This window comes from Heterocephalus glaber, unplaced genomic scaffold (assembly GCF_053883595.1).
Source record: "Heterocephalus glaber isolate CG9 unplaced genomic scaffold, H.glaber_assembly_v1.0 deba00001504, whole genome shotgun sequence".
NCBI lineage: Eukaryota > Metazoa > Chordata > Mammalia > Rodentia > Bathyergidae > Heterocephalus > Heterocephalus glaber.
The window spans coordinates 64364187-64652544 of NW_028258324.1; the positions used below are offsets into that span (position 1 = coordinate 64364187).

The 288358-nt window shown below is 35.5% G+C and overlaps 2 protein-coding genes, 2 long non-coding RNA genes and 1 pseudogene across 4 annotated transcripts; 2 read left to right on the forward strand and 3 right to left on the reverse strand.

Moving 5' to 3' along the window:
• Positions 1-48752: 48752 nt before the first annotated feature.
• On the forward strand, positions 48753-158562 carry LOC147825390 (uncharacterized). The gene is made up of 3 exons (XR_015441025.1): positions 48753-48879; positions 49730-49844; positions 158435-158562. It is a non-coding gene; the product is annotated as an uncharacterized LOC147825390 (long non-coding RNA).
• On the reverse strand, positions 70182-70885 carry LOC101705426 (ubiquitin-conjugating enzyme E2 variant 2-like). Its single transcript, XM_004834777.4, has 2 exons — positions 70716-70885; positions 70182-70600 (listed from the first exon to the last, which is right to left on the reverse strand). Exons 1-2 carry the CDS (start codon positions 70877-70879, stop codon positions 70318-70320), a joined length of 447 nt encoding a protein of 148 aa, XP_004834834.2. The 5' UTR covers positions 70880-70885; the 3' UTR covers positions 70182-70317.
• Positions 158563-167764: 9202 nt separating the features above from the next.
• On the reverse strand, positions 167765-168267 carry LOC147825391 (centrin-2 pseudogene; annotated as a pseudogene).
• Positions 168268-212861: 44594 nt separating this feature from the next.
• On the forward strand, positions 212862-223471 carry Gmnc (geminin coiled-coil domain containing). Its single transcript, XM_004834779.3, has 5 exons — positions 212862-213161; positions 214865-215039; positions 216670-216758; positions 217616-217732; positions 219460-223471. Exons 1-5 carry the CDS (start codon positions 213159-213161, stop codon positions 220078-220080), a joined length of 1005 nt encoding a protein of 334 aa, XP_004834836.1. The 5' UTR covers positions 212862-213158; the 3' UTR covers positions 220081-223471.
• Positions 223472-260321: 36850 nt separating this feature from the next.
• On the reverse strand, positions 260322-268668 carry LOC147825392 (uncharacterized). The gene is made up of 3 exons (XR_015441026.1): positions 268375-268668; positions 262047-262158; positions 260322-260690 (listed from the first exon to the last, which is right to left on the reverse strand). It is a non-coding gene; the product is annotated as an uncharacterized LOC147825392 (long non-coding RNA).
• Between the last annotated feature and the right edge of the window lie 19690 nt (positions 268669-288358).

Genomic DNA, 288358 nt, shown 5'->3' on the forward strand with positions numbered 1-288358 from the left:
TTGAAAGATATTGTGAATGTTTAAATTAAAAAAAAAACTTATTACAATAAAAGACACATTGCCAAGAACAATGGGATTGATGTGTTGGAAGAAAGGGAAAGTCTTTTATTTATTTGACTATTTTAAGGAAGATTAGTGTTAATATGTCATTTAATTTAATAAATTAAAAATTAAAATATTCATCTTATGTTTATCATATTGAATAGTTTTATGGTATCTTATATTATTTACTTTTAAAAATTTATATTTTTGTATCTGTTTAAAACATGTAAAACCTACCAGTCTACTTCCTTATATATTTTATTAAAATGCATATAAATATATATTAAGGCCATATGCCAATTTTTTTTCACTAGTAGGTGTTCATAACCCAAATTATATAAAGATCATTGACTTATGGGGGAAAAGTCAAAAGTCATCAGTAAGGATGATAAGGGTCTTGTTGGTTTAGTCTCTGCCTCACTTTCTATTTGCTATAGTATCTTTAGTTTCTCTTGAAAGTCAATACTAAGAATTACAAATGGAAAAGATTTCCTGGGGGAAACACTTGTGAACAGAAAATGGAAGAACTGAGCAGGATGCAGACTTGTTAGCTTCTACCTCTGCCCCACAGGACTTGGAGGAGCCAGGTATTTGGCAAAATTGACTCAATCTAAATTTATAGCATCTCTCATTCACTGGCCAGGGCCACTTGCAAAGAACCTGATCCCTCTTGAAAGCTGATTCGCATCCTGAAAGAAAACATGATGGAAAGTTTTCAGCTAGCCACATTTTTATTCTTAAAGGAGAACTGAGTGCCAGGTCATGTCTGCTGCCTTCTCTTTAACATCCTCCGCCTCCAGACATGCACACTTACCTATGTGGCTCTTCACACATTTCCTCTGCATGAAATGTGGCTTCCCACAAATGTGAGTTCCTACAGCATAGTTTCGTGATTAAGCCAGACTGCCTGAGTTCAAATCTCAAGAATTTCTTGGTTCTTTGAGTTTGGGAAAATTATATGTACAGGCCATTCCTGGTGTTTTCTCAGCTGTAAAAGGAGAATAACAGTAAGATCTAACTCAGAGTTATCAGGTTAAATTTTCAATATGTTGCAGCAAAATATTAGGGACCATGAAATATCATCATTTAGTCAGTGAAACCTATAATCAGAACCCCTTCACAATTATCTTTGCAAATTAGAAAAATCAAAATTATGAAATTTTTAAAGGCTATATTCCAATTATTGATTGACATAGAAATATTCTACAATATACTGTAAATGCTTGAGTCAATAAACAATTTACATTTTTTACATCTCTAGAGTCTCCAACAATACCTGGTATATAGGAAGCATGAGAAAGAAGGAATGAAGGGAGGAAAGAAGGAAGGAAAGGGTAAGAAAGGTTATGAGTAGCAATTATGGAAGTTGCATCAGTTAGCTATTGCTGGGTGATCAGACACCCAAGGATTTAAGTGGCTTAAAACATAATAGTTATTTGTTTTTCAGAAAAAGCTGCAATTTGAGAAGATATCTTGGGGCCAGTGGTCTGCTTCACATGGCATCAGCTGGATTGGCTACTTCCAAGTTGGCTCATGCATAATGTGTGGTAACTTCGCATTACTGACTGGCAGCTGGGATCTCACAAAGGACACGCCTGGACTTCAGTTTCTGTAGGCAGTTTTGACTTCCTTGACAGAAGGTGTATTACCTTTATGACCTGGCCTTAGAACTAACATGAGATTAATTCTCTTGCAGCTATAGACTTGTCCTATATTTCAAGAGGAGTTGCAAGTCACATTTATAAGGAGTTCACGTGCACTGGGTGCACTGCACGCTCTTGCATTCAGATACTTGGCGGCCTGAGGCAGGAAGGGTGCACACTCAAAGCCAACCTGGGCAACTTAGTGAGATCCTGCCTGAAAATAAATAAAGAAAAAGAAAAGGACAGGGGATGTAGCTCATGCTTGCCTAGCATGTGTGAGTCCCTGGGTTTAACTTCAGTGCTGAGACAGAAAGGGATGGAAGGTACCACTGAAAACAGGCTTGGAAAATACAGTTTGCAAAAGATGTGGTGATTGTGGTGGTAGTTTCCTTCAGTTTATAAAATAACAACAACACACCAATTGAATATTACTGCAAGTGAGTAAGTAAATGATGAGATATTTAAGAATAGTTATAGGAAGAGACTTGAATATGAGCATCCTGGGAATAGTGATGAGATAGAAAAAAGTCCCTTCCTCCTTAGCTTTTGGCTACATGAATCCTATTTTTTGGGTACTGGGGATCGAACTCAGGATCTTGTGCTTATGAAGCAGGCATGGCACCACTGAGCTAAATTTCTGGCCCCTGATATGAATTCTATTTTAAAGCTGTGAACAGTATCCTGATAGCTGACTAAAGTGAATTTTGTTGTATGGTATCAAACGAAAAGAAAAGCATTAAAAGATTATGAAGATGATACTAAGAATACCCATTTTTACCTCAGATTGCTGTTTCTATTCTTATACTGTCTTAACTAAATCTCACCTAGAAATGAAGCAATGAAACTAAACAAAAAAGAATCAATAAATGTGGGAGAAAGCATTCATTATATCCATATAAAAGAAGTAACAAGTTCAGATTGATAGTCATAGATATATTTCTTGTCTTTGTTCTCTCTACCACATCACGCAAATCTTTGTTAGCTTCAGTTTATGATTTTAGGCCCCTCCTCCAATCCTAGGCTTTTAGTTGGACTAAGTATCTGAGATAGATCAAATACTTCTGCTACTAATTGTTTCGACCAGAGACCTACTACATTACAGAGTGCCTCTCTCTTAGAGGACTATTTCATTTGAATCCTGTTATCATTGGTTATTCACATCTGGTTCTTCTATTTGATTTTTTCTTTCTGTATATCCTTTTATTGGTACATTTTAGGTGGACAATATAATGACATTCATCATTGGAAATTTACACCTTTACAGACTCTCTTGGTTCTTATTTTTTCCCTCTTTCCCTGCCCTCCCTTCAACCCCTCCATCCCTCCTTATTTACAAAGACTTTGTTTCCATTTTTTCATTTTCTCATATTAATTGCATTCCCTTCTTTCCTTTCCTCTGCCCCTCCCACTTCCCCTCCCCCTTTGCCCTTTTTGTTCCTATTTCACATTATCTATTATACCTTTTAGTCCTTATTTACACTTTCAGTTTCTCACACCAGAGAAACTATTCAGTATTTACACATCTGTGTCCTATTGATTTCACTTAAGAGTATCGCCTCAATGTGCATCCATTTAGCAATAAATGTCTCTAATTTCTCATTTTTTATGGCTGAGTAGTACTCCATTTTATTTTAAAAAATACACCACATTTTCTTTATCCAGTCTCCAGTTGATGGACACTTGGACTGCTTCCAAGTTTAAGCTATTACAAACTGCGCTGCTATGAACATGGGTGCACATATATCACTGTGGTATGATACTTTTAATTCTTTGGGGAAGAAACCTAGCAGGGGAATAGCTGGGTCAAATGAGATTTCCAGTCCTAGTTCTTTGAGGTATCTCCATACTGATTTCCACAGTGGTTGCACCAGTCTGCACTCCCACCAGCAGTGGAGCAGGGTTCCTCTTTCCCCACAGCCCCACCAGCATTTGTTATTGGTTGATTTCTTGATAGCAGCCATTCTTTCTGGGGTGAGGTGGAATCTCAACATTGTTTTCATTTGCATCTCTCAAATGACCAGTGATGTTGAGCATTTTTTCATATGTTTATTTGCCATTTCTACTTCTTTGTCTGAGAAATGTCTTTTCATTTCAGATGCCCATTTTTGGATTGGGTTTTTAACTTTGGGAGGTCTGATTTTTTTAAGTTCTTTATAGATTCTAGATTGTAGACCTTTGTCTGAGGAACAGCAGGTGAAAATTTTTTCCCACATTGTGGGTTGTCTCTTCACACTGCTGCTGGTTTCTCTTGCTGTGCAGAAGCTTTTTAGTAAGAAGAGATCCCACTTGTTGATTGTGCTAGTTCATGGACAACTGAAGTTTTGATTTTAAATAACGTGTAACAGGGATTGTTTCTTATTGATCCTTCTGATTCTCACAGTGTTAAACACAGTGGTTGACATACATTTTTAAAATCAGTTTTATCATTTATAAAAGGGGGCTGGCAGTAATAGCACCACTTTGTATGTTGTGAAGATTAAATGATTTAATATTTACAAAGTTAAAATGTTATATGACACACATTTAAGCACTAGATATTGTTATTATTGTTGATTTCTCCTTGGTGTCTTTAGAGAAGTCACCAAGCTTTCCATGTAGGTTTCATGGGTATTTTTCTCATGGAAAGAATCTTGATTGTGTACTTGCAGTCAACCTTTTGAAAATAGTCCCCAAACCTTTTGAAATAGTCCTCCTTTTTCCTTATAAATATCCATGATGTTGCTCATTGCTTCTTATTGATAGTGAGGCCTGAAAAAAACCTTATGTGTTATCACCACAAAGGCTGCTAATTGGTGGGTGGGTAAGTGTTTGTGTTGAAATGTTGATTCTAAAACCTCTTCATTATTAGAGGGCATGCTGCTTTCTCCATGGTAGAGAATAGCAACCTACATAGAATGAGCAGTAACCTGTATTTTCCACCTTTTGCTGTTTTGGATAGCTTTCCTTTTTGCTCTTTTGTAAAAGGGGTAAATTTGCAAACTATCTGGTAGTGGCAGAGCTTTCTTTCCCTTGTTTAATGGAGTGTTAAACCTGGTCTGAATTGGAGGCTTTGGAAAAAGATAAATTCCCCAGGCTATCTAAAATAATGGGAGTCTGTCTCACTTTTTGGTAGGGGAAATGACTGACCCATTTTGGTGAGGGAAATGATTAGTTTTTCAACAAAAGTGTTTTGGATGTCTGCTCTGGACTTTTCTTGAAAATTGAGATAGCCAGGATGGATTATGGATTATGTATTAAGGATTATGAAGGCATTCTTCCTGGAAAATTTCTTTTAGTGGAGAGGTGAAAAAAATTCTCTCATATATTCTAGCACAGATGCATAGAAATACACTTCTAGGGTAAAAAAACAACCTTGGATTTCAGTGTAGTGCAAAAAAATCAGAGGAAGTTGAGACAGAGCTATTATGTGCTCGAGGTCATGCTGGAAAGCACTTCATGATTTGACTTAATGTGTACAATTTCAGCTTTATCCTTATGATTTTGTTCATAATGATTGGTTAAAAACTTCTTCAGAGGGTCAACATTCTCACAAACTTAGCTTTTGTATTTACTGTTCCCTCTCTCATCTTTGATTCATTTGTCTTTCATAATACCCTCATCTTTATTTCAGTCACCTTTCTCCTAATCGGATAGCATAATAATTAAGTCACTATGATTTGCCTTAACTTTCCAAATACATTTGCTCCCAGCTGTAGAAGCATTTAATTCTGTCCTTTTCCATTAACAATACTCATTATAGTTTATCAAAATTACTCCTTTAGTTAACTTGCTGACCTGACAGACAGACTTATTTAAAGGCAGAGATTGTATCTTGTTCATTATCATTCTTTTCTTAGATACTAGCATCATTCGAGGCACACAGGATCAGTACAAAATCATGTTTGCTAATGAATGAATGAATGGTCCAATAATAAAAACACTGGAGTATATTCCAAATTAGGTAAATCTAATATATATAGGTGAATCCAACATATATTATATATATGTGTATATGATTACACTTTTATAGTTTAGATTTTAATAGCATCAAGAAACCATTTTAATTATAATGTCTAGATTAGATTGAGGACATAAAAAAACATTGGTGGGAAAATAGGCCAAAATAACATCTTACAAAATCTATGCATCTACAAGGAATTTAATTAGCAGTTGTTGATTACTTGACTGCTTTTTAATCCAGAAGGAATAAAAGTCATTGATTTTGAATGGGTCTTCTACATTGAAAGCTCTATGTTCCATTTAAATTGGCTTTTGAATCTCTTTATCTATATGCAGATACTGTACACTGAAGTTTTTATCTATGGAAGTGCCTTTGGATGTTCAGAAAGCAATAAGCCAATTTTGTAAAATATATCAAAAGGTCTGTGACATTTTCCATATTATGAATGGGATAAAAAACTGATAAATTTGCATAAATTATTTTAGAGATAGGACTTTAATCAGGGAAAATGTGTTATTTTCAATTGAATAATTGGAGTACCTTAAACTATTTCAGTTCAAAGTCACTATTCTCCTCCAGAGTTCACTGTCATTATCACTGAAAATACAATGGCTAAAATTACATGAAAAGGTGCTGAATATCACTAATCATCACAGAATCATGGATCAAAATCACAGTGAGAAAATACAAACTACATTTGTTGAAATGGCTATTATCAAAAATAAGAGAGAGCAAGAGTTTGTGAGGAATTAAAGAAAAAGAACTCTTGAACATGATGAATAGGAGTGTAAATTTGGCATAGGTATTCTGAAAAACAGTATAGAGATTTTTGTCTCTCTTCTCTCTGTCTCTGTCTCTCTCTCTGCCTCTCTCTGTGTCTCTCTCTCTGTGTCTCTGTGTCTCTCTCTCTCTCTCTCTCTCTGCAGTGAACCCAGATCCTTTGTACTGAGTAACATCCCCAGCTTTTTTTTTTTTTTTTTTTTTTTTGGAGACAGGATCTCTCCAAATCTGTTATTGTTCAGGCTGGGCTGGAAAACCCAATCTTCTTTAGCTGTGCAGGGTGCTGGGATTACCTGGAGATACCACCGCATCCAGCAGGACTGTTTTGATAAAAATAAAAGTAGAATCAGTTGTGGTGGTGGACACTTTTAATCTCAGCACTCAGGAACATAAGGGAGGAGTACTGTGAGTTCCAGGCCACCCTGGGCTACATAGAAAACTGGAGACCAGCCTTGATTGTATAGCAAAACTCTCTCCCTAAAAACAGCAACAACAACAACATGCAAACAACAACAACAAAATATGGCCCAGCATATGGATCTTTCTATTTTTCTTTACTTCCCAGTTTCATTTGTTGGACAGATTATCCTTATACCATTGTATCTTCTTAGTGTACTTGTTATTAAGAATTAGTTGACTATATATGCTTGTGTCCATATCTGGATTCTATTCTATTTCTATTATCTATTTTTATGCCAATACATTGCAGCTTTCATTGTGATATCTTTGTAAGAAAATTTGAAATTAGGAATTGTGATGCTTACAGCTTTGTTCTTCTTGCTCAAAATTTCTTTGATTCTTCACAGGTTTTTGTGTTTCCATATGAATTTTATAATTATTCATTCTATTTCTGTGATAAATGCCATAGGAATTCTGATAGTTTGTGCTCACTCTGTGTATTACTTGGGATAGCATGGATATTTTAATAACATTAATTCTTCTACACCATTGTAAGACCGTGGGCCTCACCAAATGCTCTGAGGAGCTGGCTACAGCGAAGATCACCCAGGAGGGAACACACCGGACAAGTTGTAAAAGTAAAACAGACCTTTATTAGTCTGGCCAGACAGCACCCTCCAAGCACCAAGCTTAGAGAGGCGCCCGGCTCAGAGTCTGAGGTCCTTTTATAGGGGTCGCAAGAGGGAACTTGGCAAGCAGCTGTACAGAAGCGAGATGTTCTGCTGTTAGAACATTTGTAAAACAATAGTTGATTAATTGTTGTTTCTAAGAGACTCTCTAAGGGGAGGAGGTTTCTAAGCTTCCTCCTTCTGAGTTCATCTAAAGGGCAGGCAGGTGGGTCAAGCAGCAATATGGAGTCTGTCTTGCTAACAAGGGTCCTTCACCATGTCCTCAGATATCTTTCCATATTTTTTTGTATTTTATTCCATTTTTCTTGATGTGATATAGGCTTCAGCATGTAGATGTTTACCTCCATGGTTAAGTTTATTTCTACACATCTTTTTATTTGGTACCATTATAATGGGATTTTATTCTTTTTTTCAGATAAGTCATTATTGGAGTAAAGAAATGTAATGGATTTATATGATGTTATATGCTGAAACATTATTAAATTTATTTATTATTTCCAGTGGTTTTGCTTTTTGGAGTTTTTTGGGTTTTCTGTTTATAGAATTGTGTTACCTGCAAACAGGGATACCTTTATTTTCTCTTTCTGACTTGGAAATTTTTATGTATTTATTGCTTTTGTGAGTAACACTAGTCCTATGGTATGTTGGATACAAGTGATGGCAGTGAGCACCCTTTCCTTGAACTGAATTTTAGAGGGAAAGTTTCACTTTTTTTCTTATTTTTCTATTTATTATGATTTTAGCTGTGGAAATTCCATAAATCCCCTTTATTATGTTGTAGAAATTTCATTACACATCTAAATTTTTGAGAAATTTTATCAAACAGCATTAAACTTAATAAAATCCCTTTTCTGCATATTTTGAAATAATCATGTGATTTTCTCTTTGACTCTCTTAATGTATTGCATGGCGTTCATTGATTTGTATATGTTACCCCAACCTTGCTTCCCAATGATAAAACCTACTCGGGGTGTTGCTATAAAATCTCTTTCTAAGTATTGTTGAATGTGATTTCCTAGTAATTTATGAGTTGTTTTTTTTTTCATTTATCTTGATGAGAGATACTGGCTTTCAGATTTCTACTTTTATAGTGCCTGTCTGATTCTAGTATGGGTTGATGCTGGCATCACTGAATAAATTTGGAAATGTTCCTTGCACTTTAATCTTCTGGAGGAGTTGGAGAAGATAGATATTAAATCTTTTTTGAATTTTTGTCAGAGATTGGCTAAGAAGCCATCTGATGAGAGCTTTTCATGTTGGGAAGTTTTTAAAATTTCTACTTCAATCATTTTATTTTTTTGTCTGTTAAAGCTTTCTTTTTTTTTTTTCATGATTGAATCTTGGTAGAATGTGTATTTCTAAGACTTTAGCCATTATATCCAGGTTATAAAATTTGTTGGCATGTTATTATTCACAATAGTTCCTTAAGATCTTTTTAAATTCTTAGGCATCCACTACAATGTCTCCATTTTAAAATTTTATTTGAATTTTTTTCTCTCTTTTTTCCTGGTCTATCTGCAAGTATGTAGATTTGTTTCCCAAAGCACTAACTCTTAGTTTGGTTAATATTTGTGACTAAAACATTCCCTATTGGATTCAATTCTGCTCTTAAATTTTTTTCTTTCCTTCTGCAAACTTTATATTTAATTTATTCTTCCTTTTTCAGGCCCCAGAACTATATTAGGTTGATTATTTGAGATATTTCTCCTTTTGTACTGTGGGCAGTTGTTGCTAGAAATATTTTTCTTAGAGCTGCTTTTTGTTTGTTTGTTTTTTTGATTGAACCCAGTGACCACTGAGCTACACTTCAGATCTTTCCATTTTTTAATTTTCAGATGGGGCCCTGAGAAGTTGGTCAGGTTGGCCTCTTATATTTGATTCTCTTGCTTCATTCCCCAAGTAGCAGTTAATACAGGGATACCTTCTTTCTCCAAGCTTAGAATTTCTTTTGGTGCATCCATGGGCTTTGGTGTGTTTTATTTCTGTTTTCATTATTTGCAGGATATTTTCACATGTCTCTTTAGATTTAATATTTTACCTATTGGTTGCTCATTAGTGTCAGGTTCCACAAAATATTGTGAATTTCCCAGTATTTCTATTGATTTTGATTTCTAATTTCATCCTATTGTGGTCAGAAGATGCACTGGTCAAGGTTTCAGTCTTCTCAAATTGGTTAAACTTGTTTTGTGACCTAACAGATCTGTCCTGGTGAATGTTCTTAGTGTATTTGTAAGTACTCTGCTGTTGTTGGATGGAATGTTTGTATGTGTCTGTTTAGTTCATTTGGTCTAAAATATTACTGAAGTCTAATGTTTCCTCACTGAATTTCTTTTGGGATTATTTAAAGTGGAGTATTGAAGTTGCATTCTATTATTTTATTGATATCTATTTCTCTTCAGATCTAATAATATTTATTTTCTATATTTGGGTGATCCAAATTAGAATATATTATATATATTTCTAATATAATATATCATATGTATTTATTATACATATATAATGCATGTATATATATATTTACAATAGATATATTCTTTGGATCAATTAACTCCTTTGTCATAGGACAATGACCTTGGTCTCAATTTAGTGTATATCTAAGTTCATTTTGTCTGATACAAGCATAGCTATTCCTGCTTTCATTTTGTTTCTTTTTGCATGGAATAGTCTTTCCATCCCTTCCCTTTCATCATGTGTGTATTCCTAAAAATAAATGAGTCACTTGTACAGAGTATAGAGTTGGATCTTGTTTTTCAGTTTTTAATACATTCAATGATTGTATATCTTCTGATTATAGAACTTAATTCCTTACATTGAGGGCAATTAATATATGAGGATTTACTATTGCCATTTTGTCAATTATTTTCTGTTTTTATTTTTTTCTTATCTTGCTGTTTTCCCTCGTAATTCAGTAATATTTTATAGTGATATGCTTTCATTTATTGTATCCACACTATATGTTATTCCTTTAAAATTAGCAAGAAAATTGCAAAATATATTTATAGTTCTACCATTCTGTTTCTGAGCTGATGGTAACTTTACATTAATTCTATACAGATACTGCATGTTGGCCTTCTCTCTTCATTTTATGTGTTTGTTGCAATAATTTGCATTTCATATTGTGTATTCATTAATTTTTACATAACTAGTTATTTTAATATATTTATCTTTTAACCTTTATACTAAAATTAGAAGTGATTTGTATCTCCCAAATACAATATTAGAATATGCATATTTGAATCTATTTTATCTTTACCAGTGGTTTAAATAGTTCGATATGTTTTCCTGGAGCAGTTAGCATCCTTCAGTTTCCATTTGAAAGTTTTTCACATTTCACACAAGGCCAGTCTAGTAGTGATGCACTCTGAATTTTTGCTCATCTGAGAATGGCTTTATTTCTTCTTGATTTCTGAAGGACAAATTTTCTGACTGTAATATTCTTGGTTGGAATTTTCTTTTCTTTCAGTATTTCTAATATGCCATCTTATTCTCATCTGAGCAGTGAGACATTTGCTGGGAAGTTTCTGCTGAGTAGTCTGGTAATTTGATGGAAAATTCTTCGTATATGTAATGTTAATTTTCTACTGCTGCTTTCAAAATTCTCTTTCTCTTTGACTTCTGACAATTTGGTTGTTTCTCTATGTAGGCTTCTTTGATTTGAAGGTTTTGAGGGACTTCTGAGCTTCATGAATCTGATTGTACATTTTTCTCACCAAAGTCTAAGTGCTCAATCATTATTACCTCCAAGAGCTACTTCCTCTTTTACTCTCCCCTTTGTAATACACATTTGGTTCACTTAATGATGTCACATAGTACTACAAGCATTATTCACTTAATGATGTTACATAGGAATTATAAACACTTTCACTGTTTTTGTTCATTTTTTTCTGCTGTGCAACTAATTGTCAAAAATTTATCTCCAGTTTTGTGGATTCTTTTTTGTTTGTTTTACTGTGTCTGATACTGAAGCTCTGTGCTACAGTTATTATTCCATTCATTGTTATTCAGCTCTGGAATTTTTTTATGATTTCTATCTCTTAATTTCTACATGTATTGTTTTCCTGATCTTAAATCTCTGTGTGTGTTGTATAACATTGTATGTCTGCATTCATTTATATTTTGCTGAGCTTCCTTCAAATAATTATTTGATTTCCTGTTCAGGCAAGTCAAAGGTGCCTATTTCTTTGCATCTGGAAAAAGTCTGTTCTGTTTTGGTAATATCATACTCCCCTACTTTTCATGTTTCTTGTGGCCTTGTGCTGATATTGGTGGATTTGACAGAGCTGTCACCTCTTCCAGATCTCACAGACTGGCTGCAGTGTGGAAGTTCTCACACCTATATGAGCAAATGCACTGGTTAGACTGAGTGCAATGACTGTGGTCCCAAGGGGTGTGGAGGGATATCCTCCATACAGCTCTTTCAGTTGATGTCAGCACTGGCAAAGACTAAGCAGACACGGGCTGCAGTTATTTGTGGTGTCAGCAGTAGCAGCGTGTTGAGGTATTCTGGTTATAGCTACTGGGGTTTGGTTTTGTTTTTCCCCATAGGGGGAGGTCTTAGCCAGGGCAATTTCTCTTGTTGTTGGGTTGGAAATGGCCTGCTGGTAACTGCACCTGTCCTGTGTTCAAAGACATCAAAAAGAGCTGAAGAGCCTGGGTCATGCGTCATCTAAGTCCCGAGGTGCAGTTTTACTCTCTGATGTGTGGGCAGGTGCAGATCTTTCATGGCACCAGGTTCCAGTTCTTGAGGTGATGTCAATTTGCTTGGGTCTCAGAGTAGGTACAATGATGGCATAAACCCTGGAGGGCAGGGTCAGCATCAGTATGGTCATAGGGATGATAAGGCACCTCATTGGCTCAGGCTACGGAAGTGGTAAGCACTGGCAATCAGTTCTGAGGGATTTCAGGAACAGCTGAAATTCAGGCTTCAAGTGGGTAAGAGACAAAAAAGTAGACACTCAGTTCTCTGAAACATTGTATAATTTGGGGAAGTTCAGCCCCTGGGGGTTGGGACATAGCTATAGCAAGACTCATTGGATGACAGGTCCCATAGGAACTTGGGCCTCTTTGGTTTTGTAGTTCCATGGAATTTTGGCCCTGGTGAGCAGCTACAGTAGTGACCAGTGTACTGTGAAGCAATAACATTGGTTCCTGGGTTGGTGGAAACCACAATAATTTTACAGAGTGGGGTAGAGTGGCTGAAAATCCCAGGAAAGATGAGATTTAGCTGTCAGCTAAATCCTTTACAGGTCTCTATAGCAGCAAGTCTGGTCCCTGGGAAGTTAGGGCTTCATGGACTCTAATTGCAAGTGTAGGATACAATGACAGGAAGACTCTGGGAATGGTGAAGTGCACTAGTGACTTGGGCATTGATGGGGTGTGACTTACTCAGTGTTGATGGGGCTCTATGGCTGCTCAACCTCAGGAGAGGCATACTGTGGTGACTCAGGGCCTTGGGGATGAGAAACAGTACAGTATTGACTGGTGTCCCTGGAAAGGCAGGGTGCCTTAGCAGCTTGAGTCTCTGGCGCCGAGGGGCAATATCTCCATTCATCTGGGATAGCAGGACACTGTAGCCACATAGGCCATGAGCGGCAGGGCACAGCATGGTGGTGACTCTCGTCTTTGGGATACAGATGCCACAGCAGCTGAGATGCTGGAGGACAGAACCCTGCAGTAATAGGGCCCAGGGATGGCAGGGCTCAGAAACCCAGGCCAGGGCTGGTGGCCCAGGCCCTTGGAGGATAGGTGCGGTTGGGGATGGAGGAACACAATGGCCACCCAGGCCCTGCGAATAGGGCACGGTGTACGAAGTATTTTGGTCCCAACATGGCATGGTGCCATAGCCACTGGGGACAAGGGTGGATAGACCTTTGGATTCTTTTCTGCGGTGGGGGAGAACAGCAGTGTGGTGGTTGTCTAGGTTGGGTCCAGAGCCAATGAAAACTGTGGAGATCTTTAGAAGAGGGCTGAGATATTTGTGACGATGAAAGCTGCTGCTGTCCTCATCCTCACGTTTTCCCTACAGGAAGAAATCTCTACAGATTCTGAGCTCATCCCAACTAGGCGTAAGGTAGTACAGGCAAGACATTTTCTCTCCTTTTCCATGTGCTGTCCTTATTTATGTGCTGCACAAAATTTCTGCTACATCTTTGCTGAACTCAGAGCTCTCTCACTGCCATTCTTGTTTGTATGCAGTTTATTCATTGCTTTTGTTGGTAGAATGAGCATTGGGAGCTCCTATCCCATCATCTCACTGATGTCACCTTCCTGTGTGCACTCTTATCACCCTTAACGAATTCCTCTTTAGGATCTAAAATTTAGTAACTAAAATCCCATTATGAATAGTGAATGCAGATGGGGTTTGATTAGAGGGCTAAGGCTGAGCTCTAGGTGCAGTGCACCACAGAAATGGACTTTGAGGTGAAACTTGAAGGAATATGAGACATGAACAAACAAGCATTAAATATGGGTACTAAACCAGAAGTTTTAATGAGCAATGGCATAAAATAACACTTGTGGTACAAAGAGACCAGTTACAATATAAAGAATATCATGGTTTCAACGCCTGCTGCACAAGCGCAAGGACCCGAGTTCGATCCCCGGTACCAAAAACAAACAAAAAAAAGAATATCAAAGGACTGTGATGGGCAGAACTTATACAGGTTTTTCAGAATTCCATTATAGTTTCTGCCATTACTGATTTTATCAGCTAAGCCATTTGCAGTTGCTTCTATTTCACCCACAAGTAAGGCAATTTTGTACGGTTCAAGTTAATAGATGTTCAACGCTCCACATATGATTGAGATCATTGAGTGCTTATGTTTCTGTGCCTGATCACTTATTATAATAGCCTTCAGTTCTGTCCATGTTGTTAAATTCACAGAATTTCATTCTTACTATTTTTGGTGAATATTATTCCATGATGCATATGTACCATTCATCACTTGATGGGCATGTTGGTTGTTTCCATTTCTTAGCTATTGTGAACAGTGCTGCAATGAACATGGAATTGCTGATGTCTTTTTAATATACTGATTTCACTTCCCTTGAAGGTATACCTATGATTGGGATTGCTGGATTGTATGGTAGCTTTATTTTTAATTTTTTGAGGAGGAACTTGAACACTTTCTTTATTGGCTGTACTAATTTACATTTGCACCAACAGTGTGCAAGGGTTTCCTTTTTCTACATCTTTTACCAGCACTGACTACCATTTGTTTTCTTGATAATAGTTATTCTTTTGGCATGAGGTGACACTTCATTGTGATTTTGATTTGTTTTCCCTGATAACTATTGATAGTGAGCATATTTTCATGTACCTGTTGGCCAACATGTGCATTTGTATTCTTTTATGAAATATTTATTGTTTATTTTTAATTTGTTTTTCTATTCTTTCTTTGCTTTTGAGTTTTTGGAGTTCTTTGTGTGTTCTGAAAATCAACTTCTGTCAGATGTACAGTTTGGAAATATTTTCTTTCCAATTTGTAGGTTGTCTGTGCATTCTTTTGATTGGTTTCTTGGCTGATCAAAAGTTTTGTGATTTGATGTAATCTCATTGTCTGTTTTTGCTTTTGTTTCCTGTGCTTTGGGGAAAACAAGTTTTGTTTTTTTGTGGTACTGGGGGTAGAACTCAGTGCCCTGTATATGCTAAGCAATCACTCTACCATTGAGTTATGCTCCTTCAATTTTAATTCTTAACTATAGAAGTGAAAGTTAAAACTATCACCAAAATCACATTTTAGTTTAGTTGATTGATAAACTTTATTTCATAAAGTTTGATAATATTAATTGATCAATCAATCTGACCCAAGCAATTCTAGGAATTTATTTAAAAATTACATTTACAAAGATATATGTATAAAATTTTGAATTATATCAGTGACATATTCAATAAAACAATGGAAACAATGCAAATGTCTTTCGATAGAACATTGATTAAATAAGCCATAGCATTTATAACATATCCATGCAAAGTAATATCTTGCTGCCTTCAACAATGAGATTGATTTATATATGCTGATGTGAAAAAAATCAAATATATTTTAAATTTTAAAATTTCAAAATTATATATGTTGGTTCCCTTTTGCATGTTTATGTAATTTTCATATGTATGAATTGGTAGAATGGGAGTGAATTCATACATTTCGTATGTATGAATTTGGAGTAGAATGGTAACTTTGGAAAGGCAGGGTTACTTGCTCCACTGGGGCTTGGTTTTAAAAACATTTTTTATTTAAAATGTTTAATAAGCATGGCATTGTTTAAAATTAAAATTAAAACACTGATTTACTGCTTGGATTGTTTCTTCTTACATCATTCATTTCCTCTTCTCTACATTAGCCTCAGAGCCAGGAAAGACCAACTATTCAAAAGGAACAAAAGTGCTGGTGGTAGTATTTGAGGAACTGTTATGTTACTCTTGTAAACAAGAATGATTTAGGAATTTCTTCCTGATGATTGAGATTTATACCTCTCTGAATTACTTTTATTGTTGTTTTGTGATTTGAGCTTTGCTACTATTGGTGATCTTTATAATTTGCTTTATTATGCAGCTTCCCATAGGCAATTGGCATAGAAAAATAATGTCTAACTTTCCCTGCATGGTAAGCTCTAGAGGATTAAAGTAGGCCTTTCCGCATGTTATCAATCTCCCCCAATCTAAAGGCACTGTCTTGGCAAATAAACCATCACAAACTTGCCATACAAACTCATGCAGAAATATAACAATCATGGCATTCCATAGTAAATCGTAAAAAATGGAATTATTCTTATTCACATATGGGAGAATTGAGCTTTTGAGATAGAAAATCTCAGAGTAATTAGCAACAGCTAGGAAAATCACCACATTATTCTCCTTGGCTGTTTCTAAGACTTCAGGGTACATATACATTTGAAGGAGTCTGGAAAGTTGGGTCATATAGGCATTGAGCATCTATTTAAGGTCAAATGCTGTGGATATTGGCATATGGAAGTAAGAGTGATTTTTGCTTTTGAACAAAAATCCTAAATCCTAGCAATCAGATCTTAAGTAAGATCACAAGGTGGAATAACTCAGTTATACCAAAGATCTATTCTGGGATCAGAGTAAATAGTTATGTTAGTGAACAAAAATAACAAAATAGGTTACATAATTCCTTACGTGGCAATACTTAAATAAAAAGCAGTCAACTAAAATTTGCAAAATAATGGTAATTACTTCTACAAAATGGGATTTGGCAGTGGCTCCAAATGTTTTCTAGCAAGAGTAGCCTTTTTAATTTACAATAGTTTTCAAATCCTAAAAAGAAAAAATTGTATTTTTCACTTTTATTGTTTTTAATATACACAACGGTATACACTGCTATGTACTATGTATGTGTACACATGTAGACCAGTGAATGAAATCTATTTTAATAATAAAAAGTCTTTTGGAAATTGACTGGATGTCAGAATATTCCTGCGTAACTGAAAAGCTAGCCCAGAAAAGATGACATTGAAAGAAGGTATCAATAACACTGACATCTAATGGAAAGATTTGTCAAGGCTCCATTTCCTGTGACTTGGACCTATTGTTACTCTTGGCCTCATTCTTTTTAATTATCATGGAAGCGAGACTTCTTCAATGATAAATGTTCTCTTCCCATCCAGAATCTGGACATAAGAGAAATAAAACAGTTATTTAGCTTCAACTAATTCGGCATCATTTGGATAAGGATAGAAACATCCTGGGCTTAATAAGCACAAGTAAGTGTCATTAAAACACTAAGGAAATAATACAATAACTTTTGGCCCAGGGGAAACACAACAGAAATTTATAGATAAGGCAATTTTATGAGGCCGTGTGTGTGTGTGTGTGTGTGTGTGTGTGTGTCCATGCTCATGTACATATCTTATGTCATTGGGGGCAGAGTTTGGGCACAGGTATCCACATTACTACAGGGCAAACAAAGGGCTTTATTATGTTGAAGTTAATTTAGCATTGAGTATGTTATAGTCTTCAGTCTAAACAGAAGATGGGTACCTAAAATAATTGTCATAGATTATATGATTTAGCAAATTATTCTATTGGCCAGCCTTGTTTGCAAATTTAGTAAGGAGTTAATCATATATTAATTGTGAAGTCCAAAGAAGTAACTAATGTATATATTAGTCATCTCAGAGGACATCTTTTTAAGTATGTGTATCAATTTCTTAGCCAATTATTTTTACTTAGCTTTTATTTATTCAATATTTATTAGTGTATGTTTGTAATAGATAGTGATTATATTCAGCTTGGGAGGTTGAGATAAATGAATATACATATTTTATATATACATATGTATTTTATATATACATATATATTTATAGTCTCGATCATTTTTACTCCTCTTGTTCCTCCACCCTACCCTGTCCTTTCCTTCCTTCCCTAGCCCCCTTTCCATTGGTCTTAGTTACATTATTACAAGTTAAAGGAGGAAAGATTTATTTTAGCTAACAGTTTGTAGAGGTTTCAGTCAATACTTTGCTGGCTCCAAGGCAGGCTGGCATGGCAGAGGCCCATGCCAGAGGAGAAACAGTCCATGGGAGGGTAGTCAGAAGGCAGGAAGCAGCAAGCCTTGCTTCTCTTTTATTCTATTTAGGCTAAAAACCTGTTGGTTGGTCCCATCCATACCCAAGGTGGGCTTTCCTATCATCCAGTCCCAGAACAATGCTAAATTGATCAATGGACTAATCCATTTATCACACCTATAATCCAGTATCCAACACCTATAATCCAGCCACCTCTCAAAAGTCCCACCTTTGAGCACATGAAGTATTGAAGGGATATTTAGATATAAGCCATAACACCACCTCTAGAGTCTACCTTCCTGTTTCTTAACGTAGCCTCTTTATTTTGCTCTTTAAATTATGTTTTGGGGCTCTCATATTACAGAAACCATGCAACGGTTAACCTTTTGTGATTGAGTTATTTCACTCAGTATAATGGTCTCAAAATCCACCCATTTTCTTTTCTTTTTTTTATTTTTTCCAGTACCAGGGATCAAATTCAGAACCTTGTACTTGCGAGGCAGGAGCAGTGCCACTGAGATAAATCCCTGGCCTCTTCACCCATTTTCTTACAAATAATTCAAATTATCTTTTTCATGGCTGAGTAGCACTCCATTGTGTATATGCATCATATTTTCTTCTTTATCCATTCATGTATTAATGGAAATATAAGCCACTTCCATAAATTAGCTATTGTGAGTTTTGTTTCTGTAAACATGGGTATGTATATATCAGTGCAGTATCATGACTTTAGTTATTTTGGGAAAATACTCAGGAGAGGTACATCTGGGTCAAAAGTTTCTATTATTAGTGTTTTGAGGAAACTTTATACTGATATCCAAGATAGTTATAACAGTTTACATTCCTGCCAGCAATGTAGAAGGGTTCTGTTACCACCACATCCTTGCCAGTATTTGTTTTCTGAATCCTTGTTGATGACCAATCTTATTGGAGTAAGGTGGAATCTCAGTGTCCTTTTGATTTACATTTTTCTAATGGCCAAAGATGCTGAACATTTTTTTCATGTAGTTAGTGGCTATTTCTACTTCTTCTGAGAAGTGTATATTCATTTTAATTGGCCATTTGTATTGAGTTTTTATTTTCAGAGCTACAATTTTTTGTATTAATTATATATTCTATATCTTAACCTTCTGAGGAATATCCATTAAATTTTTTCCCTTTCTTTAGTTTTTTTCTTGAGTTTGTTGGTTGTTTCCTTTTCTGTGTAGAAGCTTTTTAATTTGATATAATTCCATTTGTTGATTCTTGGTATTATTTCTTCTGCAGTTGGAGTTCTGTTTAGAAAGTCTTAGCATACGCACATGTCTTTAAAAGTTCAACCATTGTGGTCTTCTAGTACAGTCATTGTATCTCTTTTTATATATAGGTCTTTGATACATGTTGATTTGATTTTCACACAAGTTGAGAGATATGTATCAAGATTAATTCTTCTGCATGTGAATAATCAGTTTTTCCAGAACCATTTGTTAAAGAGGCTATCTTTTCTCCCGTGTATATTATTAGTCTCCTTACTGAAAATCAGATATTTGAAGGTGTTTAGGGTTGTTTCTTCATCCTCTATTCCATCAGTATCATACCATTTTTTACTACTATGGTTTTTTACAGTAACTTGAAATCTGGGGTTATAATGCCTCTAGCCTTGCACTTATTGCTTTGGAGATTCTGTGTCTCTTATGATTGCATTATGATCAAAGAGATTCTAGGTCTCTTATGATTCCATATGAAATTTTGCACTAAAAAACACAATTCAAAATTTCATATGGAATCATAAGAGACCTTTCACTTTTTTTTGGTGAGGTTTATTCCTAGATATTTAATTTATTTTTGAAGCTACTGTGAAAAAAAATATATATATATATTTGTGTGTGTGTGTTGAATTGTTCCCTTTACCAGCAAGTAGTGTCTTCTTTGTCTCTTCTGAACAATTTTACCTTGAAGTTCACTTTGTCTAAAAATAGGACAACTACTCCTACTTGCTTTCTGGCTCTCGTAGGATAGAGTACCATTTTCCATCCTTTGATTTTCAGTCTAGTGTCTCTTTATGGTGAAAGCATGTCCCTCATATGCAATAAACAGTAAGGTTTTGTTTTTTGATACAATGAGCCAGTCTGTGTCCTTCAACTGGGAAGTGAAAACCATTACATTGAAAGTTATTATTGAAATGTACTGAGTGATTCTTGTCACTGCATATTTTTCTGCTGCTGATTCCTTTATTTCTCTCTTTTGCTTAATTGCTCACCCTGCTTGTTGCATTTATTCCTTTAGGTCTTTGTTGTTATTGACCTCACTGTCTATGTGTAGATCTTCAGTAGTATTCTCTGGAACACCGGTTTGGTGATCATGAATTTCTTAAGATGCTCTTTTTCTTAGAAACTCCTTATTTCTCCCTCAATTTTGAAAGATAGTTTTTCAGGGTAAATTAATCTAGGTTGAAAGTTGTTTTCCATTAAGGCTTGACAAACGTCACTTCAAATTCTCCTGGTCTTCAAGTTTCCTTTTCAGAAATCTGCTGTAATCTGACATGATTGCTTTTATAGGTTATTTCTAGCTTTTCTCTAACAGCTTTTAAATTTCTGTTCTTGTGTTGGACTTCTGAGATTTTAACTCTGATGTGTCATGCAGAAATTCTTCTTTGATCTTGGCTATCGGGGTTTCTATATGCCTCACTTACCAGGAAGTTAAATTCTTTCCCTAAACTGAAATTTTTCTGCTATGATTTCGGTAAGTAAATTTTTATACTGTGCTGTCCTTTGATCTTTCTTTAACTTTTAAAATTGTTAAGTTAGTTTACTTTGAGTCATTTAACAAGCATTGGATCCAGTTTCCGTAATCTCTTTGTTATTTTTAAGGTACTTTTTGAGTATATGGTCTCTTATATCCACTTTATCTTCTAGTTCCTCTCATTGGTCATTTCAGTGCTATAGACTCAATAGCATTTTTTTATATCCTGAATTTCTGTTATATTTTCATGGTCTCTAATTCTTTACTAAAGTGATCATTCATATGTTGTATCATCTTGGTTAGTTCTAGCTTTTTGTGTCATCTTTAAGCTTCCTGATCATTTGCAATTAAGATCCTTATTTGTTTAATTACACTATCTTTTAGCTGACTGAACATCTTATTGATCTGTGTTTGTTGTTTCTTCTTTTATCTCTTCATACTTTTCAGTCACTTGGGTTTTGACTGACCTCCATCATTGTCTATCAGGTCAGATTTTGGGGAATCAAGAATTTTGGGAGGGCTCTTTTCTTTTTTCTCTTGTTTCTGTGTGTGTGTGTGGGGGGGTGCATGCTGAGGACTCGGGGTCAATTAGAGTAGAAAATCTCTGTCACCAGTGTGGAGATCCCATTGGATAGTGTATGCTTCCCAGTCATGCAGTCTTGGCTTTGGTTGCATTTGATATTCATATACCTCTTCAATCTACTCAGCTTATTAGGGTCACATCCTTTCACTGTGTTGCAAGGAGAAAACCACATGTGGTTACATCAGCATCTACTGAACCAACCATATATTAAATATGTACATTAAAATTTATTTTAACAATTTCACCCTTTTTGCAATGTCCCGTAAACACTGTGATTTATTGTTAATCTGGTTGTCTGGAAGATGGAGGAAGAGAGAAAGTCAAAGGAAGGGAAAAAGATGTGAGTATATCTGAAAGAAGAAAAAGAGAAAAATGTTAACAGGAAATAAAAGAAGAGAGCAAACTGTGTGGATTTTTTTATAACTAGTGTGAAGGGCTGGTGGAATGGAAGTCTGAGAGAATATTTGTGGGAGTGTGAGAAGGGATATAGAGAAAGAAAAGGGTTATTGCAGACTGAAGGAAAATGTGACAAGTTAGAACCTGTAAATATCCAGACAGTAAACTGTACTTAAATCTAAATTTTGAAGTAGGTTGCCCTGACTCACCCATGAACGGTACTATCTAGATTGAAGCACTGGTTAATTCCTATTCTCCTTTTCACATATACAGACACTTCCTATGTAAGTTTTGTGTGTGTGTGTGTGTGTGTGTGTGTGTGTATGTGTGTAATGGCAGGTGAACAAGAGAAGAAAGGAGGGAAAGAAACAAGCAAGAAAAAGTAGAAAAGATAACAATGGAAAAAACGAACACAGTTATAAAAGTACAATGGAAACAAAGTCTTTGTAAATAGGGAAGGTTGGAGGGGTTGATGGGAGGGCAGGGAAATGGGGAAAAAATAAGAACCAAGAGAGATTATGTAAAGGTGCAAATTTCCAATGATGGATGTCATTATATTGTATATCTAAAATGTACCAATAAAATTATTAATAATAAAAAAACAGAATTAAAGTGTCCTCTCCATAAAGTGTATACTGAGGTCTGAATTAAGCCAGCAAGCTCTTCCCCCAGGTGCACAAGGGGAAGCTTTGACTTGTGCGATGTCTGGATGGACTGGTTTTAGCGCTTTCCTGCACCTATGCATGCACAACAGGTGCATTTCTCCTCCTCCTCACCACAGCCTGTCCTTCTTGTCCCGTGACTCCCTTAGCCAGGCCTCTCCTATGATGTCTTATCTTGCCTGCCAGTAGGTGAAAAGGACTGGAAGTCTGAATGGACCACTGAGCCTGCCTCCTCTCTGTAGGTCACACTCTGCTTAGCTTCATTTTGCTCCTGTGGGCGTGGCCAGCAGAAGTTTTAGCTTTTGTCATATGTTCAGTCACTTTCAATTGAGTTGGGCAGGGGCTGCAGTGTTATTTGGCTAGGACCCAATCTTTTGCTAATTTCTGAAGTCTTTCTGGATCTCCACTCCCTTCCATCCTCAATAATACCCATGACTCTCTGCTCACTTTCTGTAAGGATCAGGCTGGCTTGCCACATCATGCCCTCCAGCAACAATGCGTAGCTCCACACCTCCTAACCTGCACCCCTCTCTTCCCTCTGCAGAGTCACTTTCCTGCCCAAATTCTGTGGTGCCGAGGGCTCCAAGTTCTTAGCAGCCTTTGGCTGGGGAGTGAGGGCTTCTCTTGAGGTCACCAAGTTTCAGACAGTGGCCAGGTTACTTCATGGACACAGAAGTCCCCATAATGAACAATGGGGAGTGACTATTCTGGTTCGACATGAATTATTTTTCTCCCTAGGTCTTGCCTATGTAGTCTGTGGCTTCAGCTCTCCCAGTGATCAGCCTTGAGTCTCTAATCTCTGCCTTTCCCTTGCCCTCTTTACTTATCTGAGTGCCTGCCACTGCTACCTCAGAAACCCATTTGCAAATGGGATCTTGCTTGCTGGGTCTCCCCTCCCAGTGGGCAGGGAGTATATGTTAAGAGCCTTCTTAAGGGTCCACTGTACAACTGTCTCTTTCCCTCAGGATGTTAGATCCATTCTCAAGATTCCGTGTTTGCCAGACCTTGGGGGAAAGGGCTGCAGTAATCTAGAAGCTTCCTCACATCACCTTCTAAACCCTTCTGACACTGTACTCCTTGATCTGGTGGGTTTCTCTTTCAGGTCAATTCTCTGTATCTGGCTTTGTTTCTCTCTCCTTTTTTCTACATACCTGCATATCGAAGTGTATTTCCTTTAAACTTTCCTCATGCACTTCTGCTCTAGTAAGATGAATTTCCTCTACTTAGCTTTTTAAAAATAAATTCTGAGTAGCATGACTTTTGAGAAGTCAACATATAAAGTATACTTGGGCTAGGGATTTAGCTCAGTGGTTCCAGGGCCTGCCTCACAAGTGCAAGGTCCCGAGTTCGATCCCCAGTACCCAAAAAAAAAAACCAACAAAACCACACATATAAAATATACTCTTTTCAGTGAATTTGAAGACTGCATGTTTATAGAATATCACATAAAGTTTATGATTGCTGTGTGAATAAATATACATTTAAATGTATCTTGGATTCAGCTATGGGTTAGTCTCCCATTTTTCCTTCTAATTAATTCAGCATATTTCTTTTATTCCATTAACAGCTGGTTTTTTTCCAGTATATTTCACTGGAAATTTATACAGAAAAGAATCATAACTGTGAACAATTCCCAAATGCTTTGACTTCCTACTAAAGAGGAAAAAGAAACATTTGCTGCTTTTGTTTTTCAAAATAAATTTATTCTCCAGACCACTCTCTGTAGTCTGTGTTTTCATTCAGTGCTGCTGACATAAATTTATTTTAACCTGATTTGAAATTTCACTTCTCCATATAACATTTTCAGGTGCTGATTACAACACATATTTGAATGGAAAAATGAAATTGGATAGATTTCTGCCAAGCCACTTACCATGTAGGACAGACGCTATCTTCTGTTGGTACTGGATGAAGCATACTAAATAGTAAACCTCACAGTGATTGAAATTAGTTAGTAGAGTAAAGTTTTAGGGTCTTGAATAAAAAAGAGGGCTGTATATCCCTAAGGTTTAGGAACTAAAGCTTAAGATAAATAATTGTTTATTTCAATTTTTTTGCCATCTAGGAATCACCTTGTTAGTAAACCAATTGGGAATTTAATATATCTAGCAATGTTGTGGGTTATTTGATGTATAGAGCAGAAACTACCCGGTGCATAGAGATGATCCATGTGCTATTAAGTCATATGTCAAAACTGCTGTGTTGCGGAGAAATGGAAAAAAAAATGTGAGACTAGGATAATGAACTCCACTTGAATTCAATTACTATTAATGTACTATTGCACCCACATGGATGCTTTTTCTGTTTCTCCTTTCTCATATTATCACTGAAATATTCAGAAATAAGTTACAGGTATCATGATACATTACTCCTATATAATTCTGTGTGTATCACCAACCAAAACTGTATCCAGTTTACATTGTTAGAATACAATTATCAAATTAAGAAAATCTACAATTCACATAATACTATTGAATAAGTAGTACATCCTCAAATTTATTTTATTAAGCAATGTCTTTTATGACATTATATTCCTGACCAATGATTTGATCCAAGATCACATATTTCATTTAGTTGTCAGGTTTCTTTTCTCTCTTTTAACTTGGAACATCTCCTCAACCTTTTATGTTCATATTAGTTATACATTCTGACATAACACATTACCTCAATAGTTACTGGCTTAAGTAACATTGTATTAAGGTTTCTATGGGTCAAATTCAGTTTTGTTCTGTACTTCAGAGTCTTTCACATTCTCCAATCAAGGAGTCAGTGGGGGCTTTCGTCATTTCAAGGGCCAGGTTGGGTGGGAACTAGTGGAATAGTTCACTAGTGTGTTTGGAAGCAAACTAGGCTGTTGGACCAAAGGCCTCAGTTTCCTCCAGGCTGTTGTCTAGAAGCTGAACAGGGCTATTTACAATTCACAGAATACCAACTGCTTCATCAGAGTATCTGAGAAAGTATGTGTTCTGATTAGAAAAATGTTTAGGAGGATCTAGTTCTCCCTGTTCCCAAGGTGGACTCAGAGTCAAACAAAATTTGAATACAATGGGAACATCAGGAGGAGAAACTCAAACTTCTGTGGATCTGTTTGGTACAAATCCCACCACTTTGTGCTTTACCGGTGTCTTCCCAGCAGGTGACCAGATGATCTAATGGAGTTTGTTGAGGTTTATAGTGTGGAAGAGAAGCTAAAATGACCTTGTGGGTGTTATGTCCCTCTGGACAAATTCAATTAATTTTTGCTGTTGCTTTAACGCATGAATATATTGGAGGGATTGATATTTAGATACTTTTGTTTTCAGCATCACATAAATACCTGAACGGACTCTCTCAATTGATCAGAGCCCCCCGCCCCCCCCCCACAAGAGTGTGGTGTGTGTATATCTTGGTGCCTTTAGGACCCTACAGATCTATTGATTGCTTTGATTTACAAGCCTCTGAGACTGCTTGTCAACTGGAGACTCCAACAAAGTAAAGGAACCTCTATTGCAGGTGTCCCTTGAGATTTTGACCTAGTCTCACCTCTGGCATGTCTACCCTCTGCATCCATCTTGGAAAGCAACTATTAACATGATATGGAATCCATGACCTAGAGGTTGCTCTTACTCTCCAGTCTGATAGCCTGGGACAGTATCTCAGATTGAACACAATAAATAGCTCAGAGGGAAGGGTTTAGAAATTCTCGCATGTGAAATGGAAATAACATTGCATACCCAAGAGTAGCTGTCTTCATCCCAGAGGTATCTCAAATTTACAATATTTATTTAGGGGAAAGTTTATCTCATACTCCACTGCCTCAAATCTGCATCCAAAAGGTCCTCTACATGTCAGGGCCTGGTTCACCAATAGTTCAATTAGGTGATAATGCTATTTTCTGGTCACTGGAGCTCTTCAGCTTATGCACCAGTCATAGAGAACCAAACTGGATGTGACTGCCTCATCGAGTGGACAGGATCTTAAGGCGATTCTCATAGTTCTGGCTAATTCTGCTTTGAAGAAAATTTTTTATATCTGATTCTGTACTAATGGTGCAGCTACTTAGTCCTTCCCTTGGAAAATGACAAGATGTTTCTCTTTACAGCCATGAACTATGGAAGGAAATCAGTACATGCTGATTGAACAGTCTGGGCCATTCATGAAGATGTGCATGAAAAGGTTCAGATTTTGAAACTGATTGGATCAAGATGCTGAATGAGCTCTCCTTGCTGGCATGCATTACTTTGCCTAACAAAATAAGTAAGACAATTCAAATAACCCAGGGCACACTGAATGATGACATATCCATAAAGTTGAAGAACAAACAAAACTAATCTACTATGCCAATGTAACCACTATCCAGCGATGAGGACTCTGTTGACTGCAAAGGTGAAGGAGGCCATTTTCTGGAATAATAGAAATTTCTATATTCTCATGTAGGTTATTGTTAGATCAAAATTCAATTATCATTTCAAAATGCATCCATTTTCCTACAAATAACTCAAGGTTATCTTTCTTTGGCACAGCAGTACACCATTGTGTCAATACCACACCGTCTTTATCCGTCTTCATCTGTTGATGGATGTATAGGCTGCTCCCAAGATTTAGCTATTGTAAGTTGTGCTGCTATAAGCATATCTAATGGTTTCTGTTATATGAGAAACCCACAATTCAGATAAAGAGCAAAATTAAAAAAAATAAATAAGAAGAAATAGGGAGATGGATCTTTTTCAAAAGGGACAGGGACTAAAATATAGAGGGAAGAGCGAGGGAGGAAAAGGGAAGGCCATGAAAAAAGGATTGACATGTGTTCTGCCACAACTCCCCACAAGGAATGTCATCGTTATGCACTACAAAAGTGTACCAATAAGAATTAAAAAGAATTCAAGTATCTGTGTATTTTAAATGTGTGAATTTTAACACGTGGTAGTACTTAAAATTATTTTAAAGGAAGTTAAAAGAAAAAACTAAATTAAAACGATTTCTAGGGGAAGATCATTCTTCTCCTATGCCACCTAGTGCCTGAGGTCAGAAGGTCAAACTTTCTTTTTTCTTTTGTTTGGGCTACCTGTTTACTTCTTGTTCCCTGTTGTATTTTGAAGAGTCCTGTGGAGGATAGCTGGGAGATTTCTCAGACATTATATTCTGAGGAGTCCTGAGGTCAACTTGGGAGTTTCTCAAACTACATCTTCTCTTCCATATCGTATATTCAGCGAAGTGTGCTCTCAATCCTTGGCAGACACCTACAGAATAAAGAATGGCAGCCCTGCTTTTAGTACAGTTCCTGTTTTAGTCTATGATTATTTTACTCATCATACCCCTTTTTGATGCCATTATAAAATAAGTTTTAAAAGATGTGTGTATATGGACGTATGTGAATTTCAAACATGTTTTATCCAGCTTTTTTTTTTTTTCAGTCAAGAAAGTCATTCTGGGAAACCTCCTGTTGAAAAGAAGTGATTCTTGGTTTTCATTGTCCCTCTGTGCTTTAGACCAGCTGTCTGAGGTTTTATCTGGAATGGGAAGATTGATCTCTGCAGTGACCGAATCTAGTGTAGCTGATACACAGTTGGCCTCCTTTCTCAATCCCCAGATCAGAACTGCATCTAAGATTTCCATCTAGGTGCAGTCCTCCTGCAATAAAATTATTCACTCACTGAATTCCTGGAGGTTTGGCACAAGTCCTGTGTTTTGGCTTTTTTTTTTTTTTTAACCATCTCTGGTGGACAATTTTACCAAAAATGTAACCATAGGAGTAGGCACAGCTTTTAAATTTCTTTCACAGGTTGGAGCAGCTCATCCTCATTTCTGATTTAATATAATATAGATGGTTTTGTATATATTCACGCCTATCTTGTAGTAGATGCAAAGGCCTCATGGTATTCTTGGTACCAGTTAAAGTCACTGCCTGCACTCAGTAATTGACTGAATATTTTTGTTTCAGTCAGTCAGATTCAAACATGATCTGCCTTACAATTTTATTTTAGAAAGTCGATTTTATCTATCATTTCAATCAGAGAGGAGAAAGCAACTCAAAGCATTAACTGAAAGAGTGATACCTGAACTCAGATATCCATTTCTGGATTTTTTGTTAACATTGAGTCCTCTGCAGTACAGTAAACCATCTTGTAATCTTTGGCATAGACAAATTGAGTCCTGTTTGTGAAGTTATTTTTCCTAGAAAGTTTGAATAAATCTTCCCTCAATTTCTCACTCCATTTTAAAAATAACCCTTTCATAGATTGTTTTCTTTTCAATATTTATTTATTTATTTATTTATTTATTTATTTTTGGTACCGGGGATTCCATTTCTATTTTTCATTAGCACGTTTGCAGTACATTATGATTGCATTCCTTTTGAAAAGTTGATGCATGTACCACCATCTTAATTCTTTCTTCATCCTCTACCCTTCCTTCCCCTGGCATAATCACTTGGTTCCCTTCCTTTTGCAGATGAGCTATCTCCTTTTGCCCTATTACTATTACTAATGTCCTATTACTTTCCTTTTATTTTGTTCTTTATTTATATTTCAGATTTCTCATATAAGGGAAACCATTGGTATTTAAGTTTGTGTGTCTGATTTATTTAATTTAACACTATGCAAGATGCATCCATTTTCCTACAAACAACTTGAGTTCATCCTTCTTTATTGCAAAGCAGTACTTCATTGCATATATAATATATACATTTTTTTTCATTCATCTGTTGATAGATATACTGACTGTTGCCAAGGTTTAGCTATTATGAATTGTGCTGCTATAAACATGGGTACACATGCATCACTGTAATCTGATATTTTTAACTCTTTTAGGAAGGTACCTAGAAGGAAAATAGCTGGGTTAAATGGAATTTCTATTTTTAGGTTTTTGAGGAATCTCTATACTGATTTTCATAAAGGTTGTACTAGTTTACATTCCCACCATGCAACATTGTTTTGTGACTCTTTTCTCCATTGTATTTTGAGATGCTGGGGAGCAGATATCATCTCTTGCTCAAGTCTGAATTATCAATATATAGCACTGTGTCTGCAAAATTGGGAGCTCAAGCAATAACTAAAACTAATTAATTAGGTAATTAAGCACCTTTGATTACTTTGCAGAATTTTAGAGCCCTAGAGTGCCCAAGCTCTTCTACTTTATTTTTATTCTCGACAACTTATTTTTTTTTTGGTACCAGGGATCGAACTTGGGTCCTTGTGCTTGCGCAGCAGTCAGCGAAACCACTGAGCTAAATCCCCAGCCTCACATGTTCCTTCTTATCTCTAGGCTTTCCTCTTAGTTGGAATGTTGTCTCTCTGCTTTGAAAATCGGTGATGTACATGTGGTATATTTAGCAACTCTATTTACAATACTATTTTTGAATCATGAAACACAATGACTGATGTATACATATTTAAAAGACATACAAATGAAAAGCCTCAGAAAAATTGTAGGAAAATCTAGAAGTGAGTGAAACCTAGGTGACATTAAACACAAGTTTCAAATTTCACTTTGATTGCATTTGTCAGAGTTTTGCTGAGCTGTCTGACATGTGCCAGGGTTTTAATGGGCAGCAGAGCAATATAATGTCTGGTGGTCATCACGCTGTAGTTTACTTTCCTGAGGTTCCAGGACTGAGGAGCTTATTCAGATTTTGCTGTTGCAAACCACACAAATAATATGCTGACATTAAAGCTTGCAATTTGACCAAAATGTGTATTTAAAAAACCATGAATATGTTCCATCCAAGCATGATACTAGATAAAACAAGTACCACAAGATCCAGTTTGCATGTGTTTAAAGAGGAAACTATTGTAGTCATTGGATTTATCCCTCAGAGTTTTCAATTCACATTGAAAAGTATAGCAGGGTAGAACCAAAAATGGAATTTTGAAAGCTGAATCTGTTTTTGGCACCCACTTTTGGAGTGAAAGCCTTCAGATACATTTCCTTTAAGTGCATTACACAGGAAATTCAAAGTGATCAAGCTTGTTTATTTTAATTTCACTGTTCTATAAAAGTTCTATAAAAGTCACACAAGAATTCAGGTAATTTTTTAAATTTTATTTTAAGCTTGTTTAATAAGGCATCTCTGAAACCACCAAATATATGAATTAGATATCAGATTAAATGCCTGTTAAGTATAGAAACTTAATATATATATAACATATATATATTGGTGAGCTGTTAATAATCTGAAAGGACCAAAAATGTTTGTAGGTGGAGGGATTTGGCATACAGATTTTGTAGTGTGTCTGCCCAGATTTAAATCCCAGAATCATTGGTCTTGGCTGAGTTACCTAAATTCTCTGCCCGTTTGATACCTCTTGCATAGAATCAATATTCATTTCATAGTGTTTTTCAGTGAATACAAAATGAAATATAAACTGATTTTATCCTCTTAGACAAAATATACACCATAACACTGTATAAAAAACTGCAACATATTTATGAGTATATATATAGAATTGTTGGCAAATGAGATAAGTTAATTCATATAAATACAAACATGAGTTCACATACATTTTCATAGAACATATACCCACATATACATAAATTCATAAATATACTCATATATTCAGATATATGAGAGTAAAGTGCTTTGAACAATAAGCACCTGGTTCACAGTAAATAATATGCATTACCAATTATCATCATTATTGTTATTATTAATTATCATTTGTACTTTTAGTTGATGTTACCATGGAGTTAAAGCTTTTATTTACATCCATGGTAGTCTATTCCCATTTATTCTGTTTTCTCTTTCCCATATCTTCATTATTCTCCTCTACTGGATTTTTGCCAACTAACATGCAAACATATTAAAGTATTTCTCATTTTAAAAATATCTTTCTGTAGGGAAAGTGTCAGAGTAATAGAAAGCAACTTCATTTTTCCCTCGAATCAAGAGTACTGATTCAGCTGATTACTTATGCAGAAGATATCTTGACCTGTACCTCATACTTTACTGATTCCAAATGAATTATAGACATAATTTTTTAAAAGTCAATATAGATTATAAAGAAAGAGAGAATGTCTTCATTATTTTGGGATACATACAAGTTTTAAAAATAAGAAACAATGAGACTATCACCATAAACAGAATAATTTGCAAAATTGGACTTCCTTAAAATTTAGGATATCCATTCTGAAAAAGCATACATACAGTGAAAAGAAAAGTTTTAGATTTGGATAAAATATTTGAAAATCATATAATCAAGAATATATTCAAAATATATTATGAATATCTATAATTCATTAAGAAAAAAGACAAGATAACCCAATTAAAACACTGGGCAGGCCATTCAGAGAAGAATAATCCACATAGTCTGTAAAGTATTCAACTTCTGTAGTAATCCAATAAATAAAAATTAAAATCACAGTAACAGTTCTCCATGCTGACCAAAATGGCTGAAAATTAAGTGATAGAAGATGCCGATTATTGGCAAGGATATGGAACAACTGGAATGCTTATTGCTGATGGGAAAATGTAGCTACAACTACTTAGTAACTCTTGGCAGTGTCAACTAAAGGTGACCTTAGTTATGCCCTATGTCCCAGTGATTCAGCATACTTTCACATTTACTTGTCTGAAATAGTCACCTTGCCAGTGTCTATTTCCTGTAACAGAATGTAAACACCAGAGGACAGAGGTTGTTGCCTGTCATGTTTGCTGTTGAAATCCATGTATCTAGAACATAGCCTGGTCCACTCTAGACAGTTAAAATATAACTTTCAATTCCTCTCGTAATATTAGAAGGAGCTTTCAGAATGGCAAGCTTGTCCTTTGGCAGATATTATCACTCTCTTTCATGATTTTTCTTTTGTGATTTTTCAGAATAAAGAGGTTAATCATATCCAAAATTAATACAATAATTCATAATCATATACAATAAATTAACAATATATTAAAATTCTAATTTAAATAACCTCAGTCACCCCAAATAAAATTAGTCAAATGGAAATTTTATCTCTCAAGCATTTAAAGTCACACTAATTTTTAAATTTATTTTTCTATCACTCCATTGATATGTAGTGAAAAACAAAATTTGTTCATTACCATTTAATCCAATTGTGATGTAGATAACTGATTTTGGAGAAATTTATAAAAGAATAAGTTAAATTTTTATATGGATGGTACTGAGTAGATTTATTTATTTATGTATTTATTTTAGCTGCAGAGATAGCAATTCTAAAATGCATAGGAGAGATTTATATCAGAATTAAGAAAGTCTTCAGGAAATTAAGTGTTAAAACAGACTTTTGTTATGGGAGTGAAATTTTCCAAGAGGAATTTTTAATAGAATAGCAAATAACAAATATTTCTATAATGGCTGCTAACAAAGCGGCTTAAAATTTAAGCACTTTCTTCCCTTGGTGTAGAAAATATAAATTTTGAGGTTTACTTGGTTTTCTATTTTATCTGACATAGTCCACATTACTGTATACAATTTGAGTAAGAAATACTTTATCCAGATAATTTTCATGTGTTAACACAGATGATGAATTGTGTTTTGCAATGATCCCAAACACAAATTGTGTAACATTAGCTTAATAATGACTTTAATTTTGACAAATAAAATTGAGAATATCTGACGATGTGATTACATTCAATAATTTGCTAGTATTGATTTTGGCAAAGTGTTTGTCAGAGTTGTGAAGTAGATGATATTCAGTAGAAAAATATAATTTCACTGAGATACACTGTGACACCAGGTACTTCTGTCTCTCTCAACCTAAATGTTCTCAGCTAGAAAATGTAGATAAGAGACAATAACTATTTTACAAGAGACATATGATCAGCAAATAAGATACTGATAGCCTACCCTTTAGTACTGGCTCTGGTACATGGCACACATACAATAAACATTAGGTATTATCATTACTGTAATTATTTTTAAATATTATTTTAAATACTCCTCTGAATTGCCATAATAGCATTATATATATAAAACTGTTCTTATTTTGCAAAGGAACTCATGAAAGAATGAAAATAAAATAGCATATTTTAGTAGGTATTTTTGCTATTCACCATAAACACACTGAGAATACAAATATGAACAAAGGCAGCTTTTCTTCTCCCAAGGAGCTTTTCTTGTTTTGATAGAGATTTTAAAGAATGTTCCATAAAAAATGTTGTCAAGGTATTAGAACAAAGTAACTAGAAATGAAATTGAAGCCATACAGCAGAAGAATATTCACGGACATAGAATATAGACTCAGGTGATAATATTTTCTTTAGGTAAAAATTTGAAAACAATAAGAATCTGAAGTATATTTTAGATAAACTTTCAAAGCTTTTATCCTCAACAAATGTACCTACATCTATGTCAAAAGTGACCACACAATATTACTGTCAAATATAAAATTTGTTTCCTTGATGATCTGCTTTATCATTAGCTCAGAATATTTAACTGAGATTAAAAATATATATAATATTACGGCTGCATTTATTCCCTTGTCTGGAAAGCAAAACATGCTTTGCTCTTTCTTTCACTGACTTACACTGGTTGAACTTGGAGAGACAGTAGCTGCAATGTGATCTGATCTATAGCAGACATTTCCTAGGGTGAATAAGATATGAGCCTATCATAAATAAAACCAATGGACACACTTCAGCTCCTTAGCAATTAGTGGAGATGGGTACAAAGAAGGGAATTATTTGCACAGAAATCAAATTTAGTTTTCAAACCCATATTTATAATTTTGAGAAGAGCCAAGAACAAAAAAAATTTAAATGGTTATTAAGGGTTTTATGGAAACTGGATAAATGGATAGTTCCAATACGAAGCCAAATGGAAGCATAAAAAAAGATAATTTAGCAGTGGCAGAAAACATTTGGATCTTGAAATAATATATTTAGAAATGAAGACACCAGTTGTTGAAACAATGACAAAGCCAATCAAAAATGATTTCTCCATTCTAAGGCCTCTCCAGGGATTTTGGGTATTGCTTTTCCATCAGTTTTTCGTTAGTGAACTTAGTTTAACATTTAGCTTTATAGAGTTATGTAAGAAATGCTGTTTCTTTTTGTAAATTTTTCTCTGCCCTACTTTTTTATCATTAAAATGCAGTTTACAATCTGAAATTTTAGGCAGCTCCTTCTCTCTGTATTTTTTATTTTAATAGTTTGTAACTTTATTTTGTTTTATTTCTTTAAATAATACTATTTATTCAGTATCTGCTCTGGGACAGTCACTGTCTTAGGTACTGTGAAAAAATAGTCAATCAGACACAGTTAACATCTTAAAAGAAACGTATATAACCAAGGATGTATGTGTGCGCGCGCGTGCGCGTGTGTGTGTGTGTAGATTATGACTATAGATAAATTATATAGAAATAGTTATATGGCTATACATGTACATAAATATATGAATATATACATACACAAGATAGGGATGAATTGAAAATAAAATAATGAATTGGTAAAAATGAAGTTACTGAAGAATAGAACTAAATAGCATTTTCAACCCAAAGCTACCAGAATGAGGAATCCTGGCAGGCTATAGGGACGGGCGATCTTATTACTAAGTTGAAAAGTAAAAAGTGGAAGCAGACTAAGGAAGTGCTCAGTACTGGTGGAAAATTATTTGAAGGATTCATATGATTCACTAGGGAAAGGCAGAGGAAAAACATTTGAATAAAATAGGATAAAAATAATTACCATGATTTCCTTTAAGAAACTGAAGGCATAGAAAAAATTAGTACAGTACTATAAAATTCTTTACATTTTAAATCTCTTCACTTTATTTAATCAAATACTAATGGAGAAATAGAAACTGAATATATAGCAAGTTGCATGGTTTTAAAAAATCCCTTTGATTATTTTTTTCGACATGATGCGTGTAGATTAAAATGAGGCTTTCCCAGAATTTGCAGAGCCAAAAGCAAGAGTACAAATGGAATGAAAATACCAAATAGGAAAATGTTCTCCTACATTTCCTTAGAGGGCAAGATTCAAGTTTTTGATGATACAAGAGCCGAGAAGATGACAATACATGTGTAAAAACTGTCCCTGGGCTCAGAATGGCAGACCAGCTCCTTCTATCTAGTCCTTAATTACACTGACTTGTTCAAATATGGACACTCTACTCCACGTAGTCAAGCTTTCTATGCAAAGAGACACGGTGATACGATTTGCCACAGGGAGAAAGGATCCGGGAGGATGCCCAAGTGAACGCAGGCAGTTTGGACAGATTTCTAAAGTTCTGAACAGCCATGTCATTGTCTTGAAACTGCGGTGTGGTTCTTTTCCACCCCTCTTAGGTCCTTCAGATTTTTCTCCTGTGGAGGGGATTGGCTGGAGGAAGGTCAGAGTAGAGGACTCTAAAGTAATGAGACTCAACGTGTGGTCCTCCAAATGGCTCCATGAACTACTTATTTTGGTCCATTATGAATGAGGAGCTTCACTAAAATTTAAACAAAGTACATTATTCATCCTTATCTTAATCATAGATCCATACTATGAAATGATATTGCTCTAAAGCATAGCACTCAAAATGGGGCCACTCTTCACCAGTTCTAAAGTTAGAGTTACAAACAACTAATAAAAGAAAACAAATGCTTGTTCATATATAACATATTCCCAATACATGTTTCTATTAAAGTCTTAAATAATCTCCATCATCTATGACAGTGCTGTTACAAACAAAAATGAGTCACCAGTGATTGCACATTATATTCTGAGTAATGTCAGTTTAAATTTAAAAAACAAAACGGCCTGGTGCAGTGGTGTGCACTTGTAGTCCAAGTGAGTGGGGAAGGTGAAGCAAGAGAATCCCTTGAGTTCCTGAGTTTAAGATCAGCCTAAGCAGACATGGAAAGACCTGTTTCAAAAACAAACTTCACTAAGATTTTGTTCCTATTTTTCCATTTTCTCATATTAATCCCATTCCTTTCTATCCTTTCCCCTAGCCCTCCCGCTGCCTTCCCCTTTGCCCCTTTTCTTCCTATTTCACATTACCTATCATACATTCAGTCCTTATTTACACTTTCATTTCTCACACCAGAGAAACTATTCAGTATTTATTCATGTGGTCCTATTTATATCACTTAAGAGTATCGCCTCAATGTGCATCCACTTAGCTATAAATGTCTCTAATTTCTCATTTTTTAAGGCTCAATAGTACTCCATTTTATTAAAAAAACCCACATGTTCTTTATCCAGTCTCCAGTTGTTGGGCATTTGGGCTGTTTCCAAGTTTTAGCTATTACAAACTGTGCTGCTATGAACATGGGTGCACATATATCACTGTGCTATGATTCTTTTAATTCTTTGGGGAAGATCCCCAGCAGTGGAATAGCAGGGTCAAATGGAACTTCCAGTCCTAGTTCTTTGAGGTATCTCCATACTGATTTCCACAGTGCTTGCACCAGTCTACACTCCCACCAGCAGTGGAGCAGGGTTCCTCTTTCCCCACAGCCCCACCAGCATTTGTTATTGGTTGATTTCATGATAGCAGCCATTCTTTCTGGAGTGAAGTGGAATCTTAGCGTTGTTTTCATTTGCATCTCTCGAATGACCAGGGATGTTGAACATTCTTTCATGTATTTATTTGCTATTTTGACTTCTTTGTCTGAGAAATGTCTGTTCATTTCAGATGCCCATTTTTGGATTGGGTCTTTAAACTTGGGAGGTCAGATCTTTTTAAGTTCTTTATAGGTTCGAGATAGTAGACCTTTGTCTGAGGAAGAGCAGGTGAAGATTTTTTCCCACATTGTGGGTTGTCTCTTCACACTGCTGGTAGTTTCTCTTGCTGTGCAGAAGCCTTTTAATAAGAAGAGATCCCACTTGTTGATTGTTTGTGCTAGTTCACAGACAACTGAGGTTTTGTTCATAAAATCTTTTCCTACACCGATATCTTCAAGGGTTCTACCTAACCTCTGTTCCAACTGGTTCAGAGTTTCTATTTTAATATTTAGATATTTAATTCATTTTGATTTTAGTTTAGTGCATGGTGAGAGATATAGGTCTAGTGTTAATCTTCGGCAAATTGAAGCCCAATTTTTCCAACACTATTTATTAAGGAGGCTATCTTTCCTCCAATGAGGGTGTTTGGCTCCTTTATCGAAGATGAGATGGCTGAGTGTGTCTGGTGTTGTTTCTGCATCTTCTAATCTGTTCCATTGGTCCTCAGGTCGGTTTCTTTGCCAGTACCATGCTGTTTTTATCACAGTAGCTTTGTAGCATGGTTGCAGGTTGGGGATTGTGATACTCCCTGCCATGTCTCTGTTACCTAGAATTGCTTTTGCTATTCTGGGTCTCTTCTTGTTCCAAATGAATTTTTGGATTGTTTTCTCAAGGTCCATGAAGTATGCTGCTGGGATCTCAGTTGGAATTGCACTAAATCTATATAGCAGTTTTGGAAGTATGGCCATTTTCACTCTATTAATCCTTCCTACCCAGGAGCAGGGGATGTCTGTCCATTTTCTGATATCAATTTCAATCTCTCTTTTCAGAGAAGAGGTTTTTGATTTCTTTCGTTAGGTTGATTCCTAGGTATTTCAGTTTTTTGGATGCTATTGTGAAAGGAATTATTTGCCCTATTTCTCTCTCAGTGAGTCTGTCATTAGTGTAGAGGAAAGCTATTGATTTTTGTGTGTTGATCTTGTAACCAGCTACTTGACTGAATTTGGTTATTAAGTCTAGAAGACTTTTGGTGGAGTTCTTGGGGTCTTCTATATAGGGTATCATGTCATCTGCAAATAATGACAATTTGACTTCTTCATTTCCTATCTTTATTCCTTTTATTTCTTTCTCTTGTCTAATTGCCGTGGCTAATGTTTCCAGAACTATATTGAACAAGAGTGGTGATAGTGGACATCCTTGTCTTGTTCCTGATTTTAGTGTGAAGGATTTCAGTTTTTGACCATTTAGTATGATATTGGCTTTTGGTTTTTCATAGATGGCTTCTATCAGTTTGAGGTAGAGACCTTCTATTCCAATTTTTTGTAGGGTTTTTATCATAAATGCATGTTGGATTTTGTCGAATGCTTTTTCTGCATCTATGGAGATAATCATATGGTTTTTGTCCTTGGCTCTATTGATATAGTGTATTACATTAATTGATTTTCCTATATTGAACCATCCCTGCATCCCTGGGATGAATCCCACTTGATCAGGGTGTATGATCTTCTTGATGATCTTCTGCATTCTGTTTGCCATTATCTTATTAAGGATTTTTGCATCTCTGTTCATTAGTGAGATTGGCCTATAGTTCTCCTTTTCAGTTGGGTCTTTCTCTGCTTTGGGGATCAAGGTGATGCTTGCTTCCAGGAATGAATTTGGGAGTATTGCTTCCCTTTCAATTTCATTGAAGAGTTTAAGCAGTAGTGGCAGCAGTTCCTCTCTGCCTTGTAGAATTCAGCAGTGAAGGCATCAGGGCCCGGGCTTTTCTTAGTTGATAAGTTTTTAATTACATTTTCAATTTCATTGGTTGATATTGGGTTGTTCAGAATTTTTAGGTTTTCTTCATTCAACTTTGGTAATTCTTATGTATCTAAGAATCTGTCCATTTCTTCTGTGTTGTCCATCTTATTGGCGTATAGGTTCTGGAAGTAGGTATTGATGATCCTCTGGATTTCTGCTGGGTCTGTTGTGACTTCACCCTTTTCATTCCTAATTGCATGGATTTGGGCCTTTTCTTTCCTTTTTCTGACAAGGTTGGCTAAGGGTTTGTCAATTTTGTTGATTCTTTTGAAGAACTAACTCTTGGCTTCATTGATTTTTTTGTATCATTCTCTTAGTCTCCATTGCATTGATTCTCCTCTGATCTTTATAATTTCCTCCCTTTTATGAGCTTTGGGGTTGTCCTGCTCTTCTTTTTCTAGAAGCTTGAGGTTCAGCATCAAGTTGTTTAATTGGGCTCGTTCTGTTTTCCTAATATGTGTATTCACTGCTATGAATTTCCCTCGTAAGACTGCTTTCATTGTGTCCCATAGATTCTGATATGTTGTATTGTCATTGTCATTTAATTGAAGGAACTGTCTGATTTCTTCTTTAATTTCGTCTGTGACCCATTGGTTATTCAGAAGTGTGTTGTTCAATTTCCACGTGTTTATGAAATTTTTCCAGTTTCTTTTGCTATGGATCTCCAATTTCATCACACTATGGTCTGATAATATACAGGGAATAACTTCAATTCCTTGGCACTTACTTAAACATGTTCTATGTGTGAGTATGTGGTCTATTTTGGAGAATGACCCATGTGCATCTGAGAAGAATGTGTATTCTGATTTTGTGGGGTGGAAGACTCTGTAAACATCTGTTAAGTTCATTTGCTCAAGAGTTCGATTGAGTTCTAGTATTTCATTACCTATTTTTAGTCTAGTTGATCTATCTATTTGTGACAGTGGGGTGTTGAGGTCCCCCACTACAATTGTATTAGTGGATATATGACTTTTCATGTCCGTTAGTATTTGTTTTATATAGTTGGGTGCACTAGTGTTTGGTGCATAGATATTTATGATTGTCATCTCTTCCTCTTGGATTCTTCCCTTTACAAGGATGTAGTGTCCTTCTTCATCTCTCTTAATCAGTGTTGGTTTGAAATCTACTTGATCTGCAAAGAGGATAGCTACTCCTGCTTTCTTTTCGGGTTCCTGTCACATGGAGTATTGTTTTCCACCCTTTAACTTTCAGTCTATGAGTTTCCTTTTGAATTAAGTGTGTTTCTTGTATGCAGCATATTGTTGGATTTTGCTTCTTGACCCATTCTGCCAGTCTATTTCTTTTGATTGGTGAATTGAGACCATTAACATTGATGGTTATAACTGAAATGTAGTAACTTGACATTGCCATGACTTTTTCTTTTTGTTGGGTTCTCCCCCTTTACATTTAATTTCTTGTCATGCCAGATGGGTTCATTTTTCTTTGCTTCCTGGGGTTGTGATCCTCAATGTCTGTTCCTAGGATATTGTGTAAAATTCTTTGGAGTGCTGGTTTGGTATTCACGAAGTTCTTAAGGTGCTTGTTGTCATGAAAGTATCTTATTTCTCCATCCATTTTGAAAGATAGTTTTCCAGGGTACATCAATCTGGGTTGGAGGCTGTTTTCTTTTAGGGCTTGCAATATGTCACTCCAAGCTCTTCTTGCCTTGATGGTTTGTGTTGAGAAGTCTGCTGTGATTCTGATGGGCTTTCCTTTGTATGTGATTTGTTTCTTTTCTCTAACTGCTTGTAGAACTTTGTTCTTCTGTTGAATTTCTGGAATCTTCACAATTATGTGCCTATGTATAGATTTTTTTTTAATCAAGGCTATTTGGAGTCCTATATGCCTCACTTATCTGTATGTTAAGCTCTTTTCCCCTGCTTGGGAAGTTTTCTGCCATTATTTCTGTGAAGAGATTTTTTTGTGTCATCTGCACTCTCTCCTGTTTCTTCATTGACTCCAATCAGTCTTATGTTATTCCTCTTTGCATCATCTAGCAGCTCCTGGATTGATTTCTCATGTTCCCTTATAATTTTGAAGCAATTTTTTTTCTGTTCACTAATTGCAATTTTATGTTCTATATCTGAAATTCTGTCCTCACATTGGCTCATTCTACTGTGTAGACTTTCAGTGGAGTTTTTCATCTCCTGGAAATCTATTTGCATCTGTTTTATGGATTCCTTTGTTTCCTATGTTGGGATTCCATCATATTCCTGAGCTCCTCTCTAGATTTATTAATCATGTCTTGCAGTAGGGGCACAATTTCTCCTGTTATCTGAGAAATTATTTCTGGTTTCATTTTTTCCAGATCCCCTTTTGTTGCCAGTTCAGTGGGTCCAAGTGGTTGAGTATCAGAGGGTTCCATCTCATTTCCCTTTGGGGTTGCTGTAGGTGATCTGGAAGTCTTGTTTTGAGACTTATTTATGTGTTTTCTCATTTCGACTGGTGGGGGGGGGGCTGCTCTTAGCGCCTGCATGGATTACCTCCTCTGAGCTGGGAGAGGTGGGACAGGGGCCAGGAGTGGTAGGGATGGTGGCCCAAAAGCCCTTTCCTGTGGGCTGGGAGCAGGGGGAGGGATGGTGGCCGGGAAGCCCCTTCCTCTGGACCAGGAGCAGTGGGATGGAGGCTCAGAAGCCTCTACCTCTGGGCTGGAAGAAGTGGGAGGGATTGTGGCCCAGAAGCCCCTTCCTCTGGGCCAGGAGCGGCGGGACAGAAGGTGGCCCAAAAGCCCTTTCCTCTGGGCTGGGAGCAGCAGGAGGGTTGGTGGCTGGGAAGCCCCTCCCTCTGGACCAGGAGCAGTTGAATGGGGGCTCAGAAGCCCCTACCTCTAGGCCAAGAGCGGCCAGACTCAGTACTGTGGTCTGGTGGTCCGGTGTCCTCTGCTACTTTGTAGTGTGGAACCAGGTGGCTGCCTGTCTGCAGCGGGCTGACTTGGCCTGTTCCACGCTACTGCAGATCTCAGTAGGGCCATGTCTTTCTCTTTATAGATATGGTAAATAAGCTCTGGAGAGGGTAAGCAGTTTTACAGAACTCAAAGAAAGACAAAAGCATAATTTTCTTTCTTAAATCAAGAAGCACCCTTCTACCACTACTACCCCTAAAACTGACTTTTACCAATTATCTTCTTTTAGGCCACCAAGCTTACTAAGAATAATTTGTACTTGAGCAAGAAGCTCATTCTATGGAGTGTGGATCACCATCTAGTCAGCTTTTGATACATAACCACATCAATTGTTCATTCCTTCAGCCAAATATCTACTGAGTAATTTCTATGTGGGAGGCACACTTAGGCACAATGAATTCTGGACAAATGATTAGAACATATTCAGCACCCTTACTACCATCAAAAACTATTAATCAAGTGCGGTTGAAGAAATAGAAATGAATATCAGATGTAGCATTTATTCCAATACAAAAAAATGCTATACTCTTTGAGGGATCAGTTTATAGGTAATTAGAGGAAGTAAAGAATACATTCTGGAGTGATGAAGATAAAATAAAGCTTTAAATACAAGGTCACACCTAGGATTCAGAGGGTTTTCCTGCAAAGGAGAGGAAATGGAGGCAATTCTTCAGGGAAAGGGGGCAGCTGAAGGACAGAGCAGAAGATTCCAGGGTGTCTGGGGTGAGGAGACCACAGCAGTGATTATGATCAAGACTTACACTTTGATTTCTAACAAAGGTCACACTGTGTCATGTATGTTAAATGAAACCAGTAATAATATAAGCAGATCTCACCTGGAACTTGTTCTATTGATGTTTTTGATGAGATTCTAAAATGATATCATTGTAATGTGATTTAGAAAAATGAGTTCTAAGGACAGTGTTATTCTATTGTGTTTAGGATTAATCTTAAAGAGGATTTTAGAAATACACAGAAAATAATAAAAATAACAATTACCCATAATTAACCAACAACTCAAAATAACAACAGCTAAAATTTCAGTTTCATGTGTGAATGTATCTGTTTACATTTATCTGTATTGTATTACATAGGAGGTAATAAAATCATCAGTTTTGGATTATGATATTTAATGTCTTGATGTATGTCTTGATAACCCAAGGAAATAAATGTTCATAACCAAATAAATATATTAAGAATAAGAAAATATATTTATTTAATAAAGTTAAAATGTGTAACAATTAATGACCACATGCAGTGCTTAAGGATATAGGTGTTCTTGGCTTCTGGAAGGGGAATTGTCTTGATATTTGGTAGACCAGATAGATTTTAACCTGACTTAAAGATATATGAAAAAGGAATTGGTATGATCATATATGAAACTATGAATAAATGCATTATAAAAGTAATATTTTCAATAGCAAATAATTGGAAACAATTTTCAATATTAAATAAATATATAGCTAATGGTGTTTGAGACAGCTATAGAAAAAACTGTAGAGTATGATCTAATTATGTGGCTAAGCATTCAAAAGTGTGTTGAATATAAAAAAATTTCTAAAACTGGTATAAAATAGAGAGAGAGAGGGAAAGAGAGATTGAGGGAAGGATGAATAAAAGGAGGAAGGGGAGATGGAGAAATAGTAGCTTTTTGAAATAGTAGCATTATTTGGTTGTGATATTTTGTTATAATGAGAAGACTTGAAATTATATAAGGAAAAACTTTTCATACTTTGTAAACTTGTTCCAAAACCATAATATACTCTTTAGTGTACAGGAAGGATTAAATTCACTATTTTAAGTAAATTAAATTAATTTAAAAACATTGGATAGAAATCAAGAAATCAAATAATACTAAATGCTAGCAAGACTGCAAGGGAAAAAAGGAACACTTCTACACTGTTGGTAGGAATGTAAACTACTACACTCACTATGGAAATCAGTATGGAGATTCCTCAAAACACTAAAACTACAAATTTCATTTGACCTAGCAATACCTCTTCTGTGTATCTTTCAGAAAGAGTTAAAGACATTGTATTGCAGTGATACCTGAATACCCATGTCTATAGCAGCACAATTCGTAACAGCTAGATCTTGGAGCTAGCCTATATGCCCATTAACAGATGAATATATTTAAAAAAGTGATATTCATGGACAATGGAGTACTACTATGCTATAAGAAGGACAAACTTGAGTCATTTGTAGGTAAATGAATGCACTTCGAGACCACAATATTAAGTGAAATAAATCAGACACACAAACTTAAAATTCCATGGTTACTTATATATGAGAAACCCAAAATATAAATATAGAGCAAAATAAAAGTAGAAGTAGGGAGATCTTTTTCAAATGGAAAGAAGATCAAGAGTAAAGTATCAAGGGTAGGAGAGAAGAAGGGGAGTAAAAGAGGATAAAAAAGAACTGAAATGTGTTATGTATATGGAACAATGCCTCACAACAAATGTAATCATTATATAACGCAAACATGTACCAATGAAAAAGAAAACAAGAAGTCAAATTGCTGATATCAAGGCATTGGAGAGTGCTATCTTCAGCTTTTTTGTGTAGTAAGTTGGTAACTAAACAGGAGTTATTTTTTCTCTGAAATTAATATGTTTCATCATTTTGACTTGGAAGTCTCCAGAATTCAATCCAAAAATTGCCAGTGGAGTGAATAAATACACGAGAGCCGATAGCCTACAAATTCCACATTAATGAGTGTTTGCAGATCCTATTGACATGAATAAAGTGCAGGTTCATTTAAAGAAGTAATTTTATTCATACTGGTGATGTGTCCTTTTACATTTTTCCATCAGAAAGATAAAAGAAGAGCTCTTCATAATGTGAATAAACTACAGTTAGGTTCGAAACAATTCTTTGAGGAGAAGAGAAAGGAAACTATGGAACAATACCTTGGTGCAGGGTGTGTGTGTGTGTGTGTGTTTGTAAGTGGTTGATTTATTTCCCCACACTTAAATCTATGTTGGGCTTTCCACCTGCACTTGCCAAAGAACATGATTGAATTGACCCTTTAGGACTCCTGAGCCCAGATATTAGGAGTTGTGGGAAAACCCATACACAATCTAAGATGCCCAGATTTCGGGTTTGACTTGAGAAAGAGAAGAGCTGAGGCTCAGACACATATAGGAGGCCTGCTGATACCACACGAAAAGGGGTCCGGTCATCCCAGCCTGCCCTTGATCTTCAGCCATCCTCTGGAGAAGCCAGGCAGGGGGTGAGGCGGTATGACACATTCTGGTCGGGCTGATTACCATTGAAGAAGAACTAATGTCCACACGAAGAGATAAGTCATCCTCAGTAGGGATGCCCACATTTCTCTCCCCCAAAAGAAGCACATAATTAATACTTTAAGCAGTATTTCCTTCAGTTTTGTCATTGTATTTTTGGCAAATAAGACTTGTATTTAAGGCATACCACACAATATTTTGATAGACATTGTGAAAGGATGACTCCCAGTGAAGGTAGTCAATATATTCATCCCTTTATATAGCTATGTTTGTTTTATGTGTGTTGGTGGTAATACTTATGATATCTCTTTGGAAAATTTTATGTATACAATATATCATCATGAGCTATGGTCACCGTGCTACATTTTAGTTTTCTGGAACTTATTCATTGTATAGGTAAATATTTGCGCACTTTGACCAACTTATCCCTGTTTCTTCCACACCTAACTCCTGGTCAGTACCATGTTGTTAATGATTTTCTGTTTCTTTGAGTGCAACATTTGCAAATTCCTCATACAAGTAAGATCATGCAGGATTTGAGTTTCTAATGTCTTCTAGATTCATCCAGGCCAAAAATGAGATTTTGTTCTTGAGGACAAATAATATTAACTTGTACAAGAGGCGACCACAAAATATGCTGTGTGTAAAATTTAAAAAAAGTATTACAGCACAAGACACATTGCCATTAATCCCCCTAGCTTAGAACACACTCATCCCATCATCATTGCAATTTTCTGAAGCAGTTCTGGAAGCCCTCTTTCATGAGAGTCTAAACAGTGTAATAAAAGATTCAGTGAATGCTGCTGCCTAGTGCCATCCAACAGGAAAAAAAAAAGAAAAAAAGCAAAACAAGCTCATAAAAATAGTACAGTGCCCTCCTCCACTCTGTTCACAGGATCTGGCACCATGTGACATCTAGCTCTTCCCAAAAGCCCAAATGACAGTGAAATGTAAATATATTGAACCAATTCAGAACACTGAGGTGGCCACAATATTATAACTAAAGGCATGAAAGAGGAATTCTAGAAATCATTCAGAAATTGGCAAGAATGATAGTTAAGTGTGTTCAAAGAAAGGCAAAGTGTTTTCAGGAGGTATCAATGGCAATGTGTCTTTTATTATATTAATTTTTTAAAAATTTAAACACTAACTATATTTTGTGATCACATCTCATATACGTAGGCCAGTAGGCTATGAATTATTAATTATACAGCATAATTAACTGAAATAGGAATATCTACAGTGCATTAAGAAATATAATCAGTACAGTAGAACTGAATTTGTTAACTAGTGTCTAGAACTGTTATGTAGTGTTAGAACTGGTCCACAAAGCCTGCTTTTTGAAGACTGATTCTTTTGTCATAAAAATAAATTATCATTTCCTACAGATGTTACTTTCTATGTGTGTATGCTATTTCTTATAATAACATTTTACCTATAAGTTAACATTTTATATGTCATTTATTGTAATTTTTGGCTCATATGATATTGTCATTTTCATAATAATGTAATAAAATATGGTTTATGGCTTGTTCTGTCCTGTTCTTTGTAGAGAATACAATGTAATTCACTTAAACTCAAGTGGAATTTGAATCTAATTGCAGTTAATGGAAGGATGGCTATAAATATTCATGAGAAAGAAGTTTCGATTGGAGGAAAGGATCCTCGTGTCATTTTCATGGTTCTATTAATTTGAGGCAGTAGACAAGTAGGCTGAGCAAGCCCCACACTCCTTGGAGTTTCTGATTCTTCAACTCTAAACAAGGCTGGGGGGATCTATTGCTATCTAAATTCTCATTCAATGAAGCATTCCGTGTCTGTACTCAGTTAAGTTATTAAGGCACACAAGTCAGAGGAAATATTTACCATGGTCTTCTCTCTTAAACATGTTCCATAGCACAAGGAGGAATGATAAACGCAGTTTTCAAATTTTTTTGGTTCCAGGGATTGAACTCAGGTCCTTGCGCTTGCACAGCAGGCAGCGAAACCACTGAGCTAAATTCCCGGCTCTGCAGTTTTAAAATTTTAACAGATGATTTGTGTAGGTACATGTGAAAGCCCCTGGAGCGAACACTTTCATATTTCATATTAGATGATTGGGATTATGGTTTTCTACAAATTAGTAATAAAATTTGTAATTAAACTGAAATTATTTGAATAAACATTTCAAAGACACAAAGAGTCGACTTTATTTTATAGGTGTATTGCAATGTTACTTAGGCAGAATGTTTTCAAAACTTAAAGCAAATACTTTAATAAGATGAAAATTAAGAGTGATTGGGCCAGTAAAGTACTTGACACTAAGTGAAAGAATTGTAATATTTTTTGTGGAAAAGATTGGAAGTGGGGATGGGTAAGCTGATGATGGATTGGTCTTTGTGATTCTTAAAGAAAAAGAAAGAATTGATAGAAATAGGGTGGAAAAAATTTTAAATCTATTATCTGGAAGTGGACCTTAAGAAATTCCTCTTAAGTTATGAAAGTAGCCTTTCAAGCAAAAATTATGTACTTTTTAAGAGAAAGTCTTCCAAGTAATGAATTAGTTTTATTTTCTGATTCTTTAGGGTTCTAGGTGATCAATGTATATGTGCAAAAATATTCCTAATTTTAAAAAGAAGCGTGGGCACAGTTTGCTCACCCCGGTTATGAAGCAGCGGGAAGGGCAAAGCGCCCAAGCTCCCCTTAAGGGATGGGTTATATTCCAATCGCTTAAGGGGGGACAGCAGAGCCAACTCCTAGACAAATAGTCCCATTACAAGTCTGAAGCATTTCCAAGGTTAGCCAACCTTCAAAGACAAACATGCATTTCTCTAAATGCTCCTGCACCAAAATTACATCAATGTGTTCTCTAATTCTCGTATTTTAAAACCCATGATTTTCTTGTGGTGAGTGCCTCCAGGGTAAAGATTTGCCAAAGCCAACTGTGGCCCAGGCACATGCGCCAGCTGGATGGTCATACTTAACTGCGGTTTTTCTATTTTCCTTCTTGCAGTTTTCAGTAAAGGACTCTTTCTTGGCTCTCTTGGGTTCACAGATAATAGACTCTGCCTGAAGTCATCTTCACACCAGGCTTTCATACGTTGTCCCTAAAAGACAATAGATTTGGTTCCCTTCTGAAGGATTTGACCAACACAACTTTTTTTTTTTTTTTTTTTAACCTCAGAGCTTCTGTGAAGAATTCAGAGCAACCTTCTGGTCCTTTGTAGTTCTAAAAAGTAATTAAAATTTTCTTTTACACATTTCAGTTTGAATATATGCCCTATTAATATTATTGACCTTTACTGTGACCTTGAGCTTCCATATTATTGGATGCACTGCTCATGCACTGAAATAAAAGCTCAAATTACACCAAGAAATGATCACTATCAAAGCTATAGAATTTTGGCTTGTCAGAAAGAAATTTCAGATCTATTGATTTTCCTATGTTCTCTATCAAAAGATGGTGGACAGAGGAGCTTAAAGATTTAGCTTTCTAGAGTTTCTTTCCTTGATTTTGGATCATAGATTAAGACAAAAAGGACAAACTTTGAAGTTATGTAGTTTAAACCCTACAATTTTTAAATGATGGTATAGTTTTCCTAAGTTGTGGAGTGATTGATTATAGAAAATAAGTATTTTTATTTCTTGCTAAGACGCTTCCAAATACACCCGCCACCTTCTTCACTCCTTACTCATAATACATACTCTCAGCTTTCATGTAATGTCTAAATCTCTAAATGCACAGCTACTGTTATAAGGAAGTGTCTTATGACAAAGTTATTTGGTTCAATTGTGTACCAAATATAGGATTACATATTAAATATACAAATATAATTTCATTTCCTTTCTAATTTCCAGATGGCAATAAAACCAAGAGAACAAATTTGTGGCATATCCCTATCATGTAAAACAGGAAGATTATTACTTACTGACATCTTTGAGTGAAGGAAAAATACAAAAAATCACATCATATCATGAACAAAGGTAGCACAATAATTGTGAATGTAAGACATGAGGTTCTTTTTTTAAGTGTGGATTTTAGAAATGATCTGTGAATGCAAATGAACGAACCATGATGAACACTTCCTTTTATGAATGTTTCTCTGTGATATAAAGTCAATTACTACCATTGAAGTATTTATTTTGTTGTTATCATTCTTTCAACTGATAGAAACACAGACATTGTATTGCTTAACTTATGGCAAAAGTTAATGTTGATGGGGAATTTTAGTTCTTTACCTTAGGACAACAATATATGAATATAAAGATATTTGCATATGTAACAGGGGATCAATGTAATACACATATAGTGTTAATTTATAGTGTGCTAGCTATGCTTTGCATCTAATTAAAATTATAAAGAACAAACATGATCTGTTAGTTCACATGCAAAATAACAGCATCAATTGCCTATAAACTGGGAAATAGAAGAGGAGTTCAGGAAGTGTGTGTGGTACCCCGTACATGAGGCCTACACAGTGTCTGTGGGGAGCAATTTGATACAGATAAATCTGGAAAATTGAGTGAAAGGCTTAGGATTTTCTTCTACATTATGTTTCCTACTGCCCATCTTCAGTCACTCTTTTAAACTAAGATAAATGACATCAATACATTCAAAGAGTGTTAGGAAAAATTAGCTGTGGAGGTAGGTAGTCTGGTTCAAAACACCGACTCTTCTACTTCCTATGTGTGGTGCTTGTGGTGGAGTGTCAACTTTGGCTTTAGGATCCACTTGGGGATAGGTGGAGTACAGTACTGGGTGTGTCTGGAGAGGTCATGGATGTGTGGCCTTCAGGTTTATGTCTGATCACTTGCCCCTTCCTTTCTGTCCCAGTTCCCCTGCTTTGCTTCCTGGCTGCCATGAAGTGAACACCTTTACTCTGACACATCCTTCTGCCATGATATTTCTGCTTGGAGCTGGTCAACCATAGACTGAATCCCCTTAAAACGTGAGCCAAATTAAACCTCTACTCCTTTAAGATGTGAGTGTCAGATATTGTGCCCCAGTTATGGGAAAAGAGCATAGTGATTTTGAACAAATATTTAACCTCTCTATATCTCAAGGTGTGTACTTGTCAATGAGGGATAAAAATTTTAATAGGTTTTGTTACCTTCTTATGGAAAGCAAATTCATTATTGAGTGTAAGGTATTCATCTCACAAACATCATACATGTTCACTACTATTGTCCTGGCTAATTTGTTACTACTGCGCTATAATTTAACATCTTAAAAACTCAGGGTACGTATTCATTTCAGTGAATTTTGTTAATTTCTAGAAACAGTTTTCAATTTAAAATATTTGATTCTTTTTAATAGTATATTCTATGGAGGTTTAAGTTTTATTTAAATGAATTTGGAGAAGTAGAGATCAGATTGTATCTGAGAAAAGAGAATGGGTACTCATGGAATTGGGTCACATTCTTAACTCTTAGAAACACCACGCATTAGACAAGAGAAAATAAATTTAATTCTCAAAGAAACAATTCCTCAGTTGTAAATTGGTGCAATAATTCTTGTCCTTCTTCATTGTTATAGTTTTATACAGGTGACTTTCATCACATGGGACTGGAAAAATAAGTACGAAACGGACTAGGCAGGGCCTGGTGGGTTGTGTTAGGGCTTGTGGTCTTTATCTCACAGGCAATGGAAAGCTGTATGACAATTTTTAATAAAAGAGAGAAATAATCAAATAGTCTTTAAAGGATCATGTTGGCAGCAATGTGAAGAATACATCAGAAGAAAGTAAAAGTAGATGTAGGAACCCACATAATAGTTTGTTGCAGGTCAAAAATATGACAATCACAATAGTCTAAGGTGTGTGCATGGGATAGGAAGAGATGCATGGATTGAGATCTATCTTGGAGATAATATTAACTGGCCACCCTAATGGACTGATTTAGGGAGAGTTAAGGGGAGGTCTTGGTGACTTTAAAAATTGGGAAGAAGGTGACTCAGAAGCATTGAGTGAAGAGCAAGCCCTTTTGGGGAGGCAAGTGGATAAGATAATAAGTTTGTTCCAAATACCTATTGAATTCAAGGCCTGTCAAACTCCAAGAATAGATAAAAAGCAGGCAATAAATGGCCTGAATCTTAAAAAGGCTACTGAGATGTTGTATAGATTTGAGATTCATCAGAATACAGGTGGTCAAAAGTCTAAAAGAATAAATGCAAACAATCAAAACCTATTTTTTCAGATTTTGGTGATTTTGCATATTAAGACATAGTGTGTAGAAGTTTTATATTACAGAACACAATACATATTTGATATCTTAAAAATGTAAAAGAAGATAAACCAAAACTGGAAGTAAAGATAACATATAATCCTATTATGGAAACAAATACTGTAGTATGACATTTTCCAGGTCTTTCTTCTATAGGTACTTGCATACTTATTAAATTTTGATAGGAACAGGCACATGTTATACATATTGTTTCATAACTTTTTCATCACATTATAGATATAAACATTTTCATGTCATTAAGTATCTATTTATAACATTATTTTTAACTACTCACAGACCAACATGTATTTGTCTATCCCCCAATACAATAAAAGAGCCAAGGGATATATTGTAGTCTATAATTCCAAGTTTCAAAAGAGAAGCTTTCAAAATATTACCTAGAGGTGTGATTTGCAGTATGTCATTTCTCACTAAGATGTAGTGTTGATGCAGTGTTGGTTAGTAGATCTATAAAATCTCTTATAAGTCTGTAATCGATGTTCTGTTCTATTTCCACTTTCTTCTATTTTAAAACACTAACTGGTGACATCCTAGTAAATTCTGCATGTGGTAAACACATCTGATCATATTTAGAAGAAAACTGGGATAGAGGATGTTGAGTGGCTCACTGATTTTCTTGGGAGAGTGACAGCTGGGCTGGGGACAGCACCCCAAATATCTTGCCCCAGTGTGCTGAGTTCTCAGCTACTCAGCAGAACAAAACTGGCCACCCCACCCTGCCACTCTGAAATACTGACTTACCCAATTTGAACCTGTGAGGTTTCTGAGGTTTCAACATCACCGACCTTTATGGATAAAAGACTGCTTTCCAATCCCAGTGCGGCTCCCTTCTGGACATGCCCTCCTTCTAGACCATGATTCCAGCTCAGCATTGGCAATGACCTCTTCCCTCCGGGGCCAGCAGTCCTATCTTGCCTTGTTGTCAGGTCCCGTTTTAATCTTCAGTGACTATGCTGTTGGATCAGTCTCCTGAAGCTGATTCCAACACTCCATTCATGTTGACTTTTCTTTTGCAGACAGTTTTTGTCACAGTGTGATTTGTTTGGGAGCAGATTGGAGACTGTGATTATAGGTTAGCAGTACATTCGTCAGTGCAAATCTTGGTATTTACAGCTGTTTCTCTTTTGTGGTATACTTTAAAAGTTGTTTTATTAAATTTTTCATGAATATACTATATTCATGTATGGTCAACAATAAAGATAGGAAAAGGATTTTATAGAGTTCAAGAAGAATATTCAAGATCAAATTAGGAAATAAAGTCTTGATTTTCCCAATTAGCGTTTTGTACCAATATTAAGAATGGAAAGATATCAGAAGTCTATGATGAAATGCCTTAATAGGGGTGATGTTTTTACAACAAGTTATACTCTTGATACTAAGCAATTCTTATTTCTTAAAGTGCTGTATGAGTTATTTTGTCTTAATCTCCCTAGTTGTGGACAAATGTGAACACATATAAAAAAAAGTAAAGTGTATTATCTGAAATACATTATTTTTTATGTAAGTAATATATCATAAATAAGCTGAAAATTGGTACAGAGTTGGTAACAAATTTCCAAAGTGTTGTTTGAAATTAGAGTGATCAGAAATAGACTCCATAAACAATTTGCCTTACAATCCTTGATAGTGGGTATTCCCAAACCATTTTAGGAATGGTAAATATTTTCCCTTTTAAATTTTATGAAGAAAAAATTACAGTAAATCATTATTTCATGAAGAAAATCTTTAATGAATTTTTCCTTAAGTAATAAAAAGATCCTTAAATCCTCTAACTTCTACACTGACCTCTACTTATCATTTAGAGGTACAATTTTTGAACATCTTTATTAGGATATGCTGTGGTCACTTCTCATTCAGTTTATCTGAAACTAATTTGTTTTCATTCCTTTAAAAAAACCTTTTAGTAGAACGAGAAACTCGAGACATTTATAGCCAAGTGGATACACATTGAGGCCATACTCTTAAGTGAATAAATAGGACACACGTGTAAATACCAAATAGTTTCTCTGGAGTGAAAAACTAAAAGTGTAAATAAGGATCAAAATATATAATTGATAGGGTGATGTAGGAAGAAAAGGTCCAAAGGAGTAGGGGAAGTGGGAGGGGTAGGGGAAAGGAAAGAAGGGAAAAGAAAAAATATGAGAGAAGGAAAAAAATGGAAACAAAGTCTTCGTAAACAGGGAAGGGTGGAGGGGGTGAAGGGAGGGCAGGGGAATGGGGAGAAAATAAGAACCAAGATATGTCGTATAAAGGTACAAGATCCCAATGATGAATGTAACTGTATTGAATACCTAAAATGTACCTATAAACAATGGAAAAAGAAACCCTTTCAGTTCTTAGTTTCCAACAGGGTCAGTGACACTTCCTTTATTTTATATAAGTGCTTTTTTCATTACGATTTTTCATTACGATCTTTCTCTTTTTTTTACTAACAAATACATTCAGTAAATATGTTATCTTCCCCTTCACCAACTCACCGCTTAATTTTGAAGAGTTCTATGTGCACAAATCTTGAATATTTGAGAAACCATAATTTTAGGTAAGGTAGAAAGTTAGAAACATTTATTTTAGAAAAGTTGAAACAGAGAGCAATAAAGCAAGAGAGAAAAATATAGAAATTTGCTCAAATTGTATCTCATTTACTTAAAAATGGGATATTTCTTATCTAGTCTCTGATAATTTTTGTATTGTTTTATAATATTTGTAACTTGAGAGTACATATTATTATTCATCTTTTCAAGATTTTTGACATATAAAAAACTCATGCCATAGTTTTAACTGTATTATAAGAGCTCTTCCATATAATGCTTTTATTTTTTATTTTTTTATTAATTTTATTGGTACATTTTAGGTTTACAATATAATGACATTCATCATTGGAAATTTGCACCTTTACATAGTCTCTCTTGGTTCTTATTTTTCCCCCCTCCCCTGCCCTCCCTTCAACCCCTCCACCCCTCCCTATCTACAATGACTTTGTTTCCATTTTTTCATTTTCTCATATTAATTCCATTCCCTTCTTTCCTTTCCCCTACCCCTCCCACTTTCCCTTCACCCTTGTCCCTTTTCTTCCTATTTCACATTATCTATTATATCTTTTAGTCCTTATTTACACTTTCAGTTTTTCACACTAGAGAAACTATTCGGTATGATATAATGTTTTTAAAGCTAGCACTGTCTCCAAAGGACACATGAAGATTTAGTTCAAACACACCAAGATAATTTAAAAAGAGAGAACACAATTTTCAACTTTAAAGGGAACTTTTCATATCGTGTGTGTGTATGTGTGCATGTTTTAATGCATAGCACAGGAAATATAAAAATACTAAGATTCACTGCTTCAGTAAGTTAACCAGGACCAAGTAAGCCGGAAGAAATTACTCTGAGAGGAGTTAAAAGTTATGCCAGAGATGGATGTGTAATAATGTGGAAAAGTGTTCATGATATTATAAAAGACTGGTAAGTTTTATATCCTTCGCTAGGAAAAAATACCTGAGAAATGCATATCAAACAGCTTATTAATAAAAGATAGTTTTTAAAAATCTCCATCAGTTGGTTTACCTCTAATATTCTTTTCAAGTAATATTCTTTTCTGTTTTCAGTAATAGTTTTGCTGACAAATAGAAAGTGACAGGGAGTGGACCCTGTTTCTTTATTTTCTAAGAGCTTTTGTATTCTCAGAACAGTATTGTTTGTTAAATGTTTAATAGAATTCACCAATAAACCATCCGGGGCTAGAAATTTCTTTGTGAGAATGTTTTTTTTTCTACACACGTAATTTATTTAATCTTTCTCCATCTGTTCAAATGTTGTGATTCATTTTCTGCTACTTTTGGTAAATTGTGTGATTAAATACAGTGCATCTTGAGCAGGGGAGAGAAGGAGAAAGAGAAGGAAATTTAAAACTCAAGTTCTCCTGTGACCATTGGGAAGGAAGAGGCAAGATGCGATAAAACAAGCTGGAATCATGTATTTGCTATCAAGTTAGTTATGAGCTCTTGGCATGTAGTTAGTCCCTGTGTACTGGAAAAAGAAATGAAAAATGCCTAATCTGAAATGTCTTAAATAAAGTACTCTAATGTCTTTAGGGTTCAATCATTTCTGTGTTTCTGATTTCCGGGGATGAATTAAACTCTTAGGCATTAAAAATCAAATTCAGCCTTTAAATAGAGAATATTTAGTATAAATATTATTTGCAATACTTGTAATGAATCCCAAAAGAGCCACCAGTGAACCTTTTTAAAAGGTGCTTACTTTGCTGCACTCATTTTTACTAAATTAAGTTGTCTTTTGAAAATCAATATGTGCTGCTGGGGATGTAGCTCAGCGGCACCGTGCCTACCTGACAAGTGCAAGGTCCTGAGTTCAGTTTCTGGTACTGGAAAAAAAACACCTATGTGCCTCACAGTGTAAAATTTGATTTTTAAATACTGACAGATAAAACAATCCCTTCCCTTTTTAAAGAGGTTTTCTCATGTCTTAGAGTTCACTTGAGTCCTACTAAGAATTATGGTGTAAACAGCCTGGCGAGGAGTGGTTTAGGAGCTTATAGACAAGTCTGGAAAGAATACACTCAATTATATGTTATTTCTAAAATTTAGATATAAACTAATGCGAAGGAGAAATCACATATAAATATTTCTTTTGTCAAAACACTAGTAACTATTCTACAGTGGAAAAATCATTACAGATATTTTCAAAACCACAAAAAGGCAATATTATGATAAGTCAAACAAATGGAAAATGGAGGCCTGCATTGATCCACAAAACTAATGTGAGTCATAAAGCTTTAGAGATGACATTTATGGCAACACAACTGTCACGTCAATTTGTGCAATATATGCTTTGGCACCCAGAGAATAATGCTTCGAGTCCCCAATAAAGAGTAAAGTAAAAGTTAGTTGATAGAAAGTAGGGAGACAGATTTTCCTCAAATGATAAAGGCATCAAGAGGTGGAGGAAGGAGAAAGAGAGGGGAAGGAAAGGGGATGAGAAAACGAATTCCTATGTGTTATCTACCTGCACCACCTCCACGCAGGGAATGTAAACATTATGAACTGCAAACATGTGCTAATTAAAATTAAAAAGATTCCTAGTTTAAAGACAAAATTTGTTATTTGAATAAAATTCTGAAAATCTTGGGTTCATCAAGAAAATGAAACGTAAAACAACTATGAAAGAATAGCTTTGAGTGTTTACACTCAATATAAACATATGATTTACTACATCAGAATAATGTGTTGGGCAACTTTTATGGCTAATTCTATACATTCTCACCTTTCTTCAGTTTTGATCATGGCTGTGGCAGGCAGGTATAATTTAACAAGGCTGCACGTCAGCACCACTGTTGTCTCTGGCTTTCTGAGCTAAAGCTTCTCTCAGACTTCAGAATGAGACACTGAGAATTCAGTCTTTCTGAGATAGCTAGGAAAATAGAATTTGGCTTGACTTGACCTACGGGGGACAGAAATAGAAGGACAAATTTTCTCTTTTGGAGTACTTTGGGCTGAGAGTTCGGACGTATCCTAAGTGTTCTTTAGACATACTGCAGGGTGATTCAATCTGAGTTGGTGACAGATGCATCCTTGGATTGTTACACCTTCTTTTTCTTTCTTTCTTTCTTTCTTTCTTCCTTCCTTCCTTTGTTTTTTTTTTTGTATCAGGGATCGAACTCAGGACCTTACGCTTGGAACCACTGAGCTAAATCCCCGACCCTGCTTCTTTTCTATTTTATTCTTGTGATTCTAACATTTTTATCCCTTAATATCTCTGCCTGAAACAAACTTTTCAAATGCAAGCCTTTGTCCCAAGTTCTGCTTTTTTCAAAAAAATTAAGATTCAACATGATTTAAGGATGTATAAATAAGCCTTCCTGACACAAGAAACTCATGTGCTGCATATGTTTTTAGCCTAAATACCCAAAATCCTGTTATATCAAATGATTTTATGCAAAATATTCACTAATTACATTATAAAACTTTAAGTGGTAGAGGTCTGATTCAAAGTCTGATTTGTTTATATCATTACATGTCAATAATTATAAGTGACTACTCAAATAAGGAAATTGAGGAGATTTTACAACTAATATTGTAGTTAGGGTTAAGTAATCCGAAGAAGGATGCTAAACTAATCCAGGGTCAAAAACAGTGGAGAGCTATTACTGCTCCTGAACTTGCTAGGTGTAGGGAGAAAGTTATTAACAGAATTTGGAGATAGTAGCTGTAGAGAGTGGAATACTGTTCGGGGTCTGTTGGTTTAGGACAGGAAAATGATTGCAACACACTGAGGAGGGAAGCAGTAGGATCATCAGTTTGAGCCCACCCTGGGCAATTTAGTGACTTAGTGAAATCCTATCTCAAAATAAAACATAAGACAGCTGGTGATGTAGGGCAGTGTGGAGGCCTTGTTTTCAGTCCATTGTACTGAAAGAAAACAAAATGAAACAAAAATACAAAAGCTAAGACAGTTTCTTCAAAACCATGAATGAGACAAGGATGCCTACTGTAACACTTCTATTCAATATAGACAAGAAAATAAAAGGAATAAAAATATATGGATTTCAAGGAAGAAAAGAAATCCTATGAAGTACAGATTAAACATTATTTACACAGAAAGTCCAAGAAAGCAGCTATATATATATATATATATGTATGTATATATACACAAATTATTAAAATGACTAATATAAAGCACATTGAAGTAGTTTTATATACAATGAAAATTTTTTTTCTGGTTGTTTCTGGTATGAGCCCACCCCCCCTCCAATTCTCACATGAAGACAAGGACATTGTGGCTTTGCAATATATTGGTGACATAACTCCCTGGTAGTCTAGTGGCTAGGATTTGGTGCAATATATTGGAGACAAAAGAGAGATTCATGCTTATGAGGGTGGTTTGATAATAACATAGTAGAAGCACAAATGAATTAGTGTGAAGAAACTGGAAGCAATGCATAAATACATCAGGAAGTATGGCATATTTAACTTTGTTGTTCTTGCTAATCGAGCTCTTCTGTGGTTTCATATGAAATGTAGGATTTATGTTTTTAATTGCATTGAACCCTCGAGTTACAACTGGCCTGACCAATGAAAAACTTGGGTTCCTATTGGAATTTTAGTTTTAACTTATGAACAAAGTCTTATGTTACAACCCAAATGCTGGCCACTTGTGTTTCCAGATAGTCTCAGATACAGATTTAACCCTTGAAGAGTTCTGGAAGGAACATTATAACATCTTTTCCTGTAGGGTTAACTGAGAAATCCTGGGCCAATGTGTCTCTAAGGACATTGAAATCTGCCTGTATACAGGAGAGAGACTTTGAAGGCTGTGTAGGGGAGCCTGAGTATTCAATTGACCAACTTGGTTTACAACCAACCCTTAGGAACGAATTGAGTTTGTAAGTCAACAGTCCATTATACATAAAAATGGCAATGACTCTGTAGATTACTTTGAGTAATGTGGCAGTTAAGTTTAATTGTAGCAAGTTGATTGACTTGGTAACCACCTGAAGGATCAGTGAAGCATATTTCCAGGTGTGTCTGGCTGGGTCATTGAGGTATGACTTTGGGTACTATGTATGGTCCTTACTTTTCTTCTCTCTGGAGTTGTAGTCCTTTCTGTTTTCTGACCTGTATGAATGAAGCAGCTTTCTTCTACCACGCAATTCCACCATGATTTTTCTGTCCTGAAACCAGCTAAACGAGGACTAACTCCTCTGCAACCATGAGCCAAATTAAACCTCTCTTCCATAAGTTGTGTATGTCTGTCATTGTGTCCCAGCAATGGGAAAGGGACCTAATCCAGAAAATCAATACCCAAGAATCACATTCCTTGTTATGACTGTACCTAACAGTTTGGTTTAGAAGACTTTGGAAGTAGCTTCAGAAGAAGTTTTGGAAGATTTAACATGTGGGCAAGAAAAGCCTTATAATGTTGTGAGCAGAGCCTAAGGGGTGATTCTGGTTAGAGCTCAGAAGACTAGACTGCCAATAGGAATGCACACAGTAAATGCTAGTATGGTATCAGGGTTTTCAAGAGAATAGATTTAATACAGGACATATAATTTATAGGATTATTTTATAATATTCCCCAAGAAAGTCAAATGCAAAAGAGTACAAGAGATCTGTCTGCACATTAGAGATTTGAAGAATCCAGCCAGAGGCCTGGAACTCACAGCAATGTCCCACACAAGTCCAGCTGGAAGTCTAGAGCCCACGACAATGTCCCATGCAAGCACCAGGAAGACACAAAGGCCAGTGGTGGAAGCTAGAAAGTCTGGGCTGGTGGGGTGAAGGATCTGTGCCAGAAGGCCAAGGGATCTGCCCTGGAGCCAGGAATGCTCCAGGAGAGGACCTGAGTTCCTCTAATGATAAGAATACCTGAGTTCGTATCAGAAAAAAAACAGTCACAACAAAGTTTCTCCTGGGAAATCAGCAGCATGCACTCTTCCTCTCTCATTTTCCATTTATGCCATTGAAAATAATCCTCAGGTGGATCTTCCAAGCTCAGATACATCCTGCTTCAGTTCATCTGGGCATACCCACTTAAACTGACCATCAGTTAATCAACCACAGCTAGGCTCAGGAAGTTTCAGTTAGGAGCAAGGACTTCATTGGCAATTGGACTAGAGGCCATGTCTGTTACAGTGATAAGAAAAAATTTCCCATGCCCTGAGACTTTGTAGGAGGCATGGATTAAGGACAGCTAACTAATTAATTTGGTAAAAGAAATTTCAAGACATCCCAACAGCCAGCCTGTGACATGTATACCTCTGGCTGAGAGGTATGAGAATCAGTGACAGAAGGCAGAACACAAAACATTTGAAAATCTTAAATTCTGGTCCCAAAGAAATCGTGTATACATTTGTGGCAAAAGGAGATATGGTTGTTAAAGAGGTTGCTAAAGAAACACTTTGTACAGGGACAAGAAGAAAGATGCCTTGAGGGCATTTCAGAAATCAGCAAGACCCCACTCATCACAGGTTTTGGATTACAAAATGTCAACTTTTCATTTGAGAAGAGATCCTCTCAAAATACTTCTTTAAAAACAGAGAAATAAAACTTTCTTAGAGGACAATTGGAAATGTTGCCCATAATTCAACCTGCAGTACAAAAAGCATTAAAGCAAATTCCTTGAGGTAAAATTGAGGCATTATAATGCAACATAAAATTTACAGAATATAAATTTTTTTTTGGTGCCGGGGCCAAACTCAGGGCCTTGTGCTTACAAAGCAGGCACAGTATCACTGAGCTAAATCCCCAGCCCAAAATATAAATTTCTCTAGTAAATATAAATACATAACAAATGCAATAATGCAATACTGTCATGGTCATCTATAATCATCTTTAATATAAAAGTTAAAAGAATTAAGAGTGTAGGAGATGGAAATTGACTATCGATTACATAAGATGTAGGAAGGAAAAGAAAAGGGTATACTTTTTATATTCAATGGAAAGTAAGTTATCATCTTAAAATATTATGTTAGAACTATAACCTTTAACTAAGCCTGAGAAAAAATGCAAAAAAAACCCTGAACACACATACACACACACACACACACACACACACACACACACACACACAAAATGAACCAAAACATATCAGTGCAAAATATCATCAGATCACAAGAACAAAGCAAGAAAAGAAAAAACAACTCAATAAGAAAAATAAAGGAATGAATTTTTAAGTATAAACAATTCATACAGAGAGGACTAGTGTGCTCAACATGCATATTGTAAAATACTCAAACTCACCAGAAATGGCATGCAATTTTACTCATCAAACTGATAAAAATGAACAATTTTGCAACCCTACATTTTGTTGACAGTATGGAACAGGAAATACTCATACGGTATCATTTGGATGTAACTTTATAAGATCACATTAGAGAAAATTTGACAATACCCCCAAAAATGCATCTGTTCAGACTTTATGATATTGCAGATTTTCTCTGAAGAAACACTTATATACATATAAAAGCATGTATAAAAATCCTAATAAAATTAAATGTAATGGTGAACTATAGAAAAAAAACAAATACAAAACTAGTGAATATTTAAATTTAAGATATTACCATAAAAGACACATTGCTATTAATCTGCCTCAAAACATCACCCATCACTTTGAATGTACTTCTGCATCAATTTTGGCAATATGTCTTTTATAATGTGTACTATATTCCCCTGGAAAATAATGGGATGAAACATCACAAATGCAATATTGAGCAAAAGAAAAAAAAACAAGATAATGAACAACATATGCAGTAAGAAGACATTTACTTATATACTTATTTTACATTCCCCTCAGTAATTACTTCCTGGCAGTAAGACTGTTGCTCATCTATTCCTCTGTCATATTGCAAATATAGGATATAAGCACAATAGAACTCAATTTTTAAAATTTTACTACCTACCATCTGTCTCTTTTCTTCCCTGGTGAGGGCAATCTTGTTTCGTCTTGGTGAAAGACCTGTTTTCCTATAATGTCTAGTGAGAATATCAAAGTGCCCAATTTTTTCCAGGTCAAGATATAGGCACACAGTATAGGTGAGGGCAAATAATTTCCCTACAATCAAAACCTTGAGCTGAATGTTCAGTATATTTAAATCCTTGAAATTGATTTATTGGACTACAGTATCTAAAATATTGTCCGTCTTTTTGTACTATCAGCCTTGATTTTTTGCTATTGAATTTAGCTGCCATTTTCCCTTTAGTTTTTATACATACATGACCCTTCTGCGACATATAATCTGAGTTATTTTCTATTTTACAGCCATAAATGTCTAATACATGGAATGAGATGGTAACCTTTCACCAAATCACCTTCATAGCAACTTAACATAGAAAACTAAGTTGAGAAATTTCATTTAATAAATAGAATGTCACACTGTAAAAATTTCCCATTCCCTCAGTGAATAATTTCTGTGGTTCTGTTTCTCTCCTTCAACCAATGAACTGAAACATCAAATATATTCTTCTCTCCAAGAATCTCACTGAGCCATTTTCTCCAAGTTTCTTGAATCCATCTGGGATAATCAGCATGCTATCATTGTGACAAAATATTGGGCATAAACAACTTAAAAGGAGGAATGTTTATATTGGCTCATGGTTTCACAGGGTTCAGTCCATGTTCAATTGCCCTTGTCACCTTTCCCCTTTTTGTGAGGCAGGGCATCACGGTTGGGTATGAGGCAGAGGAGGCTGCTCCTGGAAGCCAGGAAGTAAAATGAGGGGCTAAAGTGGTTTAGATCTCTACATCCACTTCAAAGCCACCTCCCTAATGACATGACTTCCTTCCACAAGGCTCTACATCCTAAAGCCAAAGAGCACAACATTCTGGCAACCAAACCTTCAATACACAGCTGTTTGGGGACATGATATTCTACTCCTGGTCCCAAATGCTCATGTCCTCCACAAAATCCAAAACACATTCAGTTTCGAAAGTCTCCAAATTCTCATATAGCTCAACAGTCCAATTTCAAGATATCCTCTGAGACTGAATTTAGCTCTGATTGCCTGTAAAAGTAATAATTTAAAAACAGATTACATGCATTCCAGATAAAATGGTTGAGGGCAAATATTTCCATTTCCAAAGGGAGGAATAGGGGCATAGTTAAAAAAAAAAAAAAAAAGGACTGCAAGACAGAAACCTAGCATGGAAAATACTAAATCCTGTTGTTCCATGCCTGGCATCTGGGTCACATGGTGGTAGAATGTGGGCTCTAAAGGGCTTCAGCAGCCCTACCCTTGCTGACTGACTTAATCTAATGCATGACACTTCTCTTAGACTAGCTCTTCTCCCTTCTCTCCCCTTCCTTAGGCAAGCATTCCTGGGATCTCTAACTTCTGTGGTCTCCACTGCAGCTGACCCTAACCCTAACATTGACCCTACATGACAGGATTTAGTCTATATTCAGACAGCTCAAAGGTAGAAACCTAAGAGGAAAGGGCATGGCGGAGCAAAGGTGCTTAATTCATGGCAGCCAGGAAGCAAGTCAAGGGAACAGTGTCATGGAGAAAGGCCCGAGGGACTAGACATTGACCCCAAGGTCATGCCTCTATGGCCCTCCTAACCACACCCAAAAGTATTCCCCCAGTCTCCCAGGGAGGTCTGATGCCAAGCAAGTGGACACTCCATTCTAACTGTCACACACAGCCCGACACAAAGATTAGTGTGAAGGAAATTTATTAGAGAAAATTTCTGAGATCAATCTTTACCAAAGGGAAGTGAGGGGACAGGATTGGAAAGCGAAAGAAGTTGAATTTTGGTGCAATCTCAAAGAAGCATCAGCCAGACTATGAAGTTCTGAAACTGGAGTGATAGTTTAGGGACATCATGAGATGGGGTGAGGAGACAGATCTTTACACCCTCACATTTACCAGTTACTGCATGAGGCTGCATGAGGAATCACACATAGCCTTGGGCTATGTGATTCTCTTCAGCCTACGCAAAGTTTTTAATGCATTCATAAGTCAGAACTTTCTTTTAATGGTATTTCCCGAAGTGGAAGGAGTGAGTTCATTTTCTTAAAGGAACCTTAGTAAATAATGATTTTTTTCTGGTAGGCTTGTTTAAGCTTACAAATGAAAAATACTATAATAATAAGGTTAGCAGTGATAACTATCGTCTGCTTCCCTGTTTTCTTTTTCCTGTGTTAATATACCTGTCATATTTTGTCCAATAGTCAGCATCTGGATGATAGCTACTCTTCTCTCTATTCAGGCAGAGTAGAGCCACCTGAAAATACCAAATAAGTGTTGATAATACTCAAATTTACAATTCCATCTTTTAATATCTTTTCATATCTTCAACTGCTCTGAATTTTTATATACTAGTGAGACAGGAACAAAAAAAAGCCTCTTGCATTCAAAAGCTGGCCAGGCACAGCAAATACTAATCTCAGAGAAGATTACAGTGATACCATGATAACAATGAGAAGAATTAAGGCTGCTTCATCATTTTGTCTAAGCACAGGCGAAACAAAACTAAACCAAACAAAACCAAAATCACTGTGATGCCAACCACACACTAAGTTCCCCCTTCTTTAGCAAAAAGGAATGACAGCTGCTCCTAAACTTGATAAAGTATAATTTTTTCATCATTCTTATCATTATAGTCTTCTCTCTTCCTATATATGTACATACATATGTATATACACACACATACATACCTACACATGTATTTATGATACAGTAATTGCACATAGTCTTGCCTTGGCTTCTAATGCGTTTACCTCTTTTAACCTTTCAAAAATCCTTCTCCAAATGAAAGTCTAAATCTCATTATAAGTTCTTTCTGCCACCCTCTTATTTAGACATTCCCTGATTTTCTCATGTTGTGCAGCTTCCTCAATGAAATGAGTAAGCCAGTGTTCAGTGTAGACACTGGTATGTTTTGCCTTAACAGCACTGATAATGAACAGATTGCCTACACCCATGATTGCTAAGAGTTTAGCCAATAGTATGAGATCTTAAAAGAAGGAGTTTTTGTATGACAGAAAGTCCATTGAAATTAGATTTAAAAAAATCTAGCTGAATATCTTTGGTCCAGTATTAATTAGCTCAGATAATTTTGGCAAAATAATAGATTTTGTCTCATCATTGGGATCTTAATTTATTCTTAGGTATAATATTATGAATAAAGTGGTTAATTTAATAATTTCATAAATAGTACTGTCTACTCTTGGTCAGATCTTATGATAAACACTTTGATTAAATTGACAGCCAAACAGACTTGTTAGCTGTCTTGTGAGGAGAAAAAATAAAATCTAATGGAGGAGACAGACATTACTGAAATTCCAAACACACACGAAAAATTGCAATTGTGCTAAGTGAAGGAAGACCAAAGAGAGACAAAAGCATGTAATAGAGAAGCTAACCCTGCTCATGGAAGGTTAACTTGAAAAAACATTTAGCTGATAGTCTATGAATAATTAGGAATTAACTGCTGAAAGGAGGTAGTGGGGAAGACCATTCTCCGTTGACAATACCCAAACATACTCTTCTGTAAGGAATTTGAAATGGAAAAAAATCATGGTCCCTCAAGTTGTGAGAATAAGAGGCTGAGATCCAGCATGATATCTAATGGGAAAACTGACAGAGACTGAGTATGAAAATTATGTTAATTAAATTTTTTGGCTTATATCCTAATAGCTAATCTCTAGAGATCTTCAGGTTTAGTACATAGTAGCTACTAAATAACTAGGTCTCCGATTAATTTTTAATGTCATCCATGATTTAATATTCAATTTAATTAGTGGAAGAACTCATTCTTCTGGACTTCTAGAATGTATATAGCACATCTGATGATCAGCCAGCAGTCAGTTTCTGGGAGCATTACTTGATAACGTTTTCCATAAGTCTTTAGAAAAAATGTCTTGTAAGGGTACCTCAGTGTTGCTTAGCCAAAAGACATTAACTGTGGCTTGCATTTGTTCAGAAGGAGTAGTCTTCCTATTCATTCACATTTATGAATTTACAACAATATATGGGAAACAACAAATTTAGGGGAACTTTGGACAATTTTATCCCTTACTGATACTTCTAATTTTATATTGGGGAAAATCAAGGTGAGCACTCTTTGAAAACGTAGAAAAAAATTGAGCTTAGGGTTTTTTTTTTCACTAATTCCCTCTGGAAGAAATATATTGAAGTTTAATATGTATTTCAGATTCTCCTGTACATTAGTAGCTGAATGGATATCTAACATGAAGCCTTGGAATTATGTGCCACATAAAAATGGTTGTATAAAAGGTAGCGATGAAATAATAAGTAGAGGACTCTTTTCATATAGTGAGAAAATGTATAGCCAGCATTTTCATCACATTCTTTTCTTTCTCTAATTTTTCTTTGCTGGGAGAATCATGGAATTCACATCCAGTCTCTCATTTTTCATCCACAGCAAATTCTGATACAGTAATGTGACTTTTTTTCCTGAAGTCAGCAAAAAGTAGTAGTTCAGTTGCTTCTCAACTTTCACAGCTTGTTTTCTCAGTATTCTAAATGCATTTTCCATGCAAGGAAGATTACACCATGCTAGATTTGGCTGCTTTTGCTATTTTGTCAAAAACAAAAGAACATGAACGTTCCCTGTCCTTTCAACTTTCCAGCTGTTTACTTAGTGTCTTCCTTCCTTTTCTTTTCTCCTCAAATCAACTTTTACTCATTAATATAGTGAATAGGAACTCAGCCAAAATGATCTTCTTTGTATATCTTAATCACTTAATAGTTGTTAATCTACTATGTGTTTTGACAAGTCTGAAGGGTGTACCGGTAGAGACGTCTACATGGATAGGTAGTTCCTAAATGTGGCTATGTGAATTTGCATGATGACTGGTCTTTCTTAACCTCTCAAGGGCTATACGAAAAGTTGTAGGAACCAATGGACCATAAGACTTAGGTTGCTTTCTAACTCTTAATTTTATGATCCTGAGCTCTATTAGCACATGGCAGGGTTCATCTTAAAGATGCAAAATGATCTTTTTACTATGATACATTGTGTTAAATTCTCTTTCCATGGAGGATTGCATAGTTTCCTGGGCATAACATTGTTTTGGAACAGGTAAACTCAAAGTACTTTCTGTTTTAAAAGACAAACAGGAAAACTGTGGTGAGTTAAGTAGTCACTGTGTCCTGTCAATGCCGTGAAGGTGCAGGCTACTGAATAGTTCTAAAATATTGGCTCCTCGGGGAGTTAGAGAATAGGGTAGGAGATGGGATAGCATAAAAAGACACAAAAAAGCAAAATAATGTTCACAATGTGAGGTAAATATTTTATGTTTCTAAAAATGTTTGGGTCTCTTAATTCAGCCCTTGTAAATCCACCTTTACCTGAATTTGTTTATTTGTGATGATTATTTGGATGCTATCAAAATTTGTGCAATGAGATATTTGGAAAATTTATCTAAAGTAAAGTTCCAGTTTGGAATGGAAAGTTCAGAAGTGTAATTTCTCACTCAAGTCTTGGCATTTCTTTTGAAATACTTAACATAGCTTCCTTACTTTACACAAGCTGTGTCCATGCTTTGTTCATCTTTCTAGAGAGTCATTTCTTTAAACGCTGAGATGGTTCACTTTTTTGGTATTGTTTAACCTCTGTGTTTCATTAGATTAAATCGAGAACTATGTTCTCATCTGGGTATCCCAGTTCTGTGAATGATTGCTTATTAAGCTTTCAGAAATTTATTTACCACTTCAATCATAGGTCTTCTTTGCAAGCAATAAAAATTAAATCTGACTAATTTAAGCTGAGAAAGGAAATAAAAACATAATAGTTTATGTCTTCAAGAGGACTGGAGATCTAGTGTTAGAGCTTGTGAAATCAAAATGAGCCTAAAATTATGTCACAGAGTAATTCTCATGGATCGTGAAAGACCACAGATTCTAACATTAACATCATCAATGCTAGAGACTCAATTTAATGTCAATTGGATGCCTTCTTTGCAAGCAGGGATTCTTTAACAGTTTTATAAAACTAATTTCTAAATTTAAACCAATACACAAGGTCATTACTTAAACTTATAAACAAACATGGAGATAAAACTGTTAATTCAATAACTTAGTAATGTTAGAGAAAGAAAGGAGGAGAGGACAAAGAAAGAAGAGTGGAGTAGAAAGAGATAAATGGGTTAATGCCATGTTCCTAATAGCTTATTATTGGGAAAAACTTATTTTCTTGAACTTTTAACAGATTTTTCTCTTCTAAAACATTGTTGAGGTCTATGTTTACTTGCCTATGCCTAAGTTAATCCTTGGCAAAGGAAGTAAGAATACAGTTATTAGCTCACATCTATGGTGTATTTACACCTTGGGGTAGGACAGGGCTAATCTTTCTTGAGTATATTACTGTCCAATATATTGGGAGGAAATCAGATTTCTGAAATATAGAATTATGTATTTATACACAATATCTTCCATACATGATGGGTTTTTTTCAGTTTCTTAATCTATAAAATAAAGAGAGCTGGTTCAAATTATCTTTGCTTAAAGTAGTTTTACTTAAAAACACACAGATATTATATTTAGTGATTAAAATCTAATAAGGTAAATAGATACAAAACTAATTTAAAAGAGTGGTATAGTTAATTAGGATACAAGTTATAATGTGATTATATTGAAGAGATCTATTATTTGCTTACATGCCATAAATTCTTAAACATGGATCAAAAGTAACATTTATACAGGATATATTTCCATCAAGAATGTAATATAAAAATATCACAGAATCCTGAAAAATAACTGAATCTAAGGGAAATTAAAAGGAATTTTATTTTGCTGTCCATGTTTTTAATTTACAGAATAACTGATGACATTTTTTGTCACCAGTTTTTCTTAAAGTTTCCTTTCATACACACTCAAGAAAATCTAACTCATATTGCAGAATGTTTATAATTAAAGTGCTTTTCTTTTCTTTTTTTTTTAAGTTTAGACAAACTGTCACTGACTTTAATACACTGTTGACTAACAAAAAGTTGTTCAAGGCTTTAGCTTTGAGCTTGATAAAAACGTCAGGGTATGTTTGAGAAATCTGTCCTTATTATACTATAAAAGTAACTGTAATACTTTAATATTTTCAAAAGAATAAAAAGTCAATTATTTTTCCTTTATAAGTAAAGTTAGAATATCTCATTTGATATTTTGACAATCATGATTTTGGTTTGCCTATATATTCTGGGGTGAAGGATAAGACAAGTTGGCCAAAATGAAAGGAGATTTTTACCAGACTACCTTGTGGTATTCTTCAGTAAATTCATAAGGAAACATTTTCCAACACAGCGGTGTACCCAGTGCTTTGAAGTAAAATCAGTGGCCTAAAGCCCTGTCTCATTTTGGTAAAAGTAGAACAGAAATGAATCTCCAACTTCAGAATTACATACTTGTTAGAATGGAGCTTGGATGAAAATGTTAAAATCATTAACTAGAGAAGGAAATGTCTCCATTAGTTCAATCTATTAACCAAAAGTTTCACAGGAAAATAAAAATCTGCTAAGAAAAAAAAGAATGTACATTTGAATTATATGCAATCTGTCATTCTGTAAGAATGGCTAGAATTCAAAAATCTTTGTAATAATATTATATCTGGTGAAATCAAATTCAAATATAATGCCTGGGATTCCACCTTTTCTAAAGAAATTAAACTAATTATATAATTTGTTAATACTCGGAAAATTCCAATTCACAAGTACTGTATAAAAAATAGGATAAATAATAAATGGGGTATATCAATGAAAAGCTATTTGGGATTCTTCCTTCTCCAAAGAAGAAATTAAACTAATCATATAATTTGCTAATACTCTGCAAATTCTGATTCACAAGTACTGTATACAAAATAGGATAAATAATATATGGGATATATCAATGAAAAGCTACAATCAATAATTCCAATTCTTGCTACCTTGGCAAGGTACTGTACATATACTACATCAATATAATAGAAATGGCACAGTCTCTGAGGACACATTCCACATTTTATTTACATTTTAAGACTAATCTCAAAATCACCTATCCATACACCTATTTCCTTTTGTTGACTTCACCTAAACTTAAATGCATGGTTTACTTAACAAAGACTGTAAACAAATATTTACCATGTCTGTTACATGTAACACACAGGAACAGCTTTTGACAGAAATTCATCACCCCCCCAACATTTTTTATTATAAATATAGGTATCAAAACAATCCTGAACATATTTTTGGTACTACTAGTAGTCAGCACCCACATTGCTTCAAAAATTAACACAATTTGTGACAATATTCATTGTACCTGCTACTTTGAACAATTTCAAACTGTAGCTCTTTCACTAAGCAAGATGGATAAGCATGCCATTTCTGTTTTTCCTTCTTGAGATTTTACTTTTCAGAAACACGTGTTTCCACTGACATTGACAATTCTTGCCATCCTTTCATCTTGTAAACCTGAATTCTATTTGAAGTACTCCAGGTTCATGTTTAAGTGACAGTGCCTTTAAGAGAAAGGAAAATTGTGCCACATTTTTCCTTCTGTTAGCTGAATACATAATGGGTGTACATATATTAAATATATTATTACAAATGTCAAGGTCATCTTTACCAGCTGGAATTCTTTTACTTAATGTGTGGGTATTTTGCATTGTGATATTTAATCAAGACATTAATATGAGTAGAAGGTTGTTGATTTAAGACAAGTTTGAGATCCACTAAAACTAACTGTTGTATGTTTGTCCTTCTGGTGGTTGTGGAAGCTTCATATTTTCTTTGGACATCATTAGACGTCTTAGCTCTTGAAGTACAACTTTAATGCTATATGAATTCTGCCATTTTGCTAATACTGGTATGCTGCGTGCATCCACCATTCCACTGGAATTATTTGTTCCATTCATATTAATTTTTGTTACAAATCTAACTGATGGAGGAGCTTCTGGGTATTTAGGTCCACATTCTACTTTCAGGCTATATATTCTGTTTTCATAATTTGTCTTTTTTCCTCTCTATCTGGAATGTTTTCCCAATCAGCACCTTCAGAAATCCTACCAGTCAGTCCTTTAAGGCTCATTCCAAAGGCAACTTCCTCCATTGTTCAGCTTTCCTTAATTATTCCAGCCTTGGTGGCCCAATAATCATGCCTGTCCACCTTGTAAGTGTCATATCTTCATCATCTTCAAGGCCCCAGCTAACCGTACCATCGCCTACTCCTTTTTGTCCTTCTTCAAGTTCTTCCAACAAGTGAAATTTACGAGGAACTTTAACTCCTGTGGAGACCGCCATCTTCTCCTACAGCCGTAAAGTGCTTTTCTTTTCAATGGATGACATACTATTTTGCATTTGGATATCAAATGCTTCTAAGAATTGCTGTAATTTGAAAATAATGACTACTCCTATCAAATTTTAAAGATTTTAAAGTTTAAGAATTGCTTTTCCATTTATGATATTCTATACTCTTCAATACCAAAATATGAGGAAGATAAAACTATTCTCTATTTTTAGAACATACACAGTTGGAACCTCAGTCAAATAACTTACAACTTCCAAAACTGGGAGAGTAAAATCCAGGTTCCTGGACTCTAAGTCTAGTGCTCATTGTGCCACTGAGGTTGTGTTTTCTTTTTCCAAAAGAAAACTATGTTCAAATCCAAAGGCTTGGATTTAACTGGAAATTCAGAAATAGTCACAGTTAGATGGGAATTTGTCCTTCCTAACACAATATCCAAAGCATCAATTGTCTATGTTCCACTTTAAAAATAAAGGAATCTCATAGAGTAAATTTCCTTAAAGGGAATGTAACATCAGCTAAAATGATGTTTATCAAAATAGGCCAGGGATTTAGCTCAGTGGTTTCACCTCCTGCTGCGCGAGTGCAAGGACCCGAGTTGCATCCCAGGTACCACAAAATAAAACTCACCAAGGTGACTATTGTGATGGTGCCAGCATCAGTCCTCCTGTTATGGAAGATATCCTGTGCTAATTAGTAAAGATGAGGGTTCATATTAGATTCCTTCCACCTACTATGTGACCCAAGAGGCAGGCTTCAGCACTGTTAGAGAAGATTATTCTAGTGTCCCTTCTAGCTCTCGTGTGCTAATTTCTTAAGTACAAATTTTGGATGCAAGAGATGGAAGAATGATAGACTATTAAAACAAAAAGAGATCCTCATGATGTTTTATTCTGAATACTTTACAGCTGAAGAGACCTTGGTCTGGAAAAGGGAAGTGACCTACCCAACTACATACAAAATTAGCATGCTGTATTCACCTTCTTGTAGCTCAGAAGTACCTCAGTTTCACACTGAGTGCTACTGATTCTTTTCTCTAGCCTAGGTATCAAAGTCAGCAAAACTTAACAAAGACAAGCAAAAGTGATTAGCTTATTGGTGTTTGTTAGTAGGAACAAGGCCCGTGAGTTCAGTTTCAAGCAGTTAAGCAATTCCAGGGCCTTGGACAAATCACTTATTTGTCATGGTTTCAGTTTCTTCCAGTATAAGAGAAGAGATTAGAATACATGAAGCACTGACGATAAGGATGTTATAGGAATTACATGTGTTCATTTATTTGCTTTATCATCAACATTGTTCTAGGTGCTGGGTTGCAGAGCCAAACAAAGCACATACATTTTCTATCTTCAAGGAAGATGCATTCTCCTCCGAAGCAAAGAGAATGTCCTTTACAAAAACATGTTTATAAATGCATAGGAATGTTACACATCATGAGGGGCATTGAAAGGCGGAGGCCAGTGATCTGTGACCACTTTAAACATACCAGAGAATAGATGCTCACAACCATCTTATGATGCAATAAGAAAGCCTCCATCAGATGTCAGTGCTCTGCTCTTGCACTTTCCAACCTCTGGAACTATGAGCTAAGTAAACCTCTATAAATTACCTTGTTAGTCTGTGGTATTTAGTTATAGTCACAACAGAGAAGCATGGGAAAGAAATTATTGAGTTTGTAGTTTGACAGAATTAATAAAACTTTTTTAAAATACCCAATATTTATTGCTGGAGAAGTCAAACATGAGAGGAACAACTTTTCATGTTTGTATTTGAGAACCTTTCCTAGCTCTACATTTCATCAGAAATATTGATCTTTTAGGAAAAATCATTTTGTTTAAATTTATTCTATGTCATATTTTGTGGGACAGATGGATGAGTGACTTCTGATGGTTAAAAATACAACCCAAAGAAGAATAAATCAACTAAAAGATGATGATGTTAATATTTTAGTAAATCTGTCATATGCATTTGCAAAGCCACATACATTTCATTTTCTGTGTAAAAACTGACACTGTCATAAAATAGTGGAATCACCTTTCTCTATAGAATTACAAAAGTTGTTTTACATGTCTAAAAGCTTTCAAATAGAAGGATAAAGAGTAAAAAAAAGAAAAATAATAATCACATAGCCATAATTATTCTTAGAATTTTATGTAAATTAAAAATCACAAGAGAACAGATCATGTAGTTCATAAATAAAAGCAATCTGTCTGACTGATGTAATTATACAAAAGGAAAATGCTCTATGTGCAATAAAAAATATGTGATGTTTAATAGGGAACTTTCTTACAAAGAAAATATTTGGTCAATGTTTTTACAAAGAGCAAAATAAAGTCTCAATAACTTTTGTCAACTATACCAAAATTGCAACATAGTAAATGGTTTTAATACTTCAAATAAAAGATAGAAATTGTTATGTTGTGTAAAAAGAACAAGGTTTACCTTTAAATTTTTATCACAATTACTTTTAAGGAGACAATAAATTAATAGTGAAAACTGGAAATATTTGCATCATATAAAATGACTCAAAATCAAGATACAGTGGCTACATAAATACAAAAAGGTATATTTCAGAGAAATGCATACAACCAAGAAAAGAAAATCATAGCTTTATGTTACCATTGATAGATAGTCTTTAGTTCACCAACAGGAAAAAAACAATCCCCAATGCAATTTCACTAAAATCAAATCTGTGCTTCAACATACACACAACAAAATTAACAGAAATGAAAGGAGAAATAAGTCTAAAACAATAGAAAATTTTCAGACTTTTCTGTCCTTAATCAATGGAGAAAATAAACAGAAAAACAATAAGTTTGTGGAATAGTTGAACGACTAGCAAATTGACTATATTGTCCCTAGTAGGCCATTCAACCTAAGATTAACAGAACAGTAAGCTTTTCAGTTACACAAACACCATTCACTATGACCCTTTGTCCACCAAAAAATTCTAATCAATTCAAAGTTCTTTAAGTCATACAACATATATTCCCTGGCCACATTGAAATAAAAGTAGAAATCTATACCAGAAGGATATATGGGTTATCCTCAAATATCTGGAAGTCAAACCATAACTTTTTACATAATACAAGAATCAAAGAAATCATAGACATTATTTAAAGTGTGTTAAATTGAATAAATGGAAAACAATGTATAACATCTGTCAAGTTTCAATGAAAGAGTAAGTAATAGGAAATATATAGCACTATGGTACTTAAATTAAGCATTCAAAAATTAATGGCAGTAGCTTCTATTTTAAGAAACTAGAAAAATACAAATTAACCTTAAAGTAAGCAAAAGATAGAAAACAAAAATCAATACAAATGATGAAAGAAAGCTGGTACAGAAAACAATAAAATTAATAAATCTTTAGTCACATTGAACACAACATGAAGAGAAAGAAACATGAGGATAATACAGATATTAGAAAAAATAACGGAATTTTATAAACAAACTTATAGCAATGAATTTAACAACACATTAAATGGACAAATTTTATAGAAGACATGAACTGCAAACAATACCTCAGTAGATATAGATATTATTCACCTGTTTCTCTATTAAAAATTCAATTCATATTTGAAATATTTTTAATTTATTTTTTAAAACTGAAATTGAATTCATAGCTAAGAACAACTTTTTGGGCCTTCACAATCCAGGTCCAGATCACTTCACTAGTAATTTGTATTTAACATTTGGGAAAAAATAATTATCAATCAACCCAAAGTCCTCTAGAAGATAGTAGAAAAAATAACAGCTTCAATTCACTCTAGAAATCCAGTTTAAGACATTATCAAAATAAAGTAATGATATTGAAGAAAATGAGACACCAATACTCAGATGAATATAGATGAAGGACTATTTAACAAAATTATACAAATCAAATTCCGAGAATCCATATAACAGATTGTGATCAGATTGGGCTCATTTTAGAAATGAAAGATTCAGTTAATATTTCTTAATTAATATAATTTACCTTTTAAGCAAACTAAAAACAGCAAAACATGATCATCACAAGATAAACAAGATCGGGCCAGGGATTTAGCTCAGTGGTTCCTCCGCCTGCCTCACAAGTGCAAGGTCTTGAGTTCTATCCCTGGTACCCAAAAACAACAACAACAACAACCACAACAACAAAAACAAGATAAACAACATTTATCTAAGTTCAGTGTCAATATGTGACTGTAAGAAGATAACCTTATTGCCTAAGTAAAATATACTGAGAAATCAATAAAATAGCTATGAGAAATAATGTTACAGAGTATTCAGATCAATATACAAAAGTTAATTATGCTATAAACAATTAGAAATATAGTTTATATACAACAAGAAATATGAATTTGTGCCGATGAGTTTAAGAAATTATTTTCAAGATCTGGAAATTACCTAAATCAATGGAGATCTATCAGAAGCAAATGGATCAGAAGATGTTACTGCTAAGGTAGCAGTTCTCCTTATTTAATCTGTAGATTCAACAGAATTCCAAATAAAATCTAAGACTTTTTGTAGAATAGGCAAGAATACTTGAAAAAGAACAAAATTAAAAGAATTAAATTACTTCAGAAGTCGCTATAAACTGCAATTTATAAAGGTAAACTAACAAATACGGCATTGTATTCTGAAGAACTGCCATATCAGTCAGCAGAACAGTAGAATCCAACAGTAATACTCATAAATGCTCAATTAATTTCTAATTAAAGTGGAAGAATATTGAGGGAAGGATAATCTTTTGGCACAAATGTGTTAGATTAATTTACATACATATTAAAAAGCTGTAAACCTTAATCTTTACTGCACTCTATACTTAGAAAGTGGCAAAGAAAATTATAGACATCAGTAGGAAAAAAAAATAAGCTATAGAAGTTTAGACAAAAATATATGAAGAAAGCATTTTTAACCAGATGTAGGTAGTGTTTTTAGGGGACAAAAATGTGAAACATGAAAACCAAACCCTATAAATTTGCCTTCTACAAAGTTAAGTTTGCTTTTAATTGAAAGCTGAAAAATGTCAATTCATACCCTAAAGCACTTCCTGTAGCTGGCTATGGTGCCACACATGAAGTCCTAGCTACCTGGAAGGCTGAGGGGGCAAGATTGCCTGAGCCCCTGGGTTTGAGACCAACCTGGGCAACATAGCGAACCCCCATCTGAAAATCAAAACAAAAAAACAATGTGAGAAACACACATCTTCTAAAATATTTGTATGTAGTATAATGTAAAGCCCCTTATAAGTCAAAAATCCAATTAAAAATAGAAAACAATTTGAATGGACACTTTGCCAAATTATATGAACAGTGTAAATAACCCATAAGCGTGTAAAAGATACTGAGTATCATTAATTCCCAAGCAAATAACACTACCTACACAGTAATGGCTAACTCTAAAAGGAATATATCAAGTGCTGACTAGGATTTAGCACAACTGAAAGAATCATGAGTAACATGCGAATCATACAGAGATTTTGGATAAGGTTAGTGATTTTTTTAATATACATCTATGAAATGACTATGCAATCGTATTTCTAAATATTTATCACAGAATAATGGAAATATGTTTTCATACAAAGATTGCACTCAAATTCTTATTGCCACTTTCTTCATCATAATCCCAAACTTCAAGAATCCAAGTGTCTACAGACTCATAAGTGGATATACAAATTGGTGTTTATATGTGCAATGGAATTCTGGTCAGTAACCAAAATAAATGAATCATTTACATGTGCAGAAAATGGACATTAAAATCATTATGCTAAATAAAAGAATCTATACACAAAATACTACGTATTATGTGATTCCATTTATATAAAATTCCAGAATACTCAAAACTGTAGAGACCGAAAACAGATTCGTTATTGCTACCAGTCAACCACTGATATGAGTGGAGGGCATGGGCTGAAAAAAAAATCAGATTGGATTTGGAGTGATAGATTCTATACAATGATTTTTTTTGTGGTGGTTATATAACTATAAACATTTACCAAAACTCATTGAATTGTAACCTGTCTCTAGATTGATGAATTTATCATAAGTAAATTACACACCATAGACTTAATTCAAAATTATAACAATCAATCCTTGAAAACAAGAAAGAAATGGAAAAAATGGAAATAAAGTCTTTGTAAATAGGGAAAGGTGGAGGGCGTGAAGGGAGGGCTAGGAATGGGGAAAAAATAAGAACTGAGATGCATTATGTAAAGGTACAATTCCCAATGAGAAATGTAATTGTGTTGTATACCTACAATGTACCAATAAAAGAATTTAATACAAAAAAAAAAGAAATCTGTGAGCCTATTTTACATTTCTTCCATCAGGAAAAAAGGACTTAAATAAATAAGCAAGAAAATCTTTTCTTTCTGTAAAAGCCTTCTATAGTTCAGAGAAGTAGAAAATATATTTATGGTGTTTATTTTGAATAAAACAGTTCCTGTTAGTGGGGTGGGCTATTCATAGAGCCCAGTGGAAGTGTGTGACTTGTTTAATTTGTTCTAAGCCTTGTGGCTGAAAAATCTGTCAGAGAGAATATAGGTGGGGATGCCTCCTGCTGGTGTCATGATCTAAATATCAATTGTATTAGCTTAGTTGGATGTCCTTGGAACCATGTGAGATATTTCTTTATCATCATATTTTGCATTATGTATTGTACTCAATGAATTCATTGAGGCTAAATTGATATTTGAAAATAATGACACTTAATCATTGTAAGCATAAATCAGCATTGCTCATTAATATTTAGCTACACTTACATAATTTAAGGCATGGTGTAGATCTTACACATTATGAAATACAAAGGAGAAAATATATAGGTTGGGAAATTTTTAAAAGCCCTCCTGGAAGAGATGGCAGTGTTTCATTGTGGGAACTGTACAGTCTTTGAAATTTGAATATTTACATCCAGAGGAGCTGTTTACAAATTTTAGCTCCCCTCTTTACTATCCGAATGATGTCGAACAAGTAAATTAACAATACAGAGCCTTCTTCACAAATTTTTCCAACTTATTGTGAAAATTCAATGAAATAACGTTAGTGAAAAGATCTGTGAACTACAAATTAATATACTAAACCTTACTATATTGTGCTTGAATTTTTATTTCTAATGCGGTTATTTCAGAGTCCAGCTGGATGCTCAGATACTGTTCACTTTTATTACTAGACTGGCTGTACTTGGCATGGGAAATGCTGAAGGACAAGTAGGAACCTGAGCGCTTCAGATGAAAGAAGTGGCATAAGCAAAAGGCTTAGGGTGGAGGAGAAAATAGTAAAGACAGGATTGGGAAAGTGAATAACTTGTCTGGAACATAATTTAAAGTGCTGGGAGGGGAGGTAAGAGAAACACAACTTGGAAAGATAAATATAGGTCTCTTTGCAGAAAGGCTTGAGAGTGAGGGTGAATGGTTTTAGTCTACTTCAAAGACAGTGGAGTTTTTGAGGAGATGGGTAATATGGTCAAGATTTACATGAGACAGTTTATGCTGGCATTGTTGAGAGGAGAGTAGAGAGAAAGGAGGATGGAAAAATGCTTTGAAGGATTCTGCTTTCATCCAACACGACATCCTGGGGCTTATTCCCATTATACCCCTGATATCAGAGACACCTGCACATGTGCACAGTCAGAGAAGGCCCAACACATTAAAAAGTCAGGAGCAAAATTACACCATGAAACTCTGCCTTTACTTTTTATCCTTCATAGTAGAGATGCTCACTACCCCACACCCTTCTCCTCAGCTGCTCTGCCATGTTATACCATACTGCAGCCCAAGTAACTAGAGACATTTCACCGTACTGCTTCCATAGTACAGTTGTGAAACCATTTGTCAAGTAGCCACAGTTCCTTTTATTCAGCCTCTTCTTAATGAGTTTTTGAAGGATTCAGTAACCTTTGAAAATCAATTTAGTCTTGTCATGAAGCTGTCCCTTGAAAACACAGACACAGTACCCCAGCTGGACACACTGCAAACAGGACAAAGGATTACCTGAAGAAATTGCAAATCTCAGGGCAAACAGGTCAGCATAACTGTACCTCCCAAATCTGATTGTATCGGAATTTATCAGCTTCCCTTTCTAAAGCAAAATGTTTATGCTCAGCTATTTCCATGTTCCTGCCCAGAAAACATCCACATGGGCCTATGACCATACTCCGAATGATTTTATGACATGGTTCAAAAATGACTCTTTTGAGGAGACCGTACATTATCCTTGCCAGTACACTGTGGGAAATAGAACAAAAAAGAAAATCAGGGCCGGGGATTTAGCTCAGTGGCACCATGCCTGACCTGCAAATGCAAGAACTTGAGTTGGATCCCTGGTACAAAAATTTTTTAAAAATTAAATTCTTATCTTTTATTGTAGATGTTTAAAATTTATGTGTCACAATAACCTCATAAGTGAACACTGTCACTATAAATAACTTTATAAGTGAAGACATTGAATTTCAGATAGTGTAAAAAAAAAATATGCTCCAAAGCAGACAACTAGTACATTATGGAATCAAGATTAGAACCTGGGCCATCTTACTTCAGAGTCTACATGCTTCAACGCTATGGTATATGCCATACAGCTCTAACCTGTGTCATAAATCTTATGATTCTGTGTATTGAATTATAATGAAATGTGTCTAGGTCTCTCTTTCCAACAGACAATCCGATGAAAAAAAAACACCCTTAGAATAACGCCTGCCAAAGAGTTTAATAAATGATGCCTAATATTAATTTGGTTATTAAAATAGAGAAGGAAAACAATTTTTCTTTGGGAAAATTTCTTCTTCTTATCTAGAAGCTGACAAAAGACTTAAAAAATAAAAAGGATTTTCATAGACAAAACTTAGTAAGAATGCTGGCCAAGGTGGACACACATGCATAAAGAAGGAGGAAGAAGTTGAACTTGCAGAAACTGTAGCGGAATTAAAAGATCAGTGTTAGGAATTCTGTAGTGAGAAAAGAAGGCTGAAATATGGCCAGAGCCTAAATTAAAGATAATTTGTATCTTTTTTCAATGGAGAAGACATTAATAGGCATATTAGGAGGTAAAGGACCAGAATATATGCATTTTACAAAAATAATTTTGGAAAAACAGAGTGGAGGATGAGTTGAAGACAATAAATAGTAGGAAAACCAGTAGAGAGATACAGTAAGTTGCCCATTATTAAGGGCAACTAATTAAAGACTAACATATGTGGAGTGCTTACTATATGCCAACCACTACCCTGAGCTCATTAACTATACCAACTAATTTAGTCTGTACAATAGATGTATGAAAAGAACATTTATTAATTCCATTTCTCATCACTTTGGTCTCAAAAGTGTCCTGTTCTGGACTATACAATCACATGGTCAACTTACTTGTGTAGCAATATTTTCCTGAGTGAGGAGACATGGTTACAGCCATGTGAAACAGTGCTGTTATATATCACATACAGGGTTCAGTAGATGTGTTGGGAAAGCTCAAAAGACAGGAGCCTTGAGTATAAATTCTGATTCTACCCTGGCATTAATTAATTTATCAATCATCTTTGACCATAAGAGTAAAGTTTATTTGTTAGATGGGATATTAGAAATCATCCAATTTGACAGATACATGTATAAACATTTATGTGCATGTGGACACACAAACACCATAGATGGTACTCAAGGAAGGTCTTAATAGTCCCTTATCACTAGTAATATTGTAAGCTAAATTTGGAATATTATAGAATATACACTTTTCTTTTTTATCTGAAAACAAAGTCCCTATCATTTTAAATTATTTTCAGAGTTAAGTCATTTATTTTGGATTACTTATAAAAAGCTGAATCCCATAGAAAAAAAGAATGTTTTACACTATTAATGTCAGAGCCAGAACTAAAACCTATTTTGCCCTTTTCTTTCAATATCATGAAACCAATCAACGAGATGAACTTTTGGCATTGATTTTAATGATAGAGGGTGTTAACCATAGAAAAATATGAATAGTGACGGTAATTCTGGTAGCTGGGTTTTTTTTGTTTTGTTTGTAGTGTCTCCAGTGCATAGTAGCTCAGAAAATATTTGGTGAATTAATGAATAAAAATGTATGTAATGAATGAATACACAGGAGCTAATCTGATTCATTGTACTGTTGGAATGTTGTTTTCTGTGGCCAAAATAGATATTTCAACCACATGGTGGAGCCATTTTACAGTTATTTGAAAGGAGGAGCCAAAGAGAAAACCAGATAGCACAGTGTCTCGATTTGATAGTGATTTAAATCCAGGGTAGGAAATGAAATTAGACAATTTATCCAGCAAATCTACTCTTAAAAACCTACATATGAGGTAAACTGGCCATGACATGGGGATTCCTGATAAAGGACGGCAGCGTGGCATGTCTGCAACTTTTGCTAATGCTGCATTAGTGTGGATGGGATGTCCTAATCCAAATGACATTCACTTAGTGCTCAGTCCACACCATACTAGAGCATTCTTTTGATCACTTGGCACTTTTGAATGAACAGAAACTTTTACTAGCGAGCTGAGCAAAGATGGAGATTGAATCTGATATTTGAAGTGTTGACATGTGGGCCACAAAGGGCTTGGAAGGAGAAACAATAAGAATATTCCACCCCCACATTTCCACATTTACTTCAGATTAGAGAGAATGAAGGGACTGGGGTCAAGGGTGGCAGAGCCTATAGTTTTGTGAGTGGGGTGACAAGGCTGTGAGGGAAGCAGTGATGATGCATACTTCTGCCAGTTGCAAGAGCAGGTATTCTCAGTAGCTTTCACGTTCAGTAATAGGGGAAAGAGAACTGATGAAAATTTCCACATTCAGAGCTACCTCTGCTTTTTTTCCAGGTTCTTTCTCCATTGTTACTCTATCACAAATATACACGTACGCTCCCTTCTCTACACCTACACACACACACACACACACACACACACACACACTGATTTCTCAAGCTTCTAACTATGGCTATCAGCCTCATTGCCTACATAGTGTTCTAGGTTTTTGTGAGCCATTTGCAAGCAATTATTAAAATTCTAACTTCCTAGGTACATCTCTCAGTAAGAACTTTGATTATCTTTTCTTTTCCTCTCAGTTAAATGACCTCAGTCTTTCTGAATCATCCCAAAAGAGATGCACCTTAAACTTCAGCCCACCCATAAAATATCCCTGTCTTCCAAGGGAAAATTAGGAAGACAGGCCTAAGACGCCTGATAGTTCATGGCTGTCAGAGACTTACTTTTGGAGTTTTTCTCCAAGATCCTTTCGTAGTTTCTTATCTTCTCCTTTAGTTTTCCATTTCTCAAACCCTCAAAATCTTTTTAAAAATTTATTTCAATAAATATTTTCAATAGATACATGAAACACAAAAATATACATATCAATAGATTACCTTGTTTTCTGTACAGTAAGTCTCTGACTTACGAACATCAGAGTTGTGAACTTTCACAGATACGAATGGACCTTGCATTATGAATATTCGAAGGTGTGAACAAATCACAGAAGTAGCTCTCCTGTCTTCTGGACACTGTCACAGTTGTGCCACTGTGTGCTTACTGTATAGTGCGAGGGTACAGTAGTACAGTTCTCAGTCAGAGCCCAGGACGTCCGGAAGCGACAGGAAAAGCAGTGGTGATGTGGAGGGGGCTGCAAGGAAGTACAAAGCAATAACCGTGGAAATAAAACTGAAAATAATTGAGAGGTAAAAAGATGGTAGACATGGCTCATTATTATGACATGAATCATTCAACTACTGGCACAATTCTGAAGAACAAGGACAAGCTCATGAAATATGTGAAGTCAACACCAATATCTAACAAGGGTGGCAGAGTGATAGAGGAGATGGAGAAACTTCTGAGTGTGTGGACCCAGGATCAGCATCAGTGCCAAGTCTCACTCGGCCTAGTGCTTATTCAAACTAAAGCTAAAAGCCTGTTTGAAGACTTGACATAAACACGGAGTGAAAAGGGGCCGGGATTTAGCTCAGTGGTTTTGCCGCCTGCTGCACCAGTGCTAGGACCCAAGTTGGATCCCTGGTACCAAAAAAGAAAAAATGGGGTGAAGAGAGGGCATCTTTTACCTAAGAATCACTTTGTTGGACTCATGAACGAATACAATTTATGAATGTTCCCCCTGAATGAAACTCGTTTGTAAGTCAGAGACTTATTGTGTGTGTGTGTGTGTGTTTGTGTTTTAATTAGTTTCAGACATTTTCCATTTTCTCATTATGGTGAAAACATTCAAAATTACTTCTTCTAGCTTTTACAAATATACAGATAGAATATATTGTCATTATCTCTATCTATTCTATTGTACAGTAGCACTGTACAGAATTCTTACTTCTAACTGATTTAGTAACCTTTGACCAGCCTCTTTCTTTCCAGTTTATTCCACTTAACACAATGATTTCATTTCCATCCATGTTGTCATAAATGACAATATTTCATTCTTTTTATGGTTAAATAGTATTTCATTGTGTACACACACACACACCACGTTTCCTCTATCCATTCATCGGTTGATGGACATTTAGGTGGTTTCCACTTCTTGGATATTGTGAATAGTCCTGCAAAGAGCATGGGAGTTCAGATGGCTCTTCAACATACTTATTTCATTTCCTTTAGAGAAACATCCAGTAGTGAGATTACTGGATTTCATGGAACTTCTATTTGCAATTTAACAGAAACCACTGTAGCACTTCCTATGATGGCTGTATTAATTTACAGTCTCTACATTGTGCAGAGGTTCTTTTCTCCACATCTTCACCACATGTGTTATCTTTAATGTTTTTGATAAAAGTTTTTTCTAACTAGAGTGAGGTGAAATTTCATTGTGGTATTGATTTAGTTTCTCTGGTGATTACTGAGGTTGAGCATTTTTTCATGTACCTGTTGGCTATTTTTATGTCTCCTTCTGAGAAAAGTCTCCTTATGTCTATTGACCAGTTTTAATGAGAATATTTGAATTTTCTTGCTGAATTGAATTCTTTATGTATGGTGGATATTAACCCCTTGTTAGAAGTATGGTTTACCAGTGTGTTCTGTCATTTTTTACACTGTTTATTCACTCAGTTGATAGCTGCACAGATTTCATTTACTATAACCCCACTTGTCTATTTTTGCTTCTGTTTTCTATGCTTTGTGGTCTTGCTTCAATACTCCTTGCTTATTCTGATGTTCTGAGGTGTTTCCCAAAAGGTTTTTCTTTTCTAGTAGTTTCATAGTTTCCGGTTTTACCTTTAAGTCTCCATTCAACCCAATGACAGCTGATTTTCATAACTGGTGAAAGATTTTTGTAGTTCCATTCTTTGGCATGAGAATAACCAGTTTTCCCATCACTTTTAGTTGAAAGTTGTCCTTTATCCAATATATGTTCTTCACGTATTTGTCAAAACTTGGTTGGCTATAAATGTGGAGGTTTACTTCTAGTCTCTCTATCCTTTTCCATTGTTCTTTGAATCTGCTTTTTACTCTACTACCTTGCTAAATTGATTACTACCATTTTGTATTTTGAAGTCAAGTAGAATAATGCCACCTGCTGTGTTTTTTTCTCTCAACACTGTTTTGGTTATTTGGCAGAAACTCAAAATCTTAATGCCGCATCTTTTTTATTTGAAACTCTAAGATACATATGTGAGAATTTTGCTGCATCAATAGCAAACAATACTTTACAATTTTAAATCTTTTCTTTACTGAATTATATAATATTAGCATTTTTTTCTAGTCCCTCACAATATTACATTAGAATATCCATTCTACAGTAAATTTCCTTAACAGCCTTAGGAGTTTTGTTTAAATAAGTTTTATATTCAGTAAAATTTGGGAGCATATAGACAGGAGCATCAGTGGAAGAATCTACTGCCAAGTGCATACACATTAGGAATTAATATTAGAAGTTAATTTCACATCCTCTGCAAGAGTCTTAGAATTTCAAGATGAAAATTCAGATATAAGACTAGCAAAAGGAAAGAAAAAAATTAAAAAATAGAGAGGTAGTGGTAAGCAACTATGCAGAAAGTGTTATACCTATAAAAAATTTAAAAAACAACACCATAGGCCAGCTAGCTTACCAGAGAGAATCATGGAAAGAGGCAGTTAAGAACTTAACTTGGGTCAGAACAAACCTCAAAGACTAGCCTTAAAAACTATCTCTGCTTTGATTTAGTTGGATCAGGTTTAATTGGATTGTACTTAAACTGCAGGGTATTATGGAGAACAATAGAGCAATCAGCCAGTAATTAGAGAGCTAAATGTGATACCAAAATAAGCATACATTTTAAAAAGGGATCATAGACAAGAGACAATCAAAGGGAGCCTTGAAAATCATGGTGTCTGTGTGCATGCCAAAGGCTGCAGTCCCAGAAGAGGAGCAACATCAGAAGGTTTACAGTTGATGGGAAAATAAATCTTACTAAAATCACCAGGCTAATTCATTAAACGAATGAACAGACAGATGAACAAACAAACAAAAGACCAAAGGAAAACAATCCTGAGAAGGAAAGAGAAGAATCAGTATGCAAAAATACTATAATATAGTATCTGATTTTCAACAAAATTGTAAGACACAAAAAAACCCCAGGAGTATATAAGTATATAGGAGCAAAACACCCCCCAAAAACAACAAAACAAAATTTCCCATATGAAAACTCAGATCTAAGATTTAACGATTATAAATGTATTTAAAAGACCTTATAAAAGGCATTATAAATTTATTAAATTTATAAATAAAAAGGTGAATTTAAATGTCAAATTTCATCAACACATATGCATATAGGTATACACAAAATTTTTTCATTACACTAAAATGATGTGAACACAGTATAAAGAAATAAAAAAGTAAAGCTAAGACAGCAATATTGTCATCAAAAGTTAATATCAATAAAAAGAGAAGTTATATAAAAGAATCTAATGAAAATTCCATAGGTAAAAACCAATAACAAAAGCAGAGTAGATTTGAGATGATATAAAAAGAATCAATAAACTATAAAGTAGATCAATAGAGGTTTTGTAACACTAAGAGGATCCCTTTGTATCCAAGAAGATAAAAGTAGCAGTTTCAGGGAAAGGTAGGGCACCATTCACACATTTATGTAGGTATAGGGAGTATACCAGAACAACAGTACAGAGAAGAGAGAGCAGAAAAATATTTTAAAAGAAACATTAATTGAAAACTTCCTAAATTAGCTGAAAAACTTTGATGTCTGTTTTAAAAAGAGCTCAAGGGACCCCAAGTAGGATGAATACAGATATCTATGCACAATTACATCAGAGTGAAAATTCTAAAAGAGAGGCAGAGTTTTGGAGATTGAGAAAGGGATCAGGAGAAAAAGGGAGGGGAAAGAATGAGAGAAAGGGAGCTGAAATTTATCAAAGTATGATATATGCGTATACATGCCTCAAAATGAGTGTAAATATTATGCATCACAAAGATATACCAATCAAAAAGAAAAAAATGTGAGAAACATAGAAAAAGAAAATTTTGAAAGCAACCAGAGAAAAATACCTCATCACATACAAGGAAACCTCAATAAAAGAATTAACTAATATCTCATTAGAAGAGACAGAGATTAGAAAATGCCAGTCATAACACAGGGAGGGCTTTAGAGAGAATATTTAAGTCATGACAACTGGCAAATATTGCAAACTAGGGCTCAGTTAATTGTGGCACAGTTGGTTCTGTAAGATTTCTTAGAACATCACTGTTTGCACTGGATTTCAAGGCATTATATTCTTTGTCAAAAAAGTAATAATTGACACTTTTTATCTATGAAGTTTGAATAGCAAAATGATAGTAAAAGGCCTCAAGAGTTTGAGAAACAGGGAGAAAATGTTCAGAGGATGGGACAAGAGATACAGATCTGAAAATTATGTAGGTCTCTGGTTCTCCTGAATATCCCAAACAAAACCTTTCATTCCAGTTTCTTTTGAAATAATATTTCTGGATAATTTTGATGAGGAATGTTCCTCATTACAATTACTAGCCCTAAAGAGTTTCAACCACTGGGAAGGTTAGACTGTTCAAAAAAGGCTGAGCAAAGCAAATGGAAAGCAAATTTGTGAGATTTCTTTCCCAGTATGTACTGTATTACCTTAAGCAGCACCTTTACTGAAGTGTAAAATTATTGTGGGCAAATGTTAAATCCCACTTCATAACTGATCATGAGCCCAGCATTAGCCTTATGCAGAAGGAAAACTCAGTAAACACTGCATGTAACTGTATTAAATTGAATTAAATTTACTTGACACATAGTTAAAGGCTATGTCTCATACGTTGCACTAGAGATGATGGTGTTGAAAAGACTAGAAATGATTTGATGGCCTTTAATGTATTTATGAACATGCAGTCTAGAAATTCAATATACGAAGTGAGTCTCATCACATATCAATTTACAATGAAAACTTTATGGATTTATTTTGTGGAGAAGAATTAAATTGGAAAGTTAGAACAAACAATTTAAAACACAACTCCTCCCCAAAATAAAGTTGCTCCTTTTTGGTGCATCTTGAGTATTTTATCATTTGATCCAGAATGCTAAGCAAGTGACTGGCTAACCCTATTTGGCACTTAGCCTTGCAGAGACTTTTTTCTTTAAACTCAGGGAACATAATAGTTAGTTTCTATTGTGTAGGGTGAAGTATGTGATGTAAACCTGAGAGGTGGCTGCCTTGCTCAAATCTCCAATGTATAACACTTCCAATTGCTTAATCTTCACTGTTTATAATTCACTGCTAAATTGTGAGACTGGTAATACAGAAAAACTCTAAATTTGGGGCATCATTTCAATCAACATTGAACTGTATTGTACATCAACATGTACTATAAATTTAAATGTTACTTCAACCATGTTATGACTTCTAATACGTTAGGTCTTCATATTTTCATATCCACCAGGCCTAATTTATCTTTATTTTTCCTATTGACCAGCTTAGGTCTCCTGTCTCGCTATTGTAATCATTACCTTGAGAACACTCGGGATCCTATTCCCTTTATCCTTCTATCATTTTTACAGGAAGAACTCAATCATCTGTCATTTCTATGGTTATACCAGAGCAGCTGAAAAGAGTGATACAACTGGGTAGAAAAGCATATTACTTTTTCCAACATTGCTGTAACGAATTACCACAACTTTGATGTCTTCAAATGACAGAAAATTACTCGATTGATATTCTGAGAGCTAAGATCCTGAAGTCATTGTCACAGGACTCAAATCTAGGCATTATCAGAGCATGTCTCCTTCCACCGGCTCCTGGACAGAACATGCTGTTTAACCCTTCAACCTTTTAGGGGCGGCTACTGTTGCCTGATCTGTGACTACCTCACTCCAATTCCCACCTCTGTGATGATTGCCTCCTCCTCTTTTATGGGTCTAATCTTCCTCTTCCTCACTCTTTATGCTATCATAAGGACATTTGTGTTGACCTTTAAAGTATTTTTATGAATTGAAGATAATCTCTTCAGTTAAAGACTCAACCACATCTGCAAAATCTTTAATATGTGACTGAACATTAACAGGTTCTGGGGATTATGACCTGATTCTTTAAGGTGAGCGCTATCAACCTACCACTAATACTTCTACAAAATTCATGATTTCTACATTCTAGTATTTTCTCAACACTGCTTAGCAGTATTTACTGACTCTCCAGGGTGATTTCAGATCTTTCTTTCAAACTTTCCATATTATTTCTCCTGAACATTTCTATTATCTAAATATTTGATTGTGCAGTCTACAATAATGTTTTCCATTCTTGCCTTTCCAACTTTACTCCATAACAGAGTTCCAATCGCTCATTCTGCACCAGCCATCATTTCTTCAGCATTCTAGCTGAGAATGTGAACTTGGGATCTAGGAGAATCATATTGGAATTCTGCCTTCCCTATGTTTTAGCAGAAAGAATTTGGGGAAATTAAGTAATACTTAGATATTCTACCTATGATTTTTTTAACCTGAAAGTTTCAAGTCATAACCCTAAATCAGACCTGCTCTTTTACAATGGAGAAATTATTTAACCCGTCAGGTCTCAGTTTCTTCAACACTGAAACAGTGGACTTAGGCTCAGTGATCTATTATATTCAAGTCATGTGTAAATTTTATAATTCACTTTTTGTGTGAGATTCTAAGTGAAAAGAAACAATAAACAGATACAATGAATTTTCTAAAAATTTCTGAGAAAAGTCTTGTAGCTGTGCTGAATATTTATGATCATGTCAGTATTTTGATGTTTGTTTGTAAATGAAATATAATACATAGAAATTTGAGTCATCACATCTATCTTTCCAGATGCTATTGTGCTTGACTGAGTAGTTGATAAGCTACATTTGCTAGTCATTTATCATCCTCATCATTTGACAGATTGGAAAACTGTGACAAAGAGCTAATTTCAGTTCAGTTTGGGTTATTCTTTGCAACTTTTGTAGAAATAGATGGATGTGTTCTGTGTGAAACAAATAGCTTTGGACAACCCATTTGTGAGATGGATTGCTGAGAAACAGTACAAGTTAACTCTGTGTGCTTTTTAAAAATACATTGCCAGGTCATAAAGAAAAATAAATAATATCTTTTGTGCAGTAAGAAAATGTCATAGAAATAGACTATTAGCTACTAAACAAAAATAGCTTTTAAATGACTTCAGGCTATTTTTCAGGTAAGAACTGTAGGCAAGTACATGTGGATTATTAGACTTGATATTGGAACAAGGAAATATATTTAGTAAAATCATTCACTGACTAATGCAGGGGGAAAATGATCTTGGAATGAGAATTTTCTGGATTCTAGTTCTGTCATTGACAAAAACATCCTTTATAGCAATATATCTTATGAAGCTATATGGTAGAAAAATATTTCTGCTTCACCAAAGTATATTGACTCAAATATTTCCTTTGTTTCCCACAATATTTGTGTCAGTTAAAAAGCCCTAAAGTAAGTAAAACAAGATTTAATTTAAACTAGCTTAAACAAAAAAGTTGCTTTTGTTTCATATATGATGTCCAGTGGTAAGATGGGCTGAATCAACCAAGTAATTCAGGGTTGGAACCATTCCACCAGTCCATTCTCATCATCTCTTGATTAGAAAATAACTGCAAATGTTCCAAAAATAACACCGTCATATAGTACTTTCAAGGGTTCAAAGAGAATTCCTACATCCTTCAAAAAAATCTTCAGGCACTTCTTGGAATTTCCTCTGAATATATGCTGTGGTTTAGATCTAGGGGTCCTTCAAAAGCCTCATGGATTCATAAGCAGGGCTTTCAAAAGATGATTGGACGGTGAGGGTTATAACTGACTCTCTGTAAGGGGGTGGGGTCTGGTCAGAAAAGGTGGGTCACTGGGGTTCAACTTAATATTTGCCCAGGATCTACCTACTTCTCATGATTTCCATCACTATATTCCTGGTTCGATCACTACCACCTCCCAGCTGGAGTATGACAGTAGCCATTTGATAAGATACTTCCACTCCTCACCCTCTAGACTGCCTTCTAACAAGTAGCCCCTGTGATTCTTGAGAGGCATAAATCTGACCATGTCTTTTCTTTATTGGGGATCCTGCAGTGGTTCCTTGTTTTATTCAGAGTAGTAGTCAAAGTCTCTATCAGGTTTCATAAGGCCTTTGTGGTCTCCTCTCCCATCTGCACTGATGTCTTGTTGCCTCTCTCACATACCTGCTCTGCTTCTAACTCCCCTCCAGTCACAGCAACTTCCTCCTGCTCCTTAAAGACCAGAAGCATGGTTCCACTTCTTTGCATCCAGTTGCTGTTCCATCTGCCTGATATTCTCCTGTTCAGGTATCAACAAAGTTCTTCACTTGTATTGGGTCACTTCTCATTTTTCCTAATCAGAAAACACTTTGAGGACCACTGTACAGTGGAATCATATTAGGCTTCCCTTACTATTTTGTCATTATAATATTTGTCACTACCTAATACATCATGACTTTGTCAGTTTATTGTCTAAGTTTGAAAGTTCAGTCAAGGAGGAACTTGGTTGTGCTCACTGTTCTCTTTCCTATGGGCTCATCATCTGAGGTAAAAATAAATATTTGTGAAAGAAAGGAAAAGAGGAGAAAAGGTGGAAGTGGGAGGAGAGAGAGAAACAGAAGGAGAAAGAGGAGGAGGAAGAGATGAAGGGAAGGAGGGATATACTAAAATAGCAGCCCATTTCAAATAAATTACGTAAGTGAATGTAGCTCTTAATGCTTCTCTTGATTTCTCTTGAACATCCCTGGAAACCACACAAAGCTAAATTACTGATGCAGTCCCACAGGAGAGAGGTTATGAACTGGATTAGAGCTAGCTCAGGGTATGAAAAAGATGAGTAAGACAGAAGCCAGACAATCTGAATTTGAGTACTCAACTGTGATCAGATCATAGGATGCAGAAAAAGATAGAATTTCTATCCATTGGAACTTTCACCAGGAGTTATTATATGTTCTTCCTCTTCCAGGAAGTACTGGAGAATTAATGAAGACCTTGTATGAGAAAGTGCATCAGAAGTGTTTTTAACAGATAAAATTATATAACTGATAATATTTCAGATTCTGCAACTGGAATAGTAACAGAAACCTTGCACCCGGAAATAAATAACAAATTGTTCCTCCCATGTTCTTATTACATGAAATATGCCTTGGGCCGAGGATTTAGCTCAGTGGCACCACACCTGGCTTGCAAGTCCAAGGTCCTGAGTTCTATCCCTGGTATCAAAAAAACCCAAAAAAGCAAAAAAAAAAAAAAACAAAAAAGAAATATGCCTGAAAAAATCTGTACAGTATAATCCCTCTTACCCCATTTGAAGAGTAACATCCATATATTTAAATTTAAGAAATACAACTATAAAAACAATTAAAACACAAATGTACAGCTGTGTAACTGGTTTGGGGATTTTCTCTCAAAGAGAGATTTTCCAAAATAGGTAATCAGGAAACATTTGATAAAAATGTAATTTTTTTGTTTTTATTTTTGTTTTTCTGGGGAGGAGAAGTTTTCCAGTCAATAACCAAGAGACAACAAGGATTTGCTAAGGTCTGACTTTTTTTCCAGCTTGCCTGACAAAAACGTACATATAAAATAAAGTGAAAATCAAATTAACTGTTTGGGTGTTTTCTTTCTAAAGTTTCTCAGGAAACCATGAGAGTATTTGGAAAAGACCCTTTGCCAGCTTTGGGAAGCCTGACATTGCATAACTATGCTTTAAATGCCTCTCTGAACACTAGGCACTTTTTTTTTTTTTTTGAGGTGGGCATGCAGAAGCTTTTTTTTTTTTTAAATGCTAGCAGAGTTGATGAAGGCTTTCTCCTCATTGTTGTAGAAGACATCACCTCATACTTTTATTCTGACCCTCAGTGTGGCTTCAGCCTTTCATCTAAGTCTTTGGGACTCTTTTTTGTTGGTTGAAACTTTTTTTCCAATTTATTTTAATGTGGAATTCTTTGGCATAATCGATGCCAGAAATAAAACCCATGGATTTTACTCCCAAGACTAAACTTTCCTCAGAAGACCTCCCACTTTTATTTTTAACATCCTTGGTTGCATTCACCTTTATTTGAATAGAAATTTCTCACCCCCTACACAGCCATTGGCAAGGATTGCCGCCTCTGTCTACCTAAGCTTTGACCCTCAAATTCATTTCAAATGAGTTCCTTGAAAGAGATTAAAATAGAGTCCTAATGCTGGGAAAGCTGAAGGGAGTTAAGATCACGATTCAGATATTGGCTGTTACTTTTCCTGGGATTCTGTTCTGGAGAATGTATCTACACTGCTGAGTAAGTGAGAGTGTGGAGTGAGAACAGCGGGAGGACCCAAACGGAGATGAATCGGAGGCGGAGGTATGCTTCAGAGATGTCAATATGCTGCCTCGGAACACTCCAAAATTGCCTTCCTCCTCCCAGCCCTTCTAATTCTACTCTCTTAAGTATTAATTAGCAAATGAACCAATCCAAAACCACTTAAATGTTGGCTATTTACACACTCAGTTTTGAAGAAAAGTTTGATTAAATTACTTTGCAAGAAAAAGTACAGAGGTGCCAACATTCTTACTTCATTAATTTATATTTAATAAGATAAAGAAAAATGAATTGTCTTTACATTCACCCTCCTCCTACACACACCACGCTTCATTCTTTCTCCTGAATTTGTATGGGATTAGTAAAAAGGAAAGAATTTTCATGGAAAAGTTATTACTATAATGTGTTGATTGTTACATTAATTCTCCCACCTCCCTCCCAGCTCTATTGCTTGGGAGGAATTTTGGACTTTACTCAGGAACCGCTTAGTGAGCTTGTCGGTGGATGGGATTAGTTTAATCTCTCACAGGCCTCTAAGCACTGAAAGAGGTTGTCGTGGACAAGGAGCAGTGGTCAAATGGGGAGGGCAATGAGCAAGGAAAGAAAGGTTGCTGATGACCAATGCCAAAGTTTATTTTGTCTCAGAACTAAGTCTGAATAGTGATGAGGAGGGAGGGATAAGAAGGAGATGCCAGGCCTGGTGAAGAATACAAGTGTTTGGTGAGGATGGGTGGTGATGATCTCTTCATGATTTCATTGTGCTTGGACTGCTCCCAAGCCCTGGGAGCAGGGCACAAATGAGAGGGAATGAAGCAGGCTTGGTGATGATCAGAATCCACAATTAAAGGACACCAAGCAAAGGAGAAATAAAAAGGAACAATTTCTGGATATGAAGAGAGTGGGTGGGGACAGAAGAATTTGACCCTTGTTATGGTGGACCTTACTCATCACAAGGATAATAGTGGTGACTAGAGTAAGATATTAATACAGGGAATTCCTAACTTTTTCTTCCTCCTTGATCAAGATATTTTGAGAATCTAAATAAGTTGGACTAGATGAGTTTTACGACACAAAATGTAAGAATTTTATAAACTCTACTGTGGCAGAGAAATACAAAGAATTGAGTTGTTATCATTATCTTTGAAATATTTGAATGTATAAGGCAAATTTGATTTATATGTTGGGGCATGATACATTCATTTTATTTTTAAAAAGCCAGTATATACCCTTATTATCTCAAATTATGCATAATGAAATTGTATTGCTGAAGAAAGTACGCTTCTCCATATGCTTTTATAGACAATGTGGATAATTTTTTAAAATATATTTTTCCACTCTGAAATACTCAGTTTTGAACCCAAGTAACAACAAGTATAGCATCCATCACTTGATGTTAGGGCCACACTCTGAGAGAGATGTATTCAGGGGATTTTGTTGTTGTGAAAACATCATAAGATGTGTTTATAGAAACCTAGAGGTTGTAGGTCAATCATTAGACATGAACTTTTTTTTTTTTTTGGCAAGTGTAAAATTTTTATTATTGAAAGATAACTTTATTAAAATCAAACAAAACCAGAAAGATAAACTAATTTAGTGGATCTGACCACCTTATGCAATAAATAAATGCATTAAATACAAGATGCTGCTGCCACTGTAACATGTCACACTGGTTTACAGTAAACATTTTTATCAATAGAAGGAATACATGATTATTATGCTTTTATATGACTGACTGTGTAGTAGGTTTTATTAAGTCAGCATTGCCACACACATGGACATATACATTGTGCTGCAACATTAAGACTGCTACACTGGCCCCCTCCACATGTGTCTTGCTCTCCCCCATGCCAGGGAGCTGGCGTCCTGAACTCTGATGTGCTTGCTGTTTTGAGCTGCCATGAGAGATAGCAGGGAGGGGAGCGCAGTACCAGACTGAGCTCTAAGTATAACAACTGGATTGGTGACAAGTAGGGAGCTTTCACCACTATGCAGGGACCCTCGGACTGGGTCTCTGCTGTACATGAGGTTCTCCTCAGTGCAGTGCTCAGGTGATGAGATATCCACATGCTTGTTTACTTATAGCTTCAGATCTCTGCTCACATGCCATTTCATCAGAGAGATCTATCTTGATTATCATCTTTAGAAGAGTGAACTTGCCTGCTTTCATTTCTACATGGAATTCCAATCATGTATCATTGACATATAGTAACTCCACAGCATGTGGCTTCATGGGCTGCCCTAAAGTGCCAAGGAGCAGAGCTGCCCCCAGCACCAAGGAGGTGAGCCATGTGGGCACCAGCAGAATACATCCCTCCCCTCCACCCCCACCGCCTTGTTGAAATGAGAAGACAGGAAAACAAGGTTCAAAACCAGACATCCAGATCACCTAAAGCAACCCCAAAGGGAAATGAGATGGAACAATCTGATACTCAACCACCTGGATGCCCTGAACTGGCAACAAAAGAGGATCTGGAAAAAATGAAATCAGAAATAATTTCTCAGATAAGAGCAGATATTATGCCCATAGTGCAAGGCATGATTAATAAATCTACAGAGGACATAGATTAAAAAAAATAGAAGAGCTGAGGAACATGATGGAATCCCAACATAGGAAACAAATGGAATCCATAAAGCAGATGCAAACAAATTTCCAGGAGATTAAAAACTCCATTGAAGGTTTATGCAGCAGAATGAGCCAATGTAAGGACAGAATTTCAGATATAGAAGATAAGATTGCAATTAGTGACCAGGAAAAGAAAAAATTCTTTAAAATAGTAAGAGACCACAAGAAATTAGTCCAGCAGTGGCTAGATGATATGAAGAAAAATAACATATGACTGATCAGAGTCAATGAAGGAACAGGAGAGAGTGCAGATGACATAAAAAAAAAAAAACCTGTTCACAGCAGTGATGGCAGAAAACTTCCCAAGCAGGGGAAAAGAACTTGACATACAGATAAGTGAGGCATATAGGACTCCAGCTAGCCTTGATCAAGAAAAATATCTACACACAGGCATATAATAGTTAAGATTCCAGAAACCCAACAGAAGAACAAAATTCTACAAGCAGTTAGAGGAAAGAAACAAATCACATACAAAGGAAAGCCCATCAAAATTACAGCAGATTTCTCAAGGCAAAAAGGGCTTGGACTGACGTATTTCAAGCCCCAAAGGAAAACAGCCTCCAACCCAGATTGATGTACCCTGGAAAACTATCTTTCAAAATGGATGGAGAAATAAGATGCTTTCATAACAAAGAGCACCTCAGGAACTTCATGAATACCAAACAAGCATTCCAAAAAATTTTAGACAATATCCTAGGAAATGATAATGAGGATCACAATTCCAGAAAGCCCAGTGGAATGAATCCATCAGGCATGACATGAAGCTAAACACAAAGGGGTAGAATCCAACAAAAAGAAGAAGTCATGACAATGAAGTCAATACGTATCAGTTATAATCATCAATGTTTATGGTCTCAATTCACCAATCAAAAGAAACAGACAGGCAGAATGGGTCAAGAAGCAAGATCCAGCAATATGCTGCATAGCAGAACCACACTTAATTCAAAAAGAAACTCATAGACTGAAAGTTAAAGGGTGGAAAACAATACTCCATGTGACAGGAACCCCCCAAAAAGCAGGAGTAGGTATCCTCTCTGCAGATCAAGTGGATTTCAAACCAACACTGATTAAGAGAGACAAAGAAGGACACTACATCCTTGTAAAGGGAACAATCCAAGAGAAAGAGATGACAATCATAAACATATATGCACCAAACACTAGTGCACCCAACTACATAAAACAAATATTAATGGACAAGAAAACTCATATAAGCACTAATACAATAGTATTGGGGGACCTCAATACCCCATTGTCACAAACACAAAGATCAACTATACAAAAAATAAGCAACAAAATACTAGAACTCAAACCCTTAAACAAATGAACTTAACAGATGTTTACAGAGTGTTCCACCCAACAAAATCAGAATACACATTCTTTTCAGATGCACACAGGTCATTCTTCAAAATAGACCATGTGCTCACTCATAGAAGTTATTTAAGTAAGAGCAAAGGAATTGAAGTTATCCCCTTTATATTATCAGCCCATAGTGTGATGAAATTGGAGATCAATAGCAAAAACCATAAGAATTTCATAAACACATGGAAATTGAACAACACACTTCTGAATAACCAATGAGTCACAGAGGAAATTAAAGAAGAAATCAGATATTTCCTACAATTAAATGCCAATGCCAGTACAACATAACAGAATCTATGGAACACAATGAAAGCAGTCTTACAAGGGAAATTCATAACAGTGAATACTCACATTAGGAAAACAATGAGCTCAATTACAAAACCAGATGCTGAACCTCAAGCTTCTAGAAAAAGAAGAGCAGGACAAACCCAAAGCCCATACAAGGGAGGAAATTATAAAGACCAGGGCAGAAATCAATGCAAAGGAGACTAAGAGAGCAATACAAAACATCAGTGAAGCCAAGAATTGGTTCTTTGAAAGAATAAACAAAATTGATAAACCCTTAGCCAACCTTATCAGAAAAAGGAAAGAAAAGGCTCAAATCCATGCAATTAGGAATGAAAAGGGTGAAATTACAACAGAGCCAGCAGAAATCCAGAGGATCATCAATACCTACTTCCAGAACCTATACGCCAATAAATGGAAAATACAGAAGAAATGGACAGATTCCTAGATACCTGTGAATTACCAAAGTTGAATGAAGATGACCTAAAAATTCTAACGGAATCAATGAAATTGAAGATGTAATTAAAAACTTACCAAAAGAGTCTGAGTCCTGATTCACTGCTGAATTCTACAAGACGTTTAGAGATGAACTACTGCCACTACTGTTTAAACTCTTAAATGATATTGAAAGGGAAGCAGTACTCCCTAATTTATTCCTGGAAGCAAGCATCACCTTGATCCCCAAAGCAGAGAAAGACCCAACCGAAAAAGGGAACGATTGGCCAATCTCAGTAATGAACATAGGTGCAAAAATCCTTAATAAGATACTGGAAAATAGAATGCAAAAGACCATCAAGAAGATCATACACCCTGACAAAGTGGGATTCACCCCAGGGATGCAGGGATGGTTAAACATATGCAAATCAAAAAATGTAATGCACTATATCAATAGAGTCAAGGACAAAAACCATATGATCATCTCAATAGATGCAGAAAAATCATTTGACAAAATCCAACACCATTTATGATAAAAACCTTACAAAAAATTGGAATAGATGGTCTCTACCTTAATCTGATAAAAGGCATCTATGAAAAACCACCAGCCAATATCATACTAAATGGTCAAAAACTGAAATCCTTCACACTAAAATCAGGAACAAGACAAGGATGTCCACTATCACCACTCCTGTTTAATATAGTCTTGGAAACATTAGCCACAGCAATTAGACAAGAGAAAGAAATAAAAGTAATAAAGATAGGAAATGAAGAAGTCAAATTGTCCTTATTTGCAGATGACATAATAATCTATATAGAAGATCCCAAAAACTTCACCAAAAGGCTTCTAGATTTAATAGCCAAATTTAGTAAAGTAGCTGGATACAAGGTCAACACAGAAAAATCTATAGCTTTCCTCTACACAAACAGCAGACTCACTGAGAGAGAAATAGGGCAAACAATTCCTTTCATAATTGCATCCAAAAAATGGAAATATCTAGGAATCAACCTAACAAAAGAAATCAAAGACCTCTTCCCTGAAAACTATAGCACTCTGAAAAGAGAGATTGAAGACGGTATCAGAAAATGGAAAGACATCCCTTGCTCCTGGGTAGGAAGAATTAAACATAGTGAAAATGGTCATACTTCCAAAACTGCTCTATAGATTCAATGCAATCCCAATTGAAATTACAGCAACATACTTCATAGACCTTGAGAAAACAATGCAAAAATTCATTTGCAACAAGAAGAGACCTAGAATACCATAAGCAATTCTAGGCAACAGATACATGGCTGGTGGTATCACAACCCTCAACTTGAGACAATACTACAAAGCTACTGTGATAAAAACAACATGGTACTGGAAAAGAAACAGACCAGAAGACCAGTGGAACACATTAGAAGATGCAGAAATAACTCCAGACACACTCAGCCACCTCATCTTTGACAAAGGAGCCAAACACCCTCACTGGAGGAAAGACAGCCTCTTTAATAAATGGTGCCGGAAAAATTGGGGTTTCAACTTGCCAAAGATTAAAATTAGACCTATATCTCTCACCATGCACTAAAATAAAATCAAAATGGATTAAAGATCTAAATATTAAAACAGAAACACTGGACCAGCTGGAATGGATGTTAGGTAGAACTCTGGAAAAGGAAAAGATTTTATGAACAAACCTCAGTTCCCCATGAACTAGCTCAATCAAGTGGAATCTCTTCTTATTACAAAGCTTCCACACAGCAAGAGAAACCACCAGCAGTGTGAAGAGACAACCCACAATGTGGGAAAAAATTTTCACCTGCTGTTCCTTAGACAAAGGTCTATTTTCTAGAATATATAAAGAACTTAAAAAAGTTAGACCTCCCAAATTTAAAGATCCAATGCAAAAATGGGCATCTGAAATGAACAGACATTTCTCAGCCAAATAAGTAGAAATAGCAAATAAGCATATAAAAAAATGTTCAACATCACTGGTTATTCAAGAGATGCAAATGAAAACAACACTGAGATTGCTACCACCTCACCCCTGAAAGAATGGCTGCTATCAAGAAATCAACCAATAACAAATGCTGCCAGGGGTGTGGGGAGAAAGGAACCCTTCTCCATTGTTGGTGGGAGTGCAGACTGGTGCAACCACTATGGAAATCAGTATGGAGATGCCTCAAAGAACTAGGAATGGAAGTCCCATTTGACCCTGCTATTCCACTGCTAGGCATCTTCCCCAAAGAATTAAAAGAATCATACCACAGTGGTATATGTGCACCCATGTTCATAGCAGCACAATTTGTAATAGCTAAAACTTGGAAACAGCCCAAATGTCCATCAACTGGAGACTGGATAAAGAAAATGTGGGTTTTTAATAAAATGGAGTACTACTCAGCCATAAAAAATGAGAAATTAGAGACATTAAGAGCTAAATGGATGCACATTGAGGTGATACTCTTAAGGGACATAAATAGGACACACATGTGTAAATACCGAATAGTTTCTCTAGTGTGAGAAACTGAAGTGTAAATAAGGACTAAAAGTTATAATAGATGATGTGAAATAGGAAGAAAAGGTGCAAAGGGGAAGGGGGAGTGGGAGGGGTAGAGGAAAGGAAAGAAGGGAATGGAATTAATATGAGAAAATGAAAAAATGGAAACAAAGTCATTGTAAATAGGAAGGGATGGAGGAGTTGAAGGGAGGGCAAGGGAAGGGGGAAAAATAAGAACCAAGAGAGTCTGTAAAGGTGCAAATTTCCAATGATGAATGTCATTATATTGTTTACCTAAAATGTACCAATAAAATTAATTTTAAAAAGGACTGCTACTCTATCACTAGGCAACAGAGATTTTTCAGCTTTATTATAATTGTGGGACTATTGCCTTACATGTGCATTCTTACTGACCTGACCCAACCAGCATTACAAAGTGCATGATTTTGCATAAGAGAATAAGATTTATTCTTGATCTGAAAAACAAAAAAACAAAAAAACAGATAGACTCTGTCCTGGGATTATCTAAACTTGAAGTGAGTAAAAAGATCGAGATGTGTTTAAGGTATTTTTACCTTTCAAATATTTCTATCATTTATGTTGTAATAGTTACCCTTTACTTATATGTTCAGTTGCTAAAGATTTAGATCCTGGCAAGTATTTTTTAGTCTGTGCCTACTGTTGTTTAATGCCTATATTTTGTTTAAATTTCAGGTCTTTGCTTAAATCAAGACTTCTTCTAAGAAGCTTTCACTAACTCCCAGGCTAGGTCACAAGCCCATGCTCTGTAGGACTCTGTACTCCCCCAATCAAAATGAATATGAAAAATTTCAATAATCACATAGTCTTAGTCTTCTATATCCCCACCCCAACCACGTGAGATTTTAAAATCCATGAAGCTAGAAATTACTTCTGCCTGTCCTCAACTGTATCCACAGCAACTGGCTCAACAACTGGCACACAGTAGGTCCTCAGCAAACAACTGATAGAAATTAATCATTGACAACTTGTTTATTTATATCTGGTTCATCAGTAATAAGTCAATCCACTAAAATATTTTATACTTTTAAGAGACCTATTTAATGTCTATGAAAAGGATGGGTGATCAGAATATTAAGTACATTTTTGTGTACCCTTCCTTCTTAAAGCTCCAAGCATTTGGTGGAGTTTTGAGGATCTAATTTGTGGGTACATAATTCTACTCTTTGCTAAATCTGTTTATCAATTCTATGTATTCAGAGATTTTAAAAATGTATTAGTTTTTCCAAAAAAATTACCACTGACTTTTTAGCCTTCTCAGGTAATTGCATAGTACTTTTAATTCATTGCCTTCTCTTATTTTATTTATTATTTGAGAATTTTTAATTTGTCCTTTTTTAATCTATGCATCTTGTGTGGATAGCTCATTAATATTTACCCTCTCCTTTTCCAAACATAATTATATTTATATTTATATCATAATTATATTTATATTTATAATTTATATTTTTCTTTCAAATTACCTCTTTATTTTTCAGAGGTTTCATTATATTTGTACCTCTTATATGTAAATTCCTATTTATGTCTCATAGGTTTAAATTATCATTTATTTCTATGTACTATTTAAATTTAATGATGTAGCAATAGACCTATTGTTTAATTAAAACATTTTTAAATGTCCAATATGATCTTTTTGACTGATAAATTTGTCTTTGATGTTTTGTTTTAAATTAATTTTATTAAGCACTATAGAAAGTGATCTCTATGATGTTTTTACAGTAAAGGAAGGTTTAAAAATTATTTTATTGTGTGCTCGCTTCAGCAGCACATATACTAAAAATTCTTTTATTGTCTAAGAACACATTAGTTTTTTTACAAATGCTTATACATCCTTAAAGTTAACGCACCTTTGTCAGTTAGTGTAGGAGAATGCGTAAGATTATGTTTATTAAGTTTGTGTTCCTTTTATTTACTTTTATACATTTTGTTAATTTTAATTGTTATTAGTACACGTTTTCAGTACATGATGATTGCGTTCATCATGAGAACTTGGTATATGTACATCATACATCTTAATTCTTCTTACTTTTCCTTCCTCTCTCCTCCCTCCCCTCCTTCCTCACCCTTCCATCCCTTGGTCCTTTTCCCATTAACTTTGTGTTCTTAAACCTCAATATTCTTAAATGATTGTGTTAATCTGCGTGGCATACCTATTTCTTCAGGATATGTGTTAAAATCATCACTACTGCTGAACGTGATGGTACATGACTAAAATCCCAACTTTCCAGGAGACTGAGACACCCCAATTGGTACATGCCTATAATCAGGGACCTTCTTCCCCTTCTGCTGTGTGAGGTTAGAGTGTGAATAGCTGTCTGTGACTATGCATTTGGGCCTCAGCAGTCACCAAATTGCCAGCACATTTATCCTGGCCTCTCTAATTTGCAGATCTAAGAGATAAATTTCTACTTCTAAGCTACCCAGTGTATGGTATTTTTCAAAGTAGCCTGAAAGAATTAAAACATAGCATATAATGCATTTACATATAGTATAGCCAATCACTTTGTGGTTTTGAAGGCTTACTGTTTTAGTGGGGCAAGTAGCAGTGTTCACAATGCGATCGTGCAAGCTGCCCTTTTCACTGGACCACCTGACTCACCCTGTCTATGCATCATGCTAAATAAATGAAGGTATACTGAGGCTGTACACAGACCTCAGAAATCAGGACACAGGACACAGATACTGACTACCTGGGGCAAGTCATGCTTTCTAGAGTGGAGGACACTTCGCCATTAGAAGAGTAGCTCTGGTTACATTGTAAGCCCTTCAGAAAATGAGCAAGTGACTCTGGAAGAAGGCTGATGATAGTGACAAGTCTACTGTAAGGTCCACACGTTGTAAAGTCAGGTTATTGAAACAATGCATTGTTGAGTGGAATTGTGCATTAGGCATGAGTGTGTTCAGAGGATCCAGATTCCCATGCCACTTACATATGTTGCTGATACCACTCCCTCCATTTACCTCTAGGGCCTCACTATATATTTCCTACATTCAGATTAACACAAAGAAAACCTTTATGTATATTTCACAGAAGGATTGCCTTTATAATTTCTTTCTGAAGGAAAAATAATAAACAAAGCTATGAGCTAGTCATTTATCTTTCAGTGGGGAGAAGTGGCCAGGTGTACAAAAATGCAAAGATATATGGGATGGCTCTGGTTGGATGTTCTGGAAAGAGCAGATTTTAATTATGAAGTAGCATTCATCCACAAAAAGAAGGAAATCCTGTTATTTGAAACAATACGAATGACTCTGGAAGACATTATGCTAAGGGAAATAAGCCAGGAACAGGAAAATAAATACTGCTTATTCTTATGTGTAGAAATTTTTTTTAAAAACAGTCAAATTCATAGAAATGGACTAGAGTAGATGTTACCAGAGGTGGGTCACAAGGATGGGGCAAGGTAAGAATGCAGAGTTTTTTTATCAATTTCCCATAGGGGTAACTAAAGTCAATAATCATGTATTGTATAATAACAGTAAATTTCAAATGTCTCACCATAAAATATGTAAATGAGGCTATGATTATAGACATTAGCTTGATTTAATCATTAGACATTATCTACATATACCAGAGCATTATCTGTTGCCTCATAAATATATGGAGTCATTATATTTTCAATTAAAAATAGTGCATGAATTTGGATAATTGATGATAGGAAAGTTTTGGAAAGAGGCACTGATTGTAGGGAAGATACTTAAAAACTGTAGATAGGTTGTTTCATAGTGTGAATGTTGGTAAACTTCTATTCTAAGGCACCCCAGGAATTAGACCATAATTCCATGAAATATGTGACCATGTTGCAGTTATGAATTCGCACATTGACTCAAGAGTAATGAGTGCTCTCAAAAATGCCAATCTAACTTTTGACAGAGCTAAGCGCAAAACCACCAGCTGTGGAGAATGTTGCTGAGCTCATGATAAAGCAAATACCTTGATAAAACTAGCTAACATTTGGTGATAATTTAATAATATCCTACTCCTTATATCCTGCAGTGAGGATAAATTCTTCCTTACTAGAATTGACACTTCTTCCCAATGAGTTTGCCTCTTTTGCTCTATATGTTTTTCCTATCTCCACCATATTTTGGGCTGAAAGAAAACATGATTTAATGACATAGAATCACACAATGTATAGCCAAATACTAGGAAACCCATTTTATAGTAATGGGTGGTGACACAATGGGCATATGACACTGAATCCATTGGTTCCTCCATATATCTGGAAGCAGCTAGCCTAAGTGAACGATAACATAGACTATTAAAGACTAAGCAAAGCCCCAGTTTGGGCATAAGCTCACCACACAGTGGGGTTGGGATCCCCTCCTCCAGCATTTGATGTATGTATTAAAGTAAATGTCAACATATGGAGCTGTCGCTGGATAACTGGTACACAGAAGTCTGGAAAACAATGAGGAAAAAACCATAGGATTTTCCCATATCACCATCATCCACATTGATTGTAGAATGTGTGTCTCTTCCCTATAGTTTTAGATACACAGTATATCTACTGTCACTATTTTTGTTATAAAATTATTTTTCATAGAATGACTCTTACATTTTCTTTATTAATATCTACTTGTATTACATTAAAATAAAAATTTAAAGAAATATTTTAAAAATTAGACTCTTGTTAGTTTAGAAATTTTCTTTCCTGGAGTAAGTGCTTCTACCAGATATGTCATGGTTCTACTGACCTGAGTGTCAAGGAACAGTTTTAGCAGTAGGGACTGTGTGTGTACTGTGTGTGGATTGTAACTCTTTTCTCCCAACCCTGAGAAACCATTTATCAGTGACTGTACATTACCCAGAAGAGTACCAGGCCAGACTTCCTGTAAGAAGCCCTAAGTGGTACAGGGCGGGGCTATGTTAGGCACCATTTCCTATACTTTGGTTCAGGCCATTCTGTGGCAAACACTTGCACACACGACAGCCTGACCGCCCCTCAGTGGACCTTCACTTCATAGATTTTTTTGTTTCTGTTTTTTGTTTGTCTCTTTTTGATACCGGGGATCAAACTCAGGACCTCACGATTGCCATTGTTTCTGTTTTTGTCTCAAGAAATTTCAGCAGCACCTACACACTGGTCAAACTTTTTCTGGACTCTTTTTTTTTTCTTCTATCATATTTCTGTCTATCCTGGTCTAAACATCTATTTTAAATTATTATTACATTAACAATAAGTTTTGATATATGGAGAATGAAAAAGATTTGACTTTTTAAATCATTATTTTAAAGACATTTTTCACCTTGTGATTTTTATATACATTTTTACTCAGTTTTCCAACTTCCAAAAAGTAAAGCAAAACTCTGCTGGGATATTGATTGGATTAGCAAGGATATCCAAAAACATTTTTGGAGAAATGACATATTTATAACACTGAATATGTACTATTTCTCTATTAATTATGGAACTGTAAAAAATATTTAAATATTGATTGATTGATTGATTTCAGTACTGGTGTTGAAACCAGGGCCTTTTCATTCACCTATATGTCCTTGATGATTTTTATTTTTTATTTTGAGATAGGGTCTTGGTGAGATGCTAAAATACAAGCCCAGACTGGGTTCATTCTTGCAATTCTGGCTCAGTCTCCCAGACTGCTGGGATTATAGGGATGAGCTAATATTATCTGGGCATATTTTTCTTTTTTAGCAAGACTGAACTGCCACTTATTTATTTATTTTTAATTAGTACATGAGGAATTGGTACACACACAGAACACATCTTAATTTCTTTTTTCTTTCATCCCCTTTCCCCTCCTTTCCTCTTCCTGACATTTTCGGTGCTCTTTTAAAATACTTGTATTGAGATATCGACATATTATACAACTCATCCATTTTTTTTTTTTTTTTTTTTTTTTTTGGTACCGGGGATCAAACTCGGGTCCTTGTGCTTGGAAGGCAGGAGACAGAACCACTGAGCTAAATCTCCGGCCACAACTCATCCATTTAAATTGCAAAAGAAATAATTTTATTTTGCTCAAAATTGTTTTAAAAAAATCAACACAATCAATTTCAGAACAATTACATTACTCAAAAATGAAACTTCATATTCATTCCTCAAACTCTTTCTCTTAGCAGCATCAATCTCTTACCTATCTTTGGCTTCTCCATATTTGCGTTTTCCTGACTTGTTTTATATTCCTCCTACGTAACTACAATTATGTGTCAAGTTCCATCAAGTTCCCATGCCTACCTACTAACCACCCAAGCCGCAAGTGACCACCAGTCTGCTCTCTACTTCTACGAGGTCAATTTCTTTAGGTTTTATAGAAGTGAGATTATCTAATTTTTCTCTTTCTTTGACTGCTTTATTTCACGTAACAAAATGTACTCCCGGTTCAGCCATGTTGTTGCTAATGGCAGGGTTTTATTCTCCTTTATGGCCATATAGTTTTCCCTTGTGTGCATACCATATTTTCCTCATTCACTCACCCACTGACGGACACTGAAGCTGATTCCATATCCGGGGCTATGATGACCAGAACTGCAATCAGTATGATACAGAGATGTCTCTTCCACACGTTGACTTCATTTCCTGTGGCTATGCACAGAATAGTGGGATTACTGGATCATATGGTCACTTTACTTTTCTTATTTTGAGGAATTTTTATATTATTTTCCATCATTACTGTACTAATTTAGATTCCCACTCGACATTGTGTAAGGGCTCCTTTTCACTACACTCTTGGTCACACTTCAGTGCTATTTTAAATCACAGTTTGTAAATTTTATTTTCTGGTCACTGCTATAGAAAAAAATCATTAATTATGTACATTAATTTATATTATTATTAAACTAATTATTGATTATAATTTTTTCTATAGACAATTTTGAGATTCCTACAAATACAATCTGTGGTTTGAGAATATTTTCAGATTTAATTTTTTCTTTTGTAAATACTGTTTTTGTATTTTTTTATGTGCTTTTTGGCAATAGCCTGAAAGTGTCATACAGTGTTAAGGTGCTGGTAACAAGTATCTTTTTGTCTCTAATATCAGGGAAATCTTTCAGTATTTCACAGTTCCTTGAAATGAATCTTGCCTATTTTATTTTAAATATATTTTATTTTATCTATCACCACAGTCCAATCTTATATTTTAGTTAGTCCTTCTAATAGTTCTATTCATGTTATTACTGAAAATATTGAGCAGGGAAAATTACATAGATTTCTATATTTGCTAATCAGGAAGCATCCTCTATTGATGTGAAGATTCAGTTCCATTCTGTGGATATTTTTCATTCAACAAATCATCTGCATTCATTTTCATAGAGCTCTTATTTCCCTAGCTTGCTGCTAGGTATCTATTAAATTTAAGATAACTATTAAATTTAAGAAAACTATATATAACTATATAATAAGATAACTATTATATAACCATACAGTCCCTTTGGCAGAAGCCATGATCAAAGATTTTATACCTGACCTAAGATTTCTGCACGCTACACATTCACAAATAAACGTTAAGCATCAGACTTTCCAGAAGAATTCTCTCACTTGCCTTGTACATGGCCAATTTATACTCCGTTCTCATTTGCTTTAATCCCTACTCTCACATTTGTATCTAAGAATACACATATTCATTTCAATTTGATGTGCCTTTAACTGCCTGGTGAGTGCATCTTTGTTCATTTTATGATTACGCCTGAAAATTTGGCCTGACTATTTTTGCTTTTGCACATAACACCTACTTGATCAACAACCAAAAAAAAAAAAAAAAAAGAAAGAAAGAAAGAAAAGAAAAAAGAAAAAAAGAAAAGAAAAGAAAGAAAAGAAAAGAAAATGATCTTTGCTAATTAGATTCAATGTTGTTCCCATCCTTCCATCATTCTATCTCTGGCATTTGGTTGCAAAATTCCACATTTATAAAGCTAGTGATTATATGAAATACAACTGAAACTTTGTTGCCACAACTAATTCAACCCATGTTGTCTCTTTACTTCTTACTTTAGAAATTCTCATGGTACCTTCTTATAATTGTCCTTCTGTAACATTTCCAAGAATCAATTTCAAGTTCACATATGTAGTGTGTCTATTCTATAGATTGTGCCTATTCCCAATTATAAAGTATGCTATCCTCTGTAATCTGTTTTTCACTTGTAAATATATAATTAAAATTATGCTTAGAGTATGCACCTGATGACCACTACTCTTTACCTCTTTACTATTTCTTCTAACATGTACCTTATCTTGTACTGTTTCCAAGTTGAATTAGTTTTATGAAAAACAGAAAGAAGAGGGCAACTACTAATCACAGATATTTAGTTAATTTGGAGACAGCCAGTAGAGTTAAAGACCACTGAAGAGGTCCTCGGGTGTTCTATCAACGAGCATGAAGCAAGCTGGACACACTCTGGTGAGCTCTGCCTACTCTGATTCCAATAATTTTGGTTTTCAGATGCTTTAGCTAGGTACATAGTACTATAATTCTGATCTTTTTCTTAGGATTTAGGACCAATTCTCAAGAAAATCCTGACACTGCCCTGGTTTCCATCCAGTGCAAGGAATGGGTTGTATGATCAGGAAGATCATTTACTCTGTCAATGCCATTAACAACAGGCAATTTTAAGTATACATTTGTCACTCTCAAGTATCTAACTCACTTCCTCTACCACATTCTAGTTACTTCCCTACACTGCTTGTGTTCTTCCCCAAAGATTTCTTAACCATACCATCTTATTTCAGTTTTTTCCTTGGAATATCTGTAGAACTTAAAATTTTCAAAGCTTAAAGATCAATTATAATTAAAGGCAGAAAGGAACGTTGAAGACCTTGAACTTGCTGATCTTATCTCACAAAAGGTAATTTAAGACACACAGTGAGATAAATTGGAATTATATGTATTTTTATTGTATATGTTATTTAAATACATGTATTTAGTATGTATATGTGTTTTATATGTATGTGTACAGATATCCATGTTTACATATAAGTATGTAGCATATGTGTATGTTATATTCTGTTGTAGTTGGTCACCTCTTCAGTGTTTTGTTAATTATCCCCCTTACTTCTAAACAGCCAATGCTATATACTTACTAAATATCCTAAATTAATTCAGAAAACACTTTTGCAAACACAATTCTGTAAAGATCTTGAAACCATAAGTAGGTAGTATTTGCCAATCAGTCATAACTCAACATTGAATTAAGTACACTCATTTCTTTTTATTCTCTCCCCCCCTCAATTCCCCCACCTCACATTAGAAAATAAGAAATTCCAGTAGGACAAGCTGTAGATTAATGTCATTGATTCTATTCAATATTATGCAGAATAGCGTAAAAATCCAGGGTGGGAGTATATTTCAGCACCAATTTTAATGGAATGTTTAGTGGCTTGTCAATGAGCAGTTCAATTCTCCTCTGAATAGAACATTAAAAGTTCTTCCTGCTATGCCTTTTAAAAGCCTCTTGTGTGTAAAGCTGGATTCTGCTGCCAGGCCTAGCTAAGACATTCCTCATTTCTCACCACTGAGATTCTCTAAATGTCTGTCAGCCATTTGCAGCACTTGCTGAATAGCTCAGCATTACCTCATGTTCTTTAAAAAGATGGCAAAACAAACTGGCTGTCTGTTCCCTCTGCTTATTATTTATTTTAGGCAAATGTAGCCTTAGGTTTGAGACAGTGTCAGTGGTTACCAGAGGACAGAATAATAGCTTGAAGGAGGTGAAGGCTAGGGCTTGGCAGATGGTGCTTACTTGGGAAATATTGAGGAGGTGGTATATGGGGGTGAGCAGGGGAGAAACGTGATTTAAAAGAAAAGTGCAAGTGTCTGTCTGGGATCCTATCACAGAGGCAGAATACTGACTAGTGAACAAGTTAAGTCCTTTCGCAGCTATTCAGATAAATGATTTGTTTGCATTGAAGCAGAAAACACCATCATTACTGGCCTTGTGTGGTGTAAATTAGAGGAGAGATGATAATTTCTTCTCTGTAACATGAACATAAGAAAGAGGTAGTTAATATATAGGAGATGAAGGGGAAATACTGTTGTAGGCTACTTTTCCTTATAAGAAAATAAATTGGTTGAATTTTTAAAATATCAAATTTATGCAAAATGGAAAGAACTACACATTTCTTGTTATGTCAATCACTCACACTTAATTGTGCAGAAGGTGGAGTGGAGATCACGGAGGTCTGTTAGCGATGGATGACCCATATCAGGTATTTGCTGCAGTCCTAGTTCCTACAGAAGCCATTGCAGAGAAGTAGAGTTAGCATTAAGTCTTAGATCTGCATAAGAATATCTTTCAATAATTTAACTATTTAAAGTAAGACATTTGATAGTATTTATATGTTTGTGGAGGAACTAATTTCTCAACAAGCTGAAATGAGGTAATGACAGACAAATGCAAATAGATTCATTTTGAAGCCCAACAGAAAAAAGAAAATCATAGAAAAAGGCAAACTTACACACATGCATATGTGCATACACACACACACACACACATAAACTTACTACACTAAAATTTCATTATTAGTTTTAAATGCAATGCTTATCTATGCTATGGTTAGTAGATACTAAATTAAAATGAAAATGGAGACTAAACTTGAGTAGACTTTGGTTTATATAATTAAGGTTTTGTAAGAACAATCTTTTTTATATCTGTGTAATTTATCAGATAAAGCATTCTATCAAATTTAGAGATGGATTGAACCAGATGTGTACATATTAAACATACATTTGTGAGAATAAAAATAGCTTTTGATGTGAAAGATCATATAAATGTGTCAGTTAAGCTGAATTTTCAACTTCATTGGTGTGGGAGCTGCCTAAGAGGATTAGTAAAGTAGATTTCTATGTGTTTCTCAGTGGATCATGACTTTGGGGTCTATATCTGATCCCTTGCACCATTCTTTCAGTTTCCTGCTTTGCTTCCTATCCACCATGAACTAAGCAGCTTTGCTATATAAGACCCTTCTGCCATGATGTTCCTGCCACTATGCCAGTCAACCATGGACTGAATCTTCTGAAACCATGAACTAAATAATTTTCTCCTCCTTTAATTTCTGGGTGCTGAGTATTTATCCCACCAACTCAGGAAAGCTGAGTAATACAGAAAAGTGATATGAGGAGTAGAGCTAAGGCTGTTAGCATGATAGACCATGTGGTTTAGAAGCCTTAGAAACTACTTTGTTGGAGGAATTTGGGACGGTTTAGAGGTGTGGGCTAGGGAAGTTCTTAGTGCTGTATCCCTAGCCTGATGCATGATTTGTTTGAAGCTCAGAAGATCAGAATGATGGTAGAAATCCAACAATAAAAGCCAGGCTCAGAAGGTATTAAGTGAGAAAAAGGACTTCACTGACAAATGGACTAAAGGTGATGTGTCCTGCTGGGTTTTTGTTTTGTTTTGGTCCTACAATTTTGATCAAGACAGAGCACTAGAAAGAGAAATATACATATATATAAATGCTATGACATAGGACGTAACACTGACATAATCACAAAATATGCATATTTTAATACAAAAATATGTTAGTGTTCTGCAGATACAGCTTAGAATCTTGGTTTTGCTGTATATAGATATGTAAACTTGGACTAATTAGAATTTCTCATTTACAATCTTCCAGGTAAAATGAATGCAATTCCTATTGCATAGGGTGTCTAAGTGATTAAAATAAAAGGTTTACACTCATCTGGTGGTATATGTGGTTTACATTCATCTGTTTTTTGACACTAGAAGCTTAGTTCATTATTCTTTTGGGTTGTTTATTAAGAAACTTTCTATTAAGAATAAAAGAATAGACTTTGTTTCCATTTTTTTCTTTTCTCATAATTTTTCCTTTCCTTTCTTTCCTTTCCCCTTCCCCTCCCACTTTCCCTACCCCTTTGGACATTTTCTTCCTATTTCAAATTATCAATTATTCATTTTAATCATTTTGGAAGGGTGGAGGGGGTGAAGGGTGGACAGGTAATGGGGAAAAAAATAAGAACCAAGAAACATCATGTACAGGTACAAGCACCCAGTGGCAAATGTGAATGTATTGTATATCTAAAATGTACCAATAAAAGAATTTAAGCAAAAAAAAAAAAAAGAAGAAAAGTATAAAAGGAAAGTCGGGAATGTAGCTCAGAGCTAGAGTGCCTGGGTAGCTTGTGCAAGAACTTGGTTTCTATCCCAAATTAAATAATGATGATAATAAAAATAGAAATAATGAGAGTCAATGAAAAAGACAAAAATGCTTCACAATTCAGAAACAGAGACAAAGAATTTTCAAACATATTCTGCATATTTTATCAGTACTAATTTATGGAAATAAGTACAATGGTACCTTGGTTCATGAACTTAATTCTTTCCACAATTCTGGGAATAACAGCTATGTTCCTATTTGTGCAAAAGAGATGCCCCTAGTTGTATGCGTCACCTGATGCAGAGTTCGCAAACAAAAACACAGCAAAATTTTGCCAAACGCTTCTGTTTGCAAACCAAATTGTTACCAGTTGTGAACCGAGGTACCACCTGTATCTGAAGGTAGAGATGGGAGTGTCTGTATAATAAATCTGTTTTGATGGCTATGTGGAGATTAAATTGATTAAATTTCCTGCCACACTTTTTCAATTTTACTCCTTTTATTTATGAAAGTAAAATTTTGGTCCAGCCTGATGTTGTACTTGTTAAAAAATACTCTACACATCATATGCACATGAATACTTGGATATTACCGTGGCAATGGGAGAGCCTGGCCTACATTCATTACTCCATAAATGCTTCAAAATAAATTTAAACTACAGTTTCACACAGTCTATTTTACTCAATATTCATGGCTTTGGCAACCAGAGGCTCCTTTATTTTTTCGATTTGTAATAACATGCTAATAATAATCTAAAATGCCTGGTGTTCTCCAATCATTTCAATGCCACTTTCTTCAATGGACAGCAATATAGGTATAAAGTCATCTGAAAACAGTATCCATATGAAGAATTTTTAACCAGGAAGATATATATATATATAAAATATAATATAATCATATTATATATATATATTTAAAGGAATACCACTGAAGAGGGACAAAATGATTTTGAATCTGGGGAGGACGTAGTAACACATTAACTTCAAAGTATTTAATCCGTTACTGAGATAGATAAAATATTTACAAATAATTTTGAAAATTAGCATGACATTGTCTTAGGCATCAGCATCTCCATTCATTAGTAACTAATTATTTAAAGTTTTATAGCAGGGATTTGTACCTGTAATTCACAAAAAATGAATGATATCTAGGAACCTTATGATTCCTCATATTTTAGGAAATGTTGTCAGTTCAGGCTCATCTGCGGTATTTTTTTTCTGGATACATGACGAAAAGCTCTCAACAGATTTTAATATGGCTTATTACCTACAGAAATTATTATTATGATTTTTTTATTATTCAGTCTTTGCACTCTTTTAGAAAGTTATATATTAGATTTGTTATAATAGAAACTAATTTTAAAATGTCTTTCAAGAACAATTTAAAATAGTAACTCTTGTCCTGAGAATTTATCCTAAATAAATACTCCCATAGAAGAATAAATCAAGAAAAGTAGTGCAGACTGGTGCAGCCACTGTGGAAATCAGTACAGAGATACCTCAAACAACTAGGCTTAGAGGTCCCATTTGACCCAGCTGGGTATCTTCGATACCCCTGCTGGGTATCTTCACAAAAGAATTAAAAGAATCACACCACAGCGATATATCTGCACTCATGTTTATAGCGGCACAGTTTGTAATAGCTAAAGCTTGGAAACAACCCAAGTGCCTATCAACTGGAGACTAGATAGAGAAGATGTGGGCTTTTTAATAAAATGGAGTACTACTCAGCCATAAAGAATGAGAAACTAGAGACATTTATAGCTAAATGGATGCACATTGAGGCGATACTCTTAAGTGAAATAAATAGGATACATGTGTGCAAATACCGAATAGTTTCTCTAGTGTGAGAAACTGAGAGTGTAATTAAGAATACACACGGATGAAATGGCCTAATAACATATTTCTCGGATTGTGTTTCCATCGGGTGTCATATGACTGTATCGAAATTTAAATTAGGGAGAAGCTTGGCTTATGTGGAGTCTGCTAACTAACTGGAGTTTTTTTCCAGACTGCTATTTGTTCAATGTTGGTTTTAGGGATCTTTCTGAAACAAATCACATCCTCTGGTATCTTATTGGTGCTTGAGATTTTTTTTTTTAAGTTACATGGAAAAATGTTTAAGTGCTTTTCAGTTTTGTTTTGGTTGAGTTCCACTGTCTTGAAAATTATTGTAGTTTTTTTTCCCTTGCATTGTTCTTTTTTGAAGGGTTTTAATTTCTGCATGTGTGTGTGTTTGATAATAAAGTTATTTTTAAATAAAAAAAGAAAAGTATGTATCAATTAGAAAGCTTTTAGTTATTTCAATTTAAAAGTAACTTAAAAGTAAGAATATTTTATGTCACATAACAACGTGTAAAGACAAGTGTTACATGATTAGTGAAAATAGTGATTTACTAATCTCTTCCTGTACCATCTTTCTGCTGCTGCTTCTAAGTATATGCACTTACCTCATAAGCCTGGGTTACTCAAGTAAAATGGGCCCTTGACTTAGACTGGCCTGACATATAAACAACTTGGGTTATGACTGAAATTTTAGTTTTCACTTACTAATAAAGTCTTGAGTTATGACCTGAATGCCAGACACTTGTGCTTCCAGATGGCCCCAGATACAAATTTAACCTCTAAGGAGTTCTGGAAGGAACATGACAACATCCTTTCCTATGTGGAGTTGAGAAATCCTGGGCCAATGTCTCTCTAAGGACATTGAGATCTGCTTGTATACAGACAGGAGAGAGACTTTGAAGGCTGTGTAGAGGAGCCTGAGCCTTCAGTTGATCAACTTGTATTACAAACAACCTTTGGGAACAAATTGAATTTGTAAGTCAAGGACCCACTATCAAATGACTCAGTAGTTTCAGAAATCACATGCAAAATACAATGTTGGGAAAATGCAAAGTGACAATTTTCTTCATGCATCTTTGCTACATACTAATATGTGTGCTGATTAATCCTGATTCTCAATGTGATTGGATTAAGAGACTTCAGGAGAGGTGGCTGGATTGTGAGGTCACTAATTTTATCAGTGGGCTAACTCATCAGCAGGTGAGCATACTTGGAGGAAGTTGGTCATGGGGACATGACCTTGGGGACTATATCTGGTTTCTGGCCCTTTGCTGGTTTTCTCTCTCCTGCTCTTCTGACCACCAAAAGGTGAGTAACTTCCCTCTTCCATGTCCTTCTGCCACATCATTTCCACCTTGAAGCTGGTTGGCCATGGACTGAAGCCTCTGAAAACCTCACTTTTTAAAAAACATGTGGGTGTCAGGTATTTCCCTTTTGGAAAGCTGACCAATACAAAGTATTATAAAGCATATCTTAACAATTTAATTGTGATTTTCATTCTTGGGTAAAGGAAATAGAACAAATATCAAGTTCAAAAAAATAAGACAACTATATTACATTTCTTAAGATTTCTACCAAAAGGTTTTAATTCCTTGTGATTTTAATGTTTCCTTCCTCAATATCATTTAACCAAATGAGTCAATAAAAATTGATACCATGTATTATAAGAAATGAACTTTCAAGTAAACAAGCTAATGATAAATAATTCCCACTTTAATCTGAAAAAAAATTAAAGAAATACCTCAATGAATATCATGGCCCTTTGGCTAATGATAGTGGTAAGAAAGAAATAAACTCTAATTCCTAGATGTGAGGTACTGCTATAAGAATAATACTTTGTAATTCAAGTCAATTCCGCCTAACGTTTCCATGTTATATTTTATTTATTTATTTTCTGGTGCTGAGAATCAAATCCGGGTCTAGGCAGCTCTCCGTCTGCTGCCCCCTAAGGGGCAGACAGAGCCACATCTCCATTTTTAACATGAAACTGTAAATGGAGAAATTGTAGCAAATAACCCTGGAGAAACATTCATATTCCATCTTTCACCACCTATAGTCATTATACATAGGAATTCCTAGAATGTGAGTATCCTGTTTGAAGTTAAAGAGAGTAGGTGTTACTATTAGCTACATTGTTTGCATATCAAAAAAATTGGTATCTTTTCCTTCTTTAACACCTCAGAAGGCCACGTGGCTGCACATGTCTAATCCCAGTACACAGGAGGCTGAAGCAGGAGGATCCCTGTGAGTTTGAGGCCAGCCTGGTCTACATAGTAAATTCCAGACCAGCCTGGAATATATAGTGAGACACTGTCTTGAAAAAAAGAACCAGGACAAAACAGCAGAAAACAAACAAAAGCAGGAAGACTTTGGAGTGAAAAACATTCAGTTCAAATGGCTAATATGAATATGTTATAAAGGCATGAGCTAAGTGAAATACCCCTGCTTGTAATCATCTTCACATGTTCATGTGTCAAGAGATAATGTCCTGTTTACCTTTTTTGTGTGTAAGGTATGTAGTAGTTAATAAACATATGGAAGAGGTAATTTGTTATAGGAATAAGAAATGATAATACAACAGTGTCAAAGTCTATTTTAAGTGATGATAATAAGATGATCATAGATTAGTCAGTGTTTAGGGTCCATTTTGGGAGTCTGGGAATGTTTGATGGAGGAACATCTGAGATGATGGTTGAAGACTAGGAAGAGTTCACTGGGTAAAGGAGAGAGGAAGAAAAGGCTGAACAAATAAAACATATTGTATTCAAGTAAGAAAACCAACTTCATTTGGTTCCTGATCTCTTGAATGTCATCTCGGAGTGCTTTTTTGTTTTTGTTTCTGTGGATTTTGTTTTTGTTTTTAAGCACACTTATTTGGCTCTTAATCTACGACAAATTTCCTCCCATTATGAATAAAATTTCTTAGTTGAATTCCTGGGCTACTTATGCTCCCCTTTGGATGAGAACAATAGGAATCCATCACAACTGGAAACTCATTTCCCTGTCTTCAAGGTAAATGTAGTTTTAATCCTCAACTCATTTTCAGGGTTGAGTAAAAACTCTTGTATCTCAAAGAAGAGAAGAATCACAGAATAATTAAGTATCAGTGGAAAAATAGCATAATGTGTATATGGCAGCCTGTCTCAATTTACACTTTTACATAAATCCTTTTTGAAGAAGAATTTTAAATATTTTCCTAACCATTCAACAATGAAATTTTAATATCCTCTCTCTCTCTCTCTCTGTTTCCTAGATTAAACAGTAAAATTTTTTGCTACCTCTTTAACAATGAATTTTCACCCCCTGAGGTTGATAACCACACAGTGAAGATGTATAAATTTCTTTTCTTTTTTATTCTTTTATTTTCTTTTCTCTTGCTTCTGTTCTTCCTTTCTTCTCTTTTTAATTTTCTTGTGTTCTTTCGTTCTGTTTTTATCATGTATGTATACATTTAAATATACGTATATATGTAAGTACTATCTATATTTCCATTTATATATCTTCTACCTCTTTTACTTAAGAAAAACAAATTACTAAAGTTGTGTGAACTTATGAAAAGTGAAACTTTGAATGAGAAATAGCATGAGAATTTTTATAAGTATTTTAGAAATAGTCACTATACAGATAGAATTTTGAAGAAAACTTTGGGTAGAATGAATGGAATTTTTAGTTCTCATCTTGGTTTGGCTAGAAGTGTAAACTTATAACATTTGCTTCATAAGATTCACTGAATAATCTCCAATTTTACTATCAGTCCTTTATGGAGAAACTTTATTATATGTGATTTGAAGTTTACTAAGCAGGATCTCTTTGTGTAGAAGCTTCAGACTGACGGGGAAAGCTTTTCTTTAATCCTCTCTGAGAGAGAGGATTGGTAGAGTGTGTCTCTATGCTGTAAAGTTTTTTAGAAACCTGGGATTTGGTTACTTCTGGCATATAAAATAGTCTCTTTTACTAAACATATGCTAAGATGCTGCCAGATAATATAGAGCAAATGTTAAAGAGAATTGCACTGTAGTACAGTCTGGATCTAGAATGTTGCTCATATACTGGAGGTGCTATTAGAAGGTGGCGATGGCTTAAGGAGGAAGTAGGTCCTGGTGGCCGTGTACCTCTGCCTAGGCTCTTTTTTTCCTTGTTCCCTGACTGTCATGATGTGAGTTATGTTGGGAGCAATGCCACATAATTTTAGGGAAAAATCATTTGATCAGGCCTAGTTCTCCTGCCTACAGGCCAGCTATGGCATAATTCCATCTTGGCTCCCCATCACAACTGAGACCTCAATGGTCCAGTGATGCTGTGATGCTCCAGGACAAGATTACACCAGCTGAAGACATCCTGGGAGGAACAAAATCTTCATCTACTCAGTTCCTCATTGTTCTTGGATTTCTGCTGCCCCCTCCCCCAGTCATTTGTTAAACCTTGTTTATCCCGATGTACTGAACTCTCTGCAAGTTATTTGTTACATCTGTTTCTCCCCATGTACTGAATAAAAAGTGCAGGAAGCTGGGGCCTTTCGTTTTTGCCGCCCAGAGCAGCACTGATCAGACCCAAAGCTCAGCTTCTTCTCAGTCTCATTTTTCTGCCTTTCCTGTATAATAAGTTAATTCACCTTGTGCTGCCGTGGCTCGCAGGAGACTAGAACTCACTGCAGAGGTTCTAGTAATGTCTCATTTCCCTGTTCTCTACAGTTATTTTCTCTATCACACACCACTTATGCCATGATGAACTGCCTTGCACAGACTGAAAGGTAATGGGGCCAAGTGAATGGGAACCAAAACTTGTGAAATCATGAGACAAAATACATCTTTCTTCCACTTAAATTGGTTTTTCATAGGTATTTTGTCACGCAACAGGAAGCTAACACACTTTGTTTTTTAAAAAGTTGAGCAGATTTTGTTCACTGAATTAAACTTTATGCAATTAATTGTCTAAAATTTGACTCTCTCCCTGCTGTAGTTTCTGCATTTGTTTTAAAAGTACACCTGATATAAGAAAAATTAAGAAAAGAGCCTTGTGCAATATAAAATTACTTCCATTTTTTTCTTAAAATCAACTGATTTTGAGACTTCTCTTTATCTGTCAATGATTGTACATTGTTTTCTACCTTCACATTATGTTTAGTAGTCAACAACATGCTTTGAAATCTAGGCCTGTAGTCACATCAAGCATAAAGAGCTACATGTTTGGGACATGATATATTGTCCCTTTAAACTTTAGTACTTTTATTTAAACAATGGAGATAATCCATATTTGCAAAATTAGGGCCAATTATATGATAAAGTAAGACACTAAAAGCTGTGAATCCATGCATAAGTCTCGAAATCATATTTTACTTCATAAGCAGAGATTACAAATGCTTGTGTACTTGTGAATCATCATAAACTGCAGACCACCTTCTCCACTTTGGAGGTTGTAAAGCATTGGTAAAGATAAATGAGAACAAGAGAAAGAAGCATTTTTATTCCTTATCAAATATAACCAGAACATGTACTATAGACCAGCCACCATGCTATACTCTGTGTGGATTTTAGGAATTAATAAAATCTAGAATGCACTGGAAAGTGAATGAGCCAGACATAAAGAGAAATCAATCTCATAAGGCAGGGTTTGGTAATCTCCTGTCATAATGATAATTCTATTAGAATACATGGGAAGGTTCCTGTAAAATCTATTGCAGAAAATTATAAGTATCAGAAGGAAAAGCAAACACTAAAAAGGCACAAAAAGATATCATAAAGCAGAAACAAAATTCTAAAAAACGTCTACTTTTAAGTATACATTTATGTTGTAAAATGTACCTGCCTCTGAGTCCTGGCTCACATATGCTTTACCTTGAAAATATTTGTATTTCATGAACTTGTATTAGAGACCATCTGCTTCCTTTCCCTTTCATTTTACATTATGTGGGCAACCAGGATCCATAAACCTTTGCCAAACATCCAGTGGGGCAGATTAGCTATGGTTGTTAATAGGAAGCAACTGACAGTAGCATTCGTCAAATATGCCTTCAGCTTGGGTTTGAGGGACATGATAGCCAAAGAGGAGATTTATGGGTGCTAAATTTAGAAGTGAATAGCAAACTTGTACGCTTCAAATCCCATTTACCTCCTGAGCCAGACACAAGTTCAGGGCTATGTGGGCTTTTTTTCTTCTGTTTTTTTTCCTTTTCCTTTTTCTATTTTATTCCCATGGCAGTCTTAAAAGAAGGAGAAAGAATTCCTTTCAAGCTGGAATGTTTATTGCCTGCACGATTCAGGCTTCCATTTAGTTAGAAAAAACATGTTTTTCAATTAACTTTCTCTTGATAAACAATGATTTAATTTAAAGGGATGGCCGTTTTGCAAATTGCAATAAAACACATTTTATGTAGGAGAAAACTTTACTTTGTAAAAAAAAGGGATAATTAGTTGCCAAAGTTTCCAGAACCACAGTCTAATTTTTGAGCTTTTGCTTCTCATTCCAAAATATTTTTTGTAGTGTACCTGAAATGCAAAAGCTTGAATAATCTTACTTGAGGCGTGTAAGTGAAGGTGACTTTCATCCAACCTAATCCATTTGATTTTCATTGATTTGCCTTTTGGTGAACAAATTCTCTTTGCTGATAACAATTTACTTTAAAACTGATGCCAGGTTTTGGCTTGATTTAGAGTGAATGCCTCCTTTTTTCCCTCTCAAAATTTCTTATTTAATTTGCATTCTCTTGCTCTCTCTGATTTTCTTTCCCATACTTGCTATCTAGATTCATAAAAATTATCAGATTTTTTCCTTCTTCGATTGCCAAGATAAGTAATTTAATGTACATCTCTTGAATCACATTCAGTTATCATCATATACAAACTTCTAGGTGTTTTTATACACTATATGTAAAATATCTAAAATTGGGGGGAAAATCTAAAGACAAAATATTAATTTAAATAAAAACCATTTTAAAGAATTTACGATAAATCCTCCTTCCCAAAAGGCAAATGGAAAGTATATTGAATTTTCTAATAAAAAAACTATGGTGACAATAACAACAATAATTCCCTGAAGAACATATTTCACCCTCCTCAAACTGAAGGACATACTGCCTAACATTCCTCTTTCCTCCACCACCGTTAGAAGCTAAGGAGAATCAAAAGTCTTGTTTGAGAGCTTAAGCTGCTATAAGTGGCCTTTAAAAATCTTTAGTATGGTGTTCTGCATAGCTAAAATAGTAATCACTAGGTAGGAATTGATCCAAGAAAAGGCTTATTTCTTGATTCCAGCATGTGTATGCAGTCTGACAATGGGAATGGGGAAAGGAAAATACACAATACTGATCAAATACCAACTTTATTGTGAGGAAGATGTCCTTACATATTTCAAAGGCTATTAGGAAAATATTTTCCACAAAATAATGTTAAGCATCTACTCTCATATATCATTGCAAGATAGGTGTGCACAGGTGTAAGTATGCATACGTCTGAGCAATTGAAGAGACTGCATGCTGGGCGTGAAGAAAGCTAAAATTGTGTGCAGTTCACATTTTTCCAAAAGAGCAGACTTGGCATGTCCATGGCTGCTGCTCTGAAAAGCTCTCCAAGTCTGAGGGTATCTAAGCAACCTCACAACCTTGTACTGTCGTGTGGGTCTGGAAATGCCAAAGGCCACCGTGAACTGTCTTAGTGACACCCATGAAGGGTGCTCTTTAATGAATAACAAGGACTTTCAAAGAAGGAGAAAATATTCTAGAGGGAGATCAAGTCTAATGTCGGCTGAATAGACTTCCTTTAAATATAAAGGACATTTATAGGGTGGAAATTAGAAGTTGCATGTAGGATTCTTTTCAAAAAGTAAGTGTCCGAGGACAGGGGATCAGGATAGAAACTGGAGATATTTCTGAAATCCCTTGGTTTATGCCTCTTGATAATTCTCATTCTGGTGATAGGAAATTCAAGTAGAGTGTGATTATAAAACTGCTCACCTCTCGTATGCTGTTTAGCTATCCCACCATTCAGCAAGATTGGGGTACCTCAGTTCACAAACTTAATTCTGTCCACAATTTTGCTTACAACCAAATTGCAGTAGGATGGGATGTTTTTATGGAGCAAAGGTGCCTGTAAAGAGGGATCAACAGTCTACAAGAATGATTGTAATCATGAATTTCAGACAGTTAACAGGAAAGAATTGATTGGTTGAATCCACAATATCGAGAAGTGATTGTCAGGGGGAGGAGTCAGGAAGAAAATGAGAACTACCAAATTCCAACTGCCTCTTTCCTAATAAAGAATGTGATTCTTAGAAGGAAAAAAAAAATCTTACAACTGGTTAATTTAATAATTGGAATCAGCTTTTGAATTTAGTATTTAGTGTCTATTGAGTGCCCTCCAAATATTGTCATTTTATATTTAAAAATATCATATTACACATGAGCACCCTAGAGATCAAAGAGATGAAATAATGTTCCCTAGTGATATATTAAGCTCTACAGTTCCAATTCTGTCTGTCTTGAATACATAGTATGACAGTGAGATATAGTTTTCTTTTTCTTTGCTTTTGAAAAAATATTACATGATACAGACCAAAAAATTTATAGTCTTTAACATATGACTTGGATTGAACACATTTCAACATTTGTTATATTTAATAATCTTTTGGGTTTTAACTTTTAAAGAAACACATCATTATTGATAGCTCTGAATTTGTTGGTAAACTTCACAGGCTCGTGCTATTTGCTTGCCGTTTTTCCACAAGAAACCACTGTCTTAAAGATGGATTCTATCATTTCCATTGATATTTTTATACTTTATAAAATAGGTGTGTGTTAGATTATATTATATGTTTTCATTATACATATGTAATATCCACATATGGGTGTATATATGTACATTATGCCTATTTTAAATTCAAATATTTATTTTAAATTAATGTGGTTTATTTTGCATCTAGATTAAAAATAAATCTCAACATGTTATTTTAAAATATTTTGGTATTTATAAAAGCAAAGTTACTTATTGATTCATATACTTGTATAGTAACAATATGTACAGATACATTATTATTTGTGTATTCTTTCATTGATATATATCTAGATTATTTAATTTGTAGCACCATAATTAGCATCTTGAACTTATTATTTTGTGTGCATATGCTAGAGATTATTAGCTATATTAAGATATGCTGTTTTAAAGTATTGATAGGTGTTGTCTAATACTTCTACCTTCCACAGTAGTAATTCCTGATATACCACATCCTCTTTTTTTTTTCTGTTTTCAAAGATTAAGCCTCTGTTAACCTGGTGCATATGAAAGACTGCTCTCCTGTGTCTTTAATTTTCATTTTTCTGATTACTATTAAAATGAGGTGTGTTTCATCATGTCTATAAGGCTTTAAAGCATCCTCACGAGAGGAAGGTTTAAGATACATCTGGCATGGTGGAGCACACCTGTAAGCCCAGCACTCAGGAAGCTGAGGCAGGAGGATTGCCATGAGTTTCAGATCAGTCTGAGCTACATAGTGAGTTCAAGGCCAGCGTGGACTACAAAGAGAGACCCTATCTCAGTAAAAGACTCTACAGAATTTTAACACACCTTTGAAAATGGAGCCTAATTTTTCTCCCCTCAAGCGTGTGTTGGACTTTTTCCCTCAGTTTTAATTAACAGAAAAAAAGAGAAATTTATGCTACATTAGAGAATAAGTCATAAAATTCTCTGTAGCTTCCTGCGTGCATGCTGTCTTGAACCTCTTGCTGGTGGCAGAGACAGGGCCAGCTTCTACATATTGAATACACTCAAGCACCTACGAAGAGCTCCATGTGGTTAACAAAAGAAAGCTCTTGAGTATATACAGCAGGCAACACATGGCTCCTAGTCAGGAGTGGTGAGACGTGCCTGTAATCCCACCACTATGAATGGCTGAGGCAGGAGGATCACAATTTCAAACCCAGCTTGAACAATTTAGCTACTTGATGAGAATCTATCCCAGGAAAATATAAAATAAAATAAACCACCAGACTGGATCTAGCTCCATGCAAAGGGCCTGGGCTCAGTCTCTGGTACTACCCACCCTCCTCAAAATGGGGTCCTCTTGACAATGATGTTTCTAAAGACTAATGCTTCTGGTAGTCGGTGTCTTGTCTCCAACTTCATGACAGAAATATGTGATGGTCCAATATTACTGAAGCTAAGACAGTTATAAATTATAGACTAAGGAAAAGAGTGATACAATAAATGTTTACTGTTTTCATCAAGTACATTTTGGAGTAATTGGGCATGAAACAATAGAGTCGCACTACAGGCTCCCTAGGTTAGACACTGCTGGTGATTTTTTTTTATCTCTAGACTTATTTTATCTTCTTAGCATCAACTATGAACCAGGTAAGAGAAAGCCAAAGGGGAGCATAACCTTGATTGGGGTTTACAGAAAGGTGTCCATGCTCTGTTTAATTAAAACTGTCTTAAACCCTGCTAATCCAATTTTTTTCCCCTTTGGATTCACAATATATCACTAAAGTGTGCTGACTATACTTCAATAAGGAACTTCTCTTACCCTAAAGAAATAACTTAAGCACCAAGGCATTTGTATACCTAGTAAAATATTTTCCTATTAATTGAATTGAGAATAGTGGTTTACCCAAGATAATTTCCTAATGATATGGTGATGAATGAATATTTAATTGAAGAAAATTGAATTTACTGTGCTCAAATTCTGTAAAAGATAAATCAGTAAGTCAATTGCTATTCCATGTTTGGGAATAAAATTAAATTTTGTAATGCACATGTAGTGCTTATGCTTTTCAAGGCTAGTTATATAAAATATTGTCAAACGTTTGATCCACATGTGGATCTAAGACAAAATTAAGACAATTACACAAACTAAGACAAAATTATTGATAACACTTAGCTCAATTTATATAATTTGTTAATGAGATAGTGCTAATTTAAATTCAAGTCTAATGAATATCCACATTTTATTCATTGCACCATACCACTGTATCAACTGTGATAATGTCAAACTGAGTGCCTTTCTCTTCCTTTAAGACATTAAATGAACCCATCTTTCCAAAACTGAAGTTTATTACAATGCTTAGGGAACTAGAACTGCTGCTACAACATAGTGCACAGTGAGACAGCTTCTCTCTATTTCTAACTCACCAATGTATATATATTTTTATTTATATATATATTTATAGGTACATTTTAGGTATAACATACATTTACATTTATCATTGGGTGTTTGTACCAGAACAAGATGTATCTTAGTTTTTATTTTTTCTCCCATTATCTGTGCACCCTTCACCCCACACCCATCCCTATTTATACAGAGTTTGATTCCATTTTTTTTTTCTTTCTCATAATTTTTCCTTTCCCTTCTTCCCTTTCCCCTTCCCCTCCTACCATCCCCTAACCCTTGGACATTTTCTTATTTCAAATTATCAATTATTCATTTTAATCATTTTCATCCTTATTTACACTTTCAGTTTCTCACACTAGAGAAACTACTCAGTATTTGCACATGTGTGTCCCATTTATTTCACTTAAGAGTATGGCCTCAATATGCATCCATTTAGCTATAACTGTCTCTAGTTTCTCATTCTTTATGGAGTACTACTCCATTTTATAGAAAAACCACATCTTCTTTATCCAGTTTCCAGTCGATGGGCACTTGGGCTATTTCCAAGCTTTAGCTATTACAAACTGTGCTGCTATAAACATAGGTGCACATGTGTCACTGTGATATGATTCTTTTAATTCTTTGGGGAAGATTCCCAGTAGGGGAATATCTGGGTCAAATGGGACCTGTATTCCTAGTTCTTTGAGGTATCTCCACACTGATTTCCACAGTAGTTGCACCAATCTACATTCCCACCAACAATGGAGAAGGGTTCTTTTCTCTCCACAGCCCTGCCAGCATTTATTATTTGTTGATTTCTTGATAGCAGCCAATCTTTGTGGGGTGAGGTGAAATCTCAGTGTTGTTTTCATCTGCATCTCTCGAATGACCAGTGATGTTGAACATTTTTAAAAATATTTAATTGCTGTTTTTACTTCTTTGTCTAAGAAATGTCTGTTCATTTCGGATGCCCATTTTTGAATTGGGTCTTTGAATTTGGGGGGGGTCTGATTTTTTTCAGTTCTTTGTATATTCCAGATAGTAGACCTTTGTCTGAGGTACAGCTGCTAAATATTTCTTCCCACATTGTAGGTTGTCTCTTAGCTCTGCTGGTAGTTTCTCTTGCAGTGCAGAAACTTTTTAATGAGATGAGATCCCAGTTGTTGATTCTTTGTGCTAGCTCTCATGCTACTGAAGATTTGTTCATAAAGTCTTTTCCTATGCCAATGTCATCAAGAGTTCTACCTAACTTATCTTCCAGCAAGTTTAGTGTTTCTGGCTTAATATTTAGACCTTTAATCCACTTTGATCTTAGTTTAGTGTGCAGTGATAGGTATGGGACTAGTTTTAATCTTTGGCAGGTTGAAATCCAGTTTTTCCAACACCATTTATTAAATAGGCTATCTTTCCTCCAATGAGGGTGACTGGCTCCTTTGTCAAAGATGAGGTGGCTGAGTATGTCTGGAGTTGTTTCTGCATCTTCTAATCTATTCCACTGATCTTCGGGTCTGTTTCTTTGCCAGTACCATGCTGTTTTTATTACAGTGACTTTGTAGTATAGTTTCAAGTTGGGGATTGTGATACCCCTGCCATGTCTCTGTTGCCTAGAATTACTTTTGCTATTCTAGGTTTCTTCTGTTTCCAAATGAATTTTTGGATTGTTTTCTCTAGTTCTGTGAAGTATATTGTTGGAATTTCAATTGGCATTGCAGTGAATTTATATAGTAGTTTTGGAAGAATGGCAATTTTCACTATATTGGTTCTTCCTATCCAGGAACAAGGGCTATCTTTCCATTTTCTTATATCCTCTTTGATCTCCTTTTCTCAGAGAGCTGCAGTTTTCAATGTAGAAGTCTTTTGCTTCCTTTGTTAGGTTGATTCCTAGATGTTTCATTTTTTTAGATGCTATTGTAAAAGGAATTATTTCCCGAATTTCTCTCTCAACAGGTCTGCTATTTGTGTATAAGAAGGCTATTGTTTTTTGAGTGTTGACCTTGTATCCAGCTACTCTGCTGAATCTGTCAGTTAGGTCTAGCAGACTTTTGACTGAGTTTTTTGGATCTCCTATGTAAAGTATCATATCATCAGCAAATAATGACAGTTTCATGTCTTCCTTTCCTATCTTTATTCCTTTTATTTCTTTCTCTTATCTAATTGCTATGGCTAATGTTTCCAGAACAATATTGAACAGGAGTGGTGATAGTGGGCATCCTTCTCTTGTTCCTGATTTTAGCATGAAAGTTTTCAGTTTTTGACCATTTAGTATGATGTTGCTGTTGGTTTTTCATAGATAGCCTTAATCCAGTTGAGATAAAGCTCTTCTATTCCAATTTTCTGTAGTGTTTTTTTATCATGAATCGGTGTTGGATTTTGTCAAATGCTTTTTCTGCATCTATTGAGAAGATCATGCGGTTTTTGTCCTTGACTCTGTTAATATAGTGTATTACATTTAGTGATTTATGGATGTTGAACCATCCTTGCATCCCTGGGATAAATCCAACTTGGTCAGGGTGTATGATCTTCTTGATGACCCTCTGTATTCTGTTTGCCAGTATCTTGTAGAGGATTTTTGCATCTATGTTCACTAGGGAGATTGGTCTGTAGTTCTCTTTTTGGGTTGGGCCTTTCCCTGGTTTTGGGATCAAAGTAACACTTACTTCCAGGAATGAATTTGGAAGCCTTGTTTCCCTTTCAATTTCCTTGATGAGTTTAAAGAGTAATGGTGATAGTTCTTCTTTAAATGTCTTGTAGAATTCATCAGTGAAGCCATCAGGACCTGGGCTTTTCTTTGTTGGTAAGCTTTTTATTACATTTTCAATTTCACTCATTGTTATTGGGGTGTTTAGAATTTCTATATCTTCTTCATTTAATTTTGGCAATTCATATGTATCTAGGAATCTGTCCATTTCTTCTGTGTTTTCCACTTTATTAGAGTAAAGGTTCTCAAAGTAGGTATTGATGATTCTCTGAATTTCTGCTGGATTTGTTGTGGCTCCACCTTTTTCATTCTTAATTGCATGGATTTGAGCCTTTTCTTTCCTTTTTTGATAAGATTGGCTAAAGGTTTATCAATTTTATTTATTCTTTCAAAACACCAACTCTTTGATTCATTGATTTTTTGTATCATTCTCTTAGTCTCCATTCCATTGATTTCTGCTCAGATCTTTATAATTTCCTTTCTTGTATGAGCTTTGGGTTTGTTATGCTCTTCTTTTTCTAGGAGCTTGAGGTTCTGCATTAGGCTATTTAACTGAGTTCTCTCTGTTGTCCTAATATGGGCATTCACTGCTATGAATTTCCCACATAGAACTGCTTTCATCGTGTCCCACAGATTCCTGTATGTTGTACTGGCATTATCATTTACTTGTAGAAACTGTCTAATTTCTTCTTTAATTTCCTCTGTGACCCATTGGTTGTTCAGGAGGGTGTTGTTCAATTTCCATGTAATTGTGGGAGTTTTGCGGTTTCTTATGTTATTGCTCTCCAATTGTATTGCAGTATGGTCTGATAATATACAGGGGATAACTTCGATTCTTTCACATTTACTTAGCTATGTCCTATGAGCTAGCACATGATCTATTTTGGAGAATGACCCATGTGCAGTTGAAAAGAATGTGTATTCTGATTTTGTGGGGTGAAACACCCTGTAAACATCTATTAAGTCCATTTGTTCAATAGCTTGGTTCAGTTCTAGAATTTCATTGTTAATTTTTTTTCTAGTTGATCTGTCTATTTGTGATAGAGGGGTGTTGAGGTCCCCCACTACAATTGTATTATTGCTTATTTGGTTTTTCATGTCCATTAATATTTGTTTTGTATAGTTGGGGGCATTCATATTTGGTGCATATATATTTATGACTGTCATCTCTTCCTCTTGGATTGTTACTTTCACAAAGATGTAGTGATCATCTTTGTCTCGCTTAATTAGTTGTGGTTTGAAATCTACTTTGTTGGCAAATAAGATTGCTATGTCTGCTTTTTTTCTGCGTTCCTGTCGCATGGAGAATTGTTTTCCATCCTTTCACTTTCAGTCTATGGATTTCCTTTTGAGTTAGGTGTGTTTCTTGCACACAGCATATTGCTGGGTTTTGCTTCTTAATCCATTCTGTCAGTCTATTTCTTTTGATTGGTGAATTGAGGCCATTAACATTGATAGTTGTAATTGAGAGATATTGACTCATCCTTGTCATGATGTTTTACTCTTGTTAGCTCTTTTATTTCTTATTTTCCCCCCCTTTCACTTCAGTGTCTTACCTTGTGAGGTGCCTTCTCTCTGCTGGGCCTCATGGAGTTGTAACCTTCATTGTCTTTTTCTAGGATATTGCTTAAAATTGTTTGGAGTGCTGATTTGGTGCTCATGAAGTTTCTCAGGTGTTCTTTGTTGTAAAAGTATCTAATTTCTCCATCGATTTTGAAAGATAATTTTGCCGGATACAACAGTCTAGGTTGGAAGTTATTTTCTTTTAGGGCTTCAGATACTTCACTCCAGGCTCTCCTTGATTTGAGGGTTTGTGTTGAGAAATCTGCTGTGATTCTGATTGGCTTTCCTTTGTAGGTGATTTCTTTCTTTCTTTCTTTCTTTCTTTTTTTTGCTTTTCTTCATGTTTATTAAAAAAAAAAAATACCCAGAATGGATTCAAAAGAATCAAGGTGCCAGTCACAGGCCAGCAGGCAGCTAAAAAAGTATACCTTAAGAACACCAGTGACTTTATCAGTGCCTTGTTTTAAAAGCTATACTTAACAAATACCTTAGTTTTCTATTGACTTAGCTGCCTTTACCCCTTGTACATGGCACAGCTAGCTGGGTTATGGACTCCATGTCCACACAAGATCATACCTTGTAGCAGTATTTTGGAGCAACAAGAAGGATCTTCATGCCCATATGGTCTCCTTCCAGGTCCATGGTCCACCACTTCCACTGAATGTGAGATGGTTTCACCCCTTAAAAATATGGCTACTTCTGTACAAACCAATGCTAAGTCTTTGTAATGATCAGCAATTAATCATTCTATTCCCCCTTTACATGCAACTGAAAAATGACAGGGTAGGGACAGAACAATGTGAACTCTGTACTGTTAGAATTATCATCAAAGACCATTAGCTAATGGTCACTAAATTTACATATTAAGGAAATTATATATAGAATACTACAAAAACACAGTAAAAAGACTGGAGTTTGCCCATTTCTGCTCAGGAAGTCCCTCTACTCCCAAGCTTCATAGTACATTGTCCTTTTGACTCCAAAATATGCTGCTACTATTACTGTTTCTCCTCCTTCTGATCTTCCTTTGGTTCTCCAGTGCCAGAACTTCCAGAGCCTTCTCTTTCAGATGCCATCTTTTTGTATGCCATTTTGAAGAGCTTCAGTAATGCCGGCTGGATGGAAGATGCTGCCTGCCTGATGTTTTCTCCTGTTTCACTGTCTTTTTGAGCCAAGAGCTCCCTCATTTTGGTAATCTCTTCCTTTAGCTTATTGCACTCATCAGCAGGCAGTTGGCCCTTGAGCTCTTCCATCTTTGTTTCTGTGTCATGAATTATTCCTTCAGCCATATTAACTGCTTCAACTCATTCCTTCTTTCGCCGGTCTTCCTCAGCATATTTCTCTGCATTTTTAACCATATTTTCTATATCATCTTTGTTTAAACCACCAGAAGACTGGATTACAATCGGCTGCTCATGTCCTGTACCCTTATCTTTGGCAGAAACATGTACAATCCCATTTGCATCAATGTCAAATGTAACTTCGATCTGAGGGACTCCACGAGGGGCTGGGGGAATGCCAACCAAAGTAAACTGCCCAAGAAGCTTGTCTCCAGCCATCTCTCTCTCACCCTGACACACTTTAATCTCCACTTGAGTCTGTCCATCAGCAGCAGTAGAAAACACCTGGCTCTTCTTTTTGGAATAGCGGTATTCCTGTTAATAAGTTTGGTAAAGGCACCTCTCAGAGTCTCAATACCCAGAGACAGAGGAGTGACATCCAGGAGCAATACATCTGTGACATCACCAGCCAGCACACCTCCTTGAATCACAGCTCCAATGGCCACAGCCTCATCAGGATTGATAGCTTTACTTGGAGCTCAGCCAAAAAGATCCTGTACAGTCTGCTGAACCTCAGGCATCCTAGTCATTCCACCAACAAGAATCACTTCTCCTATGTCACTCTTGCTGACTTTGGCATCCTGCATAGCTTTCTGGCATGGAGCACTAGTCCTCTTGATTAGATCAGTGACAATTCCCTCAAACTGAGCTTGAGTCAGCTTCATATTCAAATGTTTGGGTCCAGAAGCATCCATTATAAGATATGGCAAGTTAGTGTCAGTCTGCACAGATGAAGAGAGTTCACACAGCCTTCTCAGCAGCTTCCCGCACCCTTTGAAGTGCCCTGCGGTCTTTGGTCAAATCAACTCCTGTCTCTCTCTTGAACTCCTTCACAATGTGCCTTAACAAGGCCTGGTCAAAGTCTTCACCACCTAAGAAAGTGTCCCCATTGGTAGATTTCACTTCAAATACTCCTTTCTGAATTTCCAGGTTAGAAATATCAAAAGTTCCACCACCCAAATCACATACAGCAATGATTTTGTCTTCAGATTTATCTAGACTGTATGCCAGAGCAGCAGCTGTTGGTTCATTAATCACCCGAAGCACATTCAGTCCAGATATCTCGGCAGCATGCATAGTAGCCTGTCTCTGTGAGTCATTGAAGTAAGCAGGGACTGTGATCACAGCATTTTTTGCAGTGTGCCCCAAGTAATTTTCTGCAGTCCCTTTCATTTTCATCAACACTAATGCTCCAATCTGACTTGGAGAATAGAGTTTTCCATGAGCCTCAACCCAGGCATCACCATTGGAGACATGGACAATTTTAAAGGGTACAGTTTTAATGTCTTTCTGTACTTCAGGGTCATCATAGCACCGGCCAATGAATCACTTGGTGGCATAGAAAGTATTGTTTGGGTTGGTGACAGCTTGTCACTGCGCTGGCATGCCAACAAGTCGCTCCCCATCTGGTGTAAAGGCAACAACACAAGGGGTGGTTCTGGCACCTTTGGCATTCTCCAGCACCTTTGCTTGTTTACCCTCCATTACTGCCACACAGGAGTTGGTAGTGCCCAAATCAATACCAACAACTGCACCCTTGATTGCTTCTGATCCATAATCTCTCCTTGAAACAAATCTAAATGCCTCTTGACTAAGGCCATTCCAGCCATCCTGGTGGTGGGCAACCCTGCCCCAAGAGGCGGCGGCCCCTACGAGACAGGCTGCTGCAGCTCGGCTGGCGCTTATCATGGCAGCTACACGGAGGGAATACGAAGAAGATAACAGCTGTTTAGGTGGCCTTAAACTGTGCTAAGCGATGGAAGCAACCCTTCTGGAAACCTCCAACCACGTGGGGGCGGGTGCTAGTCACTGCAGCCCAGAGGTCCGCTCTTTCGCCAAGGTGCCGCCCACGCTGCCTGAGCACAGATTACCGGACTGCAGCTCCCAGAAACATGGCTTGCCGATAATTTACTCCTTAGAATGATTATTGAAAAACCTTTGGCCTCTTGTTCCATCCGTGGCTGCTGCAGGATTGGTGAGAAGCGAAGGGAGGAAAAATGAAGGAAATTCAGGCAGTACATACGACAGGCCCGGTCCTTTGCAGCGGAAAGACTCAAGGTCACACGGGATAAATTGCAAATCGACTGGTGATTTCTTTCTTTTCTCTAACTGCCTGTAGAATTTTGTTCTTCTGTCGGGTTTCTGGGATATTGATTATTATATGTCTAGGTGTAGATTTTTTTGGTCAAGGCTGGTAGGAGTTCTATATGCCTCACTTATCTGTATGTCCAATTCTCTACCTCTGGGAAGTTTGCTACTATTACTTCTGTGAACAGTTTTTTATGTCAATTGTACTTTCTCCTGTTTTTTCGTGGACTCCCATCAGTCTTATGTTATTCTTCTTTGCATCATCTAGCAGCTGTTGGATTGATTTCTCATGGTCCCTTACTATCTTTAAGAAATCTCTGTTTTCATGGTCCTTAACCACTATCCTGACTTCTATATCTGATATTCTGTCTTCAGATTCTCTTAGTCTGTTCTGCATGCTTTCATTGGAGTTTTTAATCTCTTGAATATCTGTTTGAATCTGTTTCATGGATTCATGTCTTTCTTATGTTGGATGATCATGTTTTCCATTTCTTTCTTATGCTGGGCATTCATGGCTTCCAGTAGGTTTCTGATCTCATCTATTTTCTTATCTGTTTCTGCTCTAGAGCTTCTAATCATGTCTTTCATTGTGCTCACCATGACTGTATTTATCTGGGAGATTATTTCTGCTTTGAATTTTTCTAGAACCTCATGCATTTGCTTTGTTACTTCCTGTGCTATCAGTTCAGGGTTTCCAAGTGATTGCTTGTCAGACTTTTCCACCTCATTTCCCCCAGAATTTCCTTTTTGTGGCATGGAAGCCTGCGTTTGTGCCTTGCTTAAGTGTCTTCTCATTTTTGTTTTGGTACTCCCCTTGGTTTAATTCCTGGGTTGATATTTCAAAATTGCTTAATGTAGGTATCTTTATTGCTTGTGTTTAGAACCCTTGTGGAATGATTGCTTTTCAGAGGTGTCTTCTGGATATAGCTTGTGTTTGGCTATTTTATTTTCCTTATACCAGGTAGGAAAATGACTCTGAGGCTATTTTATTTTCCTTAAACCAGGAAGGAAAACTAATTAGATCAATCTCAACATGTTAGCCCAAAAGACATAGTCAGCAATGCCATAGCATCAAGCACAGCTTAGAAAATGACAATTTGTGGTAGTTATTAATCTATCAATTTTAACTATATGAGTTAAATTAAAACTGAGGACCAACCGAACATAAGTTTACAATGAATAAGCTCTTCAATATAGCATCTTTCCCCCTTGGGTGGGGAGTTAAAAGGAGGTGGGGAGGGAGGGACAGGTAGAAAGAACAGGTAAGATGAGCGGTGAGGCCCGAAGACACAGAGCACACAAACTCTAAGAAGTTGTTAAAGGCAAGAGAAAATGGCAGAATGAAAGAACAAAGGTGTGAGTAGAATCACCTAACAGCAGCAGGGAGGCTAGATACCAAATTTACTTTCCTTTAAACCTAATGATAATCAAGAGAAGGAAAAAGAGAAGAAAAGAACAGTAAGGGAGAAATCTGAATTCAGTGCAGAAAGGAACAAATGGAGAGATGAGGAGCAATGTGGGACAGCAAGAGAATGAGTGAGAGAGAGAGAAAAAAAGATAAAAGAAAGAAAGGTAGAACCTTGAAGAGTAGAAAGAAAGTAAAAATTAAAAATTGAAAATAGGAGAAAAAAATTGTTTTTTCTTTTTTGCAAATGGCACTAGAAATTATGGGCTTCCTTCAGGGTATGTCTCTGCTGTCACAGTAGGCAACGTAGGAATCCATGTGCATATACGAGTCCATGAGTCTCAGCAAGCCAGCAGCAGACCAAGTACAAGGGTCTTTATGATCTCCTGTGCCTCTGTTGTGTGGGACCAGGTAGCAGAAAAGCCAGAAGGCCAGAGGTGCATGGTGAGGGGAGATTGGGACTTGAAAGGCACCCACGAGACTAAGCAGACCTCACCGTGGGTGGGTGGGGCCAGGGACGGCCCCTTAGCTTCAAGCTGCTCCTCTCACCTAGCTGGTCCAGCTTAGAGAGCGTAGGATCTCACCAATGTATATTTACTCAAACCTGAAATCTTAGACACAATCCTGAAACCACATCTTTGATTCAGTTTATTTTTGTTTTCATGTTTAAATTTGCTATAATTAATATTTGGTCTTTTAAAAGAAAGGTGTAAAGTGTATTTTTATACATAAGCTAAAGTCTCAGAGTCAGAAGTTATTTAAAATAGATTAGACAGAGAATAACAAAAGTAGGTAGAACTTAGTTATACACACAGAGAAATTATGTATTTATGTATTTTTTTTTTTTGGTACCAGAGATCAAACTCGGGTCCTTCTGCTTGTGAGACAGGCAGTGGAACCACTAAGCTAAATCCCTGGCCCTGTATTTATGTATTTTTAATGAACTTAAACTGGGATATAAACTTTTGGTAGCTCATTGTGAATACTTTCCCAGACTTTCCAGCATTTTACAATATAAAGAAAGAATATATAATATTATTATAGCAAAAAGTACAAAAATACTACTAAAAATAAATGATAAGATATAATGGACAAAAGTGTGAGTTATAGAGGCAGAAAGAGGGGCTTGGTCACTCGTTAGCTATAGTACCTTTGAGAAATCATGTAAACTTTATGTGCACTTGTTTCCTTCTCAGAACATGGAAATAATGGTGTATTCCTCATAGATATGTTATATGAATAAATGAAAAATTATCTATAATGATATTAAGATACTATTCCTGGCATATGCAAAACAATCAATAAGGAGTAACTACTGACTCTTATGCTTATTGACACGATGACATGTTTTTGTACTGGTATAGTTTAGAAGCTGAGTATTTGTAGACCAGAGCTGGGAATGAAAAATAATGGGTGAAAAATGGAAAGATGCTGGGAAGAGACACAAAGAAAAATGGGATAAGAAAAAAATGAGGGGAGAGAGAGAATAGATGGCTAAGGGAATAAAGTTCAAAGCACCTTATCTGAATCATTGGAGGACTTTCTTACTTTTTTCTTGGTGCTATTAACCAAAGGGGGCTAAGGAAAGAGTTTGTGCTTTCTTGCCATATTTGCTAGTTAGCTTTTTAACCTTTTTTTACAGTTTTCCTTTCCCAAACCTATACACTGTATTCAATAATCAAAGGGGGAATTTGTATTCTAGGGTGCAGCTTCAGCATATGGAATATCATGTTAGCTGGCCCTGGAATATGGATATACACATGTATTCCTCATTTTCCAATTGCTAGGTCAAAATGCCCAACACCTGTAATTTAAAAGAACAGAAGTTTATTTTGCCTAATGGTTTCAGTCCATGCTTGGCTGGCTCCAGAGCAGAAACAGTATTGTGGAACAGCGTGGTGGAGGAAAGATGCTCAACCCATGGAAGAAAAGAAAGAGAAGAGATGAGGAGGGAGATATAAATTCAACAGTAATGGCCCCAACGATTCACCTCCTCTGACCAGCTTCTACCTCCAAAAGCATGTTCAGCTATGAACTCAGCAATAGGTAGAAAAGAGCACATCAATCAGGTAGAATATAGTACATCAGGTGCATAATGGATAATTATGCTTTGAATTAATTACCATAACAGCACTTGCAAAGTTTTGCATATTTTCAGGAAATGGATGAAACACTGTTCTCGATTCCAGTACATTCCAGGCTCCATTTCCTCAAGGTAAAATGATTAGAACTGCAGTTGAATTTCATAGGCCACTCGACCTCAGTCTTCAGAAGAAAACACCTCTACTGATTTATCACCCAGTATTGCTCTGTCGGTCCATATACAGGATCTCTACAAGGGCAGTTCTTTGATCCAGATGTTACATGGCACAAAGAAATCATTATTTACTCTGTCATATACTCAAAAAATCTTTAGACTAAAAGAAGAAATCTTCTCTTTTGCATTTGGTTCCAGGAAAAACACATGTCTGAAGACAAATATTTTACCCTCCCTCTGTTATCTAACAAAAATAATGTTTAAATGTTTTCCTCTTACTCTGTCACTTTTATTAACTAGTTTAAAGATTGCTCATATACAGGCAATTACAAAGACTTTTTCCTCTATTATCACCATTTCACAGTTCATTATATTATTTTACATAAAATGAGTGGGTTTTTTTATGTTCCTGCTACATAACTTTTAAGAAGAATCAGACTTTTTTAAAATTTTGTGTCAGTTTGAAATCAGGCTAGAATGAAAGAAATCTCTCATTTGAGTCAGATAGTAAGATAGTACCTGAAAATTTCTATTGTACTGTTTGATTTAATTGAATGTACTAGAGATGAATTCTATAAAAATATTGAATTATTGTCTCATGATATTTTATCCATTTGTGAAATAGTATATGATATCTTCTTTGAAATTCTTATTTTTGTATGCTTATACTTAAATTCAAATCATGTTGAGTGCTTATGTGGGTATTAATTCATTAATGATTTTAGTTAGGAATACTGTTTGCCGATGAGTATTAACTTATGCATTAAAGCTTGATTCTGAATGCTGAACATAAACCTCTCAAACTTTTTACACAACTAAATTAAAACATCATGCTTCTAGGTTAGCAGTGTTGATGATGTCTATCACTGTGTAATGAATTACCTGCAAACAAAATGGACTAAAACAATATATAGCTACTACCTCATAGTCTCTTTGACTCAGTAGTTTGGGATGGTGTTTTGGCTTACAGTCCCTCATAAGGTTACTGTCAACACGTCAGCCATTGTCTCAATTATGTAAGGCTTGAGTAGGGCTGTGGATAAGTTTTTATGATCACTCATTTGCTGCTAGGATTAGGTATCAATTCCCTTTTGATTATTGGCCAGAGGTTCTACTTCCTTGCTATATGGGCAGCTCCATAAGGTGGCTTTAGGATTCTCACAACATAATACAGCTGACTTCCCTCAGAGTGAGAGATCCAAGAGTGAAGCTGATTTCAAACTGTTTTTTATGACCTAACCTGTCAACACCTCTACACTGTACTCTTACTGAGAAATGGACCATTTAAGCCAGTTTACACTCAAAGAGCTTGGGTAAGAATTCAGCTGCACCCTCTAAAAGGAACAATATCTAAGGACATATGAACATATTTTTGCATCATCCTAATCTTCCCTCTGGAGACTGTTGACTTTCATTTTACATGAAAAATATACTTCTTCTCCCTTCTGAAAACCAACAATTCTATCCATTATAACATCAGTTCAAAGTCTAAACCACATCCAGGTGCAGATGATATCCCTTGAGTGCTTTTCTTTATTTGTAGCTCCTAGGGGACAGTTCCAGAATTATGAGATAACTAGACAAAATAATTCCCCTACTTCCCAGAATACTGTGGTAGAATAGGTATACAATAACCCTGTAGACATCATTGTTTGAAATGAGGGAAAATGATGGCATGAAGGGGTCACTGGTACACTGCAAATTTGAAATTTACCTGGGCTCATGTTGTAACTGCCTTGATTAAAATTAAAGTCTCCATCTTAATTTTTCATGACTTGTGGCTCTACATTCTGGGATTTTGATCTGATCCTCCAAGTCACTATTTATTGTAAAAAGAAGTTTGTGTTTACAGTTGAATATTCTGCTTCCTGCTTATTGAAGTTTAGGGTACAAAGTTCCCTTTTTATTATCTAGATTCTCAGTCTCTTTTAGCCCAACCTATTGGCATTTCTCAAATACTGAATAATATTTTGTGGGTCTTTTGTGAATGTAACTGGGTTCACATCATTAGACAAGGTTAGAAATGCTACCTGGGCTTTTGATAAGATGGGTAAGCGATAATGTTTTTAAGCTTCTTAGATAGCTCACTGTCAGTGCAGATCTATGAGCTATACCCTTAAACATAGACAGGGCTTTTGTCTGATGTAATGTGACTTTGCAATAGCACCTTTGATTTTTTAAACTGTGAAAAAGGTATTTTCATTTACATTCTTGGTTTCATGCCCAAAAAGTATTTTTGTAGTCCTGTATAGCATATTTGCCTTGAAGACTTCGAACTTCATACATGCTAAGCAAGCACTCTACCACTGAGCCCCATCCCCAGCTCCAAAGACTTTAAGAAAAATGTATTATTTGTTGTTTGAAAAATTTGTGAATTTTCAGAATCATAAAGCCTCAGCACATTTATATTTAGTATTTTCTGTAGCTTATCTATTTCCAATTATCTTTTACTACAAAAGAAAAGAAAGAAAAATGTGGCATCTTCAATATTTACTCTGAAATTTTTCTTAGGTAGGTTATCCAGTTCTTTAGATGCATTTTTTCTTTATACTTTCTACATTACTACAGATGACATTGTTGTAAACTTTCTGCCACTCCATGCAAAAAAGACCCCTTATTTCAGTTTCTGAAAGTATTTTCTTCATAGAAAATTAAGGCTGTATTTATTGTCTCTTCAAAACTTCACAGTATTTAAGTATTCTTTGTATTCTATCCAAAGTTCTAGTTACCATCAAATTTCCAATTACCAAGTTTCTTCCACTTTTTTGTTATGGAAGCACCACATATCCATTCACCAAAATCTTTACTAGTTTTCTATTCTTGAGTAACAGATTTCTCAAAAACTTAGCAGCTAAAATTATTGGCGATGAATACCACAGAAGAATATCAACTTCAAAAAGTGTGTGAACCACCAGAAATAAAAACTTAATAACACAAAATGTTTATAATCTCATGCTTTCTTTGGATCATGAATTTGGAGGCCACTTTTCTGGGTAATTATGGCTCAGAACTTCTCATGAGATTGCAGCCAATAAGTTTCCCAGAAGTGAAGTCATCTAAAAGCTTAACAAGGACTGAAGAACCCATTTTGAATCCTCTTTACATAGCTGTTATTCACTGCTCATCAGAAAGGCCACTCATTAATGTAGCTGGGTGTCTTTATAACATGACTGGGTTTGATGGGGAGGGAGAAGGGGGAGAATTGAAGTTATAATATCTGGTATAACCTAGACATAGAAGCAACACAGTGTCATTTCTGCCTTATTCATTATTTCATATTACTTCCGTTCCATATGTAAGGAGAATGAATTCAGCTCAGTGTCTTGAAATGAGGTATCAATGAGTTTGTGAACAAATTAAAAGCCTCTACAATGGTGCACTTTTTCTGCATTACATAGGCTTTACAAATTCTTTTCTCCTCTGTATCACTGTAATGTATGGCTTTGACATTCCTTTCCCAGAACATTTTTATACTGACATTTGCAACAATAATCTTTATTCTTTCAAAAATTTCCTATGACTCCTATTTCTCTGGTTACTTCCCATGTTCATCAAGTATCACAGTTTTTCTCTGAAAAAACTTGGTGAAGTTAGATGTTTTGAGTCTATTAATATCTTGCTGACTGAATCAACCGATATTCATAAAGCGTTTATGCGACATTCCTGGGAGTTGACCCCGAGCTCTCAATCAGCAGTAAAGGGAAGGAGGTAGAGCTCATCCTCTTCTTCAGCTCAGGCCCCCTATTCTCAAATCCTCTTTGTTTTAGTTATCTGTAGTTGCCTAACAAATTGCCCCACAACTTAGTGGCTTAAAGCAATTGTTTTATTTTCTCTCCTAATTCTCATCCTTAACTGGGTTCTGCTTGGATGTTCTTTTTGCTCAACATACCAGCAGGTACTGCTATATCTGATTTGAAGCTCAATTACTCTTGAGTAGCCAAGAAGGTGTTTAGTCATCCAGCTGCCATTTGGAGTTTGCTATGGGGTGGGAGCTCACTGAAGCCATCTACAAGGACACCTCAATTATTCTTCATGGGACTGTGCTGTGTGACTTGATATTTTCCATAGCACTGAGGTTGTGTTCTATGAGGTATGGAGTTAAAGCTGCCAGGAGACTTAAGTCTTGAAGTTTGGAAGTTGGAACAAAGTTTTATGTATTCTGTTGGAGAAAGCTAGTCACAAAAATCAGTCTCAGTTAAATACAAAGTGAAATGATTTCCACTTCTTGATGTTCAAAGTGTCACATACATATAGAAGTGAGAAAGACTTGTTATTTCCATCTTTGCACATTAGCTATCATAGTCTTCTCTTTGTCCAAACAATTTCACATCATTTTCCACTCTTTTTTCAACATTTCAAAGGGTCTGCTCTTCCTATCAGCACATAGCAAATTCAAAATTTCATAAAATAAGTCAGTTTAAGGTGCAAACAAGTCTCCTTGCATGCCTCTCCTTGGACTCAATAGTTCTGGTGCACTTTTTCTGGTAGAGGGAAATGAACCCCCAGGACCCCAGCATTACTTTTTAAAATATATAGTATTCCATGCAAGAAATAGACAAAGCAACTATAGATAACATCCTCATTCAAAATAGGAAGAAGTAGAACACATAGGTATCATTGATTCATAGAAAATCACAAATGCTGCTTTTAATAAGCAGTGGGTAAAGGTCCAGATTTCTGCCTGTTTCCCCATCTCTGTGGTAATCACTGACTATGTTATGACTGTGTTCACAGCTACATTTATTTTTCAGTCCTGAGAAATATTGGTGTTATGATTTGGGTCAAGAATGTCCACTAAAGTGGAGCACCTTATGCATTCATAAGAGAGGCTTTGGGAAGGCGATTAAATCACGGGGGCAACATACCTGGCTTGTTATGAGATGGGGCCTTGATGGAACAGACAGGTCATGGAAGGCATGAACTGGAAGGATTAATCTCCCTATCTGGCTCCTCCCTTTTCTTTCTGCTTCCTTATCTCATGATGTTGGACTCTTTCCTCCACTTGGTCCCTTCCACAATGCTACAGAACGTGGAAGGACTGAGACTTCTAAAAGGGTGAGCTAATAAACCTCTCCTTTTAGTTGTAGGTGTTTGGTATTTTGCCCCAATGAGATAAAAGTGATGAAGACAGATTTTGGCACTGGAAAGAAGGGTTGTTTCTTTGAATATACCTCACCATGTGGTTCACAAGCTTTTGTAATTGGCTTGTGGGAAGAGTTTGCAAAGGTTTGAAGATGCTGGTTAGAGAAGTCACAGAATGTTATAAGCCAAGGTCAATGGATGAGTCTGGTCAGAAGTTGAAGGACTAGAATGCTGATAAGAAATGCAGGTGGTAAAAGACCAAGTTCAGGAGGAGTCAGCAGGAAGCAAGGACTGCCTTGGAAATTGTACTCCAGACCATGTATGTTATGCTCTGGAAGAAAATTTGTCTACACTTTGCTTATATCTTGAGACTTTGCTGGAGGCTTAGTTTAAGGGTGTCAGACTATTTAGTCTGGCAGAGGAAATTTCAAGGGAGCCCAAAATTGAGACTGTGGCATGAGTATGGCTGGCAGGTTTTAGCTTTATATACTATGAGAAGCAGGACTGAAAAATAGAGCTTAATAATTTGAAAAATTTTGCTGGTGGCCAGAAGGGGAGCTCCTGTTAGTGCCTGTAAAATTGGGACCTTTAAAGGCTTGGTTTAGGAGAGTTTGTTTGTTGAAAAGATTAGCATTATAAAAAGCCAAGTACTTTGCATCATGAAAATAGGAAAGATGCCTTGAAGGCATCTCAGAAATTCACAAAACCCTACCATCACAGGCTCAGGCTCAAGGGTATATTGCAAAGCTTTCATTTGAGAAGAGAATTCCAGGACCCCGTGGTAGAGAAGGGTCACCTAAGGAATTTGTTCTTAGGAGTTCTTTTCACAGGGCCTAGTTATCCAGGTACTTGGAGGCCTCTGTAGCCGTGTCCAAGTGGGCCTGGCTGTTACTTATGTGAGCAGTAGATTTGGTGTCATCCATGTGGTGCTGGTTTGATCGGCATACAGAATGTGAAAGCTGTGGGGTCAGGAGGTTTCCATACCCCTTTCAGAAGAAGGCCTTGGAGACCTGACATTGTGCCCCTGAGGGGGCAATATATGAAGCTAGACGTACAGCAGAGATTCCAGGAAGTTAGAGAAGCCAGGCCCTTGGAATGTCTGGAAGCCCAAAACTTGGAAAGCCACAGACAGTGATTGGAGCTGTCCCAAGACAGAGATGATCAGAGTTGAACCCAGCAGTGCTGTAGAGGCAAGGGCAATTTAGCCCTCTGGAGTTCAGATCTCCCCACCATCTGTCTTGGGTGCTGGACATAGAACTACAGGAGTTAATATTTACCCTACCAGAGTTTGGTCTTGTTGGGTCCTTTCGGTTTCTAGTCCCTAAATGTTTACCCTGTGGCACTGTATGCTGGAAGTGTTTAACTGTCTTTTAAAATTTTTTACAGTAACTCATAGCTAAGAGATTATCTCGAGTCTCAGAGATTACTCTGGACATGGACTTTTCAGCCATATTGGAACTGTTGAGACCTTGGCAAGTCTTAGAGATGGACGAAATGAATTTTTCCTAAAGAGATGCACATGAATGTACCCAAAATCCTAATACTCTCATATGAGTGCAGCTTTTGGAAGGTGATTGAATCATAGGGATAGATATTGGGCTTGCCAATAGAAGGTGTGGTCTGTTTGGAAGAGACAGGTCACTATGGATGTGACCCGGAAGTGTTTATCTCTCTTCCTCACTCCTACCTTCTCTCTCTGCTTCCCTTCTACCATGACACGAGCAGCTTTCCTCTACCTGGGCCCTTCTACAATGATGATGACCAGGGAAAGACTGAGATTTCTGAAACCATGAGCCAAAATAAATCACTCTTCTTTTGTTGTTGGTATCAGGTATTTTGTCCAGGGACAAGAAAATGATCTTAGACACATGGGGCTTATTAAACCAGAAAAACAAGAGGCTGACTTGAACCCACATTTTTCTAACCATAAAGACCTGATATTTATGCTACACCAGTTCTGTAATGGCTGAGATTACCACTTAGTGCAGATAGTGTCCTTTAAACTCAGATGCTTTACAAAACAAAAAAAAGCTTTTCTTTTCTTTCACCGTCATGTGAACTAATTTAAGAAGAGTTGAATAAGGGTGACATTAAGAGAGTGCATCAGGTCTCCCTCCAACTTGCTCATTTTTTGGTCTCTTAAAAGGCCCATTTTCCCATTTAGAGCCCTTTGCTCACACAGTGTTCCAAGACTGATAATGTTTGTTATGTACTGAATGAACCAATTCATTAATCTAGCTATTTTCCTGCCCTACCAACCTATAAATCCATCATCATAATGAGCAGGATTAAAAACAAAATAGAACCTCAGAGTGAGAACAAAAATAAGCAGACCCTACAGGAATGTCTGAACAGAGAAGAAACTCCATAAAAAAGTGTTTCTTGCAAATTACATCTTTAAGAGGATTACCTCTGGAGGGATGTTGGTGACTTTTTCAAGAGTAAGCATTGTGGGGCAGTTTGGGTTCACCTCTTAGCCTTTGGTTTTATTAGAAGCTTAGCACCCTGGGTGGAGAACTAACTTGGCTGATTGTCACCTGACTAAAGAGCTTTATTATAGTGGAATGGAGGCAGACATGTACAACCTTGACCACGTAGCTTTGAACACTGAGAATCCCCAAAATTTCTTTCACTGTGGTTCTTTAAAAATCAATTATATTAAGATATAATTTGCATACAATAACACACAATTATGTTATGGGTGCAACTTGATGGATTTTGGCAGATAGAGGAATATTTTGTATAAACAAATAAGATATATTTCAATTATTCCAAAGTGTTTCTTTGTTACTTTGCAGTCAATTCAGTCAGCCCAAACCCAAAAGAACTACTAATCTGATTTTCATTATGGTGGGGTGGTTTTTCTTATTCTAGAAGTTCATATGGGTGGAATAGTCTCTTATATATTCTATCTGACTGTTTTTATCATCATAATGGTTTGAGATTTTTCTATGTGGTTTCCTGCATTAGTATTTATTTATTTACATACTCAAACTTATTCATTTATTTATTTTTTACTTCTGAGTAATATTCTCTTATATACATATATGCCACAATTTATTTAGTCATTCATTTGCTTGTGGACATTTGGTCATCTTCAACTTTTTTGGCTATTATGAACCAAATTCTTGTACCCATTTGCATAATCCATGAAAGGGATAGCCTTTTTAGTTTGTTTTGTTTTTTGCTGTACTGGGGATCAAACTCAGCACCTTGTGCTTGCGAGGCAGGCGCAGCATGCCTCTGAGCTAAATTCTCAGCCCTGTAGTGGTTTTTTTAAGATAGAGTCTCATACTATGAAGTTCAGGCTGAGGTTGAACTCATTGTGTACCCCAAACTAGCCTTAAATTAGCAACAATCTTCCTGTCTTGGCCTCCGAAGTGCTGGGATTATAGGTGTGCATCACTGTGCCTGGCTATGCTTCCTTTCTCTTGAGTAAGAATCTAGGAATGTAACTCATGGGTCAAATGGCAAGTATATGTCCAACTTTCCAAGTAATTCCCAAACTTGTTTTCCAAAGTGGTTGAGAAATTTTACATTTTCACTAGAAATGAGTAAGAGTATAATTGCGTATATCAAGATAATCTTATGGATTTCTCCCTTTCTTTTACCAATATCAAATTACATTGCTTTATGTCTGAACATTAAACCAGACTTGAGTTTTGAGAATAAACCTCACTTATCCTACTTATTTATTTTAAGATATTAGTTTGTAGTTTCTTTTCCTAGTTATGTCTTTGTCTTGTTTTGATAGCATAAGATGATAAAATGACTTGGGAAGTCTCCAGTCCTCCTCCATTTTCTGAAAAAATTTGTAAAGCCTCTATTATTTCTACCTCAGCAGGTCAGAAGGATTCATGGATAATTCTATTGCAATTTCTTTCCTTGATATTGCATAATATAGTTTTTCCTAATCCTTTTAAAGTTGTATTTGTATATTTAAAGACTTTGTGTATTACATTTGAGTATCCAAATCTATTGGCACTAAGACAGTCATGATAATCTTGTACTATCCATTTAATGGCAGAGGATCATAGTAGTATTACTGTTATTCTTATCAGTGGTATTTATTTTAAGAGCTCATTGATTTCTCTCTATTGTTTTCTAGATTTTATTATTTCTGCTCTTATCGTTACCAGTTTTCTTTTCTACTTCTTTTGAATTTGGTTAGTTCTTATCTCATTGCCTAAAGGTGGTGTTATAATTGAGTCTCCAATGTCCCCCAAAAGTTGCGTATGTTTGGATGGTGATTGGATTGTCAGTAGTGCTATATTCCTCAGTGGATTCATCCATTAATAAGTTCAGTACCTGAATGTGCTCTTGTTAGGAGATACAGTCTGGTTGGAGGTGGGTCACTGGGGGTGTGATCTGGAAGGGCGTGTGTCCTTGTCCTTAGAGTCTCCCTTCTTCCTTCTTCTTGGTGGCCATGGATTGAACACCATCCCTTGCCATGTTCTTCCACCATGGCATTTCTGCCTTGGAGCAAGGTAACTATGGATTGAAACCACAAACCAAAATAAATTCCTTTCTTCCTTTAAGCTTTTGGTATTGGGTGTTTTGTCTCAGCCAGGGAAACGTGCCTAAGACAGGTGGAAAAATAGATCACTGATATTCAACCTGTGTTCCTTTTACTAATTAAAATTAAGCTTAATTAAATTTGTGGCAGATAATAAATTCTCTATGATTGTAATGTGTGTGTTTATGTGTGTGTTTATGGGATTGAACTTAGGATCTTCAGACTGCTACATCCCCCAGCCCTGTTTTATTTTTTATCTTGATATAGGGTCTTACTAATTTGCCTAAAGTGTGCTCAAACTTCCTATTCTCCTGCTTCAGCTTTCTAGAATTAAAGGAGGATATCATTATGCGCAGCTAAACTTACCTTTTTCTTTACTTATTTCTTTCTAAATCTCTCCCCAACCCCTCTTTGCTTCACTCACTTTCTTGGTTAATGTTTCATATACACTTGAAAATAGTCTGCATTGTGCTATTACTACATAGGTAAATGTTTCTATGGAGATGTTTTGATAAACACTGGAAAACTTCCAAATATGTAAAGTATAAGTGAAAGTTACCAAGCCATTCAAAAATGGTTGAAAGAATTCTTAATTTAAATTTTACAATAAAGTTAAATATAAATCCAATTTAGCTTATTTTTAGTGTCTAGTCTTGAAAAACAAGAATGCTTGTTGAGCCAAGATAAGAGGAGAGCAAATTATTCATCCTATTCATCATACCTTTCAGAATACCAACCTCACTCAAGATAACACTGTAGCCTTTTTTCTTATTCTGGAAATAAGTTTCACACTCAGTGATAGGAAGGAATTTTCAACTCAAACAATGTCATCTTTTACATCACAAAGTCCTTAGTATACAGTATTCTTGGAGATCGGTAGCCAAAAAACCCTCAGGATACCCACTACAGTAGTATGTTCATTCACGAACCTTCTGTTCCCAAACAATTTGGTTTCCAAACAGAAGTGTTCAGCAAAATTTTACTTCAATATTGGGTGACAAACACACCTGTGGCCATCTTCCCGCTCTGACATGTGGTCGTAGCTTCCTCTAGTTGAGATCGTGGTCACAGACAGACCTGTGCATCCTTGCTGTGAAGCTTTTTGGGGTGCATTTTAGCACAGTATTATTCAATCCAGCATGGCTCCAAAGAAAGTGCAGAGCAGTCATTGTGATAAAAAGAAAGTTCAGAGTGGTAATGAAGGTGACAAGAACATGCAGAGCAGTAATAAAGGTGACAAGAATGTGCAAAGCAGTAGCAAAGGTGACAAGAAAGTGCAGAGCAAGAATGATAAGAAGAAGGTTTTGAAGAAAATAATCATTGAAGTGAAAAAGGAAAATGTAGAAAGCATGAAACCATGAACATGGTATCCGTGTGACTGATCCGGCTTCAGAGTACAAGATTGCAGGGTCTACAATCTCAACTAATTTGAAGACTAAAGATACCATCAGAGGAGGTGATGTGGAAAAAGGAGTAATGATGTTAACCAAACAGAGGATACAAGTGCTGAAGGAGATGGAAAAACTTTTGTTAGTGTGGTTGAATGAGAAACAGCTGTCAGGTGATAGAGTCGGTGAAGCTATAATCTGTGAAAAAGCCCAGGAAATTGTATAGTGATTTACTGCAAGAAAATCCCTCTATAAGTGCAACAAGTGATAAATTTAAGGCCAGTAGAGGGTGGTTTGATAAATTCTGCAAGAGAAGTGGCATCCACAGTTTGAGGAGATGTGGTGAAGCTTCCAGTTCTGATAAGGCCACTGCAGAAGTCTACAAGAAAGAATTCATGGAATTCATGAAGGCAGAAGGATATGTTGCTCAAAAAATGTTCAACTTCGATGAAACAGGGCTCTTCTGGAAGAAGATGCCAAACAACCTGTATCATGCAGGTGAAAAAGCCACTGCTGGGACACAAGCCCATGAAAGGTAGAGTGATCCTTTTGCTGTGTGCAAACACCAGTGTCAAACTGAAGATTAAGCCACTACTGATACACCATTCCCAGACCCCTTGTGCATTCAAGGAATGGAATGTGAACAAGACCAGACTTTCTGTCATGTGGTGGGCCAATGTGAAAGCTTGGGTCACAAGGCAATTGTTCTTGGAATGGCTGCACAAGGGTAAGAAATATCTTTTTCATAACCAACTGTCTGAAAGGTGCTTTCTGATGTACAGTGTCCCAGCACATCCTCCAGCCTTGGTGGATGATGTGAACACTAAGTATGACCATTATAAGGTCATGTACCCCCTCCCCCAACATGACACCTCTTCCGCAGCCAATGGACCAGCAAGTGACCTGCAACTTCAAGATACTCTCCACACAAGGGCTCGTCACCAGGTGTTTTAATGTCACTGAAGAGATGTCCTTGACTCAGAAAGAGTTCTGGGAGAAACATTTCAATATCCTCCACTGGATCAACCTCATTAACACAGCCTGGGAAGACGGAAGTTAAACAGCCTGGAGGACACTGTGGCCAGAATGTGTGGAGACACAGAGGAGCTTCTTGAGGACCATAAGGAGGAGCTGACGATGGAAGAACTTGCTGAGCTCCACAGTGAGCAGTAGAAGGCATTTGTTGAGCATCCTATGAGGAAGAAGATAGGGAAGAAGTTAACAGTGATGTGATAAAATCCTTCATGGAAAAGTGGAATGAGTGCCAGGATTTCTTTACAAAGCAATGGCCCAACATAAAGAACAGAGGATTGAATCTGATGAACCATAAGGTAATCTAGATTAGACTGGCGTGACAAAGAGGAAAGAGATTTTTGATAGATGTCAAAGCAAAAGTTAGACAATCAGAATTTGGGATCTTGCTCAGAATTCTCAGAAAAGTAGACTTGATTTTTTTAATTACTCATGACATAATCTGAGATTTATTCATTTTTTTGAAGTTTAATCTTGCAGTGTTCTACTTTTAATGCCAGTCTCAGGCTTTTTCAACTTAAAAAATTTGATATGTGCATATCTTGTAAAGGTGATCATTGAAGTGTGAATAAACCTTTTTTTTCTGGGCTTGTGCCATCAAACCTACCTCATCCATGTATCTGATTCCAAATATCAATATGAGCTACTCCTTCCTCTCTCCTGACTTCTCACGAACTGTGCATCAATTTGAGTGGGGAAAATGTTTTCAAAAAGCATGTACATTATAGAAAGGTATGCTCCTGGTGTCTAAAAATGCACAGCACATTGAGTTTTCCTTTAAAATAGTTGTATAAACAGCAATTAGATTTTATGTTAATTTGTGAATGACATAGTACATCCTCAAATCTGGATGACTAATCAAACACTTAATCATCCTTCTGTTTCTGAGAAAAGATGCACTCCTAGATGTATACAAGCAAATGAAAATCCAACTTAGGGAACCAAAATGGTTTAAAGCTGAGAGGTAATTTTTGCAAATAAGAAGTCCCCAAGAGATTGGGGAAGGTGAAAAAGAATGAAGATGCGTTACTTACATGTACCAACCTCCATAATGAATGTGGTCATTATGTATCACAAACATGTACTAATAGAAGTTAAAATTAAAAATTAAAGTTAAGATGTAGAGTTGGAAACATACTTTTCCAATAGCTATGCCTTTTATTAAGTCAATGCCATTTTAACTTTTAAAAATTCCTAGACAGTTTTGATTATTTGAGTTTAAGGTTGTGTGAATATTCAAGTTAGTAAAGAATTCTTAGGAAATTATCTTCTCTATTCCAAGATCTCTGTAAGTCTCAATTTTGTAAGATAAACCCAAAGTTTTCTTCCAGTTAACTAAAAAAAAAAAAAAGACCTGTTCATAATTTGTACTGTTCTATTTTCTCTCTAAATTCATCAGATTCCAGGCAATCTTGGTTCAAAGTTTGTCTCTACTGCCTATTTGTAAATGCCAATTAATTCACCTTTCACATCTTTGCATTTTCAACCCTTACATGAGCATAAAAATAATGGCCCTGATAATTTCTCATACTTCCTTTAAGGATGATATAAGCATATATATAAAACACTTTATGATTGTAAGTTTATCATATTAGTATGCAGTCATATCATATATTTTGTAATATTTATTTTTGAAAGAGTTTATATATAGATTGTTTATATGTAGATTTATATAGTTTATATAGAGATTTATATATAGATATTTATGATATGGGCTAAGTGGATTATATTAGTTGTTATTAGCCATAGTCTTTTTCATATAATGTTTCTCTTTCTCACTTAAAAATACTAAAATAATAATGCAGATTCTAGGTGAAAAAACTAAATTACAATTTGTTTTTTAAGTTCTCTTTGATGAAAAATACCTTTTGTCAAAATAATTCCTTATAGAATGTATTTTATAACAAAAACGAATACACAGTGAAGGAGAACAGAAGTAAGTGGACAATTATTGAGGCTGCATAATAAGATTAAAAGAAGTTCTTCACTATTTACTGTTTTTGAAAAGTTTTATAATAAAAGGTGCTAAAGTCGGGCTGATAAGACATTTACATTTATCTGTTTTGCTATATTTTAATGATGATTACTGATCTAGGCACATACCCCCTCTTAAAAATGTTGCAGAACTTAATATCCTAACATTGCATTCTTCAATATTAAAGCCTTCTGTGTTTTTTTAATCTTCTCTGAGCTGTCTTCATTCTTCATATCCATAGTGTCACATTTAAATGTACGAAGTTCAGGGTTGGTTTTTATGTATTTAAAATCTCTTTTATCATAACAAAATTAAACTGAATTAGGTAACTGTTTGGGGGCCAAATATAAATATGTCGCTTTCTTATTATTCTGTTTGCATTCTGTTACTGAGTATTCCTAAACAGTCTAAAAACAGTTAAATGCTTCATTTTTGTTCACTGGAACATCCCTTTGGCCTATGAGATTCATGCCTAATCTTGGGTTACCACAAAGGCCTTGTGACTAATCCTGCAAAGCCCATGTACAAAAGAGGCCCAGGTAAGACAGTTTATGATGCTAACAATGGTGTGGTCCAGGCCAAGCTGCCAGGGTAGTCTCTCTTCAGCAAGCTGTTTTTCAGATCGAGGAGTCTCCGACTGCTGTAGAAGTCGGCTGGAAAGTGACAAAAGGTTTCCTAACAGAAAGTGATCTGGGCTTCTCATTTAAAACAGAAAATGCGGTGTGTTTTGACCTCCAGAACTGGTCACTGACCCAAAGTAAAAGTTCTTTTAAAGCCAATAGACAACTGGCCAAGTTCAAGCGGTCGGTTTAATATTAATTTCCAGAGAGCAGACAAAAACTGACTGTTTATTGGCTCACTCTTTTCTCAAAATTAAGGTCTGTTTCATTCCAAGCCAAACTACGTATTAGGGAATTAGCCATATTTGTCTTATATGTGGTTTCTGATGAAAAGAACACAAACGTCTGCTCAGGAGACAGCACAGTGAAAGGAGTTTATATGTACACATAGGAATAAACCTGAATTGATAACTACAATTCTTCTATTTAATACTCACGTCAGTATGAGCAAGTTACTAAGCTTCCACATTTTAGCTGTAAAATTGGAATCAGTCTAACTGCCTCCGTGGGGATATTGTTACGATGAAATGAACTAATCGGGAACAGATTTAATTTTGTGTCTGATTCATAGTGACAATAGCATTAGCTGTTTTATTCATTGCTACAGATATATGGCATCTAGAAGGAGCTCAGAGGTCAAAAGTCCAGCTGTGGAACTAGGCTTCCTCATTCCAGATACCAGCTCAACACAGTTTTGCTGTTCTCTTCCCCATCTGTATGATAGAACACTTATGTTATAAGATTTATATGAACTTTAAATATTTCTGAAGCATTTCAGACAATGTCTGGCATATAGGAACCATTATACAAATGTTTATTTTGTAAAATAGTTTGCTTTTCTAGAATTATGTTGTTGTCACAGCCATTGTATTCAAATGATTTTGAACTGAAAACAATTCTAATTTTTTCAGCTTTATTCTGGTATAATTGACAAAATGCATGAATATAAGATATACAATATTATTGCTTGATATGCGTAAGTAATGTGAACTAATCCCCACAATCAAATTAGTACATAGAACTAACCCAGATTTTAACATAGCCCAAATTTGAAAACAGCAATAGAGTAAGTAAATAAATTGTGGCTAATAATCACACAAAATACTGTTAGCAATTACAAAGAATAGATTACTGATATATAAAACAACATTCACAATACTGAGCGAAGTACTTCTGAGAGCAAGTGGCACCTATTACATAATGTCATGTATTTAGCATTCAAAAACAAATTAAATTTTTGCTAATAGAAATGAGAGCAATGGTTATCTTCCGGAGGAATACTGATAGGGGTGCATTGTAAGGTCATATTCTGCGGTTTGGGAAATGTTCAATATACTCATCTGATGCAGTTTACAAGGCAATTATGTAAATTGTTATAAAGCAATACACTTAAGATTTATGTGTTTTATATAAATATTATACTTCAATTAAGAAAGCTAATATATTGTATTATACATATCCTTCCTATTTTACTGCAGTAGAACCCTTTCTCCTGTATATCCATCCAATTATTCATCCATTTGTTCTTCTAGTTATTCATATCATTTGAGAGTGTAGATGTAGGATTCAAACTGACTTAGGTTCCAATAAAACCACATGTTCTTATTCTCCAGGTTTCCATTTCCTCCTCTCTTAACCGACAACATTGCTAATCTTTAGGGTTATTTGGAGGGTCCATTGAGGTAATGTAAGTGAAGTACTTCATGCAACTCTTTTTAGCTTGTAAGTCATCGATAAAGATCAGGATTATATTTTTATAAATACTGTTTCTGTACAAGAAAATGCACAACACGTTATTAGGCATTGTGAAATTGACCAAGTACAAAATAAAATGATTCTTTCTTTAAAGAGAAGACTTAAGCAGCACAAACACAACTATGAAAGAAGATAAAATACACTCACTCACCGTAGACCTACACCCCTAAATGGGACAAAATTAGAGAGATTGAGAGCCAAAACTGGAGAGGTTGGATCTACTTTCAAGTTTGTATTTTAAAGAATGCTACAAATGTAGTGTACTTCCCATCTTTTTCTAATAGTATTGGTTGTGAACTTTTAAAAATGATATTAAAAATGGATATATTGTGTTTATCAAATGAGCCATTTCACATTTCCATACTTTAATCAGTAAATTTAAACATAGTTCCTTCTTATTATTATGTTCTATTATTTTTATTACAAATATCCCAGTTAAGCCTAATGGTAGGAGAAGAAATCAAGTTCAGGTACTCAGTGTACATTTACTTCTTGTGTTCCTAAAATTCCATTATTTTCCCAATTTCCACCAGACGGCACCCTAACCACTGAAGTTATGTCACAAATATTCAATGTTCAAATCAGACTAATTGTAAAACCACTGTCCATTTCCTTCTAAAAATTTTATTTGATAAATAAACCTACACATATTTGTGTTGTCAACATGATGTTTTAATATATGTGTACTGTATGGAATGGCTAACACATGCTAATTTCTAAAGTTTTCAGTGACTCTTTAGTCTTGTGCTGCCACATTATCCTTCATCTCTTACTAACATAAAAACATAATTTTTAGGAATTTGAGTCTTTAATATTTGATATAACTTTAGATATTCATACAATTGTAAGAATAATACAGGAAGATCTTGTGCACTCTAGTTCATTTTGCTTATGGCAGTTTTATGCAAAATTGCAATGCAATATTACAAAAAAGACATTGATATTAAAACATTTTACTGCCTTAACTCAGATGTTCCACTTTACACATGCTCACTAACATGTGTGTCTTCAGTTCTGCACGAGTGTGTCCACCACTACAGTGCAGATACTGAACACTTCTTTAACAATAATGATACCTCATATACACCTTTTATGTCAGAATATATTCTGTCTCTACAGAAATGAATAATCTGTTCTTCATTTCTAAAGTTTTGGCATTTCAAAATATTATAGAAGATGTAAAGTTCACATATGCAATCTTGTGGAACTATCTTTTTCACTCAGCACAATTACCTGGGTGTTCCTTCAGTTTGCAGCATGCATAAGCAATTTATTTCTTTCCATTACAGAGTAGTTTTTTATGCTTCCACTTTGTTCATTCATTTACTTACTGAAGGACATCTGGTTTGTCTCTAGTCTTTGTTTAGTGAAACAAAATAGTTTTACATGTCCATGTATACATTTTTAAGTGTGTTTGATTTTCACTTCTCTGGGATAAATGCCTAAGAATATAATTTCTGAGTCAAATGGTAATTTTGCATATTTAGTTTTTAAAGAAATTGGCAGACTATTTTCTAGAGTGACTTATTCTACAAGCAATGTATGGATCTGGGTTATGGTACCTTTCCTAGAATTTTGTGTTGTCACAAATTTTTAACCATTCTGATGTGCGCTCTATATATCATACAAGTATATCATATGACCTTAACCCTGGTGACTAATGACATTTAATAGAGTCTGTGTAATTGTTTTTGTCTATTTCATCTTTATATCTTACTTTTCATATATTTTGGATATTAGTCCTTTATCAGAAAAGTCAGATACGTGACTTGAAGATACTTTTCACATTCTATGTCTTTCATTTCATCTTCTTAAAATGGGCTTTCAGGAAGCAAGTTTTTAATTTTGGCCAAGTCTAATTTTATCAAAGTTTCATGCTATAGATCATGCTGTTGAATCAAATCTGAGAACTCTGCCTAGCCTTGGATCCTAAAGATTTTCTCCTATTTTTCCACAACCTTTTACATTAAGCACATGATCCACTTTCTGTTATTTTTTGTGTAAGCAGTGAGACTTAGGTTGGGGTTCATTGTGTTTCTCTCTTCTGTATGTCCAGTTTGGGCAGCAATGTCTGTGGAAAAGCTATTCTTGCTCTACTGAACTTTTTTTACAAGCTGTCAAAATTACATTAAGGAGAACTGTATGAGTCTATTTTGGGGCTCTTTATTCTGTTTCATTGATCTATTTGCATATTTCTCTGCTAATACCGCACAGTCACAAGAATTTTAGTTTAGGTAAACTTTAACATTGGGAAAAGTGATCTCAATCCACGTGCCACCTTTCTCTCTCTCTCCCCCCACCCCCCGCCCCTCCCCTGACAAGCTGTGATTTTCTTTGTCTTTAGTATATCACAATGATTTGCAATTGTATGCTTAACATTTTATCTGTCATGTAGAAAGTCTGTTATATAAAATATCTGAAAGATTCTGGACTCTTTCTCATAGATGGACCCTTTATTTGGTGTCAGACCCCAGGCAGACACTCACATTCTTTTGTGGGCTATTTCTCTACCCTTTAGTTAGTTTGCAGAGTTCTTGCAGTGCTACTCCAGGATCATCTTGATTCATCGGCTACTGCTAGGGTTTCTACTTGCTTGTAGACGTTTGTAAAGAAGCCTGAAGAGATGTCCCAAAGCTTGGGCTGCCACGTCTTTCTTCCAGGAAGAAAGTTTTTGGCACCCAGGATCGACTGGCAAGGAGTCTGTTGTAGTGGAAGTCTTTTCCACATAACTCTCTTTGGGTGGGTCAAGCATGGACACACAAGGATCAAACAAAACAACAAACCTTTCCACGTTGGGCTGGTTGATATGAAAGCTTTCCTTTTGCTGCTGATACCTGATCGTCCTGTATCGATGAGACTACAGATGCCAGTGAGAGCTTCATTAAAAGGAGAGGGCTAGAAAAAGGGCAGAGAAAGAAGTATCAGAGAAAGTTTCTCCCGGCTTCTGTTGTTCCTGGGTCTCTTAACTGGTTCCCCAGTTGATTATCAGGGTATAATGCCCACCTGCTGTTGTCAGCAAAGGGAAGGAATCAGCCAAGCTGGGCTGCCTTCTGTTTCTTGACAGGGTTGGGAAATTCCTGGGTCAACTTTTTCTGTCGAGGAAGGGGATTATAAACTTTCTTACTGTTAGGTGGTTCTGCCAGTTCTAGAATGCCAAATTCTGGCCTTCTTCTTACTTCCTTGCAGCATTTTCCTTTGGTTCTATTATTCTCAGGATTTACAGTTGCGCATATTGGGGAAGAACATGGATAAATGGGTGATGGAAACTTCTCCAGACCAAAAGCTTATTTTTGGATATAAAAGTTTGATTAATATATATATAAAGTCAACAGTCAATTCCAAAATTTAACCACACTTCCCCTTACCAATGTAATGGAAATCTCAAATGACCTTTATAATCCATACACAGCTCCATAAATTTTAGCAGGGGCCACTGTATATAATATTATCTATGATCTGTCCTTTACAAACATTTATAGTTCAGTTATTTTCTCACTAATTTATTCATTTGTTCTGATGTACCAGACAAGTGTAATAATATTGTCTAATGGGAAGAGGGCACAAAAGGCTCTTTAAATTTCCCGTTGCTCCCATTCATTCCTGCAATAATTAAAGATTTGTATTACAATTAATAATATCATATTATGGTAGACAGTAGTGCACAAAGTCAATTAAGATGTGCTCTCTATCATTTTTAAATTAGAATTTAACACATAAAGACTAAGAAGAACAGCAGAATACATTCTTTTTAAGTAGAATGTATAATTTATTTGGATTACACACCTATTTTTAAAGCACTGTGTACTTTGGCATAGGTGTCTTTTTAAAGAGACATAGCCACAAACAAATATTCAGAGTCAAATGAATACCACATAACATAGTAATGATACAACCACAGATAATATAAGATGAATAAAATTGCATTGGTTTGGTATAATTTTTTGCCAATCAAAATCAATAAGATATTAACATTGACATTGCATGAGCAATTTCAGATAAATATATTAGGATAAAAAATTAAAAATAGTTTTATAGATAATACTTGTATGTGAAAAGCATTCAAGCTGATAGGTTATTTGTATAATAATTCAGACTGTGTATTCATTTCTTAAATTCCTTCAAGGAGTAAATCAAAAGAAAATCAGAGATTTTTAATAAAGGCCGTACAACTACTAGAAAGAAGGTAATTATTTGTAACATGCCTTACCTTAATGTGAACCACCAAAGCAACTATAAATTATCTTAGTTTATAAAGTCTTATATTATCAAGAGGTTGTGAAAGTTTTTCTTCTCACTAAAGGAAAACAATAAAGTAAAAATTTTCTGATTACTCATTAATTCTAAAGCCAGTTATTTAATTTCAATTACCCTATTTATAAGAATCAATAAAAAGCTATTTTTTAGGGAGAGGAATAAAGATGAGCTGATGATAGATGCAATACTAAATAAGTGAGATTTTTAACAATGCAATCTTATATTGATCATTTGCAAATGAAAAATGACTGTTTTTATTTTGGAGATTTACAATAAAGAATCCTAATAATGTTTAATTTTAAGTTTCTAAAAGCATATATCTAACAATGACATTTTATGATTACACAGTGGTGTTTAATGTTTGTGCTTTGGTACAGTTCACAAACTAATTTCATGCATTCAGATACTTCACCAGAAATTAAGACATAAGACTTAACGAAAGTCACAGTGGACCCAGAACAGAACACCTACACTCTCTCCATTACTCCACACTGCTTCTTAGGGCAGTTATTCACACTTCTAGAAATGAATACAGTTGTTTGAATATACCAGGGAAGATACATCAAGATATTTTACTGTTTGAAACTCTAGAAACCCTTTGGAACCTCTTCAACAGTGGTTACATTTAGTAATCATCCTAAGTGATAGAAATACGAATTAGATATTTAACCATGTGACTCTGTCATGGAGGCAAGTGGCTGTGGCTGACCACACAGGGTAGCGCCGAGTCCCGCAACCCTCTCCCCTCACACAAAGAGCTGCTGGAAGGCAGATGGAGTTGCCAGTTGTGCCAGGCGCAGGTGATTACTGCCCAGCCTGCACAGCACCAGGTTGTCTTTCTCCCCACCAGAAAACTGTCCATTAGCTTTCCTAAAAGCCAAAAGCAAAAGGAGAGGAATTTGTGAAGTCGCTAGCCCATATGGCTGGTAGTGAGTTAATCTGTGTCTGAGCAGCAGGTAGCAAGAGCCAGTCTGTCTGTTGGGGCTGTTAGTAACCCAGGGGCAGATCAGGGAACAGCGGGGAAGGGGATCAGCTCAGGCTGCAAATACAGTCAGGAATGTGGCAGGAAATTATTTCTGAAAACACACTCTGCAGCAGAAGGGTGACCATCAGATGCTGGATGATAATCTATCTGCATTTCACTTCGGTAATTATATGGAGCTGTCCATGTAGGTGTAAATTAAGCTGTAAGATAGAGTTATTGAGAGATTTTTCTTTATGTAATACCTTGCATTAAAATAATTATTTCAAATGTTGCTTAATATATACGGGCAGGGAGATTTTCAAATTATGAAAAAAGGGATATTGCTCTAGAGTACTTATACTAGAAAATGACATGGACCTATTCAAAAAGCAAGACTGTAAAGATGAGTACTCTGGTACATAAAAAGAGAAAATAGGGGCTAGGTAACAGTGCCTTCAATGAGATAGAAAAACAAATAATAAAATGACAAATAATTTAAGTGTTGCTTGAAAACAAGAAAAGGCTGAGTTATGGGGAAAATTATGCACCAAAAATTAAATATGGAACTATATAAATAGTAGAATTATTAAATCATGGTTATTAATGACTTTATTCTCTCTCTCTCTCTCTCTCTCTCCCTCCCTCTCTCTCTCATTGACCCATATGTTTGAATGTAAAGTCTACTGTTAGATTTGGCATATTTTTCTCTTCACAGGATTAAAACTGAAGCATTCACAAAAACAAACCAGACCAAGGAATCCGCTTACATGTGGACTTTTTGTTTCTTAACCTTGAAAATAAATCAACTGATTTTTCTAAACTTATATAAACATGCTATTGTCATTCTTTAAATATTGAAGACAAAGTTCAAAAAGATGAAAAGATCAAAGAGCACTGAAATCTGCGTTAAAATGATCACCATCTGAGAAAAAGACTATATTTTCTCTGTTAAGATGATTTAAAAGTTTGTCATGATAACTTCAAGTTATCTTCCTAGTATCCTATTTCAATGGATGACATTAGGAATAAAAGTCATGTCTGGAAAATGGATATCAAGACAGAATAGGAATATTTTATTTTAGAGATAGAATCAATTGAGCACTTAATATGTAATGATATAATATTCCCAAGAAAATTTGGAACATATACAAAGATAACCAAGATAGTACTAACTATTGTACAATTCATAAATACAGAAGTACTGTAAATGTATTTTTCCATGATATTCCCAACTAGTAGTGCATAGGGATGAATACTTCTAGAAGACTGAATCTATTGTTTATAAATTAACGTGTAATTTTTATGCTTACTCTTAAACATCCTTGAGGATGTATTCTCTAGAGAGGGAAAGAATCAGGTAGAGAAAGTCTATGCTTAAGGTCAGATTTCAGGAGGAGCTCATCTTTATTCTGAGACTTGTGGCCTTCAGTTTCATTGCCTTCCTCTTCTGTTAGATCACAGCTAAAATTCTAGAATGAAAACATTTACCATTTATATGAGTATACAATCTGACCCTAGTGATGGGGTGTGGATATTTCCACAGTGAAGCACATATTGCTTTCGTTGCAGAAACACGGAACGTGAAATATAGTAACTCTTGTCAAGAAGTAGTTGCTCAGAGGTATTTGCTGACCAAGTAGATGAATGATGTCGCCCCATTCATAAATGTTCAGTAAATGTTACCCACAGTTGTCCTCTGACACATAGTTGTAGGTGCTCAGGAGCATGCAGGCTAAGTCAGGATTTCTTCTCTGTGTTTCAAATTGCAAAAAATGTCCAAAAGAATTTTTTTTTGGTATGATCAAGGAAGGCATTGTGAGCAAATTAGCATTTCAACTGGACCTCAGTATTTTGGGTGATGAAAAGTGGAAGAGAAATAGCTACTCCAGGCAGATAGCTTGCCATGCACTGAGGCATACAGAAAATTTCCAGGATGCACCCAGGAAAAAACACAGAATAATACGATGCTAATGTCATTCATATCACTTCCAAAATGGTATCGCGAAGGTTTCATGGAACATAAAGTTCAAATTATTGTTACTCTGATAAAAATTTTATGAGTGAAAGGGCAACAAGCCCTAAAAGTGATAGTTTGGAAAAACTTTGATGATTTTTGATGAGGGAAAGGACAGCACCAACACAATCATACAGATGCATTCACCATCAAAAGGGTTGAGGGTAATATTTCTATAGATGTTAGTAGTATTTAGTGGTAGCTTGAGTTATTTAATTTTCAGAGAAAATGTTAGTGTTATTATGTTGAAGGAACTTATACTTTTTTAAATGGGAAGAACTTTTATTTGTATTTGTAGATAAACATACTTTTTGGGAGCAGTTCTGGGGACTGAAGCTAGGGAGCACCGGGCTCTGAGTAAATTTTGCCAGCCTTTTTTATCCTGAAACCTTTATCTTGAGACTTGAGATGAACTTTTATCTTGAAGATTGTCTCACCAAGTTTCCCAGGCTGACCTTGAACTTGTGATCCTCATGCTGCAGAATTCCAAAGAGCTGGGATTACAGCTGTGCATCACCACACACGGGTATCACCATTTCCTATGCAACTCTGCATTGTCTAGAAATATATAACTAACATTAGTCACAAATACATACATATCTGTAATGATTTACAGAGTAGTACACAGCAATTTCACATTCACTGTTCCATTTTACTATTAATCATGACACTTAAATTATGATGAATATAGCAGATACCCCTTTACTGAAAAAGAACAGAAATTCTGTTATTTAAAAAAACAAAATTGAGGTTATTTATCTTGATAATATATTTGAAATACATTTGTGTTCATTTTAAAGTACATTTTAAATTTATCATCAAAGTAATATAGGGACACGATTAGAAAAGATTCGCCCCTGCCCCATCCCCAAGACCAATTCCTAAAGACAATGACTTTCAGCTCATAATGTTTATTCTACTACCCATATTTTTAAATAACCTGAATGCACATCTTCTTTTTTTTGGTTATGGGGATCGAACTCAGAACCTTGAGTGCTTGGCAGGCAGGCACAGCTCTGCTGAGCTAAATCCCTAGCCCCCCTCAACTTCTTGATTTATGAAAATATAAACATGTGTACATCCTGTTATGACCAAAACATAGCACATTTAAAGTATCATTTTACCTTCATGCATTTCAAATACAGTTACATCACTGTTTCTATTTCTTTTTTGGCTTTCAGAGCAAAGAATATAAATTAATATAATAAGTATATGTGTGCCCAGTAACCACTTTAAAAATCTTCTGGGTAAACTTTCTGCGTGAAACTTCCAATCACAATCGCCTTCCTTTCTTGTCAAATTTAGTGGGAGTATTTTTGTCATACAAACTTTTATTCTTTTATATCTATCTATGACATCTTATTAAAAACCCTTGAGTTAAATGTATTTTAAAATTCAAAACTTTTCAATATAAGAAAATATTACTCTAAAGATTCTGTGTGTAATTTGTATATAGTATAAAAGATCCCTAGTCTGCACTAGATCCTATAATTAAAATCTTTTATTATATTTATAGCCAACAAAACATACACATATTTACAACAAGTGTGATAAACAAAACAAATAAATAACTTCATGTTATTTTGGTGAGATTTTGTCACCGAGAGAATTAAGATTAGGTAAAAACTTTCAGCCAACCAATTGTAGGCCAGAGAAATCTGCTTTTCAAGGATCTTAAGACTTGGGAATCATGGGTGAGAGATTGTGGGAATAAATTTCTAGTAAACTCCCCCTGACACAGTGGTTCCTTATTCATCAGTATGAATTGTGTTGGTCCACTCCCCTCTTTGTGAAACACAGGTAATACCTCGTCTTGATTTCTGGGGACCTTTCTTCCCAGGTGCCTACTTCTGAGCCTAGGTCCCTTCTGGTTTGACAATACTCATATCCTGTTCTACAGTGGTAAGTATCTGGTTAATAACCCTTATAACCTGTTCTATGTTAAAGAGGTTTTCTTTTCTATGTCTGTGTTGATTTTTGCAAATGGAAAGGGACCACAAGATGAAGGGAGGAGATGGGAGAAGGGAAGGAAATGAATAAAGAATTAGGATATCATATGTATATGTACCAACTTCCCACATGGAATTTAAACATTACGTACTGCGAACATGTAGTAATAAAAAAAAACATTAGAAAAGACAAAAAAAACCCCACATCACTATTTAAAAATAAAATAATCTCTGCTGACACTACTTTATGTGAATATGGGTCATGGAGATCCAGTAATTATATTGATTTTATTACCAATTTTAATTCTACTTTGTTTCTCTGCATGATTTCAGGAAATACATCTTGCACGTCATGAAAAATGTCCCCCCAAATACATTTCCTGTCAGCTCCCTATGAATACTGGAACTCTCAGATTCTACATTAAAAGGTGACCCCTAGTATGTGACCCTGCATCCGTGAATGAGCAAATCTGTGCAAATTCACAGATTTCCAGTCGCCTGCAACTGGAAATCATGCTGTACAGCTCCTCCCTCTGCTTCTGTCTTCAAATGTTTGCTGTACGATGACATTTATTAACTACTCTCATCCCTTACATTTATATTGAAGTATAATTATAAAAATATAACTGTATTAAAATGTCATGTATAATTTAAATACAATCTTGGGAAAGAAGGCAAATTTTTTGCTAATTTAACATTTGTTCATATGAATTTTTAAAAGGCAAATTTCCAAACAGTAACTACAAAGAATCATTTTACCCAGGAAGAAGATGCTAATGTACAGGCCATAAGAATATAGTTTGATGTTAAAGTGTTGGCAAATTCAATACAGAATGCAGTAAACAGAGAATGAAAATTCAGATCCACTTTGAAAGCATAAGTGAAAACCGCTTCCTCTTTTCCTGATAAAAATCTAAATTTGAACCTAAGTCCACTTACCGGGAACTGTGGTTATGTACTTTTGCGACAATAGTAAGAAAGCACAGGTGATTTAAGAAGCACAAAATTGTAAAATATGTTCTATGACATTGAACATTTTATTATGTCTATATTTCATCATGTTACATATCTTAAAATTACAAAATAAAATTTATTTTAAAATAAAATTTAAAAGGAATAAGAAACTATTTGAAAATTATTATTAATTCAGTAAATTATTTCAGTAATTATTAATTCAAAAAATTAATAATGTATACCACCTGGTCCTTGGTATACATTTCCATTAGTAATTAGATGTAAATCCAGAATTTCTGAGTTCTCAAATACATGGTCATTTAAAGGAGTACATTATTGCAGAATATTCAAGAAATTTTATTTTAAAAGATAAATTACTTGCAGGTGAATTGCCACTCATATTCCTCCATTCTGACCCTTCATTGTATACTTCTCGCACTTTCATTTAGCAGAACTTGTATTTCATTATACGAGGGCTTTTACGTCATGACTTTTGTTTATCCATGTGATAGTTGAGTGTAAAAGAACTAATTTCCAAGAGTAATGCACAAATGATGATCAATGAAGTAAGTGTATTAATATTTCTGTTCTTGTTAAGGACCTAATATTTGTACTCTCCTCTTTTTCTCCCCCCAAAAATCCATATTAAAAGTCCCAACTTTCGGTGAGATGGTGAAATAGAAATATACGAATCGTGAATATTTGGACATTGGAGGAAGTAATAAAAGTTAAATGAGGTTGGAAGAGTGGGATCAAAAGCAATCATCTTTAATTTAAAAGATATATTGTCCAAATGAATAATATGCTTGCCACATTTGTTAATCAATCTTCAGAAAGAAAACCATAAAGAAATATGGAATACGATAAATGGCAGAAATATGGAGAATAGTAGGGCTTTTATATAAATCTTTGAGTGAATTTATACCACTAGATTGCCTGGACTAGTTCTATCAAAAAGTAGGTTACTGAAAGGAAACACTGATGTCCCTTAGTGGATCAGTTGATTTTTTTTTTCCTGTATTGGTAAGAAATGGGTCAGGTTTCAAAAAGAATTAAATAAAAAAAGAAATGGGTCAGGTACGGGAAGTGGCCAGTACATCATGCTTGCCATTCTAACCAAAACCTATCATTATTTCTTCTCTTCAAATTTTTAGACCTATTTCTTTTTAGTCTTCTGAAAGAAAGTCTTCTTTCATGTGCTTTGCATTATCCTTTCTTTTACACGATACACCTCAGACTCAATACTTGCATTTTCCATACTTGAGTGTTCAACTGAAACTTTCTCCTGTAAGATTCCAGGTACTCTTTTTCATTAAAATTTTTCAGGTACTTCATAATTATAGGGTTTATTGGATAAAATGCCACTATTCAAAAGCAACAAACTTTGCTAGTTATTGACAACAAGAGCCTATTTCCTGTATCCAAGATTCAGAAATAATCTATTGTTGTAGAGTTTATTAATTTCATTAAAGCCTTTCATACAAGCCCATATTAATTGTATCTTTAAGCTTCATTCTTCAGCTTAACAATGGCGAAGTTTCCTAATTGGAATCTGGACTGTAATTATAATTTACTTAGCTGGTATTTATTTACAGAGGGTGAAGTAGACTCTTAAAGTAGAATCCTATGTCAAGAGTTTTGAAAAACAGGTATGAGAGGCCTGACCCAGACATGAGGAGCTTTGTGACAGGTATATCACCTCTGAAAGTAAGGGCATTTATATTCCTGAGATGCTGTCTGGGTGGGTAAGTGATCCTTTTCCATATTTTGTTTTGCTTTGTTTCAGAAGGAAAAGCCGAGGAACTCAGTTATTAACCACCGGAAATCATTAAGTGTTCAAAGTCTAAAACCTTCTGGAAGAGAGTTCCCTATGTTTATATCTCACTGTAGACTGATCTTAGGTGTTAAAGCTTTCAGGTGAGTAAAATATCTTCAAGGACTTGAACTGAAGCTCAGACTTCTACTTCACCATTTAGACTGCTGAGAAACAAAGAGCACAAAGGTTCCTAAAGGCTGTCATTATCGTGGAAAGACTGAAGACACCAAAAACTCCTGGCTGCATATTTGACACCTAGAAAAATCCCTGCTGGCCTCTCCAAAGTCATATTGTCTAAAATCTAGGCTAGATGAGAGTGAAATGGTTTAAAGAAATCTATGCAGTAATTCAAAATATAAGCATATCTGACAGTGGGGTATAAGTACTATGTTCATCAAAGAAAGGCAGTAGGTTTAATTTGATTGTTCTATTAAGTGGCCTTGATTAGTCTATCAAGTGGTATGGTATATGTATAGGACATTTGAGAGACTTTTAGAATTATGTATTAAAAGACAAAAAGGAAATTTAAATAGGATTGAGGTATGATCTTTATGTCCTTTCTCTCTTCTATACTAAAATACAAGATGCATTGAGGAAGAGAAGCAAAGCTGCTGCTGCAATAATATTCACTGAAAATTCGAACTTGTTATTCTTATCTATTATTGTTGTCAAAAATAAGAACTTCAAGTTACTGAGTATAACTATAGGCCAATCATTAGGCAAATCACATTATATCTTCTAATTCTAGTCCTCTCAATAGTTAAAAATCTAAAATTTAGAGAGACTGAGTGATTTCTCCAAGGATATATTTTACAAGATAATGACTTATTGAAGTTTGAAGGCAGGCTATTTGAATTACAGAAATTTTTGAGTAGATTTTGAATTTTATAATAAAATTGTCACTTCATATATTTAGTGTATCAAGTTAAATAACATGTCTGAGTAAGCTTTGTAAACAGAAAGCACAAAACTGACATATTTTATCTTGCATAAAGAATACTAAAAATGCAGACTAGTTGGACACAATATATGACTAGATAGGAACAGACAATATATTCCTTTGTCCTAAAAAGAAACAAGTCAAATGTATAGAGGATAAATGATTTCTCAAGATATAGTAACTTAAAGCAAATGCAGATATTTGATAAGGGAAGATCAGTAAAGAAAGTCCATTATAGTAAAATGGAAACTACTGAAGGAAATTTTCCATTTAATATATTTGCATTATTTAATATATTTGCTGCATGTGGTATTATTTTAGACATAAAGGACTTTTAGATGCAGCCCCTGGTTTCAGAATGGAGGTTCATTCTCTCAGAAAGAGCTCAAGAAATAATGGGAGAACAGTTCACACGCCAGTTGGCTGTCTTGATGATGACCTATAACTAAAGTTCCTCCAAAGTAATTTATTTTCTATGGGAATCTGACAATAAAGTGTGAATGACCTTTCCAGCAAAATCCAGCAGTATTAATCTACAAATTATTCTCAGCTCCGAGGTTAGGCGTTTTCTTTTCCTTCAACTGGACCTTATTTTCAACTCTGTAATTTCATGTTATGTTATATCATAAAAAGTAAATATGATAGATAATTCTATAAAGCAATACAGACCCCTGCTAAATACAGAAACCTCACCAAGTGTGAGGCAACAGGAATTCAGGAAGGAAATTTTCTTAGAATAGAAAGAATCAAGATTTGTCTAGGACTTTGACAATTATCTCCCAGAATTTTTCTTTTCTTTTAGGGTTCTCACTCTTTGATTTTGGCTGCTTGTCTGTACTCTATCAAAATGTAGGTCTATTTATGTGGTCATATATCTCTTCAATTTTGTTACAAGGTAATTTGCCAACATTCATTCAGAATTTACTTTGTGATAGACATTACACTGATTACTTTTTTTTTTTTGTGGTACTGGGGATGGAACTCAGGACCTTGTTCTTACAAGGTAGATGCGGTGCCATTGAGCTAAATCCCCAGCCCCACTGATTACTTTTTGAAATGATCCTATTGAGTGTTCAAAAACACTATGAGACATTGTGTATTTTGTGTGACCATAACTCCCGTTTTTATTGGAGGAATATTACATGGTGAATAAGTGCTACTTCTAGAATTCAAATCAAAATAGCCTCTTGTTTATTATTACACATCTACATACTTGTGATTATGTGTGTTTAATACTTATCTCTCAGAATATCAAATACCCAAAGTAGCACATTTGCTGCTCTCATTCTATGGTCTAGCCTGGCATTTTGCATATAATGGGCATACAAAAAGTATATAGCTTCATTGCATCAAAATTAAAGGACATTGAGAAGTTATATCATTAATGCAAGTAATTTGAATGGGAAAATAAACTTCATGAAAGTCGTAAAACAGAACAAGGCATTGTGAAGGATCCTCACTGATAGCCAATACAGAATAAAAGAGAGCAGACAGACTTTTATGCCTAAAAGAACTAAAGCACTAGATAAAATATATGACAAAGTTCTAAGGCTATTTAACACTGTTCAATAAAGGATACAAGAAAGAAGAGATACTTAATGTAGAAGGTTCGAGAGAGCTTGAACTTAATGCCTGAATGTTTCTAGGGAATGATGCAGAAAGGGGTTGTTCATGAGAAGCCCAGGTTGAAAAGCATAGATCTTAGAGTCCAGGGAGTTGAAGATGGCTAATGGCTAGAGTTCACAGGGTAGAGTGCAGGAGGAATACGAACTGCTCAGTGAGATACCAAGAGAACAGTGCCGGCCTGCTCTTGAGGATTCAGCTGAGTGCTGATTGTTGCATTTTTTCCCAACTGAGAAAAGTTTTATTTTAAAGACAAAACAAAGAATATTAACACACTTCTAAATGCCAGTGTAAGGGTTCACTTGGCTTTGTAAAAGAGAAAATGACACTCAGGTATCAAAAATACGGAAACCATGGAAGGCCCACATCTTGTGGCCAGAGTGCAGCAGGTGCTGCCTCAGAAGCTGCTACCTGTTTGTGTGGAAATATACGACAAGTGTAAAGCGTGGCGGGGTGAAATGGCAGGTAGCCAAGCTGGAGGACCTTTTACTCCTCTTCCATTCTGCTTTCAAGAATTAAAGTAATTGGCAGGTCATTTTACAAAGAACTTTGATATCAAAGAATACGTCCAAAGGTCCAAAATAAGTTCAAGGTGACAGCTAAATTTACACAGGGAAATGGGTAAGGCGGATGTTCTCAAAAGCTAGATTGCACACAATGGCAGGCACTAAATCTGGTCACCTGTACTTGCAGGAAAGGAGAGGACACTGGTCTTACTCAAAGCAGGTCTTTTTCATGATATGTAGGACCTCTTGCCTGCTGATCTCTCCTTCTCAGTCACCTCATCGATCATTTCTGACCTCACCACTCAGGCCCTCACCCAACTCCCTGGCTGTGTGCTTCAGATTTTGGAATGATATTTTCCCAGTTTCATCATCATTCAAGAGCTTCAGAGCTTTCAGAATTTCTTCCTTGGTATCTCCCTCAGACATTTTCTGACTCATTACATTCAAAAGATCACTAGAGTTAATTTTTCCTGCCCCTTATTCATTTTGCATAGCAGTGTGTTCAATTTGTTCTTTCTTGGGTTCAAACCCCAAGGCTCTCATTGTCAACTTTCATTTTTTAACATCCATCCTCCCAGTCTCATCAGCATCAAAGAAATCAGAAGTTTCTCTGATTTTCTGTTTCTGCTCTTCAGTGAGCTCTGGTTTAAGATTCATCCTTTTTCTCTGGGTACTTGACAGTGTGTTACCTTCTTAAAATTGGAGGCCATTCTCAACAGGCTATCACTGTGGCTAAGGCAGCAGCTTCTGCTGATTATTGCATATGAGGAAAATAATTAAGGCTGTGCAAAGAATCACCTGAAAGTTTTAAGAAAAACAATGATGTCTGAAACTCACACAGGGCAAGGAATAATTCCTTTTCCAGTGCCCACTACTCCAAGTAGAAAGCCTCATAACTAAAGGTTAAGAGAAAAGTTATGTGGAAAATTCAGAGGGTTTTCCCTCAATGGAAACAAAATTAGTTCTCAATGAAATACGTTCTATTAATCTTTGTCAATGGTTCAGAGCAAGAACCAAAATGATTAATTATTTTCTAAGTCATCAAACCACATTCCAAAAAAATCAAGAGTATTTATAATAATTAATCTTTATATATACATTTACTTTTATTTTTTCAAATATCAACTGTGAGATATAGATTTCTAAGGTGGACAGCTACTAGATCAATATGTGTATACATTGGGTAATGACCTTCACAATCAAACTAAATAGCACATCCTGCACCACAGTGCTATACATTGGATCCCTAGACACTGTTCTTTATATACCTGGGAGTTTCAAGCTTTGAGCAACTTCTCCATTTCCCCCAAACCTCAGGCCCTGGCAATCAGCATTCTGCTCTCTGAGTTCATTATTTTAAAATTCCACTTAGAGTAAGGCCATACAGTGTTTGTCTTTCCATGTTAGACTTAATTCATTTAACCTGATGTGTAAGTGTTTTAATAGCATTCCTGTGTGTGTACCCCATTTTCTTTATTTTTATCTGTCAATTTATCTTACCATTACTCCCATATTCTGGCTATAATGAATACTACTGCCATGAATATGAGCAGCCAGAAGAAATGCAAGTTGGAGTTATTAATATCACATAGCTCAGATAATAGAGCACTGGCCATGCAGAAATAAAAATAAATAAATAAATGTAGCCCTCAGTAAGGTTAAATTCACAATCTCAGACATCCATACAAAGGTTTGCAATCAAGCAAAGAAACATTGCATTAGTCAGCTTTCAGTCACTAGAAGAAACACCTGAGTCAGCCAACTTAAAAAGAGAAAAAGGTTATTTTGGGCTCAAGGTTTGGACCCATTGTTTTTAGGCCTCTGGGAGGTGTGTCAGATGACAATGACAGAGAGTATGTGGTGGAGTAAAATTGTTCATGGCCAAGGAGTAAAAAGTTACCAAGGAAGTGGTTGGAATCCCATAATTCACTTGAAGGACAAAACGCTAATGACTCGTTCCATGCCTCACTTCTTAAAATTTCACCCCCTCCCAAGAATTTAAGACCTTGGCATTTTGGGGATGTTCAGAATTAAAATTAGAACAACCAGGAAACACATTCTGTAAAGAAGAGAAAAACACTCAAATGAAACAGACTGAAAAATGATACCGATAGATTTAATAGACAAGAGCATAAAAAAAGATCTTACAAGTGTATTCTATACGTAAGTAATCTAGAGGGAAAATAACATGTTGGGAAGAAATTAGGAAAGTATATAAATGATAAAAATCTAACTTCAAAGAATGAAATTGAGAATGTCTGAGACAAAAACACACTGAATTGGACAAATGGCATGTAGGAACACCAGAAGAATAAGGTAGTGACTTTAAAGACATGGTCGTTGAAACTATCTACACTGAAACAAAGAGAACACTACTTTAAAAATTGAGAATTGGTAAACTTTGGACAGTGGTCTGACACATATATCTTTGGAGTCACTGAAGGGTGAAGCAGAATAAAGTATCTGAAACCATAAATGGCAGACAATTTACCAAACTGATGGAAACTATAAAGTCACAGATACAAAATGCTCAGGGAATCCTAATCACAAGAAACTCAAAGAAAAATACACCAATGCACTTCAGAATCAACCACTGATGAAGTCATTTTCAAAGCTACCACTTGGTTTTGCAAAGGGGAACATATTCCATATCTAGGAATAAAGACAACAAGGATCATAAATGGAATGCAGAAAACAATACAAGCAAGAGGCAAAGGAACAACATCTTCAAAAAACTGAAAGAAAAACACTGCAAATCTACAGTTCTCTGCAACACAAAAAAAAACTTTAAAAATTAAGGTGAAAGCCTTTTTAGATGTAAAAAGCTGGAAGAATTCACCACCACCAGACAAGCAGTGCAAGAAATGTGAGGACAATCCTTCCAGCATAAAAAGAAAAGTATACTAGTTGGGAATCAAGATCTAACTGATGACCCAAACTAGCACCAACTTGGCTAAATTTAATGCTTTAATTAAAATATAATTTTAAAATAGCAGAAGACTTTAAGAAGAAACAGTGTAGGCCTGGTGGGATATTCTATTTGTGAAGTTTTGTACTACCATTTAAAGAGTCAACCATAGTAAGTGAAAGCTTTTTGCTATAACTCAAAAGGAACAACTAAATAATAGTACAATATAGACAATGAGCCAACTACAAAGAAAATGATGCTAACATACATTGAATTAATACAAAAGAAAACTGGAAATATTGAAAATTTAAAACAAAATAATGGGGCAAATAGAAAATAATATTATATTAATAATCTCATTGAAAGAAAGTGTCTTAAACACTACAATTGAAAAAGAGATATTGTAAGACTGGTTTAAAAAAGTAAAACCAAACTAAGTAATGTATATAATAATCTCACTTTAAATATAAAGATACCGCAAATATGTACGAAGAGGGGAGGAAGGAAAGGGGATCAAGTGATCAAACGATAGGTGGAGGGGAAAGAGGAGAAGGAAAGGAGATGAAGAAAGGAATCAAGATGTGCTACGTACAGGTACCAGCTTCAAACAAGGAATGTCAACATTACGTACTGCACATATGAACTAATAAGAGAAAATTTAAAAAAATAAACATAAAGACAAAGATATGCTAAGAGCAAATGGAAAAGGTAACAGGACAACATTAATCTAAAGAGAGCTAAAGTGGCTGTATTAATATCTAACAAAGTAAAACTTAGAGAAAAGAATATTCCCAAGGATAAAGAATGTCATATCCCAGGTATAAACAGATTAATCATCTGATATTCCATGAAAGCATCTGGAGAATGTCAGCCCATTGTCTCCCCCAAAGCAAGAGTAAAATATAATAAAATTACATAATGTTTATGTATTTTGGAGAAATAAAAAGGATATGTAACATGTTGAGAATCAATAATTCATTAAAAACTACTCAACTTCAGTTAAGTACAGTGTATTGCCTGCTCCTTTTATCTTTTCTAGGTCTCAATTGGCATAGTAGCAGCAAAGAATAGATGTATTATGTACAGGGGAGCAATAATACCATTAACATCATATTCTAATAAAAACGAAGAAAGGGCCAGGGATTTGGCTCAGTGGTGCCATGCCTGCTTCTCAAGCGCAAGGTCCTGAGTTTGATCCCAGGTACCACAAAAAAAAAAAAAGGAAGAAAGAGAAATAGAATAAAATATCCAAAGTGATAAAAGAAAAACAAAAAATGAGCCATAAATTTATTTCTAGTAAAACAGCTTATCAAGATGCAGATGAAATAAAGACATCCATTACAAACAAAATTAGAAGAATTTTCTGTTTACATACTGCTTTTAAAAAAAAACCTTCATGAAAGTCCTTTGAGCTTATGTAAAATGATTTCCGATAGTGACTTCAATCCAGATAATAAAAAAAAGAAAATAAGAACAACAGAAAGAAAAATATATGAACAAACATGAAAAGTTTATAAATGTTTATTGGACACTTCTACTAATTTCTTTAAGATACATAATATTTTACAAAATAATTATAAACTTGTGTGATCAGATCAATAGAACATATAATTAATATGAAAATGAGAGATAAAAAGAGGGAGCAGAAATAAATCTATAGTTAAGTAAGGCTTCCATATCTCACTAAAATTTAGTGTGAATCTGAAATAAACTGTGGTGGGTAGAGATGTATATCATAATGCCTAGAGCAAAGCACTAATAAAATACACTTTAAAAATCTAAAAATATCAACAAAGATTAAGAAAAGTCACACTAAAAAGGACGTCTTTAGAAAAGAAATGTCAAAACAAACATAAATATGACAATATGAGTTAATACATGGGGCCACTGCTCTGTCCATCCCTGCAGTTAATAGCTTAGAGGATAGAAACACATATAAAATATGTAGTAGTAAACGAGCTTACTAGCCAGGAGTATTAGATGAAACTTAAACACATAAAACAATCCAATCACAGAGCCAAGAATAACATGATAATTAATTGCCCATTTGTTTCTGTTATTTGGGAGTGTATATATAACCCTGGAGAAAATAAATGTACCCATATGATATGAGACATTTACATATATCAAAAAGTTTCAAACATAACATCATTTCCAAAGAGTGTGTTTATATCTGAGAATTTATTTAACTCCAAATGAATCAGCTTTAGTGTCACCGGAAGAAATGTTGAAAGCAAATAGTCCTTAGAAGTGAGCCCAAGAAAGAGTCCCCAGATAAATTTTCTTGGCCCTTTGGGACAGCTGCTGTGCCTGTATCATGTGTGATACACTATCATATGTGAACAGTTCTCATACAACTGTGCTCCAAATCACTCCCTTCTGCATCAAAATGGGCAAACCATATATATTTTTGGATATTGAGGCAAAAAAAGCATAACCAAAAATGTCAAGGAGTTTATTTTCTCCCCAAATCAGACATTATAGAAATAATACATATTTTGAAGACTTCTGTCTTTTCATGATTTCATTTTCACATGTTTAGTAAATGCTCCTAAAATACAATGGGCTACAGGCATCCCTCCTTTATCAACCAAGGATCCTTCCTGTGACTAGGTCATTAAATGAATTGGTCGCTGAATGAAGAATTGTACATAGGATGTACATTACAATATTCAGAACAAAGAAATAGTCAAAGGCATCTCCAACGTGATGACTTTGGTTTTATTTGTGTAACTCTTACATTCAGAACATGAAACTACAGTATTGTGCTCTACAGTACAATTAGCAAAACTTACAGTACTGTATGAACAAGGTGTACTGTATAAAAAAAAGACATTGATGCTCTATCAACAAGATGTACAGACCTATCTAATAAAAAGGCAGGTCACAAGTCCAACCAACGGGTCATAAGTCTGAACAGCGTGTCTTGGTTGTAAGTCCAATCAGTTGTTAAGCCGTTGGTTCATTAAATGAGGAATACCTGTAGATCAACAAAACAGAAAAGAGTTCAGAAATAAATCCACATGCATGTAGGCAACTGGCAATTGACCAAATTATAAAGACCACTCCAATGGAGAAAGGACAACTGCAACAAATGTTTCTGCAACATTTGGATATCTGTTGTAAAGTTGTAAAACAATGAAGTTAGAGTCAAATCTAACAACATGTACATGATTTAACTCAAAATGGATGACAGACCTGATTATAAAACTTAAAATCATAAAATGTCTGAAGAAAATTAGGAAAAAAGCTTTGTAATTTGGGGTTACTTTTCTTATTTACCAAACCTATGATCCATAAAAGAAAAAGGTGTTAGTAGAGTTGTCTTAAAATTGAGAACATCCCTTCTTTGAAAGATACTGTTTAAAAATATGAAAAGACCATACACAGATAGCAAGAAATTGTGTGCAAGTCATATATGTGAGAAAGGTTTGTATTCTGAGTATATAAAATATATTCTAAATCCATAATTGAGGAAACAATTATCCACTTTAAAAAATGAACAAAACCTGAGTGTCTTAGTCCTGATTACCTCGGAAGCTGAGTCAGGAAGGTTTCTTGAGCCTAGGAGTTCAACATTAGATTGGGCAACATAATGAGACATTGTCTTAATAAAAGAAGAAAGATAAGGCAATAAATTTGAATAAGGATTCACCATAGGATACAGAATTGGCAAATAAGCTGTTGAAGATATTCATTAGTATTAATCACTAAGGAAATGAAAATTAAAGCCTCTGTGAAATACCATTACTCACATATTAGAATGCCTAAAATTTTGAATACTGACTGAAGGCAAGAATATATAGTTACTAGAGCTCTACTATATTCCTAGTGGAAATATAAACTGTAAAAACTTTAGTGAAGTAGTTTCTTAAGCCAATGAACATCGACTTATCCTATGACTTAGCCAATCCCTCTTGTACCATATTTCCATATAAAAATCTGTGTGTAAAACTACCCACATGCCCATGAGTAGATGCATTTATAAAGCCATTATAATAGGTACATGTGTAAAGTTACTTAGTTGAATGATAAAAATGACACACAACAATGTGGAAAAAAGCAGACAAAGAGTATATACCCTCTTATTCTACTAATATAAAATTCTAGAAAATGCAAATTGATCTAGAGTGGCAGATCAGCACCAGCCTGAGGAGCATATGGCCAGGCAGCAGCAGGAGCAAAGCTGACAAGAGGAGTGAAAGCATTTTGGAAGGCGATGGATGTGTTTCCTATCTTGGTAAGATGGTGGCTTCATAGGCTTATATATATGTTAAAATTTTAAGATATATTCATTTCTCATACAAATTTTTATCTAGCACTTAGCCCTTCATAAAGCTACACTTATGTATAGAAATCATAGAGACTGTTGGAACATCTTCATCCAAATATTAATTGAATATTGTCTTACTGGCAAGGCCTACAGCTAGAGAGTAAAAATACAAATCCAAGCAGCCAGAGAGTCAATCTTTGAAGACAAAAACATGGTTAATGAAGAAAACACATGCTTGCACCACAGAGCAGTCAAATTTTCATAAATTATGAAAGTTTATGAAGCTTTCTTGTTCAATTTCAGTGATTTGGGGAGATAAAGACAGAAAAAGAAATGCATGTAGACAAATCTTTTTAAAAAGCAATTAACAAGACAAAAAATTTTTTTAAAAAGTATCTGAGAAAGCAAACCAGCAAGGTCAATAAAATTATAATTTAAAGCTTATCTGAAGACAAAATATAAGCAATGGGTGAACAGAGAGGTTAAATGCCAGAGAATGTGTGTACATGTTGCTACACGTTGAAAAAAGGCTTCCTGGTAGACAGATATTCCAGTTATCAACTGTGGCTAAATAAACTACCCCTCAACAAGCAACCATTCTGATATACTTATGGATTGTGTGGGTAAGGAATTAGCACAGGGCTTAGTGAGTGTGGCTCATCTTTGCTCCACAATGTCTAGAACATTATCTGGGATGAACAAATGTAGGCCAGAGACATCTGAAGGCTCCTTCACTTACACATCTTGCACTAGGGAAGGGATGACTCGTATAGCTTTCTCTTTGCCTGGTGTCTCAGAGCCTCTTCTTCAGATGTCACTGGAATAGAGGCCTTAATATGTTGTATTTCTTATATTGTAGCCCAGGTTTCCACAAGGAAGTGTCCGGCACACAAGGTGGAGACTCCCCAGCTGTTGTTAACACTCCTCTACGCTGTAGCCCTTCAGCCTATTTGTTAAAGTGGTCACAAGCCTATCCAGGCTTCAGGGGAAGGAAAGTAGATCCCCACAAGGAGGCCAAAAGTTTCAAAGCCATTTTGTAAAACCATCAGAACAGATTAATGTTCAGAAGAAGAAAATCTTATTTATGGAAGAAATGGTTAATTAAATATTACCAATTTCTCCAAATAAATGACACCACTGAAACATTACTGGGGGAGGGGCGCATGAAAGGAGGATTATAAAAAGAATTTATGGACTGGGGATTTACCTCAGTGGTGCCTCCACCTGCATTGCAAGCATAAGGTCCCGAGTTTGATCCTTAGTAAAAAAATAAAAAAAATTATGATTTGATAAGAGGAATTAAAAATGTCTGGCAAAATCAATTAAGTGGATAAAGTTTTTTTAATATAAAATGGAGTACTACTCAGCCCTAAAGAATGAGAAACTAGAGACATTTATAGCTAAATGGATGCACATTGAGGCCATACTCTTAAGTGAAATAAATAGGACACACATGTGTAAACACCGAATAGTTTCTCTGGTGTGAAAAACTAAAAGTATAAATGAGGATCAAAATGTACAATTGATAATGTGAAATATAAAGAAAAGATCTAAAGGAGTAGGGGAAGTGGGAAGGGTAGGGGAAAGGAAAGAAGGGAAAAGAAAAAATATGAGAAAAGGACAAAATGGAAACAAAGTCTTTGTAAATAGAGAAGGGTGGAGGGGATGAAGGGAGGGCAGGGAAATGAGGGAAAAATAAGAACCAAGGTTGGGCCGGGGATCTAGCTCAGTGGTTTCGCCACATGCTGCGCAAGCACAAGGACCCAAGTTCGATCCCTGGTTCCAAAAAAAAAAGAACCAAGGTACTCATGTAATGGTACAAGATCCCAATGAGAAATGTAACTGTATTTTATACCTAAAATGTACCAATAAACTAAATGAAAAAAACAATTAAGCTGAGAAATCAATGAGTAAAAATAGATTTTGATTATTCAGGAATTGAGAAAAATAGTAAAGCAGAAGTTTAAAATATAGTGTATCAGTCAAACTCATGGCAAAGTACTGGAAGTAAAGTCAAAATATAAACAACAAACTGGAAAACATGCAACAGCCTAACAGTTTGAATATTAAAAGGCCTTACAAATTAGTAAAACTAGTGGCCCCCAGTAGAAGAACATAGTGTCCTAATAACAAACTGATACCAGCCTGGCCCACTGTGCAAAAACTTACAGTGCCTCATGTGAATATTGGGATAGATGAAGAAACAAGCAATCAGAGAGAAATCTCATTTCTCACATCTTAGGCTGTTATTTTTGTTAGTTCATAACTTTCCGGTAGCCATTTCTGAAACACAGCACAAATCTGACATCTTTTTATAAAGTTTGCTACAGGCATCAGGAACATATTTAGGTTTCAATGGGAGACTTGATTAGCGTGTATTTTCTTATGGAAGATTTTATGTAGGAAAGTAAGAGAATATGTTTGGGGGAAGAAAGAAGAAAAACTTCGTAAACTTTATACAAAAATATGATTTGAATAATTTCAATTTATAACACTCACAATGAAAACTGTCAATTGCTGCATTTATAAACTCATGAACTCAGATTTCCCTCTGAATAGCGGAATACAGAGAAACCATCCGTTCCCAAATGCAGCTCTCTCTTTATCCCAACAGGTGGGCTGCAAGCTTTTCTTTACACATAGTTATTGCTGGACAAATCTTCCGCCTGGGTCTAAGCCCCCGCCCCTCCTTTGAGCCCTGGTTCTTTATGATGAGACGACTCATTAAGCTTTCTTCCTGGTAGGGAGCTGACACCCAATTAATGAGCTGACACTGTGCTGTGTCTGCTCTCACTAGTGCAATAAGGCTCTGTTTACAAACACAGGCTGTTGTGCCTGTTAGGGAGAGCAGGTTAAAATCTCCCTGCTGGGCCAGTTTGTTCAAAATCATAAGGCTTCTTTAAACAATGTCTTTGTGCCTTAAACATCAGACATACTGCTTGCAGCAGGAAGCAAATCACCCTGATGACAACATCCTGTTGGGCGGGAAAGGGACCAATGTGCCCAGGTTTTGGATTATAAAAATATAAATTGATAGTGCTTTATTACAAAGTTATTCTCCATAGGATGTAATGGTAGCTAATTATTTACTTTTAAGTTAAAATTTTAGATTCGCAAACTCATTTTCAGCGGAAAAGTTTGGTTCACCAAGACTGGGTTTTCCTCTCTCTGCCGAAAATTCTATTTGTTCTCTCCATCTTATAAACTATCTAATCTGAAACCCTGCTAAAATACCATTTCTTTTTTGAAATTTTTTAAATTCTCAGACATGGGTAAGTCTCTACATGGTGTTTCCACAGGGTTATTTTATTTTTCGTGCCTCTATAACAGCATTCACCATGTGAGTTCTATTTTAATTGTTCTCCATCACTGAATAAATGATTAAGACACAGCATAGTTCATGGTGCAAAATTTGCACTGGCTGAGCCTTCTAATTCTATGCACACAAATGTCTTATGTGCTGTGTACATGTTAATACCCAGAGTTACTTGTCTATACATATCTCTTTCTGTACCATTTGGATTTTATGCCTTTCTCACGTGGCTAGTTAGTTATTCAGATCGGCCATATTAGCTGCTATGTGGAGCTAGAAGGAAAGTGCACTGATAGCCATGAGCCTTCCCTTCCAATTAAGTGTGGTATAAATAAAGAACATGTTTCAATATGCTCTAGGCTGCCAAGTATAGCTAGGAAACGGCGTAGCTCCAGCTAGCTTTGCCACCTTGGTCATGTCTTAGTCTTTGAGGTCAGAGTAGCTAGAAATGTGAGACAGAGCAGGAACAAGAGCTCAATGGGGCCCAACAGCTAGAGAAATTAAAGGTCATGCCGAGTCTTATAAAATATCTTCAGGATTTTTGTCTTTATCATTTGAAACATATGAAAACATTAAAGGATATTAAACAGGGGTGGATGGTAAGATAAAATTTCCATCCCCAAAAGCTGATTTTACTGCACTGTGTAGTTTGGGTTGGAGGATTTTCTAAGAGGATGTTGGAAGACTAGAGTGGAATTCATGGCAGCTGATAAGAGATCCTGATAATAAGGGCAAGTTGGGAGTGATGATGAGTATGATGGTTATGTTAAAGGGGAGAAGATGTAACAGACTTGAGGAACATCGAGGACATAAAAATACAAGGAGTCAGTGGTAGTTGCCATATGAAAAGCAAAGAAGGAGAGAAACAGGAAACGGGGTACTGGCTTCCATACTTAATAGAAGGTTCATGCCACCAACTGAGGACACACCAGATAAAGTCTGATTTTGGAAGATGGGGTAAAATGCAGAAATGAAGTTGTATAAATTCCTGAATTCCCTTTTGTATGTGTTGACTAAGAAGTGTTGTGAAGGTATCAAATTGAAGATACAAAAATGTAGACTTTTTATCTAGAATTCACAAAAGACATTGGTATTAAGGCAGTCACCTGCCTACAGCTTGGGAGAAGATTATAAAATAAAAGAATTACAAGGTCCAGGATTAAGATTAGAGAAAGTTCAATATATAATTATTAGGTTCAAGGGGAAAGAGAACTAGCAAAGAATAAAAAGTGTACCTACAGTGGAGAAAAAACAATTCTAGCAGTGTGGACTCATGAAATAAAGAGATGATAGGATTTCAACAAGAAAAGTTATCTCAAACATGATGCTGAAGATAAAGATTTTAAAATTTCCCATACTGAGCAACTTGGAGCCTATATTTATGTTAATAGGATCTATGTCAGTAGAGTGAAGATGCAAAAGCCAGATGGGGATGGGTTTAACAGGGGGTGGAGATGAAAAATGGAATCCCTGAAGATAAACAAGTATTTGTCCTCTTTTATTATAGCAAAAGATGCTTCACATAAATTTAATAATTTTGAAATATTTAAATTATTAAAACTTGTTAAATTATATAAAATATTTAAATTATTAAAATGTAATAATTTTGAAAGGTAAATTTCAGTGGATTGAACTATCCATATTTACATATTATCCAAGTATCACCACCACCCATTCCCAAAACTTATTTTCCCAAATTAAAACTATCATTAACTCCTCATTTCCTCCTTCTCTGGCAAGTGGGAGAAAATAGAGTTGAGAGCCTGCTCGCCTACTGTTTTTTTGTTTGATAAAAGGAAAAACATTTTTAAAATTTATTTTCATGAGAAGAATCCATTTGAGACAATCATGTAATCTCCCAAGAAGATACACTGCAATGACTCCAACATCCAAGGTGAGCATTTTACATTTAAAAAGGGAACTTTCTTCATGGAAGAAAGGAAGAAAGACAATTAGGTGTCTACAGATATAAGTGGATTAGTACTTGATATATAGATTTGAAATTTCTTCTGCGATATGAATTCCAAGGTGAAGAACATTAGCAAACAATGAAAGGACTAGGATTTGTTGGAGGTTACCAAAAGTAGAATAGGTTTGATAAAATAGCTGTAGACAGTAGCAAAATGAGGAATCTGGCAGTAGACATTGCAGTATACTGCAGCAAACGATAAATAGATAGATAGATAGATAGATAGATAGATAGATAGATAGATAGATAGATTTAGGCAGTTCTTTTCATGCAACATGCAATAAATGAGCCATACAGTGGCAGACATAGTACAGGTCATGGCCAATCACAAGGTGAGCAAAATAGAGCCCATTTCTTCAAGGGTCTTATAATTTCAGATAAGGATAGCTGTTATTTATCTTGCTGCTTCTGAATATTGAGGTGCTGATCTAGAAGATGTTTCTTGAGAGATAACCGATCAATAATTCAGGAAGGGAAACAATTAATCATATTGTCTCCATTAGTTTAAAGTTAAAAGCCAAAAAAAGGTTTATGGTTTCAAAGGATTACACTGTAACCAAAGTAAAGACACAGGCATCTATCTTATTACACAAATTTCTGATATTAACTGAGTTCTAACAGAAGTTTCCATGTATTCAGAAGTCTTCCAAGGATACTGACTTGGAGCCTAAATTTTCATTTAGAGTTTTTATCTTAATTCAACAAAGCCTGAAAATAAAGAGGAAACAGTAATAATGAAATCTGTATTAGAAATCTGTATTTGCTTGTTATTTATTCATGAAAATAAAACACATACCATCAATGCACACGGGAACATATTCACAGTTACTACTCTGGAAATGTAAATATATACTTACATATAGACTGCAAAGGCAAATCTGACACCTGCAACAAAGCCATGACCAGGGACATGGCCCAAGCTGGTTGTGGTAGTATATATATACATGCACTATATATATATAATATATGTATTATATATAATATATATGCACTTTTTAAACAGCATTTCCAGTCCACTATCTTCTCTAGAAGCTTGGAGTTTCAAAAATATTAAGTAAAAATTTCTTTTCAATAAAATATCCATGAATTCAAACTAAAATCATAAACCATACCGAATGCACACTGTGAACTAGGCCTTAGACTAAGTGACATATGTGAATTAATTTTTTGTGTGTGTGATGCAGGGATTAAACCCAGGGGCCTTGCAAGTCCTCAACCTCTGGCCAAAACTCTCATTCCAATTACTGGTAATTCCTTCATTATTAGGAAAAGAACCTATGACTTAGATGCTGTCAATCTCACTTGACAAACGTGGGGACTTATACAGAGCAAAGTTCCTAAAGGTGAAAAAGATTCGTAGGTAGTGAGTGATACAGCCAGGCTTCAAACTGGGCACTAGAAGGTTTCTACTGTCCTCTAACTTTACTCTCTAGTGGAATCACACTGATAAATTTGAGAGCTAATATATACATTTGCAGACTGAGAACAGATATACAGAGCTCCCTACGAAATTCTTCTGGCTCTGATGGTCCCATCCAGTGATGTTTTAATTAGACCCCTCTCAAACACTGTTCTATTCAAATCCCTTTATCTTAGAATAGAAGATGAATGAGGAAAATGCCATTTTATTGCCTCAGACCAAGTCTTTTTTGTTAGAAAAGATTGTTGGTGCAATATCTGCAGAAGAGGGAAAAGGAAGCAACAAGCTTAGCACTTAATAAAGAAAAACTTCTAACCATATAGAAAATAAATGAAGTCTTCCTTAGTCTTTATTACCATGTATGACTATCATTTTGCTGACACATTCTGTCTCCCGTTTTATCTGTGTATTTTGATATCTGTGGATAAGACAACCAGGGTGTTTGTTTTGGTTTTGTTGTTTTATCCATAGGAAGAGAGATTAGCAATGACCCTACTCTATCACCAATATCAGCAAAGCAAAGCTATCCTCTATATAAAAAAAAATCAAAGGATTCTCCTATTCCTTTAAAGACATGCATATGAATTAATTATTAACACAGACTTCTAATCTCAAAATCACACTGAACTGCGTTTGGGAAATGAAGTCAAAGGGTGTTGAAATATGTCCTCAGCCCTTTCTATTTTATTTCTTTTTATCTTGAGATTGGGTCTCACTAAGTTGGCCAGGCTAGCCTCAAGCTTGTGATGCTACCATCTCAGCATCCCAGGAGAAATTATGACTTTTAAGACTAATTTGACGTACGAATTTAAGTCATTTGAATCTCCAATGTCTCTTTCATCATTGAATTTCTCTAATTTTATTAATTATAGTCTTCAGTTTCCAGAATGGCAAGCAACTTACTGCAAAACTTATTCTTTTTAATTTGATTTCATATGGCATTGTGGCCATACTGTGTGGTCATACTGTGTGGTCAAAGCAGTTATTTATGGCTAATGGAAATACAACCATACAAGCATTTATTTTTTCTTGTCTTTTTTACTCACAAAATTTGTTATGCAAATACAAAACTTCACATACAGTGTTAATGATTGAAACACAAAAATCTACCAGCATTGTGGCCAACATATTACAAAATTTGGGGTCCATATAAGAACTCAGTAAGATTATTAATATTCCCACCATTATATGCAGAAAGGGATTCAGACCTTGTAAAGTTAAATATCTTGGCCAAGGACCTATAGCTACTCAGTGACTGAGTAAGATTTTGAATTCAGACTTACCCAAGCATAAGGCCACTAGCTTAATAACTACAGAATATTTCTATCCACAAATGGAGTGATCGGACATCGCTTGAAGACATAGGCTTGGGTACTTGCAGCTATTATCAAGAAATATTTTAAATATTCTAATGGCTATTAGGGAGGAAGTAATGATTGCTCTTTTCCCAAGAAAAGAATAATGGGCATGTGTTCTGAAGAATGAATAGATTGCCCAGCATAGAAGCAAACAAATTTTTTAAAAAGTACTATATTCACAAAGGAAAAGAAGTGGAAAGCAGAGTTAGGGTTTGGGAACTTGGAGTATGGGTAGAGAACTTCCATGGCCCATGAATGATGGAAACAGGATCTGAGGCTTGAAAAATAAATGAAATCATAAAGATTCATGAACACCTTACAAAGGAATCAGTTTCAATTTGTCCTCAGCATAACTATCCAAGTTGTTAAAGGAAACCAGTATTTTTGTGATTTGCTGAGAGAGGCTACAGTCATTTAAATACTCTGAGAAATAAAATCTGAGAGTTCTGCTTCTATTTGAAAATAATTGTACTAAACATGGGTTCATGGAAGTTTGAGACAATTGAGAACATGATTTAAGAATGCTAAGCCTTAAAACCACAAAATATTTCCTAGGCAAGGCTAAGCTCTCTTATTTGGAAATAACATTGCAATAATGACAACTTGATTTTTAAACTTTTCACAAGAATAGCAAATATTTCTACTCAATTCTTCTAAGATATACAAAAATGAAACTCTTTTACACAACAAATACGTGAGAAATTCAGACATTCTGGGTTTTGGCATCAATTCTGTGAACTGGAGCAAATCACAACTCCCTCATCAGCTTGCTGCTCTTCTGTAAAAAAATAAATAAAATATGTGGTTGAATTAGAGGTCCAAATGCCCTGTGGTACAAAATTCTTTGGTCCTAAATTTTGACTACTTTTTAAAATAAATTGCGATTAAGTCTTAAAGCTATAATCTTTTTATCACTAAAGTGACAAAAATTTTTAAACGAAAAAAATTCATGAACTAGTACTCGCAAAGGAGTATTTTTTATTTTTTATTAGTACCTGTTTGCAGTACATAAGGGTTACATTTATTGTGGGTAGATGGTACATGTACATAATACATCTTAATTCTTTTTATTCATCCTCTACCCCTCCCCTTTCTCCCTGTTCCTTCGAATTCCCTTTCCCATTTGCAAAAGTTCTATTTTCATCATTTTCCATTAAATTCTTTTTTTAATTTTCTTCCCTTCTCTTTCCCTCAATCTCTTGTTCCCCCATCCATTTGAAAATGATCTCTGTATTTCCCATTTATCTTTTTTATTTTGCTCTCTTTTCATATAAGAGAAATCATATAAAGAGTATTTTAATTTGTATTTTACCTATGAAATATGTAATCCAAGTGACAACCATGATTCTATAGAAAATATGTCCATATTCTTATCATTTATAGAAAGCTTTTTCTATTTATACAAGATTTAAATACAGTGGATTTTTGACTTACAAACTCAATTTGTTCCCAAGGGCTAGTTTTAACTCAAGTTGGTCAACTGATGGCTCAGACTCCTCTACACAGCCATCAAAGTCTCTCCTGTATACAGGCAGATCTCAGTGTCCTTAGAGAGACACTGGCTCAGACTTTCTCAGCCTCACACAGTAAAGGATGCTGTTCCTTCTAGAACTCTTTAAGGGTTAAAGCTGTATCTATGATCATCTGGAAGCATAAGTGGCCAGCATTCAGGTCCTAACTTAATACATTGGTCATAAGTTAAAATTCAAATTCTGCTCATAATTCAAGTTGTTCGTATGTCAGGCCAGTTGTAACTTGAGGGTCCACTGCATACATTTCCCCCTTCAAAATAAACTATCCCAGTGATTGAAATGGTTTAATAAAAATGACCAAGAAAAGAAGCAAACTATTAGGAGGTAGGTGAATCATGGATGTTATTTATATAAGAAAAGAGGAGAACTCAATTATGTGGTCAGGGAATTAAAACATACATGGCAGTCATCTCACAATTAATAAGAATATAAAACAATACAGTGTGGATTTAATGGAAGTCCAATACTATGGATTTGAGATTCTTTAGGTTTGTTCTTATTACTGCTCTACCCAATCAATTCCCACTGGCTGAAATGAAAGGCTTAGAAAACACACATGTTTTCATGAGCAAACATATAACATCCCCTGTGAGGAGGGCACCATAGCCAAGTGGCAGCAAGCAGTTATGAGGCTGGTGGCACAGGTAGACTCTGATAGGAAACCAGGCTTTACATTGGCTGTGTGCAGAAAGCTTTCAAAACTGGAAGTGATGAAGAAGAGAAGACCTGATGTCTTCGTTTCTGTCACTACTGCCTCCCACATCTTCACCAAACAGATCCAATTTAACTTTACTTTGTCTGTGTATGGTGTCTTCATCTATGGGCCTCGATGAGTTTCATTTTTATATTCGGGCTTGACAGATCCTCACCTTCTTGGAGTATGTTCCCTATTTTTGTAAAATTTACCCTGAAGGCTTGGGATGATTAACGATAATTAGAACTATCTGAGGAATATATATATACATATACATAGTCTCAATTTTAGTATATATATATATATATATATATATGTAGATAGTAAATTGTGGCACTGCTGATACAAAAACATTTACATACAGTAGGTCAATTCATGCTTCCATTCCATTCCCCTTAGGATAGGTCAGTTAGATAAGGTGATTTTGTAGATAAGGAATTCAACAAGTTGGCAGTTTACCAAAGGTCACACTGCAGCTAAATCTTAGAGCTTGGCCTAAACCACGGAGGTCCACCATCACGTTCCACTTTTGATCTTCCTTCAGCATTCCTCTGGCTGCATTTGAAGCAAAGTGTAGAGTTTTGAAAAAAATAAATTGTAACAGCTTAAAAATGAAAACCTATACTCACCATTTCCAGAAAAATTGAATAATCATAGTGACATACTCACAAGTTCACTTCCACACCACACTCCTCATCGATATTCTGCAGACTGGCTGAACATAGAGAGGGGTCTCCTGAGTCCCATCTGGAACAATTCTCCTTTCATCTGGAAGATCACTAATAAACACTGTGAAGTTGTTAGTGACCAGCCAGTAAGGGAGGACACAGAATAACCAATACTATTTTAAATTATCTAAAAGTGTTTCTATAGTCTGATCCTGAGCAATGAACATGGGAAAAACTATAAGTAAAGAATATAAGATAAACTACCAAATCTTTCATGCTTCCCATAGATGAACTAGTCATTCAGACATCATAGAATTTATTTGTGATTCAGAAAGTTTAGTTGTAAAATTCAGACAATACTCTGAGTGTCAATGAATAAAACCAATAATATTCCTATTGATTGAGGGTGACTGAGTTGAAACTTTAACAGTACAGCATCCACCTCACCTTAAACTTCTAGTACAAAGCACACGTACTATACACAAACTTATAGATGATAGGAAAATATCTATTTGGTATAGTTAGGCTGCTGAATCCCAAGAGTGTAATTTTAATTTATCTGATATAGTTAAAATTCCCGAATATTTCAATTATATACTGTTACATTTTCAAGCAATCTTCCTTTCTGTAAAATAGAAATGTCAGTGTTATTCTTCATCCCATCGACTCACAACCTAGTAGTCTAATATGTCATCTCTTGGCCCTTTATACACCTGCATTTTTTTCTAGGTAATTCAAGCATGAATAGCGTGCTTGCCTGCCTCTTACGAAAGGTTTTCTGCAGCCTTTCTCCAGGCTTCTCTTATTCCTCAGACCGCAATCACACCAATAAAAGATGACATCTGTGCCTCAGATTATTGTGAGCCATTTCAGGTAGACCATGTGTTGTACCTTGACCTAACATCTCATTTCTGTTCCCACCAGTGTGGCCAATTAAATAGGGGCCTTTTCAGGAGCCAGTTGACTGGTCTGGTCGTGTGCTGCTATCACCACAAGAGCTTAAGGGCCACAAATCTCTGTTATTACCAAGCTGTTGCTGCCAGAAGCATGCTGATTCCTGACAAAAAGAATAGATTAGGATCAATCAAATCACTCCCCCCCCCCCCCCCCCCCGGGCTTATCAGTGGGACTTTTAACCACACCTTCTACCTCAAACTTTCCCCTTCACCTCCTTCCAAACACCTACGCAGCAGCAAGCTAACAAGGTGTCTGCCAAACCATATGTTCATAATTAGTTAACTTCTTGCCTGTCGCTAGAGGCACCAATGATTCAACAACAGCCCTCAAGGGTGTTGGGTAACCAATAAGACACCACCAACCAGCACCAGCCCCTCCCCTCAGCAGTAGGAGAAGAGGCATACTTAATTCCAGCTGTGGCATTGTTAAGTGAATTAACTTTATCCTCAATTTAAAAAACCAGCATGAAATCAAAGGAGACTCCAGTGAGGAAAAATAGAGAAAATGAAAAAAAAAAAAATGCTTGTAGGTTAACTCAACAAGTGTGCTGAATGAAACTCAACTGGTTGGTCTCTTCTAACCAATCACTGCAAAGCAGGTTTCTGGCACCGTTGTTACTTCTGGCATAATTCTTCCTTTTATTTCACAGTTCTGTGGTTAAGGTCTCTTGTTACACACAGAGGGGATTGATGATATAATTGTTTATGAGCCAGTGGAACACATTTTTAGGTAGTAGGTAACTGGGCAATGAGAAATTAATGTCAGAAACAGCAGTGTACGATGCTGGCTAAGAAATCTCATCTCAAGGTAAGAGTGCTGCATATAAAATTAAATTTCAAGTTTCTTCTTTGGCGCTATACATGTTTGAGTGTATGGGTTTGATTTATAAGAAACAGTTGGCAAACAATATTTTGCAAAAAGCTATAAAGAAATGAGAACTCAAGATTTTTGTTCCCACTAACTAAAGAAGAAATGTCTAATATTTTTAAAAATTATGTATCTTCATTAAATATCTTTATTTTACTTAAACGAGAAGCACTGATGAATTATTCTTCTGTGAATAAAATTAGTTCTGCAGCTGCTTTAATAAATCGATCAATATAACTGATTAAATAAGTAACATTAATGCTAAAAAGCATATAATGCTGCTGAATTTCAATAGACAGAATTGGACAATGTTATTTTTGTTTTAAAGCTAGTAAGACTATGGCGAATAAAATTCCCAACCTGAATAAAAATGGATATATTTCCTATAACTTAAATATTATAAACTTTTAAATTGGTATACATTAATATAACTTTTAAAGTTGGAAAGGACAGGCATTAAACAAACCTGTGAATTTTTAAATTGGACTATTAAAAATTGCTATAAGAGTATGAATGACAAAATGGAATTGTGTAAAAAGGGGAACTTATATTTCATAACCAACACTTAATGAGACCAAGATATGTGAATATGAAAATACAAAAAAATTAAATTAAAAAAGATTAAGAGATGTCTGTCAGAAATAATTATAAACTCAAACTCAGCTCATTATTAATTTTAATATTACATTATTGGATTTTGTTGCTGTTGTTCATGTTTTCATTCAGAGGAAATCCTCTTGCGGAGCAATCTGAGAATTTTGGAGGATGCAAAGGTTAAGGCCGATCAATTCAAGATTTAAATATCCACCAAGCATAGGTCACTGTTCCATGCTAGTTAAATATCAGCTTGAGATCTAATTTCATTGTCAATTACATAATCTCTGCTATTATATTAAATAACCATTGAGGTTGGCAAGGGACTCAGGGGTCTTGAGTAACAGACATTGTCATTATGATATGTGGTTTAAAGTGAATTAGCAAACAACTCATGTGGCTTGGGACCAGGGAATTAGAAAGCATAAGTCTAAAGGAAAATGCAACAACCACAGATTGGTAGAAGGTACAGGCAATTTTCTTAATAACTCCCTTTATAATGTGTTAAGTGAGGTATGTTAAGTTGTCCTCTCTGGAGAAAACCGGTTAACAAGCAGAACCTAATGTTTGCTTTCAAAAGCAAATTTTCACTCTAAAACTGCATCTTTCTATACCTATCAATACACAAATGACACTTCTTTTTGGGGGAAGGTGTCGCCAGGGATCGAACTCGGGACCTTGCACTTGCAAGGCAGGCACCAACACCACTGAGCTAAATCCCTGGCCCTGACACTTCTTTTTAAAAAAAAATATGATAAAATGTCCACAGATTAATAAATGTGTTTTTTCTATTTAATCCAAAGTTTCAAATTTGATGTATTTTTTTAAAAGCTTGATTCAAATAGAATCTCTGTAGCCAAGGGTTTTATGTATATTTCTACAGTAGAAACTCTATTTTATCTATCATTGTGATTAATTTAAATAGAGATTTAACTTATGTGTACTATACTTATGGAGCATGAAGATATATGCAGAAATACAGATTAGAAATGAAAGTCATATTGATTAGATATGAACAATTCATTGTGAAGAATCTTAAACTCTTACAGGCCTGTTGCAATAAGAAATAGTCACTGAAGAGGGAATCGTGGTAATCTAATGCAATGAGCAAGATGCTCAATAACATGCTGAGCTTTGGTGAGGAGTGCAGGTTGTAAGAAAACTAGACTAATTGAAGATGCTGGGTTTTAGGTTAGTGATTATCATTTGGCCACAATAATGCCAGTGGGACCGTACAGGAAGAGACAAGCATAAGATACATTAAAGGGGGATCAGATGACTCCAGTTAATGAAAGAGAAAGAAATTCAGAGTAATAATACCAAATTGGCAAGTTTCATTGGCCAAAAAAAGAAGTAATAGTAGCAAAAGTAGCATGAAGAGGAGGAGATTAGAAATCAAGTTTTTTTGTTTTGTTTTGTTCTTCTTTTGGATTCAGAAAATGCTGAGGGTAGCATTCCTAAGTCAGATTGGAGGAGTGCTGTGCACAGCAGAACTATGTGATAGGACTAGAGAGATGCAGAATGTTCATCTCGGGAGGTATCAGTACAGAGTGGCTAACTACACACTTGGAAAGGGTTGTTCTCTTCCAGGGGACAGGTAAGATTCAAATAGGTCAAGGTCTATATGCTGAATTCCTAGAGTAACAGTGCTGAAGGGAAAGAAGCTGAGGGTGAGAACACAGGAAGAACACTAGGAAAGAGTCCATTGGCAGAATTTCCAAGACAATGAAATTCTCTAGAGAAAGAAAAGGCAAAAACATCTTGTTGAGCTTAGAGGTCAAGTGTGAAGAAAATGGCTAAAAATTTAAGTAAACTCACACAGCACAAGCATCGTGCCAAATCCATTTCTACAATATAATTATAATGGGAGCCAAACTGCTCAAACAATATGGCAGTGATGGTAAATACACAGGGCCAGTGCTTTCTGTTGTGTTAGGTACTGTTTTGCAACTATACTCATAAGAAAGATTGGCCAGTTCTTCCACTTTATTATACTGTTCTTGTGTAGATTTTAATACGAAAGTTAAAATACCCTCACAAAATAAACTGGGGCATGTTTTTTTCTTTTCTATGTCATTGTTTACAATGAATTAAAATTGTCAGGGGAGAGTTTGATTAAAAACTCATCTATAGCCATGTGTGGTGGTGCAGGCTTATAATCTTAGCACTCGGGGAGGCTGAGGCAGGAGAATTTGCAAGTTTAAGCCCATCTGGGTAACTTAGCAAATTAGGGAGACCTTGTCTCAAAAAAGAAAAAAAGGGAGGCGGGAAGGATATACTCAGTACAAAAGCCCTAGGTTCAGTCCACAGTACCACAAATACACACACATGTATAAGCCCAGATTTTATATTTTGGGAAGAGAATTTTAACTACTTAGATTTTTATTTTTTAAATGTCATAACATTTTGCTTAATGTTTTCTCGAGTCATCTTAAAAATTAATATTTCCTTAAAATGAACTAAAAAATTTTAAAATTAATTTGCATTAACTAATAGGATTTTTAAAAAATGTTATGACCCTCTTCTTATATCTAATATTTCAACCTCGTATTTTCTAATAATCAGGGGCCTATATGTATGTCTAAATAATTCATTTCTGTAAAAATTATGTTTATTGATGAATGCAATATTTTTTCAGTTCTTACTATAATTATCCCTATTCTTTCACTATTGTTTCCTTTTTTCCTATTTTTTAAATTCTGCTTTTTCTTTAGTTTCTTGAATAAAAAATAAATTATTACTTGATTTTTTCTTGATTCCTAGTATTTTTATGTCTATAAATCATCACTTATATCTTTATTTTTCATACATTTCAGTAAAACATTATTTTATTTTATATATTTTCATACAGTTTACAATATTCATTGTAACTTAATGTGTTAATTATATATTCAAACATTGATTTTTTAATTTTTTCTTTTGCATTGGTTTCTGCTTATATATATATATATATTTTTTTTTTTTTGGTTTCTGCTTATATTATAGACTTCTAACTTTATAAAATTCCAGTGAATTTCTAGATAGCACTTACTAATCTCTGAGATCAGCAGAAGTTTAAAAATAACATTTACTATCATAATAGTCCAAGACAAAAAATTATAGATGTTTCGATTATGATAGTAGGATGTGAATGGAAACAAGTGGAGAATATAGGAGTCTTTTATTGAGACTTCATGATTGACTACAGAAGGCAAAGGTGAGGGAGGAGTCAATAGTGGCTTTGATATCTGATTCTGGTTGATTCAAAGGATGGGTGGTATTACTGTTGACTGATGTGAAGATTGAGAACAAGGTCAGGGATTAGGTCAGTCTTGTACAAGGTGTGTCTGTGTTGCAAATCCACTATCTGAAAGGAGATAAGAATGAGTGAGTGTAATGACTTTCTCTTTAGATCAAGTGAGGAGCTCAGGCTACAGACATCACTTTTTCAGTCATCAAGGTACAGAAAGTCACTGACACCACAACAGTACATAAGCTTTCCTAGAACAAAATACATAGAATACAAAAGGGAACAGGTCTAAAATCTTGCACTAAAAAGAAAAATAAGTGTTAGACAAGAGAATATAATATTTGAAGAAAAGGAATCATGAGCAGCATGCCATTAGCAATGAAATTAAGCAAAATGATTGAAAAATATGCTGTCAATAAATTATAAAAATTAAATTCTAAGCCATGATGTCCAACTGGAGTCCTAATCCTAGACTTGTTACTAGTAACAGTGCAGGAAATTCTATGAGGTAGACATTTTCTATTGATAAGATCAAATGGTGCTTTCAGAACATTAAATGTGGTAGAAATTCTAATAACAAATTCCATGTATTGAGGGCTTACCATGCTCCAACAATGATCATAAGCCTCTTACATAACTTTAATTTTGAAAAAATTTACAATTTCCATCTGAAAAAGTAGTTTAAATAAATGCTTGCTTTCCTAAAGATATCAATTAATCCCTCAGTTTGTTTTGCAATTTATTTTTTGTTTTGCAATTTATAATTTTTACACTGTTTAATTTGTTATTGTCATGGAGGGAAACCAGTTCTCTCCTTCCTCTTCTTGTATTTGCCCCCGCCTGCTGTTGTTTCTTCACTCCCTCACTGGTTTCTGCTCGTGGGAGGAGAAGTTAGTCTTTTGTCTTTTCCAAACAGGTGTCCACAGCCCATGTTTAATGCTAGCCAGGCTTTCTTTTCCATAAGAAGCAAGCAAAAATTCTTTGCTACTTTTTTCACTGCTGCACCAAAAGTCTGCCATGCCCTTAGTCCTTCCCAGAGCCAGCTGAACAGCTGTGGAGGCCCAGCTTTGCAGCACAGAGACTACTTTAGTCTCTCTGTTTCATCCCTGCCACAAAGCAAGGTGGAGCAGCCATGTACATTAATGTAACCAGGGGACTAAATGGACCTGGAGTTTGTGCCAGATAAACAGTCATTCTGAAGTCAAAAGAATGGACATTTCACTTAGCCAGGAAAAATGCAGATCTAAGTGAATTCCTCCAATACATTTTACTAAAGGAACCATGCGCTGGAGTTTATGTACATAAATACACACTCACATCTCACTGACACAATCTTTCTTTGACAGGTAAATTCAGAGAAGAAATGAATTATTAGTAGCATATTATGAATATAAGATAAAACTATCAACAGAAGCAGATCCAAAATTTAAATTCACATTAGCTGTTTACTTTTCATTGAACATATAATGTCACACTGACATTATATAATTCATTAATTTTGAGTAATCAAAATGTTTGTAACACTTCTCCTTCAGTAAAATTGTAAGTATATTTGTATTCACTATTAATTGTATTAAACATACTTGTTTTACTAACACTCGGTAATACATGGGCTGATGAATTTCAGAAAAGTAAATATAGTTTTCCAAAATAAAAGAAAAGCAACTTGAGAATAAGAGCAAAGGGAAAAAAGGTAGAGAGAGAGAGAGAGAGAGAGGGAGAAAGAAAAGACTAAATGGTAGCACAGTTTCCATATTTGAATAAGAAATGAAATGTTATCAGTTAAGTGAGTTGGCTTGTCATCTTTCTACAAGCATTATCCTAGTGTGGGGTTGTACCTTAGGTCCTACATTAACACAGATCAGGAAAGGGTGAGAAAGACAACAAATACAGAGTAACACTTAGTAACTGGATAAAAATGACACCTACCCTAACCTTGAAATCTTATAGTCTCAAAAGGTCTCTGATAATCTCCTGTGAATGTAGATGAATTCATAGTAAAACCCATGGGGCTTCTGAGGAGCGTGAGTGATCTGGGACATAACAAGTGGAATGTCTGGCACTACAGAGAACAGACACAATTATAATAAATATTATTATGTCTAATGGGACAGACACAATTTCAAACACCAATATAAACATTATCAGAAATAAATGGAAGGGGTTGCAAAACAAGAAGCAAGAATCAACTGGAGATATTGATTGTCACAAATATATTTTATGAAATAAAAAGAAACTTCATTTGGAATGATTAACAGAATAAATATAGCTTAGTAAAACAATGGAAGTTAAAAAGAAACTCGGTGACATTCTGTAGTACAAATACCAGAAATGCAAAAAGAGAATGTAAAAGGGACGATGAAAGTTAACATTACCGGAGAATTCCTCATACTTAAAGTCACAAGATCTCAAATTGAAAAACTTTTAAGATTTCAAGCCTTCAAGAGAAGAAAATTCCAGAAAATAAAGACATGTGGAAATGTAAGCTATCAAATGTAACTAATGGATTTCAAAAGAACAAACAAATAGTGTAGAAACCACACAAAGAATCAAATTAATGTGGACTATTCTTGATCTGAAATGTGTTGGACTATTTAAAATTTTTAAAATAATAAAATGCAAATTAATTGCTCATCTCGACTGGCATTATTATTAGGATGGTAGAAGTATCTTTATTTGTTCTGTACAAACTCCCTCAACCTGATGTCCCCGGAATTTAAGATATTAGTTCATAATAATTTTATGGTTGAATGGATCTTTATCAAAGTGAATTTGTTTACTTTCTAAAGCATGTTCTTCAAAAAGCACACAGGGCGCCATCACTCCACAGTATTATCAAGAAGTAAATTATTTCTGTGGCGAAAAAAGTCATTCAGAATTCTACTCTCATAATTGCACTTCTCTCCCACTGGTATCTATAAGTGTTTCTCATATTTTTTTTTTTATAAATTTAAAGTGAGAGGATAGGACATTCTAAGCCTACTTGTTATTTAAAACAAATTAAATTAACATCATGCTGCAAAGTCATAAATGATACAAAATAATACAATTTCTGTAGCATTCATTTCATTTATATTTATTTAGAGGGAAAATGGAATGATATTTCTTAATCAGAATGTGTATTGTCATTAAGAAAGATTCATCCTTTCCATAAACCTGTGGAATATCTATTAGGAAATTCTTTAGAAAGCCCCCTCTAGTGTCTGAAACATGCAATAGCTCATTGGCAAAGAATTGGTGAGAGAAAAAAAAGTAAGAGATCATCAAATTGAATATCCATCGTTTATAAGTGGAAAAACTGAAGATCCAGACAGAATGCCTTGTCTAGGTTACATGGAAAATTCGTAGTAGATAAATTAGTAGAACTGATGATCGAAGAGTTTTACCTATTTTATTTTCCAGCAGATTAGGCGTTTCTGTTTTAACATTTAGATCATTGATCTATTTTGATTTAATTTAGAACATGATGAGAGCCTTGGGTGTAGATTCAATCTTCTGAAGGTGGGGAGCTATTTTCCCTAGCACCACTGGTTAAACAGACTCTCTGTTCTTCGCTTTGATCCAACACTAACCCTCATTCACCAAAGCCTTCAAACCTGCCATCAAAGTTCCTCTGGAACTTTTCAGTAGATTTCGATCAATGCAAACATGCATCCTGTCTTTCTCCCTTCACAACACCAATTACATAAATTAGTTACACCGCAGCCTTTCCATGGTGCTTCTCTATCTGCATCCTTGTCTCTCACTGTCAGCTCCCTCTTTCTCATTCTCTTCCCTCTATGACCATTTTTAACCTTAGCCCACCTTTTCTGTGGAGGCTGGAACAGATTGGTGCATGAAGCTTCCATTTTCAAATTTTTTTTTAGTAAAACATTTACTGGTACATTTTAGATATACATAATTATAACATTCATCATAGGTAATTTGTACCAGTACATGACATATCTTGTTGCTTCTTTCCTTCTTCCTCCTCCTCCTCCTCCTCCTAATCCTCCTCTTCTTCCTCCTTCTCCTCTTCTTCTTATTTCATCTGATCTTTATTCCTTCTCTGGATGTGGAATCCTATGTCCGTTTGGTCTCCAAGAGTATTTATTTTATTAATCATTTTGCACTTGGATACACTATGTTCATCATGATAAGACTCAGTGTTTAAGATAATCATCCTCCCTAAATGATGTATTAATTCAATACAATCCCAACCTAACCCTGGAAAGTTTTGGTGGAAAGTGACAAGCTGAAATGTAAAAGGTAAATGGCCAAGAAATGTAGAGCATTTCCATGCTTACTATAAAATTACAGTGATAGAACAGTGAGGAAAACAAAGTATAGTGACAGAACTGGAGAAAACAAAAAGATAAGTAGGATAAGAGTAGGACATACAAAGTAGACTAAAACATATAAACACTTGCCTTATGACAAAGGTAACATTGCAATGCAGTGGAGAAAACTGATTATTATTGCAACAAGCACACTGGATCAGTTTGATATTTATATGGGGAAAGACAAATCATATACTCTATCTAGTACAATATATGAATCATACCAGCTAAACCACAGAAAATAATGTACAAGGTAAAACAACAAAATGCTCAGAAGAAAATACAAAAGAATATGTGTATGATGTTGGAGTCACCAAAGATTGTAAAAATTGTAAAAAGAAATAATCATAAAATAAATATTGATTAATTGACTTACTTTAAAATTTAGAATTTCAGGACACGAAAGGATACTCATAAAAATACAAAGACAAAACATGCAGTAATCAAAAGTATTTTTATTTATTATGAAATAAATACAAAAAACATTTTATAAAAGTGTGATACATAAATTTGTGGTTCTTATTAAAATTTGACTATTTTGGAAGCTATGTATTACATGCCTACTAAATACAAACCACTATGCATCATGATTTTTCATATATCATTTTATTTATTCACAATCATGCAAACTGTATGGTAAAATTATTTACAGATGAAGAAATCGAGACAAAGGAATTTGGTAGTTAGACTTGCACTTCTAGCAGGAGACAGCTACAATCTGAGCTGTATCCTTCTTCAAAATTCAAACTCTCTCCGTATTTTTTCTTGGTTGAGTTAACGAAATGATTTACCTAGTGGTTATAGTAAATCTTAGGTTATGAAAAGAGAAATTTCAGTATCACCTTTTCAGCACAGATCTCCCTTTAATGGGTTCTTGCACATGAATAACCTAACAGCTGAGAGAACTTGAGACACCATCGAAGGGAAACAGAGGGGGAAGAACAACTTTGGCGAAAAGGAAGAAAGGGAGATCTAAGAAATTTTCAAGCAGGCAGACATGGAAACAAACAGGCTGACATTATATTACACGGAAGCAGAAAAGAGTCACTGCTGTGTAACAGAAAGACCACACTGGCCTAGAATCTGAAAACTTGACCAAGAGAAAAATCTTCTAGGATTCCAAACATAAGCCTGGAAAACTCCAGGATCTCTCTGCTACTCAGTGTCTCTGTCTATTCTATGAGAGATATAACCCAAGGCTCTTAAATTTTTCCTCCATTAAATGAATCTCTCCGAGTAGCTGCCAGAAGGCCTTAATAAAGGCATGAGAACATCTAGCCTTTGCAATATCAATACCAAATTAATCTATGACTAATGCTTTTCTTGTCTGATTATTTTGAAATTACTGATTGCTTACACTGCAATCAATTCTTTGAAGAGTTAAATTTATTTAAATCACAATGCCTTCCTTTCCCGTGAATTTCAAGTTTCACTTACCAGGCATGTATTCTATATTAAATTTTACTAAACTCACTATTATTCAGCTATTGAAACCAATGCAGTGTTCCATGTGACTATCTTGGCCATTTTAGCATACTCCTTTCTCGTATGCCCCTTACATGTAAGGTTTCTTTCCATACATTATCCAACCTCTTGTCCGTGCTAAAAGAAGAAAGTTGTGTATCAGCCAAAATCCTACAGAGGGCAGCATAGTTCTAGTTGTCTTCAGTTTTAAACCCTGTTTCATTATATAACACTAGTCAAATACATAGAAACATAAATAAAATGGTGGCTGGAGGGGTGTGAGAATAGAAAGATGTAGGTCAGAAAAATAATAAAACCATGGGAAGGACTAAAGACTGTAAGTTAATAAGCAATTTTTTAATAAAATTATTAGAAATTACCAAAGTAAAAATCAATTTTAAACTATCCATGATCCCAAGTTCAGACAGAGAACCATTTTGATGTTTATATATACCTATAATTGTTACCAGATTAGAGTTTTATGTTCATATTTTCTTCATGTAAGATTTTTCTAGGTTGAATTATTTGTATATTATTTTTCAAGAATGGACAAAATTCTTTTAAAAGGATACATGCTCATTAACTTAAGTCATTCAATTCTTGATATAATTTTAGGTAAATTTTGTCTTTTGATCTGAATTACTTCTATGATAAATATATTTTTACTTGAAGTTGCATCTTGTTTTGGATGTTTCCTTATAATACAAAATCTGATCAAAATATGGGGTATGTATTTAAATAAAAATTTGTCACAGTAAAAAACAGCATTTCAATCATGCTGTATATTTTCTCAAAATAGCATGAATGGTGTAAACATTCTTTGTATCTATCCCCAACCTGCCTTATGGAAATGTATTAACTCATTCTGTGTGACTACATATAGTTTTGATAACGCTGACTTATATTTTTAGAGTCTTAATTTCATATTAGCACAATAGTATCTTATTTTAATTTGTGATGTGAAAAAGCATTGGTAGGAATATTCTAAATTACCTCAGAAAATATTTGAGAATAACTGCTACACAAATAGAGCATAGAAACATTTCAAAAGTCTTCTGGGAGGAGCAGATGAGAGAAAAGAGGAAGGAGGTAAATATTTTAAAGATATTATCTAATTTGAATAAAAGAAATGATAGAATATTTTCCTGAGATAAATAATTGAGTCTATGAGAGTCATCATATAAAAAAAGTTTCAAAGCTTGGACCAGATACAGTTTCCTGGTTTAAAAAAAAAAAATACTGGTTCCAATTCTTACTACGTACGTGGTATTAGGTAAGAACCTTGATTCCTCAGTAGTTCGATATGATGATTATGGGTACCTTATAGGGTTGTGGTGAAGATTGGATTAGAGACTATAGGTGATTAACTCTATTGACGATACACATTTTTAACATTTGACCAGCTCACAGTATACACTCCATAAGCATTAATGATATTATTTTCTTTTTGTCAAATAGCAGTAGAGAGAAATGTGTCTAAGTATGAGCACCTGGAAGAAAACCATTAATGAAAAAATATGGTTGTCTTTCCAAATTAACAAAATGGCAATATGCAATGAACAGCAACTTTATCAAAATACAATACTAAGATTGAAAGGGAAGAATGCAGAAAAATTAAAAATAGTAACTAACTGAGTAAGAATTAGACAATAAAATGAAAAAATGATGCAAGGAGGTCTTTGGGGCAGGAAACTATTCGGCACAATGATGTACTGGTAGATGTACACCACTACGTGTTTGGCAAAACTCACAGAGTAAAACTCGAAAAGTGGACCAAATGTAAATTACAGATCTCAGTTAATAAAAATATGTCCTTTTTAACATTTTAACAGTGTACTAATTAATAAAAGATATGAATAAGAGGGGAAAATTGGGAGAATGGTAGTGGGCTTGTAGAAATTCTATACTTTCCACTCAACTTTTCTATTAAGCTAACAATGTTAAATAAAGCTGATTAATTTAAAAATATATATAAATCTTTGCTGCATTATACACACTATTTAGTAACCATATATTTTTGCCACCTATGCAAAGTAATAAATTTGCTAGCTTTTATTATGTTAATTACTTGTATATTAGTACTTCAGTAAGGTATTATGAACACTTAACAAATTTTTAGGTTTTTAAAAAATACACATAGATAACTTATTCATTGAAGTAATTCCAAGAAAAAAATAATGGCAAGTATGATTTATACTTTTTACATTATGAAAAAAATGGCTAATTTTACAAAAAAAAAGTGATTTTTTGAGTGAAAATGAAAACTAATTCTCAGTTTTGGATTTGGGGAAAAATAATTTTGATCAATTTAAACACTACATCGGATTTTGCAAAAAAAATGCCAAAAGAAAAAACATAAAATATAATGAAAGAACTTCTATGCTTTATCAATCATGACAGAAGGTGGAAATGGGTTACAATCTCCCAGAAAAAAGATTTATGTTCTTAAACAGGATGTGGAAAATTACAGCTTTGGGATATCTATAAGAAGAAAGTAATGAAAGTTGAATGTAAGAGAGAAAGAAAGACCCAGAGAGGGAGAGGAGGCATAGCAATATTAATAGGGAAGTTAGCTCTAGTGCTACAAACACCAAGTAAGTATTAAGTAGGCCGGGGTGTGTATTAACAAAAGGAACACTTTGAGAAGCAGATGTCCAATTGCAGACTCTTGTATAACAAACAGCAGCAACTAAACATAAAAAGAAAGAACAACTTATTTGTACATTGGCAAATTGATGAAATTGTAATTACAGTAAGAACTTTCAATGTTTCTTTTGAAATTTGTATAAATCTAACCATTTCATAAAAATTAACTCATTTAATCCTCACCATAATAATCTTATAAAGTGGGTACAATTAAAAGCTCTATTTGCACTTGAAGAAAAGTGCAAAAGATAAATAAAACAACAGATTTTTTTTTTTTGAAAAGGCCTGTTGACAATGATAAATCGCTCATAAGACTGATTAAGGACAAAGAAGGGGAGTAAAACATACAAGATTAGAGAAGATAAGGCTTAACTACATGGGATATTAATAGAATAATAAATGTTAAGATATGTAACTATGGGTGCACATTTGGAAAACAAAATAGATGGATTTCTTAACAAAATATATAATTACCATGATTCAATGGTGCAAAAAAAAAATCTGAAGAACAGTTAGAAAAAAAATTGAAGACAGAGGTTCACAGGTGATTTCTATCAAATAGTTAACGAATAGGAACTTCAGGTGGATTAAAGTAATGGTGGAATTTTCACTGTCAGAAAAAATACAGATAGATTTTATAGTCTTTAAAATAGAGTATCCATTCTTCAAAACAACTCCGAATAAATTTAGAATGAACAGATGCTCCTGAAATTGAATACTTTGCTACGGACAAATATTGTTGCTATAAATACCAAATGTCCAACTATGTGTTGTTTAAATATGAAACATGAAAGTCATTTTCTATAAGGTCAAAATTGGACAGGGAGGACTGCTTTTAACATTAAATTTCAATACTGGTACATGTACAAATAAGGTAGAGAGACATAATTGCATTAGTGTTGAAAAAAGCACTTCATTTATTTCTGCTCTTGATATGATTGTATCTGACCAAGGAGGTTCTACAAAACCTATTAAAATTTGTGTAGAGTTTGTAGAGAATCTAAATTCAAGACATATTTTGCTAAATACAAGACAGTGATTTGCTTTTTAGAAGTATCTATAAATGGAGAAAATATAACACCCTTATTCATAATAGTACACACACACACACACACACACACACACACACACACACACATGCAAGCACAAATACTTATAAATTAACAGGGTATCCCAGTCTGGTGGCACATGTCTGTAATTCCAGCACCAAGGAGGCTGAGACAGGATTGTGAGTATGAGGCCAGCCTGGGCTTCAGAACAAACTAAAGGCTGGCCTGGAATACAGGGCAAGACCCTGTCTTAGAAAACAAACAAGCAACAACAAAAAAAGAAGAAATTAACAAAATGGAATGGGTCTATATAAAATATATGCATATACTCTTATGTATAAAATATATGTAAATATACTTAACCATGTACATAAAATTTCATGTATAATGATGTATAATGCATATATTTTTAAAATCCTATGAGCCAGGCAGGTGACTCATGATTCCTGTTTTTTAGGAGGCTAAATATTGAGGGCATCCTGAACAACTGAGCATGACCCTGTCTCAAAATAAAAGAAAATTATAAATTTCTGGGGTTGTATCTGAACAACAGAACACTTGCTAGTGTACACAAGCATCTAGGTTCAATCTCTAAAACTGCAATAATAATAACTACAACAAATTGTGAAGTACATATGTTCTGAAGAAATAAAAGAAATTATACACTGCTGTTTAAAACTGTAGCTAATTTAGAAAGAAGCAATCTGACAATATTTTTTGAGATTATAAAATCTTTAATCCAATAAATATGCTCTTGAAAATCTATCCCTAATAAATATATCATCATTACATAAGAATATATAGAGAAATATTTTAATATGTAATATAAACAAATAGAAACAAATGAGTGGAAATATCCTGAACATCCACTAAGAAACGAATTGTTGGCTCTATTATGCAATACTGTATTGCCATTATAGTTTAGACAATATATTAAGGGTGTTTTAAATTATTTTTCTGTTTAATTGATTTCCACAAGACATTACTGAGTGAGAAAAGAAATAGACAAATCTGTGTGATAACTTTCCCTTTTGTAAAATGCCTTTTGTAAAATAGTCCTGTATTTGCATACATGTATCATATATAATATTTACGGACCTTTAATTATGTAAGCCTGATAAAATCATTTCCAAGAGGGAATGAGGGTAGAGGCGATGTCCAGCCAAAGAAAGACAAGCTATCACTGTGGCTGCCTAGCAAATAACACCCAAACTTCATGGCTTAGAGCAACAACCCTCACCTGAGAGTTGCTCTGCCCTCCAAAGATCCTTCCTGATTGTCAAGGACTGCGTGTGTGGGTGTGGGAGGGTTGCCACTGCCAGGCTAGAGATGCCTTAAGCATCCTACAATCCAAGGGTAGCCTTTCACAGCACAGAATTGTCCTGTCAAACACGTCAGTACTGCAACACTAAGAAACCCTTAGAGAAATGCAGTATTTTACTTACAAATCTGCAGTTTAAGCAGGACAAAGTTAGATGAGGAAAGCTCATTTCTCCTCTACTCAGAGACAGGATAGGAGGCTGGGGGTGAAGTCATGCGCAGAGTTTGCCACGTGTTCTGGGTTCCGTAAAGGTGGAAGGCTGGGCTCTGGGCTTCCTTCTGGTGGTCCCTCCACACAGCCTGGTTTTTATGTGAAGACCCTGGCTCTGGATGGGAATGGCAAAGTTGGAGAACATGTTGGAATGAAAATACTGCCATAGATATATTTTTGAAAAATATAATCTGCTACAGATGCAACAATGTAAAATACAAAGTTTTTAAATTGTATTCATAAATTCTAAGTGTATAGAAATTCTAAGTGTATAGACCTGTTAGAACACCTGGTAAAGTTAATAATTTGGTTGGTAGCCATTTATTTTCTCCAAGTCCATTGAATATTTTTATTGTAATTTTAGAATTTCCCTATTTACCTGTACATATTATTTTATTATTTATTATTATTCACCAAAGAATATAGTACTTTTCGTGTTGAAAATATGTTGTGGAAAAAACACTTAAGCAAGTAAAATAGAGCTATTATGAATGCAATTTAATTTCATAATACTAGATAAATGTTTCACGTGATATTTACCATAGCCAAAGACATTAGAATAACTTTCTTGAAGTCCTAAATTGTTGTAAAATAAAAATACAATGCTCCAGACTTTATATTTAAAATAAGACTATTCAATACACCTTGCAGAAGTATTAACATTTCTAATAACAACTAAAATATATAAAATAACAACTTTGGGGGCTGGGGATTTAGATCAGTGGTTCTGCCGCCTGCCCCGCAAGCTCAAGGACCGTAGTCCACCATGATACCAGAACAAAAAACAAAAGCCAAAAATACAAAAAAAAAAAAAAAACTTTGATAAATCACAAGATTAGACAGAAGCTTGATGGTCCAATTTCTGTATTTAAGCAACTCCATAAACCCAGAGGAAAGACATCAGAAGAATCCACAAATCCAAAACCTTGGAAATAATACAGGAACAATGAAAAAGGATGGGGGGGGGGCTTTTCAGTGGAAAGTATTTCTGCACACTGGTATGGGGATGGACCTGTATTGTCCAAGGTACAAGTGTTTGGAGAAATACCTCAATTTTGTAGCCTCGAGTACTTGAGGGGCCATTGTTTCACCCAGTATTTGGTGCTTCAAAGAGAAATGTGACCTCACGTACCTGGTTAAATCCTTCCTTCCGGAGCTTTCCATTGCTGTTAGGATAGAGCATGATGCCCACATGACGTAGTCTCCGCCCACATGACGTCGTCTGTACCCACCTCTCCAGCCTCCATACTCTTTATCTTTGTTGCCTGTTTCTGTCTTCTCTCCACCTGTTTAACTCCTACTCTTTCTTCAAGTCTTGGTTAATGTATCATTTCCTCAGGAAATATACCTTGACACCTTAGTGTACTCACGTCAACACATCCACTGTGCCCTATAAGTCCTTCAAGGCATTTATCACAGTTTCAATTTACATAAATATGCGAGCGGTATTCCCTCTCTAGTATATGAGTATAAACAGCATGAAGACCAAAACAACCTCATTTTATTCAGTGCTTTTATTTCCAGTCCTTTTATTATGTAGCCTAAAACGAAAGAGAAGATCAGTTGGGGGTTTTTTGTTTGTTTATTTTGGTTGGGTGGTTTGTTTGTTTTGCTGAATGAATTCGTGCTTGGATATATTAACTAAAGTCTTTGCTGTCTTACATTTGATGGAATAGCCCAGGAATTGATACACCTCTACTCCTTAAACGATATAATTTATTCTTTAATAATTCATTTACAAGTACATTCAATTATTCCACAAATCTTGTCCTTCTATTTTCTGCCTCGCGTCTGCGTTTTGAATTGTACATAGAATAAGAAGGACATCAAATATATAGAGTTATTCTTGTTCAATACATTCATTTTCAGCTAGAAAATGAAGTCATATTTTTTATAATGCCACAAAGAATAGTGCAAGCTGATACTTGCAGGAAATGGCTAGTTGAAGGGGGGAAATGATAAGCAAAACCATTGAATTATAAGGAGCAAAAGTAAAATACTCATGCAGTTTACTAGCCTCAGTAAAAGAAAGATTTCAGTGAACTAGTGCTCATATTCACCTTTGGGCCATTTTGATTCATTAAATTTAACATATGGCATAAGATCGTGGCATCCACATTTAGTGTGTATTTCTCAATGTTTCTGAAACTATGGGCATGCTTACCCTCTACAGGTCTCACAGACATAACCAAAGCACTGCTGTAGGAGGAAGGCTCAACTTGGCAACTTTTCACTTTTCCTTGAGCCCTGATAAGCTATGACTCAGTGTAACATGACCCCTGAGGTTCCTGCACTTTGAAATCTTGTTTCTTCCTCCCTAAAACTTATGCCCTTAAGATTTGGGCAGAACTCAGTATGTCCTCCCACTGAATGTGCCTTTCTCATTTTTCATGACTGCTTCTATGGGTCCATGGCTCTGAGAATGGGAGAAAGCTACCTAAGGAACAGAGATTAGCAATGACCCTACTCTAGCACCAAGCTTCTCACCTGCTGCTGCCATTTCCTGTCTTCCTGATCACCACCAGTTATCCTCGTGGAAATTCCACTAGATCTGAGCAAAGCTAGCCTCCCCATACAAACCATAAATAATAATGAGGGTTACCTGTTACTTTTAAAATATGCACATGAATGAATGCAATTGGTAAGACAGACTTCTAATCTCAAAATCACATTGAATTATGAATTCTTTGCATTAGAAATAATTTTATGAGCATATCTTCCTGATATGACTAGTGTATGAATAAACTATGAAATATCTGCAATTCCCAGTAATCCAACCTGTTAGTAAATTCCTCTAATTATCATGAGCTCACTGCTTACAAGGTAAAAAATCTATTTTTACATAATACTGAGTGTCAACAAATGTCTTTGTTTTTAAAACTCAAATCTGTCCATTTCTTAATGGTAATTAATGGGACTAGTTATATTTAAGCTTTTCAATATTTCTGTATTAATTTGAAGATAGTAATCCTGCCCAATTCAATTTTCTTCTTCTATACAACGTAAAGGAACCAAAATCTTATTTTATCATCTTTGCATCTTGGTGCCACAGGCCCACTAAGCATTGTAGTTGTTGGCATTTTAGAGTAATGTAATATTAACTGAAGTGGCTATTTTTGTTCTAAAGTAATTTTGTCCTTGTCTTTGTATATTTGAAAAACTTTTAGAACAATTTTTGAATTTGTAGAAAAGAATGAAGTAAAGCACTGATTTCCTCCCACAATTCCCTCTTATTATGAAATCCAACGAAAGTAGAAACTTACACAACACTTGTTTTAATAAATACTCAAATGTAATCTATCACTATTCTTCCAGTGCCTCGGTTTTAGCAAGGATATTATTCTACAAAAATATATTATTTATGTCTATCTGAATGATTTCATATGTGTTTTACAACTTTTTATATTGCAAGAAGAAAATATGGTCCTTATAGTTTTAGAAATATACAGGAATGTATCACTGCCGTTCTCCTTTAAAACTGTAGACACTATTACAACACCGGGAATTTAGCTCTTGTTTTTCCTTTTTTTTTTTTTTTTTTTTTGGTTTCGGGCATCAAACACCAGACCTTCTGCTTGCAAGGCAGGTGGTGGCACCACTGAGCTAAATCCCTGTCATCCCATGTTTAATTTTCATGTGTATGGAAATGCTTGCATGCATTTTAATATAATCATGTTATTTTCCACGTCTTTTTTTAAAAAAAAGATTTTCTATGAATACAGAAGGTATACAGCTGGTATATTGTATTGAAATTATTTCTTATTATTGGACATTTTAAAATGGTTTATAAATGTTCCTTATATGACGTCAACGAAGCTGCAAATTATTTATACTGCAATTTGACTTTTTGCTTGCTGATTTAAAAGACAAATATTTTAAAGTCATTGAAATATATTTGTATATAATTGAAGGTCAATTACCTTTCATGTTTTTCTCCTAGTTAATGTTTTCATTCATAATTTTTCTTTTCTTCCCAGGCTAAGAAACAAAGAATACACACAAAAGACACTCTTATCTCTGTAATAAAGTAAAAAAAAATTGATTTGTAAAACTTACTGTACATGGATAGCTACAGTAGTCTTCCTAATATGCATTTTTGAGTAATATAGATTTCTCCTAGAACAGCACCAGCTCTGTGTCATATACACATTGACATTCGTGTGAGAAACACCTGCTATTTTCTCTTTTCTCAACTCACCAATCAAGTAATTATGGAAATTTTGCCCCTTTGTAGAAAAATTAAGAATGAGGAATAAGTCTTTGCTTTCCAAAATCTGAACATTTTCATTTGTAAGTCTTACAAGGCCTTGGGCTTCATTGACTGCTATAGATATGTGTATATGTGTGTATGTAAATATGTAAACAGGTACACATTTAGATATATAGTAATAGACACTAAATTCATGAAAATAATTATTAGGAAGCTTTTAAAAGATACAAACTATGCAACTGAAATATGTGTTCAAGAACAAAAACCATGTTAAAAGGACTTAGTCAATGGCCTTATCTCTTGGTACTGTCTTACTCAAAAATTGAAGGTTATTGAAATGTGTTTGATTTTATAAAATTATTGGTTACAGTTTGGTCATGCAGTGCTAGTAGTACTGCTCCAGAGTTAGCAGCTAGAAGATTTCTAGTTGAATAAATCTAAATTTAAAAAATGATCTCCATTCTCTTTATCATTTATCTAAAGTCATAGAGAATTTTGAAATTTATTTTATGAACATCAGGGTACCTTACCCTTATTATAATATGTTAATTCCAATGTTATAAAGTATTATTATTTTCATGGCAAGAATAATTCTCGTAATTCTTCTGATTGTTTTAGAATATATAAATACTTCCTCTAGCTACAGATTGGCATTATGCTTTTATTTCCTAATAAAGAAATGTTGAGAACAGGATTGTGCTAGAAACACAGAAATTTCATTTATATAAAGTTCAAGTAATTTGTTTCATTTGATTGCAAATAAGATGATTTTGCCACAAATTAATGTTAATTAAGAATTAAGTTAAAACTTTACAGATGTTTAGATGACAAAAGAATGGAATTATAGATTGTAGCTAAACATTTTATCATTTGCGTTTAAATACTCTCTTTTTCATGAGAGAAGTCACATTATTTCAGCCTGTGTTAATTTTTACACTAGAAGGAATTAAGTCGTATGGTCCTACTTTGCTATTACATTCTTAATTAAGCTTTTGGTAGAATATAAGGAGTGGCTTCCTTGTTTCTAGATCTTGTACAATTAGGTGCCATTCTCAGGCCAATTCAGGCCTTTTGTGCCTCACCAGCAACTGACCCCCAACTTCTCCATCAAAACCCCCAAGAGGACTTCCTTGAGCAGAGAAGTCTAGCTTATGAATATGCGCGTGCTCATAAACTAGAACTTTTATAATCTAAATCTCCACTGTATATTTTTACATCATTTTCTCATGCAGGTTCATAAAGTGGATGGAGCAAAGCTGTACTGGTTTAGTTTGAGGTTCTTCATCTCTAGCTTCTATAGCAATGCAAGATATTCTGAAGTTTTGTATGCATGTCTGTGTATTTATTGATATTATCTGATTTCACTTTAGCCAGGTGGGTTACCCTGCAGCAGAATTTCTGCACCTCTTTGTCCAGCCAAGCACAACAGCGTGCTGGCCTGACAGCATTGATTTCTCCTGTTCTCAATGTGGCCTGGTGGGAGAAGGAGGACTCGTAGCTGTTGACAGCCAGGAAAGCCTCACTCTGGCTTACCACAAATACTATTTTCTGTGTTACATCCTTAGCAAAGCTAGAAGATGCTGCTGCCAAGTACAGTAAAGTTTTACCAAGCTTTCCCAAACAACGAACATAAATTTGTATCCATTTTCTAGTTGTCTCACAAATACGAAGTAGAGTTGACTCTTTTAGAACTCTGCTTTTATTTTACATTTTTATTTTCTTTATTAGAACACGTTTGTAGCACATCACGAGTATGAATATTAGGGGGAGTTCGAGCCTGTACATAACACATCTTCATTCCTCTTCTTTTTGTCCCTTCATGACCCCCTCTCTCCCTGCTTCCTCCGACTCTTGATCCCCACTCCCATTTACAAAGTTCTATTGCCACTTTTTTCTTCAATTCTTTCTTTTCTCCCCTTCCTTTCCCTTTCTTTCCCTCTAGCAATCTCTTGTTCCTCTTCCCCTTTAAGAAAGATCTTCCTACTTCTTAGTATTTGTCTTTTATTTTTCTCTTTTTTTACATTTTGAGTTTCTTATATAAGAAAATCCATGAAATATTTAAGCTTATGTGTCTGATTTATTTCACTTAACATTATGGTCTCAAGGTGTATCCATTTGCCTATGAATGCTTCAAGTTTATCTTTCTTTGTGGCAGAATAGTACTCTATTGTACGTAATATTGTACGTAAATACCACATTTTCTTTATCCACTCATCCATTGATGGAAATATAGGCAGTTTCCAAGATTTATCTACTATAAATTGTGCTGCTTTCAACATGAGTAAAATAGACACTTCTCAGAAGAACAAATGGCTAACAAATACATGAAAAATTGCTCAACATTGCTGGCCATTAGTGATATGCAAATTAAAACAATATTAAGATCCCATCATACTCCAGAAAGAATGGCTATGCTCAAGAAATCATACAATAGCAAATGCTGTTGGGGCTGTGGGGGGAAAGGAACCCTTCTACACTGATGGTGAAAATGTAAACAAGGATAATCACTACGAAAATTGTGTATGGAGCTTCCTCAAAAAACTAAAGCTAGAAATTACATTTGACTCACCTATTGCCTTTCGACAGCTGACTTTTTAAAGATAGGACTTTTGAAAATCTTCAGATTTGTAAATATCAGTATACTATGTGACTTACTTTAATAAGATGCAATTAAATATGAATAAAAAATTAAGCACTTGTTGAGTAAACAGAGGAGTAAAACTAGTTATGAAGCTATTAAAATGAATTCTCTCTGAAAATCAACAAAACAGTATAATAAATATCTCTCTCTCCCCTTCTCTGTCACATACCCACATACAGATACACACACAAACACACACACACACACTCTTTCATAAAGAGCAAACCTCAGTATCAAATGGAACATTTCACTTCTGAATTTATCCAAGTTTTTTCTGTTTTTCTACCTACAATTTTCTCAGATTTATAGTTTTTAATCTCTTATTTATTTCCTTTTCTCTTCCCAGAATTAACAGTCTGCTTTCTTTTTCACATGCTTTGCTCGTGTACAAAAGTTTTATCACTACCTAAGTTTTTTCACATAGGATGGACACTAGAAAACTGTTAACAAAAAGTTATTAATTAGTCAGCTAGTCTCTGTCCTTATTTGTAATTCTTTTTTTTCATTAAGTTTATTGGTAAATTTTAGGTATACAATATGATAGCATTCATTATTGGGAATTTGTACCTTTACATAATATATTTTGTATTTTTTCCCCATTCCCCTGCCTTTCCTTCAACTCCTCCACCCCTCCCTATTTGTTGAGGGTTAAATCAAAAGTATGTCTTAACAAAATAAATGTGTCATGGTTTTTCAAATATGCTAAAAAAAATGTTGTGTTAACTCCTCCAATGCAAAAAAAAAAAAATCTATTGTTCTGAATTTTCTTAAAGGTAACATTTTACCTATGCATGAAAGCAGAAATACTATCTCTTATGTTGCCTGGAGATTCAGCTGTTGCTGCTAAGTTAAGCTATATTTATAAAGAAAAATTAGAAATTCTTCTTTATTGTATATGCTAGTGAATTTACTAATGAGATAATAGAATAAAGTGTCCTCTAGGGGTGAAATGAAAGAGCATTCCATATGCCAATCTATTTATCTTGCCAGTCTACCTCTGATCACACTCTACCCTCTGTCTACAGATTTGTTTTTTTATGCAGGTCAAATTACCTCCTATTTTATTATCTCCTCACTCTGGCAGGAGGTAGTCCTCTGATTCAACAATCGGGCTGTCACTATCCACCTGCCCTTTAACACTGTCCCTTCAGACACCCGTACAAAAGGCAATTTTTAACTGATCTTAGTCCCAGAGGGCAAAACATCTACATGGGTTTTATCTACATCACCAAGAAACCACCTTTTTCTTTCACATGTGGATACAAAACTGCCAAAAGATTTTCACATTATTAATTACTTGATACAGATTTCTAACAAAGGAAAATGAAATGATAATAATTTAACTTGTACTTAAGCAGTTGATCTTAAGTTAAATCAAACAAAAATTTTTCCATCTGATTTTCATTAATTTTGAGTGTTTTATATTCTAGAAATATCAATACCTCTTTGCTTTCTAGAGTTAATAGGCACCATATAATGCCCATATGTATTGCTAAAGTAGTTAATGATTTGCAAAACATTTGTGTACTTAAAATCCATCAAAGCCTTTTTAAGATTATGTCTAATACTCAACCCCTGTTTATAAACATAGCATTCGTTTTTGCTTATTTTAACATAGAAGCCACAGTAATGTAATACATATATTTTTTTCAAAGGCAGGGTCTGTACCTGTAACAGTAAAAATAGTTATTATTCATTACTTAGTGAATTAGGAAATTATTAAGCATTAATAAAAGTTGTCAGGTCTTTAGTGGATCCCTCATGTAAGTATTGTTTTCTTAATTTACAACATGCAGCAATGGTATTTAGAGACCTTGATTGCATAATTCCAAGTGACTCAACCTCAGAGTAGAGCACGAATTGGAATCTAGATATATTTTGATGCAAAGTCAATTGCTCTTCTATTTTTTTTTATAATGTCAATTGCCCATTTGTATCATTTTTGGAGCCAAAAGAAAATGTGTCACATGTCTCATTTGTGACGACTTCCAAAATCCAAACAATTCAGTCTCTTGCTTAACTCTCTTGCTCATCACAAAACTAAGGTTTTGCCCAACAGATTGCCTGCTGGCAGGACTCAAAGGATGAGCAGTTCTCTGCCTTGAAGAAGATCACAGATTCTTACAGTCTACATAGATCTTCATCCACCTCCCCATCATCTCAGGTGACTCACCAGGCCATCCTGTCCCTTTACAGTGATAGCAGAGAAGGAACCACTTTCTCGTGACATAAACATGGCACTGTTCATTGTAAAATGTTTCTCAAATAAACATTACAGGAACACGAGAAAAGGACCCCACCAACTCTGCACAACTTCTTCTTCCTTCTCCATGTCTCTCCTAATTTTGTACATGAAGTGCTTAATCAGCATCTTCTTTGTCCTCATCACTTTCTAAGTGCTAAGGGTGATAAGTAGAGAACACAGAACAATAAAGGTGAAAACTAGGGCTGTGCAAGGCAAAAGCAGACGTCAGTTCTCAGATCCTACCTTGAGCACATACTGATTTGCTAGGGCTGCTAGTACAGAAATGTCAGAGACTGGGTGCCCTTAAACTACAGAAATGTATTTTCTCACACTTCCAACAGCTGGAAGCACAGCAGCATGGTTTCAGGAGGCTGTGGGTTTTTCCTGAGGCATCTCTTCTTGATTTGCGGTTGGGCACCTTCTGTCTGTGTCTTCACATGGCCTTTCCTTTATGTGTGCATCCTTGGAGTCTCTGTCTTCTTACAGGATCATGTTCTTACTACTTTAGGGCTCCACCCTTATTGCCTTACTTAACCTCGATGACCTCTTTGGAGCCCCTGTCTCAATACGGTATCACTTGGGTTAGGCTTTCAATGTAGGAATCTGAGGGGAACACAATTCGGATATTTCAGTCAGAGGTTCAAATCCCAAGACAGCTGTTTCCTGATTGTCCCAACACTGGTTGGTTTTCTTAACCACTGTGTTTTATTCCTTATCCTGTAAAATAGGGACAATAAGAATACTTGCCTCCTATGGTTTTTGAATATCCATTTAATTGTCAAGCTGAAATCCAAATTGCCTATTAGTGGTAGATGAATATTTTAAAATATGATTTTACTCTTCTTTCTTCTCTCCATGCAGTAACACACAAATTGTGAAAATAAGATATAAAACAAAAGATGGAGGAATAAAATATTTTAAGAAGTATTATTATACACTAGTTTTTCTTAATTATAATAACGTGTATTATATAATTAATTGTGTGGAGAGACCCCACACAGAGAAAAACAGTTTATTAGAGTCCTAAATGTGTAACCTAATTCATTCTTTCCATAAATCTTCACGCAGCACTAGTTACGTGGCAGGAAATAGCCCAGCACTTGGAGACAGTAGAGGAAAACTTGCTATTCTCGGGAAGCTTACTTTCTAGAATGGACACGTGTTGCCTTCACATTTATCATTTATTTCAGAAATTGGGTGCAATAAGACATTTCCCATAGGGGAAAAAATGACTTACATCACATGGCCAGAAAAGTCCCTAGACACGATACTGACTCTGAGGTCTGTGGAGCTGGCAACCTCCAGGGCCCTCCCCACCCCTGAGATGCGATCTGATCCCGAGCCCCCTCCCCTGCAGCCCGGGAGGAGGGACCTCGGGCCACTGGGCCGGGCCAGGTAGCTCGAGCCCGGGCCGTGCGAGCCGCCGGTCCTGTCTCCGAGCCGCCGCCCGGGTCCCCGTTCAGAGGTCGCCCCGAGTGCGTGCTAGTAACTGTGGCTTTGGCGGGGTGTCCCCGGCCCACGTCAGCTGTTTGACAGCCTCGCATCAAATCAGAGGGCAGCGCTGGCCGGGAGCCCCCGCGCGACACCCGGAGCTCCTGCGGATTAGAACTCGCCTCTCCTGGCTCCTCCCTCCGGTCCCATTTAAATCTCCCACTGCCTTTGGGAAAAAGTTAGCACTGGGCTCCGTTTCTGCATTGCTGTCTTCCACTGCAAGATGGTAAGTGAGGACTTGGCGTCAGCAAGTCCCTGGCAAAACTGGGGCGCTCTGAATCTTTACCTTTGGAGTTTGTGCCGCAGTAGGAGCAAGATTGTTTTGCTCTCTGCCAATTAAAAACGGGTCTTCTCCGGGGCTCTCTGGCCCTTCCTCTCTACTCCCCTGCACTCCATCTCCTTCTCTTCCTCCTTCCCTCTGTTATTTCTCCATTATTTCTACTCTATTTTCTCCCTAACTTCCCTCTCCACCTGCACTCGCTTCTCATCCCACCTCTTCCTCTAGATTATGCACATATTTGCAAACATTTGGACTTGAACTACTTTCAGTGTGTCTGGGTTTGTTTTCCTCTCAGGTGTCAATTGCATAATAGCTTAGCACTGATTCCAATAATAACCCCAGGGGAGGAGTTTGCAAACACACTTTTAGAATAAAAGAAAATAGCACTTGATAAACGTTTGGCTGGATTTCTTGGGTCTGCAGGGCCCCAGCTTCGCTTGCTTTAGAGCTGAAATTTTTTTCTAAACTTAAGTCTGAGAACATTGACAAAATGTAACTTCTCAATTTTTTTTTCTTCTTATTATTTGTTTCCTCTGTATTTATGTTATGCCCAAGAAAGTTCTCAAGTCAAAAAAAAGACTTGTAAGTGATTAAAAACTGCTTGTCCAATCCTGAATTAAGTGAGTTTTACCGGATTAAACATTGACAAATAATTTTAAAAAGGATGTACAAATTAACTCAGGAAGACTGTGTCCCTGCCCCTGTCTGGAAAATTGGAAAGATTGCATGTTTGGGGTGGGAGGAATGGAGGGCAAGAGGACATCCACTGGGTCAGAACACAGTGGAAAATACACGCAGACATTTAGTGGTGACAAGACAACTGTGCAACGGCATCAAGCCCTGGTGATGGACAGAACTAGAGCTTATTATTGGTGAGGTTTGACTTCTTTAATGCTTTGATTAGATGTTTACTTGAAGTGATACTATGCTCCTATGTTAGAATGGAAGGAAAATTTATATTTGTGGGACAGTTATATACATATATAGAGGCATGCAAATACATATATAAGTATTACGGTAGATAGATAGATAGATAGATAGATAGATAGATAGATAGATCTGCACTCATATAACCATAAGACCAAGCAACAACATGTTAGATTGGAGGCAAAAGGTATACAGGAATAAGGCAACTATGTGACTCAGTAGTCAAACTAAGAAGTACTTTATAAGATGTTGTGTCTTGTCCATTTTATCCTTTGAAGTCTGAATTCTTTGTCCTGTCCATTTTATCCTTTGAAGTCTGGATTCTTTTCAATTAAGATATTTGCCAGAGAGAACCAAATAGTTCATATATCTTTGCATCAATAGTTGGAATTTCTTCTGTTCAATTGCTGAGTAGCTTACTAGATGAGCTAGACATTGCAACAGGAAATACCTGATGTCTACACATTTGATCTATCCAGTACTTGTCTGCTTTTTGCTCAAAAGGCCCAAGGAAAGTACTGGATAAGGCAAGAAGCTGAGTCCTTTGTAGTCAGTACAATTAAACAATTGAAATTTAAACTGGATCTATACCTAACACGTTCACTACTTTTTGGTTCACTGCATATAATTTTTGTATGTTCTCCCCACCCTTTTTCCCCTCAAATCCCCATCACCACATCTCCTGGAACCCCTCCTTCCACTCCTTATACTGAATTCCACAGAACACCATTTTGCCTTGCCAAGACCAGTATTTTTCAGGAGGCCAAAACTATAATTGTCCGTATCCCACTGCAACGTCAAAATCTAGTGTTGACGTTTCCACGGAGACTTGGGTCTCTTTCTGGACTGCTGGTCTCCTGGACAACAGTGAGCCCCAACAAGCACCACAGGCACGGGGTAAGTTCTGCTTCTCTGCTTTCCTGATAGAGCTAGAGCCCTTTTCTAGAGCCATGGCTGCAAAGCATCATGGGCTAGGACTCTATAGAAAAGGGATGGTAGAGAAAATTTAAGCCCCCACATTTGTTCTGTTTCAGCCATGAAACTTAGCAATTTTTACTTGCCAAGTAGTGAAATTGGGGTTAGTCCTTTTACTTGCTGGACAATATATATTTCTCCCTATATTTTATAGTTTTTAAAGATTCTCAATTTATTGAGAGTTTGGTCTGGTTTAAAGTTTTATGAAGTACATTCTAGTAAGAAGCGTTTGTTGTCAAGATGGCAGTTGGAACATTTCTTTTGGAATTCAACAAAGTTTCCCTGAGTATAGAAGAAGAGCAAGAAGGAACAACTTAATTTTTTATTTCACAGAGAAAATTCTGTGGAAATAACTATTCTCTTTTATGTACAAAAAGGACTTTAACATTGAAAGAGAAAAATAAAGAAAATTATACGCAACATTAATTTTGAACCTGGAGCTTGGTGGACAATCCTTATAAATATTAAGGGAATACTGTATGACATTCAATTTTCTGTAAAATAAAACTCACAAATACCACAAAATTAAATATCTGCACTATTATCCAATGTGCCACATGATTTGGGGAGAAAGATTAAGAAAAGCAAAAACTCAAAAATTTTGAAACACCCTTATATGTCAGGGAAGTTGTTCAGTTTTAATGCTGTACTATGAGCAACAGCGAAAACAGAATGCTCAGTGAAATGAAACCAACTCTATACAATTTTATTCCTGTTTCATTACTCATCAGTTCCTTATGAAAAAAATATTTCAGTGATAGCAATTTCAGTAGAGCGGGACAAGAGTCAGAATGATGGTAAATGAATGAAAAATTCAACAACATTAGCATACCCAAACAATTTTGATTGATAAGTATAGTTTGCTGTCAAATATGGGGAAAAAACACTCTAAAATCTTATAAAAATGTACAGACAAAAAAGTTGAAACATAAAAGGTGTAGGTACAGTGTTGAAATGTTCATCAAGGCCCTCAGAGAAGCAAGGTGCAAATTATTTTAAAGTAGAAGGTGCTATCACCTAGAATTCTGAATAAATAAGGTCCACCCAATTTAACAGGCTCACACACAGAAAGAGAAATGGTAGCATCCCACAATAGGATTAATTATAAAGCCAAACCCTCTATTATGAAGCATTAAATCTTTAGAAAGTAGAATACAAATTAGAAAAAAATATTAGAATCAAAATATTTTACTTCATAGAACAGTAGAGACAATAAATATTTGAATGATTTAATGATTCAGATGCAATGATTTTATTGATTCAGATGCAATGATTTTATTAATTCAGCCAGCAGGACTATACATATCAGAGGAAAATGTGACTAGTTACCTTCTAAAAAATTCACCTCTTCAACCATGTTGACATATTTTTGTGAGCCCTTGCTTGCTTTCCTATTCTGAAAGCTTTACATATTTTGTTTTCCTGCGTGGAAGAAATAACTATTTCAAGAAAGATAATTGCACCTATTGGACTTGGGAAATCGGCTGATAAATTTATTGTACACAGATAAACAGTGTGTTTTCCCTGCTGCTCATTTCGTGTGTCCACATAGAATCGGCCCGTGACCTGAGTTTCCCGGCTCTGGATTCCTGCTCATGGGAAGAAACGCAACTTTCCTCGCAGCTGTACCGCAACAAGCAGGTATGTGTTCAAGGGAACACCGAGACTGCTCTCTGCTGTGCCTTCCCTTCACTTCATGTTATCTCTTTTCCTCCTTTAAATTTCATGTTCACATAGGTTAGAATCCAAAAGTAAATATCTGTCCAGAGAAAGATAAGGTTAGGTGCACAATGTCAGACAAAACACCCCAGCAGTAACACTCTTAGAAAAGCACCTGCCATCGAACTGCTTTTTCACATTTTAGCTATATGACCTGCTGAATCCTCCTTTTCCTCATTGATGAAACTGGAATATTCACGAGATATATCACAAAGGGTTGATGTGAAGACCAAACGATATCCTGAGGGTCATAATATTTTTAAATGATGAACATAAGTAATCACTGCAGGAAGGGGGGATGAGTATAAAAGTGATTTTGAAGATTGCTTCATTTTTTGTGTTTTGTTTGTTGTGGCTCCTGAAGAGTAATTTAATATAGCGGACATGTAGGCACCCACAGCTTTTTTATTCCTCTTAAATATGTATGGAAGGCATCCAACCAAACCTTTATGAACAGCATTTTCTATATTTAAACAGTTACATTCAGCTCATTTCTCTTCATACCTACCTGACTCCCTTGTGGTTTCAACTTTAAAAGTCATTTAATCTCTTCAAACACTTTGTAATGAATGAAAAAATTCAGAGCACAAAATTGAACAGTCATGTGGTAGAAGGGGTGTAGACTTTATTTAGGTCTCTGTGAAAGAGGACTCCCTGAAATTCTGTTCAGAAAACAAACAGAATAATCAAATTTAAGAAGGTTGAGGAGCAGTGGCATTATGATAAGCTTACTAAGTCAATAGAGTGTAGCGGCCTTCACCATTGTCTGCTTTTTACAGCTCCAAGATACTCTGATACAGAAGGAAGAAGAACTCGCTAGGCTACACGAAGAGAATAATCACCTCAGACAATATCTGAATTCTACTTTGGTTAAATGTCTTGAAGAAAAGGCCAAGGTGTGTAACAATCTCTTTTATAAGATCAAGGCAGAGATGTGAGAAAGGAGACCATTTACAAAAAAACTCTTTCATTAAGTACAAGAAGTGCATTAAGCAGAGCGTCTTGATGTATGTTAATAAATGGATCATTTTTTTATTAAGGAAATATATAATGTTCACAAGAGAGTGTACATATCATTTCTTAGAAATGTCTAGATTGTACCAGTTAGCCAGGCACTGTTAAAGGGAATTCTTGAAGAAGCAAAAGCTAATCCAAGGAAGTATTGAGACAAGAGACATTAATCAAAAGGAGAGTTAAATACCTGGAATACTGAGGTAGAAGTAGGTATGAAAAAAAGTCAGTTGTTTTAGGTATCTACCTGACTTTAGATAAGTCATTCTCATTGAGGGCCTCCATTAACTTTATGTGTAAATGGATGGGGCAAAAGATATGATAAGAATCTCTCTTAGTCTGAAAGGCTATGAATCTGACAAGAGCTCAGGTACATTGACTATCTTGACTGGCAATTAGGTATACGCAATTACATTACCTGTCATTCATATTTTTCCTAAATTTTTAAATGAGTTATTTTCAACTTAAGGATGCATAGCTCAACTATAGTCTTCTTTTGTTCTTTTTCTTTTCTTTGGTTTTGCAAGTTTTCTGTGTTTGTGTGTGTGTTACTGGGGATGAAATGAAACCCAGGACCATTACACTGAGCCATATCCACAGGTCTTTTTAAATTTTTTCATTTTGAGACAGAGTCTTACAGAATCAATACATTACTCAATGTGGGGTAAAACTTGAAATACGTCTGCTTCATCCTCCCAGAATTTTGAGATTACAGATGTGTACCACCATGCCCAGCTGTTTCGCAAACTTTTTATTATATATTTTCTATTATGTTGATACTATTAATTTGCTTATCCATTTTTACTTTACTTCCAGTCAAACTACATTATCTGATACTTTGAATCTAAGTTGATACACTTACTAAACATAACAATTCAGACAAGACCTGAGATTTAATTCCTTTACAATCATTATTTTTTATAAAAAGGGAACTTGTCTTATAGTTCTTAGCCTGGACTCCTAATTCTAGCCACTATTCAATAAATGAAACTAAGTGTCATTAATTAGGTGGTTGTATATTTCTTGATCTCAATTTTTATAATATTTAGGAAAATATAATAATATAGCTCATGCTTTGCACATTAATGGACTCAACCAGGGAGTGTTGTATAGTGTTTAAATCAGAGGTTCTGCCTAGATCCAGTAGATGAGTATGGTTTAAATCTAAGCTGAGTGATCCTCAGCAAGTTACTAAGCTTTCTTGCCCTGGTTTCCTCATTAATGGAGGTTTTAGTAGCATCTACATGCAATGAAATGATGCATTTGATCAGTCCTTTAAAAATCATAATAAATGGTAGTTTATTTACTTATAAACAATAGTTTAATAAGTGATAATTGCTATTGTCGCCATCAGCAATACTATCTTTTCTTCCCTGAGCTGAAATGCTACAAACAACATCTCTTGATTTTACCTTTTCAAAATAGAGTAAAAAATCTGAATTAAAGTTTCTAGGCAACGAGTTATCATCTTGCATGGATTTTAATTCACAGGCACTAATCCAACCAGCTTTGCTTGTGCATGAAAAAATAAAATGTAACTAATTTTTCTAGGGCATCATAGTAGCTAGTAAATACTTGAAAGACTTGTAATTTTCAAATTCCACTCCTCTAGAAACTGCTTTCCTCCGAAGAGTTCTCCAAAGTATGTGGAAAATTCAGAAAGGGGAAGAGGAAACCTAAAGAGCAAAGATATTCTCCTGCTGAGACTCCCCATCCCAAAAATGCCAAGAGGAACCTCTCTAGCGAGTTTGCCAACTGTACAGAGCAACCTGGGCCTCCTGTGGATGCCTGGGTCCTCCAGACACTTGGGTTGAAAGACTTTAACACCATTGATGATGCCAGATCAGCTAACTGCAGTGCCCTCTCCACTCATCCTCAAGGAGCCACCAGTACATATTCCCACTTTCTGGGTGAAGCAGTTGATTATGAAAATGTCCCCAGAGACAATCTGCCCAATGACTATGAAGGTGCAAGAACAGCCCTGCTGCATAGCACTGCCAGCCAAGGGGAAGATCTTCACTACTTTTCTCAACTTTCACATGCCCCAGGGAGGGTCCAAATGCTTCCTTATCACAATGTGGATGTGGCACCCAACAAGACAGAGATGGCCTTTTCCACATCCCTGAGCCCTCACTGCAATGTGAAAACTCATTCCTTTCACCAGGGACAAGCGTTTGTGCGCAGAGATGAAGAGGGAGGCTGGAAGTTTACCTGGGTCCCTAAGCAATCTTAGTGACCCCAGCTGGTCACAGAGCACTGCCACAAACTCGGTTTACAAAGACCTCTCTTGCACTTGAATCTGTCTGTGTGGAACACTGAAGAGATCATCCAGATTCTCTCCTGCCATTTGGAAACTTACTCACAGTTATCTACTTAAATATGCCAGGAATGGCTTTCAAGAATTTATAAGGAGAGGTATCTGCTCTTCTTTCACCTAAATTTGATTTGTTTACACACCAATAACTACAGTGGACTTCTTCTCTTGGCCTTATACTTGAAACAATAGTTTCCAATCATTGGTAGATTTCAAATTTTAGTTTTACTTTTCCAGTTACAACCAGCTTAACAGCTTTTCTTCATTCATCAAGCAATTTAATATTCATAGTCCTTTTATTTTCCTTCCTTTTCTGTTCCTCTATCTTGCTGAATATTGCCTGGTTTGGTTCAAGTTCTTGCTACTGAGTGCTCAAATAGCTGGGGTAGGGTAGACGTAAGTGTCTGCTCATCAACACTACAGAAGACATAATGTGGACATGAATGCCCCTATGTCCAGGGCAGTTCACACAGGTGAATGTCCCATGACGGCATGGGCAAAATATCTCTTAAAACAACCGTAACTTCACTAAAGAGAAATGTCATTGATAAATTACGAAAGTTACTTTAGAAATGCCCCATTGTATATCAGCTTCTACTGGCATCTGACATTTTTTTTATTTAATCAAAATGGCTCAAATAGGAACATTTTTGAGAAACAGTCACCATCTTAATCTACATAGATACTGTCTGACAAACTGTTATTCCTGGAAGCATAGTCTAGTGTAGCTCTGCATTATCTTATTCATTTGATCATCTATGCCTCCATTCATCATCTTTCCGGACATATCTATAGAACACCTCATATTTATACTCTGTGCCAGGTACTGTGATATGGGAAGGGGATAACCTATGAGCGATTTAGACTCTGCCCACACTCATGAAATTTGAGCTGTTTCTGTGCTCTTCACCTTAAGAAAGCTACTTCCCTTGTGTGAAAGTTCAGTTTTCCTAGATGAATGCGGCATGCGGATGAGATGATTGGTTGGTCACATTCTATGACTGTAGACTGGATCGTATCAGCTTCACTCCAGTGTAGGAACTCTAGGCTGCTCTCCCCCTTTGTTTTGCTAAGAGCTACAGCTACTATGTAGGGTGAACTTTACATACAATATTTTTAAAATGAGCCATTTGTAGTTAACATTAGAAATCATCTCTTACTACGGCATTCTTTTTGCTACTAGGAGCCCATTTTCTAGGTGAGTTCAGTCTGAGAGTAACTTGCATCTGAAATAGATATATATTAATTTTCAAGTGAGTATGCATAGATTGAAAGCAACTATTGCTATCAAAGGCTCTTCCTTTTCCAAATTTAACAAAAGTGTATTCTTAATGTTCTTGCTAGTCTTTCTTTCCCCTCCCTCAAGCTCCCTACGGTTCCCAACAGAAATTACACATCAAAGGTGTGCTCCTATGTTTCTCAGACCAACTTCAGTTAAGGATGAAGCCAAGCATGCTGAACTCCACTCCCATGTTTATCTTTCCCATTTCCTCTCACCGCACCTCACACGGTTGATATTTCATATGTGTGTTGCTTGGAATTCTAAGAAAGACATTCCTTTTTGTTGTTGTTGTTTTTGCTGTTGGTAGTTTCTTTACTTGGTCATGCAAACAAAGCATGTATTTAAAAAGATTGTTTTACTAGTCAGTTCTCTTTATAATTCGTGAAGGAAAATTAAAAATAGTAGTTAATATTATTCTCTGGAGTATTTTCATGGCTTGGGAACAGTTAAAACCACATTCTATTTTCTCAACAAAAATCAAAAGAGTGCCTTTTACAGTCTAGTATCTGTGGCCCTGGTAGGTGAAACTTTTCTCTTTTTAGAAAAGCAAATTGAAGAATTAGAATTAGTTGTAGTGTACTACACTAGGAATTGAGTAAACAACATAACAATTTTGAAAGGATAAAAATGAAGCTGTAAAACAAAATCGATTAACATGTTTATTTTGCATTTTTATATGCCACATTATGTGTTAAGCATCATGAGGATGTATCCAGGTTTAGCTCAGTGCATTTAGTACATGAAACAAAGCCACATAAAATATCACAGCTTTTGAGAGCTTTTATTTTTTATTTTTTATTTTTTTTGGTACTGGGGATCGAACTCGGGTCCTTAGCTTGCGAGGCAGGCGGTAGAACCACTGAGCTAAATCCCCGGCCCTGAGAGCTTTTAAATAAAACTTGGTCTCAGACTGCTTTAAAGAAATAGAACATTCATGAAGCAATTGTGACAATTTGTTCTGGCTTGTGTCATAAAGCACAGCATGGAATAAAATTAGTACACATTCTTGCAATCATATCTACAAACATTTAGTATTTGTTTGAATCATGTATAGAATATTATTTTGTTGCTATTCCAGAAATTAGAACTTTCTTCCATCTGAGTATACCTTCTACCATTTATGATTTTTTTCATTCTTCTCCAGTAATATTTTATTACACTAAAGTGGGAAATAAAAACTAAATGCTTTTTTGACTATGATAAATATTTTTATATTGTGCATAACATTTTCTAATAATACATTTTCTCCTCTCTGGCATAACCATAATCTTATTTATTTGTACTTTCTGTATGTTATATATGGAGGCAATAATAACATCTTCAGCATTGAAGGCTTAAAGCTTCTTTCCCTTTCTGAGACACATTAATGAGTCTTTCAGACTTTACATTGCCTTAAGGGTCAGGTGCCTTAAGAGTAAACCATTCTCTTTGCCAACCTCATTTAAAGATTAGAAGACAGTATCAAGTTTTGAAATTTCATTTCCCATGTGCTCTAACCACTTGAAAACAAATTACTCTTGTACCTCACTAATATCTCAAAAACAGGGACAATTGGAAAGCCTCAGCTATCCACATGCCACTGAGTGAGTGGGATTATTTAATACTGCAGGATACTAAACTAGGATTTTGAAACATTTGAAAAAAAAAGAAACTACATATATCAAAAGAAAGGATTGCTAAACTTAATCCAATTCAAGAAAATAGAAAAATATTTCAGGCTTGACAAATTGATTCAACAACATTTATCTATATATCACAGGCACATCAGAAAGCATAGAGTTAGTAAACCCAGTGAGAAATTTTTATATATGTTACTTCCTGCCTGTGAAGTTAGACTATACAAATATGTATTTGTTTCAGCTTACCAAAAGATTAAATAGTCAATTCCTTTTTCTTATTTGCTTTTGTAAATTAAACCAAATAGATTTGGCCTGCAAGCTATAAATGTATGATATAATTATATTCCTTAATGCAGTTTTCATATTTTATCTGCATTTTGTTACATGAACATAAACATTCATTCCTATGTTGGATATTTTACAAATGTGAAATATAAGTTAACACTTAATATTTTCAATGGTGTGATTTATTTGTGATTTGTAATATTTTTAATTATATGAGTCAATTTTCCAATGATTTTATGACTAATAAAAATATGACAAAATTTATTTAATCCCCTGTTTGTCCCTTATTTCAGAAATAGTTTTCACTGAATGGAGCAATGAACAGAGGAAAAATTTTCTGTACTAATTTATGCTATAATTTTATGTCATAAAATATATACTTTCATTTTCAAATGTGTGAAATAGTAATATTAATAACTGAGCACTTGTATTCAATAGATATAGCCTTGCATTGAGTTCTACTGCTATATAAAAATTAAATACATGTCAAAACTAACTAAACTGTAGATGAGAGAAGTGTAATTTAAACTTGCTTAAGCAAAGTAAGGGAATATTTTGCGCTCATAATGGAAATCTGTATTTCAAGTATGGTTGAATATCTGTGCTCAGGCATGTTATAAAGAATCTAGTTTAGGATTTCATGGGAGTCTATGGTTGGGAGTCTTGAATTTTGATAAGATAGTATTTACCTCAAAAAAGCATGACAGAGACCAGCAAGGACAAACTCTGGGGGATAATGCAGATGGTATTTTGCACAGAGTAACCCATTTTGTGACATTCTCCATGTCTTTGACAATTGTAACCCCTCCCCAAGTGAGGAAATATGTCAGTTAAATGTTACAGTTATGCACGGAGAATTATGCACAGTGGAAGATATCTGCATCTGAGCATTATGAGCAGAATTTCTCTGAGACCAAGATCTTGACCATATATCTAAAAAGCCAAGATTAATATCAACAGAAAATGGTTTGTGACTTGCAAATCATCCCAATAACCCTTTTGTTAATATTCATAACTAACACTATTAATATTGTTTTAATACTCTTATTAAGACTATTAATGCTAATAACTAAGACTTTATTTTTTAAAAGGATATTTGAGGGTTTATCTTAGAATAAACTATACTTACAACTCACTCATTGTAAATAACCCTTAAATCTGGAGGTAGTCCATGCAGGTTGTCAGAAACATTTTATTGGAATGAGTTAGGTACCTTGATTTTCATTTGCTAAATGATAAAACTGGTCCTGTGTTTTATATATATTATGTGATAATAACTAGTTAAGGCCCAAAGAAACTTCTGGTACTAGTTGTAGGTCTAGTGTTCTCTCTACCATGACACATAATGACTATTTTGGGGTAAAATAAATACATTTGCAGTCCACTTGTTCTTATTGACTATTACAGGCCTCAGATATACAGCTTCTGAAAGTATGGAGGGGCCCTTAAACTTTTATCCTACTTTCTTTAGAGGTTTGTTCTAGGGCTCAAAACTCCCATTACCACTAACAGAGGGGGCACTTAATTCTTTTATGCATAGTGTTTCATTTTTGGAACAGCAAATAACATTGGAACATTGTCTTAGTTACTTTTTCTGTTGCTGAGACAAAATATTTGATGCCCAAAGTTCACAGAGGAAATGTTTATTTGGCTCACAGTTTGTAAGGTTTCAGTTCATAGCTGGCTGGTTCCAAGGCAGAGTGGCACATGGCAGTGGGGCATCACAGCAGAGAAACAGTCCATGGCAGGCAGAAGGCAGCAAGGCAGCAAATAGCAAGAGAATGAGCAATAAGCAACAACCCTCTTTTTGTCCCTTATATCTTATTCAGCCTACACACCCTTAGGGCAGATGGCACTCATACCCAGTGTGGGGGACACATAATCCTACTCAGACCTATGCCAAACCAATCAGTATACTGGTTTAGTAATCACACACCTTTGATCCCAGTATCACACTCTGCAGATCCATCCATCACTGAAAAGCCCCACCTATGACCACATGCGGCATTGGGGAACATCTAGATACAAGCCATAACAAACATAATAAAAGATTTTCTCCTCAAATTCTGTTCCTTCAATTTTTCTAGGTAACATAGAAGAATTCCCTGTGAAAATTTTTAAAAGGCTGCAACCTTCAGCCTAAATGGGTTAATCCTCCATCATTTCAAAGGACAACAATGTATAAATTGAATCCCACTTCCAAAAATTTAGGGTGAGGAGAGTAGGGAGTAAAGTATCATCACAAAAGTGATAAGGCTGTATAGTGGCATAACCTGTAATCTCAGCGCTCTGGGACACTGAGGCAGGACCATCTCAACTTTGTGCCCAGCACTGGAATCTTAGTTACTAAGTGAGAAAAATTAAAAGAGGGCAGTTATGTTCTCAGGATGAACGTAACTTTATCTCCAATACTGAAAAAACAAACCAACAAGGACAAAATTATGGTCAAAACTATTAATACACTTCTAAATGACAGAAAAAGATAAATTAAAAGGGAATAAATCGCTCTCCAAATTACTGCTACTGATGACAGTAAAGCCTTTCCAAAAGTGAAAGGGAATAATCATATTTGTAACACTGAGTCCCCTTAGCTTCATAAAGTGGGAGCAGTCTGTCCTCAGTCTTTGCAAATCAAGGGCTAAATGACATCTTTCAGGGACACAGCAGGTGTTTTGGGGGGATTTTTGTTTTTTTCCTCCTCCTCTCTATGCCAGGTTTGTTATCTGAAATAATAAGGTGTAGAAAGGGTGTTTCCAATTAATTTCTCATTTTAAAAGTATCTTTAAAACTAAGTGGCCAGCCCCTCTGGGATGCTCCTAGGTATCTCAGGAGCTTTCAGAAGGTATCATTCCCTCAGGGCCCTCTGGTTACAGTGAATCTGAAAGCAACAGAAGCTGTTTAATGAGTGCACTGCAAGAAGTCAGACCACTCCTTACAATCAGGCCAAAGACCAAAATACACCCTTCCGTTCATTTTGGTCTCCTGAGATTTGCCATCTCCCAGATGCCGAGTCAGCATCCTCCATCCCAGGCTCACAGGGAGTCATTCTGAGTGGAGGCGGGAAGTGGCAGCTGCACGGGATCGGGATCACCCTTTGTATGCACCCAGGTATCTGGGCCCCAATGGGAGTTGGAGGACACTATTGCCAGAGACAGCTTTTTCTTTCTTTGATTTAAAGGACTATATTAGGTCCCACCTAGTCCATCCTGTTGCCCTTACTCCAAATTTATACAATAATTTAATTACCATCCCGCTTTATTTGAAATGACAGAGGAGGAATTAGATGTGTTTTGAGTCATGCTATTGACGGCAATGGACGCAAAGGGGTTTAGGGGTCTAGATCAGCTCTCTGATGAATGAAAATAACTTCCTTCCAATCACCTTGGATGGAGGCGTGTAGAAGATGGTTAATATCTCTAGCAATTGTTAGGATTAATTCATGTCAGTAGATCAGAATACACACAGGATTGTCACTCCCTTGTCCCAGACAATAATGATACTAAGAATAAAGGACACTGTAGTCAGAAAGTGGGTGCCTAACCCTAATAGCCGCACAACCAGAAAAAAATTAACCTTTCTCAGTTTCAGTGCAATAACCTGTCCAATGATGATTTTTTTTAAAAAAAGTTTGCCTTACCTATCTGACAATATTGTTAAAGTTCTGTTTCCTCCAGGGTTGGGATACTGAGTTACATCTCCAGCCCTTTAGAGTCAGTGTTTTATCCTTATGGCTCAGCCTCCCACAGTGCTGCAATTACAATAATTTGTGACCACACCCAGCTATATAATCTTATAATTGCAAAATGCTATAAATATGATGAGTTACTGTCCTTTATCGTTAACTTTTACTCAGAGTAGGAACTCCATTTCTATTTACATTCTCAAGGAAAAAGCTTCATACATCATAAAATGCAGCATTTTCAAGTGTTATATTCATTTCTACTGATTCAATTCAATGAATGTTCACTATTTTCCTATTAAAGTTTGATCTTATGCTCTCAGGACAAGGGCTCATATCTTACAGGTTTGTGAGTAGAGCAAAACTAAGGGAGAATTCAGGATTTGTTAGAGACATTTATCAGATATGCAGTTAGAATTTTCACCAGTGCCATTCAGGTCTGTTATAAGAGGGAAAAAAGAAGAAGAAGTAAACAGGGGAAAGCATGGGGGCTACTTAGAGGATGGTGACTAGCCCAGCTGGCTGCAGAAGAAGAAAAAAGTAAAGTTGCAGAGTAACTTGGACTCCTACAATTACCACCCTTCAAGTTGAGGGAATTCCTGGGGTGGAGCTGACCCTGGAAGTGGCTGGTTTGAGGCATCCTAACTTCCCCTTACCCTGGCCATCTCCCAGGTCCTGAACAAGAGACTCAAGAGCAGATGTCTGGTCACCACCAGGTGGTGACCTGGTGAGGTGAAACTGGGATTGGAGGTTATGTGGTCAAGACAAAGCTTTATGGAGCTTCCTCAGGAGTCTAGAACTATACTCTGCAAGAATAATCTTATAATTTATTGTCCCAAATGTGATAGTTTTAGAAAGACAAACACTGAACTCTGCAAGAGTAGATATAATTTTAAATAACATCTAAGCCGGGATATATGTCCACAACATACTGTCTACCATCTCACCCAATCATGATACCCAGGAAAGCAGCAATTACACATAAGGAAAAGGTAAACTTCAGATATGTAGATATGTGATATATGTAGATATGTATGCAGGGAAAAGACAGAGAAGCAGAAGGTATGACCAGAACCAGCCTTCTGCCCTTTCTGAAGTCCCACTGGTGGATAAGAATCACTTGTGAGATTGTCTAATCAGTTAAAATATCAATGTTTAAAACTCAACTGAACTTAGATTCCTGCACACAGGTAATTGACTGTTTATGATACTTACCCTAAAATGGAAATGATAATCCAGCATAACTAGGTTGAAATCAGCCCAGGAGGCAAAAAAAGCCAGTTCATCCCAATTAATTTAAATCCCAATTAATGGTAGTCTCCCAATAAAACCCTCACAGGGGACTGTGCAGATTAAACTATGAATGGAGGAGAGAACCGTGGTGGGCTTTTTGAGATTCACTGGAGCCCATTTGTACCTAATAATCAAAATGTATAGCAAAATTTGAGTTACTGTGTGGCCATTCATCACAATATGCCATCCTGACTGGATTAAGAAACACCCAGCAAATTAGTAAACACAGTTCTGGGTGTGTCTGTGGAAGTAATTGGCAGGTTGGCCAGCAAACTGAGGAAGGAAAACCCACTCCATTTGTGGGTGGCACCAGACAATAGGCTTGTAGCCTGAATGGAATAGAAAAGGGAAAGAAGGAAGTTTGTGTATTTTCCAAGAACTCCAGCCAGCTTGAGCATGTCTTTTGCTGCTACTGCCTTTGAATGTGCTTTTCAGTTTCTTCAGCCTACAGTGCTGGCTCCTGGCAGTGGCTCTCAGGGAGCTTCCAGTCTTCCCTTGGACCAGAGCTGCATCCTTAACCCCTCTTGCTCTTTTGCTTCTGTCCTCTTTCACTGAGAAGCTACTGAATCCTCCAGCTCACCAGGGTGTGAATATGGCTGTAAACTCTCCAGCTTCCAATCCTGTGAACCTGCCAAACACCCTGGCACAATTATACATGTATTTTCTATCAGTTCTGTTCCTCTAGAGAATTCAAGCCAATTGCACCTCTCTTCAGCAATGATTAGATGCTTATTGGCAAGTTAAAAAAAATTAATGTATGAACCCTTAAAAAAGAAATTTAAAAATTGCCACAAATTACATTATTTAGCATATATACATTTGCACATTCTGTATTAGAAAAATATGCATTGAAACACATAATAAAATGTTATACAGATAAACAGGCATATATAAATTATGAAACAAATCTTATAATCATATTTTTCAAGAAATACAGTAACATTTTCCAGCCTATTAGATATTTTCTACAATACGATTTTAAATTATAGTATAGTCACTAGAGACATTTATAGCTGAGTGAATGCACATTGAGGCCATACTCTTAAGTGAAATAAACAAGACACACATGTGTAAATACCAAACAGTTTCTCTGGTGTGAAAAACTAAAAATGTAAATAAGAATCAAAATGTATAATTGCTAATGTGAAATAGGAAGAAAATGTCAAAAGGAATAAGGGAAGTGGGAGGGGAAGGGGAAAGGAAAGAAAGGAAAAGAAAAAATATGAGAAAAGGAAAAAAATGGAAACAAAGTTTTTGTAAATAGGGAGGAGTGGAGGGGGTGAATGGAAGGCAGGGGAAGGGGAAAAAATAAGAAACCAAGATATATCTTGTAAAGGTACAAGATCCTAATGATGACTGTAACTGTATTGTATACCTAAAACGTACCAATAAACTAAATGGAAAACAATTATAATATAGTCATCATGTGAGTGCATTATAACATATTTGACTAATTACTTCTCAGATGTGAAGGCTAATTTCAATTTCCCTTATTATATATAATGTAGCTATACATATTCTTTTGTATACATATTACCTCTAAGTCCTATAATTGCTAATCTTCTATTTCCACAATCAGTAAAGATATTTTCTTTTAAAATTTTAGTTTTCTTTTAAAACTCAAATTCTGATGGACATGGAAAATCTCAGGTACTGACTAGGAAGTTGAACTTAATAAAATGACTGCAATCAGTAGGAGTAAAATAGTGTTTTAGGGCAGGGGATTTAGCTCAGTGGTTTTGCTCCTGCTGTGCAAGTGCAAGGACCCGAGTTTGATCCCCGGTACCAAAAAAACCCCACAAAAAACAAAACCAAATAAATAAAGTGTATTACTAAAAAAAATCCAGACCCTTAAATTATTTAGCTGATTTTGTGAATTAATATGAACCTTGAATTTTGAGTTCTGAATGGTTAATTTTGCAAATCACCTATACTACTTTTTTATTATAGAAGCAATCCACGCTCATTACTTTTATGGATTATATTTTATGGAATAATTTTATGGAATAGTGTGTTAAAGAAAGTGGGAATTGCCTATATATTGTAAATAAAAGAGTGAGCTGACATATCAACATCACTTTTTTTCTGCTAAAAACTGTAATGTTTAAAAAGCAATGATTTTTATTATTTTAAATGCGTTGAAATTTATTTAGCATATCTCAGTATCATAATGCTTCTTCTTGAGCTTTTTCTATTTCCTTATTTTCTACCCATCCAAAAACCTGATATAATTTCAGTTGTTTTTCTAAAGCTTTTTTCATCATCATGTGCAGATTTAAATTTTGGAAATGTATTCAGACTATAAAAAATTTTAATGGAAAATATTAATATATTTTTGGCTCTATCATCATCTCCATATTACAGTTTTATAAACAATTGTCTAATGCCACATTGTATTTTTATGCATGTATCTGAAATTATGAACTTTATATTTTACTTTTTACATAGAAAATTAAATTAGTGATAAAGTATATATTAATTTATTTTAAAAATGAAAGGTACCTTCATTGTAGAAAACTAATGAAAAGGTATATGCAGATAAAGCCAAAAAACAGAAGCTGATATTAACAGTAAAGCAGGGGGAAGAACAATGGAGAAATGTAGGTGATAGTTTTCTCTCATTTATATTCCTGTAATATCTAACTAAAGCAAATTGCAGAAAACCTAAAAATAGAATTAAGAAAACCAAAAAGACAAAAATAATGACCAGGTTCTAAAAATAATGACATGGCTCTAAACATGTGATGAATGTCCATTCAATCATTTTTAAAATAAATAATGTACTACATAAATTAATTTCCAAACTTTTATTTTTAAATTTCAAATATTATTTTCCAGATTGGCAAAAATTAAGATTGACAACATTCAGGATTGTGGAAAGAAGTTTTCAAGAAACGTAGAGAATGGCATACTTGCATGAACTGTTGTAAGAAATTGAAATGACATTGTATTAAATGAAAAGCAAGAAGCAGCCAGTGTTCGTAACATGAAGTGATCGGAAGCTTATGTGTGCATGTATTGATATAATTTTGCGCAAATGAAAAGTGTGGAGTGAGATGCATTTTTAGAATACATTTGCTGCGCATAACAATGATATTTATCTTGGGGAATTGGTATGTACATGTATTGCACCTTGATCATTTTTAATCCTTCTTTCTCTCTCCACCACCCTTCTCTCTCTTTCCTCAGACCCCTTTCTATCCCTACAGAATCTACCTCCCTATTTCCTACCATCTCTCTTTTATTTTGCTCTTTAAATTTTGTATACTTTGGATTTCTTGTATTAGATAAACCATCAGAAGTTAATCTTATATATCTGACTTATTTCCCTTAGCATTGTGGTCTCAAGAGCTATCCATTTTTTCATAAATAACTCAGATTTTCTCCTTCTTTATACCTGAATAGTACTCCAATGGAGATGGGGTTTTTTCCAGAAGAGGAATCAAGCTCACTTTGCTGTGTAAGAGGGAACCTGAGACACAATTTTATCTCAGAATTTCAAATAGAAAGCTCAGCAAAAATAGTTATGTTCTTTGTGTCTTTTCAATTCACCCTGATCTTTTCGAAGTACTCCTGCTCTCCAAGACTTCAGGGAAAATTGAGGAGCATAGCAAACACCTCACCATCTGATTTCTCTTCTCCATTCTCTTCCCATTTGTCTATGATTATGTTCTGCAGCCTTACCTTGGAAATAATGTTTTCTTCCTGAAATGTGAATACCTAGTTATTTTTCTGAAATATTATTTCAATATCTAAGCTGAATTTTAACAATTTTTCTTTGTGTAACAGAGTAGAGTTTCTCTCATCCAAAATGTTTAGCAGTGTTTCCGATTTTAGCTTTTTAAAATTTGTGAATATTTGCAAACACAGTTATCAGGAAACTTCAGAATGGAATCCTTGTGTGAAAATGAAATTCATTATGTTTTGTATACACCTGATGCACATGACAACATATATAGGAAGTCTGGTATGGAGTTCTCCACTTGCAGCACCCTGTTAATGCTGAAAAGTTTTGATTTTAGAGCATTTTAAATTTCTAATCTTTGTATTAGAGATGCTCAACTTGTACTGTTGTGACAAGTACAAGATCTCTACAAAGCCAGAGATGTTTAGCTCAGCTAGTCTAAAGACAAGGTTGTGTACATAAAATGGAAAAGCAAAAGGGGTGTTGCTATACATAATATTAGGCCTGTCAAATATGAAAGGACTAAAATGTTCTCATTCCACATTTTCTATTGCATGGGTTTTGCAATCATGATAATCAATACTTGAAGAAATATTGATATATTAGAAAATTTTGTGAACATTAAAGCAGCAATTTTACAAAGACCAATCAAAATAGCCCCTATACTGTATGTAGATTTAACCAGAAGTAAGGCTATGACTTGAAAACTTCCCCCCAGGAAAGTTATATCTGCTAAAGTTAGAAAGGATCATCACTTTTCACTTCACAGTTAGGTGGCTCTGAGCAGTCTCCTTAACCTCATTCAGAATTAGTCTGATGCAACCTATTGTCAAAATCCAAGTACATAAATCAAGTATCAAAGCAATGGCTGAATATTTTATCAAAAAATATTGATAGCTCTTCCTGGCAATGGTAAATAAAAGTGCAGAAATGATAATTGTCATTATAATAACTACTAACACGATAATCTATAAAGGAGCATGTTTGTGTAAGACATAAAATATTGGAAATACAAACTATGAGAATGGAAAGAGATATTGAGCTGCCATTCTAGGGTAACTGTGTACGGCTTTTGCAACAAGTACTGAAAGTAGCCAGGGGTAGAGACTTGGGGAATAGGAAAGATAATGAACCAAGGTGTGCTACGTCTTTGACATGATGTCATTTTGCTCTTGGATTGGTCTCTTCCCTGCATTATTACTGCTCTTAGCAACATAAATTGGACCCATTCAGTAAGTTCCCCACCTAAATCTAGTCTTTGGTGAGACTCTTGCCTCCCTCAGCATTGTGAGATGATGCTATAAATTCATGTTTACAAAATTGTGTAAACATTTTGTAGTTTTCTGTAGTTTTATTCATTCATGCTTATGAAAGATATATCAGGAAACAAAAATCAGCACAAAGAACAAATATAATTCCAAAATCACTAAGCATATTTCTACATATGCTTTATATTTTATTCTACACATAAATGTGTATTACTTTACAAAATAGAAAACCACTGTGCATCTATTCTATATATTAAATACATTTAAAAACTTTAAAAAGTAAAAACAAGCCTTCATGATCCCTTATGTACATCAACAGTTATCACAATATTTGTATCATTTGTTATCTGCTCATTATGACCATTACCACTAAATTTTGTTATTTTAAAACAGATAGATATCATTTCATATTTATATATAAACACTATACTATGAATTTTAACCAATAAGCATTTCTAAATAAGCACCAAGTCTTTATTGCATCTAATAAATCAGTTTCATTAGCACACGTGCATTAAGATTGTCACAAATGGGAAAGGGACCAAGAAACAGAGGGATGGGGGAGGAGAACGGGAAGTAAAAAGAATTAAGTTGTTTTACGTGCGTGTAAAAACTCACCGCTATGAATGCTATTATTGTATGCGACAAATCTGTACTAATAAAAAATATTTTCAGGAGCCATCAAAAATTAAAATAAGCTTTTTAAATATCTTATAAAAGACATTTTGTTCTATAACAGTTGTTTTCTTTTGTATATAACTTGATTTTTTTTAAAAAAACTGATCATTTATTATGCTATTGGGGGGGGGTACCGGGGATCGAACTCAGGGGCTTGTGCTCACGAGGCAGATGGCAGCACCACTGAGCTAAATCCCAGGCCCTGTTAAGCTAAATTGACTATTTTTAGTATATAACTTCATTATATATCATATTCATATATATATATATATATATATATCTATCAACATATAGATCTGTCTGCACTTCATGGCTGCACCGTGTAGCAGTTTAATTTGAATTGAAACTTAAAAAGAGGGAGAAGTGGAAAGAGGAGGGAGAAGAGAGGAGATGAGAGAGTGAAGGGAGGTTTTCTGCTGGCCATAACTTTCACCCAGAACCACTCACTTAAACTGGATTACTTAATCCTAACATTCAGGTTCTATTTCTACATGAAATATATATTTTCATTTCAGAAACTCCCTCCAAATAATTTTGACATTTACACATGAGTAAGACCAAGAAAAACTTATTTCTATATTCAGAAGCATTATGCTATCCAGCTTGAGGCGACACATTAGGAATAATCTCACTCTTCAGGTGAAATCCTCAATTATTTCAAAAGGGTACACCTCTCTAAGCACTTCAGTTGCTTAGATTACAACATATGCACCATCCAAATGAACAAATGCCAACCGTTCTGATAAGACTGTCAGCCCTGTTCATAATATAATATACTTTGGCTATGCCAAAGTAACATACATCTGGGTCTGGTGGTGCACACCTGTAATCCTGGCACTCTGGGAGGCTGAGGTATGAGAATCGTAAATTCGACCCACTGTGGGAATTTTATCAACTTACTAAGACCCTGTCTCAAAACTAAAGAAATAAAAAGGGCTGAGGATATAGCCTAGTGTGAAGGCCCTAGGTTAAATCCCCAGTAAAGGGGGAAAAAAGGAAAAGGAGAAGGACAGGAACAGGGAGAGAAACAGGGAGAGGCAGGAGAAGGGGAGAGAGAGAAGTGGAGAGGAGAGAGGGAGAGAGAGGGAGGGAGAGGAGAAGGGGAGAGAGTGAAAGAGAGAGAGAGAGAGAGATTTGAGGCAGTTTTCTGACAATTTCGAATAAATCACTGCACCAGAAAATGGCATTATAACATATATTTATAATGATAGACTATTCTAACTAACTGAAAAGTTTACAATAGAGAAAGAAATAACTCAAACAGAATTTTTTGTCCAGATATAATGGGAGGTAGGGATTTTGCATTAGGTGAGTTTTAGTGTTTTATTCAGCACCAGGGCTGTATGACTGATGATTTTTCGAAGATTACTTATTAAAGCTAAACTGTGATGAATTTAATAGATACTTACAGGATGATTACGGTGTCCTTGTCAATCACAGTTGAACACGTATTTCTTGGTAATAGGAGCAATAATGACCCTGATGAATCCGGGTATAGGAAAGCATTTTGTATCCCATTGCTCTGGCCAAGGTGCTGAAAAGAGCTTCTGAAATTGAATTCCAACTGTCAAGCTTCACAAGAAATTTCTTTTTTTTTTTTTTTTTTCACGGTACAAATAATTATCTTTGTATCTTCCTGGCCCCGCAAGCAGCATATAACTGTAATGAGAATTAGAACCAACAGTAAAAGTTAAAATTATATGGTAGCCCATTTAAAAATACTGAATGTCTGAAAACAAGCAAAGTTAAAGGACTCTTAAGAGACCATAAAGCAAAAGTATACCTATAACAGAAATTACAGAAAAATTATAATTACTCTGAATGAAATCAGCAAGCTGTCAGAGTAAGAAATCTTATTTCTCAAGATGTCCCCCTTCAAACAGAGAAAGTTCAACTCGCAATTATCCACAGACTAGAATATCCTGTGGTGGATGGTTAGGAAACACCTGGGATGCTGACGTGGTAGGCAGAACTAATTGGAATCCGAAGGTCAAAGGAATGGCCTGGTTCTGACCCACAGTATCCTTTCTCTCCCCATGTCAGTATAGGGCCAGGTAGATGGAATCCCATGCGTGAGTAGTTCTTACAGGGAGCAAGAGAACCGAGGCAGACATTTGCTTCTCCAGCATGATGGGATGCTTCTGAGGAAACCAATGCCACTTGTACTTCATCAGAGACCAAGGGGGGATTGGAGCAGTTTAACTGCTCAGGATTCAGGCAGAAACAAAGAAAGTGATAGCACATGAATCTTGATGGCATCTCTCTGTTCCTGTCAATCAGAAATGTCAAACAGCTTTATACCACATGTGCAAAGCTGAGCTGGTCACCATTAAAAGCATGGTGGGAAACAACAGACATCCTTAAAGACCACACAATGGAGTACAGGAAGACTCTTTCCTTTGTGTTGTTTGGGGAAAAAATGGCCATTTCTGCTAGACACTGGAGGTCAAACAGCTAGTCAGCTCAGCCAAAATCCTACCCCATGGCTCCACTCATACAGGGAGGAAATCTCCAACTGTACCTTTATAAGAAGCATAACTCTTGGTACTTCTTCTGCCAAACACTAAATTCACCTAAATTCAGAGAACATTCTGCATATTTGTCAAACTGCAGATCTCAAGCAACAGGATGGCTCCATTGTGAAATACATTTTGTTTCAAGCCTGAGCAAAAGCCAAAGTAGCACTAGCCAACAGCTTTACCTGATAGTGAAGCTCAGCAAGGGATCTCACTGGCGAACCAGGAGCCCTGTGAGATATTAAAGCAGAGGAAACTGCCCCACCAACTAGAGAGTTTACAATAAGCTCTGTGTGCATGAGTCATCACCAGTTTGCCTCCCAGAATCACAGGCTAGATTAGAATGTGAAGGTCTACACTTGCCAAAGGACAGTCATGAGGCCAGAAGAAAGGGCTGTCACTTCCACACACAGACAGCTGTACAAAGACACAAGGATTACAAATAATCATGGAATCATGACACTTCTAAAAAAAGCTAATAAAGTTCCTGTAACAGAACCCCAAATCAATGACATCCATGAAAGAACTTTCAATGAATTAAGAATAATACTTCTAAGGATATTTATCAAACTACAAAAATACAGGTAGCAAATTTAATGACATTTGGAACACAATACACAAAACTGGGGAGACAGATAAAGGAATAGAAGCAATAAAAATAACCAGGCAGAAATCCTAGGCATTAAGAATGCAAGCACTGATTGACAAGTTCAATGAGAGAATTTCAGCAGCAGAATCTCTCAACCAGAGGAAATAACCAGTGATCTGGGAGGCAGAATGTTTGACATTATGCAGCCCCCAGAGCAAAGAGACAAAAGAATCAGATCATTCTATAGCAATTACGGAACATCATTAGGAGACCAAGCATTTACATCACAGAAGCTACAGAAGGAGAAGAAAGAGAAACATAGCAATAAATCACATTTAAAGAAATAATGGCTGAAATTTTTCTTAAGTTATAGATAGATGTTATCACACAAATATAGGCAGTGCTGAGGTGACCAATCAAATTCAAAGGAGGATAGAATACATCAAAAGATTATACTAACCTATTAACAACCAAAGAACAGAATCTGAAAGCACTGAAATATTAGAATTATATCATGTATAACAGTGAGCTGTCAGATGTCTCAGCAGGACTCTTACAAGCCAGGAGAAACTTGAACGATCTATTCAAAGTGCTAATGGAAAAATATCTGTCATCCAAAAATATTTTATCCACCAAATTTGCCCTTCAGAAATGAAAGTTAGATTAGTATTTTCCCAGAGAAACAAAAGCTGAGGGAGCTGATCCTCATCAGACTTATCTTACAAGACATGCTGAAAACAACTGTCCAAGCTGAAGGAAAAGGATGCAAACAAGTTACATGAAAATATGTGAAGGCATAAAATGTACTGATAAGTTCACAGCCAGATTCAGAACACTCTAATACTGTAACTATGATGTGCAAATCATTAGTTTGATGGTTAAAAGGGAAAAACTTACCAAGAATAATAATTCCAATTATTTTTAAGGGTTATGCAATATGAAAACAAGCAAATTGTAAAATTAAAACTTCAAAAGTGGTAGAATGTGGTTCAAATATAGTGCTAATTTTTCCTGTTCTTGTTACCGTAAAAGTTAAGTTCCTATCCAGGTCAAATAACCTTTTATAGTGATAAGGCACTTTTGTAAGCATTATAGTAAAAATCTAGAAAAAAAATCTATCAATGATACACTGAAAATGAAGAGCAAGAAATCAAAACATACTACCAGACAAAATCCCTGGCAAGACCATAAGACAGGGAGAAAGGAATGAACTACAAAGCAATTAGAAAATAACAAAATAAGTAATAAGTCCTTATCTATTAATAGCTATATTGAATATAAATTGATTAAATTATCTAATTAAAAGACACAAAGTGGCTAAGTGTTTAAAAAAGAAGACTCAATTATGTACTGCTAGGAGGACTCACTTGATTGTTAAGGACACACATAAACCAAAAATCAAGGGATGAGAATATATTCCATGCAAATGGAAACAAAATAATGCAAGGTTATTGATACTTGGATCAGATAAAACATAACTTAAAAGTAGATGAAAAAGTAAAAGTAAATGAAAAAGAGTAAAAACAGAATCAATTCATCAAGACAATGTAACATTAATAAATATATATTCACCAAACATAGGAACACATGAATATAAACTCTAAATATTAATTAAATATTAAAATAGTAATTAAAGTGAGAATGTGGCTCCAATAGCATATAGAAGGGGAATTTAACACTCCTCTTACAGCAATGGAAAAAATCATCCAAACAGAAAATCATCAAAAAAGGATTTGACTTAAACTGTACTCTAAACTAAATGGACATAACAGAATTCACAGAATATTCTAACAACTGCATTCTTCTCAACTACACATGGAATATTCCAAGATAGGTTATTACATTATGCCCCAAAACAAGTATTCATGAATTTAAGTAGATTGAAATTATATCAAGTATCTTTACTTGATCACAATGACATAAAACTGGACATTAATAGCAGGAGGAATGCCGAAGAGTTTACACACATATGGGAAATGGACAACATGCTTTTAAACCACTAACAGGTCAAAGAATAAATTAAAAGGGTAATTGGAATCCTTATTGAGAATAATGAAAATGAAAACACAATATACCAAACCTATAAAATACAGTAAAGTAAGTGGTGGCTGGGAAGATCATAGCAATAGTCTCTATATAAAAAATAAAAGTGTTAAATAAACAACTTAGTGATGTAACTAAAGGAATAGAGAAACAAATAGAAAGGAAACTCAAAATTAATGGAACAGATACTAAAAAATAGAAGATAAAGAAATAGAAGTAAAAATCAAGAAAATGAAGAATTTAAAGAAGATAAACATAACTGACATTTAGTAAGATTCTCTAATGGAAAAATGGAGTAGACTTGAACAAATCTATAGGTGAAAGGGGATACATTCTAAATTACATCACAGAAAGACAATCATAAAACATTTTATAAGCATTTATATCCCAATAAATTGAATAACCTAGAAGAGACAAATTTCTGGACACTTACAACCTAAGAATGAATCATGATGAAATAGAAAATCCAAATGGACCAGTGGAGATTAATGAGGATGACTAAGTAATTAAAACTTAGCCAACAACAAAAATACCAGGACCTGATGGCTCAACTGCTGAATTCTCCCACACATACTCTTCTTGAGATCGTGACTTCCTTTCTCAGGTTCCTCTCAAACTTGTGAACCTCCTGCACCAGCCTTCTCACTAGCTGAGACTACAGGCACAAACCCCCACACGGGACAATTCTTCCATACATTTAAAGAAGAATCATTACTAATTATACTCCAAATATTCCCAAAATCTGAAAAGGAAAGAATAATTCTGAAGTCATTCCAACTAGTCATCTTTATCCTGATACCCAAATCAGACAAAGATACACTGACAACAACAAAAGACTATGATAGGTCAATTTTCCTGAACTGAAACAACACAATTTGAAGGGGTTCACCAAATGATCCAAACAAAAGTGACCAAAAATACATGAATATTTCCAAAGAATAAAAGAAGTGGCTAGCATGATGTTGAAAATGTTCAACATCACCAATGATCAAGGAAATGTAAGTCAAAACTACAATGAGATACTATTTTATCTGAATTAAAATGACTTATCAAAAAGCCAAGAGATAGCAAAAGCTGAGGGGTATGTGGAGAAAGTGGAATTCTTAGACACTGTTTGTAGGAATGTATATTTGTATAATCATTACAGATACAATATGGAGCTCCCTCCAAAAATTTAAAATTGAACTAACTTATGATCCAGCAATTCCACTACTGAATGTAGCCAAAGAAAATGAAATGAGTGTGTCAAAGAAAGATATTTGCACCTCCATCTTCACTGCAGCACTATTCTCAACAGTTAAGATAGCTAATCAACTTAACTGTCCATCAATTTATGAAGGGATAAAGGAAATGTGGTATACATACACAATGGAATACTATTCTGTCATAAAAAGAATAAAATCCTGTTATTTTCAGCAACATGTATGAACCTGGGGAGCAATTAAGTGAAATAAACTAGGAACACAAAAACAAATTCGGTATGATCTCAGTTGTATGTAGAATATAAAGAAGCAAATCTCACTTAGGTAGAATACAGAAGAGTGGTAAGTACAGGCTGGATGGGGAGGGAGTTCATGAGACTGCTCATTGGCAACAAAGCTGGAGAGGAGGAAAAAGTTCTTAAGTTTTATCACACAGCAGGGTGATTCTGGTTAACAATATGTCATTGGGTATTTCAAAAGAGCTAGAAAAGAGGACTCTCAACTTTCTCACTAGAATAAAATGATAACTTTATGAGATGATGAATATACTAGATACCGTGATTTGAGTGCCAGCAAATGTAAACCTGAATTACAACTTACACCATATCCCATAAGTTTGCATAATTTTGTGTGTCAGTTAAAAACCAAACAAATAAATTAGAATTGTTGTAGTCTTAATTTCACTATTTTATAATAAATTGTTACAATAAAGTTTATGAAAATATATTACATTGTATTTTTTTCCACTGCTAGCACTGAATGTAGGAATCAAATATAAGCAATAGACTTCACTTCCACCAATGTTTTTGTTGTACCCAGAATTCCCCTTTCCTCAATTTTCCATTGAAATATTTTCTATCCTTAATATTGCTCCTCTTTTTTGCATGGTTTACCATCTAGTCCTCATTAAGTATATTTAGCACACACTCAACAGTAATTCATTCATTCATTCATTCATTCTTCCATGTACTTGCTAGTTTTTGCAATATTGAATCCAGGGCCTTTTCGTTGACCTCTGTCTCCACCCCATGGTTTGTTTAGGTTTTGAGACAGGGTCTCACAAAGTTGCTAAAATGCCTGGCCCAGGCTTTGACTTCGAATTCTAATGCCCCAGCCTGCCAGAGTGCTGGCATTCTAGGCCTTTGCTACTAGCCCTGGGTATATTCAACTATTATAGTGTCAGCATCTGTTTGTACCTCAGCCACGCGGTAAAAATTAGGTATCAACTGTCATCTAGCAGGCTACAAATCGGCAGGGGTTTAAGCATGGAGCACTGGGAAATAACAAACATGCATAATACCCTTGATTAAAAATAAGACATTCCAGGCAGTAGTTCACAACTAAAGGCATGGAGATTAAATGCAAAAAAAGAATCACTCTTATTATTACAGAGACAACTATTTGAAAAATATGAGGACTAAGATGATGACGGCTGACCCAGGCCCTGAGGGGTGAGTAAGATTTTGATTGTTGGAGAATGGAAGAACACTCTTGAGAAAGTGGAACTGAGAGATCAAAATCATCCTTAGGCAATTTTTTTTAAATTTAACTTTTATTTTTGCAGATTTTATTCTTTATTAGTCCATGTTTGCAGTGCATAATGATTACATCCCTCGTGGGAAGTTGGTGCACGTACATGACACACCTTCTTCACTTTATTCCTTCCTTCTCCACCCCATCTCTGGGTTCCCTTCTCTTTTGCAAAAGATCTATCTCCCTATGTCCTATTATCTATTTTTTTAATTCTCCTTTTCATTTATATTTTTGGTTTCTCATATAAGAGAAATCATGTACTATTTAAGCTTGTATGTCTAATTTATTTCACCTTACATTATAGTCTCAAGGTGCATCCATTCTTCTACCAATGACTAAAGTTTATCTTTCTTTATGACAGAGGAATATGCCACTGTGTGTAAATACTATATTTTTTATCCATTTATCTGTTGATGGAGTATAGGCAGCTTCCAAGATTTAGCTATTATGCATTGTACTATATACATGAGTATGTATGTACCACTGTAATATGATGTCTTTACATCTTGGAGGAAAGTACCTAGAGAGGAATACCTGGGTCAAATGGAATTTCTAGTTTCTTTATGCAAATTTTAAAAGAAGAGACAAGGAATTCAAGGCAGTGGGAAAAGGTTTTGTAAATAATTTAAAATGTGCATCTACTGCCATTGTAAATTAATTTGATGTTTTCCCATTTGCATATGCCTTTCTAGTTAGAGTACGTGGAAACATGATACACAGCTCCATTATTAAAACAGATCCATGTGGGTACGCTCATATATACACACACAAAAATTCAAACCTATGTCTGTACCTGCACATCCTCCCCCATGCTGGATCAGGGAGTAACAATCGTTTTAACCTATGTCAAAGCATGAGAGAGAGAGAGAGGAGTTCAGCCCCTTAATATTTAAGTGACCCTAGTTATCCATGAATAAGTTAAGTGAATTCAACTTGCCAGCTAGGTTAGCAGACAGTACTCTGAAAGGTCAGAACAATCTGGTCACAGTTATCTAGCACTGGTCCACTGACTTCCACTTCAGTTCATGAACATTACCCATTATGTCCAGCCTGAGAGATCTCAGATGAGTTAATCCTGCCAGGAAAAAAGTGAGTGGAGGCAGACAGAGAAATTGCTAATTTAATACTGAAACTCCCCGAGACCTAATTGCTGCAGGCCTAGTTAGAGCCTTTCAAAGTAATACAGTCATAGGAGAAAAACAATAACCATTGAAGAGATGAGAAGTGTTGCCAACTTCAACATAACTTAAATATGAAATAAGCACAATCGGTTGTGATTAGGTGTTAAAAACACATACTAAAATACATAATAGTAATTGGTCAGCTTCCCTGAGAAACTCTTAGCTTATTTATTTTTTAATTTCAGAGTATTTGGGATGCACAGTACTGCTCCTAATGTGGCCCAAACACATGTTTTATGTATAGCAAAACAACTACTCAAACATGTCTTTGTCATGGTTTTATCATTTGCCATTTTTTTCTGTCACGTTTAATGATGCAGGCACAGCCTTCTATACCTTTCCCCATCTCTATGTTTTGAGGAAGTATGTTGTTGCCTCATGCTAATTCCCCCTCTAAAAATACGGTCTGTTGCATATTTATATTTATAAAAATTTGATAAGGACATCTGAAAAATATAGGAACATTGATTTGATTAAATGAAGAAAATGAGAGAGTTCATTTCAACCCTCTTTAATTTTAAGTGGTACCATTAGAGGGAAAAGTTTTCATGAAGGCATGCAGAGGATGGCATACCTTAGATGCCTTCAGGTGTGGGGCCATCTATTAAATGAAATCTTTTGCAATTTCCATTTCCATAGCACAAATATGATCCAATATTGGCAGTTTAACATGATTTAGCCTACTGAAATAACCACCTGTAATGTACTTGAATGGAAAAATATCTGTGAAAGTGCCCAGAAAATTATACTGGTAAACAAATATACCAGCAGAGAACCAAATGTGCCCACTTTAAATTCAGTCCCAAATAACTGAAATGAGTATTTCTTTTCTGAAAATGAATACCTTGAGTGTAAAATAAATTTCTTTAATTTCTAAATGGACAGCTAATATAGATCATGTGTAACCATTAAATATACTTTGGAGTTTAATCCAAATGTAGGGCTAATAATCACTAGAAAAACTAACCAACAATGTGTTCCTGGTCAGAAGTCTTAAACAGCAAATCTTAAATGTGTTACTTGTTATCCAACCTTACTAACAATGCAATTGATACTATAAAATCTGTGTTCCCAATTCTAGTGGATGACAAATCTATGTTCTTGATACCAGATAAATACATTCACTTGAAGGTCTTCAATAGCAGTTCAAAATGAATTAAAGAGTGAAGTTACTTGCAATTTGAGTAATAACAGAAACCTAGCTTGGATAGCCTTCCAATTTTTGTAAATTGCTGTTGGTGTGTTTTGAAACAATTCTCTACAGGAAAATAAATGTTTGCTGCTTATCTTAAAGGCACTCCATTGAAAAAGCTGTCATGTCCATGTATATTTAACTAGGTCAGTGCACACCAGTGTGCAGCAATCTACTTTTATTCCAGAGGGAGCAATCACACATAACAGTGAAATAAGGAGTTACATCTAACAATAACAAAGTCTCTTCAGTGGCTAAAATCCCGTTTCTGAAATTATTGATGTCTCTCCATGTTGTACCAAACTATCCAAGTCTTTCCTCAAGAATGATTGACTTGCAAATGACTAATTGTTTTTATATCAGTGTGGCAAAATATAACTAAGAAATGTATGCCAAAAACATTTCTAGATCTAAGTAGGAAAGACGTTCCTTATATTCCTATAGTGCTTAGAATGGTGATGAACATATATAATAAATGTTCAGAAAGATTTGATAAATGAGTAAATTGTTCACTGGGAGATTCTTTAGGACCATGTAGTACCTCATATGTATACAAAATATTGCCACTTGTCAAGCACTTTCAAATATCTGCAATTTAAATGATATTCAGAGGAAGTATGGTGTACTACAATGTGTTTGAAATTTGGAATCAGAGAATAAATATTTTGAGTTCCATTTCTGTGTGCTTTTTCTCATAACCTTGACCAAGTAGAGTTATCCTTTATTTCCACATCTGTAAATGGCTTAACAAAACCTCTATCATAAGCATTGATGCAAGGATTAAGTGTGGGATTGAACATGAGGTTTGATGTGGTAAATGATATCTGAAAACAATTCAAATGTTAGAAGTTCTAGTTAGAGATCAACAAAGCTTTAGTTCTGAAGATAAAGTGACTTGATGAAAGTTTACAGCTACAGAGTGAGTTTTCCAAATGTGGGCTTCAGCAATATCATTACTTATAATTCTTATCATCCATATGATCACATTATAACTGGAAATATTCTTACACGGTTGAGTCCATTGTACCTCAGTGAGGATATTTTATTATAAGTATCATAATTTAGCATTTCTCTCAAGGCCTAAAGTCCTCTCTTTTAGTGCTCATTATAGACCTCTGTAATGGTTTGTTTTCACAGAAGGAGCCAGTGTCAGATACCCCAGGTCTTCCTCATTACCTAGAGAATGAATCACTACTGCAGGAAAATGTGGATACCAGATCCTGGACTTCGTTCATAAGACAACGTCCTACTGAACATGATTCTCAGTTTATACATAAAGCCTTTTCTGAGCCAAATACTGTAGTTCAGACCTTTTGACTTTCTAAGTGTGTGCCACCCTTTCCTGCTGGTTCTCACTATCATTCAGATATTTCTTAGTATCTACTTTATGTAGAATTCCGTGCCAAATGTAGTTAAGAGTAGCAGAAGTGATTAGAATTCAGACTAGAACCTTGGCCTCTGAGATTTGAGTGTAGTTTCCAGTTATTCTTGAATGGTTCAATAAACAGTAAGAAGTGCTCTGATCACTGAAAAGACTAAATATTAAACACGTTACATTACTTCCTCTTTTTAGCAAGCTCTATTTGAAAGTACTTGAACATTACCCTTATTATGAAAGTATTGATAATTCTACATAACCTTGTCAGTTTTTAAACTTTCATATGTTTTTCTGTAGATTGCAATTTAAAACAGCCTTTCTTCAGGGAATACATTTCTTATGGCTCTCAAATTAAACTGGATTCTTCTGTTTTTCTCTCCCATGAAGAAAATTTTTTACAAAAATTCCTACCTTTTGTAATTATCAATTTATTTGATTCCTAATCACTAGAGTATGAGTTATTTAAAAGCAGGGAAGATTTCCACCTACTTGTTTTCCTCGAAGGCCCTATGCAGTGACTGGAATATAATACTTTTAAAAAGCTATGTCTTAGTCATGGTAAATGAAGCAAGCCAACCATGGGAGTCAAATGGTGAATGCTCAACTATGGAAATGTAAAAGGTTGATTTCACTTAAGTAAAGAATAAGAAAAATTGTCAGTAGGGACTAGGAAGGGAAAGGAGGGATAGAAGGAGGTTAGATAATCAGTACCAACATACACTTAGGTAGGAAGAATAAATATTAGCATTTCTCATCAGAGTAGGGTAAATGTAGTCTATTATATGTTGTGATATATTTTAGAAAGAATTAGAAAGGAAGAGTACAAAGACTCCCAGGGGAAAAAAAACCTAATAAATGTTTCTGGAAATTCAAATGCTAATTATAGTGATTTGGTCATTACATATTGTATATATGTATCAAATTTTCATATTTTATAAATATATGCAATTATTATGTGTTAATTAGGATATTTTAAAAGAGTGTTTCATCCAAGCTTCCTTCAATGATCTTCCTTTCTGTTAACATTCCTTGCATCATCATTCTGCTGGAGAGAGCTTTGAGGAAGATCTGATACTTTAATCAATAAAATAAAAATCTTATCCTAGGCTTATAGAAGAATGAGGCATGGGACAGTAATAGTGATTTAATACAGAAAATTTTAAGCAAAATTATAAAGGGAAAAAGTTCAAATCTTTGAGACAAAACAAACCCTTTTTCCCTCGCACTTTTCTTGTACTATGAAGTGGTCTTTCCAGTCTGATTTCATCCCCAATGTGACCTCTAACTAGACCCGTTCATACATATGGGCATGTAGCCTTCTCTTTTGGTGTTGCTGGCAGAAACTTCAAAGATTTTAGAGACTTGTCCCATCAGGAGGACATCTGTGATTCTTTTGCTGAGGGTGAAGTTGGAAGGGGACCTTTTGGAATAACATCACAAAACACAACACTAGAATCAGAAAGGTCGCAGATTCTATGTTGGATGTGACCAAGATTTTCCAAGTATGGAAGATATGTATATGTATATGTATATCTATATCTATATATAGATATATGCATTCGTTCTTTTTTCTTTTTCTTCTGAGCTGAGCTGCTGTGGATCTCTCTGGAATGTGCTGTTCATTTCAGCATGGATGCACTCAGCAGTTTGTGGCCCGCTGGCCTGTTTTACTTCACCAGCTGGGTTGTACTTGCCAGCTTTTGTTGAGAAATAACAGGAGGTCATACGCAGTGTCAAGAAAACGTTGGCATGGTTAGAGAAACAGGTATTGTATTAGCTGCAATGAACTCAGACCTACTGATGGTAAGATTAATGAAATCTGTGTCTGGCACTCTCTGCAGCTTGATGGAGCTTACAATGAGCAGAGCCTGGACACCAGAAAGGCTCAGAGAGACCCCTGGCCCATGGCCTGCTTAGTCAAGCCAGACTTGGCCAACACATCAGGAAAGTAAGTGCAAACCTCCTCAGAAACCTACCTAGAAAAGGAGGGACAGACAAAGGGGAAGAAAATGCAGAATTCTATAAAATATCTATCTTTAGCACTTCTAAATTGAGTGTGACATTACATTCATTAATACATATAAAATGGTACACATGCCTATTATACTAGTTTCTCCAGAGGCTGAGTCATGAGGATCACAAGTTTGAGACTAGATTGGGTAATGCACCAAGACCCTGTTTCAAAAGAAAATGGCTTTAGATGTAGAAAGAAAAATAATTTTGCACCAATGACTTATCTATAATAAAGAAGGCTGCTTCTATTATTGCCTATTTTAACTCAATTTAGATATGATTCACCTCATGCCAAATTCCCTGCAGCAGCAAACTTGAGAAATGAAAACACATTACTGTACAAGAATATAGTAGTGAGATAGGAATAGAATAGATAGCCATATTCCAAAAGTGGAAGAGAAGCAGAAAATAAGGGGTAACAAGCTCCAGTCAAGTCCAAAGCCCAAGTCCAAATCATAGTAAGGCTCTTCAGTAATCTTTCTCTTTATGTATCACCTCCTGGACACACTGAGGTGTCAAGCCCCTGGGGCCTTTGACTGCCCAGCCATTATGGCACTGTTAGGATTGTCCCAGGCAGAAGTTCTTTCAGATTATAGTCTCTTGCCTGAAGTTCTCCCAGGATGACATTGTATGCTGAAACTATAGTTCTGGAGTCTCTAGGGCAGCAACATCCCTACTGCTCCATGAGGCATTACCCTAATGGAAGATCTCCATGGTTGCTGCACCCATAAACCATGTTTCTGCCTGGACTGCCTCATTGTCTGCAATATCATTTGAAATCTCGGTAGAGGTACTGTGCCCCAGAACTCTTGCATTCTGCAGGCGTGTCTGCAAAGCTGCAGGGAATTTGGCATGAGGTGAATCATATCCAGAGGTTCATCCATATGTGATTTAGGTGAACTCTAGACTTTAGGCTTTTGAGTCAATACAGAAGTGAATTAAGACTTTGGGGATATTGGAATGGAATTAAAATATTTTTTAAGTGAGAAAGGCATGGGCTGTGAGGGGAAGGGATGGAATGCTTTGGTTTGAATATCTCTTCTAAAACTCCTGTTGAAATTGAATTGCCATTTTAACAATATTACACAGTTGAACTTATTAGGTTTTTGATTTAGGCAGTAAACTAGCTATGCAGAAGTGAATTCTTGATATAAGGTTGACTATGTCCTGATTTGTTCTGTCTTGCACATGCACTTAGACTTCCTAGCTTACAGAACAATAAATCAAATATACATAAAGCACATTAAAATCTTGGGTCTTCTCTATTTTTCAGCTAAATACTACATTACTCAATCTTCAGGTTGCAAGTCCCTCATGAAAATGTGGAGACTGTGAGAGCATACCACTGTGAGGCCAACATATGTAAGCCCATCCCTTTCAATGAAACAGTAAGCAATTTTCTGATAAGCAAGAGCACCAAAAACACGTTGTCTGATCTCATTAAAAAGCTATAGATTCAAAGAGTTAAATAAAAGATAAATTCAAGAAAGATAAACACAAGAGACAGAGGTTTCTTTCATATTGGGAATCACATTGGCATAAGCACGTTAGGCAAAAAATGAACTTTCCAGAAAATGACACCCTTCCTAGATGTAGAGAGATCAGTTGAACTCTTTCTTTTTCTTTTTCTTTTTTTTTTGTACCAGGGATCAAACTTGGAACCTTGCTCTTGCAAGGCAGATGTCAGAACCACTGAGCTAAATCCCTGGCTTTAGTCAAACTTTTGAAGAATCTCTTGGTAGAACTGATTCTGGAAGAACCTTCAAATCAAAGATAATATTCCTGTCAAGTTATTATCTTTTGGAAGAAATTGGCTAAGTAAACAGATACTAGAGGTGGCACTAGAAGATATGTATGGTTTATATCTAAAATGTTGCCCAAAAGTCTCCTGCATTTGGAAGATGATAGGATCATGAGGATGCTATACCCATCTCATCCATTGATGAGTTAGTTCAGTAGTTGAATGTGTTCTTTGGAAGTAGTAGACTAATTTATCAGGCAGAGGAAATTTCAATGTAGCCCAACATTCAGACTGTGACATGAGTACTACTGTCTGATTTAGCTAGATCGACAAAAACTCAGAAGCAAAAAGGAGATATTAAATATTTGCAGTTTCATCAGAAAGGAAATGCTTACAGATTTGGGACCACAGAGAGCACAGTTGATAAAAAAGTGTGGGTTAAAAAAGAAGCCAAGTGGGTCAGGGATTTAGCTCAGTGATGCCACTGCCTGCCTCACAAGAGCAAGGTCCTGAGTTTGATCCCTGTGGACCAAAAAAAAAGCCAAGTGTTTTCATCAGGACAATAGGAAAGAACTCAAGCAGCTCAGGAGCCAACAAGACTCCACTCTTCACAGCTTCAAGAGTGCAAAGCATTAAGGCTTTCACTTGAGAAGAGCAACCCTGGGCCCCAGCTCAAGAAGGGTTGACTGAAGTCCGTTCTCTGGGGTTCATTTCATAGTCCTCAGCCATCAGGGAACTCAGAAGTCTCTGCAGCAATGAACCAAGGAGGTGCAGCTACTACTTGAGCTCCCAGCAGGCCTTAGGATCATCCATGCAGTACTGGTTTTATAGGCCTGCTTAATACAAGAGTTGTGGTAAAAGGGAGTCTTCCACCCAGAACTCAGAAGAGAGGCCAGGCAGTGTGTCCCTGATAGGGAAAAGTTTTAGATAACTTAGTAGATTGAATATTAAGGTAGTTGTAGAAGCAAAATAAGTAATGCGTTCCTCTAAAATTTGCTTTTCCCATAACTCTCGTTGTTTAAGGTGATGGTAATCTAACTCTTTAACCAGTAACTTCATTAACCTAACAAAGTTGCAATGCCTGGGTGAATTCACAATGTACATGTGCCTATCTTGTGCCTGTTACTTGTAAATGGGAACTGGAATTGTATTTACGCATCAAAGACCATTAGGGATGAGATAATGGCTAAAAAGGATATAAAAAGGGAGACGCTGAACAAAGGGGCGAGGATACTAACCAGACAGGTTTCTGGCAGTCCTGCCTGCATGCAAGTAGAACTTTTATTATTTTACTGAATTCTGTGTCTCCATGTATTTCTTTCTGAGATTTCTGGAACATTTGATTCCCTGACAGGGAATCAGGAATGAAATAGTCCTTTGGGGCATCAGCCCAAACCCCACCAGAGGGAGCGGCTGTCTGTCTCCTCAAGAGCAAAGTTTGTGCCCCTGGGACTAATTTCCTAGGTTCCCCGACAGGACACGGAGACCCACTCACCAGCTGAGGATTGCCCAAACCTGAGACAGAAGACAACAGAAGGAGGACTGCTGCTCTTGGTGTCTCATCTGTCTCTTTCCCTTGCTGGGTGAGAAACCCTGGGAAACCTCATAGCCATTAACTTTTGGTTTTGCTTTGGTTTTACTTTGTGAATTTGTATTTTGTAACTTTGGGTAAATACAGTGTAGGGGCCTGATCACCCCTTGTGCTTTGCCATTTGGGAAGATAGCTCCTCCCATTTGTTTTGGTTCACTTTGCAAACTTCGGGCAAAAATACTACAGGGGCCCAATCACCCCTTGTGCTTTGCCATTTGGGGAGGTAGCTTCTTTCATTTGTTTTGGTTATGGTTAGGGAGTCACCTGGAGGGAATGTGATAACTTCTGAATAAATGTGTGAGTGAAAGAGTTCTGGATAGGAAAGTGAGTGGAAAGAGCTGCAGAACAAGACAGAGGGAGAAGGCACTTGTGTTTAGAGTCCTCCCTGAGTTGTGGAACTTGTGTTTGGTCTGTCTTTTGGTTCTGTGTTTGCGTTTAACAAAGACACAATGGTGACCTTACACAACAGCCCACCTTAGCCTGAATGGACCTTAAAGTGGCTGAGAGGCCTGTAGGCAGGTGAGTGAGTGGTACCCCACCTTTGTTTGTCTTGCCTCTCCATACAAGGGTACCCACACACACCAACACTCTGATCGGCCAATCGTGGGGACAGAAACATCTCATCCTATTGTTTTGGAATGCATGCTTAAGAGTTTTAAGAAAGGTTTTACTGGAAATTATGGTATTAAGATGAAACCCCCAAACTTAGAGCCTTTTGTGAGTTAGAGTGGCCCAAGCTTTGCCTAGCTTGGCCAACTGAGAGATCCCTAGGTGAGGGTCTCATCTGGTCCGTCTGGCTAACAGTCACCGCACCTGGATGGGAACATCCACGTCAATTTCCTTATATTGATTTATGGCTCAAATTGTCCCACAGAATGCCTCCTTGGCTTCATATGGGCGCCCTGGAAGCAAAAAAGCAATATCCTGGTCTTCCATCAGAAAGGGGACAATACTGAAAAGAAACTGGTCCTTTCAGATCCAGACTGAGAGAATTTAGACTTTACCCCTCCTTTTGAGTTGCTAAACTCACAGGTGTGGAGGAGGTGGGGACAAAAGCATGAGAACTGCTTGGCTTCAGAGCACCATGCTGTGGTCAGACTCAGAGGACTGAATAGGGCTTACACTCAAATTGAAAAAAATTAAAAAGAGAAAATAAGTAATGGATTAAAAACAGCTTAAAAAGCTCTGGAGAGCATAAAACAAAGCCAGAGAACATAGGAAATTTTACTAGAGAAATCAAGATACAAATTTTAGCTAATTGATAAATGTATCTGTGTTTCAGATTGAGTTGATGTTTAATTGATGTGCTTAAAATATTTCTCGCACATTACAAATGCTTCAATTGTAATTATAGGGTTAACTTGCTCTTTTCTGTACTTTGTTGATAAAAAACTCAAGGTTACTACTGTTCAATTGGCAGCCAACCAAATTTTAAAGTGTAACAATCTGAGAACAAAAAAGGGACACTTTAAAATTTTAACAGCTAAAGACAAGTTTGTGATAAAAGGTCTATAGTAAGTGAGATAAAAAATATTAAAAAGCTATAAGTAAAAGAGATACAATTGGCTGGGGATTTAGCTCAGTGGTTTAGCCGCTTGCTGCACAAGCACAAGGACCCAAGTTCGATCCCCAGCACCAAAAAAAAAAAAAAAAGAGATACAATTTTGTTATAAAAATTTTTATATGCTTGTCTTGTTAAAAAGATAAAAAGAGATATATAAAACCAGAAGGCCTAGGTATGTCAAAAGATGTGTGAAAGTGATTTATAAAGAAAATATGTGTGTCTGTTTGTTGGTTTCAAGTTTGTTATGAAAAGTTTAAATATGTTTCCATTAGTTGTCATCAAAGGGTTAAATTCTAAATATGTTACTATAATATGTATACATTGGTCATCTTCAAAGGGTTTAAGAGCCAATAGATTACAATATTATCTCCCCTTTTATAGTGAGTTAGAAAAAAAGACTATTGGGAAAAGGCACAAATATATCGGACCAAGGTGTGGTATTTGAGATTTGGCTTTAAAAAAGGACAAAGGAGGCTAGGTCCAGAGAAAAATAAAGTCATTTATTCTCTGCCAAGACCCCTCCAAAATGCTTCAATTATTTGATTCCATCTTTGCTACCCATAGTCCAAATTGGGAGGACTGTAAAGAATTTTGTAGAACTTTGTTAACCTCTAAAGAAATACTGAGAGTTTTAGGAGAAATTAAAAAGATTAATGCCCCTAGAATGCCAGGAAACATGCAAAATCCAGATGCTTGGCATGAGCAACAACTTCCAGTAAATGAGCGGTCCAATTGGAACCCCAACACCCCAGGAGGCCAGGACAGCTTAAGCAATTATCAGACGGCCCTCCTGGCAGGGATACGAGCCTCAAGTAAAAGGCCTACAAATATGATTAAAGTGCTAGAAACACGGCAGGAGCCCAGTGAGAGCCCTGAGAGATTTTATGCATGGTTCTGTAAAGTTTACAGAATGTATGCACCATCTGATCCTGCTGTTCCTGATAACCATCAGTTAATCAATATGACTATGTGACCCAGTCAGCTCAAGATATTAGAAAGAAAATTCAAAAGCAAGAAACTTGGGAGGGTATGAATATAACATAATTGCTACAATTTGCTAGGAAAATGTATGTGAATAGAGAATCAGTGAGAGAAAAGGAATGGGCTAAGAGGAAAGATAAACAAAATAAGAGACAGCTGAGGGAGTTTCTTGGGGCAACAGGCTTCTGTAGAATTTGGATTCGGGTTTTACACAGATCACTAAACCTCTTTATGAAGCCCTAAAGGGAAAAGAAAAAAAAAATCATTTACTTTGGGCTCTAGAACAACAAAAACAAAAGCTTTTAAAAAACTAAAACTGACCTTAGCAGCCACACCTGCTTTAGGCATACTGGATGTAAAGCGACCTTTTGTTCTTTATGTGACTGAGAAGAACCATGTGGCCCTTGGAGTATTAACCCAAGAAGTAGGCCTATGGAACCAACCAGTGGCACACTTGTCTAAAAATTTAGATACAGCAGCAGAAGGGTGGCCTTCTTGCCTTTGGGCCTTGCTGCCCTCAGTTTTATTAATCCAAGAAGCAGACAAGCTAACTCTAGGTCAGGAACTGACTCTGCAGGTTCCAAATACAGTCTTGGAACTGTTGAACACAAGAGGGCATCAATAGCTCTCAAATAATCGGGTTATTCAGTACCAAGCCCTTCTCTGTGAGAACCCCTGCTTACAGTTTATTCTTTTAAAAGCTTTAAATCCTGCTAGCTTTTTTCCCATGGAGACAGACCCTCCCCAATCATGACTGCTTGAGTATCACCTGTGAGCTCTCTTCCAGCCACCCTGACCTACAAATGACACCCTTATCTGATGCTGACCTCGTTCTGTTCATAGATGGGAGCAGCTTCGTGGAAGATGAGGTTCGTCATGTTGGATATTCAGTAACTACGAAGGATGAGGTGATCCTAGCCAGGGCTCCCTCCTAGTCAGCACAGCTTACTGAGCTCTGGGCACTCACACAGGCACTCCAATGGGCAAAGGGTATAAAGGTAAATATATATACTGACTTTCGCTATGCATTTGCTACAGTGCACATCATTGGCATGATTTACCAAGAGTGAGGTCTGCTCACAGCAGAAGGGAAACAAATTAGAAATAAACAGGAAATTATACAGTTGCTAGAAGCAGTGTGGGAACCTACCAAAATCACAGTAATACATTGTTCAGGACATCAGAAAGGCAAAGACTTCGTTGCACAAGGTAACAATAAAGCTGATGCTGAAAGCCAAGAGAAACAACGCACTCAAAGCCCTGCTCTCACCACCCTGGAGGCTGGTGACTCAACGCACAGCTGAAGAATGGGAGCACCAACAAGGATGACATGGGTTATTGTGTTGTGGCACATCACTTCTGCTTTAAGTTTCTTTGTTTTCAAACTGTGGGTGTTTAAGCCTAGTGATGAAAAGTTTGATGACCAATATGTGACTTTTAAAATGGTAAAATGGGAACCAGAAGGCTATCCGTTTACAATATTCTTTGATGCCTGCCCAAAAGAACATTATGGGGGACCTGAGATAGCTTCTGACTGTGGGGGCTATTCTAATGAGAAATTATATTGCAAAAAGAAAACACAAGTTTGGATCAACAGCTCCCTTGTTGGATGAGCCACTGGTAATTGTTACAATTGTAAACAAGGTCAACATAATCCCATTTCTATCTATGTATATGCCAGCCCCATAGGATCCTATTTGGCTACAAGGAGAAATACATTTCATTAGGACAAGAAATTGGAAAAGATCTTGAGGAAATTCGATACACACTTTAGGCTTTAGAAACCCAACTAGATTCACTGGTCAATGTCATATTACAAAATAGGCATGCTCTCGATTTGCTAACAGCCCAGAAAGGAGGGACTTGCTTATTTCTTGGTAAAGAGTGTTGTTATTATGCTAATAAATCTAGTGTAGTACAAGAATCACTAGAAAAACTGAAAGATCGGATCATGGCTCTTGATGAGGAATTTGGTATAGGAGAGCCATCCTATGGGATTAATTTTACTTGGGCAGGATAAAAAACTTGGATAATACTTCTTCTGAGTCCCCTTCTTGTTTTAATATCACTGTTTGGTCCTTGTGTCATCCAATGGATTTCAAAATTTATACAGCAGCAATTTGCTTTTCCCATAACTCTCCTTGTTTAAGGTGATGGTAATCTGACTCTTTAACCAGTAACTTCATTAACCTAACAAAGTTGCAATGCCTGGGTGAATTCACAATGTATATGTGACTATCTTGTGTCTGTGACTTGTAAATAGGAACTAGAATTGTATTTACACATCAAAGACCACTAGGGATGAGATAATGGCTAAAAAGGATATAAAAAGGGAAACCCTGAACAAAGGGGTGTGGATACCAACCAGACAGGTTTCTGGCAGTCCCATCCACTTGCAAGTAGAACTTTTATTATTTTACGTGAATCCTGTGTCTCCATGTATTTCTTTCTGAGATTTCTGGAACATCCCTGAAAGGCCAATGTATGACACTGTGAGCGTAAAGATGAAAGTGCAGTTGAGAACCCAGGAAGTTGGAGATGCCAGGATTGTAGATCATTTACTGAGGATAGTTTTAGACACCGAGCATAACTATCCTAAAAGAGAAAGGCTATGAAGGCTGCAGCAGGCAATGCATTAGGGTCGGGGGGGCCTTCAGAGTTCACATCTCTCTACAGCATGCCTCAGGTACTGGAACTGGGATTACAGAATTTAATGTTTGTCCTAATGGGTTTCAGTCTTGTGTTGGTCTCATTCCTTTGTATCTCTCTATTTCTCCCTTTTGGAATGGGAATGTTTTGTTTTTTATTTTGTTTTTCATTTTTCCACTAAGTTTATTGGTACATTTTAGGTATACAATAACAGTTACATTCATCATTGGATCTTGTACCTTTACATGATGTACCTTGGTTCTTATTTTTTCCCCATTCCCCTTCCCTCCCTTCACCCCCTCCACCACTTCCTATTTCCATTTTTGCCTTTTCTTATATTATTTCCTTTCCCTTCTTTCTTTTCCCCTACCCCTTTAGACTTTTTCTTCTTATTTCACATTATCAATTATACATTTTGATCCTTATTTACATTTTTAGTTTCTCACACCAGAGAAACTATTAAGTATTTATACATGTGTCCTATTTATTTCACTTAAGAGTATGGCCTCAATGTGCATCCATTTAGCTATAAATGTCTCTAGTTTCCCATTCTTTATGGCTAAGCAGTACTCCATTTTATATTTAAAAAAAACACATCTTCTTTATCCAGTCTTCAGTTGATGGGAACTTGGGCTTTTTCTAAGCTTTAGCTATTACAAACTGTGCCTCTATAAACATGGGTGTGCATATATCACTGCAGTATGATCCTTTTAATTCTTTTGAGTAGATACCCAGCAGATTAATAGCTGGGTCAAATGGGGCCTCTAATCCTAGTCTTTTGAGGTATCTCCATATTAATTTTCACAGTGGTTGCACCAGTCTGCACTCCCACCAACAATGAAGAAGTGTTCCTCCACAACCCCACTAGCATTTGTTATTGGTTGATTTCTTGATAGCAGGCATTCTTTCTGGGGTGAGGTGGAATCTCAGTGTTGTTTTCATCTGCATCTCTCAAATGATCAGTGGTGTTGAATTTTTTTTTTCATATGTTTATTTTCTGCTTTTACTTCTTTGTCTGAGAAATACCTTTTCATTTCAGATGCCCATTTTTGAATTGGGTCTTTAAATTTGGGTGGTCTGTTTTTTTTATGTTTTTTGTATATTCTTAATAGTAGTCCCTTGTCTGAGGAGCAGCTGATAAAAACGTTTTCCCACATTGTAGGTTGTCTCTTAGCTCTGTTGGTGGTTTCTCTTGCAGTGCAGAAGCTTTTTAATAAGATCCCAGTTGTTGATTCTTTGTGCTATTTCCCATGCTACTGAGGTTTTGTTCATAAAGTCTTTTCCTATGGCAATGTCTTCAAGAGTTGTACCTAACTTATCTTCCAGCAAGTTTAGTGTTTCTGTTTTAATATTTAGACCTTTAATCCACTTTGAGTTTAGTTTAATGAGTGGTGAAATATAGAGATCTAGTTTTAGTCTTTGACAGGTTGAATTCCAGGTTTTCCAACATGGAATGGGAATGTTTTATTCTGTGCTTTTTTTAGTTGGAAGCATTTAATTCTCTTTTTGATATTTTTATGGCAGCTATAGCTAAAAGTTTGCCTTAATTCTTAGAAGAGACTTTGGACTTGATAGTACAGGCATGCTGGAGCTATTAAACTTTTGATGATTTTATGTAATAAGATAGACATGAATCATTTGAGGGATAGGGTAATGGCTTAGAATGAAAATGCCCCCTAAATTCTCATATATTTGGATGGTGATTGGATCATGGGAGCACTGTACAAATTCATTGATGAGTTCAGCAGCCAAACAGGCTGTTAGAAAGTGGGACTTGGTTGGAGAAGAGTTCGTGGAATGCTTTTGTCCCTGACTCTTCCCTTCTCTTTCTGCTTCCTGGTTGCCATGACTAGAGCATCTTTTCCTCCACCATCCTTCCCTGCCGTCCTATTTCTGCCTTGGAGCCAACTGACCATAGACTGAAACCATGAACTAAAACAATCCACTCCTCCTTTATATTGTGGAAATCAGGTGTTTTGACCCATGGACAGGAAGTTGCAATCTTTTAGTCTTAAAATTTCATTAGTTTTCATTCTTGAAGCCTCATAGTTTCAAAGCTCTGTGGTTTTATACTTCATCTGTCACAGACTCTAATATTGCAGTCTTACAGGTTTCAGGTGGTAAAATTCTGGAAGTCTTAAGGTTTGGTGTTCTCAAAATGTTTCAGTTTAGAAATCCTGAAGTGCTACAGTGTGCTACAGTATTTAGTTATTAATCCTTTTCAGGAAATAGTTCTGAGCTCACCTTAAGTTTTGTTTCATTGCAGAGAGAATTTTCCCCCAATGATCTCTGATATTGAAATGTATTAAACTGTGGCTTTTGTTCTAGTATCTAGCAACACACACAGAGAAGCATGTACACTATATATTTCTCTTTGTTATGTGTGAAATTTGAATTCTATTAACTCAACATCTACAATTGTATTTCTTTATATTTTTATCCATAGATCCTCAGTTATGTGTCCTTCTGTACATTCTCCCTTTTGGTATGATTCACTCACATGTTTTAAATCCCTAAATGTATCTCTAAACCAAGTCCCTTTCTTGATCTTTGGACTCATTTTTTCACTTGATCTCTCCACTTAAATGCCATATATACCTCAATTTTTTAGAAAACTGCCTATGTATTGTCTTTCAGTCTTGCTACAAACCTTTCCTTTCTCTTCCTCATCATGAGAAACAGCATCATCCAGTCTCCTGGGTCTAAACTGTGGACATGATGATCACTGGTTACTTTTCTCCTTTATCTCTGCATGAAAGAATTACAATGGGGGCTGAGGATTTAGCTCAGTGGTTCCACTGCCTGCCTCACAAGCAGAAGGTCCCAAGTTCAATCCCCAGTACCAAAAAAGAAAAAAAAATTACAACGAAATATCATTTCTACCCTGTGCACATATACTGATACCATCTACTTCCCTATATTCTTCTAACATTAACAAGTCTCAATGGGGCATTTCCTTTAAGACTAATTATTTGGGGTGCCTCTTAATATGCATTCTTTATATATCTGTTCAATAATTATTTTGAAAAGATGAGGGTACAGAACTAATACTCTCCTTCTCCTTTATTTCCTTTAACTCTTCAGTTTTGCATCCAAATGTGCAAACAAGGTCTACTATGCTAAAAACAGCATGCTGCTTTCCAACCTGTGCTAACTTGAGTTTACTACCCAGGCCTCTCTATCAGCACCCTGAGCTGCTTATCATAGGATCCATTTCAAAAACATACTGTGTTTTCTGAGGCAGGAACTTTGATCATTGCCAATTTCTTCATCATTTTGTAACATTTCCACTAATATTTTGACAGCTTGTGATATTTTATTTATCCCCACAAAGCTTTATTATGGGCTTATCTCTGAATCCTGGTCTTCCCTCTGTCCTGGTAATAGACATATTAAACACTTAGGGTTTTGTGGTAGCTTCCTACCTGATTCCAGCAGTGCACCTTGTTCTCTCCCTCTAACCCCCATGCTCACACAATTCAGTTTCCACACTTCAGCAAGAATGAGTGTTGAAAAAAACAAATCTGATCACATTACACCCCTATATTAATCATTCCATTGGCCTTCCCTTTCTCATAGAAAAAATTTCAAGAACAGCCAGGAAATACATTTTCCATTTACTCTTTGGACACTCTCTCATTACAAACCAGGAAAAATGAACTTGTTTAAGTTATTCACATATACAGTGATTTTTTTCCCCTGATTTCTAGTGTTTTTCAAATGTCCTCTTTTCCTAGAATATTTTTAATAGATAGCCATCACTTATAAATCAGTTTTCGACTTCATTTCTTTTAAGAAATCTCTTCTCACCACTACAACCAAACTAGAGTAAGAAACTGTTTTCTTTCCTTTCATAGTTCCTGATTCTCCACTCTCACATATGCCCCACACTATATTTGAATTAATTGCTTCATTTTTGTGATTCTTATAATTGCATTCTACAATAGACTTTTCCACCTACAAACTGATTCAGGAGATGGAATCACTCCTTACTTCGTGGCAGAGTGGTGTTTTTCAATTTTAACCCTCATTAACAATCACCCCTGGAACATATTACAAAAACTCATAACTGTTGGCCTTTCTCCCTAAAATTCTTGCATAGTAGATATAGGATGAGGGCCAAAAATCATTATGGTAAATATGCACAAAGTGATTTTAGGAGATGGTTCATAAACTGAAGAAGAAACAAACCAAAAACTCCAAAAATAAATTTTATATATTTTTTTGTTTGTTTTTTGGTTTTTTGGTACCAGGGATCAAACTCGGGACCTTACGCTTGCAAGGCAGGCTCCAGAACCACTGAGCTAAATCCACAGCCCCAAAAGTACATTTTAAATGAAGCAAAAGTTTACTTTGCAAGCTTTACAAATTATTTCTATTGCACCCCTCTGACTTTTCTGTACAAAACCCAGTTCAGGATTCTCCTTAATTGCAGTATCCATCGAAAGTCACTCTGCATCTCTTAAACACAATAATAGGAATGTCACTACTTCGATCTGGAGTTCATTGGAGAGGTCATATTCATTGACTCAATCTGGTTCATTCATTCATCTCTTGGGAAGGAGATCTTGGGGAAGGGAAGAGAAAGGAGGGGAAAGAAAGAGGAAAGGATCAAGATTCAATTTGTATATGTACTAATTCACTGAGATGGTTGCATTTATTATGTATTACAGATGTATATGAAAACTTTGATAAATTAAAATTAAAATGCACCACAAAGTGATAGTATTCAAAAAAGGTTGATACTAAAACAAGATTGAACACATAAAATGCTAAAATAGAGTTTAGATTCCAGCAATGTGGACAATTCACTGTGAAAAGAATCATCTTTTAAATAAGAGTACTTGTGCAATTTGATATCCACAGCAAATGAAGTAAGTTATGCCTTAGCGTGTACTTCAGGATTATGTCAGTCCCACCTATAACAGAATAATATTGAGTTACATTTAGGGACAAACATGTTAAGAAGCACAGTGAATCATAATTGCTTCTTATTTCCTCTCTTAGATCAGAAGCTCTATGTCCTAGTCCTGAAAGGTGCTCAGCAAATACACTTTGAAAATGATAATTAAGTACCCAGAAAAATGAGTATCACAAGGCCATAATGTGTTTTACAAGTCAGTTATCCAACTTTCAGTAAGTGTGGGCTGAGCACAAAGCAAAGTGTCAAGAATGTTCAAGTAAAGATAACAGGCTTTTTTGCTGCTCCACTGGTATCAAAGGAGATTTCAAAAATATGAGATAGTTGCAGTTGTCAAAGAATAAGCAAATTCACAGGCTTGTGGATTTTAGATGAAAATTTCATAAGCAAGAAGAGCAGAGTTCAAGAATGGGAACTAATGAGGGTCAGAGAATAAAGAAGATCTCAGATATGCAAATAACTAAGCAACTATTTCATAATTCCACAGCTATATTGTTGCTAACATGGTTCAAACATTTCACTGTATTAATGCCCACTATCAAGTGGAATAGAATTTCTGATTTGTCACACCATAATTATTCTAACAGAAAAGAGTTAGTTGTTTCACAGGCCTTATTTTTTTAAAAAAAAGCAACTCTGAATTTTGTCAGTTGTTTCCTAAATTGCACAGGCATCCCTAGTTTGGATCAAAAATTTGATATATTTTCCTCAGATAGTACTTGTCTCATTTAAGGTTTCTTCAGTGATACTTTCTCCCTAAGAGCGGTACTTCCCAACGCAGGATGTTTGCTAATGCACAGCGCCATCTGGTGATAATAATTTGGAATCAACAGAAGAATTATTGCACAAGAATAGAGCCATTTCTGGAGGATGTTTAGTGTTTGCCAAAAGCAGAACTTGTTTGTTTGTTTTTCCCAAGTTTTATTGAGGAACTCATACAAAATGTTACAAGAATATCATGAACTGTCTCCATATTCAAGAATGTGAAGATAAAACCCTCACCGGGAGTCAGAAAATCTGGCTTTGAACTGTATGAACTTGGAGAAGTGTTTTCACTCTTATGAGTCTTAGGTTTCTGGTACATGATAGTATCTCTACCACCAGCCTTGGGCTTCTGAAAAACAAAATGAAACAATGAATGCTAAAACATCAGGGAAAGAATAAACACATGTAAGCGACACTAGTAGTCGTGCTTAGCTGTTAAGATTGGACACGACTTTCAGATAACAAACGTGAGCTTGGCTGTCCATTCATAAATCTCTTTGTGATCTTGGGGACAAAACGTAACATCTCCTCCAAGAATACCATTCTCATCACCTTGAGTGCCACAGTCAGCAAGGCTGGGGAGTGACTCCGATGAGACTCTCATACCTGGCAAGAAGTGGGGTTACCATAGTGTGCTCAGAAATCTAAGCAAGAGGCCACAGGCAGGCAGGGTGGCTTCATCCTGTGTCCTCACCTGATACCCATGCAAACAGGACCCAGAGGACGCACTGGGGCAGGTCCTCAGGCCATCCTCAACTGCACACTTGCTTGGAAGCCATCTTTACTTTTAAGGTTACCTGTTAACAAAATGTGACTTTTCAAAGGAGGGGTGTGAGAGAACTTGTGCTGAGAAGGAGTCTGGGAAACAAGTGAATCCAGTCCTTAACCTTTCACAGATGAGAAAACTGGTGACTATACAGAAAGAAAATGAATTACTCCTGATGTAATCTTGATTCTAAACAAGTACTCCAATATAATGAACCCTAACATTTTTTGTCTTTTGTTTGTTTTTACACTACTGTGTGCTGTTCTGTATTTGTGTTTTCTCCTCGATCTACGCTCCACAAAAGATTCTGATTGTCTCATATCAACATCATACACCAGCTGCATGTAACGGAGAAACAGCAGTTAGGCAGAAAACAGTCCAGAGGCTGAGGTCTTCTGAGTTTGGGGTCAAGGAGATCAAAGAGGAGATAGCCCAGGTGTTGATCAGAAGTCTGGGCCCAGGTGGAAATGGGTCTCTCGTAAGTGCAAGACAATAAAGCCAGAGTCATGGCCCCAGGGCTCATAAGCAAAGGACTAGAGATTGGAGGTGCTTATCAGAGGCGAGAAGTCTTCCCTTACTTTTTCTGGGCCATGCCTGAAACTCTTATCCATGACTCTGATTCTAAACCAGGCAAAGTTCTTACAGCTGGTGACTCCATCCACTAATCGCAACAATGGGTGCTGAGCTGACTCTAATGCTAACATGTAACTGTTTGGGGACGGAGTTTGAATTTAGTGAGTTTGGAAAGCTGCTCAAGATCCAGTAGCAACCTGATTCCTCAAGGAAAAGGTACCAAAGACTCTAAGGATGACCCACAGCTTTCCTCACTTAAAGATTAACTCTGTCTTCTTATGACAGTGTCTGGGACAAACCTCATTGAGATGGAGCCAACTCAGAGAAATGCGACATCACAGAGTAGTGCTTGGAGAGCAACCCTATGTGCCTCTGGATAGCTGTGGTTTTCATTTCTGATGCTCACAATCATAGCCATCTGTTTCTAGACGTGAGAGCCAGGGGAGACAAGCAGTAAGCCAAAGGTCAAACTAACAATGTACATGTGCATTCAGGTTGAAGCATCCTACAAACCAGAGCTGCAAATTCTGCAAGAGAACTGTCCTTCCTGTAAGGCTACTAAAACCTTTTTTAGCTCCAGGAAGGCATTCAAGAAAGCATTTGGATTTTAGCTTAAGAGAAACAAGTAAGACACAAAAGTCCTCACCATAAACCATGAGCCTAAGCAGGACTGCATGCAAGGAATCCTGTTCTTTCCCTTCCCAGACAAAACTGAGAAACTTGCTTCTAGAGATCTGCAGGAACAGTGCTCAGACTTCATGGTTAGTTATTAACTAAACTGGCTGCACACTTGGACCCTCCAAGCACAGTGGATTTATGCTGTCCTTTAAACTGCAGCTGTGGGCCCTGGGGGGGACAGCAAGTGAGGACAGTGGCACTTCAAACATACCACTGAATTCCTTTACTTCAACTACTCATTTTGGTCTTTCACGTATAATACTTTACTGGGTACATTTATGATCAATAACTTTAAGTCCTGTACATATTTTTAAAGTAACCAGTGTGCTTCATGTCTACTCGTCCTGTGGGGTAATGTTCCTAAGTAGTGACCTGGAAGCAGTCTAGACTTATTCAGAGGAAAGTTTCCCCACAGACTGTTACATGGTTTCTTAGGAAAGATTAAAATTTGAACCTAATCTGGAGTCACCCAGTGTTACAAAGATAGCATCACATTGAAAGTCAAGCTGATGACTCAAGAATTGCAGAAGTAAAAAGGGTACCTGTGGGCCCTGTGACCTTAAAATTTTTGATACATATTTACATTACCCCATTAATAAGACAGTCTATGGAAATTAACTGCGAAAGAACTGTGAATTGTCTAACAGAGCAGAAAGGGTTGGCTGATATATATGCTAAATACATATCATCATTAAGGTAACAAATATTTAAGTAAATACTTTAAGAAATTTAGATAATATCAAAAACGTAAAATCGCCATCAACTTCATTCCCCAAAGATAATCCCTGTTAATATTTTCACTCATTTTTTCCCGTTGTAGGTCTTATTATAATAATGATTTTTTGCGTATATCAAGATAGTCATCCCTAGAGTACTGCAATATAGTCAGGAGATTAAGATTTTATTCTATTCTTCAGTGAGTTACCTTTTTGACCTTGAGGTATTTCTAGTCTTCATTTTGACCTTTAGAAATATATGAATTGAAAAATCACTAAAGCCTCTCTCCACTATAATACGAATTAGAAAGAAAGTCTTATTAGCTTCTTCCTTTCTCTTTATGTTGACATTTTTACCCTCGTATGCAGAGATATGAACAGGTTGGGGGCAGATAATGTTGTTGAAATTTTGTAATTTCTAAAATATCAAGAAGTAAAACTACTTTTTGTCTACATTCTAGATTAATGATCATGTATGTATAGATGTAAATACATAAATGCACATAAAAATGTACACACGCACACACACTTTCACAAATATTCTTGGAGATGCTAGACACTTAATAGCTTTAAAAAATGCTCATATATGAAGCCTGACACCGTATCAAGAATCAGGAAAGCCAAGTACATTTGATCTTTTGAGCTGTCATTGAAAAATGGATGCATTGTGCCTGCTCAAGTTCTGAGCTAAGGTCAATGTACCCTTGAAAAGACAGGAAAAAAGAAGTGTTTTACAGATAAGGCTCACAACCTTGGCACCAGGAGCTTTTGTTCTCTTAGCTCTAGTCCTTGGGAGAAGAGTGTGCCTCAGCCAGCACAAAGTGTCCCCAGACAATGTTAGACACACGCCAAACTGGAGCCCAGCCAGCATGCAGCTACGAAGCTGAATTCCTCCCTGCTGCCCCTGGACACACACAAAAGGCAGACCCAGGTTGCCACAGCCTCTCAGGTGAGGAGCAAAGCCGTTATTTGTCATCATTAAGCGAATGAGCCATTCTGCTTCCTGGCCTCTAATACATGGCAGAGAAACTCAGCTGAAAAAATAAATGAAACAAAGAACAACCCAAGCCTCTGAGCTTAGATTCAGTGAACTCCCCTCCTTTACTCTACTTCTACATGAAGAAACATTGCAAAACTGTGCCATAAATTTTTTATATTACCTTGAGTATATATTTTTCTAATCAGCAGTATAATCCTCGGTGTTGTTCTCCAAATATTAGAGGTACTTATCAGTACATAATTTAGAAAATCAGAAGGACCCAAGAACACCAAAACAAACCCTCATGATCAAATGAACCAGAAATCGCCACGACATTTTAGTGTGTTTTATTCTCATCATTTGTGCGTGAGTGTGTGTGTGGTATGTATAGATGTGTTGGTAGTGTGTACATTTAATTGAGTAGGTGTGGAAAATCATTATTATAACCATAACTGGTAACACTCCAAACATAATATTTTGCATTATTTTATTCAGCATCATCTCATAGATGTGTTTGCAGTTATTTAGTAATTGTAAAGGTGTGAAAGTACTGAAATTATTATAACAGGTTTGTTATAAATATTAAATCAATAAATGCCTAATTTGCAGTAGCACCAGGGAGGTAGTAATCAAGCAAGAGATAATAATTTAATTAGAACCTAATCAGTATGAAATGAGTTTCATGCTTAAAATATTCAAAGCCATATACTAAATCTATCTGTAAAGAAAAAAAAGCATTGTTGAGGATCACAGGCTAAAAACCAATGACCTTAGAAATAGGTGATATTTATTCCTGTACCCTACTAAAAGGCAGGCCAGGTTATGCGTAAGCAGAGTCCACTGGCAGAGAAATTGTTAGATACTAACGAAGGTCACAAATAGTATGGCAGATTTAGTCACTAGAAAATTCTATGTAATGTCAATATCAAAGTATTTTCTTATATCAACTCAGTCATTGTTCCTAGTTGAAGCCATTTAACCACACCAAAGAAAATCTAATTTTCTTGGCTCAAGAACATTGTCAGACAAAGTAAGACAGTAATCCTCAGCACTGAAGGTATTCCCTGTTGTCTAATAGGACTCATTTATCTCATGCTGTAAATACTTTCCTCCTACTTATACAGCTTAATAACTGCTATTTCCTTCTTGTCTCAAATCAGGCTTATTGGTAGCCTAATGAGGATATCCTTGTCAGCAATACTGTGAAAATGCTTGTAACATGATTAATGCTGTGGTGTGAGAAGAACTTCTTTGAAAGCTCATAATTAAAATAAAGCCCTACCTAGATGTTTAAGTCTGTAAGTTACATAAGAGGTGTTTAACATGCAAAATCATCACCCATAGATAAGAGGATAAACTCCATTATCTGGCAGCAAAAAGCTCTGAGAAGCTTTAACTCAAATGGAAAAATTTAATTCTATTATTAAACAACTATTATTAACTCTCTATATGTGCAAAGCACTGTAACTACAGCTTTTATATATGCATTTCTATTTAATCATTTATTTCATTTAATCCTTACAACAATCATGCATCTTAAACTAAGGTCAGAGGAGGAAGTTTGGTAACCAGTATTTAAGATAATTTGACTTTGACTATATAGCTAAAAAGTGGCACTAGTGATTTTTAAGTTAAATTTTGATTACACTATACAATACCTAGAATATTTTGTAAATTTAAAATTATTATTGCATATATGCTATGCTTTTCTCCATTTACACACACATAAACACAAAAACAGAGTTGGATCCACTCAAAACATCAAAAGTATAAATGGTTATTTTCTCCCCATCTGGACTATTCTCTTCACCATCTATATGACGGTCATGTGAACAGTAGTGTCTTCCTTTAATATATAGCCTATCTTTAGGACTGATCTTTCCAAAGCATAGGTTTAATCATTGTTATTCATTATTCAAACAAACACAATAGATCTTCTTTGCTTTTAGGAAAATTTCAAATCCTATTATATTAGATTTTAGTTCTGCAGTTCTTTAATCTAGCCCCATCTGCAATGTTATATTTTCAGTCAAACAAGATCCATTATCCCTGTTTGTAACCTTCTTCCTTCCCTCCTGTAATCAAGCCAACTTGAGTTTCACAGTCTTCCACACATGGTATTTACCTCCATATTTTGACTCATGCCATTCTATAAAGTCAATTTTCACCCAAGTTGATCTATCACATTTGTTTCATGTTCTATCCCTTTCATTATGTTTCCTCTATTACTCTGTTCAAAAAGAATTGGTTCTTTCTCTGTGTTCATAAAATAGGTTGTGTGTATTCCTATCATAACAGGAATTTCATTTTGCTTTGTAAGCCCTTCAAGGTCAAATGTTACTTAAATGTGAGATTCTATAATACACATCAAAATTTTTAATGAAACAATAATAATACCACTCAGAGAGGTCAAGACAGGAGGATTGCAAGTCTCACCTAGGAAACCCAGTCCTAAAATAAAAATAAAATTGGGGGATGTAGCTCAGGAGTAGAGTGCAGGCCCTGGGTTAGATTCCCAGTATGAAAGCAAACAAACAAACAAACCAATATATAAATGAAACAATATTTACTCCCTGCTTTCTAGGAGCTATCAGATGTGACTAAGACTCTAGAGCCGGTAAATCCATTTCAGTCTCAGTGTTTCATCATATTGGCTTATTTGTTTCTATTCCTGTGATATTCTGGTTTTACTACAATGATTATGAGTGTTTATTAGTTTCAATTATCTTTCTTACGACTTGAGGTTTCTGTCTTAATCTGAAGACTCATCATATCTGTAATAGTCTATTTGTGCATTTACAAGAAAATATCACAGCCTTGGCAATTTATAAAAAACATAGTTTCATTTCTCACCATTCTGGAGGGAGGGAATTCCACAATCAAGTCACCAGCATCTGATGAAGTCGGCTCTCTTCTTTTGCTGTGGCACCTTAAACATTGTGTTCTCCAGAAGGGAAGAAATATCTCTCCCCAAGGCCTCACTTTCTGCTGAGTAGAGAATTGAATTTCCAATGCGTGAATTCTAAGGACACATTCAGAACATAGCAATGTCATTCTTCATTTCTGAAAAATTCTCTGTTATTATTTCTTTCATGATTATCCTCCAAATTCTCTGAATTTTTGCAGAGAATTTTGGGAATTCTATTCAGTCGTTCATGTCTTCTCAGTCCATTATCCATGTATTTTAATCTATTTTCCACTTTTAAAGTTTCTGGAACCTATGTTATCTGAATTGAGTGATTCCTTCAGATATAACTTCCAATTCAGTAACTCTCTCTCTTTGACTGTGCTTATGGAATGCTCAGTGTTTGCAATGATTTTTAAATTTATTTTAACATAGCATTTTTCTCCTTACAATTTCTATTTAATTATCTTTAAACTTTGCTCTTATTAATCTTTTTTTGAAACTCATGTTTTCTTGAAGCAGGAGATAATCATGCTTGAATTTCTATCCAGCCTTAGTAATTTTTCTGGAATAAAGGAGAAAATTAGTCACTTGCATGCAACAGAATTATTGATATATTTTTGTTTAAATATAATGTTTCACTAGTTACTTATTCAATTCCCTCTATGTTTTTCTTCTCTAACATGTGAAAATAATTTTAAAATATTTTACCTCTTCTTTTTGGAAGTTACATCTTGCTCTCTTCTTGCATTTTTTCCCTAGAGAATATTGTATACATATTTTAACTGTAAAAGCCTAATCATAACAGATGTTTTAAACCACTTCCCACATGTAATAAAGCATTTACTACTAATAAAGCAATATGAAGACATTATGATACTGATGATTTCTCAAAAATCATTCAAAGCGCGCCCTTCACAATTCACTTCCTCTACTCAAACTCTATAAAATATATTTAATTTTTTATTCATTTGAAATAAATGTGATGACCTAAACCCTCCTCTGGGCAATAAGATGCAAGAGGAAATTTGAGGGCTAATTTTCAAGGAAATTATTTAAAACTGTTAACATATTTGTCAATTCACTTGGCAGCCCCTCTGCTTATTTTCATATTTTTTTAATCTTTCCTGAATAATAGATGGAATACTTGGCATGTGGCAATCATGAAAATGAAAATCATATAGTGCTAGAAGAAGATCAGTGGAGTCTAAGTCATTGGTAACATCAAGGTAAGCTTTGTCCATTGTGGGTCCCTTAGTCTAAACTTTTTGATTCTTGTGAAAATCAACTCAGGGATTGTGACAGAGCAGCGCCAATATGAACTAGCTTTGGAGTCTGCTCCAGGAATTGGTGGAAGGTTCTGGGTGTGTCTAGGTAGGTATCAAAAATATGACCTTGGAGTTTACGTCTCATCTCCTCTAGCATCCTCTCTTGCACTTTTCCTCTTTTTTGCTTCTTCGCTACTATGAACTAAGCAGCTTTTCTCCACCATGTCTTTCCTCTATGTTTCTATGTCTTTTCCTTGTTTCTATGTTTCTATGTCTTTTCCTCTGTGATGTTTGGAGCCATCTGAATGACTCAATCCCCTAAAACAAAAGTCAAATTAAACCTCTCCTACTTTATGTTGTGGTTATTAGGTATTGTGTCCAGCAAAGAAAAGCTGACTAACACAAAAAATTACTACCAGAAGTGGGGTCGATGCTGTGAGTTTACCTGGCCATGTGGTTCAAAAGCTTTTAGATCTACTTCATGGAAGACTTTGGAAACCTTTGCAATATGAGCTAGAAAAGTCCTAAAATGCTTTAAATGAGCTCCATGGGTGATTCTCATTTGTGCTCAAAACACCAGAATGCTAATAGAAATATGGACAGTAAAGGCCAGCCTCAAGAGGTGTTGGTTGGAAATAAGGACTACATTGGCAGTTAGACTAGAGGTCACATCTGTTACACTCTAATGGAAAATTTGTCTACATTTGCTCATGTCCTGAGACTTTGCAGGAGACTGAGATTAAGGACAGTAGACAAATTAATCTGGAAGATGAAATTTCAAGACAGTCCAACATTTAGGTTGTGGTATGGATACTGTGAGCTGTTTTTAAACAGATTTCTAGTGAAACTCAGGGGCAAAAGTTAGGTCAGAAGAATGTGAAAAACAAACTAGGACCCAGAAGGCTTCATGTATAAATACGGTGCTAAAAGATTGAAGAGATTAGTACCACTAAAACAAAATCAAGTACTTAATACAGGGACAAGAAGAAACATACCTTGAGGGCATCTCAGAATCAGCTGGACCTCATTCATCATAGGCTCAAGAATGTAAAGTGAAAACTTTTTATTTGATAGGCAAGTTTTTGGGCCTCATGCTCCAGAAGGACCTCATAGGGAATTGGTTCCACGGGACCCTTTTCACAGCCATCTAGGCACTCAGACCATTACTGCCATGGTTCAATGGGGGCATGACTACTCCTCACCTCAAACTGACAGCAGATCTTGATGTCATCCACATGATGGTCATATTAGCATGCAGAATGCCAAAGCTATGGAGTCAGGGTGGCTTCCACCTAGATCTCAAAGGAAGACTTATAATGCCAGGCAAGGAGCCCCTGAGAAGGCAGTGTGTGATGCTCTAGGATTAAATCAAACCTACAGGGGAGATCCTAGGATATCAGAGGTGCTAGACACATGGAACATTGACTCAGGAAAGCTGTAAGCCATGAATAGGAGCCAGCCCAACTGAGAGACTCTGTGAACTACAACCAACAAAGACATAAAGATAGTGCCATGCATAACCATTAGAATTCACATTTTGCCATCATATGCCTCAGATGCCAGATATGGAGCTATAGGACTTAATGTTTGCTCTGTTGTGTTTAGTTTTGCTTTAGAACTATTTTTTATTTCTGTTTTCTTCTCTTTTAGAATGAGAATGTTCATCCTGTGCCCTTGTACATTGATATTGTGTAACTTGTTTTTAATTTTTACAGAGAGTCACAGCTAAGAGTTTGTGTCAAGTTTCAGAAGAGTCTTGGACTTGGACTTTTAAAAATGTTGCCATTCTTGAGACTTTGGAGAAAGGATTATTGTATTTCTGCTTGCACACAGGATAGCTGTATTAGGTTAGATGGAATTATGAACTGGCCACTGTCTTTATTTAGAAATTAAGTATAGTTTAAGTTATGTTTGGGGTATAAATTGACAAGCTCTGTGATGTGGCAGTTAGAAAAGAGTTTTAACTTAGATTATCATTTTGATTCACTTAGAGATTAGTGAAGGACATTTTTGGGTTAGTCTAGGTGGCTCATGGAGATATACCCCTGGAGTCTGTGTCTGATCCCTTGCCTCTTCCCTACTCTGCTTCCTGGTTATCATGAACTAAGCATCTTTGATCTGCCATGGCCTTCCAACACAATGTTTCTGCCTTAGAGCCAGCCAACCATGAACAAAATCTCCTAAACCATTAGCTAAATTTAATCTCTCTTCCTTTAAGTTGTGAATGTTGAGTTCATCAAAGGGAAAGCTAATACAGACACAAATTATTGCCCAGTTATTATCATTATTTTCTGTCAGTGTATCATAATTTATATTTCTACCCTGCCATTCAGGCATGTAGAACAAAATCTATTTTCTTCTTCATTGAGAATTTTCTCAGTTCTCTAATTTTCTTCATAGTGATCCCAGAACAAAGAACTGCCTCACAGTTAAATATATTGAGTAGTTAAATCCAATGTAACAACTACAATTTGTGTGCTATCAGTATTTCCCTCATTATGTAAAATAACCCACTTCATCCTTCTCAATAAGCTACAGTGTCCCAGTGTGTATATGCGTGTGTGTGTGTGCATGTGTGTTTAGTATTCAAAATATACAATGAATGTTAAGGTAAAAGATTACAGTAAAACACACATTGTCATTTATCCACATCAAAACACTATTTCTCACTTCCAACACACTAATTCCATTGTTCTTGCCACTTTGAAGCAGTTGTGGAAGACTTTTTTTGTGAATGTGTCTCAGAGGTGTGATAAAAAATACAGCAAATGGTGCTGCCGTTCAACAGAAAGACACATGTGTAAAACATTACACTGTGTCTTCTTCTACCTTACTTGTTGAATCTGGCATCATGCAACTTCTGGTTCTTCCTGAAAGTCAACAGACCTTGAAAAGTGCCTTTGTTGCATTCTAGTCACCAAGACAAAATACATAACACATACAATTTAAAGAATGAGAGGTTTATTTGAGCTCACAGTTTTTAGAGGTTTTAGTCCACAACTGGCTGGCTGCAAGGTGGAAACAGCATGGTGAAAGGGTCTAGTGCAGAGGAAAGATGTTTGTGACATGGTAGCCAGGGAGCAGAGAGAGAAGGAAGGGGTTGATGAGGGAGATACACTCTTTCAGGTCAATTCTCCAGTGACCTCCCTCCAGTGAGGCCCTACCTCCTAACAGCTCATTCAGGTATGGATTCATCAGTGGACTGATCCACCGACGAGTACAGTGCACCCATGTAGACATTACCTTACAAAAGACTCACTTCTGAACACATGAGGCTTTAGGGGAGCATCATGATCTAAATTATAGCAAAGGGTAAAGTCTTGAATCAATTTGGGACAGTAAGGCACCCATGACAGTACAATTAAAGACTCTCACAAAAGAGGACTTCCAGGCCTGCTTTAGAAATTAGCAAGAAGTATGAGATATATGTGTTGAAAGCAGGAGGGAGTGTTCTGAGGGGGGTGAATGGCAATGTATCTTTTATTTTAATAAATATTTAACAATTAATTATTCACTGTACTTTATGATCATATCATGAAATGAACTCTGAAAACCTGGTTGCCCAGGGTAGGGCAGGTAGACTATATGCAAAAGGACACACAGAAATATTTTAGAAAGGATTGAACTATTTTTCTGATTATAGGTGTTGGCTATATGCATTTTTAAGATTAGCATAATTCAAAATATTATGTACATAAAATTGATAAAAAAGGTCATCTGTAAATGCACAAATAGTAATAGTCAGATGGGTTGGATTGCTATATAAGGAGATGAGGAAATTAAAATACATGTAAATGTACAGTTTACTGAAGGAAAAAGAGACAGTACAGATAGAACATTAAAACAAGAATGCGTATGATAGCCAAAGACCTCACAGGAAGAGGTCCTGAGAAAACAGACCTCAGCTCCAACTGTGTGCACAGGCTGTGCAGATATTTTTCCTCTCAGGTCAGGAACAATCAATTTGTACACAACCCACTTTGGGGATGGGAAATCCATAACTGAGTTTTGACTGTGTTACCTTATATTCAGCTGGCCACATAAATTTATCCTTGCCTTATAATTAGTCCCAGTGGAAGAACTCTCTGAAGTTTTCCCTAAGGCTAGGTACAAATCATTAGTCTTGATTTACTGATTAGACAGTGCTGACAAAGTAATACAAATCATCCCCAAATACTTGCGACATGTGGTTACAAAACCACAGTTCTAATAATATATTTCCTGATTTGATCAAGGATTAGTGTTGTGTAGATACTTTAGTGACACAACTCAGTTCAATTCTGGGTCTGATGGACTAAATCCTCACAACATAATAAATACCAGCTTAATGAATATCAGTAACAAAAAGGGAAAACTAAAGACCACTATACAAACATAATGAATTATGTAAGAAGTACTTGCTCTGCACTATTCCAAAGTAACAGAGAGTGATAACCCTAGACTACCATACTATGCGCCAGTTTTGGTTAACATAGTACTATACAAGTGAGGATTGCCTGTAACATAAGTATACAATTGTAATATCAGTTATATAAACCATGAATTTTTTAAATTCCACTAACTTTGATCATACTTTATACTACATTAAAGGGTTAGTTAAATTAACTAAGTCCAGAGTTTTTATAGCTTGATTATTGATTCAAACTTGAATTCAATCTGTCAGTAGAACAGGCAACATATAAAGCAAAATAATCAGCCATTTGTGGTCATTCATTTCATATTCTATAAAAGCACTTCAGGATTTTTTTTAAATACATGTAAAGCACTGGACATATGGAGACATTCAATAAAAGGCAATTACAGGGATGTCTTCATAATTAGACAGTTTATGTACACACATAGGACCTCAAGCTTAAAAGGGCCTAATACTTGCTTCAAATCTGTGCTGTCACCATCTTGAAAGTCTTAACAACTTGATCTATGACTGTGAACCTGTGCTTTGTAAATGATATCTAAATTGGGTTATAGGCTGTGCTCACTGTATTTGCTTTCTCTTCTTTCACATATAGCTGGTAATATGCCATGAATGCAGAATTCTTGCAAACTGAAGATACGTGAGAGTTCAGGAAGGTTCAAAATGTATCAAAGATAAGCATACTGCATCTACAGCTCAAGCAGTTACACTGACTGCTGCAAAGAGATGGTGCTTTCTAATCGAATGATAACTTGCTTTGAATGCAGGAAAGAAGATAAATGTTCCAAGAGACATGCATGACAGGAAACACCAAAACATCCTTTCTGACTCATGCTACATCCCTCTGTTATTGGAGCCATACCTCCCTCATCTTTTAATCTTTCCTTACTGGGCAGTTACCTGGAGAGTTCTGATAGAATGTGCAAGTATCAAGAAGTGAAATTAATGCCATTGAGCTACTTTATTGGACAGTTTCTCTATCCTGGAAAAAAATGGAATACTTATGCATGCGTAAACTGTAAAATATGAATCGTGTAATTTCTGTGATTTTATATACAATTCCAGTGGCTGTTACATTTGCATTAGAAGTGCCATTACATAATATAAAGATATATATAATATGTTCTATAACAGATTTTAATTTTTCTTTGTTGAACAACATAAAATCAAGTAAAAAACACTATGACAAGTCAAGAATAAAACTGTGGAAGAAACTACACATGGTGGTGTGTGACTGTAATCTCAGCACTCAGGAGGCTGAGGCATGAGAATTGCCTTGAGTACAAGGCCAAACTGGGCTACATAGTGTGCCTGCATTACAGAGTGAGACCTTGTCTCAAAAAACCAAAAAATAAAACAGTGGAAGAAAGACAAATACTAGTACTTTTAATGACATTTCCACCTGCTTTATGAATGAGGAAAAACATATATTTACTTTTCACTGAGCACAATAAGTAAAGTGGAAGACTCTTGTAGGCATTATTCTTAATAGAATGCTGTTGAAAAATAAGTAACGAAATTCTTACAAAGAAATAGATAAAAAGGACATCATTCAATCCACACATCTTTTTTTTAATTTCTTGAAACTCAAAAAGGAGATATAAAATGATGTGATTAATAATTCAACTGAATGTCTATAAGAAAAATCTGCAAGAGTAAATCTTAATAGTTTGTTTTGTTTTGTAACCTAACCTGAAGGGTGGGTATTGGCTTGCAGGTCAGTTCTGAGAAATGGAGACTTTGGTGATTGAATGTTTCCTTGGTGATGGGTCTTTTTTTCAGATGTATTGTCTTGGTAAAGGCAGAGTTGAAAGCCTTGGATAATGATTATTTACTCATTCTGCTAGCTTCAACTTTTCCACGGTGTTAATAATTTAAAGGTCAGGTATGAAAAGATGGTAAGGCAACATTAAAGGGAGGTTTAAAATATATGAATAGGAAATGTGTGAAATATCATTGAATAAATGTCTTTATATATTTAAGCACTGAAATAATATAAACTTGGTTTAAATTCCTTTCAGAAGAAATATATAAATATATTCTGGATATGATTTTCACCTATAGAAAACACTGCTAATCAAGCATGGATCATGTTTTTTCCTGTGATAATAAATCTTTAGATATGTCGGACAGGTATTGGATTCTCTTTACGTAAATTTTATAATGATCGGCTTTTTTTTTCTAATAGATACTTTCTCATTTTATTTTGACATCCATTAAAGTTTGGTCTCTTAGTTAATTTTTAAATATATATGCATGTGTAGCTGGGTATTTGGCCCTCAAAGTAGATGTAGACACAGTCTGGAGAAAAACTGAGTAACATAACAATTTGACCTTGAAAAGACTATCCAAGATCTTGAAACAAGAGAGTGTATCAAGAGGAGTCAGTTTAGCACTTATCTTACTGCAAATAATAGGCAATATGAAGTTCCATAAACACCTAAAAAGAACTAGAATATGAATGACTTTAAATTCAGGCCTTTAGTACCACGAAATTCCTTTTGCAATAGGATTGATTTTCTTTCTGCTATGAAGACAGTAAGGGTGGAAGCTTCTAGGGAAAAGAACCAAACAATACCTTTCCTTGTGAGCTTATATGATTAGATTGGACCTACCTAGACAATCCAGAATAATCTCCCTATTTTAAACTACCTATTCTTAATTCTGAATGTAATATTTTCTTTATCAATTAAGATATTGACAAGGTCCAATAATTAAGGTTTGTGCATCTTTGGGAGATTACCATTCTACCTCCCATACATGTATTCAACAAATAAACATTAAATTAAATCAATGGAAAAGCTGATAACTTCAAAGGGAAATTTGTTCCTAAAACACTTGTGAAAAACTTGTAAACTTACAGCTTCTGTTATCACAGACCTAATCTAACCTGAAAAATGTTATATTTTCTGACCTCTGATCAGAACCTCAGTAGGATCTCTCATCTTTCTGTTGATCTCAGCTATTTCTGAGGATTCCCTGGGGTTTGTTTCATCTCTTTGTTTTCTTTCATTATCCTCCTCTAATTTTATTTTCTTCAATTCTCTGGGCTGTTCCAAGTAGCTACTGTGCCAACACATTTACTTCTGTTAAACAATATGTAAAGGGATTCCAAAAGCAGCTATCATTTACTTTCACCAATTGCATCAAATTTTGCTAATATGCAGATTTCTCTGTCAGCTATTACCATCAGTATAACCATGGGTGGAGTATTATCAGAGGACCTGAATGTTATAGCAATCCCATAAAAATGCTGGAACATTGACATCATTAGGTAAACACTAACATCATTATCACAAAAACTTGCATTCAATTGAGGAAATGGGAGAACTGCCTTTATAATCTTAAAAAATACTCTAAACGAAATGGCACCTCTTTATAAAGATGCAGGGAAAAGAGCATTGAACCGATGCACCAACAAAGCAAGGAACACCAAAGACTGTTGAACCTACTACAAGTTAAGAGAATGAACCAACCAGAGCAGTATGCTGACTTTTCCTGAGAGAGTATAGAGAGAAATTTTAAAATCAAATTAGGGGCCTTTCTTCAATATCTAAGATCATCATTTTCTCAGCAAACATTAGAGAATTCATGGTGTTTTTTTGGGTTTTTTTGAAGTAATGTGATTTGTCCTATGAAGATAAGGAAACTATACTCCTTGCCTTCAAATTGCTTACAGTTTATATCAAGATATAGAGAGAATAATACATGCTTGATAGAGCAGAGAAGTCATAAAGATATTTTGCAGTCACTTTGGGAGGAGAATGAATCTTAGTAACTTTGTAAGCTGTGACCCCAAGATACCAGATTCAAGCCAAAGAAATAGACAAAATATTACACTGATCTAGGAATAATAATTACAATCAGTTATTGAAGGTCTTAGAGTTTTAGAAATGTATTCACATAACTATCTTACAGTAAGAGTCATGGTTTAAGTGACTTATACATGAAGAGCTATATTTGATACGGCTGGGAAGTAAATCTGTTTTAATATTTCATACCAGACTTACAGGAAATTCCATATAGTAAATAATTTACCTTTTAATCTTCTCTTTCATTTTAGTGTTAGTAAAAACGGAAAGTTTTTTCCTTTCAATGTAAACAATAATCATAATTATACTTAAAATAATTATGTACTATTTACTGATTTCTATGGTGGGATCTAATGCAGGGTCATATGCTACATCTATTTATTCTGCTTCTTTAGTTTCCTTTAGTAGAGTTCCTCAGTCTTTCCTTCTCTTATTACCTTGACATTTATTGAAGAATGTGAGCTATTTATTTTGTAGAATGCCTCTCAATTTGGGCTTGGCTTTATGCTTATCCATGATTAGACTTATGATTAGACTCATGTTAAGAGTCTGGCCCGATATATGGTAGTTGTGATGTTGGGTCCTTCTAAAGAAACCTAAAGCCAATCATGGATTCTAAGTACTGTTTATTCTCCACTAAATGAAAGAAATCCTTGGAGAAATGCCTAATTCAAGAGCCAAGTCAGGAACTATTTATAATGATCTTAGAACAACTTGCTATGGTGTACTTCAAGGTAAAGAAATATTTAAGTAATGATTGTTAAATATCGAAAAAACACAAAATCTAATTTTACTGGATTTCTGCCAGAAAAATCTGTGAAAATTTAAGCATTAAAATAAGTAACAATAACAATGAGTTATATCTTTGTGATTATTCTATAAGTCAATTAAGCATAAATAAGTAAATAAAGAAAATACAACTGTTCTTTTTATGTAGTAGAAATATTATTTTTCCAATAAAAATTATAAGGCCCAATATTCTGTCTGAACCACTTAGCATTTATCAACACACAAGAGCACAGAGATTGGTGTATAGTAAGCATTCGATACTATGTAACTGTTTCCTATACAAATACTTGAATGAATAGATAAATACTACATTCCTACTATAATTTCACTTTGGAAAAACAGGGAGACCTTAACCAAAGCATTTTATGTTTTTAAATCACAGTTACTCATATAAAATAAAGGCTAGTGGTATCTTAACTACTTGAAATCTGGAACAGATATTCTCTTTATATTCCCTGCAGATTTTATGAGTCTGTGTAATTCAGTCTGCGTGTTCTTTGAAGATACTACGTGCTATGTCCAAATTCCTGCCTTGGTCTTTCTATCACTGCAAGGAACTATTCAAGACATAAATTAATATTTAGAAATATGTTATGCAATGTTTACTTAGGTATAATTGAGGTGCACCTGTTTCTGATTCACTGATACATTTTTTGTTTCATTTGAAACTTGTTTGGTATTTACATATTTCACATCAATTGTTAAGTCTTGAATTCATATAAGTTTGGCCAAAACCAAGGTTCATATTTCGTTGCCTTCTCTATGTAAAAAAAGTGAACTGTAATTAAAGTCATTTATAATTAGAGATTTAGGATTACAGGAAACTGCACAAGTGAGAACACTGAAAGGCTTATAAAATATTTTCATTACAAGAGTAATTTTGCTGGTCATTTATAATTAGCCTGACTTTTACACTGGAAGCCAATACAAAACTCAACATATTTTATGAAATTTTTTTCTTTAAAAGTTTCACACAGTATCAGGAAATGAAAGGTCAAATCATTATGTGTGTTATTACAATGGGGGAAAATATATGAATTAAGATATCCAAGGTAACAGAAAATTAAAGTCAAAGGAAAGATAAGCAGTAGTAGTGAGGAATCTTTGAACTTTGAGGCCAAACATCAAATCTAACCTAACTTAAGCAGATCTAAAAGTGTGTTGAAAAGATTGTGAGGTATTTCATATAATTTAGAAAAGGGAATGTAGATGGTATGTGGGCCTTAAAAAATGAATTCAAGGAATACAATATTATTAAAAAAACATTTCTCCATCTTGAAAATTCTGTCTCTCTTTATTGAGGAATGGAGCCAATAGTTGAACTCATATTTATTTGACTCTAAGTAGATGTTTATGTTTCTCCTTAAGTTAAATTAAAAGTGTCCACATTTCCATTATAGACAAATTATGAAAAGGACTAATAAATATTTGAAAAACACAAAAGCTTGATTATAAAAGATAATTAAAGGAAAACATGGAAATAGAGCTTTTGAAAATATAGAGAGGCAGAAGAGTTGGAAGGAGGGGAGGAGAAGGGAATAAAAAATAATTAAGACGTGTTAGGGCCAGCGATTTAGTTCAGCGGTTTTGTCACCTGCTGTGCAAGCTCAAGGTCCTGAGTTCAATCCCAGGTACCAAAAAAAAAGATGTGTTATGTACGTGTGCAATTTCTCCACTATGAATGTAATCATTATGTACTACAAACATGTACTAATGAAAAAGTGAAGAAATTTTAAATTTTTTAAAAGAAATTGAGTTGTTCTCTACTTAAATATTTTTATTGTAATTCAAGTTCTAGTCATAATAATTTAATAGGCAATTGATTTGACCACATTATAAAAATACTTTAGCATCTGAAATACAGCTTATGGATCACCGGACAACAAGCCGCATAGACCTGTTGCTTCTGAAGGAAAGGAGGAAAATAAAAATGAGCACTCTGTCATACAAACGGACATCTACTTTCAGAGATTGGTTCAGGTGTTCCAGGGACAAACATTGAAGATTCAGGACAAAGATAAAGGGCAGTTGAAGCTCAAATAGCATCAGGATGGAGACCCAGTCTCCACCCTATAGTCTAAATGTAAAGATGACCTCCTTCAGAATTCTCTCTTGCTGAGAGGTCATTCTTTGATTTAGATTAGGCCTCCCTTTAACTCATTCGATGGGATCTACCCACATTACAGAAGAAAATCTGCTTTACCCGAAGTCTACCTATTTAAAAGTTAATCTTATTCAAAAACACCTTCACAGAAATATCCAGAATAATGTTTGCAATATATGTTGGCTTAGGTTCACATCATGGTTCATCTATACACATACAAAATATTATCACAGAGTAAAATTCCGAGAAAAAAATAGGAGTGTAGCCAATTTAAGTAGACAGAGATTGGGAAACTGAAGTTATCTGGAAGTTGCAGCCCAGATTTATGGAAAGAACAAATCTACTCAGAAAAAATTTGGAAATGATTGTGTTCTCCTTAAATCTTACTGAGATGCACACAAGGAGACTAAATCTCTACAAAGTTGGGGGATAGAATTTAGGAAATCTATACACAAAGAATTCTAAGTGCTCATAAAGGATTGTAAATTGTTCATATTTCCAATATCCAGAGTGAAGTATACTTACTGATCACTTGAGGCATTCAATTGGTACCTTGTAAGGATAGATTCTCAGTATTATATTATCTGTGTCAGGCAGCTTTAAGTTACTGTGACAATCAAGCCAGAAGGAGGAAGGGTTCATCTCAGCTCATAGTTTCAGAAGGTTCAGGCTACGGTTCCTTGGCTCTGTAGCTTTGGGCTGTGGTTGCATGGTGGTGGGTGTGAATGGCCTAGGAGGTCAACTGACTCCATGGAAACTGGAGAGCAAAGACAGAGACAGGAGGGGCTGAGATTCCAAAATGCTTTTCAAGGCCATACCTACAATGACTTCCTTTCGTGAGTCCCTAGCTCTTAAGTGTGACTCCACCTCTCAATATCACCATAGGCTGAAGACTGAAACTGTAACATACAGGTCTTTGGGAGCAATTTCATTCAAACTACCGCATATACTAATTTATTAATATGCAAAGGCTACTGTGGAAACACCTTGCAAAACATTTTTTTTTTTTGAGACAGGCTCTTGCTATGTAGTACAGGCTGGCCTTGAACTTAACTCTGTAGCCCAGGCTGGCCTTGAACTTGTGGGAATCCTCCTGCCCAAACCTCTTGACTGCTGTGATTGCAGATCTGTGCCACCATGCCCAGTGACTACAAAGACTTTTAAGACAAAGCCTAAACATATTAAATTTAATCTAAAGTAATTTAACTTTCCACTAGAACAAATCCAACCTTTTAACAACAAAATCCAGACAATCAATAACATGAAATGAAAATGCCAAGTATCTAATTAGAAATTATTAGATATACCAAGATGCAAGAAAAAGTGACTCACAGTCAGGAACAATTAACCAAAACAGACTCAAAACAGGAGAAATGAGTGAAATAGGAGACAAGAAGTGAATCTGTTATTATGACTGCATTCAAATATTAAAAGAAAATCAAGAAAATAATAAAGAAAAGATACACAACAAGTAATAACATTTGTTATTCAGAAATACAATGAATAAATAAAAATTTACTGAATTAAATAAACAATAAATTATATACTGCAAAATAGAGAGAAATGAAGCACAGAGATAAAAACTGAAGAATGAATGGAATTTCCATAAACAATATAATGTAATTATACATACGTGATTGTATTACATATAAATGACAGAAACATTTTATTTATTTTTATTTATTTATTTTTTTTCCAGTAAAAGGAATAGAACTCAGGACCTTGTGCTTGCCAGGCAGGCATGGTGCCATCGAGCTACATCCCTGGCCCATCCCTTTATTTATTCTTCAATGTACTTTTTTGAAGAAACATTTTATTTAAAAGGCAAGAAAAATTAAACTAGATTTTTAAATAACAGGAAACAACCATATCATCTTTATCTCTCTATAAAACATGTAGAGTTTTAAAATGGATTAAATACATATATCATGCAAAAAATAATAGGAAGGAAGCCACTACAGAAAATGATCTGATGGCATCTGGTAACTTAATCACAGAATTACCATACATCCTAGCAATTCTATTTCTGTGTGTATACACAAAAGGAGCACTCTTGAAAAACAACAACTCCCATAGAGTATTCCCATGAGTTTTGACAGCAGCTTATTGACATTAGGCAAAAGGCAGAAACAACACAAAGGCCCATCAATTAAGTTAGTGGGCAAACAAAATACAGTGCATTAAATACATACAATGGTAACAGAGAAAACTGGAGGTTTGGGGCATAGGATTAGTACCTACTACTAACTGTCTATGTGGAGATGTTAAGGACACAGTTTGATGAACAAAATCTGGTAGGAAAAATTTGATAGTCATGATCATAAACATTGTTTTCAAATCCAGGAGACTAAGTGAGATAATCACAGTAGTGAGTGAAGATAGAAAAAAGAACTTCAGAGACTGAGCCATTGGTTCCTTCTGGATGACCAAATCTGAAAAAAGAGGAGGCATCTGAAAATGAGGCTGAGACAGAGAGCCAGATGTGGTGGGAGAAAAACAGGAGATTTGGGTAAGAGCAATGTTAGAAAATATGTAGTTAGCATTCTTTTAAAACATTAACATTCTTTCTATTCCTTTCATGAAGATTTTCATTATTACCAGAGAGCCATGGTTTATGTTTCACACACAAAAAGTACATACCTATGGAGGCTGTAGATAAGGATTAAAATCTTAAAATTTCAACTTTAATGGTGTGATGCTGGTCATGTTATTTATATATGTGGAGCTATCTCTTTTTCACAAGGAAAATTTGAATGATAGATCTATAAAATGCATACAACTAATAAATTTTATTTTTACCATTTGATATAAAATAGCCTACCTCTTTCAATTGTCCTACTTACCAAAAACAACTCTGTTTCCTCAACGTTGAGCCTGTTTACCCTGGTAGAAGAAATCATATGATTATTGTGTTTATAATTTCTTAATACGTATTTAATTCTTCCAGCAGAATTGAGTTTTCTCTTGTTTACCAGAAGGAAATATTTTGGTTCTTTATCTTAAATGTTTACTTCTGGGATATTATAGGAGATATAGTTTGTCACAGGCCCTGCTATTTTGTTTCAAATGGAAAAGAATTCATTGTTGTGAAAGTTTACAAACAGAATCCTGAAGCGCCCAAAGCCTGACTTGATATTAACATCTGGTTAAGCACGGCCTTCCAGTAGCCTTAAAGGAGAGTTTCCCTAGAAAGGAAAGCAAAGTATCAGTGGCAAGAAATGGAAACTATCTTTCATATCAATAATAAATCGGTGTGGGTTTTTAAACAAAATATCTTAGCCCAGATCGCTACAACTAATTGCCATAGATTGGGTGGTTTTTGTTTGTTTTTGGTACCCGGGATCAAACTCAGTTCCTTGAGCTTGCGCAGCAGGCGGCGAAACCACTGAGCTAAATCCCCAGCCCAAGATTGGGTGTTTTAAAAAACATTTATTTCTCACAGTTTTGGAAACTGGGAAATTAAAGATCAAACCACCACACTGCTGGGTTCTGGCTTTTAAAGGGCTGGTTTTTCTTCCCCCTCCCCCTCCTCCTCCTTCCTCCTTCCTCCTCCTCCTCCTTTTTTTTTCTTTTCTGTGTCTTCACCTGGGAGAGAAAGGGAGCAGCCCAGGGAGGAGAGGAGAAGGAGAGAAGGAGGGATGGAGAGGGGAGAGAGGAGAAAGAGATTGCTCCAGTATCTTTTTCTTTTTATAAAGGACTCTGATCCCGTCTTGGGGCCTCAGCCCTCATTTTGTCCCCTAAATCCAAGCACCTCCCAAAGTTCGACCTGCTGATACCATCACATTGGACGTCAGGGTTTTAAACCCTCAAGTAGGGGTTGGACAGAAACACTCAGTCAATCCATCAAAACACATGAGCTGTACAAACTCAAATCTTAATAGACAAACTCCCCTTACACCTTTCTCGGCACTAAGGATGATCAGGATATTTTTCTTTCAGATTTCATATGTTGCAGATTTAGCCATCTTTACTATCTAACAAAATGTCACTCTTTCTGTAACATGTATCTCAACCAATTAGAAATATCGGATTCTCCTCATTTTATAATGTTTTATAAACTGATTCTCTTGGAACACTTTATCAGCTACCTAAGAGTAGAAACAACCTAGGGATACATTTACTTCATATCATTTAAGCTTAGTTACTCAGAAATATGTATTGACTCAAAAACACTAGAATGTACATTTGATTTCAAGCACACCGAATCTTCACTTAGCCCATATCTGGGGGCATAAAATAAATCTCAACCAATCTAAACTACTTCAAATCTGTTGAATGTTATTCTCTGAACATCATGAACTAACAATTAATAACAGAAAGAAAACAGAAAAATATTCACACTTGAGCACTGATAGCCTATAGATGTCGCAAAGAAAATTTAAAAAATACAAGTGAATGAAAATAAAAGCACAACATCATCAAATATGTGAAAATGCACCTAAAGCTTTAAATCAGTAACCAAAATTCCTACCTTAAGAACCTGAAAAAAAAAGAGAGAACCTGGAAAAATTAAAACAAAATGTAACAAAATACAAAGAAGAAAGAAAATAACAACACAGGTAATAATGAAGAAAATTGATAACGAGAATATCATTGAAACCAAAAGATAATTCTTTGGGGACAAAATCAAATAAAATTTATAAATCTCCATCAAAGACCTACAGAAACAAAACCTAGTGAAGATATATTTTCAGTATTAAGGATGAAAGACAACACTATAGATCTTGTAGTTATCAAAATGAAAATGAAAGAATAGTACAAACAAGTACTCTTAACAGATATTCACTGTAGAATTGCAAGCTACCCAAATTCAATCCGGATATGTTGGACAGCCCTACTAGTCCTAAAAGTTTGAAAGAAGTTCAACCAGTAATTTAAAAGCTCCAGCAGGGGCTGGGGCTTTAGCTCAGTAGTAGAGCTATTATTTAGTATGTGCAAGCCTTAGATTCAATCCCCATCATCAATTTTTTTAATTCCATAAAAAATACATAAAAGCGGGCCGGGGATTTAGCTCAGTGGTTTTGCCGCCTGCTGCGCAGCGCAAGGACCAGAGTTAGATCCCAGGTACAAAAAAAATAAATAAATAAATAAAAGCAACAAAACATAAAAGCTCCCTCAGAGAAACCAGACTTAGATGTTTTCACTGAAGAATTCTACACATAAAGATTTGATATCAATCTCGTGAAATTCCTTCTAGTACATAATAAAGAGAACACTTCTCAGTCTACTTTATAATGCTACTGCTAAAATGGTATCAAAACCAGACAAAACATTACAAAAGTAAACGTAAAAGAGGGGAAATACCATGCACCAATGATCTCTCATGAGCTTATATGTAAAATTCCTTGACAAATCATTAGCAAATTGAATCCATCAGTGTACAAAATAATTTAAAGATTGTTGCACATGGAATTTTTTCCAGGTGTGCAAGCCTGGTTCAACTTTAAAATCTATCAATTTAATTCACCATATCAAGCTAAAAATAAATATCATGTGATTATATTAATAATGACATTACAAAATAAAATGAGATAAGACATTACAAAATAAAAATAAAAGGGGGAAATTACCAGGCACCAATTATCTCTCATAAGCTATAAGTAAAATTTCTTAACAAATCATTAGCAAATTAAACCCATCAGTGTATAAAAGAATTTAACATTGCTGCACGTGGAAGTTTTTCCAGATTTGGAAGGCTTGTTCTACTTTAAAATCTAGCAATTTATTTCACCATATTAATCTAAAAATAGATATCATGTGATTATATCAATTGACAAAGAACAAGAATTTTAAAAGATTCAACATTAATTTATGATAAAAAAAATCCCAGTATTTCAGAAATGAGTTACTTCAATTTAATAAAAACTCTTCACCAAACCTTATAGAAAAGATTAAATAATTTCCCTCCAGGATGGGGATAAGATCAAAAGTGTCCACTTTTATTACTCTATTGACCTGGAAGTTCTAGACCATGTAATAAAATTAGAAAGCAAGAGGCATCTGGATTGAAAAGGAAGAAATGAAATTGCTCTTGTTTGCGTAAGATATGATTGTGTACAGTGACAAATGTCAAAAAGTGTATTTTTCCACGTTATGGAATTTCCTTTTTTGTGAAGTGTATATTTTGTTGAATACACACACACATTTTTTAAAAAGAGTACACTAAAATGATGTAATTATTGTGCCTGTGAATGTGGTTTGCTGGGATATATCAATATATGCATCCAGGGCACCCTGATCAAATCCAGGCTTCCTTCGTCCCTGCTTCCCCCCGCTCCCAAACTTGTCAGCCATGAATAATCACCATTCTACTTTTATAAAATAATAGAATATTAAATGAGTTCAAAAAGATTACAGGATTTATGAGCCAGATGCAGAAATCAACTACATTTCCACCTACAAAAAGCAAACCTGGAAAACATAATAAAAAGCACAGTATCATTGCTCAGAATACAGGATAAATTCTTAGAGATAAATTAAATAAAACATAAAAGTGATGTACCATAATCATGGATTATAATACTTAACAAAATAAAAATATCAGTTCTCTATACTGTTCTATTAATGCAATCCTATAAAATGTGTTATGAAACTATACTCATATTTAGATGGTTTATAGGCAATATCTATAGACAGTGGCATTTTTAAGTATTTGTAGTTATAAACTTTCATAATTTACCCTTATTAAAGAAATTTCTATGTTTCACACAGGTGTTAACTAAAAATAAACATTTTGCTAGGTTCAAGAGGTTAATAAAATATCAGTTGGGCTTAAGTAGCCTTTGCACTTGGACTGATTTGTTTCTTGGCCCTTTTCTAAAAATGTTATTTAACAGTATTTTCAATGTTGGAAATCCTGATATCTCTTTCCTCAGTTTTTATTTAATGGTAGTACTAACAGAAATGACAGAGAATAGTTAACAATTAGCAGGTTTTTTGATTGAGCAAGTCTGGAAATGTCTGATAGTAGATGTAGAGATCATTTTGAAGTATTTTAGGGGGAACAGATGGCAAAACCATTTATTTTTAAATGTTAAGAACCACATAGTCTTCACCTGATTTTCAAATCTTAGATTGAATAAAGAATCTAGATCTTTGAAACAAAATAAGTCTAAAAATCTGCCAATAACATCAAACAAAATCTGAATAAGTTTATTTAGGACTGTCTTTACTCAGATGTGGACATTCTTCAAAATGTGCCTCTTGGGCCGGGGATTTAGCTCAGAGTTTCCGCTGCCTGCTTCGCAAACACTAGGTCCTGAGTTTGATCCCCGGTACCAAAAAAAAAAAAAAGAATAGTCAAAATGTGCCTCTCTTTATTTGCTTGAATTGAAAACCCTCTTTATTAAATCTATTAACCCTCTTAGTTTGAATGAGGAAATGACATTTCTTTAAGTCAATTTATTTTTATTAGTGTTCTCAAATATGAGCTAATGAGTAAAGTGAGGTAATCTAGGCAACACAGCACAGTTGTTTTCATAATAAATTTCTGTACATTATTTGTTTGAGGTTGTACATTCTTGAGGGCATGTTTTACATGTGAAA

Coding starts and splice junctions, on each gene's coding strand:
- LOC101705426 (XM_004834777.4), bottom strand. CDS start 70,879: ATGGCGGTCTCCACAGGAGTTAAAGTTCCTCGTAAATTTCACTTGTTG. Junction 70,601..70,715: donor ATGATTATTGGGCCACCAAG/GCTGGAATAATT, acceptor TTCCAGATAGAG/AGGAAAAAAGACAAATTATG.
- Gmnc (XM_004834779.3), top strand. Junction 215,040..216,669: donor ACAAGCACCACAGGCACGGG/GTAAGTTCTGCT, acceptor GTGTCCACATAG/AATCGGCCCGTGACCTGAGT. Junction 217,733..219,459: donor GTCTTGAAGAAAAGGCCAAG/GTGTGTAACAAT, acceptor CCACTCCTCTAG/AAACTGCTTTCCTCCGAAGA.